Genomic DNA, 209,223 nt, shown 5'->3' on the forward strand with positions numbered 1-209,223 from the left:
GGAAGATTGGAATGTTAGAGTGAATTTGTCACCCAAGAGCTACTCCTCCAACCGAAAAGGGTCCAGAGGACAGAACTTCACCACAACCATGAGAAACAAATGTGTTGGGGGAGCCCCAGCACGTCTAAAGTCTTCTGTGGTCACTCTTCTCTGTAGGTCAGATATTACCATGGGAACCGTGGCCACTGAACTGGGATCTTTAGATGCAATGGGGGCAACTGGATCCCAGGGTGGCAGGGGTCAAGTGGCAGCACCTAATCACCAAAGAGAAGGTGGGCATGGCTACCTCAGTGGACGTCAGAGTCAAAGCAGTAACCAGAATAGTCTGACTCACAGAGAACTATGGTGCTAGCTAATGGAATCACGATGTCCTTAAGAAGAGAAACAGATTGACAGTCTACTAAATTTTTACTTGATCTGCATACACGGAAGAGTTCTAGGCAGAATAAACAGAAGTCCAATCTGAATCATCAAAAACAGAGTCATGGCCCCTCAATCAATTCCCAACTTGAGCCAGTTTACACACACAAGCCCCTTGAATGAAGGCCAGTTCCCTTGAGGAAGGACCGTGCTACACTGCCAAAAATTTATACCATTCATCTTTTTCCCAGCCCTTCCCAAAAGGACCTACAGCCTTTTACTAGGGTGACTATGCACTGGAGGAAAGGAAATAAGCAGACTTCTCAGTGATTACTGGACATTCTCTCTAAACTGATACAAATTCCAAGAGACCCGACAGGTCACTGTTGTCCAGCAGTCAGAATAGGGCCTAATGGAGGTCAGGCGATCAGTGGCGTTTTGACTCATGTCCGTCTCCCCAAACCCACCCTGTGCTTATTTCCTCAGTTCCATAATGCAGAATCTCCACATGTCCATTTTAAACGTTTCCTCCAACCGGGTTCTAAATTAGAGCAAATCTTGTTTATTACCATAGGCTCATCAGAATCTTTTTTTTTTGTCCTTTCTTTTTTAAATTATAGAGAATCTGTGATTTCAAAATGTTTTAAAACCCTAGGCTAGACAAAACCAGGCAATGCAGAGTAGTTTAAAGTGGCCACGAAAGCAAAGACTTATGGGTGCAATTTTGTCAACTCTTTTAGAGAAGGCCCTTGCTCCAAATCAACACAGAGGAGGGAAGCCCATCATTCTCCAGGTCTAAGAGGTGCATTAACTTCATCAGGCAATTAGGCCTCTTCTAGGCGCTCCCAGGGGCATTCGGCATCCGCAACGTATCAGAGAGAAATTATCTTCCATTTCCTTCCATTACAGAGCACTGCCAGGTCCCTCCTCTTCTCTGAACTCTGCCTCGTTTGAGAGGAGCAGGATCGTCCACCTATAACTCTGTCTTTTTGCTCAAGTCTATCTGGACTGCCCGGGTGACCACAGCCAGCCAGGGGTCATCCCCACATTGGAGTGGCAATGCTGTTGCCATCGATCATGGCCCAATCTCTGCCGTCTCCTGTGAGTCTGAGGCAGGGAATGCAGTCTCCTCTGAGAACATCCTATTACGACATTGTGATTTCACTCCCTCCCTTCTCCACTCCCCCGGTGTCTATTGTTCCTTAGTGACTATGGAAACAAAGACCTAAACCCCACTGCTTGGAAACAAAGACCTAAACCCCACTGTTTGGACCCCATACATGTCATTCCTCACTGCCCAGACCAAGCCTATATATGGATGGATGAGGGAAGGGAATTTCCCAGAGCTAGAGAGCTTCCAAGTGAAATAGCTGCACCCCAGCGCTCCTCTTCCAAGGGAAGGCCGTAGAGGATGGGGAGCAGTTCCTGCGTGGGAGAATGGACTCCAGGCTGTGCCTCTGGGTCTCATCCTCAGGACAAGGGTAAGGATGGGAGGGTGAGGAGAGGAGGTCTCAATCCCAGGAGGCATGCTGGAGTCCACAGCTTTCTCCCTGTCCAGCCCCAGGCTTCTCTCTTGGGACTGGGCTGGTCTCACACCCCCGGTTTATTCTCAGCTCAGGCCTCAGGAGGCCTCAATCTCATTCTCTTTCCTCTCTGAAACTGGTACCACCCATGGTGTTCCCTGAGGGGCCTCTCCTCCTGGGCCAGCCCTGGCGCCCCACCCAGCCCTGCTGTAAGGGGGTAAGGTTCTTCCCAGCTACTCTGTTCCCACGATGCCTCTGAAGATGAACCCACAGGTCTTTGCATTTAAAGTGTCATATAGTTGGTGCCAACAAGGAGAGAGTCACAGAGGTGAGATTCTGGGGTCTCATGGTTTTCACAGTTACAGGCCAGGTGTGAAGGCTCCACCTCCCTTCTGATACGAAGGCTGTGCAGCATACTCCTAAGCCCTGCCTCTTTACTCTTCTTCCCAGGAGGGGTATATCAGCCAGGGAGGACCCCACAGGTAACACATGGCAAGGCTGAGCGATGGAGGTTCCAGGAGCGCAGACAGCGCGACACGCAGGCAGGTCCAGGAAGTTATGATGGCAGAAGGCAGGGGCCAGGTTGACGTGCCAGACAACTTACCTAGGCAGAGACTCGCACTCATGGGGAAAATTCAGAGACTCAGCCAGTGGATGTAACGTACAAGGAGGGCCTTAGTCACAGAAAAGAAAGGAAAAGTTCTGTTTGCAGACATTCTTTCATTCATGTATTTATTCAGCAAACACTTCCTGAGTGCCTTCTCGATGCCAGGGTCGATCTGAGGCCCCAGAGAGGACCTGGTTTCATCCTTGCCTTCCATCGGCTCTCATTCCCACGGGGAAACACCTGAACCGAAAACAAAAGTGTAAAGTAAAAATCAAAAGGCCCCCCCAAACTTATCCCACCCCTCACTGTTAAAATGTGGGCACATATTCATTCAGAAATTTTTTGACTATACCAAAAGACAGAACAGAAAACACTAGAAGCACACTTTGCATGCTGCACAGCCGCACATCTGGAACAGGTGCACGGCGGCATTTCCAGGTGACCAGTACTGGGAGGGAGGAGTGTGGGAGCCCTGGGATGCAGCAGAGGAAGGGCTGCATGGGCACGGCAGGGAGACATGCTTCGAGCACGTGGGCAGGAACACTGCCCAACCTGGGGCTTCCCTCTGTGCTCCCCCAGGCCTGGACGGTCCCCGCACAAGCAGGACTCAGTCTGCAGGTGGCAAAGGGTCACCCTGCAGCTAGAGCACGGAGCCCTGCAAGACCCAACTCACCCTCTGTGTTCTGAGTCCCGGGGAAGCCCCATAAGGAAGGCAGTGAAGGAAGATGCAATCCTCTTTAGGGAGCAGCGGAAAATGGACGCAGACAAGAAGCGGGAGGGGTTCCAGGTCCCATGAGGGGATAGTGGCAGAAGTGGACAGGAGCATTGTGCAAGGCTCTTTCCTCCAGGGACACACAAGAGTCTACACCCAGGTGTGTCCCAGCACATGCCTCCCACACACTCCACTGAACACCTCCTATTGAGGGAGACGGGAAGACCGCCTGAGAGAAAGCAGCCGCCTCGTCCGCAGGGCCTCTCGGAGTCTAGGTTGGTGTGAGAGGCTCAGGGAACCCTTCCCAGGCAGAGGGAACGAAAACCAGCCGGGATCAATGAGAGGCGGCGGCCCGGGGAACTAGTTTGCCCTCCAGGTTTGATTCTGTTGACTCAGCATCTCTCAGATGGGTGGTCGTGAGTACTAACCTCGCCACCCTCCATTTCTTCTTCAATAAAATGGAGCTAATAAGACCCTTCTCCTGGGTTTTGTGAGAATGAAGTGAGGGCATAAATATAAAATGTTTAGCCCAGGGCTTGTCACCTCATAATAATAATGATAACAGTGACATTGGCGAGAATGGCGTCCTGGGCACTGCTTTAACACAGCATGTGTCACCTTATTCAGTCCTCACACAGCTCTATAAGGTGACATTATTATTGTCCCCATGTTATATATCTGGAAACTAAAGCACGGAGAGGTTAAGTATAACCTCAATGTTGCCCAAGGTCACAAAACTAGAAGGGAGGTGAAGCCCGAGTGTGACCCCAGGCCATCTGTGTCCCATATCTGTGTACACAGCTCATTAAGTGGCAGAAGTGGTGGTGGTCTTGTCACTTTGCCACCTTGTAAGCTTGCTGTGAGGATTAGAAATAAAACATGGCAAGTTCCTAGAACAGTGTCTGGCCCAGTTTGTAGATACTCAATAAACAGTAACTAATGATTAGAATTTCTGTCACTACTATTACCATTATAATTAAGACCAATGGAAAGAGCGTCTATAACCCCCTTATAAAGCTCCGCATGAGTCACCTATGGCCACAATAACACTGCATAACAAATATCTACACAACCTCAGTGGCATGCAGCTGAAGTGGCATGTGATTGGGTGCACAGTCTGTGGGATCCGGGCTGCACTCACTTGCGTTGCGTGGCCTCATTCGCACATCCTCGGTCAGCCAGCTGTCAGTGGATCCCGGGTGATCTCAGTTGGAACATCTGAGGAAACTCCACTCTGCTGTCTTCATCCCTACACAGAGGAGCCCAGGCATGTTCTCGAGTGATGACAGAGGACAAGAGCAGCAAGCCCAGTGAGCAGGGGCTGTGGAAGTCTCTGTTTGCATCCCTTTTGCTAACTTCCCGTGGGCCAAAGCAAGGCACACGGCCAAGCCAAAACCCAGGTGGGAGGGTCCTGCACAGTTACAGGGAAAAGACTGTGGGGAGGGAAGGGTAAGAAAGTCTATCACAATTACCAAACCAGTAGCTTACCTCTGAGCTGCCACCAGATTACCAGAGCAGTACAGCCTCCTCTCCAGGTGAAGCTCCCTCTGCCACTTTTACAATATGGTTCCTGAACTCCCTGCACTGGGTCAGCGCCATTAATCCCTCTGAAGTCAGCTTGTTCGATCACTGTGTGCCAGACACTGTGGTAGTGCCCGGAACCGATCTATGAGCCAGACAAACAAGGTCCTTGCTCTCCTGGAGCTGGTGTTCCAGCGGAGGAGACATGCAATAAAAATACAGAATGTAATTTCAGAGAGTGAAAAATTCTGTGAAGAAAAGTGACCAGAATTACTTGATAGAGAGAGCCTGAGAGTGGTCTTACAAAGACAATGACCTTTGAGATCCATGCTGTATGCTCAGCCCTACGCCCAATGCCTAACATGGAATAAGCCTCAATAACTGTTAAAAGGAGGATGGATGGATGGATGGATGGATGGACAGACACTGGGACCTACCTAGCACTTCCTCCTATCTCCTCTTCACCACCTTTATTCTCTGTGGCCACTGAGGCCAGGAAAGATCCCAGAGAGAAGACCCAGTTGCCCCTCCACGTGTGGAGGGCCATCCCTGAGACTCCAATTAAGTCTCTTCTCCACAGACCCAGTGCCTGGGGCATCTCAGCTCTCTGTGGTTAGCAAAGGACTGTCTTCCTTTTGAACTCCCTGCTCAGCGTCGGAACAGAGTCCACAAAGCTAATGCCCACTGTCCTTTTGAAGAAATCTAGACCCACTCCTTGCCCTTCTGTGTATGTTTTGGTTTTGAGGTGTGAAAGAGATGTGAAGAAGCGTGGGAAGATGCCGGCTCTGATCCTACCCTCACCAGATTTCCCTGAGCCAGATCAACAGGTTCACTGCCCCAATACTTTGGCTCCTCACCAAAATTTCTTGAATTACTAGGTACTTCGTGTGTATTTCCTCTTCACAATAACTCACTGAAGTTGGTTTTGTTGCCCCGCTTTACTGAGAAGATAAGTGATTTTCTCAAGTCTACCATTACAGAATGGTGGAGCTGTCACTCAGAGCCAGTTTTCCTGAAACGACATGGTAGAATGGAAATGAAACAGTTCTTCCTAGCCCAACAGACATGGATTTGTCGACGAAAATAATCCATAACCAATCTATAAATGAAAATTTGGGATGAGTTTATTCTGAGCTAAAATGTGAGGACCATGGCCCAGGGCCTTTTTCCCCCAAAGGAAGAAAGGGCACCAAAGAAGTGGGGTGCACAGAGTGGTCACATATCCCCAGAGAAGATGTCCCACATAGGATTGAAATGTCCCTTTTACAATAGTCACGAGACTGCTCTGTCGTCACAGCGATTGATGGAAACAGCAGGTAGGTCCGCCGTCTCGGTGAACACAGCAGGGTAGCAGTCTGCGGTCTCAAGCTGGGTGGTCACAGGTGAGCTCAGCAATCAGTTCCTAGCCTAAGGAAAGATGCTTATCCCTAAGGAAACGCCAATGTTGGGGGAAGTTGCACCTTTATCTTAAGGCCATTTCTTCCTGCCATAGGAAATGTTTTAAAGCAGATATCCAATGTGTGCTCAACGGCCACAGTCAGGCCCTTTTGGAAAAAACAGTCGGGCCAAATTAGGTTTACACCAAATGGCTTCCTCATATACTCCAATATATCCTATTGCTTGCCATTTCAATTTGTCAGACTTAAAACCACATTCGACCACTTCTTAGTCCTGTAACTGGGGCATGCTGAGGCAGAGTCGAGTGTGACGGTGACAGTTCAAATCCTAGAAACCAGCAGACTCACTGACACCTACAGCGTCACAAACATGTTCTGGCAGAGTGCGTCTTTTGAAAGCTCATATGTTGGTGGCTTACATTTTCCTTTTTTAAAATACTGACAGAAGTGACTGACAAAGTACATTTAAAACCTGAACTCAGTAATAAAAATTACCAATCTTCCCAATTGTGTGTGCCTACAAACAAAAGTCATCTTAAATGACACCCTCTCCCTCATAGGACATGGCGGCCCACCAGTAAAAGCCTCCAGATGTGCTGGGACGAGGGGCCAGGTGCTTTGTGGGGATCCTCTTCACCGGAGTCTCTCGCAGGTTGTAGGTGGTGAAATTCGAGGCAGACAGGAAGTCGGAGGGAGCAGGCAGGAGGAAGCGTCTTTGAGCCATTCTCTGGGGCAATTCAGACTATGGAAAGTTGTTTTTAATTTGTTCCATATGAATCGTGAAAAACATGAAACATTCAGGAGGTTTATCATAATTCTCGATGAGATAAATACTGTGCTCATGCAATAAAAAAAAATGGAAAATATGTATTTAGTCCAAAAACTTCATTTCAAAAAAGTTAACATAAGGAAATGATTTCCTAAAGAGACTTTCAGTCTGAGGCGAAAGATGAACTCAGCCATCTTAAGGATACAGATCAGATTTATCACTCTGGTTATGTCCCTTGACTGGGACAGGCTTAAGCCATGAGATTAAATTCTGTGGAACCCAAGCATGTGCTTGACTGTGCTATGTACCTTAATCCTTGCTCAATCCAGGTCCTGCAGTCCCACCTACTGCTTCAAAACTACTAGCTGTGCAACCCTGGGCAAGTCGCTGAGTGTCTCTGAACTTCAGTTTTCCTATATTCCGTACCGCAATAACTAACACACATGGTGGGTGAGAAGATCAAATGAAATAATGAAATAATAGAGCTCACTTGGTAATCCACCTAGCTTATGGACAGCTTCTATTGCTTGCGTAGACTCAAAAGCAGACAATAGAATCTTTCCAGGACCTATCATGAGCTCAGCAATGTGCTCAACACTAAGAAAAGAAACGCAAGAAAAGCAGAAGATGTGGTCCCTGCCCCCAAGGAACTTGTAAGCAAGTTTTCAGACATAAAGAGGGACTCATGTGAGATAATAAATAACAAATTAGTATTTTTATGGGACACATTACAAAAGGCTACAAGGTTCTGGTGAAAGTTAAGCACATGCGTACGGCTAGAGGGAAACAGAATGGGAGGGAAGGCAGGTCCCCCATGAGGCTGAGGAGACTCACGTCTCAGACATCAATTTGGCAAAGATAACGGGATCGAATTTAAGATCTGGTCATCCACCCCTCCCCCCGCCCCTCAGACCCCCCACTCCACGCACCGCTAGTCACCGCATGCTTCCTGTATGTGGCCATGGCCCAGCCAGGCTGAGAAATCAGAAGGGAGACTTGAGAAAGCCTGGGCTCCAGGCTGGCCATGGCAGAGTCACCTTTCTGAACTCAGGTTCCTCTTCGGTAAAACAGGCCACCAGCGGCACCTTGCCCAACCCTTCACCTTCTGGAGTGGGGAGGAGCTTTCAGAGATGTCATGCACACGTTGTAGAAACGGGACTGAGGACCACCTCCAGAGAGACCAGCTGGCCAGACAGTGGAGAGACAGACAAAGTAGGGTGGAAGGGAGACGAGAAGGAAAATGAGCCGAGGGTCTGCTGTGTGCCAGCTCTGTGGTGGGTGCTCTGTCACACGTTATCCCACTTCATTCTCCCAACTGGAGTTGAAATTCATATTCTCATTTTACAAATAAGGAAACTGAACATCACAGCAGTTGAGACACTAGCCCAAGAACCTATACCTAATAAGTGAGGGAAAGATTCGAACCCAAGTCCTTCAGACTCCTAAGCCCACTCTTCATGGCTCAGAGAGGAGGTGGAACAAGACCCTGTGCTGGGGCAGAAACAGCAGGGAGGGCCCTGGTGAGCAGCTCCCTCTGCTCTGCCTTCTCTTGGCTGGGAGAGGGGAGGCTTGGGTTGGAAGCACTCCCTTGGGAAAGGTCTTAGGGGCTCAGAGAGGAGGAGCCAGAGGACAGCAGCCTAAGGGTGGCTCACAGCTCCCCAAGACAGAGGAGGCACCCAGAGGCCCAGCCCCGGTGGCCTCAGCGGGGAAGGCCTGGAACTGGGGATATACTCTGTCCGGGACTGAAGTGGGCATGTCTGGTCCCGCCCTGATGGCCAGGACAGATGAAGCTGAGGGGACTGGTCTCCGGGCCCACCCAGGGGAAGCAGGACTAGAAGCCTGTGCCCCAAGGTTAGGAAGGGCATTACCTATGACAGTGCTCAGCCAGATCGGAAGTCGCTGAAGTCACAAGCCAAAAAATGCAGGAGCCAGCACGCACAGACATTCTGCTTCTCAGACTTAGGCACGCAGAGGGTGGGCGTGTCAAAGAAACTTCACAATTGAGGCAGCCATGGAGCTGCCCCCTAAAAATCTCCCCGCCGTTGGGCTTTGCAAGGGGAATTTTGCGGAATGAAATCGTAGGAGACAAAGAGGTAACCACGCAAAGGGCGGGCAGCCAGGCCAGTCCTCAAGGGAGACCCGGGGTTGGAGCCTGGAGTCAGACTCTGAAGAGACAAGGGGGCCAGGAAGCCAGGCAGGTGAGTCCCCGACCGGGAGCTGAGGGCCCATTTACACTACTTTGGCAAGGTGTCACCCGGGCAAAAGACATCTCCTGCCCATCCAGGGTTTTCATGCCAAAAGAAATTGTCAAACGGAGGGTGCGTGCAAACTGCAAAGGGCTCTGACCGCAGAAATGATAGTCTTTATTTTTAGGTAGCGGTAACCTGGGTGGACCTGCCCGTCTCCTGATTGGTTCTCTCCTCCCTGACCACGCCTCCCTCCTCTGTAGCTCCGCCCAGCTTCCAGCTGATGCCCCTCCCCCAAAGAGCTGGGCCTGGTCTCCCTCATCCCCCAGCCAGGTGTGAACTCTGCTGGTGTTTGCTCTCTCTGGCCCACAGTCCAGACACGTGGTTCTGGCTGAATCAGGTCTGCTGCTCAGGCCACTCTGGGAGAGATGGGTCCACAGTGTGATAGGGCCAGAAGGGAAGGAAACCCAGGAACACACACGAGGGTACCTGTTGTGGGTTGAATTGTGTCCCCCCAAAATTCATTAAGTTGAAGTCCCTAATCCCCAGATCCTCCAAATGTGACTTACTTGAAAATAGAGTTGTGATTAGTTAAGATAAGGTCACATTGGAGTAGGGTGGGTCCCTCATCCAACGTGACTTGTGTCCTCATAAAGAGGGGAAATGTGGAGACAGACATTATGTGAGGATGAAAACAGACCCGGGTGATGCATCTATAAGCCGAGGACCGCCAAAGACTGCCACAAACCAGCAAATGCTAGGAGAGAGCCTGGAACAGATTCTCTCTCACACAGGGAACCAGGTCTGCCGACACCCTGATCTTGGAGTTCTGGCCTCCAGAACTGTGAGACAATGAGTTTCTCTTGTTTAAGCGCCTTGGTTTGTGGCACTTTGTTAGGGCAGCCCCAGCAAATGACCACAGTATCCAGCCTCTCACCCCAGCGCCTGAGGGCTTGTGAAAGCAGTGAGCCTGGGCCAGGTGTAAAGAAGGAAAAAGGGAATTCCAGGTAGAGAAGCCGGGACGTGAAAGTTGTTCTGGGCAGAGGGAAGAAGGTAAGCAGCAGCACGAAGACTTTCCCAGTTAACCACCTCTTGCTTCTGTAAGTGTGTTACCGCTGGAGAGGAAGTGGGAGCTGACAGACCAGGGTTGGAAAGGGCCTTGGAGCTATAGCCCAAATCTCTGATTTTACAGATAGGAAAATTGAGGGCAAGGGAGGGGAAAGAAGCCGCCCAGGGTCACGCAGGGTCAGCGCCCAGCCAGAACCAGAACCCGGCGCTCCAGACACCCACTAGGTCCGTGGACACTACATTGATTTCTGCTTGCAATGAACCTCATGGGAAATGGGTTATGATTGAAAGCAGGTTTCTCTTTAGAACAAGGCTCATTTTTAAATAACGTCCTTTATCCATGGCTTTTGTTGGTATCGTACAAAATGTTTTGTCTTCCAGTGTAATCAGTGTAACATAAACTTGGCCTGTATGGAGATTCCATGGGGGGAGTTGCAGCCCCAGCGTGGCTGGAGACGTTGTGACCTGAGAGCAGAAGCTTTTCCTATCAGAGGTTCTCACCAGCGAGTGGCTCTTACCTTCCCAAGGACATTCTGTCCCGGACTGTAGAGGAAACAGCATCCGGTGCTTCCATCCCGCACCCCTGATGACTTTAGCACGTTCGTTTTTCTGCTCCGATTAAGGCCAGCAGTGACTCACTCTTCCCCTAGTCAGACACTCTCACCAGATTTGAGGAGAAATTTCGCTGTGAAGGTCATTGGCGTGGTTGGATGGGGGAGGCGCCAGATCCCCACTGTGGATTCACTGTGCTCCCTCTTCCAGAGGCAACGAGCCCCAGGCCAGGTGGGGTGGGGACCGGCCAGCCCGGGGACCCCTGCTTCTAACACCAATAGGAATAATTCAGAATTCACTGCAATATTCTCACCCCAGCTTCTCCTCTCACAGGCTGTGTGACATAGGACAAGCCCCAACCTCTCTGGGCCTCAGTTATATCAAGAAATGAGGCTTAACTACCTCACTTGGGTGAAGGCAGAGTGCTGATCAGATGAACTTGACACTCTGAAATGCAGTGCTAATTTAGAAATACAAATATTAGGATTAAAGATCAAAATGGGCTTGAGTTTGGGAGCCACTGACATAAGCTCCCTATCCCCCACCTCTCCCCTTCTCCTCCGTGACCTTCCCCTTTGTGTCTTCCTTTGCTTCAGAGTTGACCCCCTCCTCCAGGAAAGAAGCGAGACAGAACCAGTACGCATGGCACTTCTGCTGTGTTCCCAGCCCCTGGCTCTGGACTAACCCTTTACGCAGTGTCCATCACCTCATTTCATTCTCAGAACACTGGGAAGCGTTATGGTTGTTCCCATTTTGCATATTTGAAAACTGAAGCTCATAGAGGTGTGGCAACTCGAGGCCTGGGTCTTGATCCCCAAATCTGCTCGTCTGCTTCCCTGATGTGGCACTGAATCACAGTAGCAAGCTGCACCTTGGGTTCTCAGATCTATCCCCTTCTGCCTCCCCAGGGTCAGCTCCCAGCTCCCCTCCCCTCTCTCCCTCACTGATTCAGTCTTACCCATCTCCCTAACACTTGCCATCCAGTCCCCCTCCCCCCAGCCCTGCAAGTCCTGGTGTCCTGCTGAAGGTCACACTCAATGGCCTTTCCTCTCGCCAGTGCATTCACGCCATTGACAGATTTCCCTGACTCCGGACACCCGAGGCACTGTCTCCCGGTGATTTGTTCTTTCCGTGCCCTTCTGATCACTCCTCCTCTGCCTCTCTACTTTGCAGAATAATGAGGGGAAAACATGGACTGAGAGCTCCCGGGCTCTTCCTCGGTCAGTCACTTTCAAGTCTCACTGAGTTTCCTTTCCTGAAGCTTTCTCCGATTCTGTCTATTCCCTGCCTGCACCCTCTGTATTTCCCCAAAAACTACTGCCCTGTTGGAAATAACACCATTACGCAAGCTATCCACCAGACCTGGGGAAAGGCACAGTTATTTTTGTGGATTCATCACAACATGCTTACAAGGGAAAATAAAAATCAGGTCATCTTGCTTTCCTAAGAATGCTGATCTGAATGCAAAATTCAGATGCCACAGAATCTCACTGTTTATTCAGATAGATGCCAAGAAAGAAGATTAACCCTCCTAAGACGGGATAAATACTCTTTGGCTAGAAAGAGGTCACTTCTCAAAGGTCTGGAATATTTACAGTGTTTTACAGAGGAAAAATTAATATCACTGAGTAGGAGAGAAGGTATGAGGGAGACACTTAAGTTCTGAGCGTTGACTGTGGTGTGACACATGGTGTAACGTCTCGAATAGAGAAGATGCTCCGGTCCAAGGAGCTCTACTCAGGTTCTTATTCCGGCTGCTCCAGGTTTTAAACATACGCCTCTTTCTTCTCAAGTCTTCCTAAATAAAGTGAAATTAAAAAAAAAAAATACTTGACCAGGAATACTGTTTGAACTTAGAATTTGTCACAGCCAGAGTACAAACTGTTAACCACAGAGGTGAGAGAGATGCAGCAGGATGATGCCGATTAAAAGACAAACCGAAGCACCATATGCAGAAAAATAAAGTCCAAATTAACAAAGGAGGAAATAAGTTCTGATGAAAACTGACAGCCATGAATATTACCTCTAATAATACAGTTTTCACACCATAAGAGGTATGAAAGTGGTCACTTCTCACTTCTCAATTTCCAAAAATTGAAGAGTTCAAATCTTTTCTTTGGCTTCTGTTTCACCATTTCTAAGATAAGGGTAATAATTGCATCACAGAGTTGTTGAAAGAATGAAATGATGTAATGTATATAGAGTCTGCCTTAGTTCTTGGCACCTAGCAGGCATTTCATCATTTTTTAGTGCTTTTCAAAGTCGAGTTCACTGGTCCTTTAGAATTCTCATTCTTATGGTCCATCTGATCGGAGGAGCAGAGCTATTTATTGAGGGCCCATGACACACTCATTACAAGGCACTGTATATAGTGGGGTGTGTGGGTGCACCCCATGGGGTATACAGCATGAAATGGTTACGGACCAATAGCCTCCTGACCTCCGACTGTTGCCGCCAGGACTTCTCTTTAATACTGTGATGCAGAAAACGTCTTGGTGTCTATGTTTCTACCTGAGAGCAGAATCTGTTTTCAGCTCAGACGCCAATAAAAAAGTGAGTCTTGCTCCCAAAAGGCATTCACAACACCCCTCCTTTCTCCACAGAGCAGTGGGATTCAACACTGAAAGAGAAGAGGTGGGCAGCTCAGAACAGAAAGGGAAGCCATGCCTGCACTCACAAGAAGAGCAGGCAACCAGTGTCTCCGGAGAGTGTGGAAGGACGCCACCCTCCTCAGATGCAGTCCCAGTGACCGCACTTAGAGGAAGTGGGGCGAGTGCATGCATGCACAGGCAGAGATAGGTCCCTATCCAGGAAGACGTCCACCACACCGTGGCAGCAGGGGTAGCACTCTCAGATGATGGGCACAGGGGTCAGTCCTCCCACCCCAGGTCACACGGGTTACCAGTCATTCCTCATAAGGAGGTTCCGAATCCTGGGTGCGCTGTGCAGTCATCAATGAAACATGCTTGGTCGCACCCCAGCCCCACCTAATAGGATCTTTGGAGGTGGCGCCCTGGCATTTGATGAATATTAACTTCCAGCAGCCTGCCTTCTGACCACCACCTCCAGTTTCTCCATATCTGTCCCACCTTCACTCCCCTTACATCTCTCTCTGACCTTGAAGAGACCTCCAGGTCCTACTTATGTGAAATAGTGTCCATTTTCCAACACCCTCCTGCTCTCTCTTCCTTTCTAGCCCAGTCTAAAGTCTGTACTAGTCTGGGGGTCTTCAGAAAAAAAAAAACAATAGGTGATAGATAGATAGACAAATAGAGAGAGAGAGAGAGATTTATTATAAGGAATTGGCTCATGCGATTATGGAGGCAGAGTCTCAAGATCCGCAGTCAGCAGGCTGGAGACCCAGGAGAGGCGGGGGTGTAGTTCCAGTCTGAGGGCCGGAGAAGACCAGTGTCCAGCTCAAGCACTCAGGCAGGCAAAGGTCCCTCTTCCTCAGCCTTTTTGTTCTATTAAGATCTTCAACTGACTGAAAGAGGCCAGCTCACCTTGCATTACTTAGTCTACCAATGCAAATGTTAATCTCATCCAGAAACACCCTCACAGACACACCCAGAATAGTGTTTACCCAAATGTCTGGGCACTCCATGGCCCTGTCCAGTTGACACATAAAATTAACCATCACAGGCTCCATGGTTAATCAGTGGGCCATAGTGATAGCTTCTGCCATCCTTGCCCAGCATCTTGTGCATTTCTACACCCAAGTGGTTCAGTGCTCTCGGGGAAGAGAGCATACCGTGGGACTGGAACAACTACAGATTCATCTCCCCATGCCAGCTGAATCTTCAGCACCTCCCTTCAACTCCTTGGCTTACCCTCACCTCCACCCAAAATCCCTTCAACAATTATTCCACCCCTTTCCTACCCACCTCCAGCCCCCTACGAAACCCGTCTCACAGCCCTGCTACCTCATGCCTCCCTAACTGTAAATCCAAACATACCTACACCCATCATTACCTGATTTTTCCCAATTTCCCAATCTTTCCTCCACCTGCTCTTGATGTCCGCTATTATCACTTCCTCTCCTCCACTTCCAACCTCTCCCTCCCTCCCTCTCTCTCTTTCCTCCATTCTCGCTCTTTCCTACCTCCTTTCCTCCAACTTCAAACATGCTCAATTCTCCCCCATCCTATGACTGACAGAATAATGCCCCCATGCAAAGACGTCTGTGTCCTAATTCCCAGAGCCTATCAATGTGTTACCTTACACAGCAAAAGGGACTTTCAGGTTGACTCAGTTAAGGACCTTAAGATGGGGAGATTTTCCTGGATTCCACCCGGGCAAAGGTCATCACAGGTGTCCTAATAAGAGGGAGGCAAGAGGGTCAGAGTCAGAGAAGTTGTGACTACAGAAGCAGAGGTGCGAGTGATGCACAGAGGGAGCCCAAAACTAAGAAACACAGATGGCCTCTAGAAGCTAGAAAAGGCAGGAAACAGGTTCTTACCTGAGAGCTTCCAGAAGGAATGCAGCCCTGCTGATGCCTTGATTTTAGGACTTCTCATCTCCATAACTGTAAGAGAATAAACGTATGTTGTTTTAAGCCACTGAATTTGTGGTAATTTGTTACAGCAGCCATAGGAAACTAATACGCATCTTAAAGATAATCTCCCTTGATTCAAATCCCTCTAGCCCACCATCTAAAACTCTCCTTTCCTTCTTAGCCAAGCTTCTAGAATTAATTGTCTGATCTCCTTACTTCTACCTCCTCACCTTCCATTTACTCTTCAATCTGCTGCTTCCTATCCCATCCCAATTGCCCTGGATTTTATAACTTCCTTTGCCAAATACAGTGGAACCCATCCAATCATGTCTTAATGAGAATGTAGGATGAGTTTATTGAATGGAGGTTGGGGTTTGACTGCCACCTGAACACTCACATCCTGAAGTCACAGCTCCAGGCCAGACGTCTCCCCATAGCTTCCAACCATCGTATCCACTGGCTGCTGCGCATCTCCACATAGGCACCCAATAGGAGCCTCAAACTCAAGTTGTTCAACTCGCACCCTCATCCCCTGCCCCCACCCACCACCAAAAAAAAAGCCTTCTACTTATTTCTCTCAGTCTGAATTACAAACATAGAACAAGTCACCAATGTTAGAAACTAGGATTTATCTCAATTGCTTCTCCCTCCTTCAGTCACCATATCCCCTCAGTCTTGCCTGTCTTACGCCTTAACTATCTCTTGAATCCATACATTTCTCCCCATTCCCCAGGGTTGCTATTTTATTTCAGGTCATCATTATTTCTTGCCTGGAATCACTTCTTAATTTATCTACCTGCTTCCACATGTATTGATCTGCTATCCCCACTGCAACCACAGTAATTAATCTAAAATGCAAATCTGACTCTTTACTCCTTGCTTACAACCTTTCAGTGGCTTCCTAGATGAGACAAAGTAAGCTGTGGGGCTTACAAGCCCCTCACTAATGTCATGCCTGACTACTTCTCCAGCCCCGTCTAACGTCAGACCCTGTCTGAAGCCTCATGCCCGATCAACACCACATATACCAAGCTGTTCCTTACTTCTGTGTCTTTTGCTCTTGTGGATTCATATCTTTCCAATCCTCTTCTTAAAGTGACTTATCCTTCAAGACTCAATTCAAGCGTTGCCTGCTAAAAAGAACTTCAGTTCTAGACTCTCCCAGACTGAGCTATGTTCCCCTCCTCCAGGCTCCCAGAATTGCTTGCCAGCACGTGGCACAGTGTACAATGCATAGTAGGCAGTTCCATTGATGTTTGTTGGGTATGTAGATGAATACATAAACAGTCCATTATGGTTAACAGGAGCACTGATGGAAGTGAGAAAAAGATGCTACGGGAACACAATAGAGGGCACCTCTCTCCCCTGGAGGGTCAAGGAAGGCTCTGTGAGAAGGAAGCAGACGATCCAAGCTGGGGACGTGACCTGGAAGAAGGAGAAGAATCGTGTGCTAGGCAGAAAAGTAGAGTCAACTTCACGGGCCTGTCACCCTGCTCCCTTTCATGCTCTGCCGCCATCGTCTTGAAATTCTTCATTTTTGAAGCGGGAGACCTGCATTTTCATTTTGCGCTGGGCCCACAACTTAGGGACCCAATCACACAGGTAAAGCTCGCTCGTCCAAAGGCATGGGGGCCTGGGAGTTGGAGGGAGCTCATCAGGATACTTGAAGGTAGCTGCAGTCTGGCCATGCTCCTGCCAGCTGGACGCTTAACAACAGGGAGAAGGGATGTTTTCTTCCCCGTCATCTTGATCTATTTATAATGTTTAGAGTTTAGCAGGGAAACACCAAATCCACATTTCCAAGACTTTTTCTGCTCAGTACTTAAACGTGCCTATCAGGGGGCAAATCAAATCCATATGTTTCAGATTCGTTTACACTGTGTTCGTCAGAATGGCCTTCTACGCCCTCCCCATGAAGGCTAGCTCATGTCTAAGAAGCCTTCTGAGCTCTCTCGGAGATTTTGGGTTTAAAGAAAAGGGTTTTGAAACATCTGAATCTGACTCAAGAAAACTGGATTCAAACCTCAAACGATCAGGTTATACTTTGCACCTCTAAATGCCCCCTTCCCAGGGGCACTCAGCTTGGCCCAGTCTCCTGAGTCAGCCCAGCATCCCTGTGGTAGTCCCAGCCCCCAAGGAGGGACATTTCCTCCTGAGGAGCAGAGAGTGCCATGGGAAGAACTGGAAAGTCAGAGGAAATCATATCGATAGCTGCTCGAGAAAAAATAAGCCTCTCGCTCACACTGCTGTATTTAGAATCACAAATCTTTAGGACTGAAAGGGATAATTGAGATCATCTATGACAATAACTACCATCTGTGCAGCGCTTTACACTTGATAAATCACTTCCACACTCATTTCTTATCTAATCCCTATTTTGTATCCAAGGTACTGTTATCATCACCCTCAACTCTATAACTAGGAAAATGAGGCTCAGAAAGGTTATGCAGGTTTCCCAGGCTCACACAGCAAACAGCAGCCATGCCTAGACTCAGACTCATGCCCTTGACAGCCTCTCTCCCCAAGGCTTGTCCCCAACCCCACTCCCCACTTCTCAGGGTGAAACGCGGCCAGCAAGGTCCAAGCCCTTGCCAGTCTTGACAGTGTCTCTCGTGTGCAGGCAGCAGGTGACAGAGCTAGAACGCCCACCTCCTGTCTGACGTTCTTTCTACTTCTCTGTGTGTCCCTTTTCTCCCTTTATTGGAAGAAGTCAGGAAGGAAAGAAGCTTATCTCTTCTCATCCTGTGCAAAGAAATGGCTTCATTGTTTCTGAGATTGCAACACCCACCCCTTTGAAATAGCCGGGAACAGAGCAATTCCCTGTAACATGGTTATCTTTCCAATTCCTGCAACAACCTGGTAAAGGAGATATTCCATAACCCATCTTCCTCAGAGAGGAAACTGAGAGTCAGAGAGGATAAGTAACAGCCCCCTATGACATAAATGGTAAAAAGCTCCCAGGACCAAGACTTAGACCCAAGTTTGTTGGCACCAAGCCTAAAGATTTTTCCACTAAGCCACGCTGATGGCATTTGGCTCCGATCCCTTGAGAACAAACAGGGGCAGAAAATGGAGCTGATAGAAGGAAAAAAGCAGAGTGGAAAGCTACCCCTAATGGCCTGCACATGGGGCAGATTACTATACGACTTGTCTCTTTAGCCAGGACCATTAAAAACTGCGGGCACATCTTACGCACAGAAGCAAGACAGACTTGGAGGAGGGACAGGGACCTTTCAGAGCAAACTGTGAGGGGGGCGCGTGTATATGCGGACCGAAGATGCACAGTTTTACCTCCTTCAAGGATATGCAAACCAAGCTATAAATTAGTACTAATCAGCACCCGTGAAGTGAATTAATTAAAAAGTTATAATTCACAAGAGGCCTACCTTCCTTGATAATGTACCGCCAAAGCTTATAAATATGAGAATTAATTACTTGGCCAGATGTTGAAGGAATGCTTAATCTCTCGAGCTCTTGGTTTGAAGCATCCACTGATTTTATATAGCATTGAAATGAAGCTTGTGTGTTTACTAAATTGTTATCTTAACGAACAGCCACCATTTATTAATGAGTTAATATTCAGTGCCTGGCTGTGCTAGACATTTTATAGACATCACTGTGTTTAACCCTCACAACAACTACAGAAGAGGAACATAATTATCATTTTGTATGTGCGAAAAAAAAAGAAAAGAAAAGAAAAAGGGCTCTATGATGTAAGAAGCCAAGCTCACACAAAGTAAGTGAAGAAGTGAATATACAGACCCGGATCTGCCCAGCTCCGCTCAGGGCAATTGCCCTGACTTCAAATGAGCCTCTTGACTCTTCTGGTTCACTGAGAATTGATTCCATTTGGAAACCATTCAGCTTCGCCTGTTTTCCTTCGAATCTTAGGGATCTAGGCATCTCAAATCTGCAGGCACACAAGTCCATTTGTTTCCAGGCTGTGTGTTCATTCGTAACTTGTTTCTCAATTCACTTTAACTAAAACCAAAATCAAATGCTTCTGCCTGGTAAGGAGCACAAATATAGAGCCAAATTTCAGTCATCACTGCGAGGGCTGGGGGAACAGAATGAGCATAAATAAGTCATATCCACATAGTCCCGATACCTCGCTGTACACAGCTGCAAGAGAAAGGGAGCAGTGCAGAAACTGGCATTTAAAAAGTCTGGATTCCAAGTCGTTTTGATTTTTTAAGATGTTTTAAATTTTTAATAGTATGTTTTTATTTTCTACAATACACCTATTTTTCTTTTGTAATAGGAAAATGTATGTTGATTATTAAAATTATAGATGACAGTTTGCATGGGTGTAGCATTTTGGAATCATACGCCTTCTCCCAGACTCTGTAAATGCGGTCCCATTGACTGCCTTTATCCAATGTCGCAGAGAGAAGTCTCAGGCCTCCCTCCTTGACTTTTTCCACTGGACTTTCTGGGGTTTTTTCCTCCATGAAGTTTTCTAGGATTGCTTTTTTATCCATGGAATTCAATATTTTCACCAGGATATGGTGAGATATTTGTCATATTTAAGTAATCTTTCTGATATGGTTCACATGATAGGTTCACAATTTCCTGTAGCTTCAGAAAAATTTTATCTTGTAGTATTTTGAAAATATTATTTGTGATTTATCCTTAAGGCCCAGCAGTTATTCTGTCTCCAGTTTGTCCTTACATCTTCTTTTCTCTGAGCTTCTACCCCTCTTCCGGTTTTTTCTCCACCGAGTTTCCCTCATAACTTCTGCTCTACCATTTAGTTCTATACGACTCTGGGTTTCTACTCTGCTCTGCTCTGTTTCCTTACGTTATTTTCTGGAGTTTGATCTATCCCAATAACACGAATGCAATTTCAGTCAAAATACAATGGAATATCCTAGGAGACTTAACATGCTCAAGTTTATCTGTAGGAATAAATCTATAAAATTAAAAGGGACATTACAGGGGAGGGAGCAGGGAACGGTAGAAATAAAAGGAGGGGAGCCATGCCATAAAAGACATTAAAACGAATTTAAAAACTAAAATAATAGAAACAGAGAGAGTAGCAGCCTATTGCCAATGTAGGCAGGAAAATCAATAGGACAATATAGTTCTGTTATTCTTCAGAAGGTATTTCATCTACGAGGGGAGAGGGTCTCATGTGGCAATGGCCATGAAACTCCTAGCTAACCCTTTAGGAAAAAAAATACCATACTAGAACCCTGACTTACATTGTATAACCTAAGTTCTAGATGAATAGAAGATTTCATGTTTTTAAACAAATAAATATATTTGATGAATATTTACATAATCTTCATATATAAGAAGACTTTGAGGTTTCGCCAAAGATAAAAACCAAAAAGAAAAATATGACAAATTTAACCCTGTGAGAATCAATTAGAAAAATAAACGCTGAAGGCAGAGGGAAAAAATACAAATGGGGAAATCACCAAAAAAAAAAAGAAGAAAGAAAAGAAATACAAATGGCCAAAAACTTAGGAAAAACATCTAACCTCATTATAATCGAAGCATTATAGGGGCCGGCCAGGTGGCACAGTGGTTAAGTCCACACATTCTGCTTCAGCGGTCCAGGGTTCGCTGGTTCAAATCCTGGGTGCGGACATGGCACTGCTTGGCAAGCCATGCTGTGGCAGGCGTCCCACATATAAAGTAAAGGAAGATGGGCATGGATGTTAGCTCAGGGCCAGTCTTCCTCAGCAAAAAGAGGAGGATTAGCAGCAGATGTTAGCTCAGGGCTAATCTTCCTCAAAAAAAAAAAAATACAGCATTATAAATTGAAGGAAGCTCTTAACATGTTCTCAACTCTTATCTCTTGGTTCATAGTCTCTATTTTTACACACTTGTGAAACGCAAAAGAGAGATTTGATTGGAGAGCCTTGTAAGAGCTGAAGTTGGCAGAACTTGCTAGAGACTGTTTCGAGAGAAGACAAACATGACATAGAAGAATGTAACTGTGCCCTACAAGAAAAAAAATGCAACAGGTAGGGCTAGGTTCAGAAGACAGAAAACTCACCACGGACTGATACAGTCAAAACTGACATTCAGGAGAACTGGACCTTTGAACTTGACCTTGAGCAAAGGTAAAACCAGTACGGTGGACTTGGGCATACTTCAAGCTTGGCAACCTGCCTCAGTTGACCAAGATGGCTATGAATTCACAGAGGATAATTGGGCAGTAGGAAATTGATTCAGTCTAGATTGCAAGAAATTGTGCATATACCTCATGCTTTATGGTTCAGAAAAGTCCTTTGAGACATTATTTTCACATAATCTTCCCACAATCCTTAGTGTTAGGCAATGAAGAGGTCAAAACCCTCATTTTAAGAAGAGGAAACTGAGGCTTAGAGAGATGGGATAGCGTGCCTGCATTTGCACTACTAGATATTACCGAGGAAGGTACTTTAGTCCCACCTCACAGGCGAACCCTGCCTTCACCATCCATGTTGCCATGTGGAATAAAAATAGCCAGCTCCATGCTTCTCCGTTAGAGCTGCACTGGGTTCAAAGAGTGGGTTCTCCTCCAAACTTCAAGCGGCTTGCTAAGGAACAACTGGTGTTGGATATAAAATGTGAGCAGACGAGAATATTCTTAAAGAATCTAGATGTTCTTACAACCCAAGAAAACCCTTTTGCTGTATCTGGGTTCCTTTCTGGAAAGAGCAAGGAAACACTGCAATGAAAATATAAAAGTTGCTGTCATAAGGGCACCTTAGCTGTAACCACATCAATCACAATACACAACTGGGGGCCATGCCCCTGAGTCCAGCAGAACTTGTTGCATTAATTCTCTTCACATTGGGCCTCAGTTGTACCAGGCACAAAACTAAAGCGGAGATACTCTCTAAATTCCTTTTCACCTCCGATCCTTAAAAGTACCAGTTTGAGTAGGAAGTAGGCACACACTCAGAGAAGAATAAATAAGACAAGGGGACTGGAGACTATGTGATGATAGGAAGTGGCCAAAGGATGCAGGAACTGGGGTGAGAAGACACAAGTATGATGTCTGCAGGGCTGTCTTAGGAAAGACTGACTCACTTCATCCCATGTGGCCATTAAAAGGGAAATGGAGACTGACAGGTAGAAACCCAGGGAGTCAGGACTTGCTAAACAATAGAGCCATCCAAAGCTGAAAGAAGCAGCTTCCGGCAAGGGAAGCGGAAGGGGGAGAAGGAAAACAGATATTGCGCGCCTGTCTTGACCTTTAATGTGTATGACCTCTAACCCCTACAGCGATCTTGATACCTGGGCATTATCAACCCCTTTTCCAGATTAAAAAACTGTTGCTCAGAAAGAAATCATTTGATTGACATCAGGGCTAGTGAGTTATTGAATGCCCCATCCACAACATCCGGAGAATGTGGAAACAGAGGGTGAAATACCAATTTAAATGTATTTAGGCATCACATGTAGAAGGTTGGGGAAAAATGGTCTTTAAAGTCCCTTCCAGCAGGGAAATCCCATGATTCTATTGTGTTTGGGTGCTACTTCCCAATCACGATGAAGAATCGTATATCTCAAAATGGAAAGAAAAAGCCCCATTGATATTCAGCTACACAACCACCACCACGATGGCCACCACCATCACCACCACCACTGCCATGATGACCACCACCATCATCACCTTCAGCAGCATCATTATCAGTAGCAGCATCCATTATATGCTAGGTACGAACATAAGCTAGAATTAGAGATATCGATTGCCATAAATACAATGACTATCAAGGTAATTGTCTTTGTTGCCATTTCACAGATGAGAAAACTGAGCCTCAAAGAGGCAAATTATTTACAAAAGGTCATCAGCAAGTGAGTGGCAGGACTCGGGCTCAAGCCCAGTTCTATCTGATTCCAAAGCTGGTGCTATCTTCAGAATACCCCCACACTTTCTCTAATTCTTCTTGCATGCTGCTATGCCAATATTGCAGATAGCATAGAATATACCACATTAGGAAAGAGAGGAGCAGGTGTTGGAGCTTGAAAAAAAAAAAAGTTTTAACAAAATGTGCTCTCCTGCGTGTAACTATCACAAGTATCACTTCATTGGCTACTGCGCTCCATGAGAAACATAAAGAGCTTGACGGCATGCTAAGAATCAGCCAGGCTTCTCAGTTCAGTGTGGCTCTCAGGAGGTGGCTCCAGGACACTGGCCATGCCATCTGAAAGCCCTATGCACAGAACCTCAGGAAGGCAAGACGCTGCCTTGCAGAGTACAGCTCATTTGAAAGATTCATCCCCCCGGTGCCATATTCCCCACTCCGGGGATGCTGACTCGGCTCGCCTTCCTTGCAAGGTACGCAGGCCATCACTAACTTTCCCCAGACTCAGCACTTTTTCCGACTCTCTGGCTCTTTCAGCTGAGGCTGCAGTGTTAAACACGTAGTTTTGTAAATTAATTCTTTGAAGATTCACTCTTGTCAGCTAACTTTTCTCACTGCAATAAGCCAAGGAAGTCACTTACCAGCAACTGAATTTTCCACTTTCATGTACTCCCGAGCCTTTTTAATTTAAAACAGTGTTCCAAAACCTCTATTCAGCAAAATTCACCAGTTATATACAGAAATCTCAAAAATGTTCACTTAAAGTTAAAGGGAAAAGTGATAATCCCATCTTGGCCTTGGATTAAAAAAAGGCTCTGGGTACATCATCTTGGGTGAGAAAGGAGGCAGAAATGAATAAGCCTTCAGCTAGCATTCCACTCAAAAACAATCCCAGTTTTTCAGTTTCATTCCCTCTCCAGCCCCAATTCATCTGTCATTTATGCCATAAGCAGACAGGGCCATGCTCAAGGTGAGGGTTGCTACGGTGAGAACTTAGAAGAATGAGCCACAGCCCCTGCCCTCCAGGAGTTCACAGATGAAGAGGGGAAGGACACGCGATCCACCATGGAACAGAGCGGACGGTTCTCAGAGGTGCAGGGGTCCTGGGAGCAGCTCTGAGCTGGGAGACCTACATCCTGGGTTCTGATCCTGACTCCATCCCTAATTTGCTCCATAAATCTAGACAAGTTGCTTCTCTTCTCTAAGTCTCAACTCATTCATTTCGTAAAACAAAAAAAGTAGAACCAGATGATAACTAAGATTCCCTCTACCTCTAGCTTTCTAAGAGGTAAGAATAGCAAAATGTTCCAGTAGAAATGAAGAGAGTGGTTCTCATTGGATTGATCTGGGAAACCGCTGGGAAGGCAGCAATCATGAGCTGGTCTTTGAGGAATGTCTAAGCTGTTGACGTACCTGTAGATGAAGGGTTGGGAGATATCCTTGTCAAAGCAAACAGATGACCGCCCTGTTCTGCTGAAGAGGAGAGGAAGAGAAAGGAGAGAGTTGGGAGAAGGGAGAGGGGCAGAAGTAACACTGCCTAACACCAACAATAATATCTGTATAGCCCTTTGTAGTTTATAGAGCAGTTCCACATACACTGGCTCATTTAACTCTCAGAACAAAACGGAGTCAGGGATCAGCATTTCAGCCCAACTTACGGACTCAGAGTTGATCATACATCCAGTAATTGAGTCTCGATTAACAGCAAGCGCCTCACATCCTACAACCAAGATCACAAGCTCAGCATGCTGCCACCAGATGATGGAGCGTCCACAGGAGCTCCACACATGTGACGTGGGCCCTCAGCTAGGATCACGACTAACATGGTCTCCAGAGGCAATGAAAGAATCCTGCTGTGTTCTGGTCTGGTCACCTCAGGACCACTGCTTTTAGTTCTGGGCCCCATACTTCATAAGAGAGACTGCCCAGTTGGAACATTTCAAAGGATGGTGAGAATTTTTAAAGCCAAGTGATACTGGGCATAATTGAGGAATCGTGGGTCATTGGCATGGAGAAGGGGGGATATAGTGGGTACATAGCGTTGTTTCAGAATTATCTGAAGGACTGTTGTATCAGCCAGAGTCCCAACTGGAAACAGATGGTTTTATCAAATTAGGTTAATTGAGGAGGATTTGTTTACGAAGGGACTACTTGCAGTGCTGTAGGGGTAGAGGATCGGCTAGAAGCAGGGGAGCTGTCTCGCCTAGGCACAAGGATGCATAGAGGAAGTGGTTACTGAAACCTGAAGAAAGTCATGTAGAGAGAAGGTCTCCTTGAAAGAAACAATGACAATCATTGGGCAGTAAGGACAAAGCCAACCAGAGACAACCCCACAGGTAGGAGCCCAGGGAATATAGACATCAAAACTCATTCTCCTCTCTCCTTTCAATCTTCTACCAAGACACCCTGATGGCCAAATCCAACCAGAAGTCAGAGCACACAGGACCCCCTGGATGGAGTCCCCTTGAATTCCATGCAGGTCAGCCTCCCAGGGCAGAGAGAGTGAAGAAGGGTGAAGGCAGGGCTCAGAGTGGCAAATGGAAGACATTGGGCACGGCCGTCCTGTGGAAGAATCAGATATAGCTGTGAGGGCATAAGGAAATGGGGAGAGGGAGGAGAAAGAATTAGGACCAGGGGCCATTACAAGGAGATGAATTTTAGCTAAATTGAAAAAAAAAAGAAAGAATAGAAAAGAACGGAAGAAATCAACAGTCAAAGAGATCTGAACTCGGAAGGAATGAGTGTCCACAAAGGATACTGAGGTTGAAGGCCAGTACCTGAGGGTCACTGTAGATAGTCAATAAGAACATGGTTTCCTTTTGACCTTGTCCTCAACACAGACAGGTGAATCTGGTCAATTTGCTGTTTTCTTGTTTAACTTAAGGGGCGACTCAAGTCTCAAGGATTTGTGAGCTTGTTTAGCAGAAGAAAGAGAATTCCTTCCAGGAGGCTGCGATCACCAATGGCTGGCCCCCAGCTTGCCCACGGGCTTATGCAGAGTGACCCCTTTGCTTCTCCAATGCTCCTCCTGCCAAGCCACTTAGCTCTATAAAATCCTCACTTTCTACTCTTTTTAAGGCGTATCTGAGTGAACCCATGCTCCCACCTTCTCATCTTTGCCAATTCAAATAAATCTTCTCCATCTCCAGGCGCCGATGTCTCAGTGTTTGGCTTACCGCACACGGGGGACACGAACTTGAGATTAAGAAGTTTGGTAACAAGCTCCAACCACTGAACTTCAAGTCAAGGTTAGAAGACCTGTGAGTCATGAATGCTCTAGAGGAAACCCAATGTTAGGTTGGATTAAATGACTTACAAAGTTTCTTCTAAGTTTGACATTCCAATATTTTATAAAAAGGAGGTAAAAAGTGAAACAATAGAAGGTTTTTTTTTAATTAAACAATCTAGGATGTCCTCCAATCTTCCTCCTCCATCTCCTCCCAAAGTATCTGCATTCACTGTACCTGGAAGATAATAGAAGATGCTTATTGATTTGAAAGACACCAGAGTGAAACTTCTGATTAGGCACAATTTTGAAGTCACTTGAGTTTTTTTCAACAAACCTTCTGCCATGTTTATTGCGACAATAGGATGGTCTTGAGAAGGGAGGGAATGTTATTTTCTAGTTCAAACAACTTCAGAAGATCACTTCATCATCTCAAGAAATGCCAACCTTTGCTCACAAAATTTTGATCCATAATTTCCCCACAGTCTCTCTACAATGGGGTAGCAAATTACAAATAAGTGAGTATTTGGCAGGTAATTTGCATACTTTATTAACCTTTAAGTTTTTTCTCTCTTGTTTAACAAATAATAATAATTTCTCCCCTCTTATTTACCCAGAGTTACACTGTGATCACTCTCAAGGTTAATCAAAATCTAGATTTGCTGATGCTTCCATTTCCTGAATTTCCAAACAAATGCTTTAGAGTAGTTGAGCAATTGTGTAATTACCCAAAATATATTTCATATACTAGAAGCATCTCATGTGGGCTTTGTCTTAAGTGAATAATAGCAATGTTGAGTTGAGGGAATAATAGTTCAGTTAACTCCATTGTTACTAAGTAATTTACACTTACATAGAAAACTAAGACGGTCACTTGGAAATATGTGCATTGAAATCTGCCATATCTTGGTTACACAATATGCTTTTCATTATTTCACAATGTCTTGAAGAATGGAACTAATAAAGCTGATATTTCACGGTGGAGGGTGCAGACTAGCAGTTTGATGTAATGTTTCAGCTCACAATTCTCTTTATACAAGGAACAGATTAATCTGTTCAACTGGAGAAAAGGACCACCCAACATTTAACTGCACAGGTGAGGTTCAAAAGCTGACTCACAACAATTTTCTCCCAGAATTAATGTGACCAATTGGCCTATCTCCAAAACAAGCATGACAGAGCCATAGGTCGATGGATTCAATTCCTCTTCTAGGAAAACCATGAATTAATTCAGTTATGCTCGGTAAGCCAAAATATCGCAGCCATTGGGGAATCTTTTAGGAGCAATGGTTTTGATTTCTTTGTTCCTACATAGTCAGTAGTAAGTGGAAGACTTGATCCTGAGATTGGTCCGTGTTACAGCACATTAGCAAAAGCTGTTCATGCACAGGCATGCCCCGTGAGAGAGGCAAAATGAACCCAGTGTGCCTGGAAAAATCATCAAAATCTGATCAGTTCTCAATGCTAGAATTCACTCAATCACCAAGAAATCCTTGTCACCTACAGAATCTCTCCTACTTTCACCCCAGGGTGAGCCCTTTAAGTCCTGAATTGAATGGGCAACACCCACCTCTTGCCTGCATTCATTCAGCAATATCCACCCTCATTCATACTTTTGTTCAGACACCATTTACAGATCCTCACGCACGGGCACTTCGCCTGCACTGTGCAGGAGGCTTTCACAGACCAAGTCTCCTCTCCTAGACACACCAAATCTGCCACACATGTATGTCACTCCTGATTTGGGCATTATTTTTCATATTTTCACTCCCTTCCAGCGATGCCAGTCTATGTGCTTGCTTAGGCAGATGAAGAAAACAAACTCAGAGCGGGCAATGGGCTTGCCCAAATCACCTGGTGTCTCAGTCCGTTCTGGCTGCTCTAACAAAATACCACAGACTGGCCAGCTTATAAACAACAGACATTTATTTCTCACAGTTCTGGGGATGGAAGTCCAAGATCAAGATGCCAGCAGGCCCAATGTTTGGTGAGAGCCCGCTTCCTGGTTAACAGATGACCATCCTTTTGCTGTGTGCTCACATGAAAGAGAGGAGGGAGCCCTCTGGACTCCTTTATAAGGGCAGTCATCCCTCTCATGAGGACTCCACCTGCCAAAGGCACACCTACAAATATCACCACATTGGGGATTAGGTTTCAACATATGAACTTGGAGGGGACACATTCAGTCTATGGCAGCTGGTTAGTAAGTCATAGAGGCGAGGGAGGGCTCCAGGTCTGTCTGACTGCAAATCCCATGATCTTTCTACTGCACCAAACTATTTCAGATACTATAGCCTCCCTAACAGTGCAGTACCATCCCTTTTCTCATGTGTTCTAACAACAGTATTACACCTACAAATGGCTGGTACTCACCGAGCACTTACCAAGTGCTGAACACTGTTCTAAGTGCTTTACAGGTTGTTTACAGATCGTTCAATCCTCACAATAACCATGAGGAAAGATACTACTATTATCCTCATTCGACAGATGAGAAAACTGAGACACAGGGGGTTAAGTAACTTCCCCAAGGTCACACAGCTAGGAAGTAGCAAAGTTGAGGTTCGAACCCAGGTAAGCTGGCTCCAGAGTCTGTGCTTTTAACCTCTACACTACCCGCTTCAAGAGTTCCTCCATCAACATAAGGAGGCTTTATTTACTGACATAAGCAACCACTTATTAAATGCCTCCTGTGTGCCAACATGGAACAGGTCCCGGGCACCCAAGAGTTAATGAGACAACGTGGTCCTTATTGTGCTAGGATTTACAGCATATTGCGTGAGACAGATATTAAACAATAAGAGTTACTAAGGAAAACATACAGCGAGAAAAAATGATGACGCAGAGGTGGGGGACAGATTCTTTTCAGACTGAGTGGTCAGCAAATGCTTCCTGGATCTAACGCAATGAGATTCAGCACTTCAGAGAAACATAACTGAGAGATGGGAAGGAAAGAGACTTTCCCTTCACAGTCCATTTCCTCAGCCTGTGTCTGCATCTCAACTTGGACCCTTACTAGCCTTACTAGCTTTGTAGCTTTGAATAAGTTACATAACTTCTTTGAGATATCGTTTTTTCATCTATAAAAGGGAAGTAATAATAATAACTTCATAGGTTGCTATGATCATTACAGAGAACACAGAGCAAGTACCTAGCAGAGTTCTTGGCACACAGTAGACACTGAACAAATGTTTGTCCTTGCCTTTCTCTCTCCTCGTCAGCCTCATCAGCCAAACAAGTGGTGGGCCCCTGGTGTCAGGGGGGAGAGCTGCCAATGGGAGTGTTACAGCTCAGTCACCCTCACACCCAGACCTTCTCAGCCAGGCACATAAGCTGCTCAATAAGTCTCAGAAATAAAAGAAATCCAAGTGTCTGCTGTGAATCCAGCACCATAAAGGCTGTGTGGGCCAAATGAAGCCACCTACTTTCAGTGTCTACCCTCAAGTAGGACATCAACCAGAATAAGCTTGGTTCTGCTGCAATAACAAGGGAAAAACCTCACATGCCCAGAGATATAAAACAACAAGGATTTATGTCTTGCTTATGCTACATGTCACCACGGCCGACTGGGAGATCTGCTGTATGTGGTACTCATTCAGGGACCCAGGCTGAGAGAAGCCCCTTCCCCTCTTTCCAGGTTATTGAGCCAGGGCAAAGCAAAATGGCGAACCGAATGCCGGTGCTAGAGACTTCTGCTCAGACATGACACATGTCACTTCTGCTCACATTTTATTGTCCATGACAAGTCATATGGCTGCATCTACTTTCAAGGAGCCAGGGAATTACCATCCTATTGAGCACCTGGAAGAACAAGAAATAGTCTGTGAATAGCTCCAATGACTCCCACAAGGGTTTATAAAGATACCTGTGCATGTCCCCAGAGAGGAGTGATCCCACATGTCTCTCTTCCCAGAAGGTTCTCTTCCAGGAAGGCTGGGAGGAAACTGCTCCCTTCTGAGCACTGTCCGTGTGGCTGCCCAAAGGCTCTCCTACCTTCTGGGGAAGCACCTTAGCATTATCCAGATCCTCTCAAATATTTCCACTGAAATAGCCCTACTAGCAAGGAAGGCAGAGCTCATACCTCTGTGCATCTGAGCACCAAAAAGACCTCCCACTGGTGTGCAATTTCTTAGAAGTCTTGTGTTTTATCCTAGAAGCTCGTGTGACTTTTGCATCCTAGTCCATTGCATATCACTGTGTGTTTTAATATCAAAATCAATACTTACAGAAGGCATGCAGCTCTTATCCCACGGTTTTGCATGGCCACCGACCCATCGCCTCACGCTCCTGGAAAAGCTCAGGAACAGATTCCTGACATTCCAAAAAATTATTCTTGAAATTTTCACAAAATGCCAAAATCCCTAAACCGTCACTTTCTTACTTAGATCACTTTTCTTTTTCTGGATAAAAATACTATCTTCCATTTACTGAAAACCTTTAGTGCCAACCACTTGGCCTGCATTAGCTCGTTCCATACGCGTAACAGTTCTCTGGGAACTGGTGTCTACTCATGACGGGAAGTAGAGGCTCAGGAAGGTCAAAGACTTGTCAGAGCCACATAGTGAGTGGCCAAGAAGGAATTTGAATCCAGTTCTGAACATCTCTGAATCCCCTGGTCTTTTCCCACTATAATCATATTCCCTCTTAGCTCCAGCTAAGAAATTATCCTCAGATGCCCATCAATGTAAAGGAGAATCTGCAATGCAATTGCATTTCCTTCCACCTTTAGCACATACCTTGGCTTGATCTCATTCAGGTGCAAAGTTCATCAAGAACCAACACTTTAACACTTCCCAAGTTGCACCACGAAGCTCCATTGAAGTACAGGGACTAGACAGTGATGGCCCTGCTCTCCAACCCGCTAAGCAGCTCATTGTTGTGCATCAGTCTCACAGCCAGTGGGATTCAAATTCACACTGTGGGGAAGACACAAACTACTTTGTACCATGGACCTTTGGAGTGTCTGGTGATAAGTCCAACCAGGATTGTAACAGACAAAGAAGAGCATGCACCTGCTTCTTGGCCAGGATGACGGGAGGCCAGGGCCGACAGAGAGAGGATGAGCCGCAGGTGTAAGTGCCGTGCAGTTTTCCTGACGGGCTCACAGCCACGCCACAAAGGCTCCAAGGGCCTTTGCTGATCAACCTGGTGTCAGTTAACAGGGACCCTGGAGGCAGTTCAGCCAGACTCCACTGGAGGGGAAAACATCCCACAGGAGATCAGCTCCACCTGTCAGTTCTGGTTCCAAAGACAGACAGCCTTTCTGAACATTGTTCTGCTAAGTGGCGAAGCCACTACGTCTGACATTTTTTAAGAGATGGATCAAAATTGACATTGTAAACCTAAAAGCAATGACTGTCACCAAAAAAGAAAGAAAAATAGATTCAACAGTGAAAATTTTTAAATCCCTATATGTCAAAAAAAAAAAAAAAACACTCCTCAAACAAAATTAAAAAGTAAATGACAACCTAAAGGGAAAAAATTTTGTAACTTAGATGATAACGTGTTGATAACATTAATACAGGGCAATTCATACAAATCAATGTAAAACGCATATCTTTTTTCAAGAAAAAAGACATTCACAGAAGAACTATAAATGGTCAATAAGCATTTCTAAAACGTTTATCCTTTCTGGCAACCAGGAATACAAATTAAAATAAGGTACCATTTTTTGCCTAACTAATCTTTTTCCTCTTTTTAAGATAATACTTAGTGCTCTTGAAAGTGCCACAATGCAGGCCATTCCCCACAGGGCCACGGGAGAGTGAATTCCAGGAAAGCAATTTAGCAATGCGTATTGAAAGCCTTACAAATGCTATCTTCTTTGATCCAGTAATTCACTTCTGGGAATCTGTACTAGGAAAATCATCAGAAATGTGGATAAAGATTTATATTCTGGAATTTTCAATGGAATGTTCTTATAATGACCAAAAACAAAAAAAGAAAGAAATGGAAGCAACCTAAACAGCAAAAAACAAACAAATGATAGGGTAAAGTTAGATAAAACATGATGGGGAGATATGATAGAGTATTAAAAGATGCTGTATTTTCAAGAATTATTTGATGACATGCAGAAATGTTCATAATATAATGTCAATTAAAAAGGCAGGTTCTGATATCATTCTTTTAAAGGAAAATATCACACAAAAGTATACACACACAGTCATACACTCACTCATATGCTCATAAGACAGGAGGAAACATATTAAAAGGTCAACAATGATTATCTCTGTACATTACAGGTGATTTCTTTCCTTCTTTAGATTCTTCTATATTTCCCCAATTTTCCAAACTAACATGATATACATACATATGTGATATTTATAAATATATCAAACATATATACATTTTTATAGTAAAAATGTTTTTGAAAACAGAACATGATAGTTTGAAAACATAGCCAAAGATTACTCCCTCCCTGCATCCATGCCCTCGGGCAGCCACTTACCTACCATGCTGATTCTGAGCTTAGCCACATAACTTGGCCAGTGGGACATTAGCCATTACAATGCGAACAGAGGCTTGAAAGGCACTTACACACTGGAGTTGTCTTCACTTGCTGCTCTTCGAGCCTGAGTTAGGCTGTTGGATGAGGAGAGACGCCTGGTCCACTTTCCGCCATTGCCCCAGCCACAAGAAGCTAGCCTCCAGAGATAGAACTTTCTAGCCAGCCAGCAGCTGACCACAGAAGCATGAGTGAGCCCAGCCACTATCGGCAGAAAAACCACCCAGCTGAGCCCAGCTCAAATTGCCAACCCACAGAATCATCAAATAAATCAATTGTTGTTGTTTTAATCCACCAAGATTTGGAGTGGTTTGTTATGCAACAAAAACTAAATGACATAGGAAAAAATGTACTCCGGTAGTAATGTGGAAAAATCCTGAGTTTCTCCATTGGGTACATTTTCTGACCTCTCTGTGACTCCGCTTCTTATCTAGAACATTGGAATAATACCACATGCTTCACTGGTACTTGTGAGAATGAAATGAGTACGTACATGAAAGAGGCTGACATATAGTGAGGCTAAATAAATATGAGATGAATCTGAATTGCTATTAATTATTAGGAATTGTTAAGAAGAACAATGTATTTTAATAACGTGAGGACTAGATGAATCAGGATATATCCATGTCCACAGCTTAGGAGTGGGTTAAAATATTATTTTAGTGGTCAGAGGATTTCATTACTATGAGCAATAGATAAAGCCTTGGGCTGGAATTTGGGAGCATGAGTTTTACACCCCACTTCTTCCACTGACTTGAAATATGACAAAGGATGCTTTTTATATTACAATTAATTTCTAAGTGGTGGTCCCTCAGGTCTCAGCCAACTGCAAAAGAGCAAGGGAAGAGGTCCAGGGAGGGTTACTTCAGATCTAAAGCTTGAAGTCCAGTCTCCTTACTTGGGCCTTTACGAATTGGTGTCAGCATCTCCTGCCGCTCACAGCCCACCCCACCCCATGCACTTAGCACTCCAGCCAAATAAAACAGCTTGACATTCTTGAGACAGAGTACATGACTGTTATACCTTGCTGTTCTCTTCCTCTGCTTGGAATGTCTTTTCCCACAATCAAACTCCTACTCATCCTTGAAGACCTACCCCAGAAAGACTCCTCTGAGCCCCCAGACAATGGTATCTCCTTCCCTTGTATTCCCACAGCTATTTACCTTAAGTCAGGTTCTCTAGAAGCACAGGCCAAGACAGGGATCCTTGTGCAATTGATGTGTTAAGGGAGGGCTCTCAGGAGGACCCCTAAGGAGGAGAGGGAAGCAGAACAATGCAGTGGAAAAAGCTAAGCAAAGATGTGGGTTCAGCTGAAGCGATGTGGAATATAAATGAAACCACAGAGTTGTCCCACCTTGAGGCAAGGGGTCTGTCTGTCTTCTGTATCCCAACATCAGTCAACCGTTGGCTGGAAGCCATCCTCAGAGGGAGGACATAACCTTCCAAGCGTTTCCAGGGCAGCATCCATTATCCAAGGCAATCCTCTAAGAGAAGGGAGCGCCATAGTCGAGAGTGAACCGTCAGGTCAAAGGGACGTTGAAGAGGAGCAGCAGTGTCTACTGCGGCCCACCCCACGCCCTTGCCTCTCACACTGTTTGCTCCATTTAGGCGCAGCTTCTTCAGGGTCCTGATTGGCCACAACGCTGAGGAAACTTAATAGAGAGGGACTGCTGCCTTGGTCCCAAGGTCATATCTGAAACTCATCATCTCTCTCCTCCACCACACACACTAAGTTTCCTCCATGTTAGCTCGCACCTCAGCTGATCTATGTGGATTTTCCTGAGGGATTCACCTAATGGGGTCCGAGCCCCTGGTTACCATGCCCTTATTAGGCCACGGCTGTGGAACTTGCCCCATTTACTGTTAAAATTGAGTGTGAGAATGCCAAGGGATGCCCCAGGGAGCTCCTCCATGCCAAACACATTGCTCCTTGCCCTCATTATGAAGCAGCAGCCCCGCTTCCCCATGACGATCAGAGCCATTTGCCTCTACCAATATAGTAACTCCTTTCTTTGCCTGATAATTGTTGGCACAAAGAGCCCAAAATGACCAGCAGCAGCTGTAGCTTAGTTTCGTGGTCTCTTGCTGCATTTTCGGGTGGTATCATCTCCACTCCGGGACCCAAGGCCTCTGGATCCTCAGAGCCTAAAGTTGCAGAGAGGACGGGAAACACAAATTTCCCATCTGGGTCACTAGGGATGATGGTGAGCAGAGCCATCCCTGCTTCCATCTCTTGGGTCCTGGACCCAAGTGTTCTGTCTATTCTACAGCGTCTCACTCCAGGGACTATACTTGTAACCATCCTCTCACGCCCCCTTGCCCAAAGGCTCCTTGAGGGCAGCGTCTATTTTTACTGATCTCCGTACATATAATAACCCCCACTGCCCAGCACACAGTAAGGGTGAGTAGTAAGAGCAGATAAGATGCACAACCAGAAGGACCTAAGACTAGAATATACAACTATGTACTGGGGGGCTTTGGGGAGAAGAAGAAGAGGGAAAAAAAAACCGATTGGCCACAGACATTAGCTCAGGTGCCAATCTTTAAAAAAAGAAGAGTAGAGAAGACAAGTGCTTTCTTATACTACATACGTCTTGCCTCTGCATGGTCTGGCTCACATTCTTCCAACAAAAAATCAACACTATCGTCCTAATACCTAATAAGGGAACAGTGGGTCAGAAGGTTATATTGGGACCTTCCCAGGACACCAGCAAAACAAATGGTGACCCAATATTGGGTAGTTGCTGAAAGAGCTGGCAAAGTTAAAAGTACCGTGAGCAGTATATTTGTGGACAGGAAGAGGGAGGGAGATGCCAAAGGCCAGGGTCTCCCAGGGCCCTGACCCCGAGGAAAATCAGACGCAGAAGATGAGGCTCTTCCCGGCCAGGCGAGCTCCCCTTTATGTGGGAATCAGGGCTCAGAGACAGTCACCTGGGATCACAGCAACATCAGGTCTCTGTCCCCAGGACGACAATCTGTTCAGGCTCTGGGAGTGGAGGACAGGATGGGCAGAGGGAGTAACCATGGAAAGTGCTGGACAACGACCAGTTCTCTGGCCGCAGCCAACCCTGAATATCCTCCCTTGGCCAGAAGGGGCCTGGAAAGGAAGCAGACACAGAACAATTGGGAAAGGTCTAAAAACCACAGGAGTCTGATGAATAAAGCCAAGAGGCTGCCCAGTGATGCAATTCATGGGAGACAAAAAATGAAAGAAAAGAAAGCCTCCAGTCCTACCCAGGAGCATTCATCATTCAGTGTGACCTTCCAGGAATCTGCTGACGGACGCTAAGTGTTTTGTGTGACTTTCTGCCTGGGACCTGGAACGACTGCGCCTTGAAGAGAGGAGGAGGAAGGCAGGGAAGGGGGCGGGAGCATGGGGGAAGCCTGGAGGCTCGATCCCGGCTCGGCGTTGTTGGCACCATCTGCTGGTGGCGTGGGGAACCACACCCAGCTCCTGGATGAAACCAAGTAAAACAATGTCCCTGAGAGCAGGTGTGTGTGGGAGGAGAGCAACCAAAAGCATATTTCCACCTGTGATGAGCCAGATGCTTCCACGTACCTTTAATCTCCTTTGAATGTTACATCCCTGTTAGATGAGAATTGCTATGCCAGTTTTACAGATGGAAAATTGAGGTTCAGGGAGTCCACCATGGGCAAGCATTGAGGAATTCGTTGTTATTGAAGAATCATCTTTCTTTCTCAACTTAGAGGGGCTGGAATAGTTTCTGGAGTAAATTGCTGAGTGAATGATTGAACAAGGCTTGAGTCGCTCGTCTCTCAGTAATTTGTATGAACCTAGAAGAACAGGACAGACTAAATGCAAAAATGGGAATGTCAGCTGTGTTTGTCGATGATGCTCAAGAGGTGCCAGGAGCATCTCCCACCTCCCTTATCATCCTCCGTGATTACAAACTACTTCCAAGCTTGGGATGGGTTTTATTTCTTTTTGACCCTCTCCTAGCACTGAGCCGTCCCGGAGGGGCCACTTAAGGAAAGAGGAGGAGAGTAAGTTGCACAGGCAGGTGCCAGATTTCAAAGGGAGTCGAACCAGTCCAAGGTGACAGGTGGCAGGCTACCACTGAGGGTCTGAGGAAACATTTGCTGTTGTAACTGCTTTACTCTAGCCACCTCTTGTTTCCTGTCCCAGACTAGGGCTCTAATCTCTCAAATTTCTGGAGATATTCAGGCACATTAAGTCTCTCCATACGGGGCCCTACCCACCACTCCATGCATCCCTTCCTAACAACCTCCCACATATACACGCCCTTCCCTCAAACACAGAAACACACCTATGTATCCATACTCCTACACACAGGTAAAAATTACAGCAGTCATGGACTTTAGCACAGTAAACCTCAACATGTGTAAGCACACTGGGATCTGTCATATCTTTGAATCTTTGCAATACTTGTATTCCTCTGTTCTCTCTGGCTGGGATGACTATCCTCCTCTGGCAAACTCCTATTCAACCTTCAAGGCCCATCTCTAATATCACCCCCTTGTGAAACTTGCCCCCCAACACCATTCACTGTTGAGTTGTTCCCTTCTCTGAATATACAGAGACTTTGTTCATATTTTACTACAACACGTAAAGTACTGTCTTCATCTGTGCATGCCTTAGATATAAGTAGATACTCAGTAAGTGTTCATTGACTGGACAAATGAATGAATGAGCACAAGCTTCTTATACACCCTCTAAGACAGAGAAACCAAGTTGAAGCCAACTTGAAAGGGAACCTGTGTGCCATCAGCTACTAGAATCCCAGATTTGGGCACAGACAGCTCTCAAGCCTTTGGTCTGGTCTGGAGCCTCTCAACACGTGTAACTGCCTTTCTGGAGGAAGAAAAGAAGTGGGAGACCCATAACTTCTAGAGGAACAATGTACAACTAGTCAAAGAGTAAAATGACCCTCTTAGGACAGCAGCATGTCACAAGTATTGAGATCCAGAAGGCGTAGCATCCAGCAAAGCTCCCATACAAATTTGGTCCAGCACCGGGCACTCATTTCTTGTGCTCAGGCTTTGATCTCTCTTGATATTTACCTAGAAAATATGACTTCCAGAGTCCTGGGCCAGATGAACAGTGCCATAATTGTTTACTAAAAGAGTCGTTTAAAGATGAAAGGGTAAAAAGAGCAAAACCAATGGTAAATCTGCTCTTCTAAGATTTTCATCTCTGTCCCAAGACCATAAGTCCTAGACTGCGACAGTCCCCCCAGAAAGGAAGAAGGACAGCCACATTTAGTGCGCCATCCATGGACCTGCACCACAGGCCTGTGGGCAGACATCATCATGCTCTTCTGACAGATGAGGACAGAGGCTCAGAGAAGCAAAGGAACTTACCCAGGGGTCCCCAGTTCATCAGAGGAAGAGGTCTCACTCCCAGGGGGTTGATTACAGTGCACCTGCCCACACCACAACAGCAGGCAGCCTCCAGGGCCCCAGGGACTGAAGACCAGGGAGCAGAGACAGCTGGTTTCCGTTGATGCTTGTCCTCTAAATGACCCCTGTTCAACTCCTTATCCCACGTGAGAATGACGTCGATGCTACGAAAGGTTTGACGGGAACCTCCGTCTACTAGGAGGAAAACCCCAGAGAGGGAGACAGCACCTGGACCCACTGTTACTCATTCGACAAACACGTGTACCTCACACCCAGGGACCAGGTGTAGGCTGGCCGAGAGATGCAAGGCCTGGTGACATTGGCCCTGGTTATCCCATCATGGCATACCACAAGAGGACCAACGCCACCCACAACCAGACATAGGGCAGGTCCTCAGGCCTAGGGAATATAACACTGATTTAGGGCTACAAATAGGCATGCCATCACTTTTTACTAAAGCTCAGCAAAGGCAGAGAATCAAGAAGATCGTATTTTGCAGGTTGTGAAACTAAGGTTCAGGCCAGCAAACCCATGGTCAGCTTCCCCGACCAGTATTGTCATGGAGCATGTCAGAAATACTCATCGTATAAGCCAAAAACTGCCTCATTTTTTGCAACACAGAGGCAAGAAAAGATGCTGAACTCCAATTCCTACATGGAGAGCAAACGGCACATCGAAACGGCAGGACCTCCCCTCTGGGACGGCAAACGTCCCCGCAGTGGCAGAGATATTTGCACATCATTTCTCACTTATTTCTTCATCAACACAAGTGCAGAGCGGGATCCCTGCATCCCAGTCACTGTCCCAGGCTCTGGAGATGCAGTGGGGATAAAATGGACAAAATCACCCAGCCGCATGCAGCTTACGTACCAGCGGAGGAAGACAGACAGACAAAACAGGAAAGTTAATCAAAGGCAGCATAAGAAGATGAGCACTATGGAAAAGACATAGTGAGACAGGCAAGGGGAACGAGAAATGCAGGTGGCACTGTGCAACCTCTGAGAATACCAGGGTGAAGAATGTCCTTCCGTTCCCCCGAGGAGCTACTGAGAAAGGATGGATGAAGGCAGGCTTCCCAGAGGAAGCAACACTTGAGCCAATGTTGGCCAGCAGACCAAGTGGGCCCAGTCATTTCGGCCAACAGTCAAAGGCCTGGGTGCACACGAGCAGACAACTGTCCTTGGGGGCGTTGGCCGGCCTAATGTCTTAGTTAGCTCAGGCTGCTGTAACAAAATACCATGGGGATGGAGCTAAAGAACAGAACTAAGTTCTCACAGTTCTGGAGGCTGGAAGTTCAGCATCAAGTGTCAGCAGGTTTGGTTACTTTGAGGCCTCTCTCCTTGGCTTGTGGGTGGCTACCTCTGCACTGTGTCCCCACGTGGTCTTTTCTCTGTGCACACCCATCCCTGGTGTCTCTACGTGTTCAAATTTATAAGTCAGACTGGATTAGGGCCCACCCTAAAGGCCTCATTTTGACTTAAGCACCTCTTTAAAGAGCCCATCTCCAAATGTAGTCGCATTCTGAGGCACTGGGGCTTAGGGCTTTGATGTATGAATTTTGAGGGGATACAATTCAGCCCATAACCCCAGCTCATGGCGAAACAATTTCCCACCCTGGGTCAGGGCTCTCTTGGAAGGGAGAGGTGTTGCAGTCAAGCACGTGAATTGGCTCGTGGGGGAGAATTCCAGCACATCCCCCATGCGTCCTCCAGTGGCTGCTGCTCTCCCGCCCCCACGGTGGCTCATGGACCCTGCGCCCACAGGCTCTCGCAGGCCTCCAGACTGGGCACAGCCAAGCGCCTCCACAATGGTGCCCCTCCCAGGTCCACGAGCTCAGCTTCCCATGTCTCCTCATGCCTCCCGTCTTCAGCCAGAGAGAGAGAGAGCGCATCCGAGTAAGGGTATTATGGGCTTTAACTGTATTATTCTTTCAACTTTTCTACCACTTTAAATTTTTCAAAATCAAAAGTAGAAATAAAGGAGAATGGAAAAAGTGCTAAGAAACTCGTTGTGGGTTTCAGATAGGATCCCCTTTGATATTTACGAGAGACTCTAGTAAAAATTTAAGTTGTTTATAAAAAAACTTGCCTCGATCCCATCCCCCTACACTTACTCTCCTTCACAGCAGAGCTCCTCGAGGTGGCCATCCACATTCGCTTCCTCTTCCTCGCTCCCATTCCTCTGGGGCCACTCTTGTCGGGATTCTAAGGACTTGCAAGGTGCCAAGTCCAATGGACCGCATATCCAACCACCCACTGGGAACCTTAAATTTAACGTGTCCAAAATGGACTTAGATGGGCTCCTCCTTGGTCTTCTCTGTCAGCTTATCTGCCATCACCATCTTGCTAGTTTAACCCCAAACACAGGAAACACCCTTGATTTCTCCCTTTCCTTTAAGCCTCACAGCTAAACAGTCAAAAAGTCCCCCTGGTTCCACCTCCAAAATATCGCCTACATCCACCTGTTGCTCGCTGTCTCCCTTGTCCCTTCCTTGGAGCAAGTCTTCTGGACTTCAGCGACAGTGTCCAGCTGATCCCCGAGTCCACCATGGCCTCTCTGCTACTTATTCCTCCCACAACTTCCCCCCTTCCTCAAAATACCTCAGTGACTTCCCCATGCTCTTAAAATAAAGTCCACTTCATCACCACGGCTTAGGAAGGCCCTGAGGAATCCGCTACCTGCCTTTTTCCCTCATCTCCTGTCACGTCACTCCCCTCCATTGCTGTCACTCTGGCTTTCTTTCACTACTCTGCACACACCTGGTCCTTTCCAACCCCAGGTCTCTGTACTTGCTGTTCCCTTTGCCTCTCCCCAGCTCATCTCATGGATGAATCATTCTCATCCTCCATGCTCAACTTGAACACGGACCTTACCCCATCACCCATGGAAAGCAGCCCGCCTCCCCGAACCGGCCCCTGCGGTAATTCTGTCTCCCCTCCAGATAGCTTCTTTCAGAGCCTTCTCTTGCTTACATTGTTGCTGTCTGTACTGCCACCTACGAGGGCAATGCCAAGGTGGCAGGGACCTTGTCTCCCATCACTGGTGCAGTGCAAATGGATGGGGGAGCCACAGCTGAGCAGAGGTGTCACAAGGAGACATGAAAGGAAGCATCGGGAGCTAAGCACTCCCACAGCATCATCCTGGACAAATGCCACCTGGCCAGCTCTCAGAATGTTCCAGCCTCCAACGGCTCAGGCCATTCAGAGCAGGAGTCTGAGGAGGACTTCAGTTCTGGTTGCAGCCCCCTGAGATGCTCCAGAAGCGCACCTCCAGCCATCTCCCTGGAAAGCATTCCCTCTCAGCATGGAGGGCAGACCCTCTGAACCAAAGACCCTTATCCTTGCAGGGGTCCCTGCTTCTTGCCCTCAAAAAACAGGACAAAGCTTTTCTTCTTGTTTGTTTCCACCCCCTCAGCCCCTGCACCCCCCCGCCTTTAGGCTTCGCTTATCCCCGCCCCCATCCTGGATTGCCGGCTTCCTTTTTCCCGTCTCTCCAGAATGAAGTACTTCTTCCAAGCTGGTGCTACACCTTTATGTTTATATTTCCCTTTTGAGCCTCTTGCATCAAGCCTCTTGGATCAATAGATACCAGTTTACCCCACTAGATGGTTGTAAGATGCTAACGCTAATGCTAACATGTGTCGACAGCATGTGATTTGCTGCGTATCACCACATGTAAAGGTCACGGCCAGGCGCGGGACAGCTGAGACGGACACCATTGCAAGCATCATACACAACAGCGGGTAAGACGGTGTGGGGAAGCAGAAAGAGAGCTGGGTTTGGAGTCAGGCGGACCAGGGTTCAAAACCCACCTCTGATGCTTCTTAACAGGGCAGGCTTGAGCAAGCCACTTCCCTTCCTCCCTAAGCAAGATCGGGAGTCTAGGTCATCGTTGCATGTGCAGGTGCGTGAGGTCAAGAGTAAAACACTTGGCGCCCAATCAGGGTTCAGTAAGTGTTCATCCCTCTTCCCCTCCCTGCCCTTGCCTCCCTGGCCTCTGCTGTGAGCTGGCCCCCCTGAGGCTCTGCAGCTCCCTTCTCTCACTGATACAGCACCTCTCCTTGCCCTTCCCCTGAAGTGGGGTTGAAAAGCCACACACTTGGTCCAGTGGAGAAGACTTTTTGTGGCCTCTGTAACTCTGCCTCCTGCTCTCGGTGCTGGTGTGAAACTCTCAGGCTTCTGAGGGGATGCGTTTTGGAATGACATCATCCCAGCCTTCCCCAACCTTCCCCAGCCTTCCCATCCTGAGGAAACAGACTTCCACTGTCCCAGCTCTGGCCTCGCTCACCTAACCTGATGCTGGAAACCACACGAGGCTTCAACTCTCAGATATCAGGTTCAAATCTCAGCTCTGCCACTCACAGGCTGTGCGATCTTGGACACATCTGCAAAATGTGTCTTCACAGGGTGGTGTTTATCCACTCACTAGCCGTGAACTAAATGCTCATGGCTGATGTGTGAATGGGCGTTGTAACCTGCAGACCGCATGCTCCTTGTTGATTCTAAAGTCAGGAAGGGCGTTTTCTTCACTGTTCTTCTTGTATCTGTGAAAATTGGGTAGTTGGCCAAAATTACAGTCCTCGTCCTGTTGCATTACACCTTATTATAGTTTATCTGTGTGCTGCTGTGTCTCTGCTGCTTGACTGTGTGTTTCTTGCAGGTGGAGATCCAGTCTTATCTCTGTCTTCCTCTGTGGAAGTACAGGCCTTGGCACAGAGAAGATGCTCAGAATAAGCTTGTCACTGGAGTCAATGACTCACTGAATAAATGACTTCAATTTAACCAAATCTCTCCCGCAACATCTCTGGGCTCATTTCTTCATCCCCAAGATGGAGACTGTGTGAGCCAAATGTAGTGAAGCTTGTCTTTGTCACCCACTTCACACTTTCTTTCTGGAATGCTCTCTGGTTAGATGCCCCACCTCCTGCTCAAGGGCCAGTAGTTCTCATCCTTCTCGGGGCGCCTCTGTCCGAAGGAAAATCTTTATGATGAACTCAAGGCTCATCACACAGGCTTGTAATAATATCAACGCCTCACAAAATGTCTCATCATGTAAAGTTCACGCTCGCCAGTGCAGGACACCCACTCTCTCAGAGAAAACTAATCACTTGGGTTTGGGGGCTGAAGGGAATAGAATCCTAAAAATTGCTGATGGTGAAAATTCAGAACCGAAACCACAGATGGGAAGCAGGATTCTTCCAAGCCACCACCAAGTCCATACCCCATGGGAGTCTGGCTGAACAGGCTGTGATGTTTTCCATCCATCTAAACACGGATTGGGGTACAATTCAAGCCTAGCCACTTCCTAGCCCTGTGACCGAGAGTCAGTTTATTTACCCACTTGAGCCTCAGTTTCGCTGTCTGTAAAATGGTGAAAATAATATTTATTTGAAGCATTGCTATGAAGATTAGAGTAATTAAATAGATAGAATAAGTAGATATAATAACTAGATAAACTGAATAATTAGAAACAGAAAGCCATTATATAATGAGTGCATTATTTGGCTGCATAGTAAGTACTCAATAAATGAAACTAAATTTAATATCTTGGCTCTAGACTTTCTTCTTGTGTGACTTCGGTCAGGCCATTTATTTTCTGGGCCCTAGAGTTTTCATCTGGAAATTAGAAACAATCCCCACCTAGCAATCCTGTGGTGTGTGTAAGGCAATGTCTAGATGTGAAACCATCAAGCGTGCCACCCAGCAAAATGTAATTTCCTCCCACCACTCGTCTATCAGGCAGGCACTTGGGAGAACAGGAGTCCGATATAACATGCTCCTCCTACAGCGCCAGGGCGCCAAGTAGCTGCTGAAAATTGATTCCAGGATTCTATTTGAGCCCCAAAGCAATTTTAAGAAATGACTCAACATGTGATGGTCACCACACCTACTATATGCTAGGCCCTGAGAAAACCGTCTCCTGGCTCAGCCACAGGCCAGCTCCGGGAAGCAGGGGTTCCATGAGTCAACGACAAACCTGTCAACAAGAGCCGGGGATGGCTCCCACGCAAACAGATTGCCCCTTCTCGGGCTGCAGGCTCACTTCCAGGAGCGCGGGGCACACAGCTGCAGCTGGAGGCCGGACGGGCCGGCGCACACTTGCCCAATTGTGTCAGGAACCAGTGGGAGAAACAGTGTCCCCTCTGAGATGCACAAAGCGTCTGTCAGCCTGCCTCTCCAGGTGCTGCCACAGGGAGCCTCGTCAGGGGCCTTTCAGGGACAACCCAGAACAGTGCTGAATGCGCTCACTGCGGGCCTCAGGCCCTTCCCACGGGTCTTCTTTCAGCTTTTGCTTCAATAAATTAGCAAATGGAATTCAAGTAACACGATAATAGGTGATGCCTTGAAAGGAATTTTTATAGCCACCTATTTGAATTCCATTTTCATTGTGAGAGGCAGGGCCCTCGCCCATCATCATCCCAGATGTCACCCGTAATGGGTGCAATCTGTCCTCTTCACAGATAAGAGCAGAGAATCACAGACTGTTAGAGCCAAGGGATAACTGAAAATTCACCTAAACCAGTGGTTCTCAAACTTTAGGTTAAATTACAATACCCCTCCATCCCCCACCCGCAGAGGGCTCAGTAAAACACAGATTGCTGTGCTCCAGGCCCTGAATGTCTGCGTCAATAGGTCCAGCATGCAGCCTGAGAATTTGCATTTCTAATGAGTTCCAGGTGATGCTGATGCTGCCAGCCCAAGGGACCCCACTTGGAGAACCAGTGATCTGGGCCAATCTATTAGCATAATGGTGGAGAAACAGAAGCCCAGAGAGGGGAAGGGACTGCCCCGAGGTGACAACAGGAGTGAGGAGCAAGTCTCCTGTCACACAGAGCAGTTTTTAGCCCACCAACCCAGAGCCCTTCAAGCTTGTTTTCTTGGCGGTGTCGACTGCACGATGCTTGTGTCTCCACACACCACCACCAAGAAATAAGAACAGAAGCCAAGTTAGAGTAGAGATCACCTGGAACCTGTCTCATGTGTTTTCAAAAAATGGTCTCCAAATTTCTTGGTGGAGAAAACAGTATGCAATGGCCCAGCCAGAGCCAGGGGCGCTGGGGAAGGCCTTGTGGCTCAGTGTGGCCCAGCTGGGCACAGGGGGCAGTGAAAGATACCATGGGAAAGATCCACTCCAGCCCCACCTCCTCAGTCCACCTGGAGGGCCCAAGCTTTGTGAGAGATTCATCATGATGCACTTCTTCCTCTGCTCCATCTGCCCCTGCATTTGTCATGATAAATAAAAGACAAGCAATGGGATATATTGGAGGATATGAGGAAGCCATTTAGGTTAATACTAATCCGGCCTGAGCTTGTTTTTCAAAAAGTGCCTATTGAGCACGCGTTGTACATCTGCTTTAAATATTTACTATGTCCCGAAGATGAGAATGATGCCCTTAAAGATAGGGATGTAACTTCCCCCCCATACTGGCATTCCCTTTAGGATAAGCATCTCTCCCTAAACTAAGGATTAATTACTGACCTGCTGTGCTCACCTTGTGACCACCGACCTGCTGACCACTGTTCTGCTGTGCCAGCTAAGCATCTCATGGCAATTGTAAAATGGACATTCTATCGTATATGATGTACGCTCTTTGTTTCAAGTCTGTATATAACCACTCTGGATACCCCACTTCTTTGGTGCCCTTTCTTCCTCAGGGCAGGAAGGACCCAGGCTAGTCCTCAGATCTGGGTTGTAATAAACTCACCCCAATTTTGATTTATAGATTGATTATGGATTATTTGCATCAATGGTCAGAAAGTGTGTCTCAGGTCAGAGCTGGCGAAGGGATCCTCACGGTCACGGAGTTGGTGCAGAGAAACAACCTGGCTTTGGCACCTGTCTTGGGTTCGAGTCCTGGGTCCATTATACACACATGCCTTCATCCCCCTTGCCTTCAGGGTGGTCTCAAGCATTAGGTTATAATAAGCATGAAGCACCTACCACGGTGCGCAAAACATAATAGACACTTAATAAACCATAATCACAATAACAGTCATCACTTTCCCACCCAAGGATGGAGTTTCTCCCCTTGCAGTTCTGATCCTGGGCCAGATGCTGCCTCAGCAGGTTGATTACGTGCTGAAGACTGTGCAGCAGTGTCTCCTCTAACCAGGTGTAAACTCAGGAAAATGCCCTCTGAGGTTGTTCTGTGGATCTCATGGGAGCAGCCCATTCAGGTAGGAGAAAGGGTGTAGATAGCACCTTGACTCTTTCTGTGGGTAGTTGAGTGTGTGGAGGATCGCAATTTGCCACCTCAAAATGTGTCTCTTTGGCTTGATTATTTTTAAGGACAAAAGACTCAGAAAGAAACTTTGACCTTTCCCCTAACTGCCTAAGAGAATTTAAGACAGAAGGCCTGTCCCAGAAATCAGTCATCACCATAGGTAACTCTGGGTATGGTAGACTGGGAGGAACCTTGCTAAACCCATTTCTATGAACGTTCTGTTTCTCTGATCTCATCGTCTATAGAGGGTCCAGCAAACATTTGTTTACCAAACATTTGCTTTTCCATCTCCATGTAAATTGCTTTCCTTCCCTTTGAAGTCCCAAACCACTGCCCCCAACATCCTCCTTTGTCTTTACCTGAAGATGGTATTTAAGGTGGTGGCTTCAGCCATTCTGGTGAGTTGCTCAGTTTTCCTGGGTGTCTCCCATATACACATGCTATTAAACTTGGTTTCATTTTCTCCTGTTATTCTGTCTCATGTCAGTTTGATTCTTAGACTAGCCAGAGGACATAGATGGGAGAGGAATAGCTCTTCCTCTCCTACAAGTGTTTGCAAGAGCATTTTCAGTCGAGTCACTTTTAAACCTAGACCGTGTGTCTGCTGTGTTCAGAACTGGCAGCCACTGAGGCAAACGGGCCGTCCCAGTCAGCCTGTCCTCACATCTGGGGCCAAGATAAGGGAACCCACACAGGTGTGGGGACCCCACTGAGTGCAAGAATCTCAAGTGTTTACGTGAGACTAGAGGAATGGTCTCTCTGCAAACCCAGAGTTGGTTAACAAACAGGACGCAGCCTTTGGCTTGAGGGAAGGTTCATGAACAGGTGAGAGAAGCAGTCATGGACTTGGCTTTTTCCTGAAGGAGCCATAAATCTTTCCTCTCATCCCAGAAGAGCTGGGTAAAAGTGTAAGATGGAGGAAGTGGCTGGGGAGACGAGCACAGTGAACTCCTCAAATGTCTCTGGTGGGTTAGCCTGGGGAAGAGATGTCCCAGAGCTGCGAATGTGCCCAGATAACCGGCAGGAGAGAACACGAGAATACAGTAAAATCACGTTTTTCCGTAACTTCAATTTAGCAATAAAGATATGTGAAATTTTTTTTATGATTTGTGTCTTTCCCTAACTTGGCTTTTATATAGAAACTGTTCTTTGTTCAATCTATGCACATTACATTCGTTAAATAATGATAGCAAATATTAGATGGCATTTGGTAGGTGCCAGGAACAGCTGCAAATGTTCACAAACATTAACCCATTTAATCCACACAGCAACCTACAGGTACTATCCCCACTTTAAAGATGAAGGAGCTGAGACACAAAGAGGTGAAGTAAGGACCAAGGACACAGGTAAGGCTCCAGAGTCATGGCTCTCAACCACTGCTTGCACTCCCCAGAGTTACCCTCCCAGGAGTCCATGTCACACAAGATCATAATTACTTATTCACTTGTTGGTCGGTGTCTTTGACTCCTCCTGCTACCGGTCTATGAGCTCCTGAAAGCTTGTGATTTGCTCATTGTGTGCTCATGCGCTATGCATTAGCTTGGCACACGCCAGCATCACAGGCCTTCAGCAAATATGGAATGGGCAAGTGCATGAATGAAGAGACTTGGGGGAACAAATCCACACATCACTTTGAAAAAAATACAGTGCAAGAAGATCTAATGTTGACTGAATACATACTCTGTGTCAGAAAATTTATATACATTATTATTTTTAATCAGCAAACCACCCAATAAAGCAATATCAGCCCTATTTTACAGATGCAGAAACTGAGACTCAAAGAGGTTAAATAACATGCCCCACGCCATTATCTTAGTATTCCTCAGTGTCAGAAAAAATTGTGAAAGTCTTTGAAATGAGAAAAAACAGATTACTAGGTGTTCTTTCTAGAGCATCCTTCCAAGATAGCTGAGCCTTTTGCACATTTTTGTGCTATTTCACTACTCTGTAAATTGTAGGAAACTGTTAGTAATGCAAATAATTTTTTCCATGGAGATGCAAATCAATTTTGGTCCTTGGAGATGCAATTGATTATTGCCCTGTGGACACTGAATTATTTTGCATCTATTTGCAAATTCATTTCCCATTCCTGACTGCCTGTATTTGTGTTCTTTGAATTCTCCACTGAATCCGTTTCTACATTTTACTGGTTTCCTCATCAATTAATGATTTAAATAAAATCCTAGGCAGGTATTCATTATACATTTCCATGAATCATTATTTAACCTTTATTTTCATTTTAGCACCAATTAGGATTCAAATCCAAGTTTGTTGGTTCTTTCCAATTAATTATACATACACACATCATTGCTGATCACAAGTTCTTTATCCTTAAGCTCTCTGTCAAAGGCAAGCTGAGCTTGGTTAAAACATAAAGGCAACACAAATTTAAATGGATGTTTTAAAAACTGTATTTTCTCAATATTGTCTATTAAGAACTGAATTAGTAAAGTTCGACGTGAGTAACACGGCCCATCATCCTCAGTGACAGCCCTGGATTCCTACTGTAGCATGTACCCCAGTCCTTCTTCTTTCTGTGCTTGCCTGCCTCCATCTCCACCAGATCCTCAGGGCATGAGCCAGGGCATTTCAGCTGTATCTCTTAAACTACACTGTGGCCCAGAGCAAACTGGAACATGGTCAGGATGAAATAATTCAGGCAGGATTGAATCCAACTGAACTGATCTAGACGTGAGCTTATCTCCCTACATCTATCCAGAAATCCTTACCGTCCCACAATGCGAGGTCCTAGAGAACAGTCTGCCAGAGATAATATATTGCCAAGAAACCTGGGGAAATCCAGAGTTTTTCCTATAAGGTGACCAGAAGCTACTCAAGACAGGAGGAATGGCTGCTGCAATCAGCAGACCCTAGGCTAATACTCTCAGTACCTCACACACACACACACACACACACAAAATGCACATACAGAGACACTAAATGAGATAGTGTGGCTTAATGAAACAAATTCTAGAGTCAGAGAGCTCTCAACTGAAGTCCTAGCCACATCGTTCAATACTTCTCCAAGTTTCAGCTTTAGCATCTATCATGGTCAATTTTATGCATCGATTTGGCTAGACTATGGTGCCAGATGTTTAGTCAAACACCAGCCCACATGTTGCTGTGAAGGTATTTTGCAGATATGATTAAACATTTAAATCAGTAGATTGTGAGTAAACCTAATGACCCTACATAATGTGAGTGGTCCTTGCAGGGGAGGAAGAAATATTCCTCTACCCTTCTCGGTTCTTCCAGCTGATTTAAGAGTTAAATTGACATGAGATAGAACAACAGGTGGACATCAAACAATTTTAATAAGATGTATACATGAGAGAAACCCAGGAAAACTGAGTAGCTTGCCAAAATGGCCAAAGCCACCACATTAAACACCATTTTCAGCTAAAGACAAAAGAGGATCTTGGGGGTTGTGGTTTGGGACTTCAAAGGGGAGGAAGGCAATTGGTAAACAATTGTTTGCCATGCCATGCAGAGACAATGGGACTCAGAGAGGACTTTGAACTAATGGATCTTGTTAGGTTTCTCCCTGTCTACCATACCTAGTTCATATCATACTACAATTATCTATAGTGATAGCTCCCTCCTGGAACAGGCCTTCTGTCTTAAATTCTTTAAGGCCGTTAGGGGGAAGTTCAAAGTTTCTTCTTGAGTCTTTTGTTCTTAAAAGTAATCAAGCCAAAGAGACGCATTTTGGAGTGGCAAATTCTGCTCCCCTACGTCCTCATCTAATCAATTAAAAACTTTTTTTTTCTTCTTCTTCTCCCCAAAGCACCCCCATACATAGTTGTATATTCTAGTTGTAGGTCATTCTGGTTGTGCTATGTGGGACGCCACCTCAGCATGGCCTGATGAGCGGTGCCATGTCCACTCCCACGATCTGAACCGGTGAAAGCCCGGGCCACCAAAGTGGAGAGTGCAAACTTAACCACTCAGCCACAGGGCCAGCCTCCAGTTGAAGACTTTAAGAGAAAACGACTGAAGTCCCCTGAGGAAGAAGGACGTCAGCCTCCAGACTGCCTTTGGACTTGAGTTGCAACATAATTCTTCCTTAGGTCTCTAGCCTGCCAGCCTGTCCTGCAAATTTCAGACTTGCAGCCCTACAATTGCACGAACCAATTCCTTTCTCTCTCTCTCTCTCTCCAGATAAAAGAGTACTAAATGAAAATCCAGGGATGGACTGTGCAGAACTGGGATTTCTGGGATGTTGTGGAACAATAAGAAATACACTTTCGTAGACCCGGCAAGAGCCTCCTTTACCCAGCTAGTGTCCTACAGGTCAACGAAGGGCCAATGACAACTACAACGCATCACAGTGTATCTTCTGCTCTCTGCTCTGGGTGGCCACCTCACTTCCAATAGTTGTCTGCATCTTTAGCTAAACAAATAGAAAACTTAATCCAACCATAAAATGAATATTTGCCTAGCATGAGGGGGTTGTCAAACACATAACCCACCTGAAGCATTGTACAACTGAAAGATTAAAGATGATTTAGTAAAATTTGCTACGTTGGTGCAAATAATCCATAACCAATCTATAAATCAAAATTGAGGTGAGTTTATTATGAGCCAAATCTGAGGACTAGCCCAGGGCCATCCTTCCCCAAGGAAAGAAGGGCACCAAATAAGTAGGGTGTACAAACTGGTTATATATATTCTTGGAACAAAGAGCATATGTTAGGAATGTCCCTTTTACAATAGTCACAAGACTGCCCTGTGGGCAAAGCTATTGATGGACATAGCAGGTAGCAGGTCTGTTGTCTCAAGCTGGGTGATCACAAGGCGAGCACAGCCATCAGTTCCCAGCCTAGGGAGAGATGCTTATCCTTAAGGAAATGTCAATGTGGGGGAAGTTACATCTTTATCTTAAGGATATTTGTCCTTGTCTTTGGGACATAGTAAATGCTTAAAGCAGGTATACAATGCATGCTCAACGGCCACGTCAGGCCCTTTTGGAAAAACAAGGTCAAGCCAAGTTAGTTTTATACCAAATGATTCCCTCATATACTCCAATGCATCCCATTGCTTGCTATTTATCTATCAATATTTTTTGAGGACTACTTTTCCAGCTCCAGAAAGGCCCGTTAGTGAGTAGGTTATTGGAAAGCATTTGAATGTTTCATGGCACCCATAGATCCCTGGGCTAGTCCATCTGATCGAATGCAAACCAAAACCAATAGGGTGGCTGCTGTCACCAGACCCTGGGACGCATTTCACTGGACTTGACTCAATTGTGCAAGTGTGTGTATGAGTGTCCTCCTGAGGTGGACAGCACTCCCCAAGCTGTGAAACCACTCCGTCAACTCCTATTACTATTCTGTTTGTACCACTGAAGGCTCTGAAATAGGAAAACACAGGGTATTAATTAAATTAACTCCAAGGTCACATTTTCCCCCATTCTGAAAATTTACCACGATGCCATTTCACATTGCAAATATGTTCAGCCACATTGTCTGGTGGAGGGATTATACAGTGAGCCCAAATATACATTGAAGGATGCTCCCAAATATGGACACTGTAAGTCGTTTCCCATTTTTTAATTTCCACCTAGGAATTAAAGGTCAAAGAAACTGAAGTCTAAAATAATCCTCCTTTCAAATTTCTCATTCTGTTCTGTGTTAGAGAAAGCGGTTCCTGATGGTTTTGTTCTAAAGCAGCTGCTTCCCAAGCACCTTCCAATGGAGGGGATATGATTCCTTTAGCACCTGCAGAAATACAGTGTCAAGTCTCTCATATGTCCCCTTTTCCCAAAGAGCCGCTAAGAACCACAAGATTGGAGCCAGCCCAGTGGTGCAGCGGTTAAGTACACATGTTTCGCTTCGGCGGCCCGGGGTTCACCTATTCGGATCCCAGGTGTGGACATGACACCGCTTGGCATGCGATGGTGTGGCAGGTGTCCCACATATAAAGTAGAGGAAGGTGGGCACGGATGTTAGCTCAGGGCCAGGCTTCCTCAGCAAAAAGAGGAGGATTGGCAGAAGTTAGCTCAGGGCTAATCTTCCTCAAAAGAAAAAAAGAACCACAAGATTATCTCAGGACCACACCCACAAAAACTAGAAAACCCAAGCAAATTCCAAGCCCTTGGAAAATTATGGTGGCAGGACCAGTTCATCACACAGTTCAGAGCTCAGCCAAACACCGTAACAGAGACTTGGAGAATTTCTGGGAGACGGAAAGTATATGAACATGTTAAATATACTTGTTTCCAGCCTCGCCAGAATACCAGTGAGTCTGGCCAGCTGTTTGACGTGTTTTTCTGTAAACACACGTTCAGCAGGAAGACGCCCCCTTTGAGGAGGTTCGTGGTGAGAGCTGCGAATCAGCTGCTCTCCAGAAAGTGACATTTGAGATACCGCTGTCTTCCTGCAAACCTGAGAAATTTGAAGTCTCCGTATCTTATTGGAGGCTCCCTTCTGCCTCTGAAAATCTCTTCGTTTCTGTTTCCCCAGATGTTCCAGGCACCCCAGTGCTGAGCCACGTACCGGATCTGTCTCCACTCCCTCCTGTCAGCAATGCTCACCACATTTATTTTTAGCTTTTTGTTTCCTGATAATTCCATTTTGGTTTTTTCTCTGCACTACTCAAGAAGATGGAATATCCCTCCCCTGGCTCACAAAGGTCTTTATCTTTTTATAGATAAAATCCACCATCACGCGGCTGTGGTTGAACCCACAGTCTGGGTCTTTCGAATCTACAACCATCAGAGTTTATGATGCAAGCACTTCCGAGCCAAGTGGACCTCACCGGCAGGTGGAGAATCAGACTCAGATTCAGTTGGTCCAGGGTGGGAGTTGGGCATCAGTGACTTTTAAAATCCCTGCCCCCCCCCATTAATTCTAATAGACAACCAAGGTTGAAAATCTCTGAGTGATTCTAGAAGCTTCTCTGTCCCAATACTTCTCACCAGCATCAGCCACAGCCGTAATTCTGATGAGGGCACACAGCTGCTGCCTCCCCTCAGGGCAAGTGAGCCTCGAGGCCCACAGAGAGGGTCTGTAAAAGCTCGGCCTCCCCACCAAGAATCTCCTTCTCTTCATGTAAAACTCATGAGGTTTATTCTCAGTTATTCCCAGCCAAAATGCACCAAAAGGTACCAATGACATCTCCTCCATTCCACAATTGTAACACGGGTAAATGTAAAGCTAATAGGCATGTAGGAACCAAACGTCAGTTTTATTAATCTGGGCAAGTTGTCAGCAAGGTCCTCTCTCCTGAAAGAACAGAAGAAGAGCTGGGATGGAGATCACACCTGGACCCGAGGCCACACGAGGCTCCTCGCCTGCCTGCCCAGAGGTGTGAAGAGGCCAGGTACCCACGGGGCCAGGCTTGGGCTGAGAAGCTGAGAGGGGACAGGAGGTGGGGGTCCACACGTGGCTTCAGAGCTGTGCTCTGGGCGGCTCTGAGGGGGTCCGAGTTGTGCCCAGCCCAGCAGTGAGGCCCATCCTGGCTCAGGGGAGGCCTCGCCCAGCAGAGCAGCGCTTGCTCTTCCTGCAGCGAAGGTCTCCAGGAAAGGCAGCCTGGAGAAAGGAGCTGTTCTGGAGCCACTCTCCAGAGTGGAGCTGCTCTGGCAGGACCTGTGTCCGAATCGCTCCTGTCCACCTTGTTGGGGACAATAAAGTATGCCCAAACTGGACATGTTACCTGCTGCTCACTGCCACCAGGTGGGGTTTCTCAGTGCTCAACTACACGACATGTCTCCAGCTGACCCTCCATCTGTCCAGTCCACACCCTTGGCTCGTTCTCCTTGCCTGAGCTCCTAGATTTGGTGGTGGCTTCTCAGACATGAGTGTCGGGTACTTGGAACTTATTCTGGGTTCCCCTGGACTCCCCTGGTTCCTGCTCCTTCATCCCATGTTACTGCCTAGATTTGGGCCCTCGGCCTCTCCCGCCTGAGCAGCCCTAATAGTCCCCAGTAAGCCTGCCTGGCCAACCCACCTCTCTGGTCCATGCACACCGCAGCCTGAGCGACCTCCCCACAGCCAATCAGGCTGCCCCCTTCCCTCAAGTTGTCACCAAGTACATTCAAGGTGAGACCGGATCATCCGGCCAGGCCACACTGTGATGCAGCCACCTCTCAACCCCGTCTCTAGCGTACTTCAAACCCCCCAACCACGTGGAGCTCATTGATGCTGCCCACTCACCATGCTGCGCAACACCTCTGTGCCTCTCTCTGTTCCCAGGAGGGAAGAGGTTCAGTCATCACTCTAGACTCAGTCCAGGCACCACCCACCCACCAGAGGAGGTCGTCCTCTGATAACACCCACTGCTCCCCCACCCCCAGATAAACTCCCCCTTCCCTCCACGGCGCCCTCCCAGGACACCAACATTTCTGTCGCTGCACCTGCCACACTTCAGCATCCAATTTCTTCAAACACCTGTCTCCTACTGGCCATGAGCTCTGCAGATCCCCTAACACCTGGTATTGTATTGGACATATAGTAGGTCTTTGATTCCTTCAAATGCTTTCTTTATTGTCAAGTACTGGCTCTAATGTTCAAGACACCACTCAGACAACATGGTGATTGCTTCATAAAACACTCATTCCAGGCGTAAAGCAGCTTATGAATAAACGTATTGGTGCTCTCAGAATTGGTCACTAGATGGATTGTCCTTGGAGAGTTTGCCTAGTGAAGAAGACCTGTCTCTTAGAAAATATTAAAGAGTAGGGAAGGGGCGGGCCCAGTGGCGCAGCGGTTAAGTGCACATGTTCCGCTTCGGCAGCCAGGGGTTCGCCGGTTCGGACCCCGGGTGCTGACATGGCACCGCTTGGCACGCCATGCTGTGGTAGGCATCCCACCTATAAAGTAGAGGAAGATAGGCACGGATGTTAGCTCAGGGCCAGACTTCCTCAGCAAAAACAGGAGGATTGGCAGCAGATGTTAGCTCAGGGCTAATCTCCCTCAAATATAATTAAAGAGTAGGGAAGAAGAGAGGGAGAGCTCCATCCATTCTCCTCGTTGGTTCCTGCCCTTTCTTCTCCTTCTCTTCCATGCCTCCTTTTTGTTGAACTTTCATTCCTTTTTTACTTCTTTTTTGTTGGCATCCTTTTATAATTTTCATCCTCCTGGTTTTTTTAAACCAAAATCATATATTCACATAGTTCTAAAAGTCAAAGAGTATTTCTAGAAGACGCAGAACAAAATCCAGCCCCACCCACCCACAAACCCCCCTCCTCCTGCTCCACAGACAACCCTTTTCAAGTCCTTCAGCTGTGTATTCTGGTATTTACTTTTATATTTCTAAATAATATGAATGTACGGTAATTTTTTGGTCAAGCAAATTTAGATATTACCTATTGACGTATTATGATAGATGAAGATTTTATCTTCCTCATACTCTTTTCACATCCCCAAACCTCCTAGGACAACGACATGATATTTTTATTATTTTATTGTTCTATAACTTTTTACTTTTCCCGGGGCTGATAGTTGCTCCTTTTTTTATTTGTCCTCATTTCTTCAATGTTTGCTAACTCCTCCCTCTCCCCAAAAAGCGCCACGGGAGAAGACAGCTTCTCAGCAGCATTTCCAGATTGTCAATTCTCTCTCTCCTCTTTTTTTCTCCTGCTTTTACAAACAGAAAAAGAGAACATAAAGCTCAGGATGGAATCCCCCTCCCTCTAAAGCATACTTGCCCCTCGCCATCACAGGAGGCCTGGCGGGCCACCTCTCTCCTTCAGGCTGCTCTGCCAGCGTGCTCCCCTCTGATCTGAATCTCTTCCCTCATCTGTCCCCTCACCTGTGCCTCAAGTGGATAATGCTAGCCGCTGTCACAAACAAGCCTCTGAATCTCAGAGGTTATCACCATGGAAACTCATTTCTCACTCCACAAAGCCCGTTATAGATTTGGGAGGCCGCCTGTCACATAGCAATTAAGGGACCCAGGTTCCTTCCATCTTGTGATTCTGCCCTAGAGATCTTTGCTTTCAGGTGATGGATAGAGACGGGAAGTGTGAAAAAAACACACCTGTTTTCTAACTGCTTTGGCCCAGAGGTGATCCAGCTCTCTGCTGCTCCTAATCCCACTGCCAAGATGCAGTGACACGGCCCCACCGAGATGTGGGGCTGAGGGCCAGCGGCTGGGAAACTTAGTCCCTGGGAGGCGGCTGCTTTTCAGCAACAACTCGGTATGAAGGAGAGCAGGACTCTCTAGAGGACAGCCAGCCTCCTCCGCCACACCTGCTAACGCTCAGGGTCTCCAAACTCCCTGTCCCTTGCCCATTGTCACAGGAAGTTCCAAACCAGTTAACATTTCTCCCAGGATACTCTACATCAGGATTTCAGCCACTGAACATGAGTGTCATTCCTTTGTGTTGTTATGCTGTTGTGAGACATCAGTGGCGAAGAACAGAGGCTGAAGGGGAACACAATTCTCCTGGTGCTGTGCCCCAAATGCTATTTCATCAGCTCACACTCTGGTGTGTCTGATCAGTAGGTTTCATGGTACCCTGGCAAATCTTCCAGTTCAGCCAGGAGCTGGTGTATTCGGGAGGAGCCTCAGTTATATATGCTCCATTCCACCACCCAAGCATAACTGGGTCTTCGCAGATGCTTCTGAATCGAAAGGCCAAGCTCTGCTTGGGGAGAGGAACAGGGTCTGGTTTGCATTTGTTCCTGGTCAAAACAGGAAGTACTTACCCCATTTTTGAAACTGTGTTAGCTTTTTAAAAAGCAAATGCGTGGTGGTGCACACAGTGATTCAACCCTGCGTAACACACGGAAGCTGCTTCAGGTCTTTCTCACGGCCTGTTCCCTGCCCTGTGTCCTCTCGTCACCATCAGCTCAGCCAGGCCGGTGGTGCCTCTCTTGTGTGTAGATTTCTGGAGGCTGGCTCATGCAATGGGCACACGGTGTGGTGATTGCTCTGATCTTTGCCCACTTCCCCTCCATCGTCCAGTGGCCACCCACACAACTGCCACTCTTGGTGGGTGCAATGGGACAGAGCCTGATGACACTTGAAATTATGCTGGATTTGGAGACCTGAGTACCAGTCCTGCTTTTTACCAGCTAGAGGACCTTTGACAAATCACAATATCTCTGGACTTCAACTCTCTCCTCAATAAAATGGAGTGAACGTCTGGAAAAAGTGATCTGAAACACCAGTGACAATAAAACCCAGAGTTATGCCATTTGCTACAGTTTCCAAAGCACAGACATGCCCATTATTTGATGGCATTATTTCATGGCGACCACGTGGAACCAGCAGGGAGAGTGACGATCTCCCACTTCGCAGGTGAAGAAACTGATGCCCAGATCGGCCACTGGTGGCCACAAGGAGAAACTGCAAAACAGAATAGGGGACAGTCCAGATTGTTTCAGATCAACCTCTCTGAGAATATGCAAGGTGCCAGGCACTGCAACAGTTGCTTTGGAAAAGAAACATAAAAGCACTTCCTTATATGGGGCTCAGGGTTGACCTGGGATGACCCAGGGACACGGAGAACCCCCTGTTCCTGGCCTGGCTCACAGCCTTGCTCAGCAAGTTTGGATGAATTGAATGATTGATGTGCGGCAGCCACCCATAGAGCTTCATGTGTGCCAGGCTGAAAGAGACCACAGGGAAGGTGGGGCGTAGGCTGGGCCTGAGGGATGCTTGAGACTTGCAGAGGGGAAAAGAAGGCAAGTCAGTGAGCTCAAGGATGTGAGAGGACTCCACAAACTGGAGAAGGAGTTCAAAGACGGGTTATTGTAAACGTAGTCTACTGGCTTACCGGTTGGGAGAAGGTCTTAGGGGCCTTGCTTCAGTGAACATGTGAACGAGCATTATCAACTATTTATCAGTAAACTGCGTGTTTTATGCACATGCATGGGTGACTACTCCCACGGACACATAGGACGTGATCACATTGGCCCTTTTTAGAGCTCGTGTTTTCATACACTGTACGCTGACGCCCCTCAACGATGCCTTGGGTCTGAATTTCAGTTTTTATAAGCTCGGTGATGATTTTGCACTGTTGTAAAATGATGCTGATTGCCAGGTACTGCAACTGCTGCTGGGAGAAACGCCAGGCCTCCTCTGAGGCCAGAGTCAGAGCCGTTGTCCTCCCCTCCTCCTCCTGCAGTTGTCAAGGGCATGTCGGGAACCCCCAGGTCTGGAGCTTTCTCAGCAGCGTGGTGTCACAGGGGTGAGGCAGTGGGAGCTCGGGTGAGACAGACACCACTCAAGGTCCCACCCATCTCAAGGTGTCAGGGTCAGACCCCTCCCCGCATCTTCCTGCAGGCGCTGAGTGAACTGGAACAGACCTTCAGGACCCGGAGGCTGCTCAGCTACCCGGCCTCAGTTCCTGCAGCAGGAGGTGCCATCGCAACAAGAGGTGCCAGGCCAGTTTCCCCAGTCCCCACAGAAAGCTATCCCCCATCTTAGGGCCCCCCAAATCCATGCAAATGTTCTCATCTGACCATCCACCAACGTGCGTCCAAAGCAAGAGAAACTACAAAATACTTAGAAGTTTCAAAAGTGCTTGGGCTCTCTAGAAGTGGGATTTCCCGCCCGCCTCCCTCAAGGCCCGCAGACATCCATTTGGACTGTGAGACCGGCCATGTTGTTAGAGAGTGACGGCAGGAGTGCAGGTTTGGGGGCTGCTGTCCACAGATCTCTCCTCAGCTGCTCCTCTCTCCTCCCCGAAGGGGGAGCAGCTCCGGGTCGGAGGGCTGAGCCTCTGCCCACGCGGTCAGGGTGCAGGCCGGCTGGGCTCCGAAGCAGGAAGCAGGCTCTCTCTCCTTTTCCCAGGTGCTCAGGCTCAGTTTATGCTCCATCAGCCAGAATCCCGGAGGAGAGAAGGGTGATGGGCATCCAGAACCCCATCCCTGGATGTTCTGATGCCTTGAGAACAGTAAGTGACATCCCAGAATGTCCAACGAAGGTCTGACGGCACCTCAAAGAGAGAGAATGAGGACAGCGGAGTCTGGGTAGTGCAGTCCCCAGACAAACTCAGAAGTCTCCATTTCCAAGTCAGTGCCACATTCATGCTGCCACACGATTCACTGAGGGAACCCCATCCTTGGAGCAAAACTCCGCACCAGTGCATTACAGTCAATGTAGATGGACGTGAGCAATAAGAACTTTTTCATGACTCTATTCTGTAGAACTCAGTGTTAGGGAGGATTTAAATAGCGGCCTGTGATGCTCAAAAGCTGACGGAATCAAGCTGACCAATGAAACATAAAACACGAATACAAATGTCTACTCTAAACCCAAACCCGACATCACCCCACTGGCTTCCACACCTCAACAGTTCAACCAGGTAACAATCACGTTAATTTGCATTTTCTTAGCGCTCTAGTTTTATCTGCACTTAATTTTAAATGCATTTTGGTTTTATTGTGGTCTAAGGGCTATTGTTTTATGTTTGTACATATTTAAAAAGAATTGTATAAAAATAACTTACTTCAACACTGTAACATTTTGAAGGTAACTACATTATTCGAACTGGAGAAAAAATGCTGCATGGTGTCCATTTAACACATGCTGTCTAATCCTAAGAAATTCACAAATTCGGGGACCGTAAACTGAGGTCCACGGAGAGTCCAGATGAAAACTACTTCACTGTAGAGGAAATTCTATTATCATCATCCTTTGTGTGCCGCATGAAAACAAGAACACAAACTTGTCCAGAACGAAGTCTCTCCCAATAAATCGGAGGTTAACGGCCACACTGAATCAACAGGAGCTGTTTATTTTTAGGATATCCCTGAAATATGAATCAAGAAGACAAAAAATAAAAGCGAAACTATCAAACCCCTCTGGAAGGAAAAATACAAAGATCCCCAATGCATCCGTTACTTGACAATATAAACCATTTCTTCTTAGCTTGGCTCTGTCATCCATCTCGGAAAAGGATGTTTTTACAATCAGGGCAGAAATATGACTGGCGCTCCTACATTTACATTTCTTTGTTGCAAAATGAATCTAACTTGTTCAGATTCCAGCAGCGGAGAAAGCAGAAGTAGTGGTTACTTTCCAATCTGAAACTTAAAACCACAATCTCCGGTGCACAAAAGGCAGAATGAGTCACGGGAAGAGGCCACTTGCTTGCAAAACTCATTAAAAGCAATGCAGGGCTGAATGGACTTCCTGCCCCAGTGAAAAGATTGCTGGCACCAGGACAGCACCTCCAGGCTCCGACAATTTGGGGGAGGAAGGGAGCCATCAGAAATCTGGGCACAGCCCAGGCCTGCTCTTCACAGGCCCTGGGCCGCCCATCCTGGTGGCAGCCAGAATCCCCTGCCAGCCAGGACCAGCTCACACTGAGAGGCCCAGGAAGGCGGCTTGGGCGGGCTACTGTGTCTCAAAGGGTCTTGACGACACCTTGTGACTCAATCGAACCCCCGTATTGGGTTTCCAGGGGCCTCCCTCCTTCAGCAGATCCTTTCTGTTGCCCGGGCCACGCTAGATAAAGTTGGCTGTCAGCTGCCCTAACACACAAGCAGCTCCGTGTGAACAGGGCCCGAACCTCGGGTGGGTCAGCTGGAGCTTGAGCATGCCTCAGAATCCTGGGAGGATTTCTTAGGTTGTGGGCCCCACGCCCACCGTTTCATCCAGTACAACTCAGGCAGGGCCCAAGAACCTGCATTTCTGACAAGCTCTCTGATGTTGGCACTACAGGCCGGAGACTTCACTTTGAGAACCCACAACTCTAAATGATTGTTAGGCCTGAATGGCAGCCACCAACTGCTCCCTCCTCTGAGCCAGGTAGTGAGGTTTGACCTTGGGCTGTGCCAACTGCAGGCGCTCTGGTACCCAAACAACCCACTAAGGAACTCCCTCTCCCGCAAGCCCACAAGGCACCTGGCTGCTCTTCAGGACGAGCACTGCAGGGAGGGGCCTTTGTTAAGCTGGGACAACGTTTTTAAAGGCTGTGCCTCCAAACCAAAGCTGACTGGGCCCCCAGGCGGCCATTTGAGGCCCGTTGACTTGCAGGGCTGGCTTCTGTCTGGTCATATTCTGGTCTCCTTTGGGCACCAAGCCTTCTTCAATAGTAGTGTCCCTTAACCCCACCTTCAATTACAGCAGGAGTTGGAGAAGGGATCAGAGGTAGGAAGGGACCCTAGTGGCATTTTAAGCACCTTCTTTTCGTTTAGAGCAGACAGGATGCCTTCCCAGCACCCCCAGGCCCGTGGAAGCAGGGCAGTGCTGCTCCCACTTGGCCCCCTGCATCCGAAGACAGAATACAGATGTGCAAAGGGAGGTAGACGCCTAAGTGGTGGGCAATGTGACAAAGCTCTCCTGACAGCTGGTTAGGAGGACACTGCCACTAGAATGAGGAAATTCAAATTCCAGAAGGAGTTTAATTTTTTTAAATGAGGTCTGCTTCACTTTCCTTCATGACTTTCCTCTGATCCCAGGATTGCCCCAGGGCCACAGGCTTTTCATCGTCAGTGTTCCCCAGCCTTGCATGAAAGGGCTGGCAAGACTGGTGGGGTGTGTCCATTCTGAAAACCAAAATAGAAAGTATTTTAAATATTCAGGTGATCAGAGCTGAGACACTGGGGAAATTCAAGCTATTGAACTAGCTTCCTCTGCACGTACGTGAGAGCTGCCAGCACAACCGAATGGAAACAGCATAGCCTAGTGGTACCACTGAGACAAGCGGCAAAGGGCGAGATACCAGGCCCAGGACGACAGTTTACGCTAATTTTTATTTTACAGATAAAAGAGCCTACAATCCAAAATAAGAGTTGGAATAAACTTGTGATGTTCAACTAAACGAGAGGGTTTGTTTTGTTTTCAAGACACAAGAGCATTAATTCTACAGATGCCTAGACACGAACTGTTTGGATCTGGGCCTCATGAGTTCAGCCTGGTACCCTGAGTAGCCATCTTATACACATTTAGGGACCAATATTCTTACACTTACTCCAAAAACACTTAGGCTGACACGGGTAAATCAATAGGACGTCTCAGGCATGTCGACAATGCACCAAATCAATACGAATTATGGCGTTTTTCAACTTACCTGGGTGAACTAGGGACAGTTTGATTGATTCATTCAAAATGAAAAATGAATCGGGTACAGCACAGAGAAGGGGAGTCCAAAAGCTGAGCACAGTGGATGTGAGGTAAGGGAAACTGTATTTTTTGTACTTTTATTTTCTGTATATTATTATAGTCTTTAGACATCTTAAAAATCCCTCTGGCTGGGGAGAGACTGGCTAGCCACTTCTTAGAGACAGCAAAGGGCCCAGCCGGAGCAAGCCTGTGATATGCAAACTAACCAACCCAGAGCCAGGCCTCCTCTAGCGGCCCACACACCCAGCGGCCCACACACCCCGGCCCACACACCCTGGGAGGCAATACTCCCAATCATCCCAGGGTACCAGGCAACCAGGGACCAGCCCTAGAGCTTAGAGGCCGCTGAAATTATTCAAACTAGCCTGTCCCAACGGTTCACTCCACCCACCCTTGCCTTTTCCAAGAAACCCAATTAAGGCCATGGCCTAGGCTCTCCCCTCCCTCCCACTACTTCTGCCTCCTGCCCCTGGTGCCACGTGGCATGCATGCCTCCGGTTTCGAGGACCTAAGTATAATAAACTTTGTTTTTCTGAGCCTCTCCTGTGTCTCCTCTTGCGGTGGCACCCAACAGACCATCACACAAAAGAAGACAGAATAGAACCCACTTTTGTTAAACACCGATTATGGGCCAGGCCCTGGAAGCACTTCATGAATGACATTTAACTGAACCCTCTCTGCGCCGGAGTCATTCCCACCAGGGTGAGACAAGCCCGGTGTGCTGCCCTCCTCTCTCCATCTTCACCCCGTTCGCTCCCAAGTGAACAGAACAGGGCCAGTGTTGTACCAAAGACATCAGAAAAGACTGGCTCTTTTATTCCAAATATTGAACAGTTCATAGACTTAAGGGTTTTTTTTTTTTAAATAAAATAATACGCTTGATATCAGAAAATGAGCAACTCAATAACTTACCAAAAACTATTTAAAATTCACACACCTGATTTTCAGAGAAGCCTTTCATCAGTCTCATTTATTATATTTTCTAGCTTTGGATCCAGCACAACACAATGAAGTATTACAGTGATTTTTATCATTGCACCAGCATACACAAATACAGATCAAGTGTTGTAAATAAAATATATTTAAAGTGGTGACCCAAATCTAAAATTGAAAAGGGAATTTTCTTTGAAGGTATAGTCATTTCTCCAATGTACTAGGTATAGATATTTTTCTATATACCAAGTATATACATCTTTCTTCATCACATGTGATGAACATCTGATCACCTGTCACTACGGAGTGATGGATTTCCATACGGCAACTTTGAAACGTGTGGTCCAAATGCAGCATTCTAGCACATGACGTGTGGGGTTAGCAGGTTATAGCTGTGTAAACACAGACAAACCAACTCCCAGACATGTGAGCACCACCCAGGTACAAATCTCATTTTCCAAAGCCACAGGCAGGTGTAAATATTACAGGCTCTCCAGGGGTCACACCCTGACCTTGACACAGATCCGAGAGCACGTCTTTCCGGAAGGCGTGCTCTGTTTCAGAGTGCAGTGGTGCAGAAGCTTAAGGTACATCAAAATTACGAGTCCAAAGTTGCATGCTCTTACACCTCCAGGTACAGAGCAGACCACAGCTGTCGTCCTGATGAGGGTCACACGGCATGAGGGATACACTAGCCACTCTCACAGCCACGTTCCTCCCAGCACAGGGAGACGCCAGGTCAGCTCTGCAGGCCCGCCAGCTTATACTGAGTTCATACAGTTAAATTCACCCCAAAATACCCTCGTGGCAGAAAGAATTAATGTCGCCTCCAAAGGTCACTAAGGAACAAGCCCAGAAGAGTTAAGGCAGGACTATTTGTAATTATTTTTAACGTCTCCAAAAGGGAATTTGCACATGCATGTCCATGATTCTCTGCAAATCTGCAGTCAACTCCGCACGTCCGCCTGCCTTTCTCTGTGCAGTCGCAGGAGCCGCACGGTCAAGGAACCCTCTGCTCACGGGGCCCACCAACTACAAGGAAGGCAACGCCTCTGGGTTTTCTTTCACAGAAAGAGTAAAATTTCATTCCACTGTTCTTCTGCCTCCCACGACCCAAACGACGCGACTTAAACAGGAAAGTATTTCTATGACTGGAGTAAGACACTCTTTAAAAAAATAACACTTGAAAAAGTAAAGCAAATCTTTGACCGAAATAATTCTTTCACTTTTCAAATGGTTCTCTCCACAAGCCAATTTAATAAACGAGTAAAAGAATCATCTTCTACTGGCTTAAAGAATGTCACTTAAGTTATCACTTACCCACTTGCCTTGAATTTGAGTGAAAAAACGCTAAGGAAAATAGCAAGTATTACTCATCAGTTCAAAAGAAGGTCAGTGTTGTGAGATACACACAATAAGGCTTTTTGGATAGTCTAACATGTGTATCTTTTTAATGGATTAATGACAGTAAGAATATGGCCAAAATGCTTATAACAGCAATTCAATCAGAGGAAAGCAATAAATAATACCATCTACAAAGTATATAATTTAACTTCCTGAAACTATTTTCTTAAAACCAACCAGTTTCTTTTGAGAGCTCCTAACAGAAATCGACATGACTCTCATTTGGCATCAGCTCTGGTCCACGTTTTCAGCACCACCTTGGGGGATAAAAGGCTGCTGGCAGAGTGCTGAACGGACCGGAAATACTGCCTCAGTAATATTTACTAGAATCTGAACTTAAGGCATTACAAAGTCACGGAGAGCTAGACAAAGCACATTCTAAATAAAATGTCTGCCACAGATGCATTAAGGCATAAATATTCCAGCCTGGAGCCACAGAAATGGGGGAAAATATGCCAGTTACATAGGTTATCTTTAACCAAAGGAATTAAAGAAGAACTTATCGCCTAAAAATTAGACTGGTTGACAAATACTGCAAGGGAAGATCCACAGGCCAAGGCCCAGAACAGTGAGGTCTGGAGTCCCTTCAGAGACCTCAGATTCAGGTCATGTGACCCAGCCCAGCCCTCCCGCCAGGTGCGGAAGAGGTGGCACAAACGGCTGTGGTGGAAACGTGCCCCTACTCTGCTGGAAGTCGCAGACATCCGGCGTTCCTCGACTGACACTGTCATCAGCGAGGACTGCCGTCAGCCGCCTCTGCTTAGGTTTCATAGGCCCATATTGCACATTAACCGAAGACAAACTGCTCAAGCCGGCTGGGAAGGGACGCGCTGCACCTGGCTCTAAGCCACAACCGAGGAATGCCTTCCACACTAAGAAGGTGCCTGATCCCTCGTCTATAATTTCACTGAGAAATGTCAACCCCCAGGGCAGGGGGAGAGAGAAATGCTTCTCAGTTCTCCCTGCTCTTAAGCAAAGGATGCATGCCAGGCTCCCGAGCTCCCGCGCCACGGCTCCCAAAATCTATCCTTTAATGGGGGTGTCCGGTCTCCACGTGATGTCAGGAGGTTGCTTGGAACATTTTACGTTGAGGCAGAATGAACGTCCTGGTTTTCAAAAGGTGGCAGTGGCTCTCTCCAGAAGGTGAAATTACTGAATGTATCTGAGCAGGGGAAGTCCGAAGAGTGGCTTCTTTTCAGCAAGGGAAAGACATGGTCGACCACCTCACAGAGTCGCACGTACCTGGAAGGAAAACGGACAACGTCACTGCCTCTGAGGGACACTCAGCCGAGTGGAACACGTGCCACGTGCCCGTGCCACACGTGGAAGTCAGGAGAAATCTACGACCCCGAGGAGCCGACCACCAACTTAACACCTTGAAGGCTGTTCTAGAATAATTCCTTACTAATAGGAAATCAAGCAGTATACGGAGGAGGAGTCACAGCAAGGTGGGTGGGACCTGACTTGGGACCAAGGACTCGTGAAGGACAGAGCACAAGCAAAGGAGGACAGGAAGGGATCAGCACAGTGGACGGACAGACAGCCGCCCACCGCAGAGCTCACGCACAGGCGTCGGGGGACAGCATCACAGACAGAGCTCATCTTTGGAGCATCAGAGACCGAGTCACCGCGCACTGCAAAGAGCCGGCCCTGGGGTCACGAAGACACGGATATGACCTTCGCCTCTGCCACTGACGAGCTGTATGATCTTGGGCAAAGGGCTTCATCTCCCTAAGCCACAATTTCACAATTGTGATGGGAAGAAAATGAAAACTGTGCCATAGTGTTCATATGAGAATTAAATAACGTATGCAACAATAAAACCACGTGTACTGAATGCTCAATAAATTCAGTCAACAATGAATTATTAACATTAGGAGATAATTAGCCCCAGCTAATTACTCGCCCTAGACACATGAGGGTCAAGAGACCTGGGATCTACTCCCACCTTACTGCTGTGGAACCTCGAGCAGGTGACTTGCCCTCTCTGGGGATCAGGCCTTTCATCTTTACAGAGTGTGAAGTTGGATTAGACTGAGTGTTTCTCAGTGCTCCCCACAATATTCTCTCATTCTATTTTCTGTGTATTCCCAAGAAGATGTTACATATTAGTTCTGTGGCCTACACTACAAAAAAGAAAGTTGCTGTACTCAATATGAATTTCCAGACCTCCAGTTGCCTCCAACCAGAAATTCTGACACACCCAGGCTTCTCCACACACTCCCAGAGTCCTCCCTGACAGTCACTGGGTCCCTCTCCAGTTCCAATTTGCCAAGAACCCAAAGGGGCTTTCGAAATCCAAACTCCAGGAACTAGCATGTTCTGAGGCATAAGATAACTCATGAAATAAAGATGAGTGTGTGTATTTAATAAAGGAACTCTAGAAGGCTTATGAGAAACATCAGGCTTGCACAAAATGGGAAAAATCTCTCTTAATAAACAAGAATTATGTCTTCCTGGGGATTAAAACAAATTTTTAAAATACCTCCTGGCTTTAAGACCTATTTGTTTGAGTTTTGTGGCTCACTGCTCACTGCCAGGGTGTGGCAGGCACCAGCTTCACGCGATTCCCATGGGCTCGGAGCGGCAACCAAGCTCCACCTGTGAGCCTCTCTGGGGCCAACCCTCCACACACAGGGCTCCTCGGAGCAGGCAGGGCTCACAACTGATGGCCACAAATGCCAAGAATCAGGCCCTGAAATTCCCTACCGTGTGGCCCCGAGCCCTCGGAAGCCCTTCAGACGACTCTGAGAGACGGCGCCCCAGGTTCCAAGGGGCAGGCGCCTACTTGGCTCTGACACGATCATACCAAGTTCAGTGCCCGAGAAAAGTGTGCGCTTTCCTGGCGAAGGAGAATCACTCGCTCGCAGGAACAACCACGTCTCCCAGCCCAGGTGGAAGGTGTCCTCCCACGCAGAGATCCACTCCAGGCCAAGGCACGGGCCAAGTGCGCATTTTCACCCAAGTCTCAGCGAACGGGATACCCTCACAGGCCTCCCAGCAAACCCTCAGAGACGCCCAAGTCCCCTTTCCACGCCCCTTATGACAAGACCTGCCACTTGGCTGCTGCTGGGCAGAAACCTTTACCATTTCTGAGCACTCTCCCATCGCTTGAGAGTGCTTTTGACCCTAAATGGAAATCCACCACACCTTCCCCAGACTGAGGAAACCCTTTCACGCGGGAACGTGCTGTGCTAGGGAACGAGGGAGAAGAGGGGACGCTGAGGTCAGGGGTGGCCATGTAGAACTGGGGAGTGGGGAAGCAGCAAAGAAAGAGTTAAGAAAGGAATCAGTGCCCGCTGCTGTTCTGGAAGGGCCCTGGTTAAGGTGGATTAGACGCCAACTGCTAGAGGGAACATCTTGAAAGTGAAAATCTGCTCTAGGGGGAACCTAGATCTCGAATTTACCTAAAACCACAGGAGGCGCCCAGCGAAGGCCAGTCCCTGGGAAGCCACTAGATCCAAACTGCCCCCATCCAACTCCTCCACGGGAAGGGGGCTCCAGCAGGCCCCCTGGTGCCACTCAGGCCATGCGCTCCTTTCCAGGTCTGCACAGAGCAGGCCAGAAGAGGTGAAGCCTCTGAGACGGACCAGGCCAGACGACACCTGTCTGCCTGGGCTGATGCACCTGGTGGGCAATGCTCCCAACACACGGGATGAGGAAGAACGTTCTAAGAAGTTAGGAACCCCAAGTGAGACACGTCAAAGTCAAGAGAACTTCTACAGCCCACCAGGACGCCTCAGTACAAACAGTGAGTCAATTCAGCCCCCCTGCCTCAGGGCAACTGGGCTTCAGCCTTGACCAAAAATACGCGAAGAATTCTTAGAATTACACAGCAATGCATCTGGTGAGAATATTATTACAGGTCAGCACGTAAAGAGATATATAGCTCTTCCTCTTTAAATACAGCTTCACGTGATATTCCAATTTCGTTACATTTCTAATCCACATTCTAGGCTTTCAAGCCCAACTTGGCAAATCCAAACCACTAGTTTTCAAATTCATTCAATTCCACTCTACAGCAGACTCTAACCACTAGTTCAAGTTTTCGGCCCAGAGGGGATCTGATTCAATCAAGACTGCCCAAAACGTAAGTTACAAGAAGTTAAAATACAAGGAGTTAAAATATATTTTTCCATGTAAGAACTAAAGATTAAAACATAGGCAACAGAAGATAAAAAGGTATACTGTAAATTATAAAATACCTTCCAAGATTAAGACGGTAACAACAACGTAACAAAACAGTTAACCACACAAAACGTGCACAATACTCACGAGGAAATGTTGGTCTTTGCGTGCTCCTGTACGAGTTCTCCTTTGGGGTTGACAGTAAATATTCTGTTCAAAGACACTCCTACTTGCTTGTATGAATACACATCCTATATATGGTAAAGTGTTAATTAGAAAAAAAAAAGAGTTCTTGCAAACACAAACGCATGATATTTTGGACTTGATACAGTATTATAAAGTTTTCATTAATGAGAACTATATTTCCAAGAAGTGTAGAGAAAGAATATTTCTGGAGGCGAAACTATTATCAGTTTTCGCCCCTGGGCCTCAGTTCCCTCATCTATTCAGGAGCTGAGTTAGACAGTCAACAACCCACCGCAGCCTCTGCAGTTCCAACATTCCTTACCGCTATTTTCTGACCCACTTTCTGGGGCATGAGTTTCAAAAGTAGGGGAATTTTCTCACTGGGAAGTTGGGACCCAACCATATTCTCCAGAATGCGGAACTGTCCAGCAAATTTGGGTAGTACATACACAATCTCAAAGCATTTCTTTTACCATAAGAAACAATACTCCTAAAATTGAGATGCTGAGTTCACTACTGTGCCAAGGACTGCCTTTGAGGTCTCCCTTCTGGTAGAAAGGGCTGAATCCTATTCAACGTTCTTGTTTTACTAATTCAGCAGGTAATGTGGGATTTGAAGTGACTAGTCCCACATTTCAAGCTTCAAAATGAAACCTACTAGGCAATCTTCAAAGAAAACTAGAGGCCATGAAATAATGTACAATCTCCTTGCCGTTAGATGTAGGCAGGTGGCTCTTTATCAGCTATTTCTTGTAGCACGAGAATCTGGCTTCACATACAGTCTAGGCCAGCCTTTCAGATGATTGCTGTCAGAAAAAGACAGTGATTTCAAGAGCTCTGATATACCCCATCCACTACTTACAGCCGGTCGATTTCCAAAAGCAGCATAAAAGGGTTCTGTATTTGGAAAAAACAGGTTTTTGATGTCTGTCAAACACTGGACTTTAAACTTTTCTGGTTTCTTTTCAATCACTTCTCTGTTAAAACAAATAAATAAGTAATGGATCAGCATGAGAGGATAAGCTTCATTAGCATCAAACTATTTTCAGCTGTCAAAGGTGCCGTGACACTTACAGCTTCAAAAGTTCAACACGCACAGGTCAGTTAAGCTGCCCCAGGAGAACACTAGACAGAAAGTGAATCTGTACTCTCAAGCGTTCCCACAAAGAAAGTGCTAAGGACAAGTGACTTCACCCAAGAGCTCCACCTGTCATCCATGGAACAAAGAATTCCAGAGCACAGAAAGACAGAGAACATGGCCAAACCCGTTTTATGAGGTGCATAACCTCAAAAACAAACCCTAAGGAAGAAAACTATGAACACAGTGAGGGCCGATCTCATCCGTGAATGTCAGTGCAAAAATGCTAAATAATTTGCGAACTTAACTGAAATATATTAGGGAAGACCTAAATAAATGAAGAAATATGCCATATAATTGAACTGGAAGATTCAAGGAGATATTAATTCTACCTAAATTGATCTATAGATTCATCGTAATTTCAATCAGACACAACAGGTTTTTGTCTGCATGTTTTTATGGAACTTGATTCTAACAGCTGCACAGAGAGGAAAGCCAGAACCAGCCATTTATGGCCATGATGAGAATCCGAAGCAGGCGAAAGGTCAGTCTTTTCAGTAAACGGCACTGGGACAACTGAACATCCACAGAGGGGGAGAAAAAAGGAAATGGGCCCCTACTTCATCTATATACAAACATCAATTCCTAGTGGATTACAGACCTAAACATGACAGGCAGCACCTTTAGATAAAATAGAGGACACTGTCTTACGCTCACAGGTCAGGGAAGGCTTCTTACACAGAGAGCACAAGCTACAGAGGAAGTGATACGTTCAACTCAAGAAATGAAGAATTTACGTTCATCAAAAGCCATAAACTGGGAAAAGGTATTTGCAGCCCTCATAACAAAGGTGACATATATAGAATTGACAACACACTCTTAAAAAGAAAAAAGAAAATAGGGGAAAGACTTGAACAGGCAATCCACAGAAGATGAAGCCCAAATGGCCAATAAACACATGAAAAGAGACATTTCACACCCACCAGACTAGCAAAAAATGTACACTGCTGACAACATGTCGGCAAGAAACAGAGCAAATGGTACCCTTACACACCGCTGCTGGGGCATAAGTTGGTTCAATTACTTTGGACAACAGTTTCGAATGGCCTCATGAAGCTGAATACGTGCATACTTCATGGCCCCGCAATTCTACTCTCAAGAGCAACCTCAGACGAACCATCGCGTGTGCGCCCCTCGAGGACCCGCAGAAGCACTGCTCCCACAGCAAAACCTGGGAACCACTCGAGTACCCATCAACAGTGAAATAGATGAATAAGCCGAGGCAGAGTCAGACAGCAGGAGACGATACAGAAGTAAACATGAATGAGGTGCAGCTTCGCTCAACAATCTTGGGAAGACAATGCTGAACGAAAAAAGTAAGCTCCAGAAGAACATGTGATTTGCTTAAAGAAAGTTCACAAATGTGCACAATTAAACATATTGGTCAGGATTGCACATAAATGTGATAAAACTATACAGAAAAGCAGGGAATGATAAACACAAAATTCAGGGATGGTGGGTACTACTACTACTCAGGGGAGGGATGAGAGCAAGTGGGCCTTCAGAGGGAACGTACGTCCTTTCACTTTAACTGGGTGGTGGGTGCACTGGTGTTCATGTGTGACTATCATTTGTACCTTGCATGTATTTTAGAAATCGTCTTCTGTACCTACTCAAAACGTACTTTAAGCTGCTGACGATGATGATGGTGGTGGGGGTGGGGGTGGTCGTGGACTGAGCGTTAAAGGACCCAAGTGCACGCGGCCGGCCCCGTGGCCGAGTGGTTCAGTTCGTGCACTCTGCTTTGGCGGCCCAGGGTTTCACAGGTTCAGATCCTGGGCACAGACATGGCACCACTCATCAAGCCATGCTGAGGCAGCATCCCTCATGCCAAAACTAGAGGAACCCACAACTAAAAATATACAACTATGTACCAGGGGGGGCTTTGGGGAGAAAAAGGAAAAATAAAATCTTTAAAAAATAAAAGAGACCCAAGGGCTGGTCCTGGCTCTGCATTGACTTCTGTGGACTCCAGAGCCCTCCTTAACACTAAAAGGGTCTTTCTTTCTACATCTTCGCATTCATAGATAGATACATGAAGGACTGTATGATTCTAAGTCTCAAACTTCAACCCACCGGGGAAAATCATCCAAATTCAACTTCCTACTTCAATCTCTTGCTCTCTCTCACAGACACACACACATATTGTGCATGTGTGAGTGTGTGGGAGGTGGAGAGGAGGATGTCTGCATGCATATATATGGGGTAAGTAAGAAAACACCTTGCCGGCCCCATGCCACCCAATGCCTCGAAGGTGCAAGGCTCCTTGTTGGGCAGTAAGAACACCCAGGGGCACGGGGTAAGGACTGCTGAGAATCGCTATGATGACCAGTACAGACTGCTCCCGCGGCACAGCCTATCTCTTTGGTGATCTGAAGTTGCAAATAGTCACTGGTCACTCAACTGAGCCTAGATGTAACTTCACTCTAGCAAACAACTAAGTGTCATTTACCCAAGTCTCACAGCAGCTGAGAAAACCCCAAAGGGCAAATGCAGTTACTTCTGGAAGAAGTTCTTTCCCAGAGATAGAGGCCAGTCTCTGTTGCTGCCTGACTCCGGAAGTTCAGATCTGTCCCAGTAACCCAGCATCATGGGAAAAGAGCAAAGGCTCCTATGTCCAGCCCTGTCCATCAGCTCAGCGAGTCAGTGGGACCCACCCCCAGAGACTGGAGCCACACCTATCGGGAATGTACTCTGTACTAACAGAGCCTTTATAAAAACGAACTGAATCGCTCTGTCGTCACAACAAAAGAGGGCAAGTAACTAAAAAGAATCACATGACAAAGCCAATTTCTACTTTAACAGGAGAAGCTCCTGAACCAAAAGGTATGTGAAATAGATTCTCTCAACTTCTTTCTTCAGACATACTTCCCAGAATGGTAGCCTTTCAGATCTGAAAGGGACCCTTGAGATCATCTAATCCAGCCCTCTCATTCGGCAGTTGAGGCAACAGACGCAGGAAGGGGAGCCACCTGCTCACCACACCAGCAATTAGCTGTGATCACCAAGCAGCCTCAGAGCTGGGGCTCCCGGTCCCCCTTCAGAGCCCTCTCTGCCACGCCATGCTGACTGTGCTCCATGCATCCCACCCACTGCATTTATTTTTCTTCATTCCAAGTTAAACCCAGGCAGTGTCATCAGAATGGTACCCGTCTAAAGTGTCTTGCTAGGGAAGGTCATTTGTGGTCATGGTGGACTCACCCATCAATTCTAGAAAACCTGCAGGACGGCCAACACAGAGCATGGCTCTGGCTAGAGTGCAGTGCTGGAAGGACCAGGCTGCTGGCCATAGCCATCAGGAGCACCTCCATCTCCCAACAGGAAATACAAATTGTAAGGCTCAGTTGTTTGGGTTTTTTTTTAAATAATTCCTCACAAGGAAAAAGTTTATATATCTTGGACAATGATATTTTGATAAGGAAAAAATGAAAAGGATCACCTTAAATTTATTTTTAGGATGTCAGAATTATGACGCCAACTTTGTGCTTAGCCCAGCCAAGGCTTAGTACTTAACACATGCTGATGAGTAGCTTGTTGCAAACTGTCAACATATCTCAGGGACACCATTTCCTTAAAATATCTGGATTTCTGTTAGGACCTCCACTATCATGACAGCTCTCAGGACTTGAAATACACTATGACATTCAGAGGTTTGGCCTGAATTTCCTCCCCAGAATGCGCAAGTTTCAACGTGAGATCTTTTACTACATGAAAAAAATGACGACTCACACAAAAGAAGGTTGTGAGGGAAAAGGCATCTATGGAGCTCAAGAAAAATAAGAGGAAGCAACGTGGCGTTTGGGCCCTTCTAGATGTATGTGTGTTTGCACAGTTAGCAGCAGCAAGCAGCTAATCTGGTCCTCAAATTGAGGCAGAATCATGCCAAAGCCCCTCACTGGATCTTAAGGACATGACTCTGTGATACTTACAACCAGCCTCTGCAGGACCAAGGTCCTGTTATGACCACAACAGATTACACTTTGAGGGCAGTCTGGGAGACCACCCTGGGCCTCGAGCTACAGGGAAGCCTCGTGTTCTCCTCGCCCACCCCAGGAGGCCAGACTGGATTTTGCTTGGCTGCCCTGAAGGCGGGCGCAAAGGTGAAGGGAGGAGGGGAATCAGAAACGGGCCAGTAGTCTATCAGAGGCCTGTTCAAATAAACAGTGTGACTAGAGCTCTCAGAGATGAGTATAGGGGAGTCCAGGCCAGGTGGGTGGTGGCGGCTGGGAGAGAGGCCACTCAACCCAGCCTAGGTCCCCGATTAGACGAAATGCAAGTTGATTCTCAGAGTCATCAAGACTCAGCCCAGCAACACAGGGCGAGGAGCAGCCACCCACAAAAGGTGAACAGCATCTGCGAAGGCTCAGAGTAGAGAACATCACTCTGGAAAACGGAGACAGTTCAACACGTCTGAGATCTCGAAACTAGAGAGAAACAAGACTGGAGAGGAAGGCAAGAGGAGGTCATGAAGAGGCAAGGGAGGCTGAGCTGATGAGCCTGGACTTTATCCCAAGAGCCAGGATGAGCCAAAGAAGGGTGGTGAAAGCGCCAGACATTCATTTCAGGATGATTTTTCTGATGCCCAGTATGGAGCAGCGATATTGGTTGCGAAGACCTGTTAAGAGGCTATTCTTGCAAAACTTCCAGTGAGGGAGAGAGAGCACCCGAAGCGGCCGCAGAGCTGGGGTGGGGGGTGGACACGCCCCGTGGCGTACCTGTGCAAGGCGGAAAAGAGACTGCTCGGGCTCAGCAGCAGGGGCCCCTGGGGCAGCACCGTGCCCCTCTCGTTGACCCAGTGCAGATAGCCCCGCGTCATGTCTGCCATCCCGATGGCACGCGCAGAGCAGTAGAGAAACTTGTATCCATTTCTGAAAAAGAGACAAAACATCCACAGTCAACGGCATCGCGCAGTGGAACTGTTTTATAGGCACAAACCCTGATCTCTCTCTGTTTCACGAAGAGAGGCACTGCGGCAGGCTCCCTCCCAAGCAAAAGGCCACCTTCTAGAAAATCTTTTCAACGGAGAAATGAGCTTGAATGCATCTGACTGTCACTTACTCAGCACATTCACATCTCTCACTCTGTTTAATCCTCACGGGAACATTGTTCCGTAGGTATTATCCTCCCACTTTACTGCTAGGGAAACTGAGGCTCGATGCGTCAGACTGGCCAACCCGCCTGCACCGGTACCCTTCAGACTGCCAGCGCCTGCTCCTGGTCAAGGGCCACCCAGCCACCTGGGCACAGGGCCCCATCCCCACCTGCCAATTCGCAGACCTCGTGCCAGCAATGAGCCCATCCCCGCCAACCCATGCTCCATCAAATGCTCCCCTACACTGGGTAATTCCCATTGGCACAGAAATATACTCTAACCTCTCTCATCTCACGCTAAAAACAAGCCAAGCCAACAACAACCACAAAAAAATCCTTCTTAGGTTTTACCTCTCTGGGGCAAATCCCATTTCTTTGTTCCCCCTTGTAGCAAAATCCTTTCAAAGAGCTGTGTTTCTGCACTGACTCCACTTCCACTGTGCCTTCTCCCGTCAACCCACTCCAAGCACGCTTGTTCCCCTCCTCACTGCCCTTGTCAAGGTCACCTATGATGCCACCTTAGCAATCCAGGCATGACTTCTCAACTCGCGTCTGAACAGACTTCCTGGGAGCACCAGACACCGGTGACCTTCCTTCCTCCGAAATACCCTCTTCCTCTGCTTCCAGGACCCCATAGTCTCCTCCTTTGCCCCCCCACCCCCCACCAGCCAGCTCTTTCCAGACGAGTCACCTGGGCTGCATCTGCTCCCGGCCTCCAAATGTACAAGCGCTCTGGGATCCCGGGGCCTCATTTCTTCCCAACACCTCCACCCCCTAGGGATCTCACCCATTTCCAGGGCTTTAAACGCACATTGAAACTGAAGCAGTATAAAATATTTGTGATATTGTGATATAATAAGCACACATTTGATCTTCATCCCCACTTCCTGGCCCAGAGCTTCTAAAACCCTTGGAATTTCCTGAGTGACAGGGATAAGAGGAGCATCTTTTGTTATTCATAACAGGCCCCTCTCATCCACACCTGAGTTAATGCTAACGAGGTGACTCCTGGAGGATGGGACCTGGTTGCCAGAGGAACCAACCACACAATTAGAGGATTGGAACTTTCAGCCCCACGCCCCAAATTCTAGGGAGAGGAGAGGGGCTGGAGATTGAGCTCAATCACCAATGGCCAACGATTTAGTCAATCATGTCTAAGTAATGGAACTTCCATAAGAACCCTAGAGAAGGGGGTTTGGAGAGCTTCCGGGTTGGTGAACGCAGCCATCCACATGCTGGGAGGGTGGTGCACTCCAACTCCATGGGGGCAGAACCTCGACCTATGTACCTCTTCATCTGGCTGTTCATTTGTATCCTTTATAATAAACAGGCAAGTGGGTTTCCCTAGGTTCTGTGAGCCAATGTAGCAAATTATCAACCCTCACGAGGGGGTTCTGGGAACCCCCAATCTGTAGCCAAGTTGGGCAGAGGTGTGGTAAGCTGGGGACCTACTACTCACAACTGGCGTCTGAAGCAGGGGCAGCTTGTGGGAACGAGCCTTAACCTGGGGTCCGGGACCCTAACTACAGGTAGCTGGTGTCAGAATTAAATTAAACTGCTGGACACCCAGTTAACGTGTATAGAGAATTTGGGAATTGCTTGCTGAGAAAACCCCACATTTCTGGTGTCAAAAGTGTTGGGAGGGGGCCGGCCCTGTGGCTGAGTGGTTAAGTTCACACGCTCTGCTTCGACAGCCCAGGGTTTTGCGGTTCGGATCCTGGGAGCAGTAATGGATGGCACTGCTCACAAGGCCATGTTGAGGCGGCGTCCCACATGCCACAACTAGAAGGCCCTACAACTAAAATATACAACTATGTACTGTGGGGATTTGGGGAGAAAAAGCAGGAAAAAAAAAAGTGTTGGGAGTGAAAAACAATTCACAGGAACATTCTTCTGTTGAACACAGCTTCATGGATTTAGTGACACTACCTTTCCATTTTTTTTTAACCATTGAAAACTTAGTGTCCAAAATGAGACATGCTGCGAATATAAAATATACACCAAGTTTCAAAGGCTTACTATAGAAACAAAAAATAAGATACATCCCCTTAATAATTTTTATATTGGAGCCAGCCCCATGGCTGAGTGGTTAAAGTTCAGCACACTCTGCTTCAGAGGCCCAGGTTCACGGGTATGGATCCCGAGTGTGGATCTACTCCACTCACCAGCCATGCTGTGGCAGTGACTCACATACAAAATAGAGGAAGAATGGCACAGATGTTAGCCCAGGGCAAATCTTCCTCACCAAAAAAAAAATAATTTTTATATGATTGCATGTTTAAATGGTAATATCTTTAATATACTGGATTAAGTAAAACATACTAAAAAATTTTTAAACACCATCTATACACTGATGTCTCCCAAATTTGTATTTCCAGTCCAGACTCATCTCTGAAGCTCCAAGGCCAATGTGTGAACTGCACACTCCACATCACCCATTAGATACACAACAGCATCTCACCCATGGCACATCATAAGTGAACGCACTCAGGCGCCCCTCCCAAGCCTTCCCACCTCAGCAAGCAGCACCCCGTTAACCCAGGGTGAAGCCAAAATCTCAGGGGCCACTCTGGGTTTCCACTTTTCCTCACTACCACCTCCACCCCTACTCATTACCAGGTCCTCTCAGCTCTGCCCTCACATGTCCCCCAACCTCCAGGACAGGGACTCTCACCTCTATTCCTGCCCCCCATCAAGGCTGCACTCAGAAAGAAAACTTAAAATTTAGTCAACTCATGCCCAAAGCTCTCCAAAGCCCTGCCATTTCTGTCAGATATAATCCAAACTCTCTGCCACAACCTGCGAGGCCAGTAAGACCTGGTCCCCGCCTTTCTCTCCAGCCCATCTGCTCCCTTGCTCCGGGCTCCCCACACAGGTGTTCTCACGGTTCCTCTCACTCGCCACGTGCATTCCTGTGCTGGGCACCTGCTCGTGCTGTTCCTGCTGCCTGGAACTCTGTTCCCCACTGTTCCCCCTCAGGCTCACTCGCTCCCTCACCTCATCTAGGTCTTTGCTCAGATGTCACCTCCTCAGAGAACCCTTTCCTTGTCCCTTTATTTAATCAAACACCCCCTGCCTTCCCCTCGCCCAGGCACTGCACCCTTGCTCTGTTTACTTTTCCTCACAGCACTTATGACAAATGGAATGTTACGGACCCTTGTTCGACTGCATCACTCGTTAATCCATACACTCCAGGAGGGTGGGGACTTCGTCTCCTTCCTTGCTGTAACCCCAGTGCCAAAAACAGCGCTTGGCAGGCAGGAGACACTTAGTAAATACTTGCTGAATGAGCGAATACAAACTGCCCACTTCCTGTCCGACCTCCTGTTCCGCCATAAATACTTCACGCTGGCCGGACGACCTGTCTCTAGCCTCGCTTAACATGTTCTTTAACACCCAGAAACAGGAAAGTTTTAAGACAAAGAGAGTCTAGAAATATCGGCTTATCTGGAATACAGGGATGCATCTGAAAATCAAGCAACCTTTTTAATTAAACATCTTTGTATCTTAGCTTTCTAATTAATGCAATCTTTTAAAAAAAATCACTATTTCTGTCGACGGCTTTTCACATCAAAGTCCTAAAAGCTGCCACCTGCAAGGTCTGAGATGACAATTTTACTCAAACTTGATTTTCAAATCCATTTCATGGTCTGATCATGCCACGGCATCATTCTCGCCATGCAAGTGTTCTGCCGCAAAGGCCGTCACTAAACTTAGCTGGAAATTCCACCCGAGATGTCCTGATGGGAGAGATGCGTGTTGGTGGCAGCGGGGATCACCTTTCCAGAGACTTCACCCCCACCAACGCTGTCTGAAATTCCCAGTGCTCCCATCCATTGCCCAGGTGGCACCAAGCCACAAAGCTTGCTCTCAATGGAGCCCCTCGTGGGTAAGACTCCTCCCCTTTGCTCAGAAGGGCAGCCAGCAGCAGGACATGCTCCTTCCACCAGTGCACAGCCACGGGGCACTCCTGGCCAGGCCCCAGGCTGGGCTCGGTGTGCACGTGGGGCCCAGCACAGCCGTGCCCTACGGAACAGGGAGTGCTTTAGGGAAAGTGACAATGACAGACACAGGACACGTGACAGAGCAAAGGTGGACACGAGGGACCCCAGGGGTGGGAAGGGCAAGCCCTGCCTGAGGAACTAGCAGTGAACGGAGGTGCAATCCACAGTCTGGATCACCCTTATCCCTCACTATCTCAGCAACTGCAACAGGCCCCTGGGGAAACACCAGAGCCAAAAAGGAAGAGCATCCCACGGCCAGGCTTGGTACAAAGTTTCTCCATCTATCCCAATCTCTACACCCCTCTGAAAACGCTTGGCCCAGAGAGATAGTTAAACACTTTGGAAAGATAACCTTTGGGAGTATTTTCCAAGATAAACGTCCAGACTGGAGTTTCTCAACTACTGACATCTTGGACAACTGGATAAATAGTTGTTTGCGGGGGGGGGGCTCCCTATGACGCTGCGTTGTAAGCTACTTAGCAGCATCCCTGGCATGCTAAATCAACAACCAAAAATGTCTCCAGACACTGCCGCGAATCCCATGGCCGGCAAAATCGCCCTCAGTTGAAAGCCACTGTTGCAGGGAGAAGGTTCCTCTGCAGCCCCATTTGCAGTCCTAGAGGAAGGCCATTCGCCTGCTACCTCGAGAAAGGAAGGCTTGCGCCAAAGTCAGGCTTGTTCCCAGCCCGGCCTCCAAGGCCCTCTGCGATCCGGTGCGGCTGGCTTTCCGTTTCATTTACTCCCACCCGGCCCTCCGCACGCGCCTCCCTCTCCGTGAGCCCTGCGCTCATCCTACTTCCACCCCAGATGAGCTCTCCTCTCTGTCGAGACCCTGCTCATCCGACAAGGCTCAGCTCAAGTGCCCCCTTCTCACTGAAACCTCCTTTGGTTCCTCCCTCGTCCAATCGGAATAAATCTCTCCTTCACTTACGTCCCTGAACTGCAGCTCTCATTGCACCTTCCCATCACTGCCTCGTGACGGGGAGCGCCACCGTCTGCTCCTGCGCGATCACGGGATCCCTGAGGGCAGGGGCCCGCAGCACCCAGTGCAGCACCGCAGCCCCACGCAGCACCGCGCTCAGCACCGCGCACAGCCCCACGCAGCACCGCGCTCAGCACCGCGCACAGCCCCACGCAGCACCGTGCACAGCCCCACGCAGCACCGCGCTCAGCACCGCACACAGCCCCACGCAGCACCATGCTCAGCCCCACGCAGCCCCGCAGCCCCGCGCTCAGTCCCGGCATGACGGCTTTGCAGTCAGTCAGCGAAATCCCAGGGATTCTCTCTAAGGCGGGGCTTGCAAAAGCCCCCTCGGCTGTTCACACACACGTGTGACTTCAACCACATAGCCAGAGGCAGAGCACGCCCGGCCAGCAGTGACCTAAGGGACCATCTAGTCTAACTTTCTCATTTTCAAGACGAGGAAACCAAAGCTCGCAGTGGGGAACGACGTCTGGGGGTCTGTGGGGAGCTGACGGCTGTCACCTCTAGACTCCAGGTCCCCTGACCCCGTGTTCAGCACATGATCCTCTCCCTTAGCAGCAGATAGTAATGACAGCAATAACCCAAGACGACCTGAGGTCAAAGAAATAAGTAGCTGCTGTGGCAAGAGAAGAAAAAAGACCCTCATAAGTCTGCTAATGGGTATTTCCCATCTTCAGGATGCCAGCTTCACATGATACATTCCTTGGGCCACCGATGAACTAACTGATCTATGAAAAGACAGTAAGCATTCATTCTCCCTGTCGCAGAGACAGTGACTTCTGGCTACATGAATATAAAAATTTATACCAAGTAAGGTAGAAATCAGACTAATTACTGTCCAAATTTAGCCCCTAAAAGACCTATTGGCTCAATGATCTAGATACTTCAGGAAATAATCCTTCTTTACTTTCCTTCTACGTATTGAACATATTTGAATATGAAGGAGTTTCATACATCTTCCATTTGTATTTGCTGTAGTTTTTTTTAATCAATAACCAATAAGCTTTGTTAAATCAATAACCCAGAAAGCTTTATATCCTCTCTATGAACAAGGTGACAATCAGCCTGAAAGACCATTTTTCACCGGCTGAGCGTATTCAAACAGGTAATTACATTCAGCAAAAATAAGTTTAATTGCCCTCATTTTCTCTTGTTTCCAGGCAAGTGGCTATGTGCAAGACTGGTTTTTTCATTAGACAAAATACTGCAGTGTATACAATTTAAGTGGGACCCAAATTCAAGGAAAGCAGTGTCATGAAAGAGCAATCAGTCCAAAAATCCTAAGATCCTAAGATCAGTCCAAAAATCCCAAATTAAACGGCATCTCCTTCCTGGCACTCTAGCCGGCTGACTGTTTCCCTAACACATCTCTGGGTAGTCACAAGTAAGAAAGAAAGAACGCCTTGGACTCACGAGAAGAGAGAGTCACAACCCGACGGGTTCTCACCTTCCCCTGCTACGGCTGCCGAGACCCTGGAGAGACAGCGTGCACTCAACCGACAGTCAGCTGCGGAAACTGCACACTGTGTCCAGCCCGGGCGAGGTCTCTGTGATGGGACCGAGGCCACCAGCCAGGCCAAGCCCTTGGTGTCAATAAAGCGCTCAGTAAGCCCAGAGGAGGAGGAGATGAGAGCCGCCCAGGGTCACCGACTCTAGCCTGGAAAGGCTTCACAAGGACTGTGGCGCATGAGCCGGGCATTACAGGCTGAAAAAACGTTGAGCAGCAAAGGCCTGCAGTGCAGAGGCCATCCAAGGAGAATAGGCTGGAAGACGGGACAATGAAGCACGGAGTGAGGACACAGTCAGCCTGGATTAGAGCAAGAAGCTCGGGGAAGAAGCAGCAGAAAACCAGGACCTAGCAGAAGGTTGGCACCCAAAACGGCTGGGTTTCCAAAGCCACACCAAGGAGCTCGCTCTTCACGTGACGGGTGCGCAGGACGGAGCCCTGAGGGCCAGGGCCGGGCTGTGCTCGAGACGGCTGCTCCGGAAGCCTGACCATCACCGCCAATCACACCGGCCTGATTGTCTGGGCGCCACAGGACACATATCGAACTCAATGAACAAATACATGTCAGGCCGATTCCTCTCAACCCAAACGAAAATACAAGAAGCTTTCGGCACTATTCTCAGATCCTCACCAACAGACTTCTCTCATCCTAAACCGACCAACCAAAGACAAGAACGTCAGGTGTTTCTTGGTAAGCTACACAATTTCACTTTTCAAGAAGGTGTCTTTTCTGGGAAAATCCAAGAGAGACATAAATCAAGACAAAAAAAAAAAATGCAACTGTGCCTTTTTTTTTTTTTTAATGTTACAGTAAGGACAGGAATAGATTTATGTTCCAAAAACCAAAAAGAATCAGGCTGTGAACTACTCAGTATCCTGACGTAGGAGGGTTTCTTTCAACTAAAAATAGATGCAGTTTTCAGTGTCATGCAAGTCAAGGCAGCTCATCGGTGATTAATCCTTCTAACAAAAGGTCAGCCCACGGTGAGGTCGTGGGGAAAGGGGTCTGCACACACACCGTCTGCGGGAGCACAGACTGCAAGAACCTTCTAGAGAGCGATTTGGGAATATTGATCAAACCTTTGAATGTGCTCATCCTTTGACCCAACAGCCTGCTCCTGGGAATCCACTTTACAGTAGGCCTTCCCTGAGTGCGTGCTTTCTTTACTCATTGACACGCTCCTTATATAGAACAGACCCTCTGTGTAGACGCTCACTGCCTCACTGCTGGAAACGGTGAAAAACCAGAACTACCTACCACGTGTACCAGTGGAGGACCAGTTAAAGGATGGCCTACCCACAGCACTGGACTCGTGGAACAGTTACAAGAATGAGGCAAACCGTACAGGTAATGAAACAGGAGGATATGTTATGAAATAATGTGAGCACATGTGTGTGCATCAGGGGCAGGGCGAGCGTGTAAGTGAATTCTAAGTACAGCAAGACACAACCAAACTGCCCACAGCAGTCTCACTGGCAGGGCCTGGATTAGCCGGTGGCAGAGCAGGGAGGAAGACACGAGCTTTGCACTTTCACATTCTTCTAATTTTTCTTATTTCTTTTATTCTTTTTGAAAGAAGCATGCATTACTTATGTAATTTTTTAAAGAGGAAATCTAGAAAAGTAAGGTCAAACCAATGAGCTGGGCATCTAAAAAACCCAGAGCTTAATCCCACCAGGATACACGGCCCTCCTCCCAGGAGCATAAGGCAAAGGAGGCCGGAGGCTGTGTCCACTTCACTATCATCCCAAGCACCAGCACAGGACCAGACACACAACAGGCATCAGTAAACGGTGGACAAATGAATGAATGAGGAGTGGGAAAGGGTACTCCGTTCGTCTGTGCCCACAGAGGACTGGAGATAGCTCTGAGTGCCCATCCCCCCTTATCACCACCACCGTGGGCCAGAGGTGAGCACAGCAGGTGGGAATGATGGGCCTGGGTCCTCTGTCCTGACGTTCACCAACTGTGAAACTTCCCCTCCGTCCTACCCCATGGAAAGACGGGCTGTCCCGAGTCAGCCCAAGGCACCTTCCAGGCCTAACTGGCTGGAGAACAGAAAGCGTTGGAGAGAGAGGTTTCACTTATGTGGGAGGCTCTAGTCCACAGAAAGATGGAGAAAGTGCAACCAAGCACAAGCCAGTACTGGGGAGGGAGAAAGCCCGACTGTCTCTGGAGCCTGGAGGTGGACTGGAGAGAAGCAGTGGACTCAGGTCCGGACAGACCAGGGCTTTAACGAGTTCTGCCCATTAGCAGCTGTGGGAATGTGGACAAATCGCTGTAACTCTCTAAGTTTATTTCATCTAAAAACAGAAATGCTACTATCTGCTGTTCAGAATTACTGTAAGATTTAAGTGAAGTGACCCAAGTGCCCAACAAAATACCTACTCTCCCGCCCTGATGTCCCGGGTGTGTGCCCCACAGCGGGTGCTGTCCTGTGACCCACCGTCCTGTGTTTTGGCCACTCAGCAGAGCGCTCCCCCAGACCAGGTGAACGACATGTGCACGGCTGGCTGGCTCATGGGGCCTGCCCTGCAACTGCTTGGAATCTGTACCTTTTAAACTCAAAATAAGACACTGGCATATATCAGACCACTTCTTTACCTGATTCTCTCTGACACTCCCCAAGCCTCCCCTAACGCTGCCACCTTCTTCTTTCTCCATCAGTTCTCGATTCACCCACCAATTCCTTTCCTGTCCTTTGGTACAACACTCACATCTGAAGCTGGCGGGATTCACCGTGCACTCAGGACCCTCCACCGCCACCCCTGCTGACCCTCCCTGGTGAAGGTGCACCCCTCTTTGAAAGTGACCCTGGCAGCAAGGATTCCACGGGCAGCGTCGTGCGTACACCAGCCGTGCGTGAGGGGTGGGGAAGAGGCGGTCCACACTCACTGGCTCACTTTATGGTACAGTTTAGCAATGCCCTGGTGGGTCCAATCCTTCCCGAGGGTGGGCAAAATGTGGCCGAGAGTATCTGATCTACGTAAAGATAAAAATGAGAAAAATAAAATTAAAAGGATGTCACAAAAGGAAAAAAAAAGTTCATTCCAATTCATCACATCATAAATGCCTAACAAAAAAATGCAAATGAGACCCACGACTTACTTTCTGGATAGAAAGCCCAAAGCTAAAGTCATCAAATGAGACCATGCTCAGAGAAGGATATGTTAACAGGCAAAGGGGCACCTTCCATTGCATCATGTGCTACATCAAAGGGAAAAGGCCATGCAGAATGGTGCTCTTTAGAAGCATCCACGTGAGCAACAAAATCAGGGAGCCGACACCGTCCATGGAAACAACCACTAAGCCCCAACTGCAGCTGCGAATCAAGGAGCAAAGACTCCATGAGCAGCACGGACTACACAGCAAACTGCACTGCAGGAGCTCCACGACGGCAGCGGAGGAGAACTGGAATGCTGGCCCAGGCCCAGGGGTCCCGACCGATGAAGGTAAGAGCTCTCCCACAGCCCCGGATCCACTGGACCTACCTAGTGATTGTTCCGTCGATATCAGAAATGATGACTTTGTCGTCCCAGTTCCACAAATAGATGGTGCCTTCACAGCGGCACGTGCCTTGATACTGTGTGGTGACGCTGAAAACCACATCATTGGGGCCATTCTTCAACTTTAAGCTTTTCTGAAAAACATGAATTATGTGTCTGCTTGAGGGGAAGGCCCAGATTGAGGGATATTTGGTTTCTGTTCCATGAAAAGCTGGATTAGGATTTTTTAAAAAATCACTGCCCTGGCCAGCCCTGGTGGCCTAGTGCTTAAGATCCAGCACGCTCAACGCCGTGGCCCAGGTTCGTTTCCCGGTCGGGGACGCACAGGCCAATCTGTCAGTGTCACACTGTGGTGGCTGCGTGTTACTGGGATGCTGAAAGCTATGCCGCCAGTATTTCAAATACCAGCAGGGTCACCCACGGTGGACAGGTTTCAAAGGAGCTTCCAGACTAAGGCAGACTAGGAAGAAGGACCTGGCACCCATTCCTGAAAAAACTGGCCATGCAAACCCTGTGAACAGCAGGGAGCACTGTCTGATACAGGGCAGGAAGGGGAGAGGAGGGCACAGAAAGACAGGGCAGGGTTCCGCTCTGCTGTCCACAGGGCGCTAGGTGGCAGAAGGAATCCACTCGACAGCACTCACAACAAAGGCCACTGTACCATTCTTTCTTTCTCTGTCTTGCTCCAGACCAGGATGGCTCTTTCCAGGGTTTGGACAACCTGGACCCCAGCTCTCCTCTCAGACCCACTTACAATGCAGCTCACCCACTTTCTGCAATGCTGTTCTACCTCCAAAGACAGCGCTAAGCTGATCCAGTATTTCTGGATGAGAACTGTCAGAGAGGGCTAAATGACAGGCTATAAGGCCCAGCAAAATAAATCACAGCTTCAGAACAGGTCACACTTACTCCTCCGTAACTAAATACGAAAGGCCACAGCTGGGGAGATAAACTCAAGCCAGGTGTGGAAACAGGTTTCTCTAAATGACCATGTTTTTAAGGACTATTATACTGACACAGATGGGACGAAAGCAGTCTCAGTGACCAAGCACATCTCATATCCAGAAGCACAGAGCTTAGACTCAGGAAAACCACGCCAGATTCAGAAAGCAAAGTTACCGTTTGGCGGTGTGCATCTCTTTGCTGGGAGCCTCTGGCACACAGGCCCACAAGCCGCCTGACTGCATGCAGGCCTCCCCCAGCGCCACTGGTTGGAGCTGCGCACCACGCAGCTACACAAGGACTGCCAGGCTGCAGGGTGGCACTTGTGGCATTAAGTGGGTGTCTGGGCCTGTCTGTTATCTTTTCCCAATAAGCACCACCACAGCTAAGCCTGGCCCTCACTCACTCTCAGGATACAAGGAAAAGAACACGGATACTTGCTCACTGACTGCTCCTGGGTAACAGAGCCCAGGTAAGGGCCTGATTAAAACGGGCCGTAGACTCACACACAAAAACAACATTGTGACTGGGGGCCGGCCCTGTGGCTGAGTGGCTAAAGTTCATGCACTCGGCTTCAGCAGCCCGGGTTCGGATCCCGGATGTGCACCTACCCCACTCATCAGCCACGCTGTGGAGGCGTCCCACATACAAAATGGAGGAAGACTGGCACAGATGTTAGCTCAGGGCTAATCTTCCTCAAGCCAAAAAAAAAAGAAAAAATTCTCTAGATCCCATCATAATTGCTTGATTTTCCCCAATTTAAGAGATGCATTTGAGTTAGCTCTCAAAGTGGAAAGACTCCTGTGAGATTTTGGTCTATCAGTCATTTACACCTCAGCATAAATTAGCTCCATCAGGCTGCCTTCCTCTAACACTTGAAAACAGGAGCCGCCAGGGCTGCGTCAGGGAACCCAAGGGGAAGTAACACTGACGAGCCAGCCTGCACAGGTGCTGGTGTCAGGGTGAAAACACGGGGTACCAAAAGGGGGTCTTGAGGTAGCCAGAGGGCAGTAGGCACTCTGGGATAGAAGAGGTGCCAGGAGTAAAAGTGGGAGCCAGAGGGCGAGAGGGACACCCAGACCATCCCGTCCTCGGAGTCTGGGCGGCCGTGCCTTGGCCAGTGGCCACAAACACGGCGAGGGAAGAACAGGACACTCACCAGCTGCTCTGAAGTCAGCCGGAGGGTCTTCTTGTAGCCCACGCTGGACAACAGAGCAAGGTGGCCCGCGCTCGACGGCTTGGCAGCTGAGTGCTCTTCATCACTGGAGGATGACTCATGCTTTATTCTGGAACACACAGTGATGTAATCACCAATTAGGAAATGCATCTGGGTAGCCATTAAAAATGCATTAGCCCGCAATCAATGGCGGAGTCAGCGGGTCTCTCCCGAGCGCTGCTCCTGGGTGGTTCTATGCCATCCACCATCACATTTATCAATGAATCTCATAAGTCCCATTCATATGGCTTGCGCATTATTCATCTGGGGCCACCTCTCCTTACTCACGGCCCTATTTACTAGCTATCATCACTCTATTCTAAACCAAGGGCTCCTCTCCCCGATCAGTAAGGTTAACTTCCTTCTTGCCTAGAGGGACGCTCACAAACGTTCTTGTCCCTTCCCCGACTAAGGCTGCAGGCCAAGCACAAGGAGTCCAAATGTCTACACATCCGACTCATCAGTTCCCTGTATCCACCGCTCCAATCCACAAGTCCAAACAATGAGGGCATTCCAGGACTTCCGAACAGGTGCTGGTGAAGACAAGGAGTCTCACGAACCCTCCTCCAGAATCCCTAAGCCCCTGTCCCACGAGCAGGGCTCCTTATTTTCCTGTACAGAATGCAGAGGCCAATGTTCCCAGCTCTTCTAGGCTCTCCCATTCGGAGGGGAGCTGGGAGGTGCAGGTGGGAAGCAGGCTCATTTTCGTTACATAGTTCATGCAAAGCATGTCAGTAATTAGTTGGTCCCTAGATTAAAATCGTGCTACAGCATAAGCCCCAACCCAGCAGTATTAGCTCTGCTTCCCAGGACCATTATCTTTAAAAATGCCTTAATGCTACACAAAGTGTTTAACAAATGTTTGCCAGGCTAAATGGAAAAGGCTGGTGGCCCCCAGCAGGTGCGTCCCAACTCCTCAGGGGCACACCTTCCTGCGAGGCTTCCTGTAGGCACGGCCCTTTATGCAAAGCCCCATCTTATCTTTCTATCTCAATGAACTCTCACCTCTCTACGCCCCCGTGCCCTCTCCTCCTGCCTCCTGTTTCCTCCTTTGCCTCTCCTCCCTTCACCGGAAATGTTGAGGTATCTCCCATGCAGCCTGCTGCTTTCTTAGCCCGTATGTACTCATTCCAGAAGCAGGTCCTACAAACCAATGTTGCCCCAAACCAGGGGAGACTTGAAACGACACCATTATTCAGCACCCTGCTTCTGTGTTATTTCTACCACCTCTGAGGCGGAGACTGGCTCTTTCCACGTCTAGAATGAGCTGCCCCTCCCTACACACCTGCTCCCTGGCCCCGTGAGAGGCAGCCTCTGGACTGCAGGCTGGTGGACTGGAGCTCAGCTCACTCAACCAACACTTATTCACACTGTGCTGGACGTAGATGGGACAGCTAGCACCCCAGCCCCCGTTCTCTGGGGCTTTTTGTCTAAACAATCACAACACAGCAGGACAAGTGCTCCGAGGGGGAAGAAGAGGCCGTCCCGGGAGCAGCTAGATTGGTGGCCCAGGAGCTGCACAGAACAATCCAGGCCGGAGTCGCAGACTTGGCCCTCACTGGGATACCCCCTTGGTGATCGAGCCATGGGAACAGGTGACTATGTCCAAGGAGAAGGACGAGTGCACAGGCTAGAATCCTGCGGGTCCAGGGCAGGGCTGAGCTACCTGTGGGCAAATCAACACCCATGACACTGCGGGCTGGTTCCAGGCGGAGTGGAGATGGCACTGCAGGTAGAACCTGCAAAACCCAGGTGTGAACCCATAGGAACTTCCAGCTGTGTTACTTCCCTTCTTTCAGGCTTGACTCCTTATCTTAGAATGCAGAGGAACAAACTGCATCTGACCCACCAAAAAATTCAGGATGCAGGCAGACAACAGACAGAAAGAACCAGACTGGGAGACACACATCCCAGGCAAGGCCTCGCCAACTACAGGATTCTCTCCGGGCCCCAGGGGCTCGTCTGAAGGACGGCGTGTTCCAACAGATGCTCCCTCCACTTCCGAGCCCTGCGGATCCCACGAGCCAGGCTGGTCCTTCTGAAACAACAACCTAGAGGTTTCCAGACAGATGGAGGAGACACAGTCCTGGAGCCAATCCGGCCTGACGAGCACCCGGGTGGGAACCCGGAAGGAGGCGAGGCCACAGGCCCCTCAGTGAATCAGGAACTGTTTATGCTCCATCCAAACAGTTTGGGTAAAATGAGATCCAAATGTGAACCGAAGCTCTTGGCGACAACAGATTGATGTGTGCCTCTGCTGGTGGGACGTGGAGGCAAGGCAGAATAGCTGTCATTTCCATCTGCCGCTTTCAAAAAAACAAGACTAAATCCGTGCAGCTTGCCCTGTTTGAGGGAACACAGAAAGGAAAACAGATACAGAAACTAAAATGGGAGCTGTACAGTTGGCTGCTGGTGGTTCCGGCTTAGGGTGAGGACACAGTCATTCAGGGACTCTGGCACCCGAGAGCAGCAACGTAGCCGTTGCCCCCTACTCCCGCAACGGCTCACTGAACGTTGCTCACTTCACAGCGTCTGCAAGAAGCAACCAAACAAAAGGGCTCATCTCGCTTGAATGTCTGTGTCCAGCTGAGTAGCTGGGAGCCACATCCAAGCTAGCACCTGTCAGAGGAGGAATCCTTCAAATGGTACGTTAATGATCTATATGGCGCCATGCCATTTGCTCAATTATGAGACTACAGGGACTGCTCTGTCAATCACATCTGTCAATCAGGCAGGCACTCCAACGCCCTTTTTCTTCGTCAACTGCATGAATCTAATGAGGAGACTAAAAGTCTAAGATGCCAGTCACAATTAAAAGATTTATGTTTCTCAAAAAGAACTTTATATTAAAACTTTTCAAAATCTCAATTCCTTTTCACAAGAGTCAATTCTTCATTTTTCGGGCTTATTGATTAAGTGCAGCATGACTAACTCAGAATGGTGAGCAGTCAAACTATTTCTGCTTAACTAGGAAAAGCACTGTTGTCAACATTTGAACAGGATCATGTCAGGTAATAAAAAAATCCAAAATGCTTCAAATAAACCGCACCTGCTGACGTTCCAACTCGGGCAGAGCTGCACAGGTGTCCTGCTGTCCCCTCACCCTCAAGCCACCCAGAGTCCTCCCCGGGGCCTCCAGGCTGCTGAACAACAGTGGAACCACACCCTCTGCACACCGGACCCTGCACAGCTGCTGTCACGTTCTCTCCCTGTTAAGCATCTTGGGGCCTCAGGCCCATCTTCCACCAGGTCTGACAGGCATATTGCAGGCTGAATTTGGCAAAAATCCTGAGTTTGGCCATGTCGCAGAGTATATTTTAAAACATTTGAAACTGCAGTTAGGATGAGCATGTGACCTCAGGTCACCCCAGAGCCACCCTCCCGGCAGCTCCCACACAGTCACCGCAAGCACCTCCCCTGTGTGGCCCTGTTGGGTTTTTTGTTCTGGATCTCGCTTGTCCTGAAGCTGTGGTGAGGATGACTGAGCCGAGGTCTGAGATGCTGCTGTCACTCTCTTCCCCATTTTCCAGCTGGAGGAGGAGACAAGGAAGGGCTGAGGAATTCACCGAAGATCACACAGAAGGCTGACAGAGTCCCTGCTCTGACGTTCTGCCCACGCTGCCGCTCACGTTTGAAATCATAGCTAAGACAGAGAGGTTCTCAAAAAGAATTCCAGGAGAGCAGGGCGTCTCCAGCGCAGCTAAACCGCCAGTTTGAACTGCTGAGGATCGGCTGGCATCTTTAATTGTGTCCCCTCTCACGGCGGTGACCACCTCCTGTGCAGCCTCCCCCGGCCGCCCTGGGCACGAACATCACGCCTGTTCCTTTGCTCAGATACGGAAGGCAGTTTGCCCAAAGCCAGGATTCCAAACCAGATGTGCCTGACTCCAGAGTCTGTTTACAGCCTGCTGCTTCCCACTAACAGGCGTCAACAACCACGTCCCAGTGGATTTCTGGCTCTACCCTGGCCACTTTACATGTCCCTTCAAAGGACTGCACCTGCCTTCTCCCTTCCAAGCTCACTCAGAGTCAAACTCAAAATTCCAGGTTGGGGAAGCATCCAGGGAATCGTGCCTGAAAGCCCTTCCCCGGGAACAGGGCAGAGACGGAGGGTGAGAGGGGAAACGTCAACCCTGTCCCCCTCCGGTGCAGACCCGCAGGGTCAGGCGGGCAGGGGCAGCGCCAGGGCGCCACCAAGGAGAACAGAAAGGGTGTCCTCCCACGACATCCCGGCCAGCGCTGGCTGGGCCATTCAGTCACCTTCAGAAACGGCTCTCAGGCCCCGCACGCCCTTCCCCACAGCCAATAAGAAAGTCAAATTTTTTCTTACTTGCAACCCACATGAGTTTCTACTTCCAACAATGAATTCTGGAAATAAAATAGTTCACGACAGAGAGCTACAGCCAGGGGTCTGAGGACTTGAAATCTAAGCCCGCCTCTCCTATGAGTCAGCAATACACTCGGAAAACCTCGTCAGTTCAGTAACAGTTCGACATCACCGATGAAATGCCTGTTCTGTGTCAGGCATGGGCTTGGCCTCCAAGATATTAAAATGATTAGGATATGCACGTTGCCTTCGATTAATTTGCTAGCATCTTCCATCTGCTAAATAAGAAACGCAATCCTGGGTTTCTTTAGCATTGGAATACTGTAAAGGCAAGGTCATACGTAAAAGGCATTATATTAGGTCATTTAGGGTCAATATACAGTATCAACATCAGAATTAGTGGCTGACGGCACTGCCCTCAGAGTAGTTACCCTCAAATCCATACAAAGAGATTAACCCGAAGACAAAACGCCCTGGGCACGAACATCACGCCTGTTCCTTTGCTCAGATATTGACTAGTACTATCAAAATCTAATGTCTCCTATGCCGAGTTAATAGGCATCCATATCAATACTTAGAAAAGTATCAACATCAGTTCCCTTATATTTACACTTACAGGAAAGGCAAGTTTCTTCAGAAGGGAAACATTTTCATGTCACTGTTAATCTAGTATTTATCATCATCATCATCAGGACTACTACTATTCTTCTGTATATTAAGCGCTACCACACAGCAAGACTGTAAGTGCCCTAGTCACGTTATCTCATCTAAGCCTCACATTTATTTTGCAAAATAGATATCTAAGGGAGCAACTGCCTCCATCTGATTGATGGGAAACCAAATGAAGTCAACTGCTCCAGGCCCTGGAGTAAATAAAAGAGCCAGGGCTGCAACCCGGGTCGGCCTGCGTCCAGGGCCTGTGCTGTTGGGTGAACCGGATCAGCATGCGACGGGCACGCGCCATGACCCTGGACACAGGAAGGAGCTGCAGCACACGAGGTGACCCTCACTGTACCTGGTGGCCATGCCAAGCTGTGACGGCTGCTCCCCGGTGCTGTGGCTCTTTCCAGCCAAGCCCTGCTCTGGCTTACTCTCCTGGGGAAGAAAGAAAGAAAGTCAGAGGAGCACCAAACAGAAGTGCCTGTGCGCCCGCTGGTGTCCTGCAATGGACCCTCTTTCCTAAGCCCAGGGCAGGGCCCACACGCCTTCCCAAAGCACAGCCCCCAGGACGGCAGGCCCTGTTATGCCTTTGCTCAGAGGGATACAAGTAAGCTGAGAAGTATTTTTGACAGAAATGAGTCTGTTTTCCATAAGTGTGTGTGGAACCAAACCAAACTCCATCATCACTGCAGCTGATGCAAATGCTTTATCAAGGGCTGCCTAGATACCCGAGGGCTTTCAAAATATTTTCTTTTAATTGCTGATAGAAATGCCTGAAAATATTTTCACACCATATTTCGCTTGGGAAAAGTGTGGAAGCATTCCCTCTTTTTCAATACTGCACACTCTTACTAGAAAATGCTCCTGTGATATACCAGAAAGAGCCCAGGAATTCTAGGAGATCTGGGCCCAGTCCTGCTTCTCTCACTTAGGAACCTGGGGCAAGTCACAGAACCTTCTGGAGCCTCGTTTCCCCACCTGCAAGACAGGATGACAATGCCTATCTCTTAACGCTGCTCTGAGGACTATGGAGATGCTGCACATAAACACAGAGCCTGGCACCTGGCAGGCAAGGGAGGAGGAAGACAGCCACGAGCCCCGGACTCCACGGGAAGTCATCAGAGCCCACACAGAGGTGTCAAAGGATATACCACTAAATATCATTATTTGTTGTCATTTGGTCAGCAAATGAGTGAAATAAATGATAAGCAGGGTGACCATCTTAACACATGATGACTACAAACTATTTTCAAATATTCTTTAGTTTTTTATAAGCACACAAATAATTGATATGAAAACATGCCCAGTTAATTTTTAATCTATTTAGTGAGGCAGGTAACATAGCCACTATTAACAATTCTTTATTAGTCTAGTTCAAAAATATATCTATCTGAAATAAACATATTTCAGTTTTTTTAAGAAAATTTAATTTCACAGCTTTCCCTATTTCATGCTCGTATTTTCCTCAAATCAAGCTGGTGAGAATTTGGATACTCGACAATAAACAGGCCTTTGCAATAGCCTTCTGCCTACATTCTAGAACATTCTGCTCCCTAGCAAGGAAACTAGGAAGGCTGTTTATGCCTTAAGTCCCCTGAAGGAAAGCACGTGGGTGCTCCACCTTGTCCACAACCCTGGGAGATAAGGGACAATCAGTAAAACGCAGGTTTGACAACTTTACCTTGATGTGACTCTTCCAACAGACTTTTTCCTTCTGAACTAACGGAATAGATAAACTGAGCTCACTGAGTTCCCGTCACTGCTATAACACCCACTTGAGTGTTATCCGTGGGCTTTCTATCGGCTTTCCCTCAACAAGTATTTGCCAAACGCCTGCTCTGGGTCCAATATGGGCACAAGGGCTACCACAGGGATCGGAGCCACACACGGGCTCTGCCTTCCTGTAGTTTAGGGTCCAGAGGGGTAAGAGATGTTAATCAGTCACATTCAGTTTACAAATTAATCATTGCAAACTCTGACAAAATTTTTGAAGGTAAAGGTATATGAGAGCAAAGAGCAGTCCAGACTCATCTGCTAAGAAAGGACCACTTGAGATGCTAGTTAATTAAGGAAGAAGGGAGAGAGGGGTCCTAAGAACTAGGCAGAGAAAATAACACCTGCAAAGGTCCTGGGGTAGAATGTACTCTCAGCCAGTGAGGCTAAAATACACACAGTAGGGGCAGAACGATAAAAGATAAGGCCATAGAAAGAGGCAGGAGCTAGAAGACGCAGGTCCTGTAGTCCATCTTAAGGATACTGGTCTGAAGTATAAGAGCCCTGGGAACCCACTGAAAGTTTTAAGCAGGGAGTAGCATAAATTGGACCCATATCCTAAATAGACGAACACAGCTACAGCACAGAGAATGAGGAAAGAGGCAAGAATGGATACAAATTGACTATTGAGCAGCAAGCCTGGGAGAGATGGTGGTAGCCTAGATTTGTGGGAGTGGAGCTGGAAAGAGAGGCAAAATCTAGGAAGTACTTACGATGGTAAATACGACTGCATGTGAAGACTGAGGAAATAGGAAGTGTCTAGCCTAAGGATGCACAGTGGCTGCCGCTTCTAACTGGTCCAACAAAAGGAGAATTCACAAGAAAATCATCAGTTCAATTTTAGGGATGACGAGTTTGAGGCACTTGACGTGCCCATGTGGAAATGTCTACCTAGCTGGCTATCTGATAAACGGACGTGGAACACAAAACAATGTCTAGTTTGGAAATAAAAACAGAGCCAACATGTGGGCATGGGTGAGGCTGCCTAGAGAAAAGCAGGCAGTGAAAGCAGAAGAGGGGCCCTGAGAAAACGCTTGAGGACCCTCTTGTGGGAAACTGAGCCACAGAAGGAACGGCCCTAGGAGGAGGAAAGCCAGGTAGACAACAGCAGGCAAGCCAAGCAAAGAAAGTGCCGCAAGAAACAGGTTGAGAGGTTAACAAAGATCTGGAAAAAATTACAGGCATTTATAGAAACGGAAACCAAAGCCACGTATACTCAGACACGCTAAGTGGAATGACTAACGAGGGTGAGTCCACCGCTGGAAGTCTAGCTCTTTAATAAAACTGTCCTACAAGCCACGGGAAGACACTTAACTTAAAAAAAAACAATTAAGCTATCAGGTCAAATACTTTCTTTTTACAGATGAAGAAACGTTCCAGCGAGGCAGTGACTTGACCGTGGTCTCCAAGCTAAATAAGTTCACAGAGCCAGGAGGGAGAACCCAACTCTCTGCTCACTCTTCCAGACCCTTCTCTGCCGTCCCCACATTCTGTGATGCCTTTCCCTGCTTCGTGGCAGAGGTGGCTCCTGAAAACTCACTGTTATGGCTCATGCTTATTTCTCCAACACAAAAGCCTGACAACGAACTCCACTATAATCTCCACCACACAAACCCAAAATTGGCTGAGCCAAGTGGAGGCATTCTTTTGTTTTCTGTGCTTACCTCCTTGATTGTGGTATTTCTTCCCCTCCATGAAAACCACCATCTTCCTCCCTTTCTGGGCATCTTATCCCTCATGATAGCTTCCACAGTGGCCTGTTTTAAACGGATGGTAACATAAATAATAGAACCAAAAAAAGATCAACTTAGCCCATTCAAACCAAAAGAAACGGACATGCAAATTAAAGTAAGACTAAAAAAAAAAAAAAGGAAAACTCAGAGAAAACACAACATACTATTTGTGGATTAAAAATTTTCGAGAAGCAAAACCTAATGGCGTCCAAAATCACGTTAAGGTAACTTAAGCATGAGGACTTGGGAAGATGTTAACGGAATAAACAAACAACAAATAAAATGCAACACAACAACAACAAAAGAAAGAAAGCATTGAAAACCGTTAGTGATTAGTAAGACCAGAAGTTCTCAAATTAAAGCGGCTTCCTGTTAAGATACTGTTACTCTCAATGTGATGATCGCAAAATAAAAAATGACATGATTAATGTGGGACTAGGGTAAGAGAGTCTTAAACGAAAGGTAAAACGTGCAGGATCTTGTTAGTACATTTCCAAATTCTGACAAAATGAACATTAATAGATGCATTTGATTTAAAATCTCAAGTATTAAAAAGAAAATTCATACTCTTGCCCTAAACAAATGAAAGTTTGACGGAAGAACATTAAATACTAATTAATAATTTTGTACGTATTTCCAAAGAACAAAGCATGTATCGTGAGGCCAATCCCAGTGCCAAGATGACCTTCCTTCCCGGGTTTACAGAACCACCAGGCAGGTGACACCTCAGCCAGGAGGAGAGGAAGATGTAAGTCTTTCAACCTAACAGCTTGCATGTAAGAAGATAAATAATTCACTTATTTAGCCTGAAGTGTGCTTCCTTTTATCATCCGAAAATCCCTACCTGACACCAAAGAAAACCTGAATACTACAAAGCAAACCAGGCAGCCCCTCTTCAGGGCAAGGCAATCCATAAAGGTGGGAACGACCCTACTCCCTCTAAATTCATTTCCCTGTAACAAAACTTCAATTTAAAAAATATTAACACGGTTATTTTCAGACCAAGACAAACGGATTCTAAATTTCATTTACAAAACAAACAAAACTGGTTAAGAACATTCTCAGACACAAGAGTAATAATAAGCAGGCACATGCCTTATGAGATATTAAAATATACTTAAAAGCTCCAGTAATGAAAAGAATACAGTGCTGGTACATAAGCAAACATATTAGTGGAACAGAAAACAAAGACCAGAAATAAATCTAAATTCATAAAGAAATGTAATATATGATAAAGTTGTAACTGCCATCAGTGGGGGAATGAGTTATCTAGCTAATGGTATTGGGATAAGTAAGTAGCTATGCCAGACCCTGGGAGTTGCCTCCCTGGTACATCATCTCCCTTCTTTCTTGCCAACAGAGTCAAGACTGTTCAAGAATCAGGCTGTGGGATGTTCTGGGAAGGCAAGCTCAATTCCAGAAGACGAACCTCCATGGGTCTACACCGTTCAGAGTCATTCCACTGTTCTGCCGACAGTGGGTTTGGAGGTGATCACGTGACCAAGCTGTGGCTGACGACTGCGAGAAGTCTGCCTCTATCCTTCCTGTTTTGGATGTGGCTGCATGAAGAAATGATGTGCAGAGCAGTCATCTTGTGATCATAAAGGGAAAGCCCAGAAAATCAGAGCAGCTAACCCAAAGGCATCAAGCCTCAAACAACTGACCTAAGGTTCTTACCATGCAGGACAACAAATCCCCACTATTTAAGCCACTGTTAGTCACGCTGCTTCCTGCAACCAAAACATCCTAACTGATCCAGTAACCAGCTGTGGAATAATTTGGTTCCCGACACCTCACTCATTACTCTCAAGATAAAATCTAGACAGATCAAAGATTTAAGAAAGCACAAGAAGAAAAGACAGGGGAAATCTTCACAAGTTTTGGAAATAGGGAAGCAGGGCCATTCTAAGTGTGATACAAAATCTGACAGCCACAAAACAAAAGAGTGACAAATTCCACGTATAAAAATAATTTCTATATTAGATAAATACCATAAACAGAGTCAAAAATTACTGACAACCTGGAAAAAACATTTAGAAGACCTATCACAAAGACTAATTTCTTTAAGTTTAGGAGCCGTGTGTATTTCTTGTTCGGTGAACTACATCCTTTAACTACATTTCTATTGCACTGGCCTTTTTTCTTAGGATTTGTAAGAGCTGAGACGTGTAACCTAACCATTTGCGCTGGGCCATGGATACAATGAGGCACCTGGCAGGGACACAACAAGACTCACTCTGGAGAACATGCCCTCAGCCAGTGTACAAAGAATATCCACAGATAAAGTCCCACCAAAGATGAGGTCACAACCCCTGAATCCCAAAACACAACACACACACACACCCAGGAAGGAGCAAGCATAGCCTCAACCAAGTCAGACAAGACCTTCGAGAGCCTCAGACATCAGAACTACCTGACAGGATAACAGCCAAAGTGGTACAAAGCGCTTGCTACTTGTACGAAGGATACAAGGGTAAGACACGGTCTCAGCAGCAAGAAGGAGGTATAACCCAGTAGGAAAACACCACACTGAACACATGAGCAATTCCAGGCTGAATGGAGCACTGCGGGGAAGACGGGAGCAGCAGCTGCAGGGCTGCATCTGCCCTCTAAGCCTGCCTCTTCCCGCAGCCACTCACCACTCTCCCGCGCAGCTAGGAGCCGCCCAGGCCCTGCACTCGCTCCTCCTGGCCACTCAGGCCCCGGGCGTGCTTCCTGCCTGAGCAACGCCCGATGCTGGCGCTGGCACCTGGCGTCTGCTGTGTGGCCTCCCTGTGCCCCACCCGCTGCCTGCTGCAGCCTTCACTCCTCTCCCCTCATCATCCCTGGGCTCTGACATCCGCATCTACCTGCTCTGCCCCAACCTGTGTCCTAGCACAGCAGGTGCTGAGGAAGGAACCGTGGAGGAGGCAGGACTTGCTCCACCACGGCCACAACTGGGAGGTTTTGCCTTGATAAGCAGGAGGGGGAAGGACGTTCAAGGTGCAAGAGGCGCAAGAGAGAGACTGGAAACTCCTGACATCGATACTTGTGAACTTCGAAAGAGCACAATGTAACTAACCCTCTGGCTTTTAAAACAAGAGTTAAATTCCAACGGCCCAGGTTAATCTAGCCGCCATCTTCAGGGCCCCTTTTTCTTTCTCGTGTTAACGCTCACCTTTGGCAGAGGTTTCTGGAAGGCCTGCATCGCCAGGAGCAGAGGTGCCGCTGTTGTCCAGTTATAATATCTAACATGAAACAAGGAAAAGATGTTATATAAGACGAAGGCTCAGACTGCAAAATCTTTCTAATGTCATGAGAAGCAATCATGGAAAGCTCTGGAACTCCAGCTGGGTCCTTAAAGAGCCCAATACTGTGGCAAATACCCCCAGCCCTCCCCCGCATGCCCCGCCCGTGAAGTGGCCTCCTCCTCCGTCTAACCGCACAGCGGCCACACTGAGGGGCCGAGCAGCCATCATGGCAGCAGAGTCAGTCAGATGTGGTGAGAGACCCCAGCGACCAGCTGGAGAGCAGCCCAAGCTCAACTGTGCATCGAGCCACCAACGTGTCTGTGGCACATCTTGCCGCGCTTCAAGGAAAAGGCAACTCGGGGCCCTAGTGAACACGTAAGCACCCATGACTTCTCCTCGGGGAGAAAAGTTTGCCAACAGTCTACAGAAACACCTGCAGCCCTCGACCTCAGACAACGGAGCTCTCGAGGGGTGGCTATGCAGTCTATTCTGTCACGCTCGTGTGCACTACGGGCCCAAGTCCCACAGGCCACGCACCGTGACTTTACAAACTCCATTATAAATCTAGCACCGACAAAGAGAAAGAGCCACAAGATCGGAAGTTACATCGACCCACCAACTACAGAGCAACACAGTGTCTTGCCAACAGTGAACTGACAACAGCAACTCTTAAAAAGACTTTATTTGATTTATTTCTAAAACCGATTGTCTGGGTCTCTGTATTTGAAAAACTGAAGCTGAGATGGTACCACGCGACTGGGGGAACTCACTTATTCCCGATCTTCACCACGAGATTGGGGTCGTCAATGAGGGCAGGGTTGTCCGCAAACTGCTGATACGACACCGCCTGCTCCAAAAACGCATCTGTGAAAGCAATCGTACGGGGTGGGGGCAAACATAAGGAAATTTGGTTCAAAAACATAGGGCTAGTTTTCACTCACTCATTCACAAGCCTTCTCTGAGGGTTTATGTGTGCCGGCTGTGAGGACAACTCTATAAACACATTTGCAAAGGGGGCTTCAGTGCGTTTGAGGGGCAGCGTCCGTGCAGAAACGGCGGAGGCAGGAGCCGTCCGAGGAGGCGGTCACGCAGGAGCAGGTGTGTGAAAGCCCAGCACACACGCACATCTGCAGGAGCAGATGGACAGTGAGCAGGGATTGGAAACCAGGCCACCTCGGTCCCAGTCACGTTCACTGGCGTGACCTTGGGCAAGGGATTAATCTCCCCAAGCCTCAGTTCCCTCACCCGTGACACGGGAATAATAACCATGCCCACCTCCTCAGTGGCTGTGAGGACAGATAAGGTCATGAATGGAAAAGCGCGGTGTCCTGCCTAAAGCAGGTGGGAGGGGTCAAAGAAGGACACCGAGGGGTATAAGGTCAAGGAATTCAGTTGATAATGGCCAACTGCATAGACTAGGGGTCTCAAGCCACCTCCCCATGCACCTGTCATGAGACACTGGGCGGAAATCATTGTTACAAATGTGACGGGTGCTATGAATTAATTCATTGCCTAAGCCAACCCCAGGGGCGCCCTTCACATCCAGCCAGGAAGGTTCCCTGCACTTGCTCAGACAAACTCAGACAGGCGTCCCTCCTCCAGGTCCCCACTGCATTCCTGCACACTTCCAACACGCATAATACTGACATTCCCACCAGGCTGCAGGCTCCGGAGGACACATCTGCAGGACAGGCACGGGCCAAGGAGACACACACCGTGCTCAGCAAACACATCCGATGACAAGTGACCCTGACGGCCTTTTTGTTACCTGAAGCCATGTGTGACCAACCGAACCCTGAGGTCAGCCAACTGCAAGCCAGCAACATTTGGGTCATAAGCAACAATGAGTCACTGGTGCTATCATTAACCAGCCAAGTGAAAAGCACTAATTATAGAAGTCCAGCTTCTGGACATTCTGACCAGCTGCCACAAGAGGGTGCTCTTGGCTTGAAGACCAGCTCCAACACCCAGCACAATACCTTTGGTTATCTCCCTGTTGTCGCTGAGGCCCCCGCAGAGGGAGATGGCAATGGACGGCAGGTCCCTCAGGCCGTCCGAGGTGCTCTCCACGCCACTGTCAACGCCAGAACTGCCCACGGACTGCGGGGACTGGCTTGCTGACCGGGCTCCATTGTCATTGGCATGTTTTGTGAGGCCAGAAGGATCTCCGCTGGAAGGAGGAAGAGTGAAAAATGTTGAGGATTCTCCTTGTCTTGGGTGTTACACAGTCACCAAAAGACTCTAGCAATCCGCTACCCCTCAGACAGCTACTGATGTCATCTCAGGACAGAGCGCTCATCAAAGCACCATGACAAAGACAGACAAGTTAAGTGACTGACCTTAGGAGAGAAAACAGCTATTTTTAGCCTGTTACATCCCCTTGTATCCCCTCCCAACCCATGTGAAATGAAGTGAAGAGAAAGCACGCTGTCCTACAAGGCCACAGCTCCCCGTTATGACCCGCCAAGGAGCTGGCCAGCACCGCCAATCACAGGACTGAAGATGGGGCCCCAAGGGCCACAGAGACTCTCTCCTGGGAACGGGGATCTCTCTGCCACTGATTTGAGTCGAGGGCCACTGACCACTGCGACACAAACTCAGTGTCATCACGGGAGACGGCCTCGTGCCCGCATTCCTGTTCAGAAGGTGGAGAGCCAGCCACATGGACACACGGCCAAGCACCCACGTCCACAGAGAAAGTCCGCTGTTTTAAACTGGCTGCTTTTCAGTGAAATGCGAGCCTCCTGCTGCCTTTTCTTACTAGCTTCCTAACTAAATATAAGGAAAACAATGGACTCACAGATTAACACTCAGATTACAGAAAATGACAGGAAGAATAAAAAGAAGTTTTACTTTTTGGGAAAATACAGAGCAGCCACTTCAGGATCCATATCTGTGAGGTCATCCAAGTAGACGCCGTCAGCACCCAGGTGTCGGCTTCGCTTGTCTGAAAGAGCAAATGGGCCCAGTCAGAACACTGATCTTCCAGAAACAACAGCATGGACTTCTGGGGGTCTCTAGAAGGAGCATTTAAGCACAGTATGCAAATTTGCTCAGAAGTACCCAAACCGGCCCAAGCAGCACAGGAGTGAGAAGCCCGCAGTGCAGCGGTCCTATAGAGGCCCCCAGCCCAGGTCCGCGTGTGGCTCCATCACTCGCCCACCTTGCGGCCTTGGCCAGGTCAGGTAACTCTGCTGAGCCTCAGTTCCCCATCTGGGAAGTGCCTGAAGTGCACTGGGCACTCGATATCTCGAAGCGATTACCACTACTACTATTATTATTAAAGGATAAAGCTTTCATTAAGCACTTCGCCATCAGCACTCCCAAGCACCCTCATGGTGCACATCGGCCACCACACACCATGATGGCAGACTTCCTATTTCCTTCTTCCAGAGAATGCTGTCACTGGTTCACAGAAACCTAGAACACTGCAAACACGGTGTGGCTAACAGATTAGGCTTGACATCAGTGCTCCCAGGGTTTATGGGGCATCTTCTAGTGCCAACCACTAGTCTAGGTACCGAGGAAACCAAGGTAAATCAGACCAAAGAGAGTGCTGATCTCACAGAGCACATGCTCTAGAAAGGGAGCCAGGCAACAAACCAACAACGACCGTTAGAAATAGTGACGAACAGGGTACGGAAATCAAAACAGAGAAATGCACTAGAGAGAAACTAGGGGCAAGGGGACATTAGCTCAATCGCAACTTCTCCCAGATGCCAGGGTGTCCGGAAGGACTCAGTCCCTCTGGATCCCAGCATCCTGATCGTAAAGAGGGGGCTCCTACACGGTCCCCAAGGCCCCCTTTAGGTCTGACCTCCTATGACTAAATGCTGATAACCCATATACTCCTCAAACAGCAGAGACTGAACGCGAGGGAGGATACAGCTCTGTTTCCACCGTGATGAGCTCTGGCCTTCGGAAGGAAGGCACCGCAGTCTGCAGGGCGCCACCTCCATACACAAGGAGCTGGCCGCACCAGCCTTCGCACCTTTTTTCCGAGAAGGAGACTCTGTCTTGCTGGCCGTCGCTGTCGGGGCTGGGCTGGCAGAGAGCGGCTTGGGCTCTTCAGCCGTCGGTAAGGGCGGGGCTGCTGCTCCCAGGGCCTCAACGTCCTCCTCATTCACAAACTGCATCTCTGTCTGAGACTTGCTCTGCTCCTCCAGCGGCTGCGGAGGACGCCCCCTGGGCAGTGTGGGCGACTGGTCACTGAAGGCATCTGAAGACTCGCTATGAATGGCCTCAAAGTGCATTTTATCACAGACTTTTCTACTGCACAACGGGCTGCAGTCTTTCATCTTGTGTGGAGACGACTGATCAAAGGGACAGGGACAGAGAGAGAGAGAGTCAGGTCAAACGGAAAAACTGAGCTAACCAAGAACAACAATTAGTCCACTGCTGATCTGCAGCACTGTCCACACGCTGCACAGGGAGACCCTTAAGCCTCAGGCATCACCTGGTGATTCCCACACCCGCCAAAAGGTCTGGAAACCAACAACATTAGTTCCAAACAAATGAATTTTCATACAAAAACATCAACTGCCAAAGAGAAGCGAGATCAGCAACGGCCAACAGGTGGAAGTAACAGAAATGTCCACCAGCAGAATGGAGGTCCGTGCGCACAGTGGGTACCCACAGTAACGTGAATAAGCAAATTCCGATCATGCGCACATCACGAATGCTGCAGAACTAATCTCTGCCATTCAAGCGAGGACCGCATCTGTCCTTGTCGGGCCGGTCTGAGCAGCAACCGCGAAGGGGGGGGCGGGGGCGGCACTTCCAAGTGGCTGATTAAGTCCTGCTTCTCGGTCTGGGTGCAGATCGCACAGACATGTTCATAGTGTGAAAATTTATTGATCTGTGCACTTAGGATCTCAGCATTTCTGTATGTGTGTTATAGTTCAATAAAGTTTACCCCCAAATTGTGAGCAAACAGGGAAAGCTGCGGTGGTCAGTTCACTCAAGTGAGAAATCAGCATTTCTGATTCTACCTCTCCAAGGAGCTTCCAGTTACGGAAAAAAATTTATCCAAACAAAACCCGAAATGCAATTTATGGGTTAGAAATGAGGGGAGGGATTCATTTCTGTATCCGATCTCACAGCTCCCAGCACAAATGAAAACAACGCGACAGCAGATCTGTGGCTGCCAAGTGTTTCGCCAGAAGAAGTGATGGGTTTGCACTTTGATGCCATTTCTCCAACGGCATCGAATGACACGAATCTGTGAAGACGGCTGGCAGGGTCAGCACTACGGCTTGTGGGCAGAGAAATCAGCATTTTCTGTGAAAGCTAAATATAACCTGGAAGGAGATGGAATCCACAACTTTAGCCTCAACAGACCTACTCTCCAAGGAGTTGCCCACCTTGATTCTTAATAGGGATGCTGTCAATCTTCACTCACTCATTCATTCATATGACAAGCATTTACTGGGGATACAAGAGGCCACAGCATCTTCTAAGGACATTACAATATTAAAAAAAAAAAAAAAAACCAGCTTGCAATATAATATTCAAGATTCTTGTAATACATTGGAATATGAAATACAATTTCTTGAAGGAAAAGATTGTGTCCATTTCATGTTTTCAGAAACTATCTTCAGCGTATGGCAGAATTGAGGAAAAGAACTTACCTTGGCAGCTTGTGGCAATTCTCCCCAAAGCCAGAGCATTTCTAGGTTATTCTTCTGCATCGTCCTATCTGTGGACTTACTGACCAATTCTGAATCACTTTTAGGTGTCGAAGGTCGGGAACCTGAAGGACTTCAGAAAACACAAATCCGTGATTAAAGTGGGAAGAGAAAATTTATTAAAAAATGTTTTTGGCCCAGAATTTTAGGGTTCAAATAGCCCAGAAAACGCACCCAAGCCACCGTTCCCTTACGAATGCAGCTTCCTGACATATCCCATCTGTGGCCACCAGGGGTCCACAGATCACAGGTCCAAATACCAGGCAAGTAAAGATGAGAAGAAGTAGCATTTAAAAAGGAAAATCGAAAAAAAGAGAGATGAAAAGAGAAAGGAAAAAAAAGTTTGTTCTTACCCCAAAACCCAGCCACCTTTCCCCACCTCACCCTGAGCTCACCTCTCCTGCATTCTCACTTTCCAAATCAAGACTCAACCCTCAGACAGCTGCAAGAGCGTCCTGGTCATCTCTGACGCACTCATTACAGTCTGCATTTAAAATATTGATAAATCTGCACTGGCTCTGAAAACAAGGAAGCTGCATCACGTGCCAACTTTACTACACATGCCAGATGCCACAAATAACATGGCAGGAGACCCAAGGCGAGATTCTGTAAAACACCGTATCTTCCAGGAATACCTCCAAGATGCCCCATCTGCTGAAGCTCTCCTGTAACAACGCATCACCGTGCTTAATCCTCAGGCCAGCTTTTAAGTGGCTGTAACTTGCGTTCCCATCTCTACGCTTTCCATATTTTGACTCGAGATCTGAACAACGTATTCCTTCCGTCCAGCCAGAGTAACCGGTCAAGAGTATCAAACTTGGCTACAAAACTCTCACAGTATTCAAAACAATAAACACGTGAGAAAAAATACCCATTTAATTAGTTCTGGCCTTATTCTCCTGCATCATTCCCTGGAGAGTAAGATGGCAGTTTTAAACAAAGCAGGAAATAAAGCTTCCAGAATTTTCCTTTTGCATCTTCTTCCACAGACCTCGCACTGTCTCTGAAGTCACATCTCATCAGCGCACTTGGTCTCATTTAGCTGTTGAGTCAGATTTCAACCCCAACTGAATACAAGCTTCCTGCCAGGATGAGAGCTTGTGGATGATACTTAACCTGTATCAAACAAACAGGGACCCTTAATGGCTAAAGTGGTCCTCGATCTCTTTAGTCAAGTCCTTGGGACCTCCTTCACGTCACACTGACATGTACACAGGCTGGTTCCTTCTCCCTTGGTGCCCACTGTCCACCAAACCACCTCACTGGCACGCTGCTACAGAGCAGCCCTCTGTTTCAGCTGTTTCACCAGTCCGTGGAGAGGAGGATCCTGAGATAGCATACCGCCAGAGGGTATACAGTGGAACACCTCTCCCGACACACACACACACATTTCTGCCCTTTAGGAAGTACAGGCGTGCACCACATGACGTTTCAGTCAACGACAGACCATATATATGACAGCGGTCCCATAACATTAGTACCACACAGCCTAGGTGTGAGGGGACTATATCATCTCAGTTTGCGTAGGTACACTCTCTGATGTTTGCACAATGATCCATTTCTCAGAACGCATCCCCTTCATGAAGCAACATGTGACTGTAGTCCCACGAGAAGGAATACTGGGCACTCCGCATATTTGAGTGGCAGTGTGTCCATCCCCTTGCAACCTCTCCTGCTTCCTCTAGTTCCATGATTATGCTTTTCTCCAAAGGGTCACTGCATTTCTGGCCCTGAAGCGTCCACAATATGTTCACTATCAGTGAAACGTGCAAAGGGAATGTGGAGGCCTCCGGTGTTCCTGCAACCGTGACCTGAACCCAATCTCCCTCCAGGGCCATCACGGAAAAGTCCACAGCAACTGGCTTCCTCCCGCAACAGCGCTGCCCGCAAACCTCAAACCATTTGTTTAAAAAGCTCCCGCTGTTATATTTTACCGCATAAAAATATAATTTATATTTTCTTATAAATTCTTTGGAACAATAAATTATCTTACCCGCTGCACTAAATTAAGTAAAGCCCTTTAGATTACGCTTGCTCTGGAGGAGGGGGTCAGCAAACGTTTTCCGTAAAAGGCCAGATAGTATTTCAGGCTTTGAGGGTTATGCGATCTCTGTCACCACTACTCACTTCTGCCTTTGTAGCTCAAAAGCAGCCACAGACAGTAAGTAAACAAATTGCCTGTGCTCCCAGAAAACTTTACCAAGACAGATGGGGGGCCAGGTTTGGCCCACAGGCTGTGGTTTGCTTGAGCCCTGCTCTAGAAGAATGCGTATGTTGAACACAGCTCTCTGGCAACACCTCCCAACACCAGGATCCCTGATATTCTGACCCTCTGACAAAAGCTGTGAGCCTAAGGTTTCCACAGAGGCATTCAGGTTTGTAAACTCCTGTTCATAAAGAACCAAGCCCCGTGTGAAACCACAGATGGAAGCTCCCCCCTCACACTCAATATGCCACCACAGCAAACACTGGCCCCTCAGGCCACACCTGCCCTCTCAACAGGACTCTACACCAACACATGTGCACGTGCTGCGACTCCTGAGGGAATTCAGATGACAGAGATGAATTAGGGAAAAGACTCTCGATGCTGAGTGTGACTGATGAGAAAGATGATTCCAAATTTCCCATTATTAGATATTAGACTTTTAAGATCAAGGGTTGTTCAAAAAAGTAAGTTTACAAGGTCACTGACTGATTTTCATAAATAATGCACTGATTAGCCATCTAAGAGTTTTCAGTATTTTTGCCAGTCCCAATTAGGCAATTAGTTATAATTGCTCACACTTAGTTTGCTTCATTTAAAATGGCCTTTCCTCTGCACATGTGACCTCTGAACGAAGCACTTCCAAAGATTCAGTTCTTTCATCAAAAGAAAGACAGTTCCCATGTAGAAATTAATCAAGGCTTCATTTGCTGGAGTTCATAGAGTTCACACGTCTGTAAAGTAGGCAGGTCAAAGTGCGGAAACATTGAGGGAACGAAGGCAGAGATCTGGACCACCCATCAAATGAAAGATAAACCTAGGATCCTAAGCCTTAACACCCATCCTACGCGATTCTCCAAAATTCTTTTCCAGAAATGCCTGGAAATATCTGATTCCGTTACTCAGAAAGTCTCGTGAGCTATTGAAAGAGTTGGAATAGCTTCGTTACACTAAAGTGGCACGCTAAAAAAAATCTCGTAAACTCATTTGTTGAACAACCCTAGACACAAAGCAAAAGATCACATCCCCCAACTTTATTCCATTATTCTGTTTTTCAAAGCACTCCACAGAACTAGGAAGAATTATATGCTTACCCCTTATTTCCAGAGAGTCAAATTTAGCACCTTAAAAAATTATAATAATCTACGAATGCTTAAAAATGAAAGGAAAATAATGATTTATACATGTTTTCTTCACAAGTATTTTGGTTAGTAAAATAGATTTATAAGAGTTAGATTAAAATTTTCACTTCATATTTTCAACACGTATTTTCTACATAAGTAATTCGGTTAATGGTAAAACAGATTTCTCAGAGTTAGATCAAAGTTCTCATTATTGAAGACAGCCAAGCGGGGAAAGGAACCTCTCTACCTGTCTGAAGCACGGAAGTGGGAAGACTGCGGAGGACAAGAGCTAGAAAGACCTCCCTCGGCCGCAACTGCCAGATGGAGGTGAGTCCTTTTGCAATCTAGCGGGCTACTGGATACCACGTGATAGACATTAAAAGAAAGAAAAGATCACAGGTCAATTAAATTAAATGGAACTTCATATAAATTATTTGACTACTCTCAACAATAACGTTTGTAAAAAGATGAACATACGGAGGCAGCTGACAACAGCAGAGCACTACGTGTTGAAATCACTAAGAAATCAACAAGAAATTTCTGAAACACAAAAACAGGAAACTGCCCAAAGACCCATTTCACTTTCTATTTCATCCACATGCCCATAAAAGATTGTTTTCATGGTCAGAATTTTTTCTGGCCAGAATTTAGTGATTAATCAAACTACAAACTGCAAAGATTTGATAATGTGTGCTATCAATTGTCCCTTTAAAGAAAATACATAATTCTAAGTATGTGAATGTATCTATTAATCCTAATTTGTAATTGCATTCGACAGTGGTCAGATCCATATAATCTGACACGGTCATTATTCTGGATTCATAAAGCAAAACGTGAAAGAAATAAATTCAGGGTTGTGTTTAAAATATTTATTTTAAATTCTTAAAATTAATGTAGTGTTTCAACAGATTTTTTCACTTATTAGTGGTTTCTAACTATTCCACATAATTTTCTCCCTAAAGTGCTGTGTTTTTCCCTCCTGAGGGTGTCTCTCCACAGACCTATGGAGAGAACATATGAGGTTCTAGAATGGTCTCGTAGCACGGTCCAATGTGACAGCCACTAGCTGCATGTGGCTACTGAGCACTTGAAATGTGACTCGTTCAAATTGAGATGTTCTGCATGTACGAAATACACAACGATTTTAAAGACTTAGTGTGGAAACAAGAATGTGAAATATCTCATTAATAATTTTTTTAAACTGATTACTTGAAATGGTAATATTTTGGATATACTGGATCGAATGAGATACATCACAAAAATTAATTTCATCACTTCCTTTTTTTACTTTTTAAGGATGGCTACTAGAAAATTTAAAATTACGAATGCAGTTAGCACAATGTTTCTATCAGACAGAGTTGGTCTGAAGACAGACAGACCTCGAGGAGGGGGCTTCACAGGCCCCCACCCCACTCGGGTTGACTAACAGTTACTGTCACAGTCCTGGCTGGAAACCAGGCACGTGACATATGTGACATATCTCTTTTTCTCCGACCTCAACAGAGCACACACCGCTGACTGTGCTGTCTCGTTAAGATTACTCTGGTCAAACTGGAACCAGGCGGAGCATCTGGATCAGACTGGTTTTAGGCAGGAAGCCTAGGAAACCTCTTTCCATCACTACCACACCCCCGAGCCTTTGGAGACATTTTTTCCCAATGGCCTTCTCTCCCCCATGAACTGTTAATGCCATGGATACGCTCTCTAGCTCTTTACGTGCTCTGGCTCTCTAGAGGCCACAAACCATAGTATCTAAGAATTTTCTGCTGTCCAAGAAGCAATTTCTGTTCCAGTGGGGGTGATCTCATCCCTGTTGAGAACACACGATTTAGGTCTGTCCCCTCCCCGGTTCCTCTGAAAACTGCTCGGAAGGGCTCCCAGAGCCTCACAGGTGTCACCGACTTAACAGTCTCTGGAGTTGTCAGGAGGCAATCTACATTCTGAGCAGTTCAGGTTCCCCAAGTTTACCCTGGAACTCGAGAAAAATAAACATTCTCGAATTGAGCAGCATGGATTACGTGTGAGGAGAAGGCATCACTCTAACAGCCCCGAAGGACCTCGGTGGCTCTGAAGCCACCTCTCTGGGTCTGAATTTTACCTAAGGGCTGAGTCTCAAGAAAGGCGCCACCACCTGTTCTCTCCTGTGGACAAGCAGCATTACGTAACTTAAGGAGCAGTTTTCCTGTCCACGTCACCTCAGGAGCTGAGAGCCCCATCTGCAGTTCCATCATGATATTAGACAGAAGTTCATGATCTGCACATGATCTGTTTTTAATCCTGTACCTCCTACTTTAAATTGCATTTTTTCTGGTCCTAGTTATTTTCATTTTTATTTGTATTTCACTATTTTGTTAAACACGCTTCCTCTAACTGACTTCAAATCCTCTGGACCAAGACAGGTGGACACACACATACACACACCAGCAACATACCTGGTATTGGGGGACCACTCTCTATCGGAATTAGGGTACGATGCTGACTGAGGATAAGTCATGACTGGGGAGAGGTTTTCCTTAGGGATATCTTCTTGGAATGGAGGTATATCATTAGAAAGAGTTCTGGAGAAAAAAATATGAAAGTCAAACAATTATTAGCGATAGACGCATAATAAAGACAAGTTTCCATTTTTTCTTGATTATCTCTAAGTGCTTTGTAGATTGACACCACCTCTGTTTAAACCACCCACGCTTACTCCAGGCAGTGGAGAGGAAAAAAGTGAGATACAGTCACACAGAAATGTATTCTGTGTTCATGCTTTGGCTGAATTATAAATGCAAAATTATTGCGTTCAAGTATTTGGACCTAGACACCTGCACATGATTACATTGCTTGTTACTTACATCGTAGCACCTTATATAGTCACTACCTTTCACATTTAACCTCTCAAAAGCCTGAGAGGTAGATCGGGCCCAAAACTGGACCCAGGGGGCTATAAAACCCTTGCCATGCACGGGTGGAACTGCCAAATAACAGAATGACCACACACAGATAACGTCTCATCTAGCAGAATAAAATGATCTAAACCAAATGCATCTTCTAATTATGAAATGATTGCAAATCTACCTTGTTTCAGGTATAACACCCTCATCACAAAACATGATTCACTATTTCACCCATGCAGAGGCCATCTGTCCGTATTTTTGATGTTACCTGAAATATCTCTAAGTTTGGAAATTAAAAGCCACGAGGGAAGGTAATGTACGAAGCCCAACCACCCAGTCTGGGCCTGCAGCAGAGGAGAGGCTGCAGTTAGGAAAAGTGACACTGCCAATTTGCCTTTATTTTTAGCCAGGAAAAAAAATCCTCTTCTGAATAATGAAGCAGGAAGATACCTGATGTTCCTTACCCCTTCTTAACAAGACACGGAAACAATTACCAAAAGTTACACTGAATTACACACAAATCTGAAACATCAAACACTCTCTAAAATGAGTTTGTCTTTTAAAACTGGCATTTTTCACCAAAATAGTAATACAGAGAAACTTCACCACACTGTTAAAAGCAAAGGAAAATAGAACAGATGTCCATTAAACTTTGGGCCCATGCACAAGTGAAAAGGAGCAGTCTATCGCAGACCAGCCCCCAGCTGAATCAGCCCACCTGCCATGTACACAGTTGGTGCTCAAGTAAGAATAAATAGGTTCTGGGGCTGGCCCCGTGGCCGAGTGGTTAAGCTCATGCGCTCCGCTGCAAGCAGCCCGGTGTTTCGTCAGTTCGAATCCTGGGTGCGGACATGGCACTACTCATCAAGCCACGCTGAGGCAGCGTCCCACATACCACAACTAGAAGGACCCACAACGAAGAATATACAACTATGTACCGAGGGGCTTTGGGGAGAAAAAGGAAAAAAAATAAATCTTTAAAAAAAAAAAAAAAGAATAAATAGGTTCTGAATAACAGTTTCATGCATGAAGTATTAGTTTGCTCAGTTCCTGTCTTGGTTCTGTTCTGGAACCATTATGTTATCAGCCTAAGAGGTTTGGTGTGTTACCAATGATCTCTTAGCCATAAGCTACACCAAATCTTCATGCAACTTTAAGACTGGGTCTGCATGACTCCAAAATTCAGTCTAAAATGCTTTAACAGAAGATTAAGAAATTCTAGGGGGAAAAAGCATTCATAAGAACCGTCTTACAAAATTAATGCACCCAATTCCAGTAGAGACCCCGCCTTCCATTCACACTTACCTACTGCTGTCCAACGGTTCGGTCTCCTCATCCGAGCTCATCTCTATGGGAAACATGTCTTCATCTTCAGACGTGTTCATGTCGTCATCTCTTTTCAGGGTGTCCAGCTGGGATTTTCTCCTCCTTTTTCTTCTCTTCTTCCCTAAAGAGCCACCTGAAGGGGTCTCACTAGGGGGTAAGACTTGGGCTGATGTGTTGGGGTCCAGGCCTCTTATCCTGTCTACAGAGTTCCTTTTCAGCTGGCACTCCATTCGCGAGGCTCCCTCTGAGAGGATAGGGGAGGTGGCCAGGTGCATGGGGATCACTTCCTAAAGGACAGAAAATATTTTCAAAAGAGAGTCTTGTTAATTTGGGTTTAAGAAGCAGGACGATGCCAAAGGCCAGTGTTAATTTAGGGGCCCAAGCACCCCTCAGGGAGGCCCACGCAGGCCAGTGTCACAAAACATCACAGCCACAGTGGTCTGGGGATGTGGCTGCCTAATGTGGTGGAGGATCACAAAGTCAACAATTCATTAAATGCCATTTTGTACTGAATCCTGCATTTTCATAACTATAACAGAGTGAGGTAATTATCAGTGTGTGTGTGTGTGTGTGTGTGAAAGAGTGAGCAAATGCCTATGTGTGTGCATTTTTAATACGCACTGCATTAAGACAATAATAATTTTTTTAAAAAAACGGCTGACAGTCCCCATTCGCCTGCCGCACAAGAGCACGTCCAGGTATGCGGCTGTCGAGTAATTAGATATTGATCCTCTTCTTAAAAACAAAAGGAAAAAACACACGGCCTGTCAATTTAATGGTTGCTTGATTATCAATCATTTTATTAATGAATGACGTGTTTATTATGAGAAACCTGGTAACAAGAATATACATGAGAGAGTGGGATACACAGAAGCTTGCTGCTGATGGTTGGAAGTGGTTTAGAGAACATCCAACGTGCTACACGGATCAAATCCACATCTGAGGGGTGGAGCCTTAGGCTGGAAGGGATGTGAGAAGCCATCTCACCCAGCTGCTCAGCTGGGCCAAATGAATGAGAAACGCAGAGTGCTCACAGTGACTCAAGAGCAGAGAGGAGTCCATGGACTGAAAAGAGAAGGGCACAGCTCCGCAGATGCAGGGGAGACGGCATCGTGTGGCAATCTGGTGATGCAGGACACAGGCTCCCAACCTCCAGCAGCCTCCCAGGGACAGTACGGGGATCTGTATGGCAGGACACACTCTGGCCTCTGAGGCCCCATCCTACCCACAGGCACCCTGCAAGGCCAGCCTAGCAGGCCCACCACGGTCTGCGGCTCCCACACCATCCTCTGAAACTGAAGCTACAGGCCTTCATTTTAGAGCCTGGAGCTACTGAGAGCTGATCCTTTTCAATCGGGCTGTCTTCCCGTAAAGGGGCTGGTTCGAGTGCATTTTATTGAGGAATCACTAAATCAGATCCCTTCAGAGTAGCTTACTCAGTGAACGCAAGTTAAAAAAAAAGTGGTTTGTCTTAAAAGAAAACAGAGGGGTATATCTTCATGACCTTGGACGTGGCAAAGGATTCTTAGACATGACGCCAAAAGCACAGGCAACCAAAGAAAAAATAGATAAACTGGACTTGATCAAAATTAAAAACTCTTGTGCTTCGAAGGACATCATCAAGAAAGTGAAAAGACAACCCAAACGAAGAAAGAAAATATCTACAACTCAGGTATCTGATAAGGGACTTATATCTAGAGTATACAGTCAACTTTTACAACTCAATAATAAAAAGACAAACAACCCAATTAAAAAGTGAGCAAAGGATCTGAATGGACATTTCTCCAGAGAATACATATAAACAGCCAACAAGCATATGAGAAGATGCTCGGCATCATTAGCCATTAGGGAAACGCAAATCAATACCATAATGAGATACCACTTCATACCCACTAGGATGGCTAGAACCACAAAGTCAGATAACAAATATTGATGAAGATGGGGACAAATCGGAACTCTTGTGCACTGCTGGTGGGAATGTGAAATGGTACAACAGCTCTGGACAACAGTCTGGCAGTTCCTCAAATGTCAAATGCAGAGTTAGCACCAGACCCAGCAATTCCGCTCCTAAGTATATACCCAAGAAGAACGAAAACGTACATCCATGCAAAAACCTGCACATGAACGTTCACAGCAGCATTATTCACAACAGCTAAAAGGTGGAAACAACCCAAGTGTCCATCAACACATGGAAGCATAAACAAAACGTGGTACGTGGATATAATGAAATACTATTCGGCTATGCAGAGGAATGAAGTCCTGACACACGCTACAATACGGATGAACCTTGACAACACTGTGCTACGTGAGAGAAGCCAGGCACAAAGGACCACATACTAGACGATTCCATTCATATAAAGGTTCAGAAGAAGGGAATCTATAAACACAGAAGGTAGATTAGTGGTTGCTTAGAGCTGGGGGGAAGGTCGGGGGGGTGATGGGCAGGTGATAGCTAAAGGGTATAGAGTTCTTCTGAGGTGGTGAAAATGTTCTAAAATTGACTGTAGTGATGATTGTGCATATCGGTGAAAATACTAGAAACCATTGAATTATACACTTGAAATGGATAAATTATATGGTATGAGAATTATCTCAATAAGGTTGTTAAAATTTTTAAATAATAAAAAATAAAAGTGATTTTGGTCACTCACTGAACAAAATTAGAACATCCAGCCATTTGAGGTTTCACACACCAGTGTGACTTGTATGCTTTGGGCAATGGTTCCGGCCAGTGTGATTCGGTTCCTCTGTCTCTCCCTGGAAACAGTGAGCCAACTGAAACAGGCCAGGACTGCCGAGTCTGGTGTGGACACAGTGCACACCCATCCTGTCCAGTAAACAGCCCCTTTTCTCTGCTGCCTTTGTCCACACAGCCAGGCAACAGGACGTCTCCACACACACTTCCGCTGTGTCTCCTAGATAAGCAGGGCTCAACGCTCAAAACTAGGAAGTCAGCTTGACCACTAGCCTTCCTTACCTGATCATTATCAGTCTCTTGAACAAAAAACGCTTCTCCATTATCTCCCAATTTCATGTGCAAATCCACAGATTCCCCATTGATTTCTATGTCAACCTGAAGGAAAAAGAGACATTTAAGAAAACAAGGAGCTGTCTTCTTAACTAGACACCTCATGGGGGATGGCCACATCTCTACATGCTTAATCTACATATTTAATGACGCACATCCCAAAAATATCTCACAATTCCACATCTCAGTCGGTGGATCTGGTCCTACATGCTCTTCCCCATCGAGAAACGAAGTCTATTCCCCCTTCCCCTCTGCCCTGAGCTGGGGTAGGCTTGCAATTGCCCCAACGAGTAGAGCGAAACAGAAGGGACGCTATGTGCCCTCCCAGGCAAGGTCAGAGAAAGAACACAGCGCCTCCTGGCTCCCTCTCTCTGGAGATGCTCGCCCCTGTAGCCAGCCGCCACGTTTGGCACCACATGAGACCACGTACAGGTGCCCAACAGCCTCCGCTGAGCCCAGCCAAGAACCACAGGCATGGGAGTGAGCGCGTCTGGAAGAGTCCAGAGGACTGAGCCTCCCAGCAGGGGCCCCAGACAACAGAGAGCAGAGGCAACCCAGCCCCACTACGCTTGGTCTGAATTCCTGACCCTTAGACCCATAAGCTTAATAAATGGTTTGTGCCACTCAATTCTGGAGTGATTTATACAGCTACAGTAACTGGAAGAATGTGAATTCATAATTGTCAACTCAGTGAAAAGCACTTTCCATGGAGAGCTTCACTCTGGGTCTGCGAGAAGCCCTGGATATGTGAAGCCACAGAAACACGATGAATCCCCCTGAGGAGAGAACCTGTCCCCCAGGTCACCGCGTCCTCTGCTCTTACCACTTTCTCTCGGGAGCGCAGGACCCCCATCTTCCCAAAGCGGACGTGGAAAGGGGAGCACTGAAGGCTCCCGTTGGGTTGGCGCACAACGATGATATCGATGCATCCAGACAGGGTGGCAGGATTCAAGCCCTTGTAGAGTTCCTTCACGGTGACAAACACCTGGCCCGCCAACTGCCCCACGTAATTCATGGTTTGAGCCTAGAAGACAGAGACACAGACATAACACACACAGACACACAAACAATTAATTGGGGGAAGCTCACAAGGAACTCCTAGTCATTTCAAAAGCCTCTATTACACGTTCCACTTTCACACCTTGCTCAGATCATTCTGTTGCACTGCCATGGGCTCCACAACACCCACCCCCACCAGCCACCTCGCCCACCCAAACAGCAAGCCCACCAGTCTCCACCCTCGCAAGGTCCAGCACAGATGCTCCAGGACCAGAAAGCCCCATCGCAGCCAGCACTGGGCCCCTCCACTCTGAGGTCCACGGTACTTGTTTATACCGTCCTTAGGGCTCTCGCCACCTGTGCCTTCCTCTGTCATTATGTGTGGGTTTTATAACTAAATCTTAAGACCCTTGAGAAAAGAGTCTGTATTTTTTACCTCTTAGTATCCCCCACAATGCCAAACAGAGTAGGTGCTTAATATTATTAGTTGAAAAAAAAATGACTATTTTTCCTTGAGAAGCAAACAAATGACTTTTATTCTGAACAAGTTCCATCCTGGTCCTTGGCGGCCTGCCCAATTCTCTCCCATCACTCCAGGCGATATCTGTGCTCTGCTGCAGTCTGGCTGCCCAGTTGATCAATGGAAGGCGACTCAGCAAATATCCAGGGCATCTATTCTAGAAAAGGCCTGGTGCTGGCGACACAGAGACACCAAACACACAGTCGCTACCCTCTGAAGGGACTCAGAGGCACGTGAAGGAGAGAGAAGTAAGACACAATCACTAGGCTACAGGCCTGCGTTGCTGCATCTGTTTTAAGTAAGTGCTAAGGGAGTTCCGACCAAGGCAGGAGGAGGATGCAGCACAGAGCAGCTGGCACTCGGCGCGCCTGGAGGAGAGCTGACGGTTTTTAGGATGGAGAAGGTGGACAAGCGCCCTGCAAGAGGAGAGGCACGTGCAAAGGCAGAGAGAGGGACAGTGCCTGCAACCAAGAACATGCAGGGGAAGGACGGAGAGGTGAACCACGCCAGGAGATTCAGACGGCGCTAGGCAGCAATGTGAAGCCCCTGGAGATTCGGAAACAACAAAATGACAATTCAATCCTGATTTAGAAAGAGCATTGTGGTAAAAAGGTAAAGATGGGCAAGAAGAGAAGGTGAAGGCAAGAAGGCTAGCTGGTGGCTGTTGACGATGGTGCAGTTGAGAAACGATGCCAGCCTGAAAGGAGGCAGTGAAGCAGCAATGGAGGCAAAGGGACAATCCGAGGGACATCCAGGTGCAGTCACGGGAGTCTGAGCTGGTGCTGTGCTCTGGCTCCGACAACCATCTCGGCGCTGGTCCACACCTGCCCGACTGCCCACCTGGGCACAGCCCGCCCTCCGGCTCCACTGTCTGGCCCTGTCACCTGCCCTGATGTGACTTGGACACCTCAGATGGGCCCACAGCACGCAGGTCTCCGTCTCCCCCCTGCAGTCTTCCTCTGGCCACTCCTCCCTCTTGCTCTGCTTCACTGGGCCGCACCATCCACCTCTCACCTCCCTCCGGGATGTGGCCCTGCTCAGTGGTCCTTCCCCCCCCACCCCCCCAGGTCCTTTCTTCTCCAGCTCTAGGCACACTTACACTTCAGGGCTCAATCTAATCCCTGTTCTCCTCTCTCTTCTCTATACACTTAACGCTTTGGTGGACCTGAGAGACATGAGGTTTCAAATACCAGATCTGAGCGTGAAGGGTTTGCACAACGTGACTTCCAATCAATGGATCCCAAGACCTGTCCCTTTCTCCCCGCCCACACACCCCGATTCTCCAAGACGACTACCTACCCTGGGGCCACCCGACCCCACCCACCTCAGGGCCCTTATACTTAGAGATTCCAGCGAGGGCCACAGCGCATGCGCACACCTGCCCTGATGAGCCTCTGTGTACACAGTTTGGTTCTGTGCACCTCCTTGCTCTGATGTGTCACTATTTTGCCAAGTGGTTCTCCTGTCACTTGGTGAAGCCAGATTCTCCTTGAGGACAAGGATCAAGCCCTATCCTTTCAAGTTAAAAAACAACACAAAAAATACCTTTTGTAAGCCTCACCTCAACCCTATGACATAAGCAGAAGTAATATTAGCATCCCTAGTTTACAAATGGGGAAACTGAGGCTCCAAAGTGGTTAGTCAAACGACCCATGTGCACTGGGCAAACGAGAACTACTGATTTAATTAAAACTGAGAACAGGTCAGAGACCTAAAAGCAATGAGCAAAACCTACAGGGAAAAGAGCACAGGAAGCCCTCGGTGGCTCGCTTTACAATTTTAAAGGATGCCCTCTGAAGGGACACTGCACCGCCTCCCTCGGTTGAGGAGACCAGCAGACCTCCCGCAAAGGCTGGGAGAGACACGCTGGGACCTGCCCCCAGCCCTCACCGCCAACGAGGTCACGCGTATGGAAACATATCAAAGCCTGCCTTTTCTAAATCTGTTGAATGGTACAGATTTAACTCACGTCATACAAAAAGGGGGGAGATCAGTGCCTGAAAAGATGAATGATAAAAAAAAGGATTCTTTGTAACTCTCATGCTTCTGACAGGGCGTCATTTTATAAAAGAAATCACCACCTTGACGCTCCACCTGGACTTTAACATTGTGCCCACCACGAGCTAAAGCTCTAACGCCACAGCTGCGAGCAGGCAGGAGGCCCGGCATTCCTGTACAACCTCTTTCATCACATTACCTCCCGTTCATGGGCTTCTCCCAATAACCCTGTAGTACGCAGCCTTGCAGATGAGAAAAGTGCAATGAAGCAAAGGCCCAGAGCACGGGCGTGCCGGCAGACCCGGACCCGGGATTGGGATTCTGAAGCCACCTCCATTTTGGTTCTGTCGAGCCCTCTCTCCTGACCCCTACGCTTCTCCTAACCTCATCGCCCTCACACACGAGCTACGCCCATCACTCAGGGACGCGTGACCACTTCCCCTGCTGTGCGGTCGTGCCCCAACGCCAGGGCCACTGCTGCTGCTAACACAGCTCCTGAGAAGAGCTTGAGACCCGCCGGCCAGCACACTTATCATAAGAAGAGAAGGCTCCTAATTGGACGGTACCACATCTCTGCATAGGGCTTCTCATCTGTCAAAGGAGGATGCAGGCCAAGATGATCTGTGAGCCCCAATCCCGGCTCCAAGCGTTCGAAGGTAAAGGCTGCGATGCCTAATTCTTGGCAGGCAAAAGGGCATCTCTAATCATTTAAACTAAGTGTTGCTCTGTTCTGTCGTCCTCAAGAACAAGCATCGCTCCCCCTTTTCAGTGAGTGAATTCAAGGTTATCGTGCAAAATCCGAGAATTTCGAAGCTGGCAGGATCCTGACTGAGCTGTTGTTCCAATATCCCCATTTTAAAGAAATACGCCCAGAAATGGGAAGCGACTTAGGCAGATCCCCCCATGGCAGAGACGGAGCCTGGACTGGGCCTTCCCCACGTCCAGCCCTGTGATCTTCCGTCTTGCATCCACGGGATCAGCCTGGTGTATTTTTCCTACCACAAATAACCAGAAGTTACTTTGATATCTTTAGCTACCCCCTCTGTTGAACAACTTATTTGCAAAACTGAAAATACCCCCATGTGGAAGCAGGAAGTCTGTTCCATGATTCTTAAATGAGAGGGCCACAGCCCCACCTGGCAATACGCTCCTAGGAACGGTCCTCAACATCTACCTGCTGGGGCTGCCTTAGCTGAGCACTGAGAATTTTCTAAAAGGAAGAACACTACTACCACCACCTCATCTATTTGGATGGCTGCTATCTAAAAAAAAGAAAAAAAACAAGCAAGGACGTAAAGAAACTAGAACCCTTGTGCACCACTGGTGACAACCTAAAATGATGCAACCACTATGGAAAACAGCATGGTGGTTGCGCAACAAATTAAAAATGGAATTACCATATGATCCAGCAATTCCACTTCTGGAATATATCTGAAAGAATTGAAATCAAGGTCTCAAAAAGATATTTGCACACCCATGTTCACAGCAGCATTATTCACAATGGCCAAAAGGTGGGAACAACCCAAGTGTCCACCAATGGGTGAATAAACAAAATGCAGTATCTACACGGAGGGGAATATTATCCAGCCCTAAAAAGGAAGGATATTCTGGCACACGCTACAGCATGGATGAGTCTTGAGGACATTATGGTGAGTGAAATAAGTCAGTCACAAAGGACAAATACTATATGATATGATTCCAGCAGACAAACTCACAGAATAGAAAGTAGAATGGTGATTACCAGGGGCCAGGGGGAGGGGGGAAGGGCAGTCAGTGTTTAATAGGCACAGAGGTTCATTCTGCAAGATGAAGAAAGTTCTAGAGACCGATGGTGGCAATGGTTGCCCAACACTGTGAATGCCCTTACATTAAGTTCACTGAATTGTACACTTACAAATGGTCAAGACGGTCTAATTTTATGTTATGTGTATTTTACCACAACTAAATAAAATTTTTAAAGGGGCTGAGGGAGAATACGGTACTAATCAGCATTCATTTCAGGAAGACGAATGCTATTTGGTTAAAAAACTTTGAAAGCATGGGCCCAGGAGGCCCGGGACAGCACCCTTCACGGGCAGAGGGTAGCCTGAGATCCATGTCAGGGGTCTGCTCGGCTGAGGGCCTCCAGCGAGTTGGGGGCAAGCCCAGCTCTTCTTGGCTGCCCCTCCTCCAGCATCTCCACTAAATAAACACTAGGCCGATATTTAAGGACCCAAGAATAAACCAGCTGGGCGCAGTCGCGAGTTTCACTTCCTTCAATTCCGTCTGAAACAAAAGGCTCAAGAAAAAAGCTCATTTGATTTACCTCAACATAAGAAGCCAGATGAAGCAGGTGGACAGAGTGCCCTCCCTGTCCGTGCCCCGTTCATCTCGCTCCGGTCACCGTGCTCGGTCTCCTGGGTTCACCGAGACACCTGATCAGGGAGCGAGCAGAAGACTTGTTTTGAAAAAGAAAGTATCTCAATTACCTCAAGAGGAACCACAGATAAGTAAAACCCGTAGAGAACAAAGTGTTCCGGGTGAAGAGCTTTGAGACGCCTGCTCGTCATTCACCCCACACCGACTTACTTTAAATCTAGTGATTTTTATCTCAAAATTTGGCAAGAAATAGCGGCTCCACCTGCCAGGGCTTCGTTGACCACGTGAAGCGGATGCCACAGCCCTGGGTCAGAAGTTTCTCAAGGAGAGCTGACCAAACCTCCAAAAACTCTTTGGCCAAACTGGGATTCCCCAAGCTGTGCTGTGGATTTGCAGGGCAACTCTGAGGTCAAGAAACATGTAAACACATTTTTTTAAAGGTGCCATCTTCCAGGATGACCTTCTAGAATAACAATTTTCTGAGGTTATCACATCCCATTAGAATATATCTTTCCAGATAGTCTTCCCTAAGTTAGAAACTACTTCAGCACTTATATTAGACCCAAACAGATAATACACCCAGGAACATAAAACTCCAAAAGCATATTTCCACCTGGGATTCTATTTAAACATTAACAATAAACAGCATGTTCTACTTGAACAGCATCAATTATTAAAACTAAACAAACGAATTTGAATTATTTTAGGCCAAGGCCCTTCATCATCAATTCGGGAATCAGCTGTTCTGCTCATTCATAATCCAAGTGGATAAAAGCGATGTTAATTCCCTTTCTAGTTCTCTCAACTAGAAAGTTACGGAAGGTGCGTTATTATCTAGGCAGAAACATGTCTCCACTTAATATTGCGGGTTTGCTCCCTGGAAATGAAATGGTGAAGTGGGGCAATATCTACGTATGTGCCACTCTTCTCTCCTCTAAGAAGACTGCGAGATCAGACTCAGGGTGAGAACCCTCACTCCAGCAAAGGCCAGGACACCCACAAAACTGTCTCCGTGAATACATGTCTCAGAATCACCATTTTTGTTCCATCTTTCTCACCTCTACTTTTCTTTCTACAGTCTTCTCTTTAAGAACTAAGTGTCCTGCAAGAGTCCTACGACCACTCCTTAATCTCTATTTCCCATTGCCTCCTCCAGGTCCTCCCCCGGCTGCCCAGGAAACCTCCTTCAGAAACACCCAAAACAACTCAAGTTTTGCCAACTGAACCCCCTCCTCAGCCCTCGGGCTCAGTTAATGACATGACCGCTCATCCAGGCCAGCTGCTTGACAAATGCTGGCTGTCACAGTCAAGCGGCTGGACAGACACCCGTCCACCAAGCTGGTCTGCTCTCCTTGAGGACAGAGAGGAGGCCCGCGCATCCCTGGGCATCCAGCCTCTCCCCCGGCGCCTGACCCATCCCAGGGGCCCGGGAAACGTTTGCAGTCATACAGAGCCATGTTTTCTTGAACTATTCCCATGTTTGCTTTGACTACAATCCTTCAACATTCGCCAGGAGTCTAATCTTATGTATCTGTTTATTAAGCTAAGTGCTTCGGGAATGATTTGATTGAATTAAACCTGTATAGCGATTGTCTCCCCAAAGTGAAAATGCTTTACGGGTTTAGAACACTTTTCCATTGGTACAATGGAAACAGAAGATGCACGATCAAAGCTGCCCCTCTCCTTCTCGTATCACATTAAAAACAAATGCATGCCCCAGAGTGAAGGACGAGAGCTCAGGGGAAGTTTATTTACCTCTGGTGCCCACTGTGGCAAGCCAGCAAGGGAGCAGTGGCAGTAGGAAGATGCAGATCTGTGCCATGGAGGGGTCTCCACTTACCCAGGACACAGAGGGCCCAGGGCTGTCACAGCCACCGGGGCATCTGCAACACTCTAATGTTTTAATAAGGAACGAGCTGGCAGGCCATCCCATAAAGAGAAAAGAAGAAACGTACTAGGAGCAAATGGAAGGGAACCACTGAAAACAAATTCCCTAACTATAGTGGAGTTTCAGCAGAGGCCAACCTTCGATTCACCTCTGAAAGGATACCCAGAACAAAACAGAATTTCGGGCTGAGAAAAGAAATCCACTGTCTGTGTGACATTAAATTTTTCCCGTTGGCACAGCCCCCTGAGACCCATCCTTGTTTTCGTGAGGGCCTCCGGGGAGCTGCAGGTGCAGCCTGAGCGAGCACGCTTCTTCCCCGGCAGACCAGCTAAGCACACCTGCCCGGGACAATCAGTGGAGGCGAGAAGCATAAAATGATGCTTACGAGAAAGACTTAAAAGGGCCTGGAAAACCACGAAGGGTGTCGACCGACTTTGGAGAGAAAGTAACAACCCAAAACCATCAGACCCAACGCCCATCACATGTACACTCCAAACCCTTGCCGTATCACTAACCGAATTCAAGAAAAAGGCCACGCAAACCAGCACGCTACGGCTGTAGAGCAGTTCACAATGTATAAGACTCCTTCACGCAAGTGAGTTCATCTGGTGCAAATCTGAGCAACCTGTGCAGTACTCAGGACCAGCATTATTAGCCCGTTTCCGACCAGGAGCGAGGGGCGCCAGGAGTGCATGATGCTCGCTGTAGCAGGAGCAGCAAGCAGTAGAGTGAGAACGGAGGCCCGGGCTGAACCCCAAGTCTCCCCTGTTCTCCTGTGCAGTGCTGGGCAGATGAAACTGGTATAAATGAGCGAGGCCCAGTGACAGATAATCAGTCGTGTGAATTTAGCAAAGCAGACGGCAGCCATCTAGTTCTAAAGGTCAAAGAATATTAAGCATGTTTACAGAATATCCAGTGCCATATGGATCATCATAGACTGTAATTAAAGCTACAGAATTACAGAGGCTGCTCCAGAGCCAGGGCAGAAAGTGTAACCTATGAGACTAAGCATCTAAGGAGAACTGACTCATTATAGGGAGTGAGCCCACCATCAAGGGAAGCATTCAAAGAGTCTCAGCCACCACCTGGCAAAGAGGTTGTAGAGGGAATTCAAGAACTTGATGGGGCTCTAAGTTTATGATTCTACGACCTGCTCATAGTAACATCATGAAAACAAGTCTTCATCCCAAGTCAAGAACCCAGAGGCTGTTTTGTTTGTGTTGGGGACGGGAGGGGAGGGGAAGGCTGCATGGGGTTTTTGTTGCTGTTGTTCCATCACAAAAAATTCCAGACATGCAGGCGTCAAAATGCACCCACCACCTCTGAAGTAGCTTGGCAAGTTTGGGAATGAGGGCAAAAAGTGCTAAAATTTAAAAATTAGAGGAAATTAAGAAAACAGGAATAGTTCTCTCCCAGGGACATAAAGACCAGGCCCCAAACAAAATTCACCGTAAACCCAATTTAAATAACAGGTTCGTAAGGCTTTTCTTGCCCACAGACAGGCCATGAAATGTAAAGGATAAGAGCCTGAAAAACAGAAACTGCACAAAATTTGGGGTCAGAAGGCCTGGATGTATGCGTCCTCCTCCAGCATGTGCAAGCTGTGCACAGGAGCAAGGCAGCAATACCCCTCTGAGGAAGCCTAACCGGCTGTCCTGGGGAGCATGCGCCACGGTGAGGACTTGGAAAAGCTCTTTGCCCCGGGGAGAGCCCAGGGCAGAAGGTACTTCTTACTGCTGGCACCTCCCTGAGGAAGTGACCAGAGAAATCAGCCTGAGTCGCTGGCTCTGCATGGGATATTTTCACAAGGCAGTCCTCCTCGGGGCCTCTCAGAAGGTAAATTCAAAACCCTTCCCCTAGCCTGCAAGGACCAAAAGGTCAAACCCTCCTTTATTCGGTCTGTGATCTGAACATTTCTTTGCCACTTTCGTCCTGAGAATGATTCATCATTTCCGGGGGCGACCTGCCACCACCCCCCGCCTGAGCACACGGTGGGCAGACACACCGTCTGCTTGTCACCTCTCCCCTCACAGGAGGTGCTGGAGGGACGCCTGGGGAATCTGGGTTTAGGCGCATCCAGGGGGCTTCTCAGTGGACAAACCAACCCACCATCAGGCCGGGGAGGCCTCCTGCCTGCGTCCCTGCCGAGGGCAGCAGGAGCAGGGCACCCCGCAGACAGACCCCGCTCCTCTCTTGCGGGCCAACAGACACTGAGCAAGCCGACAGTCGTGTCCCAGCCAGCCAGCTACAGGGCTTCAATGAGCACATCTGAAAGACTCTAAATATCCATGTTTACTGGCAACACCAGGCAAAGACAGTAACAGCACGGAACCAGCGCAACATAAACCTTTAAATCCACTGTGCATTTCCACATTCCGTTAAGGGTGGTGCACTGTCCAGAGGGTGACAATAATAATTTAAATTGTTTACTTGTTTATCATAATGATGCAAAGGATATAATTTTCCCGCTTTGCAGAGAAGGAAACTGAACCGTAGAGTTTATGTAACTTGCTCAGGGTCCCAGCGCAGTCAGGGGCGGAAGCAGCACTCAAATCCAGGTAAGTCTGAGTCCAAAACCGTGACAATCCTGCACAGCTCCTGGATGACTGGACCATCCGACCTACATGTGAGGTCACACACAGACTTTCTACCTGCTGAGATGTGCAGGAAGTACATGTAACGCACAGGATATGAAAACATATTCACTGCTCCAACGGCAAGGCCAACATCATCCACTGTGGTACATGACAGTTTTTCCTTTTCCTAAGCCGGTGTCTGGTTTGGAAATCGGTCGGCATGCTCCAGAGGTATGCCTGTGCTTGCCAGTCGGTCCAGGGGCAGCAGACCAGCCTCGCCCTCTGCCATCTCCAGGGGGCACACACAGCTAAAAGAGTGCTCAAGTCAGTCACCCGGACTCAGCTGAGCCCTGCCACCAGCTCTCAAAGTCAGAGGAAAACCCTATGGAGCCCACAGCTCTGAAAGAGGTCTCATTACTTCTGAATTAATGAAGAAAAAGGGCAAAGAGGTCTTACTAGGGAAGTCAAAATTCTCATGGATAAAGCATCCCCTCCTCCTTTTTATCCTGATCCACCTCGAATGTCTGAAAGTTGTCTCTGAGCACAGGTGAGTGACTAGCCCACACCCACCCCTCCCTCCACACATCCACTCCTCCCTCCATGCGGCAGAGACCACACAGTGCCCGCTCTGCACCCTGCTCTGGGTTTGGCACCCGGAAAGATTCATTCCAGCCGTGGAGAAGCTTAAAGTCTTATACCTTAACTGGCTCAGTTACTCCACAATTGAACATCATTGTTCATTTATAACCTTTCTGAAAACTTATCAACTTATAAACTTTCTGAAGAATTTGCCTTGGGAGAGTGAGCGCTCCATCACTAGGAGTATTTAAGCCACTTGGCTTTTAGTTAGCATGGTTCTTCCCCAAGAGTATGACAAAATCTGCCTCCCTGGGGGTCTCCCCAAAGGTCATTGAAGCCTGGAGACAACTCACTCTTCATTCTCCTGGTGGTCCTGGGTCATCTGACAGCTTCCACTCGAGGAAGGCGCTGTCAGCCTCACTGGGCCTCATGGGGATTGGGGGGGGGCCTGCACACACCACCCCTGCCTGCTCTCCCCGAGCACATTCCAGTCTCTGTCTCCACGTCTGGGGCCCAAGTCTGAGGCCTGACCAGCTCTGGTAGAAACACAAACATCGTGCAGCCCCTGGGGTCGGCCAAGGTCACATCCACCTGGAAGGCTACACGATAAACGCCAGTTTCATCCAATGCATTAAAAAAAAAGATGATTTATAAGAAATCCCAAAAATGGTATAATAACTAATAAGACTTGCATGAAAATGAAATTAGTTTATAAATAGCCTATCTTCCTCTTGTGATTTATATGAACAGCAAAGAGGAAGTCTTTCTTCAGAACATTCCGGACTGATACTTATCAGCTGGTAAGGATGATAAATTACATATAAATGACAAAAAGGGAAGTATGACTTAGATGCAGCATGATGCAAAAGAACACCAGACTAGAAGTCAAGATACCTGAGTTTCAGCCCTTCCCCCACTACGCGGGCAAGTCACTTCCCTCTTGCCAGCTCTGGACTGAGCAAAGTTCCGTGTCTGTCAACATCCTTGAGTATTCGGGGACTTTGTGAGCATGCAAGTGTTCTTCAGGAGATACTCCGGTCCAAAATGAGAAAATTCACTAGCAAAGCTTGCCATGTTTTTAAAAAGCCTGCAAGTCAGACTAACACTTCCTAAGAAAAGTGATGAGGCAGCAAAAACCGCTGGTCCTAGAGGCCCCACACCAAAGCCCCTTCTGATTCAGCAGGTCAGCCTCCAGACCTCGGAAGGGGAGAGCCAGCTCCAGGCGATTCTGCCAGAAGGAGGGTACAGTGGGAGGTGTGGGGAGTGAGGGCGTCCGGGAGCGAGGCTGCTGTCACCCCGCAGAAGTGAGTTAGGAAAGTGGGCGCCCAGCCCTCCACACATGCAGGGAGCAGAGGTCTCCACACAGCGGGCCATCCACACTGAAGCTAATCTGTACAGCTCCCTGCACACAGCAGGTGTTCAAATGCATTAGTGAGCCCGACCCGCACGGCTCCAGAAGGGCCACTCTGCTAACATTTGTCCAGATGAGGTCACGGAGGTCTCATGACTTCATGCCTGGTTAACAAAAATCAGCATTTCATCCAAAACTGGCAGAATTCTTCTCTGGTCTCCACAAATTGCCAAGAAACACTGCTTTCTTGGAATTTCTGCCAAAATTCAAAGCCCCAACCATAGCTTTCATAACTGCAGCTTTTGCTAACACCATCTACCTCTGGAATATCGGGGGCAGTTGAAGATGGCCTCACACCAACCCAACAGAAAAATGGGCAAAATTTATAGACAGAGTTCACAGAACAAGAAACCCATCTGATCAATGACCTGCAAGAAGAGAGTCAGCCCCATTCATAATTTAAGATATGCAAATCAGAGGAGGCCTTCCAGGTGGTCCCAAATCAGAGCATTTCATAAAAACCCCAGGGCTGGAGGGAGCGGGGGAACAAACCGTCGTCACTCCCAGCTGCTGGGTAATAACTAATAACAGAGTGAGCACCGCGGCCACATCTGTCATTGTTTGCACGTTCTAGCAAACCCCAGCAATTCTGCTGCTCTAAGATCAATGTAGAGAACAGTAATTGCAGCATCAATTGTAACAGGGAAAATCACAAACAAGTATCTATATGACTCTGGTTAAAGAAATGATGGTCCACTCACTCCACACAATGGAACGTCACGAGGCTGTTTAACACAATGGGGAGGGGGGAGGTACCTCCACAAATACTAACACAAAAAGGTATATATTCAGTGGGAAAAAAATACAAAAGTGTTTATAATATGAGCTCATTTTTTAAGAATTCCATTTACACACATTCTGATAGACAAAAATTTCCAGCCTGATGTACATTCCACCTGCGGACCGGGAGACCTTCCCTTCTCATCCTAAGTGTTTCCATGGTGTTGGTTTCCGGCGTTTGGTTTTCACATGTGCATGTACTACTTCAACATTAATGACCTCGGAGGACCACGGGAGGGATAGAAAACTCTGGCCAGCTCAGTGTCAGGGTCTCCCCGCCACCAGAACTGCTGAGACAGGAGGGGGTGGTGGGGGGGCTCCTGCATTGGTCACAAGGTCAGACGGGTGACCGCTCTGCTCCTCCAGCATCGGGATTTTGCCAAGGCTCGGATCTTATAATCCCTGTGATGAGTGTTCTCAGGTCCCTGCCAAGGGGCTCAAAAGGACTGGACAGCAGGGTTGGAGACACCCAAACCACAGCGTGACCAACGTGCTGGGCAAAACAGGTCCAGGTCAGAGCTCAATCCTCTGGCTTGTATCTAGTCACTAACCGAGCAGAGGGCTCTGCCTCATCCGTTCCACATCTGCAGGAGCTCTCCGTCCAAGTCTGTGTCTGGTCAAAAAGGATGCCCTGCTCTTGCGACTTCAACTTCTATCTGACCCCTGCCCACCCCACTCCAGCAATTCACAGACAGTAAGGTCACCCGGGCGTTCGAGAGCGCTGCCTACAGCTCAGGGGCAAGAAGGCAGGCTGTGCAGGAGCCAGTCGGTGTTCACAGCCCAGCTCCACCACCTGTGACCCTGAGCAGGTTCTTAACCTCTCAGCACCTCAGTTTCGTATCTATGAAATGGGATGACTTCAGCAGCGCCCCCCACAGGATTGCTGTGAGGTGGTATACACTAAGTACTCTTCAAAGTGCACTCGCCAAATGACAGCCAACCGCCAAATGACAGCCAACCGTGGGGTCACAAACGGCTCCAGACAAAGGCTGTGCTTTGAATTACGGCTCCTGCCTGAGAGTACTTTCTATATATCTATTTAAATTATACCTTCTCAAAAAGAAGGGGCAAAGAACACTACTGGCTGAAATTCATAAAAAAATATTGGAACGGTATGTTTATATTCCAATGGGGTAATATATTTCCATTTTGTGCAAAAATCCGGGCCCAAAGGCAACCCAAGATTGGGCAGTGTTCTACAATTATGTATGGCAGAAAATCCTTCTGTCAAAACAGACGTGGGCAGGGCTCCTGCGCCCTGCTGGGCGGTGGGGTTGGTTTTCCCCAACTCTAACTTGTCTTGACACTTCTCTCTCGTCTTTTGTAAACCAAGGTGTACGCCTAAGAGATCCAGGAATGCGGAGGAAGATGTCACCAAGAAGAGAGCGTCCGTGTCCCAGGAGATAGAGGACTTCCCGGGAACAAGTCACACGATGTCAATGGGCTCACCTGTCCGACAAGCAGCCCGCAAACAGGTGTCTCGGGCAAGTCTCGGTCGCTGGGTCTGCTTTGTGAGCAACAGAGAGTACCTGGCACTCAGGAGCAAACAGCAGTCGATACAAAGCCTCGGCTCGGTTCTAACAGCCTGCAGCTTTTTCCTGGAAAGCCCTAGCAAAAAATTCACAGTGGTTGCAAGAATCACAAAACTTGGTGAGTGGGTTGAGAGATGTGGCCACGATCACCAGCGTGGAAACTTCCCTGCTCCTCTCCTGACTGAGCCTCTCCTGACTGAGCCCCCACCCGACCTCTCAGCTGGACAGTGGACATGGCACAACCACCCTGAAGCATCCCCCAGCAAGCAGGGGCTGCTGCGAGCAGGAGGAAGCCAGGGTCCCCATGGGCTGACATCTGTGGAGGGCTGCTCCCTCCCCACACACCCAGACCCCTTTCCCACACACCCAGGCACTCTCTCTCTCACACACTCACACCCACACACTCACACACACACACACACTGCAGCTAAAACAAGTTTCAAAAAACAATCCCTCACCTAATATTAGTATGTCCCAGTCCGATATTTTCTTTTCTATTCTATTTCACTTTTTTAAAAATGCCGGTGGGCCCACTAACCTAAGACTAGTGGGTTCCAAGCTGTACCGTGAAAAACCACTGGCGTCCGCCTGGACCCGGAGTACTGGGCAGGACTCGCCAGCCTGCACACACTCCAGCCCAGCCCCGCTCACTTATTTGTTGAATAAAAGGTGGGGAGAAGTGAGGCAGGAAGACGTGGAAAGAGGAAGAAAAAGGGGCACACAAGGAAGTAGGGGGAAGACAGGAAGGAGCCCTGCCATGGTCAAGAGGACCTCTCCTCCGCATGGATCCAAGTTGAGACTTCCCAGAGGCGGAGGGGCCTTCAGGACCCGGGTGCACCACAATCAAGGGACCCGGGCCCCGTATCCCGAGCTGGACCGGCTGCCAGGCACAAAAGCAGGTGACTGGCCCCTGGCTCTCTCTTGACCCTCCACTCACAGCTTAGAAAGCTAGCACTTCAGAAACAGCCATCAAATAGGCACCCGGAGTCCTCCACAAATTAAGAACCTGTCAAATCACTGACAGGCCTTTTGGAGCTTTTCCCGACTTTTTTCCACAAATCCCATTCTGATTTTAAGTGAGTGGGTTTATCCCATAATAAACTGGGCCAAGGTTCAATGAAACGTAAAAAGCGTGACTTTGCCCTTCCCAGGAAAGTCGCCCCAAAGCTGACAGTGCGTGACTTATGCATCACGACCTCCTGTATTCCTCGTGAGGACCTCAACAGCTCCAAATTCTCATGGCCAGTGACACTGAGGAAGCTGAAGCACAAAAACAGGTCAAACCACCAGCCTCAGCGTCCAGACTGGAGCACCACCTTCTAGATGTTTCTCAAAATGCCCCAAAAGCCACCCCCACCCCAGTGCAACCTCGCCCGTCTCCTTCGGCATGCTTGCCCAAGTCACTCCATCCCATTTAGGTACCTTTTAGACCTTGAACCCAGAGGAGAGAGGATCCAGGAGAGGCCAACTCACAGTGGGAAGGGATGGCAGGAAGAAGCAGGGGGTCCCATAATGACGATTTACCGCCCAGAGGCCACTGTAGACAGGACTGTCCCAGTCCTACAAATAGGCATCCTCACTGGTACCTTGCCTTCCTCTTGTAAAAAAAAATAACACCACAGTGATCACTGACCCCGTATTCTGTCGCAGGGGCTCTTGTGTATCTCAGTTAACTTTTACATTGTGAATGCGTATGACTATCTCTCCATTTCAGAGAGGAAGAAACCGAGGCTCAAAGAATTGAAGTCCTTTGGCCCAAGTTATACAGCGCTAAGTGGCCCGCCTAACTAGGAAGCCAAGTTCTTCGCACTAGCCTCAGCACGCCGCAGGCCACAGTGACCTCGTTCAAAGTATCTTTCCATCTCCTGCCCTGCCCTGCCCTCTGGTCCAGGGCTCTCCGTGCAGCTGACCGGGAAAAGGGCAGGGCCCACAGACTTCCTTCTGGCCAGGCTGTCCCCCTTCCCCTCCCCCAATCCGGGGCAGACCTCTTCACTGTTCCCGAGGGTCCCCAGGACCAGGAGATCCTTCAGTCCCTCCCCTGAACACACGAGTGCTCTTCTGAGCAACAAGACCCAGCAGGTTTGCCCCTGCAGCCCGTTCCTTTCTTGAGGGGTGAGGGTTTTGATGACTGAGACCTTGGATGGTGAGGCGCGTGCACAGCATCCCACAACAGCTAAGGCAGAACTCGGCCTCCAGACCCACAAAGTTCAGGTCCAGGTCCGTCCAGGCCCAGCTCCACAACACACATGGCCCTACACAGAGGAATAAAAGCTCCAAAACACACCCCTACACTAACAAACTTGATAATAAAACAACTGTTGGCAAACACAAAGCACTATCAAAATACGAAAACCATAAAACAAACTCTCAGATCTTCCAACATTTTGGGGGGGAGGGGGGAGGGTAAGTGTGTGTTTATTTCTCGATTACTGTATATTCCTCAAATTAATTTAATTCATAAGACCCAAATTATGGAACAGAGGATAAACAGTAAATTTCACAATCAAGACACATACTCCTGATAAGAACATTGCTACAAGCTCATCTTTTCCGAAGCATTCCTCCTATCCGGGGAAACTACTGGGTTCTAGAAACTCTCCGAATTAACACTGCTAGTTGTTTTAGTTCAAGTTTCCTGCTTGCTGGTCGAAAACCGGGTTGGTATCTGCTTTCTCAGGCACCCACCCTCCACACAAAGTACCAGCCAGTTACCTATACTCCGGCTCTATGGCACTTAAGCTTATTTCCAAAACACTACTTTTCATCCCACATTTTCCTGGCCTTTCCCAAAATAAAATCATTCGCAGCGGCATGTGATGGAAGGCCTAGCACCCACTCGGCTTCAGGAAAGGTGCAGAGGCTGGCCAAGGAGGGACCTGACCGTAATCTGAGAACCAGGCTTCTTCCAACCGGGGTCAGCCTGCCGCCCAGCAGCTGTGTGACCTTGGGCACGTAGGTCAACCTCCCTGAGCCTCAGTTTCCTCAACGGCAAAGCAGGAATCCTAACCTCCCCCCGCCCCTCCCCGGGAAGATTTTCATACAAGTCCTCGGCGCAGAGCAGGGACCACCCGCCCTCGCTGGACGGAGCTGGTCCCGCCGTCTCGGCATCCCCGGTCGCCCCCTGGGTCCGCCTGGCCCCAAGGTCAGCCCCGCGGGCGCTCCGAGAGGGAAGGCCCGAGGGATGCTCGCGAGGCCGCCGGGCCCCAGGGCCTGTTTCTCCGCCTCCCTGCCGGAGCCACTTGCCCGGAAAGGACCGCGAGGACAGAGATCGGTCCTCCGGCATCGGGTCGGCCGGTCGCCCGGCCCGCTCCAGCATCGCCACGTGCCCCTCGCCCCGGGCCGCGCCCCGCCCCGGCCGGCCAAGCGCAGCCCAGCCCGGGCCGGCTGAGGCTGCAGCACCTACCTCGGCGGCCGCCGCTCGACCCGGGATATGCCGGGAAGACTGCCCGGGCGGCTGGCGGCGCGGAGGCGGCTCCCGGCCGGGCGGCGCTGCGCGCTTGGCCGCCTTTGTATGCAAACACCCGGGCGCCGCGCGCTCCGGTCGGCGCGGCTCCTCCCCGGGGGCGGGGCGAGCGGGCGTGGGCGGGGCGAGCGGGTGGGGCGGGGAGAGGGGCCTCGGGAGGGACGGGCCCCTGGGCCGCTTTCAGGGCCCGCCCGGCCACAGGAGGTGGAGGAACGCTCGGGTCCGCCAGCCCCTCCTTCATCGCCTACCTTAGCTTTCCTTTGGGCTTGGGGCCTTAGGCTATGTTTCTGATTTTCCTCCCCAAAGCCAAAGTCCTATATTTCATTCAACAGGCTAGATGGACATTTCCCGAAGCCTTGGAGCGCAGTGGGCGTGCAAAATCAGCACTCGGGGCAGCCTGGTCAACTGCTCTCAGAAACCCCCGAGGGCCCGGCTGTCGCCTCGGCTTGACTCCTCCTAGCAGTGGGACTTGGGCCCGTGTCCCTTAACCCTTCTGAGCCCCAACCTTCGTAAAGTGGCAGCTGTGTTGGCATACTGCGCTTTACGCTCAGCGTCTCAACGTTGGTCCACCTTTCTCCTTTATCCGAATAACCAGCCCTCATGCTTCGTTTATTCACTGAGCAAGTACTCTTTCCACGGTCTGTTCCAGACACCAGGGAATGTGGCTTTGAACAAGAGAGACAGGTCCCTGACCCCATGGAGCTGCCATCTTCCAGCAGGGAGACAAGGCAAGGGACAAATTATGAACAAAACAATCTCTAATGGCGAAATGATTTAGAGCAGATGCTCAGAGGTTGTCACATTTGAACTGAAACCCAAAGGGCAAGAAACACCCCAGTCCTACCAAGATAGGGGGAGGAGGCAGAGCTTTCTAGAGAGCAGAAGCAGCCAGTGTAAAGGTTCCAAGGCAGTCCTCTGCGGGTGGCTAGAGCCATGGGGCAGCTGGAGGGGCAGCAGGGACCAAACCTTTGGGGTCTTGTAGGCCAAGGCAAGGAGTTCAGTTATTGCAAGAAGGGTTTTAAACCTGGGAATCGTATGACCTAATTTACATTTTTAAAAATCACTTCGCTGCTATATGTAAAATGGACTGTAGGGGACAGGAGTGAGAGAGAGCCGACAGACTGCCACCGCCGGTAACCAGGGGAGATGACGGTGGCCCGGTCGGATAGGGGTGAGGATGGGGGTGGCCTTGAGAATTGGAAAGACTTCGGACATATTTCGGAGGTAACACCCATGGATTGGCTAATGTATGGATGGGGTTGGGGTGGCCCACAATGAGAGAAACGGAGGTAATTCAGGAGGGCAGTTTGGGCACTCTGAATTTGAGATGCTTTTCAGCCATCCCAGAGGAGCTGTCGGCAAAGCATCTGGGTCTCATTGGAGCAGTCGCCTGGCTGTAGGTAGAAGTTTGGGGGTCATGTGCCTGGGGAGCTATGCCCAAGTGATGCATCTTCTGTCCAGCCCACCGTGTGTGATGCCCTCTACCTGGTCCTGGGGTAACTCCCATCTAGGCAGCCCCTGTCCCCAGGAAAGCAGGCAACCCCCTCCCATGCTGGCATTTAGAGGAGGGGGCTACACAAGGGGATTCTCATTTACAGATGAGATTCCTCCCCCAGGTTATTAGAGACCAGAGCTTGGCGTGCATCGCTGCTGCCTGCAGATTGCAGGGCCCCCGGAAGGAAGCGCTCTTGGGTTCTCCCCCGCTCCCTTCCCTCCAGGGAGTGCCTGGCCTTGGGGCGGAGAAGCAAGTCTACCCTACTTGGAAAGGCTTTCTGGAAGCAAAGTCCAACTTCAGGGGCTTGAGTGAAGACTTTTTTAAAATAAATCTTGAATTATTAAAATTTGGAGACCAGAGGTCTAAAAACGTAAGAAAATCAAGTCCAAAGCGCTCATTCTACGAATGACGAACTTGGAGGCAGAGTGGGGTTGAAGTTCACCCCAAGTCGGCACCTCAGGAAGCCTGTCCCCATCACTGCCACAACGTCTAAACAGGGCCAAACAGGGATTTTTTTTTCAAACAAGCAATGAGGAGAAAATACTAGATCACATTTCACTACTAGCTGAATGGGATTCGCCCAAGTCCTGGCCCTCTTCTGATCCTGCCCTGGCTGGAGTCCCCCTAAGAGGGCCCTCGCTGTGTTGTCAGCAACCAGGCGGTGACCTAGCTGTGACTCAGCCAGGAGAGCTGAGGTGATCCCCTTGGCCAATCCCAGGACCTGCCGCTTTCTGCCCCACTCGGAAGAGAAGAAGGAACCACAGGGCTGAGTAAACTTGCTCCAGCTGGCTGGAGGAGGAAGAGGGGTGAGTGACGCCAGGGCAAAGCAACACAAGCATCCTCAATTCTGAAGACCCACTTTCACAATCTGGAAGACGGGGAGCAGGTCCTCAACACACAGTTCCACTTTCAGGGTGGAAAAGGTCATCATGTAAAATACGTGGCACGGTTGCCGACTTGAAAGATTTCTAACTTCTAGAACCCTGTACACGAAGGAGTGGTGATTCCCAGAAGGGTTTATTCAGTGCTTAGCCCCGCCGTGATAGAGAGAGCGCCCAGCTCATGCAGCTCTGGGACTGGGCAGCTGCTGGCCTCCCCCACTAGGAGGGACACCCGGAGCGCACCAACATTGCTGAGGATGCACAGGGCTAAAGAATTACAGCTCCTCAAGTGTCAGAACTTTTCTCTGCATATAAAAGTGACGAAAGCAAGATAAGCCACCCTGTTCTAGCTGGAAACCTCCCCCTTTTTAGCCAGTGACAAGAACTCTCTTATTCTGGGAATTCTGGAGTTTTCCACATTAACTACCTACACAACTGAAAGGGCTCTGCAAGAGGAAGGGGAGACAGGAGGGGTAAATTGCCCTCTTCACAGGAACCCCATGAAACAGTGTAGGCAGCTGTGCAATTGACTGGTCTCCTGACAGCTCTGGGCAGTGGCATCAGTGGTTAGCTCTCTAAATGCCCTGGACAGAAAGGATACCAAAGAAAACACAGTGAATTATTCCCCCGGAGGGCTGCACTTTACCTCTGGCGCCAATGACTTTGGAGTCCCAGGTAGGGAGGGTATCTCCATGGGATGCAAGGCCAGTCCTTGGCTGGGAGCCCCAGATAAGGTGACTTCAGAATGGGCACTCCCTTGCTCAGGACCTCAGGAATCAGGTGGGAGCCAGGGACCATCTGGTGCCACCTCACCCGCTCAGAGGACAGGGGACAGAGCAGCCTGGTGATGAATAAATGACAAGCAATAGGATATATTGGAGTATATGAGGAAGCCATTTGGTTTAAAACTAACTCGGCCTGATGCTGTTTTTCCAAAAGGCCTGATGTGGCCGGTTGAGCATGCATTGTACATCTGCTTTAAACATTTACAATGTCCCAAAGACAAGAATGATGCCCTTAAAGGTAGGGATGTAGCTTCCCCCAATATTGGCCTTTCTTTAAGGATAAGCATCTCTTCCTAGAAACTAAGGATTAATTATTGACCCACTGTGCTCACCTTGTGACCACTGACCTTATGCCAGCAAAGCAATCTCTGACTATGTAGCAGGGACATTCCTATCATACGTGATGTATGCTTTTTGTTCCAAGACAGTATATGACCACTCTGTACACCCCTTTCTTTGGAGTGAGTCCTTCCTTCGTGAAGGCACTCTCCCAGGCTATATAGTCCTTAGGGTCAGCTCACAATAAACTCAACCCAGTTTTGACTTATAGATGGATTGTGAGTTATTTGCACTGACACTGGAAATCCATTAGAGATGAAGTGGGTCCCCCGGGTGCCTCTGGGTGGCTGACCAAAGCGAGCTTCGAGGGGGAAGAGGCGGGTATGAGAAGCCCCAGGTTCTACAGGAAGAGGAAGAGGAAGGAGGGTAAACCAGGAGGAACAAGTGTCTGGAACCACAGCTCAGAGGGCCCACCCTCGAATTAGGGTGACGACCACAGATCAGGGTGAGGCATCCGAGGGGGCAGAAGAAGTCCCAGGGAGATCAAGGGGAGATGCTGACAGCTGGCCACAGCGGGATCTTAGAGGCCACGCTACCCCAGTACACCCTAACAGATACATTAGACAGCATCATGTGCCTTTCCTCGGCCACACAGTGAGCAGAGTCAAAGATTCATAGGAACCACATGCACCCAGTGCAGCAGCAAAGCAAGGAAACCCCCCCAGGCTCAGGGCAGAGAGACAGGCAGCTCACCCCCACGGCGGCACTATGACAGTGGGATGGGATGGTGCTGTCTGACTGGGAGAGCAGCCACCACCCATCCCCCGCTCACCTGAGCCTTCATTCAACACTCACTTGTTGAGTGTCCTCCCTGTGCCAGGCCCTGTACAGAGCACTGCGGGCTCCAGTGGGGACCAGACCAGACATAGCATCTGTCCTCAGTGAGTATACAGTCAGGAGTGGTAATCACGGCCAATAGCACAAATACCCATAAAAACTGTCACCCTGCTCAGCACCTCTATGCACTGAAGGGTTGAACACTACTGCAGGATTCAATCTGCTGGACTCCCGAGGAATAGGATTCAGCTGAACTTGGTGGCCTGGGCAGGCACGGATCTGGGCTAAACTAGGCCAAGTGTGGAGGAGCAGAAGGCTGGAGGGGGAGCAGCCATGCAGAGCAGTCTGTGTGTGCAGGGCTTTAAGGAAGACCCTGGCCGGCCTGTGTTGGAGTGCGGGGGGAGCACAGCCAGCCCCATCCCTGCCCAGCGCTGGCTCCCTGCCTGTGTCCCCTGTGCTCAAGAGGGGCGCTGTTTCTCCTCTGGCCAAATGGAGGAGATTCCTAATGAGCCAGGCTAGGACAAGAGAGATCTCTGCTGGGACTGACCTGGCTCCCGCTTCCTGGTCCACTTACAGGCCTGCAGGTCCCTGATCTCTATGAACCAGCCCACACGCCGTGGAAGTTCTGTCCCTTGGTGGATACTTCCTATCAGTATATCTGCGCTTAGCTTTATAGGATTCCTCCTTCTCCCCAGCTCCTCCCCAGCCTCACAGTGACAGCTGTCTCCTCTTTGCAGTCCCAGGACTGGTGGTCACACAATTTGGTGTGTCGTGAGCATTTGCCAATCAGAAGAGACACCAGGCACAGCACAGCAGGGTCCTCTTGGGTTATGGAGCAAGTTGGGAGGGGAAAGGAAGAGGACAGATGAGGTGGCAGGAATGAGGCCACTTAGGGAACTTGGGACAGTAACTACTGACTAATATTTCTAAATTTCTAATATTTTAATCATTGGCAAGGCCATATTAGCGTATGCTAGATGAATTCACCCAAGAAGAAAACATATTTAGAATTCAACTTAGAAACACATCTGCTATGGATTGAACGTTCCCCTAAAATTTATATGTTGACGGGCCAGCCCCATGACCGAGTGCTTGTTTGCACGCTCCACTTCGGTGGCCCAGGGTTTTGCCGGTTCGGATCCTGGGCGTGGACATGGCACTGCTCATCAAGCCATGCTGAAGTGGCATCCCACATGCTACAACTAGAAGGGCCCACAACTAAAAATATACAACTATGTACTGTGTACTGGGGGGTTTTGGGGAGAAAAAGGAAAAATAAAATCTTAAAAAAAAAAAGTTCTATGTTGAAGGCCTAATTCCCAAGGTGATGGCATTTGGAGACGGGGAACTAATTAGACTTAGATGAGGCCGTGAAGGGGGAGCCCCACCAGAAGTCTGGACCACAAAACTAAGCATAGTGATCCAACTTCTGACCTCAGTGAGGGAAGCTGGCTCCAGAACAAAATCGGGTTCCCGCAAAGACACTGTGTAACCTGTTAAGTGCTGTGAGCTCTGGGCCAGATCCAGGGTAACTTCACCCACTAGACTTTTCAGCCAGTAGACCTCTGCATCTAGTTAAGATGAGATCTGTGATGCCAAGCGATATAATGCTTTGTCAGCTCTAAACAAACCATTAGGAAAGCAGAAAAGAACTGGATTTGCCAGCAAATTATAACATCTCTTGCCATGCAGAGCTTAAGTGCTGCTTACCTATGGCCATCCACATGGGCATCTGCTTGTTTCCTGGAGCCTAATTACAACCTCTTTCGTGTTGACCTGGAACCTGGGGTTGGTTGAGGAAAGTAATGCTACACACTGAGGACTTCAAGTCATCGATGTCATCATCTCTTGTTCCCAGAATAAATGAAATCTTTCTCACTCACCCCTAACGTTCTAAAGCAGTGTTTCCTATGAAAACTTGTCACACATTAGAATCACCTGGGAAACTGTTAAAACTCTCCGTGCCCAAATTACAGCCCACGTCAATGAACCACAGTCCTGGGGGTTGGACCGTGGCATCAGCCTATTGCAAAACTCCCCATGAGATTCCACTGTAGAGCCACGTTTAAGAACCAGTGTTCTGAGTCCACTTCCCCTCATCCCGTACCCTGGCCGGCCGCCATTCTCTCTCTCAAAGCCCACGCTCTCCTCTCCCAGGCCCCCATGCCGAGGGTCAACAGGTAATCTATATTTCTTCTAAATGTCCGTATAATGGAACCCACGCAAGCCAGCTCCAGTAAAGAGAGTGAGTGACTGTGTGTTTGTGTGTCTGCGTGTGAATGGAGCACGCTATATTAAAAGGAGGCAGGGATTCCAGAAATGGGCCTTGTACTATGGCGGCTTTCTCTCTGGCTCACTCTCTTTCCACTTCGTTAGTGCTGCCCCCTTTCTCTCTCCCAGCCTGCTTCCTTCCAGATTCTCCTCCCTCATCAGTCTGGCCACACGCAGCTCATCAGGTACCTCTCCCCTTCACAAGACCTTCCACTTCAGCTCCTCTAACTCCAAAATTTCAAAAGAGAAATGGTATTGACCCAGGTCGTCTTCGCAAGCTATAATATACAAGTCTTAGACAAGCCATTGACATCCTTGGAATGGCTATCTTTGAGTCTCTAGTCCATCCCTAGTCCAGTGCTTCCCACTTCTCCTCACATCCCCTTTTCCTTTGCCTAGTGTACCCGAGACACGGTGCTAAACATTGTAGCAGATCGAGCCATGAGCCAGACACCGTGCCTTCCTTCAAGGCCTACTTAAATCTGTCAGATATCAACAGACTGGATACAAGTAAGTGCTGTAAGAGAGAGAGGAGCAAGGCGCTATGGAAGAGCACGGAAGACAGGATCGACCTGATGGGAGGTGCCGTGGGGGAGTGGTTCCAAGCTGAGCTTTGATCCCAGCCTCACCTCTTGCTAGTCATGTGATCTAGGGGAAAGAACATTTGACCTCTCTAATGCTCAGTTTCTTTTTCTACTAAACTGGGGTGAAAATACCTGTTTCACAGGGTTATTTGGAGGAATAAATGATCTAAAGCACTTAGTGCAATGTCTGGCACAATATGCATGGCCCACTCTGATGAGTCCTATAATAACAATAATTACTATTATTATTATTATCTACTATGAACACTTAGGAGCCTGATAACGAATGTGGTGTCAGGTTTGGGGCTTCAGGATGGGGAAGACTTTTGACAGATGAAGTGTGGGGGCAGGTGTTTCAGGCTGAAGGAACAGCACGTGGAAAGGCATGATGAAGGGGAATGGGGAAGTATCATCGCTGTGTGGCTTGGAATGCGAGGCCACTGCCTGGTTTGAATGCAAACATAAATTTATATCCTTCTTCTCGCTTCCATAGTGAAGAATTAGCGCAGGAAGGAACTAACCACTTAGGAAAATTAAAGTCAATTTCCCAGATTAATGCACTTGTTCCTTTGTACTTAGGAAAGCTAAATTAAATTTTCCTTTAACCCAAAGCAGAACTTTAATCTCACCCATAAGTAGAATGACATGCATCTCCAAGGAGCGTCAAAGACGACAGAGCAGCAGCATCCCCCTCCTTCAGCATCCTCGGGAACACTTTCTCAGTAACCCTCTGGCCCCTCTCTCCACCTCTCGTCCCTTTGGTCTTACAAAAGGAACTATTCAGTTGCAGTTCAACTGCTCCTTTCTGGTGGAAGGGTCAACGCAAATTAAGAAAAACTCAATCTTCCCGGGTGCAATAAGGGAAAAAGACTGCCTTCCCTCCCTTTGCTTAGAGCATCTGCCGTGCAACACTCATCATTATAAATTCTTTCTCTGCCCCTTTAAGATGTAAGTAAAGATTTTTAAAAGCTAAATAAGCTTTTGGGCACTGCGCAACTCAGAACTGTTTCATAGACCTGGAAGCCATCTCTTTGAAATGTAAACATCAAGGAAGATGGCGCCCTCATCTCCCAGTTTCCATGGGAGGGTAGGCTCCTAAGTTCAGTAGGGACCATGCCTCGCTCCAAGGTTCAAAACGAGCTCCCGCTTCGGCAGCCCAGGGTTTGAGGGTTTGGATCCCAGGCATGGACCTACACACCACTCATCAAGCCGTGCTGTGGTGTCATCCCACAATAAACTAGAGGAAGACTGGCACAGATGTTAGCTCAGGGACAATCTTCCTCACACACACACAAAAAAACACCCAGCTCCTGTCGTAAATTTATTACCAGAAGTTCCCTTTTTTTTTTTTAGATAAAGCCAACACAGATGGCCACCCCATTACCAGGTGAACTAGGACTAACTGTGTGTGACAAATAGCACTGTCAAGTCCTCTTTCTTCAGGACTAGTTGTTTAACTTGAGAACATGTATGTAATGAGTTGTATCAGCCTAGCTGTATAAGGTGCTGAGATTTCTTTCTCTCTTTGCAACCTGTTAGCAGATTGCCTGTGGTGTGCATCGCATTCTGGTTTAATGCTTATTCGACAATCCATCTTTTTTCTTTCTCTTCTCCCTTTGTGGAGAGATTTTCTCGGTTAGGAGGAGACTTCATTCTTTATGATATATCTCAACACCAGCCCTGCTGTCCTCAGGACGTAGGCCTTCCCTGCCTACGGGTCAGTGAGCCAAGACAGGGAAGCCTGGAACGAGGGTGGTCACGGTTAACTCAAGAGAGAAGCTCTCCAAGCCTGATTCGGGTCACAGGTCAAGTTATCATTACTATCTTCCATCGCCCATCCTGTGCTTTTTCTCTCCAAGGCTGCTACTTAGCAGTCCAGAGGATCCATGGATAGAAAGCACAAATCCATGAACTTAATGTGGAAAAAATTGTATCTTATATTTACTAACTTCTAACTCAAATTTAGTAGGATTTCCTTCAATTATGAATGTAGGCAACAAAACACAATAGTCTTAACAGTACCTGTGACCAGCACCAACAAAAAAGCACAGATATTTTCATGCCACATGGAAGTTGTTGCAGATATTCCAAAGTATCATATACACTCATTAGTACTTAAAAATTATGGTTGTTATTAGATCTGCTGCTCAGGGACAGAAAAGCTGAGGAATTCAGACTTTTGACAATCGAAGATGGAGAGCCTGCCTCCACTGGGGCTCAGTCAATACAACAGAGAATTTTTCCCTCCACCGCCCCACACCGTTGAGCTAACAAGAGCAGCAGGGTAACAGGAACAGCAGGGGAGGAAAGAGCATCGTGTGCACCTCTCCGAGGTACGGTGCAAAAGGAAGGTCTGAAGCTGAGAGGCAAGCAGACGTTTCTCTGACAAACCCACCCCCAGCCTAAAACACAAGGTGTTCCCACAGGAATTTGAAGGGTTTGGCGCACTGAGGGTAAAACCTCAAACCCAGCTTCCGCTTCGGTTACATCAAAGCCCCACACTAAAGGCCTACCAGGAGGAAAAGCAGGTCCGTTTCTAGAGACGATAACAGTTTGTCAGTGTTTCTGCAGTTCTCCCAAGATGCCCAGCTTTCAAGAAAAAATTAGGAGGCAAATGAAAAGTCAAGAAGAAAAACAACACGCATCCGAGAGACAGCAATAATTGCACCCAGACTCAGATATGACACAGATGTTGGAAGTATCTGACGTGCACTTTTTAAAAACTATGATTAGTAGGTCAGAGTCTCTAATGCGTAAGGTATACAATAGGCAAGATGGGATGAGTAACTTCACCGCAGAGAAGGAAACTATAGGAATCAAATGAAGTGCTAGAAATGAAAGATCCAGTCCCACAGATGAAGAACATCTCCCATGGGCTCGTCAGTAGACTCGACAGTGAGGAAAGAGTCACTGAAGCCGAAGGAAGATAATTAGGAATTACCTAACCTAAAGAGAAAAAAGAGGAAGCAAAAAAAAAGAACAGAACTTCTTAGAGCTGTGGGAATGGAATACGTGTAATGGAACCCCAGAAGGAGAAGAGAGTGAGACAGCAGGGCAGAAGAAATATTCAAAGAAATAATAGCCTAGAATTTTCTAAAATTAGTGACACCAAACCACAGATCTAAGCATCTCAAGAACACTAAGCAGTATAAATATTCACACACACACACACACACATGCATGCACACAAGCATATTATATTTGAACTTCTGAAAATAAAAGCAAAGAGAGTCTCAAAGGCAGTCAGAGAAAAGAGAAATTATACAGAGGCACAAGGTAAGAATTATAACAGACTTTGCACCAGAAACCATGCAAGAGAGCCAGAGAGTGAATATTGTGGACTTTGCGAGCCACATAGTCTTTTGGTTTTTTTTAGGAAGATTAGCCTTGAGCTAACATCTGCTGCCAATCCTCTTCTTTTTTTGCTGAGGAAGACTGGCCCTGAGCTAACATCCATGCCCATCTTCCTCTACTTTATATGTGGGACGCCTGTCACAGCATGGCTCTGACAAGCGGTGCATAGGTCTGCACCCGGGATCCAAACCAGTGAACCCCGGGCTGCCAAAGCGGAATGTGTGAACTTAACCCCTGTGCCACCGGGCCGGCCCCTCACATAGTCTTTGTTGCAACTAAGCCCTGACATTATAGCACAAAAGCAGCCGTGGACAATATGCAAATAAATGGACATGACTTTGTTCAATAAAAATTTGTTTATAAAAACAGGTGGTGGAGCAGATAGGGCCCATGTACCATAGTTTATCAGCCCCTGGTCTAAAGCAAAAATAGTAGCAATGCTTCATGTATTAATAGCATATGTGGGAGTAAAAGCACAAAGGATGCGAGGGAAGACTTGGAAATAGACTGTGGTAAGGCCCTTACCCTACACATAAAGTGCTATCCTATTATTTTAGGGTAAATTCTAATTAAAGATGTAAATTGTAAGCATTTGGAAATCACTAAAAAAAATCAAAAGATATAAGTAATAACTTAATAAAGAGATAAAATGGAATCATAAAAATGTTCAGTTAACATAAGTGAAGGCAGAAAAAGAGAAAAAGTAACAAATAGCACAAAGAGAAAACAGCCAGTAAGATGGTGGATTTAAATCCAGCCACACCAAAAATCACATTAAATAGACCAGCTAAAAGATAAGATTGTCAGATTGGATAAAGGAGCAGGACCTAGCTATATACTGTCCACAAGAACACCACCTTAAATATAAAGACGTGAAAATATGATGGTGGGTACATGACTCATGCATTGGTCAAAACTCATAGAACTGTGCAATATAATATTACTGTATGTAAATTTTAAAAATCAAACAGGATGTAGGAGTAAAGATGGAATGCAGATGATGACACCTGACTGACTCTATTACAGATTAATCACACACCACAGCACACTGCAGAGGATGGAGAAGAAAGGAACCGACCTAACTTTGGCAAAAAGTGTTTCAACTGGATCCTATAAAGCTAAAGACTACAAGAACTAGATACAAACGCTGTACTCCAGTTGATAGATTTGTTTCTCACAGGGGCATGGGTAGCAATTTTTAAATTGCTTTATTTGGGTCCTAGGGTTGAAAATAGAAGTAAATAAATTGTAGATAGGAGGAGCAAGGTTTCTTGCTGTTGGAGAAAGAAGCTACAAATAAGTAAAGGGAGACAAGGCTAGAATACACCTTGTGGTCTGAATTGGAGTCAGATAGGAACTCATGCTTGTTATTTGATGGATGGATGGATGGGTAGATAGATGGATGGATAGATAGATAGATGGACAGACAGACAGACAAATGGATAAATGTAGAGGTGTGTCTATGCATGGGTTACTATACCTACGTAGATTTCTCTCTCTCCACTTAAAGGGACTAGAAGCAGTGACACCCCAGTAGCAATGAGCAGACAGGCACCCAGGTCTTGGTTTCTAAATACCGATTTGCAATTTAAAAAACTAGATTTCATTGGAGAACTGGTGGATTCCAGGGCCAGAGCAGAGAAAATACCAGGTCAACCTGGAGGATCTCGTAGTACCAGAAGTAAGGAAATGCCAAAAAAGAAAGAAAGAAAGGAAAGGAGGGAGGAAGGAAGGAAGGAACAAACGAATGAACAAAGAGAGAGAAGGAGAGACAGAAAGAAGACGGGGACACATGTTGAGAGAGCACAGGGGCTGACCTGAAAGAGCTCCCAACAGCCAAAGTTGGAATTTATCCGACAAAATAATATTATTGGATTACAACCTAAATAATTAAAAAGATCCATGACTCCATACTGATAGCAATAATAACTGAATAAAGAAATGAATTGTGAAGACACAACTCTTCCTTAAAGAAGAATTCCAATTAATAAATGCTGAAAGAATGAGGGAAATAGAAAATCAGCCTTCAAATGCCACAGTGGTAATTGCTGCAGGCAGGAGCACCGGTGGAAGGTAAGGTTAGGAGCAAAGGTAAAAGCAGAAGCAGAGTAGTTCTATGGTTTCTGACTATTTAGTCCTTACAAAGCGAATTTACTTTACAGTGAAACATCCTGGCAGACACCACCTTGACCAGGTGACCAAGGTTAACAGCTCCAGCGATGCACAGCGACCCCACGTGCACTCTGACAGGATGCACTGGGAAGGCACACCAGCTCCGTAACCTTCTTGGAATAATATAAAAGGTTCAGTCTAATCATGAAAAGACATCAGACAAACCCAAACTGAGGGACCTTCTAACAAAGGAACTAAGGAGGACTCTTCAAAAGTGTCAAGACCGTGAAAGACAAGGAGAGACTGAGGAAGTGCCACAGACTGGAGAAGACTAAGGAGACAGGACAACTCGATGCCTTTGGCACTCCTGGATTAGATCCTGGAACAGAAAAAGTAATTAGTAGAAAAACTGGTGACATTTGAGTAAATTCTGCAGCTTAGTTAAAAAAAAAAAAGATAACTGGCTCAATATTGCCACAAATCCTTAGTATCAAATGATTAGTAAAGACCCAAAGGCCCAAGGAGTTTGGGAGAAGGAGCTGTGAGAGTTGTGGGTGCCAAAAGAGGCTCCAGGCTTCACTCAAGCAGACGGAGTGTGAGCCAGACCTTGAAGGATCATTGTTATGACAACCGGTGGAAATGAGTAGAGAAGAGATTGGGGCAGTGGAGGGGTAAAGGGGGGTCAACAAGTTTATCAAAGGTTCGGCAGTGGGAAAGTCCAAGAGCTGTCCAGGATTCACTATGCAGGGTATCCAAGAGAAAAGTTCCTTATGGGTTTGCTGAGGGGTTAAAATGGGAAAGCAGCCCAAGACCAACACATCATGCCCTCAAATGGCAGCCTCAGGAGTGGGTAATTTATCCTGAAATGCCTAGAGAACCATTAAAAGCTGATAAGCAGGGAGTGAGATCTTATGAAACCTCCATTTTGTGAAAGTGAATCTGGCCATGGTGGGCAGGCCATAGAGGGTGGTGGGAAGGCTGGGCAGCAGAAGGCGACTGAGGCAGACAGCTTCTGTGACGGTCTAGATATCCAGTTATAGAGGGAGTCAAGCGATGATCAGGAATTGATTGCCATGGAGAACTGACGACGGGACAACACATTTCCAAATTTATCAGTTTTTAAGTCGCTGAAAAGGGATAGCTCCAGCAGTAACACCCCCCCTCGCTGCCCAGGCTCAAGGTGGGACAGAGCCAGCATCTCTGCCGGCGTTGAGTCCTGACCCCGCGTTGTGAAATGAGGACACTCACAGCTTCCCCCACATTTAAGTCCTGCTTGGATGTAGGAAAACTGATTCTCCCTGTTGCCACATCATCCATTAAAGAAGGGCAAGAGATCCAGGGAAAAACAGTGATTCAGGGACTGCCCACATGTTTCCTGCCGGGGCCCCAGGTGGGTGTCTGTCAACGTGGGCTGGCTGCTTTGAGAAGGCTCTGACAGCCACCCTTTCCCAACTCCAAAACAAAACAAAGCAAATATGGACCATGGTTTACCATTCTCAAAGAACTTCATGAGAAAGCAATCAATCACACTTAATAGAGGTATATAAGGATGTATATAAGCCTGTATAAAAGCCCAGAGCAAACCAGTTAACAGAAGGGAGAATTGAAACACCAAGAGCCTTGTTATAGGGCTTAGGTGTCCCCAGATTTCAGTCGCCGATTCCATTCTTCAGTGAGTTCTGTGCCTGAGAAGCCAGCACATGGGGAAGCTTGAAACCTCATGATGCTCCACCCCTCCCACCCCCGCCGCCATTTACCTTAGCTGCCAGAAAAAAGCCTTGTCCCTCCCTTTTGGAGGGCATATTGGCAGGACCCCATTGAACTTCTATTAACTTCAGACAGAGGTGCCTGCTCATGGGAACGTTGGCATCCTGGTCAATTTTCCTCTTTCTCCTAGCTTTCTGGTTCTCAGCAGGCCAGGCCACCACTTCTTGGCTGTTGTTAGGATAAGCATGGCTGGCTCCCCTCCGGTCTTGCCTTTCTCTCTCTTTCCTCCTGGTCTTGCCCCTCAGCCCACCTCCTCCCCTCCCATTTTCTCTCCTTCTCCATCATCCTTTCATCAGTGCCACCTGCAAAGACTCCAGGAAAAGCTCATTGTTGGGTGGCAGGATTGTGACGACCCCACTGGGGTTATGACGTCAGTGTTTGGTGGCGCCCAGAGGAGGAGAGAGAGATGAGACGAGATGAGTGAGGACTAAGTAAGGCTGCTGTGTGGAGCTGGCTGAGACCAGCACTGGACTCAGAACAGGCCTGGTCAACAGTGGAGCCCAAAGAAAGCTTGGAGCCCAGCATGGCCGGATCCTTCCATGAAATCGGGTTTTTCTTTGCTGACTTCTGAATTCACAACAAGCTAACCGGAAGAGCCTGTAATTCACAGAGCTGCATTCCAACAAATTGAGAAAAACTTGAGGAAGGAAATTCCTGATGTGTTTTTTACAAAGCATGGCATTATCTACTAAACGTACTAGTAAGAGATTCCTGTAATAGACGTTATTGCAGAAAAAGCATCAATTCCAAGAAATTTAAGCTATATGTGAACTCTTTGAAATGCCCAAGTCATAGATAAAAACTAAATACTAGGCTCTTCTATAGTTTCTCCAGATCTTGTCAACCCTTGCTTACCAAAATTTGGGGCTAAAAAAATATTCGCTAGCTTCTTAAATCATGATTCTCACCTTCAAAAGTGTAACCCAGTGTACAATAGTCTACTGAGACCAGAGGGGGTGTTGCCGAGGCCAGCACGTTTAATGGGCCACAAGATTCCAGCTTCTGTGCCGCCCCTGCCAGCCTCAGGAGAATAAGATCCTGTAGCTGTGCATTTTCCCAACCCTGTGGTATTGGGCTGCACAGATACATGTCTGCTAGCCTGAAACAGAGCGTGGAATTTTTACTGGTCCTGCATTCAGTGCCGGCCATCATACTTGACGGCCATAACGATGGCAGTACACCTGTTTGGGAGGGAATGACTCAGCAGGAAGGGGGAGGCCAAAGCATGCTCTGAGTGTGATAATCAAAGCTGTTCAACCTGCAAAAGAAAACCCGGTGTGGGAGTGGGAGTGGGAGAAACGTGGCCTAATATCAAGGACTGACATGCAAGGACAAGATGACATTTGTCTGTAGATTCTAAAGGATCTGAAGGATGAAGGTATGTGGATTTGGGGTGGCCATATAAAGAGCCTAAGGAGGCAGGTCAGGCCTGTGCAGAGACCACCTGGGCTGTGTCTGGAGCCTGGGAGCTCCCAGCTGGACCCCCAGTTGGAAAGGGGCTGTGGAAGGTTCTAGACATGAGACAGCAAATTGAGTTAGATTCCTTTAATGGTCCCCCCAGCCCTAACTCAGTGAATTAGCTCTCTCCTTCTTTCTGTCTCCAGAGTGAACTGGTGTATCTTTTGCAAAAACAATTTGAGAATTCCGGGTTCAGCTTCGCTGAGCACCACCGGAGCACCGCACAGAGGAATGGTGGTCATGGAGAGACGCACAGGTCAGGCTCGGAATGCTGCCACCTGATTTGCTGTCCCTGGATTGAATTAGCTGCTCTCCCCAGCCCCCTGCTCAGAGGATGACCTAGTCCTATGAAAGCTCCATGTCGGGGGTCTGTGAACACAGAAGGAGACAGAGGCGCTGTCCCCAGAGGAGAGAAGGGACAAGAGAACCCTGTCTAAAGGGATTCTGAGAGGAAGTTGGTTCCAAAAGATACTTCTGAGTTACAGATCTGCCCCTGGGCCAGACCTCAGGCTCTATCTGTAAGGTGACCCAAGCCCCCGCGGGAAAGTGGCTGTCCCAGGTCACCACACTAAATTTGACCTGGACCTGAGCCAAGCTCTGTGTTCTCCTCCCAGAACAGTGGGCATGTAGGCCCAGTAAAAATCCCACAGATCTTTCTGGAATCTTTAGTGTCCCGAATAGGGAGTGGAGATCTGAGTCCCGGTCTGTGCGCTGTCACTTATGAGACCCTGCACACGTCACTTCAAGACCTCCGTCTCCGCATTGGAAAGTGAGGAGGTGGGGAATAGACGGTCATCAGCTCTGACCTAGGGCTACGTGTCTGTGGTGTGACTTCATGGCTGTCACCATCTTTATCATCACCCCTGTCCACTGCCCCCCCAAAACACCCACCCAGAATGGTCACTGTCATTCCTGGGTCCATGACACCCTGGCAGCTCTAATAATCTCAAAGAACGTTGAGATAGTTTCAGAAGAAGGAACTGACGTGAATTCACTTTAATTGAAAAATCGATAACATCCCACCAGTACTTTCTCCTCTCCCTTCTCCCGCCCCCAGGGATGTCCAAGTGAGGGTCTGGGCATCACTAACCTAATCAGAGGAAATCCTGAGCAGAGTGCAGCATACTCAAGAGGAAGAATCAGGTGGGAGTGTCTTGAATTTCAAATGGGAGGGAGGGCTGGAGGCAAGGAGTGAGGGACAGGCAGACAAGGATTTATCCCTGTCCCAACACTGCTCAGTTTGCATTCTCTTCTATCACATCATGCTTTGTAACGTCGAATCCATCATGGTCTGATCTAGCTCAGTCAACACTCGACTCAGCCACAGTGTCATCAGGAGACCCAGAGACAGATGGATCAACCAGAGAGCCTCAGAATGAGGGAGCATCTCTCTGACAGACAGACAGACAGACACACACACACACACACACTTCTCCAGTATCAAACATCTGACTACATGTCAGGTGTCACTGCTGCCCTGGTTTCACTATTTCTCCATGCAGTTTAAGCTCAAGCTGCACTAGATCGTTCTTATTTCTTTATGCTTGCCCTGTTCCCTCTACCACAGGGCCTTTGTACATGCTGTTCTCTCTACACAGAATCCTCTCCCCTCTTCACCTGGTTAACTGCTCTGCATTCTTCAATTTTAGTTTAAGTATCACTAACCTCCTCAACTACGTCAATTCTCCCTGTTAGACACTCTCACTGTATATATTTTATTCAAAGTATTTATTATAGCTAAAATGTTCTATTTGCACATGAAATTATTGTAAAATCTCTCCCCAGCAGACATACTCTGGAGGAGGGAAAAGAGCTTTTCTGTTTAAGTATCTAGCACAGTCTCTGGCACTTACTAGGTACTCAATATATATATTTAAATGAAGGCTTAAATACCATATCATGGGTGATAATGCCTGATTGCAAAAATAAATTCATCATAATAAAATAATAAAAATAAGTTATAATAAAAATATACTCATCCTAACAAAAAGAAACTAACTAGATATGTACCGGTATTAAAAATATCAGTGCCCTTATCATGAATGAAGCCAGTGGGAAGCCCCAGAGAACGCACTCATTTATGCAACCAGCCATTTCTGAGTGCTTACAAGGTACTGTGTGGGGTACATGATTAAGAGATGCCTCTGTCCTCAACAGCTCACGATCTAGGAGATATCCAGGGTCTCCAGCAAGAGGAAACAAGGACAAGCAATTCAGAACAATTTGCCCACCCCAGTACGAGAAGGGATGGGAATAAGGGAGGATCGGGAATTGATGCTAAAAAGAGACATTAATACAATGTTTCCATTCACAAATGAGAAAGGGGCCTTAGGGTATCTCTACAAAACCTAAGAATTCACTGAACAGAAAGTGACCATTCTCTGTAAGATTCGAATCAAATACCTTATTGTTGTATCTGATTGCGCCAGTGCCTGTCACTAACGCTTGCTAGACCAGCGTTGCAGAGTGGAGCTATAATGATTCATGCTAAAGAAAGCAATTGGCTCGAAGAGGCAGGCCCCGTGGCCGAGTGGTTAGGTTCGGGCGCTCCGCTTCACCAGTCCAGGGCTTCGCTGGTTCAGATCCTGGGCATAGACATGGCACCGCTCATCAGGCCACACTGAGGCAGCATCCCACATGCCACAACTATAAGGGCCCACAACTAAAATATATAACAATGTACTGGGGAGATTTGGGGAGAAAAAGCAGGAAAAAAAAAAGAAGATTGGCAACAGTTGTTAGCTCAGGTGCCAATCTTTACAAAACAAACAACTCCCTCCTCTAGCCCATCCTTATAAAAAAAAAAGAAAGAAAGAAAGAAAGCAATTGGCTACAAGAGACACCACAGATCACTTCTAGATAGGAACACCGTGCACGTCATTGGACACCTGCAGAATAGCTCCGTGAACAATGCTAGACAAGGAAGGAAATCCTAGGGCAGGATGGCAGGCGGAGCAGAACAGACAAATATGCATTTATTTTCCCTTTACCTCCAGTTATTACACTAAATTTCAAGGAAACTTCAGAACTTAAAAATTCACAACAATGAAGTGAATAGGAGGAGGGGCATCTGCAGTAGAAAAGGTGTTTAATCAAATTTGGAAGGCGAAAGCAAAGGGCAGGTTGACTAAAGAAATAACATGGAGCAAGCTGCAGCCTGGAGTACCCGTAAAGGGGGCAGTGGCCAAGGGAGGGCTACCTGCCCGGGAGAGCCTAGAGCAGGTGCTGGAGCCAGAGCGACACAGCTCCCCAGGGTCACCGTCAGCTCCCTGACTGTTTACTCCAGACTGACCTCCAGCAGCTGGGGCTTCCAGCAGCCTTCCTATGCTACCTGCTCAATGAAAACAGACGAGCTTGTATCACCAGGCATTTGAGGGAACCCTGCAACATGAAAGAGAAAGAATGACAGGCAGACAGAGGGAAACTTGACTCCGGAAGAAATAAAAATAATGAAAAGAACAGAGGAGAAATTAACAGGAAGAAATCCCCAAGCCAGAATCTGAGAGAGATTTGGGAAGATAATTCATTCAAAAACAAACACAGGATAATGCTGTGAAAGAGAAATAATCAGAGGACAAAAAAGAATTTTTAAGAGTAAAAATTTGATTGACAAAAATAGAAGATGAAATTGATGAAATCTGCCCAATCGTAGACCGCAAAGTTGGGCGATGGGAGCGAGAAGAGATAGCAGAACTCCACGGTCTCCAGTCACCACTCTCTTTGTTTTCCATTTTCCTTTAATTTGTTGAAATATCTCACCTGCTGTTGTCTGTTAGATTACAAATATATTACCTCCAGGAGACCAGGTTCCGAGCAGAATGAAGGAGAAAGTGACCACTGCTAGGCACATCACTGTGAAGGTACAGGACGCAAAGGATTAACAGAAGACCCTAAAAGCTTCCAGATAGAAAACATCATAATAATAGGTCACCCAGGAAAGAGCCAAAGTCAGACTGGCATGCAGGCAACGTTGGTTATTAGAAGACAATGGAACAATGTGGTCAGAACTCTGTGAAAAATTAATGTCAACCTCAAATTCTAATACCAACAAACTATCAAATGTGAAGCCAAAATAAAAAAGAGATTCAGACACGCAGGGATTCAAAAACATCTTCTCTCTCCCTTTTCTGGGAGGCGACGTGAAAATGTACTCCAGCTTTTGCTTATTTTTAAAGAGTGAACTAAGAAAGAAGAAAACAAGACTCTGGGTAATGGTGGGTCTAAGGAGGGCCTCTGAGATGACAGCTCTGCTGGGGGACGGAGAGCAGGAGGGAGAGGGGTCTCCCGGAGAGAGGTCGGAGGAGAAGAGGGCATCCCCCCAGATTGCTGGGAGGCTAAAAAGACTAGAGAACATGATAAAGGTACTGAATGCAAGGAATAAATGAAAAGAGAAATGGCTGAATGGGAGAAATTTCTCATAGAAGCGGCATATTGTAGTGCTTAGGAACAAAGTCTCTGGAGCTGGAAGGTGTGGGTTCGTATCCTAATCCCGTCATTTACCAGCTGTGTGACCTTGAGCGAATACCTCAAACTCTCTGTGCTCAGTTTCCCATCTCTGAAGTGGAGATAATAGCACCAACTTATCGGGCTGTTGTGAGGAATTAAATGGTTAATTTTGAACGCTCTTCGAAAAGATCCCGTCACATGGTGTCATTTAAAGATTTGCTAAATAAATAACAAAAACTGAAGAGCTCCATGAAAATCATGGGCATCCAAATAGAAGAAATAGATCCCAATTCAAACAAGTTAATGGGCTTAAAAATAATGAATGTGATAGTTTCCAAGTGACAGACTAAAGTAAAAGCTTAAAGACATTGTAGGCGGGGGGCGGGGGGGCAGAAAGGGACAGGCAGGGAACGGAAAGCATATATTTCTCCTCCTAACGAAGAAAAAGAAAGGCAAATATAACTTCCAGGAAAAACTCACCTGCCTCCAAGAAAAACTGCATATATGAGAAAGGCAGAGTCCGAATACAGAACAGACTAAAGCAGGGTGAGAGTGTACGCTCATGGCAGACTGTAGGAAAGGAGAAGTCGTTTGCATATGATGCTCTGTGAAGATCAGCTAGGCCCTCCTTCATAGAGTGTAAGTCCATAGGATAATGTGCAAAGGAAACATAAGTCGACTGGGGGTAGGAACAGGGAACTGTGGCTGTAGCTGTGAGCCAGTATTTCCTAGTTGATTTTTTTTTTCTGGAAGATTAGCCCTGAGTTAACATCTGCCGCCAATCCTCCTCTTTTTGCTGAGGAAGGCTGGCCCTGAGCTAACATCCGTGCCCATCTTCCTCTACTTTATACATGGGACGCCTACCACAGCATGGCTTGCCAACCGGTGACATGTCCCCACCCAGGATCCGAACCAGTGAACCCCGGGCCACCAAGGCGGAACATGCGCACTTAACCGCTGCGCCACTGGGTTGGCCCCCCCCCCCCCCCGCCCCAGTTGATTTTATAGAAATCAGGCACATGAAACACTTTGATAAAATTTATCGAAAATAAATTTAAATCTAGACAAAGTCACTTCCTCCCCCTGCACAAAATGTGCTCTCTCCAAGAAGACCACATTTTAAATCCAGTCCTTTTTCAAACCTAAAGACAAGAAGAAATAAAAGAAATAAGCAAATTATGCTTTCAAGTAACTGGGCGGGGATAATCTAGAATTCTGAGAATTGTTGCTCTTATTAGAAATGTTGCAATCAGAGCACAGCTTGGCCAAGAGGGAGGCATTTTCAAGGACAGGCTGCCTATTATGAGCACAGCAGGAAAGAGGTGCTAGGCTTAATGTAACAAATTGTATCACAGTGTTCCCTGGCCTGAGCAAGAGGGTTCAGCAGTTCTGGTGAACATTTCTTGCTCAATTGTCTTTCCAGAATTCAAGACTTTTGCTTTGAATGAGTCTCTGTTTGTGGGCAGGGCTGGAGGCGAGAGGGGTGTTGGTGCCTGTGGATTTCTTTGGATTTCTGCAGGCCATGGGCAGATTCTTCAAACTTAAGAGCTGAGCCTCCTAGAGAAGCCTTTCCTCACACATTGCTCAGGTCCGTGAAGAATTAATCACAGGCTTCTCCGCACTAATGAGCCCACATGTAACTCCAGGGTGGCACATTTCACAAAGCATTGTCACTGTGTCATTGTGTATCCTGTATCCCCTCTACTGGCTGATGAGCCATCCACGACACACTCAACACTGTATCTCTGGTGCCTAGCATATTTGCAAAGTAACTAGGAGAGAGACAGACACAAGGACAAAGAGAGATGTTGAGTCTTACTTTCTGCACTGTTGTACTCCCCCTTCATTTTTGGTCCCTTCTACACTCAGGAGGAGGGGCTCACTCACCAGGACATCCTGCCCCTCTTTTCTCCATAGAGGATGGCTCCCCTCACTCCAGGCTCAACTGCCACTAACTGCCCACTGGCCAGGATTCCTGGCCCCTGATTGGGCCCCATCCCTGACAATCCCCTTGGAAATAGAACTTCTGCTCCTCGCAGATTCCCGAGGACCAGGCCTTCCTCAGCAGCCTTCCTCGTTTATTTAACTGGAGCCCCTGGGCTCATCTCAAGGAAGACTGTCTTGCTCTGGCTGGCACTGCAGTGGGCCTTCTGAGTCCCTGTAAACCCTCTTGGTCCACACTGGGTTCTGGAGTCCCTCTCCAGACTGTGAGCTCATTGAGAGTGGAGACTAAGTGTGCCTTTTCTTCTGTATCCCCAAGGCTTTGGACAGACCACAGGGGGACAAATAAGTGTCCAGGCTTTATCACTTCTTCCCTGGACCATTCCAAAAGCCTCCTCTTGAGCTTCCCCACCTCCAAACTGATTGCCTCAAGTCTATTCTCCACGGGAAAGGACCTCAGGTCTAAGATCTAGGGGTACAGCAAGCTGTATGATGCTGCTGAAGCCTAAGTTTAGCTCCAGGGCAAGGTGAGGGCACTAGCAGAAAAGAACTGCAGATGCAGGTTGGGACCCCCGCCCAGTGGGCTTCAGCAAAATATCCCTCCCAAACAATGGAGGCTCAGAGAGCCAGATCTAGGAAGAGAGTCTAGAAGCTTGAGTGGGCATGAGGGGTGGGGGACGTGCTGGCCCTGAGGCTGCTGGACATGGGGTCCAGAGAGATTCAGAAAGACAGCGCCCATGGGCAGAGCAGAGAGCGAAGCACCGAGTATAGTCCCAGAGACAACCGAAGGGCCTGGCCAAGGCATGGGGACCAGGCACAGGGCAGTGAGACTAACGCAGGGGGACGAAGGAACCAACATGACTGTGGCCACAAACCACAGCTCATCCACAAACATTTTGTCGCATCTTGAAAGGTAAAAGTATAATTCGGACATTCACAGCAACTTCACTCACATTAATGTTCGAAGACCACACATTTCGAATCCATCCAGGGTCTTTCATCATCGGAATCTGAAAAACAAAACATTAGAAATTAATTAATGGAATTGTTCCAGAATTACATGGCGGTAAATATTGCGCATCCTTGCGAATATACTAAAAACCACTGATCCATGCACTTAAACATGGTGAATTTTATAGTATGTGAATTATACCTCAATTAAAAAAAGAAATTAAAGGGGCTGGCCCCGTGGCCGAGTGGTTAAGTTCACGCGCTCCGCTGCAGGTGGCCCAGTGTTTCGTTGGTTCGGGTCCTGGGCGCGGACATGGCACTGCTCATCCGGCCACGCTGAGGCGGCGTCCCGCATGCCACAGCTAGAAGGACCCACAACGAAGAATATACAACTATGTACCGGGGGGCTTTGGGGAGAAAAAGGAAAAAAATTTAAAAAATCTTTAAAAAAAAAAAAAGGAAAAAAAAGAAATTAAACAAGAAGGATGTGGTGCGTTTTCTTTGAGCACGTTCCGTCGGTTACGAGGTCGTAAATCTCTCTCCCACTCCTTCACTCCTTCTCCACCATCTCGTCCTTCCCAAAGCCCACAGAACCCATGGGTGAAGCCTCAGGAGACAAGGCAACGTGGAGACACGTCAGGATTGGAGACAAGAGACCCGCCTTCCAGAGCTGCCTCTGCTGCTTCCTGGCTGTGTGCCTGCACAGGGCTTGTTTTCTTGTCTGTAAAACAGGTGTAACAATCACCCCGGAGCTGATGGGTGTGGCGAGCGTTAACTGAGTCCGTCCAGGTGAAAGGGCAAAGCCTGGGACAGGTAGGAGCTATGGGGACTGCCCATGGGGCCTTATCTGAGCAGGTAGGACCCGCACCGTCTGCTTCTCCCACAGGTGCCCCAGCTAGAGGTCCCAAAGGGCTGTACCACGCTGGTGTCGCCCAGCCTGTCTAAGGGATGTGTTGAGTTTTTGTAGCTCTTAAATCATGCTTAAGTTATACTCAAACACATGTGCATTCTGAGTTCAACTAAAGCAGCCCGAATCAGCAGGCTTTGAACCCCCTTCCCCTATTCCCCTTGTGTGGTCACCCCCTCACCCTGTCACCCTACCTGCTCCCCATCTAACACATTTAGCCTTCCCAGCCCACCTTGTCAATCGGCTCATAGTTAATGGGGTTGCTTTACATTCTTATTTACTGCATTTCTCTCAGGGGCCATGTGCGTCGCTAGGTTGTGCAAATGCAGAGATGAGTAAAATATAAATCTTGTGCAGGAGTCACGCATAACCCAGCGGGGGCAGGAAGACATGTAGACAAGCTTGTCATGGCCAGGGCTGCCACCAAGACATGCTCAGGGTCCCATGGGAGCACAGGAGGGAGCCAACAATCTGCCTGCAGGAAACAGGGAAGGTTCCGTGCCATCCATAGAAGGCGATGACATCTGAACGCTTCTGAGGGTAAGTGGGGCTCTCGGAGAAGAGAGGAGAGACGAAGGAGTTCCCAGCAGGGAAGACAGCGTGTTCAAAGAAGCAAAGCCATCACACATGTGCTTGGTGAACCGTGAGGAGCGCCCTGTGACTGGAGAATAGTTGCCGCAGGTGCATGTGGGCATGAAGGGGCCCTGGGGTGGGTCCACAGTCAGGAGATGTGGGTGGAGGGAGGCCATTTTCATTTTCTTAAAAAATGCCTTCCTCAAACAAAATCTGTTGTAAGAGCCCCTGTGTAAACAGACAGAAGGGGAAGTGCTATGGTCATAGCAGGGAGGAGGCCTGGCGTCCCCAGTCTTGGCTACAGAACCCCCGAGGCCTCAGAGAACACGATTTGAGAACCAGCGCTGCATGCTGTGGGGAGCTGCAGAGGAGCAGGATGATCAGATCCGGGTCGTACAAGGATCACTCTGACCTTTGTATTGGAGGCGGAGAAGTGGGTTTAAAGGCGATTCCAGCAAAGGACGGCCAGGCTGTGAACAAAGGTGCCAACAGTGGGGATGAGGAGGAATGGGCGGCCCTGAGCGCCTCCTGGTGCTGGAATCCCCCGGTGGGTGAGGACTCGGATCGGTCAGGTGGGTAAAGAGGGAGGTTTTGAGAATCGCTGAAGTTTCCGGCCTGGGTGACTAGGTAGATGACGTGCCTTTAACTCAATGAGGAAAACTGGAAGGATAAATGGGGGAGGACCCTTCTATCATCCTGGAACCACATCTGGAATAGAAAGGATAGATTTTCCTGTAGGACAGAACCTGGGAAAGGAGGCAGATGTGAGTTAAGAGATTCTCCCCAAGTCTGGATCCTTGTTGGGAAAGTGGGGCCGGCCAAGTGGTTTCTTCATCTATAAATTGCTTAACACGCCAATGGATTCAGTCCTGCTTTCACCTGAACACTGCGTTTGAAACACTTCCTGGAGTCCAGTGAGCACTTCCACTGCGGCTCCTGTGGGGTATGCCAGCACGCTGCAAAAAATCACGCACCTCGAATACCGATGTTCTGGACCATTCCACTCGAATTCCTCACGGGGCACAAACACGGTCCCACGGCCACCAGCGCTGGCTGGTACAATGGTTGCACTGATTTCACATTCACGAGGTGGGTAGAAGGCTGGCAGCCGTTTAAATCCACAATGCTTGGATTTGGTCCCGTTTGAAAACGAAGTTTCAAATCAAACACCATTTTTTACTGTCATGGGTGCCGTGACTCTGACCGTCCAAGAGTTTGGTTTGATTTCAGAGATTAAATATAAGCACAAGAACGTAAAAAATGGTGAACCTGTGTATTTCAACAATTTCTCTCAAAGCTAAGAAGAAAATAATCTCATCCCACCCCACAACTATTTGCCTGTTTTCATTCAAAATTCTAACACAAATTTGAAGCCCAGCCTTTGGACTCTGGGCACCAAGCTGTTAGCAGTCATGGTGGAAGCCAGAAATGAACTTGGGTTTGAACCCCCATTCTCCCACCAAGAGCTGTGGCCTTTAACAAGGAAGTTAACCTTTCTAAGCCCCAATCTTCTTATCCGTAAAGAGAGGAGAACAATAAAATAATTATCTCATAGAGCTGACGGAAGAATCAAGAGATAACAGTGCATAAAATAATAACGCGCTGCATGAATGTTACTTTCTACTCATGGATGGTGATCGTACGGTGGAAGACTCAGTGTCGGGAACAGGTGAGCCTCTTCTGAACAAATGGTTCGCTTTCACCTTACCTATACCCTGAACTGTATAATTGTGTAACTGGTCCTTCTGCAGGCATTGGCGGCCAGAGCCACGTTTCTGTTCTCCTTGTAAATGAGTCCGACTTTAGGAAGTGTGTGTTTGTGTTAGGCTCATTCTTGGCTCTATTTTCTGTCTCTACTTCTTTTTTCTTCTTAGTCCTCACTGAATTTAAACGTATGTGACTGCTATGGACTGAATGTTTGTGTCCTCCCAAAATTCATGCATTGAAGCCCTAATCTCCGGTGTGACGGTATTTGGAGGTGGGGAATGTTGGAGGTTATAAGGTCATAAGGGTGGCACCCTCATGAAGGGGATTAGTGCTCTTATGAGAAGACACGTGAGAGTGATGAGCTGTCTCTCTGCCACCCGGTAATATAGCAGGAAGGCACCATCTACAAGCCCGGAGAGGCTCCCGCCAGAACCCGGCCCTGCTGGTGCCCAGATCTTGCACTTCCAGCTTCCAGAACTATGAGAAACAAATTTCTGTTGTTTCAGCCCCACAGTAAATGGTATTTTTGTTACAGCGGCCCAAGCTGACTGCTATAGAAATCCTGTGATGTTTTGGATCATCTTCTGTCCATAGACATATATAGTAAAGAATACGTGGATGATTGATAAATAGATAGATAGACTAAGAGATAAAGAAAAAATGGAAAAATGCTTGGAGAATAAACATGGTAAATGCAGACGGATGAATAGAGAAAAGATAGACACTTTCCTGCTGTCTTTTCCTTTTGTGTCGTGTTGTTTTGCTTGCTCACTTGGCTACATGGACCATTACGGGGTAAGGAGCACTTGAAATGGAGCCACAGAGACTCGTCCTGGTAGGAGGAATAATATGGAACCATTGATCACCCGCTCTGAGCTTCAGTTTCCTCTTCTAAAGACCCTGCATGACGCTTCCTCCCTCAGGCTGCTGGGGAGCTAAGTGAGAGCTGTACTCGAAGGTGACCAACACCGGCTCGATGCCCAGGGAGGCTGGATTTGAATCTCAGTTGCAGCTCGAGGCCCAGGTGACAGTCTCCTGTCTCCTCACGGGGCCTTGCTCCCTGCGTCACCTCTGCCCATGATTTCCCAGGCGTCACATATACGGGGCCTAAGTCCAAATTCAAATTCAGGTCTTGTGACTCCACAGTTCTTGCTGCAGTTTCACCGAGGGAGAAACAGCCAGACAGCAGAATTCCCACAAACACACAAGGAGAAAGAGGGAGACTTCAGAGAGAAGGCCTTGCACGTGATTGGGCCTGAAGTCCACAGTGATGGTCCAGGCAGTTCCCAGCTTACAAACAGGCACCCTAAAGTTTGTCTGTGAACTCACTGTCTGAGAGCGGCATTTTCACACTGAAACTGTGCTATCCAAGTGAGCTCACTTTTCCAGGGGAGGAGGGGCAGAGCAAGCCGCAGTGCAGCCGAGCCAACACTGCGCCGTGCGACTCGTGGCACTCTGGTCCTTTTATAGAGCCTACTTTCATGGGAAAACGCATCCAAACTCCCACTGAAGGTTCCAGGACCACACGGGAGCTGTCCAGGAGGCAGCGGCAGGAGCATTGCTCTGGGGGACCAGGCAATTCAGGCCTTAGTTCTGACTCTAGTACTCACTTGTGGGGAGCCGGGGGTGGGCAAGGTACTTCCCTTCTCTGGTCTTAGTATTTCCATCTGCCAAAGGACAGAATTACACTGGGTGATTCCTCAGGTCTTTTTATCTCCAACACTGTCTAAGTCTAAATGCACACACCCTCCTACATCGTGATTCCAGCGACAAGATCCCCTTTCTTCCGTAGCCCAGCACCCTCGGTCAATACGATGGGAAATAAGCGGAGATGAGAAGGGAGGGTTTGCTCTGGGTGGGGAGGAGAGGGGGTGAAGAGGATGACACTGTAGATGCGGCTGGAGTTAGACCCAGGCAGGCTCGAACCTGGAGCCCCCCAGGGGTTCCCTAGAATAGCAGAGAGACTCTGTAGTCCAATGAGTTGGATCCAAGCCCTGGTTACGATGCTTAGTGATGCTTGGTCTTCGGTTGGTCACTTAATGTCTCAGAAATTCCTTTTCTTCAATTACAAAATGAGGTGCATAATACTTCCTCCATCTTCAAAGCCAGCAAGGGCAGGTTGAGTGCTTCTGATGTTCCATCTCTCTGACTTAGTCTCTGAGCTCATGGGATTACGTTGGGCCCACCTGGATAATCCAGGATAATCACTCTATTTTAAGGTCAGTGAGAAGTAACCTTACTTCCATCTGCAACCTCATTTTTTGCTATGTAATTAACACATTCCTAGGTTCCAAGGATTAGGACATGGACGCCTTTAGGGGGCACTCTTCTACCTGGCACAGCTTCCTAATGGGATCACTCACATCTCCTTTTGCGATCTTGCAGTTTGTTCCCCATGTTGCAGCCAAAGTCTTCTTTTTGAAACACAATCTGGTCATGTCACCCTCATAATTAAAACCATTCAAGTAAATATATAAAATGTAGACAAGTTTTTAAACCCTTTCTTAACTTGGTCAACAAAGTGCCCACCCATCCGTCCAGTCTCATCTCCCACTTGCTCCCCTTCATCTCTCTGTCCCAGTCATGCTGGCATTTCACCCCTTCCTATTCATCTAACTCCATCCAGCCACAGGGCCTTTGCACACGCTATTCACTCTGCCTGAGACGCATTTCAGCTGGTTAGCTACTACTCATTTCCCAGACCACAGCCAAGTCACCTCCTCAGAGAAGCTGTCCCTGGCCTTCTCAACTTGATCACCTCACAGGTGTACCCTTTCACAGCACCTTTGTTGCTCTTTCATAGCACTTAGCACAGTTGCAAAGTTACATTTGTTTGCACAACTATTCAGTTAATGACAGCTTCCTCCATAAGGGACAGTGCCTGTTGTTCTCATTGTTGTATCCCCAGCAGCATCCAGCACATGGTAGCTTGTCAATAATGCTTGTTGAATGGAAGAACAAAAGCATGATTTCCTCAATATGCAGATGAGGACACTGCAGCTGAGAAGGTCGAGGGACTTGGCCAAGGTCCACAGCTAGCAATTGGGGTGGGTAAGCCAGAATTTGGTCCAGGTTTGACTGACCTCTAAGCCACATCACCACAGCCCCAGTGGTGTGCTTAACAGGGAAGGGTTGAGTCTCACGTGGGATACGTAGCCTGTGTGCGTGTGTGTGTGTGCGTGTGTGTGCATGCGTGCACGCCTGTGTGTGTATTAGATTACAGGTGGCCCCAAATTTTTTGCTGCTCCTCCCACTGACAGCTAGAGTCTGATTGCCCTCCCGTACGTCTGAGCCAGCCTAGGTGACTTTCTTGCTCAATAATATGCAGGACAAGTGACGTTCTCCAACTCCTGAGACAGAAGCTCCTCAACTTCCAGCGACCCCCTCCGCCTCTTGCCGTGCTCTTTCTGGGAGATGCCAGCCGCCACGTAAGAGGTCTGACCACCCTGAGATGTCATGTCTGAGAGGCCCTGTGCAGGCACTCCTGTCAACAGTTCCTGCTGAGCCCAGGCTTCCAGCCACCCCCGCCAAGTCACCAGACACATGAGAAAAGCCATCGTGGTCCTTCCAGACCAGTCCATCACCAGTCAGGTCCCCCTGAGTCACCTCAGTAACGCATGATGAGCCGAAGAATCACCCAGCCAAATTCTGACCCATGAAATCATGAGATATAATAAAATAGTTGTGTTAAGTCAGTCAATTTTGAAGCAGTTTGTCCCAGGGGAGAGCACATGTGTTGGGGAGGGAGGGGGTCTGGATTGTATTTCTTTGTGTTTATCTTTGTATCTGTTTGGTGGTGGTGAGAAAGCGTGTCTATTTTGCAAGTGTGTCTACACGTTTGCTTGTATCTACAATGTTGTGCTTCTTTTTATTTTCTCTGTGTGTGTGTATTTATGGCAAAATGATGTGGCCAACTCTCCCATGTGAAATCTAATCCCAGTGCTTACGTGCCTCCTTGCCTATTTATGAGAAGAACCCACACAGACCACAAATGTAGCCACATGTGTATGTGTCCATACAAGGATAAAGTTTGATTAGAAAAAAAAGACACAGCCTCTAATCAGAGGATTCTAATGGGGGAGTCATCCAATCCAGGCAATCACTGAGCACCCACTGTTTGCCAGACACTGCCAGGAGCCAGGAATCCAGAAGGGAGCAAGGCCTGGTACGATGGCCTGGGCAATGCCAGGAGCACAGCAAAGACTTCAGGGTGGATCAGGCCAAGATTAGACCTCAGGGCCAGCCCAGTGGCGTAGTGATTAAGTTCGCACACTCTGCTTTGTGGCCCAGGGTTCCTGGGTTCGGATCCTGGGCACAGACCTGCACACTGCTCATCAAGACATGCTGTGGCAGCGTCTATACAAAATAGAGGAAGATTGGCACAGATGTTAGCTCAGGGCCAATCTTCCTCACCAAAAAATAAAAAGGGGTCAACTTCAGGGTTCTAGGGGCAATTACACTGGGCTCCTTGGGCACCCTGAGGCCCTGGCCTCCAAGCCGGTACGATTGGTCACTCCAAGCCTGTGAGTGGGCAGCTCAGAGCCATGCCATCCCCATGCCAGTCCCCACCAAGCAGGGCAGCAGTTCCCAAGGACTTCTCACGAAATGGTAGCAAATGTTATGCAAAACCAGCTCTATGGTGGGGCAGATAAATTTGGAAACATTAGATAGAACAGAGATAAAGATTTTTTTCCCTGCATCGCTTCTCAGTGCCCTTATGACGTCGTTGTATGCTGTCCATCTCCAAGGCAGAATATAGAAGGTGGAAGTTCCAAAACACACATGATCGTGAAATCTCTTTTTCGCTGAGCAAATGGTGGTATTTGTGTGGCAGGTGACTCCTTTGGGGGAAATTCTGCTGCAGATATAACAGGTGTGGAGGCAAGCATGGGGGTCAGGCATCCGCACTTTCCATCTCTGCCTATGCCTCCAGAGCAGATACGGTAGAAGTTTCAAGATATTCAAATCTGAATGGGGAGACTCATGGAAGGAGCCATGTGACGGCTGGGCGGGAAGGAAGGCAGTAAAAATGAACCGCAAAACAGGAGTGGATGTTTGTGCTGTAGCAATGGGAGACCAAGACTGAACTGAGGCCAGGGTAAGGGAGGCTGACCCAGCCTGCTCTGCTGACACCCCGGCATGCTCCTCCTACAGTCCTTATTGCAGAGACCCTGGGCACACAAAGATCCCCTTTCTCACTAGGCCATGCCACGTAAGCCACGGTTTGTCTTTCTCAAGCATCCACGTTCCTTGGTGTCTTAACCATGTCTTTTTATTTTCTGTATTTCAATGCTTTAATATTTAGGGCCTTGCTGACCCCAGAGAGACTGCCCTCCCAGGGCCAGGCAAGGAGAGAAATCAGTGTCATTTCTGTTCCATTGAACACCTGTTCTTGTGATTCAAAAGAAAGAGGAGCAATCTTCATTTATTTATTTATTTTCTTAAGAATAAAAACCTCTTACTAGTGCCCCAGTTGAAATCTAGCTTTCTGAAATTGGTTTCTTCTTCGGGTGCCAGTGCTTGGTGACGTTTACGAGCATGCGTTCTACGTCCAAACAACCAACCACAGCCCATAACTCAACTGCCGTCTTGATCAGGTGCTCACACACTTGGCCAGGTCTCAGACAAGCAGGGACAGCCCCAAGACCTCAGAGCCTAATGAAACTATTCAAATGAGCCAATCCCAAGCCTGCTGACCCTGATGTTTGTTCCTTCCCTACGGAAACCACAAGAAAGGTTCTTGCTCTTCCCTCTCTCCGCCCCCCGACTGGCCCTGGTGCTTCCTCACGTGGCCCCGCATGGAGCGCCACACCTCCTGTTCCTAGAGACCTGAGAATTCTTCTTCCTTCATGACAGGAGTTTCTATGGCCGTGTATCTTACGGTACCTGAATAAGACAAATCTTGGGGACCCTAAAACGCTTGGCATCCTGGAACCACAAGACCAGAGGTGAAACTTAGCAGAGACAACCATGATAACGTTGAGACACTGACCTACCTGGCGGTATTACGCATAACAGTTAAGGAACAGTTTTAGGACAGCCACTGGCCAAACCACAGAGACACCCACCCAACCAGAAAGCACACAGCCCTGGATGCGACAGTAAGTAACACAGGTAGCTTTTTATAGGGTGACTGAAATATAGACTCTAGAATCTGATGGGCTTGAGCTCAAATCCTCAACCCATCACAAATTATCTGTGTGACCTTGATCTAGTCATTTAACTTTTCTGTGCTTCAGATTTTTCCCCTGTAAAATGAAGACAATAACATATTGTTATATGAGGAGTACATGAGAATGAATTTAAAGTACTTAGCATGGAAACTGGTACATCTTAGGCATTCAACAAATGCCAAATACTGATTATTATTATTATTACTACTGCTATTACTACACCTAACCAAACGACATATAATGGTGCAGTTATTCACACTGAGAGTCCACTGTGCGTACACCTGGCCCAGGCGCTGTGGACAAACCTGGGTGTTGTTGAGTTCACACCAAAGAGACTAGCGAGGACTCGATGAGTCAAGTTCGGTCACGTGCTGACTGAGCATCTACTACGTGTCATGCCCTGTGTAAGTACTGAGTTCATCACTGGGGCAAGTCCAAAGATGACTAAGACATGATCACTTGAGTTGTTCATAGTTTAGCAGGATAAACAGGTGCAGAGGCAAATTTCTGTGATCCAACCTGACGTGTGCTCTCGTGAAGGCACAAAGAGGGTGCCGGGACAGCCCAGAGGGAGGAAGATCTCCTGGGCAGGATGAGAGAGAAGACAGCCCAGAAGAGCTGGGTATCAAAGATCAAGTAGGAGTTCACCAGGTCAACAAAGGAGGATATGGCAAGCAGAAGCATGAGTAATCTCGGCATTGTTGTAAGCGAGTGAGGAGATATGAATACAGAGTGTGGAGCGCAGAGCTAATGAAGCGAGAGGACCGAAATTCAGTAAGAGGCATTGAGGAGTGAGACAAAAAGAATCAGGGTGCTACTGAGGCATTTTGTCCAGGAGAGCAACAAAGGAGGGTTACAGAGGAGCAGTCCTGAAGCCCAGGCGTGCGGAGTGGCTCTGGGAAGGAAGAGGTCCGTGGCTAACAACAACCACCACTGAGGGAGCACCAACCACGTGCTGAGCGCTGTGCTGGAAATCTCTGTGTGTGTCTTCTTTAAATCTCACTACCCACCTGTGAGGTAGTTGAATCAGCATCAACTTAGAAGAAGAGAAACTTGAGGCTCAGAGCAGCTTTATGTGACCTGCCCAAGGACACATGCTGTGGAGACGGCTAAGTCGCACCTGAACACAGGTCTGTCCAACCCCAACAACAGGTCTGTTCCTCCCCCTTGGCCAGATGCCTTCGGAGGGGCAGGGAGGAGGCACTGAGGATGTTGCAACAGCCCATGAGGAAGGAGTGAAGGGGTGGCAGCCAGCCTGGACAGAGATTCTTGAACTGCAGGAGACTACGAACCATGGACACAGGGCCTCCAGCACGCGAATCACACCTGACAGGTGGTGACCTTTAGAGGCTACACTTGGAGCGACTTCCACCTGTGCACCAAGGCAGACTGATGGCCACACACGCAGCTTCCTCAGTGTAGAATAATCATGCACACCTGCTGTGTGCCAGGTACCCGGCCAGGCGCTTTCAATAGTCAGTTCCTGTCATTCTTCTCCAAGCATTGTGGGTATCATCATCCTGGTTTTTATTGGAGAAGCTGAGTTTCAGAAGGGTCTAATAATTTTCCCAAGGCCACTCAGCCCTTTCCGCTCTAAACCACGCTGCCCTCCTTTGTCCGGCTGGCCATGTCCTGCTCAGCCTCCGTCTCCTTTGTGACGTCTAGCCCTAGGACTGAGAGAACGGTAGATGCAATCAATCATTTCCATATCAGCATTTCCATAGCTCCTTGTTCATATCTGAATGCCAGACTTGTCATATTGCCTTGCCTATCTGTCCCCCACTAGACTGGGAGCTCCCCAAGAGTGGCCACCAGCCCTTTTCTTCTTGTCGGTAGGGCCCGGCACAGGGTGTCCACTCGGGGACCATTGGTTGAATGATGCATGTGTGAATGAAAGAATGAGTGAATGACATACTGCAGGTGTGGTCACCTGTATTTATAGTATTTTTATTTTCTCAGCATATTAGAGAGTGTTACTTGAGACACTGTGTTTTACAGGAGTCCAAGCCTTAAGGAGAAGGGAAGAGGCGCCCGTGACCCCGTGTGAGCATCAGGTAGCCGTGCGGAGCTTTGGTCTCTGATCCTCCCTATTCTGTCGTCTTTCCCCAGAACACCTCCAGGGACTCCAGACCCCCTTAAATCACGGAGGTGGTCGAGCCTGAGGTGTGCTCCAATCCCAGCAGGACTTCCCAAAAGGTTTGGAAAACATGTGGCCGATTAAGTCAAACCTTGTTAATGTGCACCAAGTAGAACTTGGTAGAATAACACACTTTATGCTTCCCAACTACACATAATGACTTGGCCTCAGCAAGAAAGTGGTCCCTAGAAATGTGGATGCATTTGAAAAAAGAGATACAAATAACACAATATTTTGCGCATAAGTGAGAGTTCAAAGGGCCTGAGGGCCGTTTACGGATGGGAGTGATTTAAAGGAGGCAGGACGACTATGCTGGAAGCATGTGAACTTGGGCGATGCAGTGTCAACTATGAGCCTGAGGCCATTTCTCAGGCCCATAGTTGACACTGCAAAAGTGGCAGCTCATTACAGCAACTGCACTCTTGAGTTTCACGACAAACCTTCTGTTCACAAACTGTGCAAAGCCTTGATCTTGTCTCGAATATCACAGATTCCAAATGAGAGGGATCCTAATAAACAAGGTTTGGTTTATTCTGGTTTTTGTTTTTAAAAAAAGAGCAAGCAGCGTCCTGCCACCGTGCATTTTATAACCACAGGGGGCCCCAAGATTGTGTGGACCGCATCGGGCACTTTAAAAGCCCAGCTTTTAAAAATCAGGCCCTGATCCATTAACTCAAAGGTGGGTGAGTTTCCCAGTAGAAACAACAACCAAGAACATGAAGAAATCGCTGCCTCTGAAGACCTTAGATGCACGTGATATTGTCCTTGCACTTCTCAGAAGAGGTGGGTGATGCGGGAGCCAGTGGCAGCAGCGTCGATTCTGGGGAGGACTTTTAAGTAAAGAACTTGGAGGAAAGCCCCTTGACCTTGGGTACAGCCAGTCCCTTCTACGAAAGCATCTGGTCTCCTGAGATAGCCTCATTGAAGCTGGGCCCCAGCCAGGTGGGAGAGCGGGCAGCAGAGGAATCAGGACACAGCAGGACACCGTGTGCCCCACTCCTCCAGGCTCGCCCGCCTGCCCCAGGGGCTGAGCTGACTCAGATGACAGACACCCACATCCCTGTGGAACCGGAACCTGTGGGGAGGGGCGGGGGGGCGGGGTGGGGAAAGGTTGCCTGTTGCTTGGGAGAAAAGTACAAGGCAGTCAGTGCTGAACACGGTGACACTCTCCAATGACCACTGGCCGGCTGGTGGCCCTGGGCAGAACTGAAAGCAAAGCTGGGCACTTTGGGGTCTGGGAACCACCCAAAGCTGTGGGGGGCGTGAAAAGTTGGGCCTGCCCTCTCCTTCCCCCTGAGGGCTGCTGCCTGACCTGGGGGTGGGGCTTGCTCCTGGCCTGGTGTTTGGGGAGGTGGGGAGGGACACAGTAGGGGCTTGGTGCCCAGGCTCTGCCGGTGCCCACAGGCAGGTGGCCCACAGGCTAATTTGGTGTGAGTCAGGTTTTCAGCCACCACGGCAGCCAAGCCCTTCTCCACTCACCCAACCCGTGGACGATGGCCCTTCCCTCCCAGGCCAGGCCTTATCACTACCAATGGCAGACAAGGAAGGAGCCAGCAGGTCGCAGAGGTTCAGCAAACACTGAGCTTCCTAGGTTCAGCAAACACTGAGCTTCCTCATGCTGGGCAGGCAGGCTGAATTCCTAAGTCGTGATTCCCAGGCTCCAGCGGGCACAGCAGTGAGAAGGCCTGCCTCCTGGTGTAGCTCAGAGTGGTGGAAGGGGGCTCCTTCCTGCCCCCCTGCATCAGGCCACAGGCCACGAGGAGCTGCTGCCACTCCAGCCTGGAGGGCAGACAGAGCTCAGGGCTGCTGCAAACACATGAGCTGGGGGAGGCTTCTGGAACCGCTGGCTGTGGGGAGCACACAGAGCCTCGGGCAGGCAGGAGCACAGGGAAGGCCTCAAGGGGAGACGTCTGAGCTCAGCTGTGACGGTGAATCGGATTCTCAAGGCTGAAAGAGGTAAGAAAGCCACGTTCGGGGACAGGTGCACAAGGGTGTCAACGCTCAGAGCAGCAGCTGCTGGGGCCTGGGGCCTCATGCACTGGCAGGAATCTCCCTGGGGCCACCCTGGGCTAATGAATGAATGAAGGCAGAAGTCGGGCCTTGGTTCTGTTTCTCCCTGCTTTGGCCTGAAAGCCCGCAGCCTGCCCAATCCTGAGTGTCATGACTTAGGAACTCAGCCCGCCTCCCAGCATGAGGGACAGAGTGAAGCTCAGTGTTTGCTGATGGCAGACGGCCTCTCTCAATGCAGCACCGATTTTCCCCTCTCTGGTGGATCAATCCAATCGGCAATTGAACACGCTCTCGCTTTGTTTCATTTGTTGCGTGTTACAAGGCCTTCTCTCCACCCCCTTCCCCTGCCGGCTCCTGCCCGTTTCTCTTTCCCTTTCTAGGAGACTCCTCTAAAGATCTGCCTACGTTTGTTTTCTCCAATTCCATTTTTCTGATTCTCTCTTAACTCCACCTCTGTCAGGCTTGCGTGAGTCCACAACCTGGAAGTGCCCAGCTTTGCTTCCATCCTGGCGGGCCTGTGGGTGGGCCAGCAGTGGTCACAGAACGTCACTGTGTTCAGTGCTGACTTAAAAAAATGAACAGAGGGGCCAGCCCCGTGGCATAGTGGTTAAGTTCAGCACGCTCCGCTTCAGTGGGTTCTTGGGTTTGGATCCTGGGCCCAGACCTAAACCACTTGTCAGCCGTGCTGTGGCAGTGACCCACATATAAAGTAGAGGAAGATTGGCCCAGATGTTAGCTCAAGCTAATCTTCCTCAAGCAAGAAAAAAAAAAGAGGAAGATTGGCAGCAGATGTCAGCTCAGGGCAAATCTTCCTCAGCAAAAAAAAAAAACAACAAAAAAGAACAGATACTCAAGTTAAACATGCCTGGTATGTGTTCATCCTGTGCTAGGTGTTGGGCTGGAAAGCAGATGGGGAGTACAAAGAGCCGTGGTCCTGTCCCCCAAGAGCTTGATACATTTGGTGAGACCACACTGCAGCCTCCAGAATGACGTGTAACAAGGATGGAATGTACAAGGAAGTCAGTCCAGGATTCACGGGTGGACACTCAGTGGTCGGAAGTTGAGAGGCCACAGGGGTGGCTGTGGTCAGAGGGGTTGGAGGCCCCTCACGAAGACAGGGAGCTGAGCTCAGCTCTGAAGAGCCAAGGGAAGGAGGACTTCATGGAGAGCGAGGCCTGTTGCAGGGTGCTCCCTCCTGAGTCCTCGCACAAAGCCCGTGTGATGATAACGGAGTGTCTGACCCTGGAATCATCTCAACTTCACTGCAATTCCTTCATCCCTTCACTGAGAGGCTTGTTCTATGCGACTTACGAAGTCTCTTCCGTTTTAAGGACTCTATAATTCTGTGTGCCAAAACGACATTCATTCCATGCTAGGCATTGGGCACGCAAAAATTGTAAAAATCTGTGGCCCCTGCTGCAAAGAATTCACAATCTAATTTCGATGGGAGTTCAACCTTAGTTCCCTTGACAACCTTGGGAAGGAGATACAGCAAAGATTATTGTCATCCCTGTTAAAGATGAGGAAACTGAGGCTCAGAGAGGTGCCAAGGATCAAACACAATCCCAGCCTCGGGGAGGCTCCCATCCTCTCACCCTTTGGTGTGCCGGTGCGTCAGCCAGCGGGGCTCTTGTTAGGAACGCCGATTCTGATCCGGCAGGTCTGGGCTGGGGGCTGAGAGTCTGCATTTCTGCTCAGCTCCCAGGTGATGCTGACGCTACTGCTGGTCTGAGGACCACACTTTGAATAGCACAGGGCTCTAGATTCACACCCACTCGGACTGCTGACCAGATCATTCAGCAGAGTGCCAGGATCACTTTAGATCATTCTAGAATCTCTAGATCAGTGCTTCCCAAACCTGGCTGCACATCAGAGTCACATGGCAACTTGTGAAACAAGCACAAAGCTCAAGGCCTGAAATTTGATTCCATAGGGATGGGATTTAGGATTCTGAAGTCTTTTTTTTTTTTTTTTAAACGAGTTGTCCAGGTGGTTCTGGTGCACAGCCCTTCGGAAGGTGACTGCCCCCACCTGACCTTCCTGAGACCTTGAGGACGAGCGCCCTCTGCCTTTTCTACCTCTCAGACTCTCTTCCTCCACCAGCGCCGTATCCATCTTATCGGTCACAACGACCTCGAACCTGCCTTCTATTTAAGACTGGACCCACGTCTAGAGAAAGCCTCTGGGGTGTGATTTCAAGTGGATAAGGAAGGCTGGCCCCTGACCCAAAATAAGATTTCTTCCCCGCCTTTAGCTGCTCTTGATGCCCTCAATTTCTCAGGCTGCAACATAATCCCAAGACCTCAGGGGCAGGGCCAGAAACCTATTTATCTCTGCCTCCTGGGGCTTACCGTGGGGTACAGAGTAGAGACCCAAGAAATGGTGGTGGATTTAAATGAAAACCTTGAGTTAACCATTGCCCTTTCTTCTGACTATTTTTATCAAAGGAAAATGTCTGGAGAAGAGCAACTTAGGTTGCATCCTGAGGTTTTCCTCTGGGACACAAAGTGGGCAAAGCCTGGGCACCGCGTGCTGCAGCGGAAAGGAGAGACGGAAACGAGCCGTGAGCACTCTTTGCTAAGCACTTTACAAACACTGACGACTCGGGATGTAACCCTGTGTGCTTATCAGATTCGCCTGGAGAATTCACCGACATCACGTATTCCCGCAAACCTGCTGAATCAGCCTCCAGGGGCAGAACCCGGGAACTCAGCAAGGCGCCCAAGTGATGCCGGCATTTTGGAAGCACTGCATTCCATGATTTATCCCTCGCAGCAGCCCGTTTTACAGATGAGGCCACTCAAGTGTAGGGTGACTTACCGAAGTCACACAGCCAGGAAATAAATGTCAGAGCCAAAGCAAGGAGGAGAAGCCAAAGGTTCTAGTGGCATTCTCACAGGAAGTAAGAAATATTCCAAATCCTGGGGGCGGGGTAAGAGCCCATGACCCTGCGCCACACAGGCCACACAGTGGGGCAATGTCCCCATTTAGGGCGTTTTCACCGTCTGGACATCACCCTGCACGCCCCCAAGTGAGTCATTCTCGATGTTGGAAAGCCAGGGACATTGACAACCTGTCAGAAACTGGCAGCCACTAGAATTCACAGGGAACAACTCTGGCAAAGAAAACGCTTTTCCTTCTCATTGAATAGTTAGATTGGCAGGTCAGGGGACCATCTCACCCACATGCACACAAGGGTGTGTAATGGTTTCAATGAGCACTTGATAAAGTCTTTCATGATCCCCAAAAGGATGGGTTGGATGCCTTGGATTGGGTAATACTGTAATAAGTAGAAGCAGTTAAACTGACATTCCTGGGGCCGGCCCTGTGGCCAAGTGGTTAAGTTCACGTGCGCCACTTCAGCGGCCCAAGGTTTCTCTGGTTTGGATCCTGGGCGAGGACACACACCGCTCATCAGACCATGTTGAGGTGGCGTCCCACATAGCACAGCTAGAAGGACCTACAACGAGAATATATACCTACGTACTGGGGGCCTTTGGAGAGAAGAAGATAAGAAAGAAAAAGAGAGAAGATCGGGAACAGATGTTAGCTCAGGTGCCAATCTTTAAAGAAAAAAACACCCTGACATTCCTGAGGAATGTGGACATCACCTTGGACGGAGGCCCCAAGAGTCATGCCTCTGGCTCTATTCTTGCTCTTTCCTTCTTAAGCATTTTATCAATGTTGCTTTGGGATAGAATGTGTGTTTGTGACTTATGGTCCAGATGGTGTAGTGAATTTGTACTTCGAATCACCCTCTCCGATCCAAACCCATAATATATAAAAAGACAAGACACAATAACACAGCAAGACTCAAAAACAAGCTCAATGTTTTCATGAACCAAAGACAGATGAGAAATGTAAGGCCACAGGTCTCCGGGGCTCCGCTCCAGAAGCAGAGGGTGCAGTCAGCACCTGTGGAGGCATACGTGCGATGGGGCACAGGAACCAGGCACTGAAGCCTGTTCTGAGAAGGGATCCCACTGCTGGAGAAAGAAACTTGAAAATTTCTGCAGCCCTACAGCTTAGGGCAAAGGCTATAGACGGCAGTGGGAAGACAATGACACAGCCTTTCAAACAGGAATCAGACTGAGCAACTGTCTTGCTCAGTCTGTGTCTCAAATGTCCCCAATGTCACTATAAGATAGGGCCTCTGCGGTGCTGTTACAAGGCCTGGCTCTGGAGTGAGCCCCAGGGGCCTGGGAGGCAGCAAGCCTGGGGCGGGTCTCTCAATCACTCAGCCTAAATGTTTGAGAACAAAGGACTGGGGTGGGGGTGGGGGGTAGTAGAGGAGGGAAAAAGCAACGAACAAAAAAAATTCATTCAAAATGAACCTGAAAGCAAAACTTCTTACACTTACGAAGAAATATAATGCTAAGAAAGACAGCAAAATAATAGCAATAATAACAATAAACATTTGGAATATGGATTCACACCAACGTCATTTCATTGAACAGCTTGACAATGACTCTACATAAGTACAATTAGGATGGTTAAAGATACAGATTAAGGAATAACTTCCACTAAAAAGAGAAATTATGAAACAGAAAGATATATAAAAATTAAACAATAGGCAGTAGCTAGGGGAAAGAACCAATTAGAAGTTTTGGAAATGAAAAATATTGTCGTTGAAACCAGAACAAAATATCAATATAGCGGATAATATCTAACAGGAACCAATATAGGAGAGAATTAATGAAGTGGAATATAGTAAGGAAGAATTCAACCAGTGCAGCAAGTCAAAGAGATAAATAAAGAAATAAAAGAGTGCCTAGGAGACATGGAGGATACAGTGAGAGGCTAAAATGTGTGTCTCTTAAGTGTCCCAGAAAAGAGAATTAAGGAAGTCACAGAGGAAAAGCTTTCGAAGAGTTGTCTGAAAATCTTCTAAAATTGATGAAAGACATGAATGATGAGTGAAAGTAGGCTCTGAGCATTGAGAAGGGCAAATAAAAACAAATCTACACACATTGTAGTGAATCAGTAGAACATACAAGGCAAAGGATAAAATTTAAAAGTCTAACAGAAGCCTAATAGTTTTTAAATACTGAGGACAGCAACCGTCAACCTGGAATCTTATACTCACCTAAGCTACCATTCAAGAAAAAGAAAGTGCAAAAGAAAGACAGCTTCAAATCTACAAAAACAAAAGGATTTTATCTCCCATAGACCCTCCCTAAAAGAACTATCAAAGGATGTACACCAGCAAAAAGAAAAGTGAACTCGGAGGGCGGATGCGGGAGACACATCTGGATATAAGTGGTTGGAAATTTTAAAAAGTTTATTAAACTTTTTACAGAAAAATGATAACTAATGTCAAGACAGGAGTAACAAGATGGGGTTTCGTTCAATGGTTGTTAAAGTGAACTAAGGTCTAGGTGATATTTGGCAGGAGTATAGAAATAATAAATAATTTTAAATTGCATTAGACAATAAGTTAAATGGGCATGTTTAAAAATTAAGGAGAACTACTGAAAGAATAGAAATTCAATCTACAGTCATGGAGGAAAAACAGACAATGGGATGAGAAAAATATATTTTTTCGATTATCAATTAAATAGAAATCAGGAATGGAAAGCAAGTAAGTGAGATTTTCAGATGTAACAAAATCATTGCATTGGATAACAGAATTAAAGAACCAAAGGACTTGGACAGTCTAAAACTGGCAAAATGACATTTAAGACAGTTATCCTAAGACTCAAGAAGTCAGTTGTATAACTCCTAGATAGGGAAGCCTTAGCCATCAGCAGTTAACGCTGAACCCTTTGATCTTAAAAAACAGTAAGAGAAATGTGAGATCCAGAAGAAGGAAGACCAGAGGCCATTGTGCACTCCACTGGTCACAGAAAACTTTAAGAAGAACACTGACAACCTAGAGTCTTCCCAAAGAGTATAAGTGGATAGAACAGGAAATGTCGCATGACAAAGAGCTGGTGGAAGGAACTGGGTGTATTAGGCTGGAGAAGCAAAGACTTAGGGTCATGAACACTGTCTCTGTATCTTAGAAGGATGTAGTCACCTAAAAAAATTTATATATATATATATATATACACACATACACATATAAATAACATATATGCATAATTTTAATATACTTAGTATATTATTTTAATATATTTATTATATTAAAATATAACAATTGTATATATTTATTACACAAATATATATATTGACATATTAGACTAATTCTGGGTAGCATCAGCGGGTCCAGCTAGGACCATGCATTGACATTACAAAGGTCCATTTTGTTTCCTAATAAGGTCACACTGCCTGCAGTTAAAGCTGCTCAACCTCCCAGTTCCATTTTCTGAGGCTCTTTTATCACCCAGATCCTGCTGGCTGCTAGGAAACAAGACACACACGGCACAGTTTCTGCCCACAAGAAGTTCACCATCTAGGAAGGAAAACAGACAGTGCAGAACCAATACCAAGACAGCAAGGGAAGCTCTTAGACCGCTGGCTACAAACTACAGTAGGTACCAGAGGGGGGTGGAGGTCATTTGGTCTCCAGGATAGAAGAGAATGTCCACAAAGAAAGTGACCTGGACATTGGGCCTTGAAGGACAAGTAAGAGCTCACTGGACAAAGAGGTGGGGAGGGAACACTGTTTACAAGGGGCAAAGGCCTGAGGGGGCCTTTTGGTGACAACTTGAGAGCTCCATGTCATTAGCATTGTGTTTTCAGCCCTGAGGGGTGATCATCAGTGGAGCTTCTAAGAAAACAGAGATGCCTGAGGCCCAACCGCATAGATTCAAATTCTATATTATTTGGGAACTGTGTAAGTGACTCTGACGTCCAGGACTGAGAACCACGACAAGACTCCCTCCAGGCCAGCTTTGAGCACAAGACTAGATTAGATGACCAGTCAGCAAGGCCCCTTCCAGACTAATATCTGAGGATCCCATATAGCATTGTCTTCTTCCATCCAAAAAGTTTCCAAGGGCGGGACTCCTGGCGGACAGTGTCTCTGCTGCTTGTCCTCACCCCACCCCACCATCCCCCTAAGAAGAGGCATCAAAGACTAAGATAGTTGGAAAAGGACCATCACTCAAGAGAGATGGTCTCTGCTGGAGAATCGAGTCTCTAACTCTAAGCATCAGGACCAAGCAGGGCCCCGCCGGGACAGCTGGCCCCCAGGAGAGTCGGAGTTCATTCCTGCAAACGCTCTCCAAAGAGAAATAGGAAGGCGGCATTTCCAGAGGAGAGAGCAGGTCTGTGGAAGCAGGTGGCCTCTCTGGAACTATGGTTTCACTGCGAGTTGTGAGACCTCAGGCCCAATAAATAATCTCTCTAAGCTGCTCTGTGTGTAAACTGAGGCTAACAGTCCACTCCCATGGTTCTTGGAGGACTGATAAGACAGAAAGGGACAATGCCTCGCAGGGCACCCGGCACACAGCACTCAGTGAACACCAACAACAATACACCTAGATGCTTATCATTTTGAAAGCACCTTAAATTATTCATAAGTTGGGAATAATTCATAGGTTTGCAAAAATACTATCCTCCAAGCGGCTGCTCAGCGTTCAGTGTGGGAGACTTCGTGTTCTTTCTCTTTCCATCTGGTGACCTCTCACCTCACACTGGGCATTTCTAATGGGATACAACCCAGAAACCTGATCCCATCTTGCTTCATCATTAACCGTGAAGTGTCTATCAAACGGCTATTAATAAACTCGGTCTCTGCCTGGGTCAAATCGGGGAGGACAACAGCCAGCCGAGTCCTCTTTTCCTTTATTTTGAACGACTTTGAGGTTCAAATCACCTTGTCCTGGGATAAGGAGAATTCACTCCGGAATTTCAACAGTACTCTGTTATTGTGGGCTGAAAACGTTTTACGTATTGACTCGGTTTTCTTTTGCTCCCCCATCCCCGCTTGCACGGGGCAGAGGGGACAGGACTCCTGCCATAGTGTGCCCTGTCCTGGGTCCCGGTCTGACAGCGCCCCCTAGAGGAGATCTCTGGGCCAGGGCACCAGGGCCCAGTTGACAGGGGTTAGATGCTCCCCAGGAAGGGCTGCCCTTTTACGGGGTAGGAGAGGAGCGAGCAGGGCCTGAAGGAAGCAACAGGGCAGGGAAGCGGTCCTCCCAGCGTGGCCGTACAGAAAGCCTCAGTCCACCAGTCTGAGGTCTATAGACACTGTTACTCCACGTTGCTCCAAAAAGCAATCCAGCCTGCGATTGCAACGTGGTGGAGCTGGACTCCTACACAGGTTACCTCCTTCAGGGGTTTCAAACTATCCTGCAGGGAGCCCTGGGGCGATGTGGAGAGGAGGGTGGGCTGGCAAGGAAGTGGTTAATGTGAGACAGGAAAGGGAGTTTGAGAAGGGAGGGCACCACGCTCGCCCACATTGCACCTTCGCAGGTTGCCCCATTTTTACTTCATTTATATGGAGGGCTCTGCAGAGATTTTCGTTGATAGCGAGGGCTCCATGTTGGGGAGTGCAGGGGCTAAAAACCATGATCAGGCCACACCTTGGGCCGCAGCTGGAACACACAGTCGCCCTGTACAGACAGCACCAAAAAAAACCCCTCTGGATGAACAATTTTCAAAAAGGGGGGCCCCACCTCCCGCCCGTCCCAGCTGGCCTCAGTCCCAGAGCCCAGCAGGCTTGGGGAGCGGAGCGCAGGTTGGACTTCCACCCCCAGCAGCCACTGAGCCAGCTCCCTGTGCAGCCCACAAACCACAGAAGCCTGCACAGCAGCGCTGCCACGTCCTCAGTCTACGAAAGCACCCGACCAGGCTTGTCTCAGATGCCGCGTCCCGCATGAATAATCATGAGCTTGGCTGCCTCGGAGTGGGCACCCAGCACTTGCAACTGCACACACAGTCTCATGTGATCCGCAGATGGCTTGGTATGGGGCAGGTGTCACCGCTCCAAAGTTACAGCAGGCCTGCTCAAGGTCCCACCGCAAGCCTAGAACTGAGACCTCCAGACTCTTCAGATTCTGTGTTCCTCTCCTACTGAATATGACTCTCCCTCGAGAGTCTCGTTCTCTTTATCCTGGTTATAGTGAACTCCTCAAAAGTTCAGAAGCAACCCTCCTGTGCTGCCTTGCTGCCCCTGCCATAGGAGATGTCACATCCTCTGCCCTCCTTGAGTCTCTGCTACAGACCTCGGACCAGGAAGGTCAGCAGTTGTGTTCCAGTAATGTCCAGGAACACTCTGCTTTCATGTCAGTCCTGTTTAAATAAAAATACATTAGGTGGGGCCGGCCCAGTGGCACAATGTTTAAGTGCACACATTCTGCTTCAGCAGCCCGGGGTCTGCCAGTTCTGATCCTGGGTGTGGACATGGCACTGCTCATCGAGCCACGCTGTGGCAGACGTCTCACATATAAAGTAGAGGAAGATGGGCACGGATGTTAGCTCAGGGCCAGTCTTCCTCAGCAAAAAGAGGAGGATTGGCAGAAGTTAGCTCAGGGCTGATCTTCCTCAAAATAAATAAATAAATAAATAAAAATTTTTTAAAAGACATTAGGTAATTTTATTCCAAACTTTGCTTATTATTTACTTATGTCTTTATCAAAGCCAAAAAGGATCTCAAGCAGCTTAGAAAGAAAAAAGAAAATCAGGTAATAGAACTGTCTGAAAACAGATCAAAAGCCACGAAACAGAGCAGGATTTAGGCTGCTGGGAGGGAGTGGAGAGAATATTCCTGAAATCTACACTTTGGATCATCCTGCATCTGAGCAGTAAACAAAACCCTGCCCCGGGCGGCCAGGGCCCTCGAGGAAGAGGAGCCACAGGGCTCCGTGTCTGACAGAAAAACCACAACAACTTGTCACCACAGACACACATCCAAGCACCTGAGAGGAGGGGGTTTACGGGGCCTCAGACCCCGTGGGGGAGACAATAACAGAAGGACAGCGTCTGACCCCCTGGAACCTTGGGCACAGGCATCCTCCAGGTCACTCGCATGGGATGGCTGTGCTCTTTCTGGTGGACACATGCTCTGCTCATGGCACCCAGGCTACGGCCATCCACCCCAATCCTGTGCCTTTAAATCAGACCAGCCCTCCCACAAAACACACCAGGCACCCGTCCAGTGGCCAGCATACACCAGCCTCAGGTGTTCCAGAATAACTCCTTTCATCCCAGCCTTCCTCCTTCCCAGAGCCTGTCCATCCTAACGTCTGGCCTTTGTCCCCATTTCACCCTTGGGCCTAACTACAGAGCCATCTCCAGATTGTTCCCAGGTCCACCCACATGGGGTTCCTCCCTCTCCAAGTGCAGCCCACCCCCACCGGGTGGTGCTGAGGATGGTCACATGGTAAGTACTAGGACTGGGGTCAGGGGAGCCCCAGCACATAAATGAAGACCAGACTAGGCCAAAGGCCACCAGCAAATGGTAAAGGCCTGGGTGTGCTCACCTCGCCACCTCGTTCATTCATCTGTCCCTTCCACAGATGCCAAGCACTTGCTGTGTGCCAGGGACCAGTCTCGGAATAATTACAATAAAAGTTAGAGTGTGCCAAGTTCCAAAAGGAAGTTGGTGGTTGAGAATGCAGGCGTCGCTCCCAGCTGGGGCTGCGAGGCAAAGGCCAGGCCTTGAAGGATCAGTGGACCCCCGAGGGGGCAAGCCCTCCCCCAGGTTCTTGTTCATTGAGAGTAAGCCATGAAAGAAGAAATGAGGTTGGATAAGCAGACAGCGAGAAAGCTGAAGGAACGAGAGCGATGAGACAAGGGAAACATCTAGAAAGAGAAACAAGAGCCAGTATAGTTCCAATCCAAATGCAAAGAGGAGTTCAAATTGGTATTTGAATTTACACACATTTCTTGCATGGAAGGTCAGGATATTTTAGTCTTAGCTCTATAGACACGCCTAGAAAACAGCCCTAGTGCTGTCTTGGGGGGTTCGGTCTCCCCATCTGCAAAATGAGGGGTCGCACCAGATCTGGAGTGCTTAAACTCTGTATTTCACGGACTGAAGTTACATTTCTAGCCCAGACCTCTTCTCTGGATTCCAGCCTCAAACATCCACCTGCCTTCTCAACACGCATCTCGATAGTAATTTGTCCAAACTGAGCCACTGCTCCACCCACCCCCATCCCCACCACATCTGGCCAAACCTTTCCAGACAACTCCATCGTCCCAGCTGCTCAGGCTGTGTCCTGATCCCTGTCTTCTCACTCCTCACATCCAATTTATCATGGCACCCTGTCAGCTCTGCCTTCAGAACATTTCCAGAAACTTCTCACCCCTCCACCGCAACCTCCCTGGTCCAAACCACCATCGCCTCCCACTGAGATTATTGCAACGGCCTCCCAATTGGTCCCAGTGCTTTTGCCCTGCCAGCCTGGGGCCCAGGAGACTGGTCCCCCCAATATGCACACTCCAAGGCATGCCTCAAATGCCCCCATGACTTCCCGTCTCACCCAGAGTCAAGGCCAACACCCTTATGATGCTCGGCCAGCCCCACCCCTCCCTCGCTCTGACATGATCACCTCCTGTTCTCTTGGCTCCAGCCACACCGGCCTCTTTGCTGTTCCTCAGACCTGACAAGATGCCTCAACCTCAGGGCCTGGACTCCTACTGAGCCCTCCACTCTCACCCTCACCTCCTTTATGTCTTTGCTCAAATGTCACCTTCTCAGTGAGACCTGCCCTGACCTCTCCATTGAAGGCTGCATCACCTCCCCTCTGTGCTCCCTGTCACCCTCTCCTGCTTTATCTCCATCACCCCCTCTCCATCCGGCCCATGTTTTACTTATTTGTTTGCTTGTTCTAGTCTCCCTCTCTTAGAACGTGAGCTCCCCGGGGGCAGGCATGTTCATCCATTTTATTGGCTGCTCCATCTCCAGTGCCTAGAAGGATGCCTGCCACACAGTAGAAGCCTGGTGAATACTTATTACTAGAATGAATAAATGAGTGAAGACAATAATCGTTTATTATTTTCATTTGGGAAGCATGCGTGGTGATGGATATAGAATTGTCAACTTTTTAGCATTAAGTATCAGGAGGGAAGAGGGGAGGGAGGGAGAAAGGAAAGTGCCATCTCATCATTTTGTAAAAGAAAGATACTCCTGAAAATAGGAAGTACATTCTCTCAGGATAAATAATAATCTTTCCTAAGAAAGTTGAGTGGGTGAACTCACAGCAACACATACACCGCACAGCTCTGTCCTGATCTCTTCTTTCGCTGTGCATCAGTGAAGAAGTTGGTAGTGACACCCACCCATCCCCACTGTCACCCCCAGAACCCTCCAGCTCTGCGACACTATGTTTCTTCCTTGAAAAACACAAAGAGGGCCACTTACCCCCGGCTGGCCCTGGCTCCAGCAGACACACCTGCTTAGGTCAGAATCATTCTTGGCCCTGGCAAAAGGTGAGGTTTCCAGCTCCAGAGGCCAGCTCGGATCCAGGGCCACCACTCAGACAGCGAGAGCTGGTGTGACGCCAGCCTGTGGTTCACAAACTTAACAGTTCACATTAAATTTTTAGTGACTTATACTTTTCCCGCAGATCCTATGACATTTTTCATGCAGCTGCTAAGAGAAAATAATAAATAAGACTCTTTACAAACCTTGCCTCACTTATCCTCACCATAAGCCAGCAAAACAGGTTTACAAGCCCTGATTGCAAAGACAGCGAACACGTGGCTCAGGGAGGCTAAGAGCAGCTTCGTGGGGGTGGGGAGGGAGGCGGCGGCGGCGCAGGCTGGGAGCACCTGGAGGGGTCTGGCCCCATCCTCTCTCCTCTGCAGAGGCCAGGGGGCAGGAGTTAGGGGCAAGGACATGTGCACCTGCCACTCTCCCAACGAAAGGCAGCCCAGACCTCTCTGTTTCTTTCTTCCTTCTCAGCCCCCTGTTGCCATCCCTCAGGGTCAGCAACAAGCCTACCTGCCACTCCCTGAGCTGCCTCACTCCAGTGGCTCCTGCCTCTGTACATGGAGCCCCCATGTCCAGACCTCCTGGATGGAGCACCCCTGGTCCAGCCTGTTCTCTCCCGCTTTCTGCCTCATAATCTGGGCCTCGAAGAATGGGTAGGACTATGATCAGCTGACAAGGAGAAGGATCAGGTGGCCTCTCCAGGCCTCTGGTCAGCGATGACAAAGGAGTCCAGGTTGCAGACAGACGCTCTGGACCAGTGGGGCCCAAATTCCAGACCCCGAATCTACAGGAGCTGGAGGTGGCAGGATGGGTGTGGGGTTCTGATGGTCACCTCCCTGGAGACCAGCGAAGACAATTCGCTCAGCGCCTCTACAGAAAGGCACGGGGCTGGGCAGCACATGGTCATGGTAGGAGAGAACGGAGCCAAGAGAAGGAAGGGGAGGCTAGCCTTTGAGAGGCCTTGAATGCCGAGCTAAAACATCTAGAGGAAAACTACACTCAGAATCCTCTTCCGAATTGGGAGACAGGGGTCCAGATTCACGCATTTCCTCCTTGCAGTTCACTGAGACCAAAGGTCTGAGCGTAAATGACGTGATTTTTCACCATGATATTCGATAGCTGTCGGTAACAGCAGGCTACCTTTTTTCACGTTTAGTACTATTATTAATATTTACCAAGTACTTGTTAGTATCATATTATTAGGTATTGTAAGCCCATTTTACAGATGAGAAACTAAGGCTCCAGAGAAACAAAACTTATAAGAGGTAAAACTGGGGCTGGAGCCCAGGCCCCGGGGCTCCTGTCTCCAAACCTCAGCCCACCCCACTCCCCCCGCTTCGCGCTGGATCCCCATATTTGGCCTGTGACTGCTTGCTTGCTTTCACAGGCCAGGTGCCTAACCAAGATGAGTGTCTAGCTAAAGAGCAATAAAATCCCAAACAGCCTGAGGAAAACACCTGCAGACTCACCCTGAGGGGAACGCCCTGTCCTCTCAGCCCAGCCTCCTCTCAGGCTGAGCCCTGGGCCCAGAAGGCTTCACCCCGTGTGCTTTGTTTATTGAAATCCTACTCTTCCCCAAGGCCTGGCTCCAATGCCAGCTTCTCAGGGACGCCTTCCTGGCCCCACCAGTTGGAATTCCTCCTGCTCTGTGCCCCTGTGAGCTTGGCAGCTGGCCGGGTGCAGGCCTACCCACTCACATTCTGCCCTGGCCTCCTGCGCAGGCACCAGGTCTCACCCAGCTCTCTGAGCCCCACAGGGCTCCGCACACACTCAGGGCCCCCAGTCTCTGGGAATGGTCATGGCCAAGGCTGCAGGTAGATGGTGCCAACTTAACAGGTTCCTCTGAGGGCTCACAGCACTGCCAGATGTCCTTTCGCAGCCCCAGGAAGGAAAGCACCCCAGGAGATGTGAGCCACTTTGACCCTGCCTGGAAGCAGCCAGCCCAGCCCCGGGCTCCGGGCCACAGCGGCTGCAGCCCCTGCCTCTCTGTCCTGCTGGGCCAGCTCTCCCGCAGCCTCCTCCTAAGCTTTCCTGCATCACGGTCAGTCCATCTGGGCTGCCGCCTCAGTTTCCTTTGTGTTCCAGTTCTGCTTTGCTGAAGCCCTCCTCTGGGCCTGGCCTTCCTCTGTCCTCAATGGCTAGTCCTGGACTCAGCTCCCCACAGCAGAAGGAGGCTGCACAGCAGGTGAGACTCTTCCAGACATGGCCACAGGTCTGTCCCAAGCCCGAGTTCCCGAGCTCCTTCAGACCCTGCACCCGGGGGGTGGACACCCTACAGGAGCCAGTGCTGTTGCTCCAGAGTGCAGCAACTCCTCCCCCCCTTCTGCCATGGAGGCCTGCCTCCCCCAGGGAAGAAAGTCACAGCTGCGACACGGCAGGGAATCCAGGCCACACTGGGGCAGCTCAGGGGCCTGGAGGACTTTAGCCTGTGGTTTTAGAATCCAGCACCCAGGCCGGCGTGGAGGTTGGAAGAGTTACGGAATAAAAAGGGACAAGAAGGGGATTTGAAATTCTTTCTGTGGCTTAATTATAACGAGCCTTCAGGGAGATGAAGCACGACCTCTGTTTACAAAGTTCCTAGGCTCCCCAAGTGGCGGGACAGTTGGCGTTTTATTGTCTTATTTATACTTTGCTCTATATTCTATATCTTCTGTAATGAACATGCTGTCATCATCAGGAAAAATAAGTAATCATCAAAAAATACAAGCAGAAAACAGATGTTGTCAGAGCTCCCTGGGGTCATGCATCTGCAGGTGCCCAGGATGATGGAACGAGGGCTGTGCTGGTACCCAGAGACCTGGCCTCCTATCTCCTACCAGCCCCCTGAGCTGCTTCACGCTTCACACCCTCAGCTTCCTCAGCTGTCAAATGGGAATGACAGTGTCTGCCTGGGATGCACAAGAGACTCCTGAGATAATAAGACCCACGTCTTGGGGCTGCGGAGAATATGGGTCACTGTAGTGGACATGCAGGCCTCACGAGAGAGCAGTGCTGCCCACGTGGGGGAGCAGGTGCGCTTCTCAGTCAGCACAAGCCGCTCAGTTTAAGAGACATTCCAGGAATGGCAAGAAGGCACAGCCATCTGAATCCCCAACTAACCACACAACTGGTCTATTTAACCAGAGCGTGGGATTGTTGATCTGTACAGCGCTCCTGGGAGAGGCCCCATTCTGTCCTCAGGCGATGGAGGGAGGATCATTGGTCAGTCCCAGGTCACTCTGCTGCAAGCATCTGTCCACTCAGGAAATACTTGCCCAAAGGGCTGAGCAGCAGATGGTGGCAGAGGCTGCAGCAGAATCCCGGTCCCCTTCTTCCTCTGTGCCCCCACTGCATCTCAGCCCGAGCACCAACAGCAAGCCCCCAGCAGGGCCTCCTGCCCTGAAGGGAAAGGAGCCTGCCTGAGGATGAATGTGACTGAGTGACAGGTGACAGGTGCTGCGGAACCAGCAGCCAGAGGCTCTGTCTGCCTCATGCGTGCCACACCCCTCACTCTATTTTCTTAGAATGCAGAGAGTCCCAGGCTCTCTCTGCTTCCAACGCTGGGGAACCCTGTGGGGCCAGCCTGGCCTTCTGCCGCTGCAGATCCAGGCAGAGCATACAGGGTGTCCCTGATGCCATTTGGGGCGGGGTTTAACACATGACCCTCACTGCAACTCAAACCATCTCTGAGGAAACAGCGAGGCCCGAATTCTAGCCGAGGCCTCGCCCTCCGCACCCACTTCCACTTCGGGTTATCTGAACACCCTCTACTCCTGCTTTGGGGTTTTAAGTGAAAACAACTACTTTTGAACAAAAGCCCGGGCATCTAGGATAAAATCTAAAAAAAGGCAGGACGGTACAGCCGCTGGCTTTGGAGTTGAGTGGAGCCACAGCACACACATCACAATCCCTGAGACACACTGGTTCAGTGACAGCACTGGGCGAGTCACTTCAACACTCCGGGCCTCTCCTCCGGCCAACATGCAAACATGAAGCCAAAGCGAGTTCCTAGCACGGCACTGGGGCGGGAAGCCCTCAGAAAAACCCCGCGGCCCTGTCTGAGGATCAGAGCAATCACTACCTATTTTCCATCCAAGGCAAAGAAAAATGCCTTGAATTCTTGAACAATTTCTCACACCTCTTCTATAAATGCAGCCTCCTAACAGGAGCCCCTGAGGAGTAGCTGGTTCTAACCCTTATCTGGAGAAATGTGTATGCACGAATGCTAAATGCTCCCCTCTGGGGGCAAAGGATCCCACAGGTCTCATCAGCGCTCCTCCCCTGGGGGTGGCAGTTTGCAGATGGCCACACTCAGCCCTTACCCAAGACCAAGGTGAATCCGGGCGGCTCTTGCCCTGAGGGGGCTCCCAGGTGGAGCCACAGGTGCGGTCCTGCTCCTCCATGGCGGGGCCTAGGGATGCTGGCCTTCCCCACACCCCACACCGGGAGAGCAATGTCCCGCAGTGGCTAATTTCGCCAGCTCAGGAGCTGGGAGGCTGGGCCACGACACTGAGTCCCGGGCAGGCGGTTTCCCTTTACACCCCAGGAGCCCGGCCAAGTCACAAGGCTCAGGAAAAGAGCAGAGTGTTAAATTGCAAATCCTCTCTCACCTGGGGACTGGCTAACAAACAACACAGAGACACTTTCTGCGCCCTGAAAGATGCAGAGACTTCAGCAGAGGCCAGTTTCTACAAACTTGGTGAAAGGGGGATTGGGTGAGGGGGCATGACCCCCATTGGCAGACAGAATTTATGTTCATTCTCTCTTCATCACCTCTCTAAGGTACAATGTGTAAGACTCAGAGACTGACTAACTTCTCTAAGGCCACACAGCTCTAAAGGACAGAATCGGGATTGAAACCCCAGAGATCTGTCTCCAGAGGGGAATTGACGGGAGGAGGTGTTGAGGGAGACACCACCTCCTGTGCTGGGTGAGGGAACCTTGCAAAGGCCGTGCAGACAGTAATCCACTCACTTTCGACTCCACCGCTTGTTCCCACAAAAGCTACAAAGAATCCTTTCTTTCTGTTTCTCAAGTCTCCATTCCTCTGAGATGCCTCGACCCACGTCCGCGAGTCTGGAAAGCTGGGTTCAGTGGGCTTCCCATCCCCCAGTGGGCTGCCATCACCACCTCCGTCACGCTTGGCAGCATCAGCCATCACAACAGCTTGCCAATTCTGGATACTTCCCACATACCAGGAAGCTAAGCATTTAAGCTGTATTCTGGTGTATAATTTGCACAGCAACCCTATAAGGTTACCAACAGAAAATAGGAGCTTAAAGAACTGCCTTTGGGTTACAGAGCGGGAAGAGGCAAAGCAGGGCCGGGTTGACTTCAAAAACAGTGCTCTGCAATCTGATTCTGATTCTGCTGGGGTCTTGGATTCGGGGTGATGAGGCGGGGCTCCAATGAGCCCAGGTTTTAAAGGGACCTGCAGCAGGGTGGGAGAGAGGGAGGGCACACAGCTCCGGCTGTTTGTGGGCGAGGCTGGGAGCAGAGGCAAGAGTGGGTGCAGGGGCTTCAGTCTGGTAGTTTGCAACTTGTCTGCTAAGACCCACCGCCTCTTGACGTCTTTCAACTCCCCCCGGTGGGCTGGGTGAAGGTCCTCTCTGGTTCTCCAACTCCTCCCCAGCCAGGCCTTTTCCAGTTTCACTGTGTTCACTCCTCTTCCTCCTTCCTCCAGAGGAGGCCCTGACCAAGAATCATCTGGAGTCGCGGTGGAGTGAGGTGGAAGAATACAGGAAGGTGCCTGGCGTGTCTGATCTGATGCAATGGGCATTATTACCCTCCTTTTACAGGTTCAGGGCTCAGCGGCTCCCCAGGTACTGCATCTAGCAAGGAGCAGAGGGAAACTCGATCCCAGGCCTCCGAGTTCCCAGGTCACCGCGATCCTAGCCCTGCCTTCCTCACCCTGGAAAAGCTCAGAGAGCGCCAGGGAGGGAGCGCTGCGCACAGCCTCAGAGCCGGGTGCCCCGCCCCGGAATAGCTCCCGTGGTCTGAAGGCCCTGAAACGTGCTTCAGGGCAAGGGGAAATTAACAAGCCCTTAGGACGCTTCCGCTGAGCCGGGTCACCACCATTCTTACTATTTTTAATTCATGCTGCCAAGATATTTTAAGAACCTCCTGACAACAGAGTGATAAGATGGCAGTAATTATACCTGGTCACGGTCAGGATTTAGCCAGAAATCTGATAGAAGCACAGTACTGCACAGGCAGGAGCACCTCCGAACGTGTCATAGTATCGATTAGTAAGGGGCAGTGGGCGTGCAGCCTCCGCGGTTCCCGTAGGAAGGGGCGGGGGGCGTGGTCCTGGGGGCTCCGGGCCCAAGCGTGTTTCCCAGCTCCGCTGGCAGCAGGGGTTGGAGACAGGGCCATCCGGCTGACACGTGTCTTGCTGCTATGTTGGGCCCTGAGAGCCAGTGCTGGTTTGGCTGGTGCGCCCAGGAATGGGGCCGTGAGCGTTGACGGGGCTCCAGACGCTCTGCGTGGTAGTTAAATCTCACAATCTGAGTCACACGGACCCGGGCTCTGGGTCTGACTCTGCCCCTTAGAAGCTGTTCTGACTCAGGCCAACTCACTCAGCTTCTAAGAGCCTTCGTGTCCTTATCTGGGAAACGCGGGGATAAAAATAGAGCCTCTCCCTCATAGGGCTGTGGTGGGGATACTTGAGGCCACGCACCCAGAGTCCTTGACGCCACGCCTGGCATGCATTAGACCCTCAAAAAGCAGCAGCAACTATTAATCCTCAAAATAACTTTGAGTTAGGCATTAAGAGCTCCATTTTACAGACGAGAAATCGAGCCTCTGTTTTATTTTGGACTTCCGTCAGCTGCGCACTCTAACGGTTCCTGCAATAGATCTCCTGAGGACTCTGTCGCTGCCCCAAGGGACTGTGGCCAGCACCAGGGTGAATTTCCCTTGAAACACTTCCCCTGTGTGTCCTGGTGGTGCAGCATCCGCAGGACACCCCTTTGCCCCCGGCTGCCAGGCCCGGAGTCTGGGAGTCACCTGATAGCCCCCAAGAGCTCTGTGATTCTCCCATTTCCCGTCTTCCCCCAGCTCATGCTGACCCCTGCCTGGAATGCCTTCCTCCTCCTGTCTTCTTTTTCAAATTTGCCCGCATTCTAGGCCCAGGCCAAACCTCCTTCCTCCATGGAGCCTTCCGTGATCTCTCCATGGCTTTTCCATCCTTTGACAGGAGGGAAAGGATGAGGTTGGGACAGACATTGCTGAGCTCCCCCATGTGCCCAGTGCTTTTCGCACACACATCATCTCTCTCTCATTCTCAAGGTTAGGGGATATTTCCCAGAAGAGGAAATAGGCTCCGAGGCTCACCTGGCCAGGAAGAGGTGGCGCTCAGAGAGAGTTGTCACTGTCCACTCCCTTTGCTCGCCACTTAGAGGGTGCCAGGGGAGGGCGGGTCCTGGTGAGTTTACATCTCATCGTCTCAGCCACTGGAGGGACCCCTCTGACACGGTCCCGGCCTTAGTCGTCTTCAGCTCCAACAGGACATCGCACAGTGGAGAGGACACAGCATGGGGAAAAAGTCACATCAAGCTTTTTTTTTTTTAATTAATAAAGTTCATTCTTTTACAGCAGTTTAGGTTCACAGAAAAATTTATCTGAAAATACAGAGAGTTCTCATATTCTCTCTGTCCCTCACCTGCACAACATTCCCCACCACCACCTGCCACCAGATTAATACATTTGTTACAACGGATGAACCTACGTTGACGCATCATTATCACCCATAAGCCCATCACTTGCATTAGGATTCGCTCCTGGTGTTGTACATTCTGCTGTTTTGAGAAATGTGTGATGACATGTGTCTACCACTGCAGGACCATACAGAGTAGTTTCACTGCCCTAAAAATCCTCTGTGCGCCACCTAGTCATCTCTCCTTCCCCCCATGTCTTTTAGGGCTTGACAGCTGATTTCCTTTTAGCGCTGAATGACACTCCGTTGTCTGGATGGACCACAGTTGGTTTATCCATTCATCTACTGAAGGACATCTTGGTGGCTTCCAAGTTTTGGCAATTATGAATAAAGCTGCTATAAACATTTGTGTGTAGGTTTTTGTGCGGACATGTTTTTCAACTCCTTTGGATAAATACCAAGGAGTGTGATTGCTGGATCAGACAGGAAGAGTATGTTTAGTTTTGTAAGAAACCAGCAAACTGTCTTCCAACGTGGCTGTACCATTTGCACTCCCACCAGTGATGAATGAGAGTTCCTGTTGCTCCACATCCTCACCAACATTTGTTATTGTCAGCGTTCTGGATTTTGGCCATTCTGATAGGTGTGGAGTGGTATCGCTTGGTTGCATTTCCTTGATGACATATGATATGGAGCATCTTTTCATAGGCTTATTTGCCATCTGTGTCTCTTCTTTGTTGAGGTGTCTGTTCAGGCCTCTGGTCCATTTTTTAATCGAGTTGTTGTTTTCTTATTGCTGAGATTTTAGAGTTTGTGCATATTTTGGATAACAGTCCATCATGCACACACACTACATCCACTAAGGTCCCAGTAGAAAACAGACTGGATGCTCAAGCTGGATCCTCGAGGAGGCCCTAATAAAGGGACTGTTCACAAGGACACGGGCAGGGTTGAGGAAGGCCAGCAGCGGCTGGTGAGGCAACAGGGCCAGGAAGAGGAGGTGCTGAGGCCATCCTTGGGTCAAGGAGAGAGGGAGGGAGCAGCGACCTGAGCCCGGGTGTGGGAGGCAGGATACCGGCCCCCACGGTGCCTGTGTCCTAAGCCCCAGGACCCGAGAACGTGTTACCTTAGGCAGATTTCCTTACATCTTCCACCACACTGCACGGCAAAGAGGGATTAAGGTTGCTAGCCAGCTGCCCATAAAATAGGGAGACTATCCTGGATGATCTCCAAACAATAACCTGAATCGTTACCCCATACCTTCTTCTCCCACCACTTCAGAGCTTGGAGCATGCCTGACATGACCCCCTTTCACTGCAGCCTCTGCCCTTGCCGTGTTTATCCGGGTGGGTCTGATATAATCACAGGGTTGTTAAAAGGGGAAGGGGAGGCGGAAGAGAAGCAGAGACAGTAGTGTGAGAGGGATTCAGCCTGACTCTTTGAAGATGGAGGAGGGGACCATGAGTCAAGGAACGCTGATGGCCTCTGGAATCTGGAAAGGCAATGGAATAGATTCGCCCCTGAAACTTCCAGAAGGAATGCACCCAGCCAACACCCTGATTTTAGCTCAGTGAGACCTGTGTTGGACTTCTGACCTACTGAACTGTAAGTTAATTAATTTGCATTGTTTTAAACCACTATGTTTGTGGTAATTTGTTACAGCAGCCACAGAAGACTAATACACTGAGAGAGTAGCCGGAGGAGAGGGTCATCCTGCAGGACCTTTGGCTGAAGGTGTCAAGGGTGTGGGCCTGTCCATGGTGATACAGCGGGGAGGAAGTCAGAGGAATAAGTACCTCGAACTCTCTCTCCTCACGCTTTCTCATCCTCTACCACTGGCTGAACCCAGCCAGAGGCCAGAGAGCTCACAGCAGAGTGGGGAAGAGTGGATCTAGAGAGGGAAAAATGAAGGGAAGACCTGTGTGTGTGTGTCTTTCTGAGTCTCTCTGTCTCTCTCTCTCACACATACACACACACACACAATGACTCCCTGTTGTTCCCGTGAAGGTAAACTCTGTTCCGCTGAGTCAGAAAATCCTACCATGACTCACTCCTGGAGTGAGGGGAACAGGGAATTAACCGTCTTTTTTTCCCCAAGGTTAAAGTAGCAAATAATCTCTCCAGGTCATTTGTTGGCATCAGGACCAAAAGCTGCAGAGGGATTGGATACTGTCTTAGTCAGCTTGGGGGCCATAACACAATCCCCACAGACCAGGAGGCTTAAACAAGAGAAATTCGTTTTCTCACAGTTCTGGAGGTTGGAAGTCCAGGATTAAGGGACCGGCCAGTTGGGCTCCTGGTGCACCTCTGCCTGGTCTGCAGACAGCCCCTCCTTGCTGTGCCCTCACATGGCAGAGAGAGTGGGCATGGGGGGCTCTGTGCTGTCTCCTCTTATAAGGACACTAATCCTATCTATCAGGGACCTACTCTTACGACCTCATTCAACATTAATTACTTCCTTACTCCAAATACCGTCACACTGAAGGTTAGGGCTTCAACACAGGAATTTTGGGGGACACAAATCAGTCCATGGCAGAAGCCCTATTGATGGAGTCTCGCATGCAACAGGCAAGAAGGTTAGGAACCTGGGCACAAAAAGCAAGCAAAGAGTCCTGGCCTCAGAGACCCCCCTGGCCTGGCCAGAAAGCCCTGTCAACACTTCACTGCCCAGACAGCCAACAGCAGAGCATGCTCCATCTCTGGCATCTCCGGACTCAGAACTGCTGCTCCACCATAACTGCCCACACGTGGTGGAGCCCTCCGACGCTGACCAGCTCTGAGTTATTTGCTACCCCATTAAAGATGGAGTAATTTAGTCTGACCTGTGGTAAAACAGGAAAGCTAAGGTTTGATTTTACCATAGACGGTGGAAGATAACAAGGGTCAGAGTCTTCCGATACAGGTGGAAACCAGTCCTAACAGAAGCGAGGTTTTGTCTTTATACAGAGGCAAAGTTACGTTCTCTTGGGTACTGAAGAAGCAAGCTCTAGGCTCAAGCATCCACACGCGGAGTCACTCCCTGGGAAGGGTTTCAGGTTAGGGTGACCATGAACGAGATTTACAGCCAGAGGCAAGCCAGTCAGTCTGCTCTGGTCCCCAGGGGGAAGACAGGAATCCCGAGCCCTCTGCACACCTCTGCAGGGGGAGCCCGCTGGGGGAGTCGGTGGGGCTGACTCTCCCTCCCTTCCACATTAACTGCTTTACACATTAAACGTTCTGCAGGCCTCCTCTGATCTGGCTGGAGAGGACCATCCACAGAAGATACAAAAGAAATTCTCCTCTTTCCACATGACAGAGGATGCTCATCTTGAGCTGTCCTAAAGACAACAATACCTCTTTCATATCTTTGACACACAGTCCCACCCCATATGGTGCCACAAATGAAAAACCAGAGACTGCCCCCCTTTTCTTTGAGCTTCCCTGCTGTGTAGGAGTTAAAGGTTTAACTTCCTGTAGTGACAGCCTGGGGACTTCAATTCAGATGCTTCCTATCTGCTCAGCACTCTAACCTAAACGGTAAGAAAAACAGGTCGAAATATTATCACCCCTCCTTGTCAGGTGAGTAACTAAGACTAAGGGAGACTGATGGCTTGCCTGAGACACACAGCTAGAGCCAAGGCCTGTCCTCACATCCTCCGGCTCCACCCCATGTGCTGTCCACTGGCCCAGCCCGGCCCTCAGAAGACGAAGGACTTGGAGGACTCTTCCAAGGGAAGCAGGAACTTGCCTTCTCCCAGGTCCCACAGGCCTTAGGGAGCTACATGAAACCCAGTAAAATGTTAAAAATGTATTAATACTGGTTATTTGCTTCAAAGAAAATTTGGCTAAAACTCATAGGTATGGAATCCTTGTTATGGACTGAATTGTGTCCCTCCAAAATCCATATGTTGAGGCCCTAGCCCAACATGACTGTGTGGTTACCCATGCAGATGGAAGATTACACGATCACTGGGCAACCGCAACTCGGCTGGAGACAGAAGGTCAGGAGACCTGGTTCTGCCCCAAAAAACACCAGGGGCTCTAAGGGGGGGATGAGGCCTCTGCAAGGGCCTCGTAGCTCTGAGGTGCTGGCGTTTATGACAGTGTAGGAAAGAGCCCAGTGAAAGGTTTTAAAACATGTTGAACACATTTCTTTTCACTTTCTCCTGCTGCTCTATGAGAGTGACATCCTTGAAGGACGGGGAGAGCATGATACCATGAGGATGCATCTGCCAGGGACAGAGTTCCTCAAGGATAAAAGTGCAGCCTTGAAACAGCCCTTTAGCAAAAAGAATAACAGCTGAAAACTGTTGAAACGTTGGCAAATTCTTGGGCAGTTGTCTCTGGGTTGCACATAGACAGCAACACAGCACATAGGCCTAGGCACATGGTACATAGGTCTGGAACTTTCCCACAGACTCACTCATTTATTCTTCACAGAGACTCTGTAATGTGGATAATATTTCTAAAATGCAGAAAGGAGTTGAGAGAGGTTAAAAAACTTGTCTAAGGTCACACAGCTAGTATGTGGTGGCATCTGGCCCAACTCATATCTATCTGGTCCCAAAGGAACCTACTTTACAGCCCGCGCGTGCTTCCCTGAACTGAACTGAACCTAGAAATGTGAACGCGGCTCGCAGGCTCCCACTCGCAGTCCCGCGTTTGCTCAGGGGCACCCTTCGGGGGCGTGTCCTCCCGGTTCTGGAGGTTCCCAGAGAGGAGGAGGCCCTCGCCAACTGGGCAGGTCGCCCGGTCTCCGGGCAGTGAGAGGGAGGGAGCGCAGCCGCGGGAGCGGGATGGAGACCAGCAGCCCGAAGCCCCCGAGGCCCAGTCCGGGCCCGGCGCTGAGCCTGGACGCCCGGCTGGGCGTGGACACGCGCCTCTGGGCCAAGGTGCTGTTCACCGCGCTCTACGCGCTCATCGTCGCCCTGGGCACGGCCGGCAATGCGCTGTCCGTGCACGTGGTGCTGAAGGCGCGCGCCGGGCCCCCGCGGCGCCTGCGCTCCCACGTGCTCAGCCTGGCGCTCTCCGCCCTGCTGCTGCTGCTGGTCAGCGCGCCCGTGGAGCTTTACAACTTCGTGTGGTTCCACTACCCCTGGGTCTTCGGCGACCTGGGCTGTCGCGCTTACTACTTCGTGCGCGAGCTGGGCACCTACGCCACGGTGCTCAGCGTGGCCAGCCTGAGCGCCGAGCGCTGCCTGGCCGTGTGCCAGCCCCTGCGCGCCCGCCGCCTGCTGACGCCGCGCAGGACCCGCCGCCTGCTGTCGCTCGTCTGGGCCGCCTCGCTCGGCCTCGCCCTGCCCATGCCCATCATCATGGGGCAGAAGCACGAGCTGGAGACGGCGGGCGGGGAGCCGGAGCCCGCCTCGCGCGTGTGCACCGTGCTGGTGAGCCGCTCCACGCTCCAGGTCTTCATCCAGGTACGGGGGGGGGGTGGGGGGGGGTGGGGGGGGTGGGGGGACGGGGACGGGGAGCGGACGGGCAGGGATTTCACCTCTAATACTCGAGACCGCCCCGAAAGTTGGGTCTCATTGCCCCACTTTACAGAGGTCTTGGGGAGAGACTTGGTTAAGGGGAAGCATTAAGAGAAGTCCAGATTTGAGACCGGGCGACCTGCCTAGTTGGCGAGCACCTCCTCTCTGGGAACCTCCAGAACCGGGAGGACACGCCCCCGAAGGGTGCCCCTGAGCAAACGCAGAACTGCGAAGGGGAGCCTGTGAGGGGAAGCCTGCGAGCCGCGTTCACATTTCTCGATTCAGTTCGGTCCAGGGAAGCACGTGCGGGCTGTAAAGTAGGTTCCTTTGGGACCAGATAGATATGAGTTGGGCCAGGAGCCACCACGTGCTAGCTGTGTGACCTTGGGCAAGTTTTTTAACCTCTCTCAACTCCTTTCTGCATTTCAGAAATATTATCCACATTGCAGAGTCTCTGTGAAGAATAAATGAGTGAATCTGTGGGAAAGTTCCAGACCTATGTACCATGTGCCTAGACCTGTATGCTGTGTTGCTGTCTGTGTGTGCAACCCACAGACAAAATTAACTCTGACAGTCTATGCTCCTCCCACTCTTGTGGGAGTGGTGAGCAAACGTTACTAGTTTGGCATTATCTGGGGAGCCTGTAAAAATATAGATTTCATGACCCACCCCAGGCTTCTGCTTTTTTATGATCATCAAAACTTGCCATCTTTAGCCCCATAACAAGGTAGAAGGTGTAATGGGATTTTGTGTGGATATAATAGCGAGGCCTGAACATTCAACATTAATGAAGGATTTCAGAAGAAATATATATACCAACTGCAGCCTTCACAAGAATATGGAAAAACGTAAAGTTAAACCCGATAAGAAAACATTCCGCTTGCTTCAGAAGTTGCTTACCACAGTCCCTATGAAGAGAATTACTCAGAACCAGCAAGGCAGGAGCCCTAATTTTTAAAAATCCACTTTCTATATCAGACATTTTTGCAGGTTGTCAAATTCCTTACCCAAATCTGGACCTGGATAAAGGACACCCAAAAAATAAATAAATAAAAATAAAATAAATAACCCCCCCCCAAACCCACCAGTAGCAGAATGGAGCTTGTTACGCAGGAACTCTAGACAGCAGCGGGAAGCAGGGGCCCCACTCACGACAGTGGGAGCTGCTCCCCTTACCACTACATCAGGTGGACTAACCATGACCTCAGACCTCAGTGGTCCAGTCCACGTGCTGCCTGCCCCAATGATGGCCCAAGCACATCACAGCCACAGAGCAACATGGGACACTCATCTGCCTCCCAGCAGCCTCCACGGGGTTCTGAGCTGTAGCAGAATTATCAGGCGGGATAGTCAGTGCACGGCTGGTCCCACCTCAGGCCTGACTGTGCAGCTCTCTTCTGCACCCTGTGTGGCCATGGCAATGAACCAGCAACCACATGCTCAGAATACCTAGTAGTCAGTTCCTCCACTTCTCACAGACTGGGGTAGTGGCTTCCAGGCTGTACCTATTGCGGAGTTAGGTTTGGGGGGGGGGGGAGTGTCAAGCGAGGTATATGTTGTGAATATGCCACTAGCATAGTTTACTTTAGTTGGTGCAGACTGACCAATACAATGAAAGCCATGAAATGCTCCAGGGGCAAGCCTTTGGCGTTATATGTAGTGAGTTCTTTCAGTGAAACAGCATTTTTCAAAAAATAGTGCATTAAAAAATGTTTATCTTGAGACATACAGTCTAAATTAACACAACAAAATAACCAGACTCAAATTAAGATTATTTTTTCCACCTTTTTTTTAATGTCTGATCATTGAGTTGATTCATTGTCTGTATTAATCAGTGTTTTTTGGCTGAGAGAATTGCTCATAGTTTTTGAAAGTACAAAATCTGTATAGTTTTTCCAGAAGTATTTTAAAATTCCAACGAGTAATTACTAACTTATGAATATATTTTTACCTTCAATTTCTGTCTTGGCTGGTCTTAAAGTTACAATTTGGTAGTACTATGTTGTCATTGATAAAAATCTATTTGGTTCTGCAAAAACTAAAATGATTGTCGTGTACAGTCTTATTTTCTGTTGGTGTTGCTGATCTGTGAGCATGCATTAAGATGTAAAAAACACGAATGATAACTCCTTCAAAAGGCGCAGCACCCAATTCAGATATTTTGTACTGATTTTAAAGTGCTATTAAAATGTTGTTCAGTTTTTTAAAATGTTTGCAAAGGGAAGGAAGTGAAGAGGAAAAACCCTATAACACCTATATTTTGAATTTTAAAAATTAAACATTTTTACAAAAGGTATATAAACTTGTTTTTCATAAGTCAAAGAATGTCGAACAGTAATACAAGGGTTATAATGTAAAATAGCTGCCCCCTCCCGACTCCACACTCTGAGCTGTATTCTCTAGTCTAGAGGCAGCTACCATCCGTTCTCAACTCTTGCCACTCTTTGCCTCCATATTTCCAAAGAACATGCCTGCTCTATTTCTCAGTTGTAAATTTTATCCACTGTCTTAACTGTGGAAGATGAGCAGTTCGCTGTCTGACACTCACATCCCACTTCCACACACACTTCCTCTCACCATCCTTCCAGTATAATGATATCCCGCTATTGGTTAGATTGATGTTCAGTGTTTATATTATTGTGACTATGTCAACCTTCTGCACAGATGAGCCACATCATATATTTTATTGTATTTCCTTTCCAATATTGCCTTTGCTTTCCTTGCAGTTAATAATGAATAGCCTTTTGTTTCATTTGCTTGGTTTCCTCTATAGCTATTTCTAACTCATTTTCTCCTTCTCTATTGGAAGTGTGCTATTTCAATATGTTCAGACTTATCAGATAATCCACTGGTGTCCTCCCCTAGTGTTCAGGCATCCCTGGAGCCCTCTCTTCTGCCCCAGCCTAACTGGATACACAGCCGGCATCCCGAGAGGTCCGTTCCATCGCTCTGTTCCTCTGTTGGAGACCCTATTTTTAACTTTATTTTGCTGGAACATATGCTCTTGTAGCCTCCTGTGACCTGAGAAAAGGTCTATAGAAGGTAAAAAATGGAGATTTGCATGTCTGAAAGTGTTTCATTTTGTCCTCACATCTGTCATAATATGGCTGGGCATAACATTCTAAGATGGAAACCATTTCCCTCACAAACCGTAAAACAATGCTCCATCACTTTCCAGCTTCCACTGTTGCTGTGACAGAGTCTAATGCTGTTCTGGTCCCCATGCTTTGTAAGCACTCTGTTTCATCTCCCTGGAAGCTTTGAAGATCTCCTCTTTATCCCCAGGGCACTAAGAGTCATGAAAAATGTGCCTTGATTCGGATTTATTTTCATCCATAATTCAGGGCCCCCAGGCAGCTGTTCAACCTAGAAACTCGTAGTCCTGAATTTTGAGAAAATCTTCTTGAATTTTTTTTTTAAAAAAAATAATTTCATCCCCTCTGTTTTCTCTATTCTTTTTCTTTCTAGAACCGCTGTTGTTTAGATGATGAGTGTCCTAAACTAATCCTCAATGTTTTGATTGTTTCTCTTCTATTTTCATTGCACTCTCCCTACTTGCTGAGAATTTTCTCACCTTTATCTTGTAACCCTGCTGTCGCCCCCTCTCCTGCTGCTGCAGATTCCTGGGCCCGTGGGCACAGCCTGATGACCGGAGTGTCACATCTGTAACCCTTGGATTACCTTACAGGTGAACGTGCTGGTGTCCTTCGTGCTCCCCTTGGCGTTAACTGCTTTCCTGAACGGGGTCACCGTGAGCCACCTGGTGGCCCTCTGCTCCCAGGTGCCATCCACTTCTGCCCCAGGCAGCCCCTCCCCAAGCCGCGTGGAGCTAGTGAGTCAGGAGAGGAAGTCACTCTCCCTGGGGGGCCAGGCCAGCCTGGTGAGACACAAGGACGCCCGCCGGATCCGCGGCCTTCAGCACAGCATCCAGGTTCTCAGTTAAGTGCTCGGTAACAGCCCTGAGAGGAAGGGTCCGGGCTCCAGGGCTGCCTCCTCCAATCCCTGGCCAAGTGACCCTGAGCAAATACTACCTCTCCCTAGCCCTCATTTTTCTCCAGGTCCCGGGGAAACTGTACAACCACCAACAGGCTTCTGCAAGGGTCAGCGGTATCATTAAAGGAAAGAATGGGAATTCTGTACACGAAACCCTACCTGCTCCAGGGAGTGGTATAGATGGACAGGCAGATACTCGGCTACTTTTCAGGGAGTCGGGCCATATGGACGAATACAGGGAGTAGTTATAGCTAAGGACCTGCAGACAGGGAATTGTGGACTCAGACTGGCTCGGTCCCCAAACCCATTTCCCCACCATCTCTTCACTCTCCCTCCTACGACATTGATCGGTTTGTTCTTGTAAGTATCTGGGCAAACTTGGCCTTGTAAGGGAAACTTAAAAGGCGCAGGAAAACAGAGGTCTCCCCATGCACCGTTGTAATCCAGGCACCTGCTAAGGTCTGGGAGGGGCGAGTAAGAGTCGGGGGTCTCTGCTCTCAACGCCATGGTCTGGTGCATGGGACAGAAATGTGAGAGCTAAGTGTGATGTGATGTGACAAATAACCAAAGTAGCACACGAAGGTGCCTAGACTTCCTTCCACAGACAACAGGCAGTCACTGAAAGTGTCTCGCCCGGAAATGATGGGAGATTTGCTCCTGAGATACGCTGTGCTCAGTCTTTGGAGGGTGGGCTATACCATGCTTCTCAAACTTCTGTGTGCATCAGAATGATGTGGAGAGTTTGAAACACAGACCATTGGGCCCAGCGCAGAGATTCTAATTCATTCGGCAGGTCTAGGGTGAGCCCAAGGTTCTGCATTTCTAATCAGCTCCCAGTTGATATTGATGCTGCTGGTCCAGGGACCACACAGGACTAGAGAATGGGTTTGCCAGTCAGGGCAGGAGTAGGAGGAGGGAAGGGAGGGGGTAGAAGGTTAGAGACAAAAGGGTCAATTAGGAGATTGCTGTCACAGTCCAGTGGAGAGGAGACACGGGGGCTGTGGAGGTGAGGAGGGAGGAACCAAGAGAAGAGATGCTAAGGAGGAGCTTTTTAATAAATTGGATCTAGTGGGTAATGGAAAAATAAGAAGACTCTTTGGCCTATGACCTGAGTGATAGATGGATGGTGGTGCCATCAAGCTATCACAAAAAGGGGTAGGCTTTTTTAAAATATATATAACGGCTTTATAAGGCAGAAGGACATTTAAGTTCTGTTGTCAATGCAGTTAGACAACCAGGTGGGAATATCTAGCCCTGAGTTGGGAGTCTATTCCAGTGGCTAGGAGGAGGTTATAGATGTTATAGAAGGTTCTAGAAGCATGTCGTTTTCCAGTCAGGGTTAAAGTGGACATTCACTCAGAGGACAGGGTAACACCGGGCTTGGGGACAGATCCAGATAGGAATGTATCAGGTAACCTCAGAGTTCCCTTCCAACTCCTGGAATCCAGGAACGAGTTCCAGGGAAATGCTGTTGTCGCCTCGGGCATCGTCCTCCCCCGAGGTGGCATAACTGAGAGTCTGTTTGTTCTCCGTCTGTCGCTGTCTGTCTCCCCCTAATTGTGCTGCAGGAGCCATCGTGGCCGTGTATGTCGTCTGCTGGCTGCCGTACCACGCCCGCAGGCTCATGTACTGCTATGTCTCTGATGACAAGTGGACCGAGTGAGTGTGGTAGAAGAGCCCTGGCACAGGGAGGGGGCCCCGGGCTGGGCCTGGGGTTTCCTTTGATCTCCAGAGGGACCCCCAGTTGCTGGGTCCTCTGGAACTCTGGCCCCCATTCTAGCTGGTCCTGCCAAGTCTGTTATCTCAAAATCTCCCGGCTGGGGGTGTGGAACAGAGCACTATCTCGAGACCTCTCTGAACTGGTAAGGCCGTGTAAGTGGTAGTCAGGGCTATGGGCATCCTGACTACAGGATGGAGAGCAGCCTACAGGCTTGGGGTGGGGGGTAGGGGCGACAGCCATCTTATTACAAGGTCTCGTCGGGGAGGAAGACCCGGAGCTGTGATTCCATGAGCTAACAAAGGCCCTTAGCAGACCAGACCATGCATGCCCTTTTCATGACACAGTTGGAGAAGAGAGGATCCATTGTCTTCCTTTTGGAAATCACTATGCCCCTCATCATAAGTGGCAGTCAAACATCCGAGAGAAGAGAAATCCCATGTGGCCTCCAAGGAAATAGCCGTGTCAACAGACGCTTCATTCTCTGGAGCTGCTAGTGCCCCTTACACACACCTGTGCATACACGTGCACATGCACAGCCCTTCCCACTGCAGAGAATCTCTGTGACAAGGGGCGTGGCTTCTCACAAAGACTTTCTCCTCTTAGTGAAGCCACCTCTCCTTCACCACACCCAGCAGCACAAGGCTCCCAGTGTCTCAGCGGGCTGGACGATGGGCTGTCAGTCGGCACACGTGCCCTTCACTGTGCAAGGGACTGGGAACTGCGCCCGGAGGAGGGACGCACAGAGGCCGGGCGGAGGGCACGGCCAAGGGCAGCTGGTGTTGGTGCAACATTACGGAATTCACACTGTGCTTCCTGATGCAGAAAACAGGCCTTCCTCCCCTCGCCCTCCGGAGGAGGGAGGCGTGCTCCAGCAGAAAGGGGAGGACGCTGTGAGCAGGTGACGGGTCCTCTAACCACGCCTTCTGGGGTTCTCTTCCAGCACGCTCTACGATTTCTATCACTACTTCTACCTGGTGACCAACACGCTTTTCTACGTCAGCTCAGCAGTGACCCCTGTCCTGTACAACGTCGTGTCGTCCTCCTTCAGGAAACTCTTCCTGGAAGCCCTCAGCAACCTGTGTCGAGAGCCCCACCGCATGGAGCTGTCACCTGCGGGAGCCCCTGAGACCCACCGCAATGGGTACAGCTTCAGGCTCTGGGGAGCCCCCAGAGCCCCCAACCTGAATGAAACAGAGGGCTGAACCCAGCACACAGTGATGGAGCGCCCTGTCACCTCGCATTCAGACTGGCAAGCTCGTCACTAATCATTCAAGCTGAGCAGTCAGCCTGACCCCCAGCTCTGCCACTTACCAGCCGTGTAACTGCAGACAAGTCACCTACGCCTCTTAGCCTCAGCTCCTCATCTGTATAATGGGGATGAAGAGTCCCCATCTCCCAGTGTTGTTTGAGGATTAAAGTGCTTAGCACAGGGCCTGGTGCATAATAAATAGTACATTTTCACTGGCGTTCTTCTTGTTGTGATTGTCGTTACCATTAGTATTATTGCTGTTTTTCTGCCATCCTGGAAGTCCACACATTCTTCTGTAGTTTGGTGTGCATAGGTTGTGGGCTCAGATGTCCTAAGAATTTCCACAAATGGTAAATGACAGTGCTCCTGAAGCTGATGGCATTGTTCTATCACATGAGCTGGAGCAGAATTTCCCACTCTGTCCCTGTAGCGGAGCAGCTGTTCCCACTAACGGAAGTATTCTGTAGGCTCTGGAAAGCCAGGGGTCACTAGCTTCCCTCTCCTAGCCTCTGGCCTGCGTGACTGCCTGACATGAGGCAGCAGGGGCAGCCAGCGGGATGACGGATGTGTGACCCACCTGGAAATGGCGCTGGGCTACCTGCAGCAGAGGACGAGGGCTGCAGACACGCTCTGGCAAGCACAAGCTTAGAAGAGAGTTGGATTCCATTCTTTTTGTCGGGCGGGCTCCCTCCGTTTCACCGCAGGCCTCGGTTCTCTCTATTACCTGCACGCGGCTGAGTCCCACTTGGTATGACCACCCTTGCTCCTGAAGCTTTGAGGCCTGCGCCAAGAGAGAAATGGCCATTTTTCCCTTGAGTGTCCAGAAGCAGTTAAACCATAGGTCTGTGAGCGGGAGCAGAATAGAAGGACCAAGACAAGGCTCTTTCTGATCAACTGTGTTGATACTTCCCTGAACTCTGTCCACCTCCTGATCCACTGTCACCCAACCACCCCACTCTGGTCACTAGCACCTGCACACACATATCACGTGCTCACGCATCACATGCACACACGTCATGTGCACACACATACATGCACACAGTCACATTACATGCCCACACATCACATGTACACATCACACCCATCACATGCACACCCATCACATGCACACTACCAATCACATACATGTGTACACACATCACACACACACATCACAGATAGCATATGCACAGACACCTGAACTGGTACCCTGTTTGAGATGAGAGGCTAGAAGGGGCAAAGGAAGACGAGAAATGCAGCCAGGAGGAGGAAGGCCCAGCCTGGGCACGTGGACTGGGATCTCCAGATACAGGTGCACCAGGGGTTAGGGCTTCCACAAATGAATTTGGGGGGGAGGCAAACACAGTAACCCCACAACAGCCTGTTAAAGTTGTTAGAGGATATGTTGTATGTGTACCATGTTACTTTTCCAAAAGTCAAAAAACTATGAACTTCAAAATACACGTGGCCCCAAGGGTTTCAGATAAGGGACTGTGGATCTGTAGGACCTAATAAGAAGTGTATGATGATTAAATGAGATGAAGAATGGAAAATCCCTCTCACAAGCCTGGCATGTAGTAATTGTTCAATAAACACTAGTTGTCATTATTGCCATCATCAGCATTCTGGACCCCAAACTTGGTCAAACCTGTAAGATGCCCCTTACAGCAGGCCCTGTGAATGAGGCCTACCCTCTCAGCTACATGTTGCCAAAACACAGCAAAGGACGATAGAACCAAAATTTAAGGCAAAAACAAATTGAGAAAACAATTTAAGAAAACACGGGTGATAAGGAGTTACTTTACATGGTATCCAAAGATCTCATGCAAATCATGAAGCAAACACCAAGACTCCAAAGGCTGAGAAACACATGAGAGGAAATATGTTCAGTCTCAATAATTCCTAAAGAATCCATGATTAAAACAATTGTGATGCAACATTTTATGGCTAATATATAAATTAAAATGTTCATCTGCACTTAGGTTGTTCCCAAGTCTTGGCTGTTGTGAATAATGCTGCAATGAACATCAGGGTGCATATGAAGATGTGGTATCTATATAATGGAATACTACTCAGCCATAAAGAAGAAGAAAACTTGCCACTGGCGACAACATGGATGGACCTTGAGGGTATTATGCTAAGTGAAATAAGTCAGAGGGAGAAAGTCAAACACCATATGATTTCACTCATAAATAGAAGATAAAAACAACGACAAACAAACACATAGAGACAGCACAGATTGGTGGTTACCAGGGGGAAAGAAGACGGGTTGGGTAAAGGGGTAAAGGGGCACACGTGTATGATGTCAGATGGTAACTAGACTTTTGGTGGGGAACACGATGTAGTCCATACAGAAGGTGAAATATAATCACGTACAGCTGAAATTTATAAAATGTTATAAATCAATGTTACCTCAACAAACAAATAATTTTTAAAAATATCAATGACAAGAACAAATGTTGCCACCAGAAATCAGGTGTGATCAAAATGCTCACACACTGGAGGGAGAGAAAATTGGATAACCCTCTTGGAAAGGAAATTAGCAATAAATTTTGAAAGCAACAGAAGCGTTCAAAAACTCAGACTCTGTATTTCAACTCCTAGAATTTTATTTTAAAGCCATTTGCCAGGAAGACAAAGTTCTCTGGGAGCACACGGGTTTGCTGCCGCGCTCTCGATGGGCATTTACGAGCAGGCACTGGGCCAAGTACAGAAATTGCTCACAATGCCTAACCCTCACGGCCTCGACTGGAAGTGCTATCATTTCCATTGCCATGTTACACGCAAGGAAACGGAAGCAAAGAGAAGTTCAGAAAGCGTTTTCCCCGACCACCAGGTAAGCTGGGCCTCGGGAGCCAGGCGCTCACTGCGGCATCCTGCCGCTCTCCAAGGGTTTGATGGCAAAAGAGGATAAGACACTAGAGGCTCAACATTAAGGAAGTGAGTGAATCATGATAATCCACTCAGACGAATCTACGTGTTAGGCTGCCATAAATAATCAGACATTAATAACAAGCATAAACACTGTGGTCATACGATTAACTAAAAAAGAAAACAATACAAAATGATATTACATTATGAACAAATCATTCAGATCCAGAGAAAAGGTCTGGAATGAAGCACTTTGGTCAGTTTGCCAAGGAGGCGTGAGTGACCTAAGAACAGAGGCGGTTTCTGTCATCGTTATCCCAGGATCTGAGCATCACGGTGCCCAGCAAGCGGCAGACACCAGAAACGTCTGGTGGCAGAAGGACTGTGAAACCTGTTTCTTTCTAATTTTTTTTAATAACACTTTTTTTTTTCTGCTTTATCTCCCCAACCGCCCCCCCCCCCCCACCCCGTACATAGCTGTATATCCTAGTTGCAGGTCCTTCTAGTTGTGGCATGTGGGACGCCGCCTCAACGTGGCCTGACGAGCGGTGCCATGTCCCAGGATCTGAACCCTGGGCCGCCGCAGTGGAGCGCGCGAACTTAACCACTCAGCCACGGAGCCGGCCCCTCTACCATTTGCTGATATAATATTATTTGTATAATATCTAACCAAATTTCAAATAGAAATTAAGTTCCCTTGCTGTGTCACAGGTGGTGGCACTCGGATTGGCTAAAGAGCCTGGGGTCTGGGGTCAGGAAGGCCTGGGGACGGATGCCGCCTCTGTCACTTATTAGTTATATGACTTAATCAGCTTCCTTCGTCTGCTTGGGCGTCTTGTTCACATCTGTGCAACAGACATTATAACAACCATCCTCTGGGTTTTAAGAATTAAATGACATCATAAATACAAAAAAAGGCTTGAAAAAGTATAGTACCTAGCACCCCGAAAAGCTCAATAAGTAGTGGCTGTCATTAATATAACGGGAAGCTCTCCTGAATATCTTTATAATCCTGCATTTTAAAAAATTAAGCCGTATCTGTTTATGTGGTTGTCTAGTCTATTTGTTTGCTTGGCCAAGATCAAGAGACCCCAAAAGCGTTCCTTGCATCAGTCTCAGTCCTACAGCCATGACTTCCTCAGCACCAGAAGCCCAGGAAGCTTTCACCAAACTCGGAAAGATGAAGAACGCGTTGATGCCTGTATCCGTTTCTTAGGGCTGCCATACAAAGCCCCACAAAGTGGGTGGATTCAAACAACAGGAGTTTATTCTCTCCCAGTTCTGGAAGCGACAAGTTCAAAAACAAGGTGTCAGCAGGGCCATGCTCTCCAAAAACTGTCGGGAAGAAGCCGTCCGGGCCCCTTCCAGCGTCTGGTGGTTCCCACCATCCCTGGCACTCGTTGGCCTGGAGGTGCACGGCTCCCATCTCTGTCTCTGTGGTCACATGACGTCCTCCCTCTGTTCTCCTCCTCTTAAGGACACCAGTCATACTGCATGAGGGGCTCACTTCACTCCAGTAAGATCTCATCTCAACTAATTACATCAGCAACGACTCTATCTCCAAACAAAGCCGCATTCTGAAGTGCTGGGGGTTAGGACCTCAACATATCTTTTTGGGGGACACAATTCGACTTATACGCCACCCACACCCACCCTTCTTAGTAGAGTGGATTGCCACCCTGGGGAAGACCCTTTCACAGAGCCAGAACCAGAATTGGAGCCACCAGAGACCCTAAGAGAAAAACCAGCGCTCACCCAAGTTTCAGAAAGAAAAGCAAAGGGAAACTGGGGCAGCATATTCAGCGAATGACAAATGCAGCCAGAGAATCCGTGTTTCTTCTCTAGACATGAAGGGCTTAAAAACTCTGTGCTGGCCTCCCAACCGTTTTAATTAAAATGCTAATTCCTTCTGAGCCGGGAAGTCTGCCTAAGCGAGTAGACTGAAAAAGAAGTGAAAGCTGTGGAAGTTGAACGTGCCCTTGGCTCACGGTCTTCCCTTAAAAAAGAACCGTCTGCAGAATCTGAAGCCGGACCTGGGAGGTTTCATGCAAACTTTTTTATTAAAAGTGGTTTCTAAACCTTAAGGCTGGGATTGCCTAGATTCTGGATGCTATATAACATAGTATATTTGGTATATGCTCACATCTAGCACCACCTCCAACAGGCAACTCAACACCTCTCCCAATGAGAAAAGCTGGGATCAGTACTTTGTGCACAGAACTTTAGGAGCCCACGGTGCCTTCTAATACGTGGTGTTTGGTGGAAGTAAATTACTCCAGACAGGAGGCAGCTGTGATGTTAGTGGAACTATCCCATTAACTCACAGGCATGAATCTAGATTTGTTGTCACTCGAGAGCTGTGTGATCTCAGACAAGTCATTTAACCTCTCTGAGACCTAGTTTCTTCTTCTGTAAGGTGGTCCCAATAATATCTGCTTTGGAATGTTATTGTGTTGGCGAGATGAAATAATGGACACTTAGTCATTCAGTAAAATGCCTGGCACATAGTAGGTGCTCACAAATGTTTGTTATTCACCATGCTCATTTCACAGATAACCAGGTCTCCAGGGAGCTGGGTGACTTGCAAAGGAATCAGGCAGGTACCCAAGTCTCCTGATCAGGCAGAAATTCCAAGTCCCCTCCTTTGCCCCCTTCTGCCGTGAGAACTGCCACCCTTGTAAATGTTGCTCCTGCAGCATGATTTCTCCTTTATCGCAAGAGTTCTTAAATTGCTGGAGTATCCAGGAAAAAAGAACCACAGTGTGTGTGTGTATTTATTATTCTTATCTGGTTTTAGGGTGACTGATTCCTGGCCGTGCAGAAGTGTAGGTTTCCATATTTTCCAATGCTCTGGAAAAGTTTTAGTTTATTGTGATAAAATACACATAAAATTGACCATTGGTGACAGCACATTCACAGTGTTATAGAACCATCACTACCAACTGGTTCCAGAACATTTTCTGAAATTTTCATTACACAAGAATTCTCTCTCCTTTGAAGGTTACTTCCTTTAGATCAAACATGTTCCTGTGCCAGTCAACTCTCATTTTTATTGGTCCTCTTTCTCGATTTCTGAGAGAGGTGCACTAGTCTCCATTTATGATCGTGCAATTTACCCATTCTTCTCATATTCCTAACAGCTCTTGCTTTATATATTTCATAGCAGCGTTGGCATATCTACAGTTTTGTGACCATTATCATCCCTTTGGGTATAACTTTGAACTTGAACTTAAAATATCTCCTTGCCTATTTTTTAAATATTACATCCTATTCTGATTAGCTTCCTTAACCCACTGCGAGCCCCAATATTAGGTGAATTTAATCCATTTATATTTACTTGGGTTATTGATGTTTGGATGTGCTCCTGCCAACTCCTTGTCTCATTCACCAAGTTTCTCCTTTTTCCCCAGCCAGTTATTAGATCAGATACACTGAGTTTGTGGGTGCTGCTCTTCCCTTTAATGTTTTAGATGTCGGACACCCTGGTTTCTCTTTCTAGCAGTTACTCTCAGTGTTTTTTAAAATACGTATTTAAACGTTCCTTTTCCACTAACTCCTGCTTCATTAAATCAAGAACTTCAGCTCAATTTCCCTCTTTATTCTCTCAGTTCCTCCATCACTGACCACTCCCACCCCCAGCTTCCATGCTGGGGTCACCTAAGGTAGAAGAGATTCATTTATTCACTCATTGAGCATCCACCACCTGCCGCCACGGTCAAGGCTCTGGGAACACAGCAGTGAATGTGTCTCAACAAAATTCCTACTTTCATAGAAAGACACCAAAAAATAAAAATAAAAAAATAAAATATGTTCTGTGTTAGTAGGTACTCAATCAGGGATGGCCTCATTGAGG

The 209,223-nt window shown here is 48.2% G+C and overlaps 2 protein-coding genes, 5 long non-coding RNA genes and 1 pseudogene across 40 annotated transcripts; 3 read left to right on the plus strand and 5 right to left on the minus strand.

Moving 5' to 3' along the window:
• Positions 1-2,593: 2,593 nt before the first annotated feature.
• On the minus strand, positions 2,594-6,965 carry LOC103566392 (uncharacterized). The gene is made up of 3 exons (XR_548481.2): positions 4,691-6,965; positions 4,344-4,451; positions 2,594-2,730 (listed from the first exon to the last, which is right to left on the minus strand). It is a non-coding gene; the product is annotated as an uncharacterized lncRNA (long non-coding RNA).
• A 6,224-nt stretch (positions 6,966-13,189) lies between these two features.
• On the minus strand, positions 13,190-19,083 carry LOC139075832 (uncharacterized). Of its 3 annotated transcripts, XR_011526717.1 has the most exons (5): positions 18,953-19,083; positions 16,234-16,323; positions 15,155-15,220; positions 14,913-15,011; positions 13,190-13,315 (listed from the first exon to the last, which is right to left on the minus strand). It is a non-coding gene; the product is annotated as an uncharacterized lncRNA (long non-coding RNA). The 3 variants fall into 3 exon arrangements; XR_011526716.1 differs by lacking the exon at positions 18,953-19,083 and having other exon boundaries at positions 16,234-16,372; XR_011526718.1 differs by lacking the exons at positions 13,190-13,315; positions 18,953-19,083 and adding an exon at positions 13,972-14,083 and having other exon boundaries at positions 16,234-16,372.
• A 6,692-nt stretch (positions 19,084-25,775) lies between these two features.
• LOC103566393 (uncharacterized) lies at positions 25,776-31,545 on the minus strand. Of its 2 annotated transcripts, XR_548484.2 has the most exons (8): positions 31,234-31,545; positions 30,958-31,137; positions 30,448-30,532; positions 29,948-30,022; positions 28,161-28,347; positions 27,078-27,652; positions 26,562-26,714; positions 26,319-26,462 (listed from the first exon to the last, which is right to left on the minus strand). It is a non-coding gene; the product is annotated as an uncharacterized lncRNA (long non-coding RNA). The 2 variants fall into 2 exon arrangements; XR_011526714.1 differs by lacking the exon at positions 28,161-28,347 and having other exon boundaries at positions 25,776-26,462.
• Positions 31,546-31,920: 375 nt separating this feature from the next.
• On the minus strand, positions 31,921-40,476 carry LOC139075833 (uncharacterized). The gene is made up of 5 exons (XR_011526719.1): positions 40,222-40,476; positions 36,286-36,521; positions 34,081-34,210; positions 33,890-33,974; positions 31,921-32,803 (listed from the first exon to the last, which is right to left on the minus strand). It is a non-coding gene; the product is annotated as an uncharacterized lncRNA (long non-coding RNA).
• Positions 40,477-63,296: 22,820 nt separating this feature from the next.
• On the minus strand, positions 63,297-187,011 carry LPIN1 (lipin 1). Of its 31 annotated transcripts, none has more exons than XM_070574402.1 (23): positions 186,771-186,956; positions 166,300-167,667; positions 156,637-156,693; positions 116,193-116,393; positions 115,319-115,414; positions 112,321-112,628; positions 110,566-110,691; positions 108,381-108,488; positions 104,750-104,879; positions 103,111-103,432; positions 101,973-102,066; positions 101,099-101,289; positions 99,890-99,983; positions 99,047-99,116; positions 95,821-95,913; positions 92,739-92,818; positions 87,340-87,466; positions 85,224-85,372; positions 84,628-84,714; positions 74,860-75,012; positions 69,869-69,983; positions 68,968-69,071; positions 63,297-65,934 (listed from the first exon to the last, which is right to left on the minus strand). In XM_070574402.1, exons 3-23 carry the CDS (start codon positions 156,685-156,687, stop codon positions 65,775-65,777), a joined length of 2,859 nt encoding a protein of 952 aa, XP_070430503.1. In that variant the 5' UTR covers positions 156,688-156,693; positions 166,300-167,667; positions 186,771-186,956; the 3' UTR covers positions 63,297-65,774. The 31 variants fall into 31 exon arrangements, with proteins under 31 accessions (XP_070430503.1, XP_070430506.1, XP_070430498.1 ...); XM_070574405.1 differs by having other exon boundaries at positions 108,381-108,485; positions 186,771-186,908; XM_070574397.1 differs by lacking the exon at positions 166,300-167,667 and having other exon boundaries at positions 186,771-187,011.
• LOC139075834 (uncharacterized) lies at positions 148,247-150,111 on the plus strand. The gene is made up of 2 exons (XR_011526727.1): positions 148,247-148,538; positions 149,443-150,111. It is a non-coding gene; the product is annotated as an uncharacterized lncRNA (long non-coding RNA).
• A 7,835-nt stretch (positions 187,012-194,846) lies between the features above and the next one.
• NTSR2 (neurotensin receptor 2) lies at positions 194,847-202,608 on the plus strand. Its single transcript, XM_070574428.1, is given in 5 exon segments — positions 194,847-195,504; positions 199,247-199,496; positions 201,120-201,210; positions 202,212-202,386; positions 202,388-202,608. Coding segments are annotated over 5 exon segments (1,209 nt in total). The 5' UTR covers positions 194,847-194,880; the 3' UTR covers positions 202,457-202,608.
• LOC139075835 (cyclin-dependent kinase 8 pseudogene) lies at positions 196,177-197,108 on the plus strand (annotated as a pseudogene).
• Positions 202,609-209,223: the final 6,615 nt, after the last annotated feature.

This window comes from Equus przewalskii, chromosome 14, assembly GCF_037783145.1.
Source record: "Equus przewalskii isolate Varuska chromosome 14, EquPr2, whole genome shotgun sequence".
In the NCBI taxonomy this organism is placed as follows: domain Eukaryota; kingdom Metazoa; phylum Chordata; class Mammalia; order Perissodactyla; family Equidae; genus Equus; species Equus przewalskii.

Bases quoted from the DNA above. Each gene is read 5' to 3' on its own strand.
- LPIN1 (XM_070574397.1), bottom strand. From the start codon at position 186,851: ATGGAGGAGCAGGACCGCACCTGTGGCTCCACCTGGGAGCCCCCTCAG. The intron at 112,629-115,318 runs GTAAGGAAGGCT...TCTGTCCTTTAG, and splicing joins AAGAGACTGATAATGATCAG to GAAGTGATCCCCATGCACCT. The intron at 85,373-87,339 runs GTGAGTGTCCTG...CATGTTTTTCAG, and splicing joins GGCTGACTTCAGAGCAGCTG to AAAAGCTTAAAGTTGAAGAA.